The 262,884-nt window shown below is 39.8% G+C and overlaps 12 protein-coding genes and 1 long non-coding RNA gene across 21 annotated transcripts; 7 read left to right on the top strand and 6 right to left on the bottom strand.

Moving 5' to 3' along the window:
* The first annotated feature begins 1,622 nt into the window (after positions 1–1,622).
* Positions 1,623–16,279, top strand: lck (LCK proto-oncogene, Src family tyrosine kinase). Its single transcript, XM_030126238.1, has 13 exons — positions 1,623–1,834; positions 4,224–4,336; positions 4,986–5,046; positions 6,702–6,792; positions 7,709–7,807; positions 7,953–8,056; positions 8,933–9,082; positions 9,175–9,327; positions 10,426–10,605; positions 13,024–13,100; positions 14,749–14,902; positions 15,783–15,914; positions 16,064–16,279. The coding sequence occupies exons 2-13, from the start codon at positions 4,229–4,231 to the stop codon at positions 16,258–16,260; spliced, it is 1,506 nt and encodes a 501-aa protein (XP_029982098.1). The 5' UTR covers positions 1,623–1,834; positions 4,224–4,228; the 3' UTR covers positions 16,261–16,279.
* Positions 16,280–18,091: 1,812 nt separating this feature from the next.
* Positions 18,092–22,070, top strand: LOC115413418 (probable histone deacetylase 1-B). Of its 2 annotated transcripts, none has more exons than XM_030126241.1 (14): positions 18,092–18,229; positions 18,987–19,099; positions 19,188–19,305; positions 19,392–19,466; positions 19,599–19,737; positions 19,852–19,993; positions 20,076–20,168; positions 20,259–20,367; positions 20,482–20,622; positions 20,856–20,964; positions 21,047–21,177; positions 21,284–21,454; positions 21,606–21,657; positions 21,746–22,070. In XM_030126241.1, exons 1-14 carry the CDS (start codon positions 18,178–18,180, stop codon positions 21,771–21,773), a joined length of 1,473 nt encoding a protein of 490 aa, XP_029982101.1. In that variant the 5' UTR covers positions 18,092–18,177; the 3' UTR covers positions 21,774–22,070. The 2 variants fall into 2 exon arrangements, with proteins under 2 accessions (XP_029982101.1, XP_029982099.1); XM_030126239.1 differs by having other exon boundaries at positions 18,098–18,229; positions 21,284–21,436.
* Positions 21,850–30,406, bottom strand: tmem54a (transmembrane protein 54a). Its single transcript, XM_030126245.1, has 6 exons — positions 30,250–30,406; positions 27,328–27,524; positions 25,438–25,497; positions 24,952–25,143; positions 24,732–24,869; positions 21,850–23,116 (listed from the first exon to the last, which is right to left on the bottom strand). Exons 1-6 carry the CDS (start codon positions 30,260–30,262, stop codon positions 22,991–22,993), a joined length of 726 nt encoding a protein of 241 aa, XP_029982105.1. The 5' UTR covers positions 30,263–30,406; the 3' UTR covers positions 21,850–22,990.
* A 6,763-nt stretch (positions 30,407–37,169) lies between these two features.
* On the top strand, positions 37,170–46,537 carry pabpc4 (poly(A) binding protein, cytoplasmic 4 (inducible form)). 2 transcript variants are annotated; one of them, XM_030127300.1, is made up of 15 exons: positions 37,170–37,829; positions 40,561–40,754; positions 41,444–41,559; positions 42,566–42,705; positions 42,792–42,886; positions 43,755–43,892; positions 43,993–44,088; positions 44,164–44,433; positions 44,907–44,997; positions 45,100–45,195; positions 45,334–45,464; positions 45,544–45,634; positions 45,718–45,848; positions 45,928–46,040; positions 46,153–46,537. In XM_030127300.1, the coding sequence occupies exons 1-14, from the start codon at positions 37,637–37,639 to the stop codon at positions 46,027–46,029; spliced, it is 1,884 nt and encodes a 627-aa protein (XP_029983160.1). In that variant the 5' UTR covers positions 37,170–37,636; the 3' UTR covers positions 46,030–46,040; positions 46,153–46,537. The 2 variants fall into 2 exon arrangements, with proteins under 2 accessions (XP_029983160.1, XP_029983159.1); XM_030127299.1 differs by having other exon boundaries at positions 45,928–46,051; positions 46,153–46,337.
* A 1,141-nt stretch (positions 46,538–47,678) lies between these two features.
* ppie (peptidylprolyl isomerase E (cyclophilin E)) lies at positions 47,679–52,021 on the top strand. Its single transcript, XM_030127301.1, has 10 exons — positions 47,679–47,750; positions 48,266–48,364; positions 48,481–48,524; positions 49,819–49,845; positions 49,957–50,038; positions 50,129–50,232; positions 50,318–50,441; positions 50,567–50,752; positions 50,863–51,005; positions 51,817–52,021. The coding sequence occupies exons 1-10, from the start codon at positions 47,720–47,722 to the stop codon at positions 51,883–51,885; spliced, it is 909 nt and encodes a 302-aa protein (XP_029983161.1). The 5' UTR covers positions 47,679–47,719; the 3' UTR covers positions 51,886–52,021.
* A 1,712-nt stretch (positions 52,022–53,733) lies between these two features.
* Positions 53,734–55,944, top strand: gjb10 (gap junction protein beta 10). The gene is made up of 2 exons (XM_030125908.1): positions 53,734–53,889; positions 54,328–55,944. The coding sequence occupies exon 2, from the start codon at positions 54,423–54,425 to the stop codon at positions 55,212–55,214; it is 792 nt and encodes a 263-aa protein (XP_029981768.1). The 5' UTR covers positions 53,734–53,889; positions 54,328–54,422; the 3' UTR covers positions 55,215–55,944.
* Positions 55,945–61,874: 5,930 nt separating this feature from the next.
* Positions 61,875–64,834, top strand: gjb3 (gap junction protein beta 3). The gene is made up of 2 exons (XM_030127094.1): positions 61,875–62,062; positions 62,775–64,834. The coding sequence occupies exon 2, from the start codon at positions 62,858–62,860 to the stop codon at positions 63,716–63,718; it is 861 nt and encodes a 286-aa protein (XP_029982954.1). The 5' UTR covers positions 61,875–62,062; positions 62,775–62,857; the 3' UTR covers positions 63,719–64,834.
* A 369-nt stretch (positions 64,835–65,203) lies between these two features.
* On the bottom strand, positions 65,204–68,886 carry hmgcl (3-hydroxy-3-methylglutaryl-CoA lyase). Its single transcript, XM_030127093.1, has 9 exons — positions 68,755–68,886; positions 68,461–68,544; positions 68,128–68,235; positions 67,929–68,024; positions 67,646–67,794; positions 67,481–67,544; positions 67,059–67,247; positions 66,243–66,368; positions 65,204–66,151 (listed from the first exon to the last, which is right to left on the bottom strand). Exons 1-9 carry the CDS (start codon positions 68,848–68,850, stop codon positions 66,050–66,052), a joined length of 1,014 nt encoding a protein of 337 aa, XP_029982953.1. The 5' UTR covers positions 68,851–68,886; the 3' UTR covers positions 65,204–66,049.
* A 1,466-nt stretch (positions 68,887–70,352) lies between these two features.
* Positions 70,353–74,409, bottom strand: zbtb8a (zinc finger and BTB domain containing 8A). 3 transcript variants are annotated; one of them, XM_030127090.1, is made up of 4 exons: positions 74,206–74,409; positions 72,063–72,937; positions 71,738–71,907; positions 70,353–71,527 (listed from the first exon to the last, which is right to left on the bottom strand). In XM_030127090.1, exons 1-4 carry the CDS (start codon positions 74,268–74,270, stop codon positions 71,210–71,212), a joined length of 1,428 nt encoding a protein of 475 aa, XP_029982950.1. In that variant the 5' UTR covers positions 74,271–74,409; the 3' UTR covers positions 70,353–71,209. The 3 variants fall into 3 exon arrangements, with proteins under 3 accessions (XP_029982950.1, XP_029982951.1, XP_029982952.1); XM_030127091.1 differs by lacking the exon at positions 74,206–74,409 and adding an exon at positions 73,944–74,177; XM_030127092.1 differs by lacking the exon at positions 74,206–74,409 and adding an exon at positions 73,543–73,901.
* A 401-nt stretch (positions 74,410–74,810) lies between these two features.
* On the bottom strand, positions 74,811–78,584 carry gale (UDP-galactose-4-epimerase). 2 transcript variants are annotated; one of them, XM_030125856.1, is made up of 11 exons: positions 78,411–78,584; positions 77,495–77,624; positions 77,255–77,373; positions 76,863–76,976; positions 76,411–76,587; positions 76,205–76,318; positions 76,042–76,108; positions 75,823–75,908; positions 75,645–75,722; positions 75,421–75,535; positions 74,811–75,215 (listed from the first exon to the last, which is right to left on the bottom strand). In XM_030125856.1, the coding sequence occupies exons 2-11, from the start codon at positions 77,613–77,615 to the stop codon at positions 75,151–75,153; spliced, it is 1,056 nt and encodes a 351-aa protein (XP_029981716.1). In that variant the 5' UTR covers positions 77,616–77,624; positions 78,411–78,584; the 3' UTR covers positions 74,811–75,150. The 2 variants fall into 2 exon arrangements, with proteins under 2 accessions (XP_029981716.1, XP_029981717.1); XM_030125857.1 differs by having other exon boundaries at positions 77,255–77,370.
* Positions 78,585–99,725: 21,141 nt separating this feature from the next.
* Positions 99,726–102,407, top strand: insm1b (insulinoma-associated 1b). Its single transcript, XM_030126104.1, has one exon. It carries the CDS (start codon positions 99,985–99,987, stop codon positions 101,485–101,487), a length of 1,503 nt encoding a protein of 500 aa, XP_029981964.1. The 5' UTR covers positions 99,726–99,984; the 3' UTR covers positions 101,488–102,407.
* A 1,923-nt stretch (positions 102,408–104,330) lies between these two features.
* On the bottom strand, positions 104,331–205,472 carry ralgapa2 (Ral GTPase activating protein catalytic subunit alpha 2). Of its 4 annotated transcripts, XM_030126100.1 has the most exons (43): positions 205,206–205,472; positions 185,972–186,082; positions 185,546–185,595; positions 177,921–177,978; positions 174,401–174,444; positions 174,098–174,278; positions 173,813–173,928; positions 173,286–173,424; positions 171,464–171,672; positions 170,699–170,950; positions 170,273–170,455; positions 169,332–169,466; positions 169,076–169,224; positions 168,869–168,980; positions 168,275–168,512; positions 167,433–167,612; positions 164,545–164,691; positions 164,033–164,155; positions 160,829–160,914; positions 160,636–160,726; positions 159,889–160,062; positions 158,885–159,061; positions 157,921–158,114; positions 157,696–157,794; positions 156,687–156,842; positions 152,823–152,951; positions 152,123–152,251; positions 151,840–151,898; positions 149,735–149,843; positions 147,842–147,952; positions 147,511–147,579; positions 147,098–147,235; positions 142,376–142,553; positions 140,236–141,067; positions 139,635–139,706; positions 137,759–137,882; positions 137,510–137,665; positions 134,514–134,672; positions 133,115–133,242; positions 112,521–112,642; positions 110,083–110,142; positions 109,172–109,213; positions 106,918–107,052 (listed from the first exon to the last, which is right to left on the bottom strand). In XM_030126100.1, the coding sequence occupies exons 1-42, from the start codon at positions 205,309–205,311 to the stop codon at positions 109,209–109,211; spliced, it is 6,090 nt and encodes a 2,029-aa protein (XP_029981960.1). In that variant the 5' UTR covers positions 205,312–205,472; the 3' UTR covers positions 106,918–107,052; positions 109,172–109,208. The 4 variants fall into 4 exon arrangements, with proteins under 4 accessions (XP_029981959.1, XP_029981962.1, XP_029981963.1 ...); XM_030126099.1 differs by lacking the exons at positions 109,172–109,213; positions 110,083–110,142 and having other exon boundaries at positions 104,331–107,052; XM_030126102.1 differs by lacking the exons at positions 109,172–109,213; positions 110,083–110,142; positions 164,545–164,691 and having other exon boundaries at positions 104,331–107,052.
* A 13,049-nt stretch (positions 205,473–218,521) lies between these two features.
* LOC115413768 (uncharacterized) lies at positions 218,522–220,210 on the bottom strand. Its single transcript, XR_003934513.1, has 3 exons — positions 220,142–220,210; positions 219,969–220,051; positions 218,522–218,709 (listed from the first exon to the last, which is right to left on the bottom strand). It is a non-coding gene; the product is annotated as an uncharacterized LOC115413768 (long non-coding RNA).
* Positions 220,211–262,884: the final 42,674 nt, after the last annotated feature.

Here is a 262,884-nt window from a genome sequence, read left to right as displayed (position 1 = left end):
TTGACCTTTTCCCCCATTTCACATAACTTCATCATCATATGAACATTGCAAGTGACTGGTTTGTGTAAATAAAAAAAGAATGTTACAACACATGCATTCCATTGCATTAAAGAGCATGTAAGCATATATTATAGAACTGATCAAATATGTTATAGTTTGTTAAGTTAAATGCTGCGTACATGAGCAAACAAAGGCCTCACTCATAAATGGAGCAGCCAGCACCTGCATCTTCAAACAGGCAGTAAGAGGGTTGGAAAACTGTCTACATATTGATAGCATCTCACTTTGATTGCGTAACAGAATATGATTTCCAACCACATTTGGTCATGAAGCTGAAAGGAAAATAGGAATACCCTTCACACCCCACAACACAATAAAATAAACCTACTTAAATATAGACCCTCCTACCAAGTGATGCACATCTGATCACATAAATAAGAAACTTATGTCTGATTAGATCACCCTTTAAGAAACTTATACAAGACTATAAATGTGCATATAATCATTCTGCATCATACTATTTTTATTCGATTTAGGCAAGTGTAAATGTCATTATAAATATATTAAAAAGTTAAACTGTTTCACATTATGTGAGCTCTCCACAGCTAGAGTCTCGCAGTTATATGTTTTAATGGAAAAAGAGTGAACTTAGGTGGTTACACATAGCGAGTGAGACTTATTCTGTGCTGTGGCAGTCTTAGCACATATGTCTGTGTGCTTCCTGTGATGTTTGGACTGACTTCCTGTCAGTGCATGCTCTGTTGCAGCAGCCGTTCACCACAAGAGAAGATATGTGGTCCACAGCAGATTTGTCTGAAAGGTAGAAAAACGCTATTGTATGGGTTTGGTGCATGTTAGCAGTCAGGAAGACATGTTAATTCATGTCTCTTCTCAGGGTTTATTGTGGGGCAGCTAATTTGACAAAGGACTCTGGATGAATTAACATCTGGGTAGACAGAGACATCCACATATTGAGGCTATTTTTGTTTTTGTCATCCTTCTAAGTTGTAAAAGTCTATTTTTAAAATGTCCACTGACCACAAACAGGACAGATACTAACCACATGTCTGACTAAAAAAAGATTGTTGATTGAAATACACTGGCCTGAAGCCTTTCACCTCTACAGACTTCACAACTGACCATAATCGACTAAAATAGGGCTTAATTGCTTTATATGTTAAATAATCACATTGATCCAGTGACAAATGATGAGTCGTTTGCTTGTACATGAGCACATGGCCTCCTCTCTGAGTCTGGTTTTGCATGTAGTCTTTCTTTTGAGCGACACTGAATCACTACCACACACTGATGTTGAACCTAAACTTAACCTCATCTTACAGATCAGTGGTATACAGATGCAAAACACACAATAAAAAACACACACACACACCTGAACCTCTCCATTGTCTTGTAGTCTGGCTTTTTAACTGTATTGGAACATTCAGGTCTTCCACTTTGGGAAAGGTGCTGTCCTGACCCCCTTATCATGGAGCCTATAACGTTCCCCCTGCTAACTAACACACAGCTGCATGGTAAGCACCTGTTAGAAGCCTGTAGAGCAACCCTCAACCTTTCAACGACAGGAAACACACTGGGTCGCTCACCTCTACTCCTCCAGAGTGTGTGTTTTTGTGTGCGAGTGCGGACGTACATCAACACCCGTAGCAATGAGTTATAAGAGAAGCGGATGATGACATCGTCACACCCAAGCTCCAGTTGTGAAAACTCATTTACTCTTTTACAAAATTAAAATTCAACATTTTTTAAAAGTCTATGGCGGAACAGATCTGATAATACTGGGTGCTTAAGGCGAAGACGTTTCATATTTTAAGAGGTGAGTATCAAACTTGTGATTCTATTAAAACAGAGTAGACAGACGTGTGACTACGAAAGATAGTAAAATATCTTTATGAGTTTTCTAATTTCACTAAGTAAACCAGAAGACTTTGGAGGACGGCTTCATATTTTTATCATATAATGTATTCTGAAAGATGAAGTCTTAAAACCATATCCACATGTAGATATAACACATGTAGAGGTTTGATTTTGTCTTTTGCTGTTTCATGAAGGTCACAATTAACACACATTCAGACACACAGTGACTCACTGAAATGATTAGCCCAGAAAGACCCAGTGTAAGCTTTCTTAAGCAATTTATCACCATTTATTAACTTAATTTATGATATTATCTTCTGTATTTTGCGTTTCTTTGATACAAATCAGGTATTTTCCCAGATTTAATTGACTGATCATGTATATTTTCATAAAAATTTAGATTAAAGTTAATTGTCATAATATCAGAAACAGAGAAAAATGAAGAAAATGTGACTTTTTCAACAAAATGTATCATTAACTGAACATAAACCAAGTGTCTCCATCCACTGTCACTGATCCAACTGTATGGATTTTACTGGTGATTAAATGTAGTAGAAGATGACGGTGTTTCCAAGTTCACTACGGAGCCTCTGAACGTCCAAATGGGTCACATCTAATGACCGTGAAAAGATGACAAATTGTATTTTACACCAATTATTTACATGTATTGATATGTTTAATGCATCAGAAGTTATTAAACATTTTATATTGGTAAATGATTTTGGTCACCAGTGGTTGTTTGGGTCTTTATGGGTTAGGAAAGAAAAATACAGCAAACATAACAACAAAAATCTCCACTGACAACTGTTTTCATTATTTTTCCAACAAAGTCAACAGAAAATATAGATATTGTGTGCATTGTACGCTCATACTTGTGACAAAGAAATGTTTAAATGAGGGAGTTAATGCCAGTAAAGACAGCTTGGTAAGAATTCTTATTCTTCGTTAACAGTAGACTTTTATAAATGCTTTATTTCCTTTCCTTGTTAATATGTTTCTTCATTCATGGTTCTCACCCATTTCTGAGAATATATCCTACTTTATTTGTCTCCATGGGTAATTACAGCAAATTAAACCTAATCTATTAGCACTGACCTCACTTTCCCCCATATTCCCATCACACTTTGTAAACAGTATTTGTTTATTAAGGATTTCAGCTGCAGATCGTAAAAAGAAAAGGGGAGACCCTCAATGGAAAATGCTGACTTTGTTTATGTGACTCTGAGTGCTAGTCATACACGTAGGAGTGCTGATAACGATATAAAAAAAAAAAAGTTGAAAAGAGAGGAAAAACTTGGTACCCCGATAATCCTCCTGTGATTTGTTCTGCGAGGCCGAAATACAGTGGTGGGTTGTTACTGCCGGGTCAGATCACCTCAGATTTTTCTCACGGCTCTCGGCCTTTGGGACAGGCGGCTGCTGTGATTAGCCCACTGACCCTGATACATGAGTGGTCCAATGGGAACCAAGTGAGCCTGAGAAAGCCAGTTTGTACATTTGCACCAGTGTAAACCACAATACAAAGCACGTGCAGACGCTGGATTAAACAGGATCAACATTTGTACATTTTTATCAGGTCTCCTATTCACTGTGGCTGCTGAATTAGACTCAGGCCATTAAGTCTCACTAAGACCAAAGAAATAAAACCCACTGGCAACACATTACAATATTAAGAAGTACATGATGTTTATGGTGCTCGAAGTGGGTCGAAAATAAAAGCTTTCGAAGGTGTTAAACATTCACAACCTAGCCACCATTTTGAGTGAAAGGCCTCCTTCACTATCAATCAAAACAACCTTCAAGAGACATTTTTCATGTTTTTTACGTATCAAATCCAGAACAACTGCCCTTTATTGCACCGTTTGACTCAGTCGCTAAAAAAGCCTAACATTAATGAAATAAAATATGTTGAATTAGATTAAGAAACATTTATTGCAAGAGGCCACTCCTCGCTCGTACATTTCAGATAAATTTAATATTAGGTAGATAGAAAAGCTTTATTTCAGACTCATGGTCCACATTAAAAAGCAAACAGATAAATACAGGCAGTTTTTAATATTCAGTATTAATTTTTACTTTTTCAGATATTTATATACTGTTGCTCATAAAGTCGGAATAAAATATTTTACCTCTTTTCATGAAATGATTGTGAAAATGTGATTTATTCTTGACAGATAAAGTGTAACTATGAATTACATCTGCTCAAAGGTGATTACTGATGTGTATAAATAGGAATAAAAAAGAAAAACAAAATTTTTCCAACTTTATGGGCAACAGTGTGCATTAAAGATTTTGCCTAAACATTGACAAAACTGCTAAAAATAATAACCGGAACTTTCTAACTACAGAAACAATGGGATGTAACTGCAGTTCGGACTATTCAGACAGCGACTGGATCGAGAACTTGGATGAAATCTGTGAACACTGCAACTGTCCGATCCCTCCCCAGTCATCCAATCCAGTAAGTATCAATTTCATTTTCATTTATTTGGATCTACATTAGCTTTGGTTTAGGCCATCGCTGTTCTTCCTGGAGTCCATACCCATCAAAACTGTCTTTGCACTGCAATACACAATGTCCACTTTAAATATAAAAAGGAAAATCTATTCATTTATCTTAAAAACCTTACATGGTTGATGTTTTTACTTGTTTATAGCTGTTTGTGAATGTGGGTGTCACTGTGTGTAAGTGGCCATATTGTGAATATATTTGGTTCTTGTGGTAGATTGACCCCTTTTAGGACATCTTAAATTGAGTGCAACACCAGTGGAAAGGTGTGAACTTTGAGGAGAAGGAGGTCTGAGTTGTTTGTGTTTAGAGTCCAAAAATGGCTGATGACTTACATAACTGTGAGGGAAGTAGTTATTTGTGTGTGAAGTTAAATGGAAGAGTAATTATTCCCTCAGTGTTGTTGGTTTCCGTAGATTTTCCAGCTGATTAGATGGAAAGGACAAAACAACCTGTGTGTGGTAATACCACGAGACATAGAGTCTGGTCGCAAAAAAAACCAAACAAAAAAAACAAAAAACAGTCAACAGCTTTTACAGTGACTGCCATATGTGCTGTTAGCATATGTATTTTCATGTCTTCTCCTGTGTCCTCTCTCCAGTACACAGATCAGCTGATTCCATACCCATCACAGAATACCCCTCCTATGTCTCCTTTATCAGGTAACAAGACACAGTTCATTTTTTTGTGTGTGTATCTTGTTTGTACTTTGAGTCACTATAGTCCACGACAAATCATAATATAAAACACCCTGTTGTGTGTGTCCTGGACTTTCATTTTGATTAAAAAATAAGGGTGGGTTGAGTGTACTGTTTGTTTTTTTTTTCTGTAAATATGACAGCAGACAGAAAATATATACTATGATATCGATCAATCTATAGAAGCAGGACAATATTTGATAAATAAAATCAGGTTTTAATTTAATATAAGTTAATATATGATTGAATGTTAATGTTCCCTTTAGTTCTATTTAAATTTAATTCTCTCATTTGAGCACTTTCATTTTCCTTTTTACTAAGTCATCCATTTACTAATTCTTGTAAATGATGAAGGTATTGCTTCATGCAGTAGCAGAAAAAAAATTATTAGACTATCAAAAGTCATCAGAAACAATGGTTATGCAATCAAGTACTAACTCCTGTATGTATCATGTGACTAAAACAGACAGAAAAGAAAACATGGAATGCCTGAAAGCACTGTTTTTGTCAGTACAATGCCATAGCTATTGATGTAAGAATTTCAGTGATTTTGATTATTATCAAGAAAACCATGGAAAATGGATAGATATCCGCTCTGAAACCAATCTATTATGAGCTATTTTTGTTGTTATTATATTTGTCTAAACAAATGTACCTTTAGTTGTACCAGGCATTAAAATGAACAAGAAATTGAAGAAAACAAGCATTGTCTAATATTTTTTTCCGCAACTGTATTTGGCCCATACACCATTTTCTATTTCCAGTGTGATATTTTGTAGTTCCCTCATTTTTAACACAATACTGAGAAGATTATGTCTATAATCCCTTATTTCCATTTCCACGCCGCTTATTTATTGGAAAATTTCTTTAAATTTTTATTCAACCTGTGGAATGCGTTTAAGACATGAGACATCCGACATGCAGGGCTTTACAACCACTTGTGTCACATATCTTCATCATATGTGATACTTTTTATAAATAAGAACATGGATATTCTGCTTGTGTTTAGGATCCAGACAGTTTGACGGCTTACATAACTGTGAGAAGCTGTCATTTGTGTGTGTAGTTAAACAGAAGCCAAATTATTTCCTATGTTGTCGGTTTGTTCTTCCCTTATTTTTATTATAGCGATGAGAAGATTACATGTAAAATCTTCCTGTGGTTTAAAATATCTGATATATACTATATTATATTTCAGTTGCGATGGTCATAGACAGATAATATATTTAATTCCATTTAACACTTTTACTTTGCCAAATGCAGAGTACATTTAAGACATGACTAATTCGACATGAAGGATTCGTGGCTTCATGTCTTCATCCTGTGTAATACTCTTTCATGCATAAGAAAATGTATGTTTTTGTAAATCTGGGTCAGGCCTTTGTGAGTTTCTATAGAAATAAAACTATGTATCCCCAGATCAACATAAATCTTACATTAGGTTGAGCATGTATTTACACCTGCAGATAAAGATTAAAGAATTTTGAGAAGGCTTTGGGGTAATTTGTTAATTGGGTTATGAAATTGAAAAGAGCACACAACACAAAGTTTTCTTGTCTGTCATCGGGCATAATGTCTGTAGTTTAACTATTTGTTTCATATATCTAATCCTTATGCAGACAACCTTGTAATGGCCATATACAGCTACGAACCCAACCATGATGGCGATCTGGGCTTTGAGAAGGGAGAAAAACTCAAAATCATCAACAAGTAAGTCACCAATGAACAGACAGTACTCTTGGGTAAAGACACTAACACATTTTACACTGTTGTTGTTTACCTCAAAAGCAGGTGAAACTTCTTTTTTAGTGTCAGGCCACCTGCATATATGTGCCAACTATGTTTAGTATCGGTAAAACAGCTCTACAAATAAGAGACAGGATTCAGACCTGTGATCCCATATACAAGCATCTATAAACCAGGCACTCCCAACATTCCTAGCTGTTTTACTGCTGAGGCCTTTGCTACATGTTGTGTCTGTCTTGTCTCTGAAATTTGCAAAAAAGCGAGCTTAAATTCCTCAAATTGACCCCGCCAGCTAAAAAACTACAGTTTACGGTAAACAGCCATAAATACACTGATTTTATCACCCAAACATGAATACAACACTGTATATGTTGGACTTCCAGACCCACGGTGATTAAATATTACATTAACAGGGAAGATAAATTGGATTTTTTTTTTTTTTTTTTTAATCTTTGTGCTATTTAATAGCAGTTTTATACATAATTGCATATGGGAGTGAGAAATTCAATCTTAACATGGCTGATTCGTTTTTATTTTGTGTTCCTGTGAAGTCACTTGGAGTGAATTTATTATGACTAAATTTGATCTTGGCAGCAAACATTCCTATGCTAAACATCAAACATTTACACAACGTAACAAAGAATAAAAAGCCTGCAGTGAGTCTCTGTTCTCCCGTCTGTCAATAGTTGATATGTAAGACAAGATGTTCCCCACCTACTAAGCGTTATTCCTTTACACAGCTGAGAAACACTTGCCAGTGGGGGCTGATGAAACCACTTTCGGATAGTATCATTGATCTCATTAACAGTCTAGACTGCTGCGAGGCTTTACAGATATGTGAACTCTCTCATGATGTTATTGTTGTCTCTTCTGACTGCAGGGATGATCCAGAGTGGTATTTGGCAGAGTCTCTCACCACAGGCCAGAGAGGCTACATCCCATACAACTTTGTCGCAATGAACACAGTGGAGACAGAACCGTACGTCATACAGGAAACATGATGATACCGCTCTCATCACCATGTCACTCAACCTCAACACCATCTCATAAAAGCATGCCGTGCCCCTGAGAGAAGGGAAGTGGTTAGCTTGCACTGTGAAGCTTACTGTGTGTTTGTACTGCAGGTGGTTCTTTAAGAACATTTCTAGAAATGATGCCATGAGGCTCCTGCTCGCTCCTGGGAACACACAGGGATCTTTCCTGATCCGAGAGAGCGAGACAACCCCAGGTGAGCTGAGCCTCTTCATCCTGTAGCATTGTGACTCACACACACTTGATCAATCAGGTTCAGTTTCACACTCTGGTTACTAAGCAACACACCTGAATGTTTCCTGTAATTAATCATGCTTAAATTTAACATTGTACAACACATGGGGAAATACAAAATGAGATCATGCAGGCACTATCTATCTATCTATCTATCTATCTATCTATCTATCTATCTATCTATCTATCTATCTATCTATCTATCTATCTATCTATCTATCTATCTATCTATCTATCTATCTATCTATCTATCTATCTATCTATCTATCTATCTATCTATCTATCTATCTATCTATCTATCTATCTATCTATCTATCTATTGTTTCTTAGAAGTGTACCATATGCTTTTCTATGCAAAAAAACAAACAAACAAAAAAACCAATGACAAACACTGCTACAGATAAATGTTTTCAGACGCATTACTTTTTTATTCCTATTTACACGCAGTTTATAGTCAGTAATCACATTTGATTAGATGTAGTGATTACATTCTGATTCCCAGTGACACTTTATCTATCAAGAATAAATCACATTGTCACAATCATTTCATGAGAAGAGGTAAGGAATATCTTATTCCAACTTTGTGGGCAAAAGTGTATAATGGTAAAATAATTGTAGTGGAATATAAAGTACAATATTTTCCTCTGAGATGTAGTAGAGTAGGAGTACTTAAATACAGTATTGAGTTTGTGTTTGTACATTCCACCACTGGATTTAATCATGTTTAAGTGCATATTGCATTAAATTTTGAAATTACTTTTGATTTTTGTTCTTCAAATACTAAATATATATATATATGCCCCATTTATCATTCGATTATGCCTCTTCTTTCCTCCAGGTTCATACTCTTTATCAGTGAGAGACTTGGACCACAACACAGGTGAGGGTGTCAAGCACTACAGGATACGCAAGATGGACAATGGTGGTTTCTACATCACCGCCAAGATATCCTTTAATTCCCTGAAGGAGCTTGTCCAGCATCACTCACGTACGTATAGCCTTCATAGGGATTCATCACACCAATAACAATGGAAATTTGTGGCATCTCTGTTTTTACACCAGATTCTTTCTGTCATTCAGGCGATTCAGACGGTTTGTGTACAAAGCTGGTGAAGCCGTGCCAGTCTAGGGCGCCACAGAAACCCTGGTGGCAGGATGAATGGGAGATTCCACGTGAGTCTCTAAAGATGGAGCGTAGGCTTGGAGCTGGCCAGTTCGGAGAAGTCTGGATGGGTGAGTGTGGAGAGAGGCTGAGGGCTGACAAGATAAATAGTACACATCTATAGATAGTATGTGGCAATGAACGCAGCAGAGCATATTGAATTTTCACAGTGTACATCGTGAATACAGTAATTCATACTCTGAAGCATCACATTTAGTTGTTGTTTATCTAATTGTGGACTTGGCTTTGTGGATGCCAGGAAGGCCGCGGATTTTCTGCAGAGCACGCAAAAGAGTTTCCCTAACACAGTCTTAATTGTAGGCTTGCTTGAGCTGGTTAAGCAGAGAATGATGTGAGGCATTAACATTGTTATGTGACATCAATCAGGCTACATGAGTCCACCTTTGCAGTAAACATGTGGATGGGATTATTTGTCTCAACAATACTTGCATGAATGTTTAATGTGATTATGAAGTAAGCAAACAACAAGGAACCATAATATTTTGTATACATCAGTTATCTGTGATGCAACCCCTTATTATTCAGATGAAGGAGATGGGGGTTGTACTTTCCCCTCTATTTTCCATCTTCATCTGCCAGGATAATTCAACATGCCAAACAAACCACCCTTGATCCAAACAGTGCCAACCATGGGACTTATCCTCATTCCTCAGCCACTTTCTATATACAACATCTATCTGAATGTGACATGTGGCATTGGGCACTGTGTTTGTTTCTCTATCCTTGTCCAAACTTTGGCTTGAAAATGTAAGTGAGCGTCATTTGCTGTGACATGTTTATGTATGTTACTTAATAGAAAATGTATGACAACATCCCGACAGTGAGAAAAATCCCATTGCGGGGTGAACAAATGGGGGCATTCTTTGAATAGAAATATAATTTGTTCCTAGCACTATATCTTTCATGCATCGTGCAGGATGTTCAGTGTTTATTATAGAACTGGTTGGTTGTGAATTTGTTTGGGATGATATATGGGAGTGTTCAAAGCTGTAATGAGATCCGCTCCGAGTGAGTGTCATGTGAAACAGTTTACATGGAATTCAAGATATACAAGCCAAGATTAAAGCTGTCTTCAATCATTATGTGACATATAATACATTTATTCATACATAAGGTGAACTCAGTTAAACTTACATGTGTGTTTTCAGGTGTCTACAACAATGACCGAAAGGTGGCCATCAAGAATCTGAAGATGGGTACAATGTCAGTGGAAGCTTTCCTGGCAGAGGCTAACATGATGAAGAACCTGCAGCATCCTCGCCTTGTCCGTCTCTTTGCTGTGGTTAGCCAGGAGCCCATCTGTATTGTAACAGAGTACATGGAAAATGGTACGTAAATGCTTTTCACTAGTAAGATAATAAGAGCTATCTGCAGTGACATGATCAAAGTGAAAATAAAACTGGGTCATTGGGTATTTCCATGAAATTTGAAGATAAATGATCAAGAAATCCCTCTGTAATCACATTGGCTTGTTTAATTTCAGTCAACTAAAATATGTCTTAACCTGTCTGAAATGAACAAAGTGAATCAGACTTCCTTAATCTCCCATCTTAAACACAAAAGACAGTGCCGTCGGGTTAAGTAAGCGCTGTGCCTGAAGGTAACACAAAGACAGTGTTTTATAGTCAGCACTGTGTCATAGACCTTCAGGATCAAACATGCTGATCTGTTATCGAACAGAAACACACACTGGAGCACAAGACTGGGCTGCCCTGTACGCTTCACCCTTTTTGTGACTCATAGGATTTCCACATCAGTGATTCTGTTGAATTGGGTGAACACCTTTTGATCACAGCTGCCTTCTTATTTATTTGTATTTGATAAGCTAGGAGATAAAAATGAATTCAATTACACGCTGTATTCATCACAAAAACAGCTGTGTGAGCCTCCCTGAGCAACTTGCTCCGCCTTCTGATCGGCTATTTTCAGCTTCTCCACATGATCCTGGTGTATTCGCTGCTCTGTGCTAAAATGTTTCAACGCAAACATGAACTTTCACTTGCTTTCCGGGCCCCATTGAGACGGGGCTCTGGTGTTTACTCACAGAAAGGAAGTGTCCTGGCCAGTCTGAGGGGAGGGGTGTTAAAATAGGAGAGGGTGATTCACCAGGTTATTGTTCAGCGACACCCCTGATGATGCCTGGCTGCGTTCCAGTGTCTGAAAAACGCACATGTACCCACAGACGCAGACGCTCCTGTAGACACATGCAAAACCTCCTGTACTGGAGATAAATATTGGCAAATTATATGGCCGTGAACAAACATCATTTTGACACTAACAGTTTGTTCAGTGTCCTGGAACTGGATCTTCTGCTTTCACGTTTCCTCTTAACATGACTGTAGATATAAAATGACTGCACTAATAAAAAAGAAGAGCAATAAAATAAGATACATCCTGTATTTAAACTATAAAAACCCAGCTGAAACCATCTGCTGATCTAGTATGTTTAATACCTGTTGATTCGCTAATCCTATCAATACATGTAGATAATTGGTGTAAAATACATTTTCATGGTCATCAGATATGACCCATTTGGATGTTCAGAGGCTCTGTAGTGAACGTGGAAGCAACATATTCTTCTACAACACTGATTCACCAGTAAAACCCACGGAGTTTGACAAATGACAGTGGTTGGAGACGCTTGTTTTTACTTTCAGTTAATGAAATATTTGCTGAAAAAGTTGCTTTTTGTTCAGCTTTCTCTGTTTTAATATAATAAACTTAGAATTTACTAAGTTTTCATGAGCATCTCATTAAGTATAGGAAATTAAATATAAGAAAATACATAATTTACGGTGAAAAATGCAAAATACAACTCAATTAATATAGGTTAAATAGAAAGAAAAAATCATTTGGGAACTGCCACAAAATTAGCAATGGGTCTTTATGGGTTAAGATATTTGCTGTAAAGGTAACTATCTCCTAAATTCATCCAGTTTTTCATTTTAACCTCCAAAAGTGTTTGCGATTCTTTCCCTCTCTGAAATAAGAATGCAGTAACAAAATGCATAAAGAGATGCTGTCACAAATGCAGCGACAGCCCTACAGTTGTACTGAATGCTGTGTCTTTGTATGGTCTTCTATGAGTGGCCTGTAAACCTCCAACAGTGGCCCTACATGAGGCTGTCTCTTTGTCTGACTTCCACGTGTGGACAGGACACAATCACTGCTTCTGTTGTCAAGAGAAAGGATGGCTCGGAGTCCTCGTCTTTTCAATCTGTCCCTTTTTTTATTATCGAAGACAACAAAGATGGAAAATAACAGGCGTGTCATTCCAGTTTCCCTTTGTGACCTTGACAAAGAGCTCTGCTTTGGCTCTCAGACTTCAAAAGCAGTCTTCCGGACTTAAAGCAGAGGAGCAAATGCCTCCTCTTTCCTGGCCCAGTCATTCCTCCTAAAGTATTTCCTTTGGTTTTACTTGGTTGGCCGGTGTGCAGAGGTATTGTTCTGCGCTAATCAAACACAACAGAAAGTCTCAGGACGTGCTGTCTGTTGTTACATACTATGCATCATCTTGACTGATGCTCGGTGTACTTCCTCACAGAGTTATGTTCCCCGATTTGAGCCGCTCTTCTGGTCCAGCTGTGTTTATTTATGTATTTGGGGAATCATGGTATTTTTAACCAAGGAAATATGTAGCCATTAATCCTCTGGAGGAATTCATTTTTCAGCTGATATTACTTTTCCTGTCCAGATAACATTAATAATTGTTCTAATGCACTTTAACATAATGTCTTTTCTTACAGGTAGCCTTGTGGATTACCTAAAAACGACACAGGGAAGCAATCTGCCCATGACCACACTGATAGACATGTCATCTCAGGCAAGACATCACTTTTTTCTTTTGTACCTGAGCTCTTATCTCTTCTTTCATTTCAGTCTGTATCCCAGATTCCCTTTCATTTATAATTTCATTTCATATTCTGCCAGCACCCTCCTCATTACAACTCTTGTATTAAGGCTTACAGTGAAAACTACAAAAGATCAGGGTGTGTGTCTTCCTTCTGGTGTGTACCACAGCCAAATAGATCAGCATGTCTTATAACACTAATTTTTGCAAGTACTGACAAAGTTGCAAACTACGCTACAAGAACATGGTGACGAAACCTGAAACTATTGGTTTTCCATGTAAATTCAACTCAGCTCAAGTGCGCTGTCAACCAAAAATGATAACCATCATTTGATGATACCATGTAACTTAAAAAAAAAAAAAAAAAAAACAGGCTGCAAACTAAGTTTTAGTGCATAACTCTTTTTTCAAGATTTTTTTCAAGAGATAGACATAGGCTTGGTAAATGTCACTAAGAGAAATTCAACTTGCATGTATTGTGGGTGTGGGTATGGAAAATAAAACCACAGGAAGAAAAGAAAACTGAAGGTACGAAATATACAAAAGGCAAAAGATTCTTCAGTCTGGGTATGCAAATCCTCTCAGACGCCTTTGAGTTTCCCACAGAGGAGCTGACTTTATAAGGAGCTTTGTGGGCAAATTTCATAGAAAGATGCCTCCAAACCAGCCGTCATGCACTGATAGCATTTGTGGTGAAAGGAACTCTTACCATCATAAAATTTAAGTGATTAATGACCCTGTTCTTGCCACAATATTGGAGACTCCGTCTTTAAGCTTTGTGCTTAAAATCTACATAGGTCTGTCAAGAAAAGAACTTCAGATTTCTGATTTAATGGTAACTACATAGAGGAAAATAAAATACCTGCCTAAATCAATGTAAAATAATGTTTGAACACTTTTGATTCACCCCCACAGCTTTCAAAGTGATTGAAAGAAAAGAGGTGTTAAGTTTCCTGAATGTGTTGTCATGGCCACGGCAGAAGTTTATGAAATACACAAACAATGTACATCTCAGGCTTCTGACGAGACCCCAGGCCAGTGACACCTCTGTGCCAGATTCTTCAGTCTGAAATATGAACCTCTGACCCAGCAAAATGCAAGATATTCAAAAGCACACAAAGACACATTTATCTGATGATACCGCTGCTTAGAAACTGTGGGTGGCCAATTCTGCAGGAACTGTCATATCTTGAATGAAATACATAAAACATAAATTTATTCAAGCATTAGGTATGGTGTATAATTTTCCTGTAAAGGTCTGCCCGTGTGGAAATGACTTGTAACATTCGATTTCTCAGAAACACAGCGGCTGGAAACATTTCTGAGGCGAAGCAAAGGCAGGACTAAAGTAGCTTTTAGTTTAAGGAAGTAGGACTGGCATTGAGTTGGCACAGCTCTGTACCTGGGTGGAGTACCAGGGTGGGATACAGAGGTAAAGGGTGAGAGAGGGGAACTGACCTGGGAAAGTGGAAAACACCCTCATTTGGCTGTCCGTCAGTCCAACACACACACACAGTCCTGGCATAATTCTAAAATATACTTAACAAGTTGCTTTAAATCATGTATGTTGTACTTAAACACACACTTTGGGCTTGTTCTGATGATATGCTGTCCCCTGCAGGTGGCAGACGGCATGTCCTTCATTGAGGAGAAAAATTACATCCACCGAGACTTGCGGGCTGCAAATATTTTGGTATCTCATGAACAAATTTGTAAGATCGCCGACTTTGGACTTGCAAGACTGATTGAGGACAATGAATACACAGCCAGAGAAGGTAAAAAAGACCTTACAGATGCTGCTGATGACTTACATTAACTACCTGGTTTAATACAAACTGTGCAGATTATTTTCATTGACTTCATTATAAGACTGAAGATTCCTTTTATTCCTCTTAGTCATTGTTAGTTAGTTTAGTTTTATTTCGAGCACATGGAATCATCAGATAACTAAGAACCATACAACATGGTCAAACAAAATTTTTCAGTGCTCGAAAAAGAGTGGGAAAAAGTATAACTTATAGACTCCCTCCCCCTTTTCACAAACTAATAATCAAATAAATTAATTCTGTTTCCTTTGCTTTGTTGACACACTTTTTTCCCTGTATATTTTTACAATAACACAAAGCATCCATACAAACCATTCACATACACTTTTTTAGTCACCTCACACACAATTAGATTTGCATAGTCAATCATTTTTAATATAAACTGTAATATTGTAAAGACAGAGCATACACAATGGAATCCTAATGCGCTTGTAGAAATGGTACTTCTTGAGAAAAAAAGGAAATATACAACACAAAATATTTAAACAGGAAAAAAAAAAAAAAAGGGCACACACACCGCCCCTCTCTCATTCTGTCAAGTCATGCATTCATACCTGGTTAAGTTGCGGAGGACAGTGAGATGTAAGTACAGTAGTTATTGCACATTGTTGATTATGGTAATTTCACATTGGTGTTTTCCATTATTGCACATAGTTGGTTATTCCATCTGTTTGGTTATTGCAGAGTTCAGTGTATAAAGCAATGTTGTTCTGAGATGATCAAAATGGAAAAGTAAAAAAAAAACGAAAACAAAGTATAAATCTGAATTACTTTTCTGTGCAGCAGCTCCACCAGGTGTTCATGTTCATGTTCTGTCCTTCATTTATAGGTACAAAGTTCCCCATCAAATGGACTTCCCCAGAAGCGATAAACTATGGCACATTTTCCATAAAATCTGATGTGTGGTCATTTGGGATCCTCTTGACAGAAATAGTGACATATGGACGTATTCCTTACCCTGGTAATGTTCCTTTGCTTCTTGTGGAACGTTTAAATGTCAACTCAGAATAACCCATAAAAACATAGTGTTTGTGCTCGTAACTTTTTGTGTTTATACTGTAACACTTTATTTATTGCTAACACTCCTTCATTTTACATATTGTGTACTAGGCATGTCCAACCCAGAGGTAATCCAGAACCTGGATCGGGGATACAGAATGCCCAAGCCGGAGAACTGCCCTGATAGCCTGTATGATGTCATGTTTATGTGCTGGAATGAAAACCCAGAGAACAGGCCTACATTTGAATACCTGAGGAACGTACTCGAAGACTTCTTCACATCTACAGAGAGACAGTACCAGGAATAGCCCAGCTAGGGCAAAAAAAGACTCACTTCAAACTAAAAGCACAGCCTGTGAAGGTGGTGCTGGATTTTTACTTCTAGTTGTTGAAGAGCACAAGTCCTTTTTTTTTTTTTTCTACTGCAAATTATTCCAATGAGAATATTTTTGTTTTGCAATTTTGTTTGCCTCTTAGATGGGACAAAGACATGTGTGACTTCGACACAGACAAGACAAAGTACTGGATTTAAGACTCTTGTAACAGCTGGATCACTGCAGATCTAACAAGAGATGAGTGATCACTATGCTGCTTTATCAAACTGGCAACTGGATGACAACGCTGTATGACAAACTGCTCTCTGTGTCTATGTAAATACTGTCTGATTGCTTTAGCTGTGTTAAACCTCTAATAAATGTTTTAATAATCTCTATCATTAAAAAAGCTTTTAATGGAGGCTGTTTGTTCATACATCCAGAAGAACCCAACTCACCCATCAACAACTATAAATTGCTATGAATATATATAATATGTGAATTAAAGTAAGTCCTGCAATGTGAATATTGTACTGTTGTCTTTGTATGATGCTGTCAACAGATTCACAGACATAACAAGAATTAAAAAAAATCAACTTAGTTGTTTGCCTTATTACCAGGCAGCAGAGGATAAATATCACTATGCTGTTCTTTTTTTTTTTTTTTTGCCACACCTCGAGTACCTATAGCAGAGGCTATATGTTTTAGAGCTTCGCTCTAAAACATAGAGGAAAGTTTGGAGTTGACATTATTTATACATTATGTTATTATTTCACTGGTCCAGCCCACTTCGGATCAAATTTGGCTTCATGTGGCCCCTGAACTAAAATGAGTTTGACATCCCTGACCTATTGTTTTTCTAGCCTTTTGCAGCAATTACAGCAAATTTCACCCAACAATATTTAGATGACAGTGTAGTAAAAACAATAATCTCGTATGGAAAAATTTATATGTCCCTGTATCAAGAGTGAGGCCCAAATATGTGACATGAAAAGCAATATATTATTATTCAAAACATAAAGTAAAAATACATTTTGTATGAGCTCGACATATACAGTATGCCAGTGTATTTGTAAGACTTCTTTGTATACTGTATGTTTTCACTTCATATATTTCCTACTTTTTTGTTTTACTTCTTATATTTTATATATGGAAATTTAGTAAGATTATATTACATTTATATATGTGATGCATAGCGTGAAGTTTCATATGCACCACATACAACAAATACATAAAATAAAAGCAGAATTATTAGCTCATGCTCAGCCAGCTACAAAGTGACAATGTCATTTACACATGACTGAATTTATAATAATAATTTAGGGTTTTCCCCAAGTATCCAGAACTGGTAGCTGCAGAGAAGAGAAGTTTGATGTTCCTTGACTCAAAACTGTATTTTTCTCTTAATATTAAAATATTACACACTTTCAAACAGGTTGTAGATTTTCACATTACACTCAGACATCGGCAAGAACAAAAATATTCATTGATGAAGTAAAAATGATTTCTTAAATTGTTAATTTTTTTGTGTGCCATAAAAATATAATCACAAAAAAAATAGTGGTCACACAAAACTGAAAGAACTGGAAAAACCTCAGAATGATATGGAAAACATTTTTTAGAAGCCATTAAAGCTAGCGAGATATACATTTAAACATGTGTATTGTTACTTAAAATAAAGCATATTTGCTTTTCTTATACGAGGTGTGTGTGTTTACAGTTTTCAACGTATTTCTTTCTTTTTGTTCATTGACAGTGCTGAGACAGAGCCAGCCGTTGTCTCTGTCGCCCCCTGTTGAACTCCGCTGGTACTGCACCTCATTGACTGAACGGGACGTGATACAAACTATCCGCCTCTTGTCGCTGTTGTCTCCGGCGGTGTGGTGGAAGCCAGCAAAAAAAAAGACTAAAATGGCGCTTACTCAACAAGGAACAAAGAAAAAAGTTTGCTACTACTATGATGGTATGTACTTACGGTTCCGTTTTTTAGGCAACGGATGCACCGATCAATTAAACCGTCCACTTTGCGCCAACAAAGGCTGTAGTTTATTTCACCTCTTGCTAACCTGACACGTTAGCTAAACCTAGCTAGCTTGAAACGCAGGCGCCGCCGCTCATCTTCTCACAGCGTCACCGAGTCTTCCTCATTAAGCGGCAGTAACTTCATAATATGTGGGCTCTTCCTCAAGATATGCTGCCGAACATACTACTTTAAGCCTTCGTTCATCCCACATTGCAACTTTTATTAAATTAGTTGTCGTTACTAGCTAGCAAGCTAACAAAGAGAGCATGAGCGTTACTTCATTGTCACCGTAATTAACGTTAACACTGAGCTAACATTAAAATGGCTCATAATGCGATTTCAGATCACCGCCTTGTTAGGCTTCCGGTGGTGTTTCGACTGGTTACCAGGAGTTGTTTGCAGGAAAGCACATCTCTAGCTCAGGAGTTCGGATAGTTTTAAAGAGCAAGCGATTTGATGCTGAACTAGCTAATAATGTGGCTGAGTGAGAGCTCCCGTTCAGGATCACGACTGATATGTAGCTTATGAATGTTTTATTACATTTCTAGGCTTTAAGTGTTCTATTCACTGCATAAATATAGCCATATATTTTTCTAATTGACTGTTATCTGCTTTCTAATCACTTTTGCAGCTCTAGCAAGCAAAATAAGCCATTAATTCAACATGGATGTCTTTTTTTTCCCCCTTCATGTTTCAGGTGATGTTGGAAATTATTACTATGGCCAGGGCCATCCCATGAAACCCCATCGAATCCGCATGACACACAACCTGTTACTGAACTATGGCCTCTACAGGAAGATGGAGATATATGTATGTGAAAGCTCAAGAACATTACTAGTTGTCTGAACCACTGAGCTTTATAAATCTAATCCTCTGAACCCACTACTCTTTGTTTTAGCGTCCACACAAAGCCAGTGGAGAGGAGATGACCAAGTATCACAGCGACGATTACATTAAATTCCTGCGCTCCATCCGACCAGACAACATGTCAGAATACAGCAAACAAATGCAGAGATGTAAGCTTGTTTGGTTTAAATATTGTTTTCCTTTGCATTTAACTGACTTTGGAGCTTTGTGGTAATTCCCTGTCGTCTATTTGCAGTTAATGTGGGGGAGGACTGTCCGGTTTTTGATGGTTTATTCGAGTTCTGCCAGCTCTCAGGGGGGGGCTCCGTTGGTAAGTTCTGTCGTTATAAGCACTGCTCAGACAGACTGGTTTGGCAGACATTAATCAGGCATCATTGCTCCAGTAATCTGTTAAATTCAGGAAAGACAGGCTGTTAATTCTCGCATATTCTAAATGCTGCAGCTGGTGCCGTGAAGCTGAACAAACAGCAGACAGACATAGCTATCAACTGGGCTGGAGGCTTGCATCACGCCAAGAAATCAGAGGCCTCTGGGTTTTGCTATGTCAACGACATTGTCCTGGCTATTCTCGAGTTACTCAAGTAAGTATTTAAGCCCCACCACAGCTGCACTGAACATGTTTGTATCGAAGAGTAGACTGTACTTCACTTTAAGAATCAAATGATGAGTTGAATAATATTCTCCCTTGTGTCCAGGTACCATCAGAGAGTTCTGTACATAGATATTGACATCCATCACGGTGATGGTGTGGAGGAGGCCTTCTACACCACAGATCGTGTCATGACAGTGTCATTTCACAAGTATGGAGAGTACTTCCCTGGCACTGGTGACCTCAGAGTAAGCTCCAATTTAACAAACACGAGTTATTGTGATAGTCATAATGCAGTGCTTTAGTTGACACTGATCTTGTTACCTGCAGGATATCGGTGCTGGGAAGGGTAAATATTACGCTGTGAATTACCCACTAAGAGATGGGATTGATGATGAGTCATATGAAGCCATATTCAAACCTGTGAGTAAATCCTTGAATTTTTATTGTCTAATAGCCAAATTTGATGACTGAAAACATCTGAGACTGGATGTTGCTCTTGTCTGTTTGTAGATCATGGCCAAGGTGATGGAGATGTACCAGCCCAGTGCAGTGGTTCTGCAGTGTGGAGCCGATTCTTTGTCTGGAGACAGGCTTGGCTGCTTCAACCTCACTATTAAAGGTCAGTTCCTTCTATCATCAAAGCATCACAAAAGGATGTTAGTTGTTTATTCTGACTATTCTTTCACCTTTTGAACATGCTTTCTAAAGATATTTCACTTTGCTGTGTACTCAGGTCACGCCAAGTGTGTGGAATACATGAAAAGCTTCAACCTGCCACTGTTAATGCTGGGTGGAGGAGGATACACTATCCGTAATGTGGCACGCTGTTGGACATATGAGACGGCTGTAGCCCTTGATGCCACCATCCCCAATGGTGAGTGTCCATGGTCATTTAGTGCCAAAGATAAAAATGGCTTTAGACTGTGGTCACTTTGAAAACCATTTTTTGTCAGGTTAACGCTTCATAGGAAAAATAAATAGGTTGGTTTGGTCAGTATTTCAAAAGCTACCCAAATACAAGTACATTATGATAAAAGAACTATAATTCTTCTAACAATAAGATTTATTTAATAATAAAAACTACTAATACCTTGTTGAATTCCACAGAACTGCCATACAATGACTACTTTGAGTACTTTGGACCGGACTTCAAGCTGCACATCAGCCCCTCCAACATGACCAACCAAAACACCAATGACTATCTGGAAAAGATCAAGTGAGCTCATTAAAATGCCTTAAAACATTTTACAGTATATTTGTGAGTATTGAGTGTTTTCAACCTCTGGTTTGTGTTCTAGGCAGCGTTTGTTTGAGAACTTGCGTATGCTACCCCACGCCCCGGGAGTACAGATGCAGGCCATCCCAGAGGATGCTATACAGGAGGACAGCGGAGATGAGGAGGAGGAGGATCCCAACAAGCGCATCTCAAGTAAGACCCTCTGAAATACAAGCTGTTTTTTCCACATTAACACCTATGACTATTACAAAGATGTCAGCGTATGGGTTTTAATTGAACTCTGTCATGTGATGTTCAGTCCGCGCTCATGATAAGAGGATAGCATGTGAGGAAGAGTTCTCTGACTCCGAGGATGAAGGTGAAGGAGGCCGCAGAAATGCAGCCAGCTATAAGAAACCCAAACGAGCCAAAACCGAAGGAGACAAAGAGGGAGAAGAAAAGGAGAAGAAAGGTGAGGAGGAAACAGAAGGTATCTATTCATTTTTTCATTCTCATTTCCAGCACAATCATACCGTATTATAAGACAGAGATCATTATGCTGTGACATTTAAGTCGGAGCATCTTTCATAATCCAGAGACTGTGTTATTATGTGGATGTCTCTGAATTTGCTTTGTGACAGAAGTAAAAGAAGAGGAGAAGGTGCCGGAGGAAGAGAAAATGGACACATCAAAGTGAGTATATACATATTTTCACTTTTTTAAGCATGTCATAGGCAGCAATAATAATAATTTATGTTTTGTTTTGTTTTTTATCCTTTAGGCCGAAAGAGGAGTCCAAGACACCCTGAGGTCACAAGGCACCGATGGACCTGTTCAGGACTGCTTTTAAACCAAGTTTTCTTTTTTTTTTTTTCTTTTTTTTTTCCCTTGATAACATTTCCATTTAGCTGGAATGGAAATGGACTGTACGTTTATAATGAGACCTTACTTCCTCTTAATTACACAGGGAGTGAAATAACATATGTTTTCTAGAACACCTTTCAGCTGTTTGGGACTCAAGTCAAGTGAGAGTATTGTTTTCGTTTGCTTTTTTTCCTCTTTTGTAAGCTAAAATGCTTTCCTTTGTGGAGCTCCTCTGTAAAAAATGGCTTAGTGCTTGTGTGCTTTTATATATCTTATGGATTTAATTTATTTAAATCATAGATATTTTTGGCTATTCTTATTTCATAGCTTTCATTCCCACTTCTGTCCTGTGCCTTTTTCAATATGTAGTTGGAAGCATGTTTGTACAATACATCATTTTTTGTAAAACGTTTCTCATTCATTTTGCCCGCTAAGCTGACGGGGTTGTATGGACATGATATTTTCTTACTTCTATTGTTGGTAAATGACCTTGTTGTATGTTAGCTTATATTTTAGTGTGTTTTTTTTTTTACTGATACATCATCTACGGCAAAATTTAAACCCTGCCTGTTGATATTGAGTCTTGTCAAATTATTGCCAGGCCTAGATTCCACTGAAGTTTGGACTCCAATCTTTAGTGTACTGTATAGCATAGAGTGTAACGGAAGCAAGACTAATGATGGAATTCAGATGTTGTATATATTTCTATTCTACAAACAATGAGGAAACCTGTGCTTGCAAATGTCATTTAAACGTGAAAAGTGTGTGTTGATCACACTTTCAACACCAATAAAACGGTCATAAAAAGTTTTGTTATATGAAAGTTTCAGTTGTTTCATAATGAGTCGAATCTGAAATGAGTAAGAAACTGGAAATGTAAAAACAGATACAGCATTTAAAGTGGAAGACAGGTGACCATTTTCTGTATTTCCAAAAAAATATCAATACAAAGTACACAAACACCAAAAGCTGTACATTATCAGGTAAAATAACATCCAATTTCATATTAAGGGAAATAAAATGCCACTTGTATTTAAAGCTCAAGTGCCGTAACATCTTAAGATACGTGTAACAAATCCTCAATACAACACTACACAATGAGATGCTGTTTTTAGGCAGTTGGCAAGAGTTTGAAACCCATCGTAAGGCCTCACAGGTAACTTCAGAGCCAGTCACTCTGTTCTACCGCAGCGTCGCCGTCCAGTAGCTCATCCTGCTCTGCAGCCTCCACCTCTGGCTCTTGAGTTGGAGGAGGTAGTGGGATTTGAGTGGGTTTCTGGATTCGTACCTGAAATGTAAAGTGAGACAATGTCTGTAAAGTGAAGGTGACACTCAATGCAGTCTTAACACTAAGGCTGGACTTTATTTAACCTATAAAGACCCAAACCTCCACTGTCGACCAAAAGCATCTACAGATATAAACTGTTTAATTCCCGTTGACCCGCTAATCCTATCAATATATATAAATAATTAGTGTAAAATACAGTTTGTCATCTTTTCACGGTCATCAGATTTGACCCATTTGGATGTTCAGAGGCTCTGTAGTGAATGTGGAAACACTGTCATCTTCTACAATATTGATTCACCAGTAAAACCCATTGAGTTTGAGAAATGACAGTGGATGGAGACACTTGTTTTTATGTTGAGTTATTGGTGTCTTTGCTGAAAAAGTAACTTCAGTTTTCTCTGTTTTTGATATAATAACCCTCAACTTTACTCTGAGCTTTAATGAACAGCTACATGATCAGTAAATTAATTGTAGGAAAATGCATGATTTAGACTGAACACATGCAAAATAAAGAAGATAATGTTACAATCAATGGTGATAAATCACTTCAGAAAGGCTAAATTTAGAGAAAAATTCATTTGGGAACTGTCACAAAAGTAGCACTGGGTCTTTATGGGTTAAAGGATGTATCACATAAGATGAGAGGGAACACATTTTGAGTTTTAATATAAACTATTCACAAGTCCAAGTTTTTGCTAACATTTCCATGAAAATCCAGTTTAGCTATTTTCACTTCTGTGTTCTGTCCTAGAGCCAGTTTGCTGATTACATGTTGACCACATCCTAACCTCAGCAGCCTTACTGTGAAATTTCAGACTCAGACCAAATGCTAAGTCTCCCATTCGTAGTCAAATCTTGCCTTCATTTATTTGGAATCTTTCGTTGTTATTTCCAGAAAATAGTCATGGTGCAACATTGTCTTCTTTGCCAAATGTTACGAGAAGGAACCAAAATCTGAGATGAAATCACAAAGTTATATTTTAAAGTATATGTTAACAAGTGGTGCCAGGCACAACAAACCCGCCCCTCGCATGTATTGTAGCTTATTTCGGCATGGATCCAGCTGACGTCATCGTGTCTATGCCTGTGCTGATGTCAGCATATCAATTACCTCTATATATGTGCCAAGTTTGAAGTAAATTGAAACAAAATGGATGTTTTATAGACATTTAAAATTTTGCCCATTATAAGTAAAGGGGAGAAAAAAAAGAATAAAAAAATTCATAAAAAATTGGAACTTTGACCTACTTTTCCCAAAATGTTACCACATCTATTCTGGGTCATTGACAATATATAAACCCAATTTGGTATGAATTCAACCAATAATTTTGCTGCTATAGACATTTGAAATTTTGCTCATTATAACTAAATGGGGAAAAAAAAAGATTTTAAAAATTCATAAAAAATTTTAACTTTGACCTACTGTTCCCAAAATGTAATCTGATCTATTCTGGGTCAATAGCAATCTATAAACCCAATTTGGTGTGAATTCAAACGACAGTTTTGCTGCTAGAGTGTTAAAGAAACAAACCGAACCAAAAACAATACCCCTTGCCTCCCTACAGGAGCGGGGTAATAATCTTAAGCCTGATGGCAGTGAATGAGAGCAGCTCACCCTCCTCGCTTGGAGCGGCCTCCTTCTGCATGGACAGAGGTAGAGGAATGAAGAACATGCAGCAAAACAGCGGAAAGAGAACACCGACTCCACAAATGACATCAAGATGAGAGGCATCCAGAGAATGATTGTAGTCCCCTAGTTGACAAAACACACATTAAAATCAAACTTTATTTACTCAGTTCAAGTGACTCCAAAATTACAGGTATATTCTGCGTACGTAGATGCGGGTGGGGTCGAAGGGGCACTCGTATGTGATGCTGGAAGAAACGGTCCTGTTGTGGAAGTTGCAGTGTGTTAGCAGACTATTCCCTTTATTAATAATAGCCTGGATCATGGAAACTGACAGGCCAATGATGGAGGAAACAGCCAAGAGGCCTGTCAGGAAGCTGAACACCAACAGGACCCACTTCTGCAAAGACAAGACACCAGCAGGTCAGAAGGTCTTCAACGTTCAGAAAACAAACAAACAAAAAACACTTGCAGTTTTTTCTTATTTGATGTGCTTGTCTGAGTGGATCACATGCAAAAGGGAAGTTGAAACATGGAGCAGGCATTAGTGTATCCATGTTCTAATTAGAGACATCCCATATTCCAGTGTGTGCTTGAATGTCTCCACACACCACACACTCAAAACAAGGGGCATGTTCTAACACGAAACAACAAATGACAGTGGGGGAGTGAATGGAGGTGGAGGAATATTTACCAAGATCCTGTTTTTCTTGTTTTTCGACAGTACAATGGCCAATATTCCATCAATAATTCCCTGAGGAGAACAAGAGGTCATAATAGTGAGTAAAAGATACATGTCAGTTTCATCAAACCATTTAAAAATAATGCCCAGATGTAAACAGATAAGTACACTACAAAAAAGGCCTGTACAAAAATAAGAAAATTCAGCTCATTATTGGGTTAAAATGTCTTATTTCAAGTAAAATTATGTGCCAGTGCAGTAAGAAAATTGCACTTATCAAGTTTTCTTAAAATAAGAAAATATTATTTAAGGATTATAGATGCTAAAATTCTTATTTTAAGCAGAGTATACTTGTTTCAAGTCTTCATAGTAAGAATTTTTTTTTTAATCTATGGTATTTCAGAATTAGCTTTATTGGCCAAGTGTGTGAACACATACAAGGAATTTGGCTTTGTGTTTTTTCTTTGCTCATGATGTACAATTTCAATAAACCCAAACACACTTAAACATAGACCTAATATAAACAAACATTTGACTAGAGACAAGGACAACAATGGGTTGACATTTTCAGTGGATTTGTAATATGTACAGAGTGTAAATTGGAGTTTTATACAGTGAGTGGATGTGTACAGTATATATATATATATATATATATATATATATATATATATATATATATATATATATATATATATATATATATATATATATATATATATACACACACACATATATATGTATATATATATATATATACACATATATATACACACATATGTGTATATATATATATATACACATATACACACCCACACATATACATATACACACATATACACATATATATATACACACATATACATATACATATATATATATATATATATATATATATATATATATATATATATATATATATATATATATATATATATATATATGTATGTATGTATGTATGTATGTATGTATGTATGTATACACAGGGAGGGGAAGCAAAATTTACAATATTTTACAATATTTTTAGGCAGGGATTGAAAGACAGTGTATGACCAATTAGTTTACTGAAAGTCATGAGAATTTATTTGCCACAAGAAAATTGACATAATAGAAAATGTTTTTATTCTATGTGTCCTCCTTCTTTCTCAATAACTGCCTTCACACGCCTCCTGAAACTTGCGCAAGTGTTCCTCAAATATTCGGGTGACAACTTCTCCCATTCTTCTTTAATAGTATCTTCCAGACTTTCTCGTAATAGTTTTGCTCATAGTCATTCTCTTCTTTACATTATAAACAGTCTTTATGGACACTCCAACTATTTTTGAAATCTCCTTTGGTGTGACGAGTGCATTCAGCAAATCACACACTCTTTGACGTTTGCTTTCCTGATTACTCATATGGGCAAAAGTTTCTGAAAAGGTATGGATAATAGTGTTAGGTATGATTATGACATCAATATATGTTTGGTTTCAAAACAATTGACATAGTGCCTGCTGAGAAAAAACAACTAAATGTTCATTGTAAATTTTGCTTCCCCACCCTGTATATATATATATATATATATATATATATATATATGGTTTTATGAAGATCTAAAAACTCAGTAGATGTGTATGTATCGGCAAAACTGCATAAAACAAGTAAACATTTCTCGAGGGCAAACAGTTACTGTGTCCGCCATACTCATCTCCCAACAATGTAGCTTGTTTTGTTATGAATATTGCTTAAAATTAGTTGTAATATCTAAGTGGGATAGCTCAAGATGAAAATTCTTGGACCAATTTAAGTCTCAATAAGTAAATAACTCTAAAAATGATCTTTCAAGATAAATATTCCAAATTCAAGTCAATTTATCTAAGTCAGATATTCCTTTTTTGCAGTGTACAGATGCAAATGAATATTTACCAGCAAGCCTGCCGCAATGGCAATGACATTAGAGATTGCGAACACCATGGTGCGTGCCTGGGAGTGTACGTTAATGTGCCTCAGCACGGCGCCGTGCACTAGTGCTCCAAGTAGAAAGTTGACATGACCCACTAGCACCAGCCCCAGCCCCATCTTCATCAGGGCTTTGTTGTCCTTGAGGCTGGCGCAGCATACTCCTGCAGCAAGTAAGAAGATACTATCACATACAGATTGATGTGACAATAAAACATCTACTTACCTTTATGCAAATGATGATAAACGATGTAATGGAAATAGCCTGCCATGTGTTTGCAATAGTCCATAATATCACCTGTATTCATTCATTCAACCTCAGAATACACAGAAGCATTAGTTATGCAGCATAATAAGAAAGTTGGATAAACAATAGTAATAAAAATTAAACACAATTAAGCAAAACAAAAAATCTAGAAAAATAAATGAAATGATTAAATATAAAGCATGAAGAACAGATACTGATGAAATATGAACACATCACACACTCAAATTGCCCCCGGCATCATCATGCACAAGTTTAACATTTTTCTGCATGCTGATCAGGTTCACAGGTGCTCAATAATAAAAACTGGATTTTCCATGAACAGACTAGATACATATATAATACAACTTAAAATTACAGTATATAGATGAAGATTAATAAGCATTGCATGTAAAGTAGAACCATGTCTGAGTGTTCATTTCAAAACTGAATGCAGCGTTGTGGTTTCAGAATTGCACAAAGGAAGCAGGCCGGTGGTTTAGTGCATCATGACAACACTTGAGAATAAGGCTGTTACCACAACTATCCACAACCCCTGCAGAGATGATGACTCCTCTACTTCACATCATGGGGGTTTGCTGCAAAACAGTGGTGACCAGATACAGGGTCTGGGGACTGTGGTGCAATATTTCTTGCAGAACACACAGGACAAAGCTTTGGGTGGGGTGTACAAACAATCGCTCTGCCTGAGGCGACAGGTAGGAACAAATAGTATGTGCAGCTGGTCTGTTTCAGTCAGACCTATAGTGTTTTTACAGCCAAGAGGGTCTTTCAGCATCTTCTGCCGTCTCCACTTCACTCAACTCTCTTCTCCTGCCCCTGTTAGCTCTAATCTTTTCATTTATTAAATTCTTTCCCACCACTATACACGCCATTTCCTGCAACTAGCATGCACATGTACTTCAGACAGGCCTGTAGTGTTTTTAGTAATAACACTGTGTTTGCTGCTGTTCAAATACATGCGACACAGGACAAAACAGTTTTTGTGCACCTTAACTACAATCATACAGTGCAGAAAAGACATTTCAATAAACTACATGTCTTATTTTCCCCAAGACGGTAAGTAATTATTTAAAGCATGTGGTTCTATATCTTTAATGAGATATTCATTCCAGCTAGATTTAAGCACTGATGACAAATAGAGACAGTTTTCTTTTAGAGAAAATCTGCCTTGTTTGTGGTTGGGTTGTTTTACCAATATTTTGCAGACAACTTACTTATCTGTTAAGGCAGAAAAAGTCTTTCATACTCAACTTTTGTCTTTTTTGTTTTCTTTAGGTTCATGAGCTTTAACCCATAAAGACCCAGTGCTACTTTTGTGGTAGTTCCCAAATGATTATTTTTCTATAATTAACATTTCTTCAGGGATTTGTAAATATTTATTATAAAATAACCCTCAGTTGTTTTTTTTTTTTTTTTTTGCAATTTTTCACTGAAAATCAGGTGTTTTCCAATATTTAACCCTTTCATGCATGAATTATGAGAACGTTAGTCAAAATTTTTTCCTGAGTGTTTTTATTTCTCTTTAGGCATGAAAAAAACAATGCGATTGAAAAATTTCTTCTGAAAAATAAATAAAAATAGATAAATAAATAAAATAAAAATAATTTAAAAAAGGTAAAAAATACATAAAAAAAATAACGAAAAAAATTTCTTATGAACCTATTTTTCATAAAGCGGCAAAAATGTGCACTCAGATGGACACCACACGTTTAATTTTTGACGCACAGAAACATGTATTTACTGATAAATTGTGTGAAAACTATGGGGAGGGTTTGTGATTCTGGGGGTTTATGCTCAGGAGAGATCTACATAATGTTACCAATTCATGTCAGAAAAGATATGGAGTGTCTTAGAACTTAAAAAAAAAACAAAACAAAAACAAAAACAAAAAAACAATGAAAAGAACAACAAAATCCATGAATATACAAGAGAACAGCTGTAGAATAACTGTCCACTGGAGTGACCACTATGCATGAAAGGGTTAATGTACTGATCATACAGATGTTCATAAAAGCTCAGATTAAATATCAAAAAACTGAGAAAACTGAAGAACGACTTACTTTTTCAGTACAATATATCATTAACTGAACATAAACCAAGTGTCTCCATCCACTGTCATTGATCCAACTCCATGGGTTTTACTGGTGAATCAATATTGTAGAAAATGACAGCGTTTCCACGTTCACTACAGAGCCTCTGAACGTCCAAATGGGTCATATCTGATGACCATGAAAAGATGAATAACTGTATTTTACATCAGTTATTTACATGTATTGATAGAATTAGTGGATCAACAGATATTAAGCGGTTTAGATCAGTAGGTTTTGGTCTCTGGTGGATGTTTGGGTCTTTCTACATGTCACTTCAAATAGCAGCTCCAAAACTCTTACAAAACATTTACAAACAAAAAACACTACACCAAAAACATAAAGCAGAGTTTAAATGAATGGGATTCCACTATAAAACACCACATAGTAAACACTTGTGTAAGTGTTGCCAGTCAGATAGATCGCTTGTCAGATCCGTTTCCAACTGCGCAGACCACGCCTAAAACTTCCCAACCTGAACATACCTTCATATGCCTCCAGTTAAAGGTGAAAAACTCCAGACGGTGCACTTACCTAAATAGACCATGGTGAATGATTTGTCCTTTTAGATCATGTTAAAGTACAGCTCGTAGTAATGTCATTTCTTGTACATTTTTTTTGTTTTGACAGTCCGCCTGAGTCTGGTCGGTGCCTTCCGTTGCCGCCGCTCACCTGCGTACGAGCAGGCGCAGACGGCCGCCTACCTGTGTGGAAGCTCCGCCCCCATATCCACATCTCAGAAAGTCATACAGGATCAGACGCTGCACGCACTTCTTCTTATGGGCTTCAACATCTTCCAAAATGATTCACTAGGGAATGCACTGCCCTCTTCTGGAGTTAGTTAACTCATCCAGAGTCCATTAAATCAGATTTTCCTCATCAGTTCTATTCGAAGAAGTTTTAAGCATCTTCTGTCATGTCCACTTCACTGGACTCTTTTCTGCTCCTGTTACAGATGCAGATGAACTTTTGCAGCAACGCAGAGGAAACAATATATCATTTATTTTGGGATTGCACCTACTCACATATATTTTGGATTGATTTAAATAATTTCATAAACACCAAATTTGACCCTTCGTGTAAACTGAACCTTCAACATGTTTTATTTGGCCTTTCACAAATTGATTAAAATAAATCCAGAAAAAAGATATATCATCAACCTTTTGGTAATATTTGCCAAATTTCACATTCATTTCACTAAATTTGCACACCAGCGTCCTAATATTATTGTTTTTAAAGCACTTTTTTCCGACTATTTAAATAATTTGAAGAACAACACATATAAACTCTAAAGCAAGTAAAATAAAAAGACTGTGTCAAGTATATAATCTTATTTAATTTATATAATTTCTATTTTTATACCTCGAGCTTTTTCATTTTGATTTATTATTATTTTTTATTTATATATATATATATATATATATATATATATATATATATATATATATATATATATATATATATATATGTATATATGTATATATTTTTTTTTTACTTCTACTTGCATCTATATATTGAAAATGTAAAGTATTTTGTCAAATGTGATTTTTTTTTATCCTACTTTGATGTAATATTGTGTATACATACTGTTCAGTTGTTCACTGTTCAATAAATACATAAATAAATTAATTAAAAAAACAAACAAACAAATGCAGATGAACTTCATTGATCAACAAGGGGAAATCCACTATAATTAATTTCAAATCCCTATCACCCTATTCTTTTCATATATTCCATCATATTTATTCCACTGTGTATGGTATTTCCTGCAACTAACAAACACATATATAACCACAATAAACAGTTGCTTCTCTATATATGAAGTGTATTGTTCAGATTATTGCATCATGACAGGATTCATCTCCTCTTTTCTTCTTACATTTAACCAAACACCAAATCCATTTTGAATGATTTGTCAATTTATGTCTCTTATCTTTGCTATGATGTCAATATAAAACATTTAATCACCCTGTTTCTTCATTTATGTCTGTGTTTTTCAACCTTGGGGTTGGGATCCCATGTGGAGTCGCCTGGAATTCAAATGGGGTCGCCTGAAATTTCTAGTAATTGACAAAAAAAAAAAAAAAAAAAAAACCAACTTACTAATAAAAATATATTGTGAGTTGAGAGAGAATCACAATACATAAAAGACATGACAAACTGTAAAACTGAAACTGAAGCACTGTGGTACTGTTTATCTTTCAAATGTTTATTGTGGTCAGTTTCAGATGCTGCAGCTCTTTCATAATTCATAGTTTGAGTTATTGTTTGTTCAGTATTAATTGTCAGCCTTGTAAATACAAGCTGGACTGACTGTACATATCCTGACCAAGGAAAATAAAATTCTCACTTTGTGCAGTAATCTACACCTGGCTTTTCTGCTTCTGTCCATAATAATATACATTATATAGACTAAATATTGTCTAAAATTAACTTTTATTTGCAACATAGTAGAGCAAACTATTTCATTATTAAAAACAACTTAATATTAGTAAAAAAAAAAAGGTCTCCGTTTTGAATGTCTGGGGTCACCAGAAATTTGTGATGTTAAAATTGGATCATGAGCCAAAAAAGGATTAGGAACCACTGATTTATGCATGCGCTATAATATCTGCACTGGATGGAGAGTCTTTTAAATGACATGAATTACATGATTAATTAGTTTACATATAATTTTATATTTCTATTTTTTTTTTGTCATTTTTATCTTTATTCTACTTTATCGTAATTCTTTGCATGTGTATATTTTATATTTCAGATCTTGACTAGAGCAACTGTACCAAACCCATCTTCCCCCAGGGATCAATCAACTACTCTGATGCTTGTATTGACATTATGTCCTTAAAAAAAAAAAAGAAAAAAGGGAGGCGTGATAATTACTGGCTGTACTTAACATGAGACAGCACAGGGTAGACAGAGAGTGAGGCAACTTGGAGTCTGGCTGCAACCTGTTTTTTTATATTTTAATTCCTCATACACATAAAATTTACCTGCCAAATCACCATTTATATCCTCAAAGTAGAGCCTCCAGCATCCAGAATAAAAGTTACAGAATAAAAAGTTGGGTCACTAATAATGCCTTAAAAGGGATGTTTGTCTCTGAGGTACCAGACTAACTTCACAACATTAGAATACATTCACTCTTCATATTCATTGTAGTGTAAGATTGATAAAACCACTTATAAAAATGCACAATTTTATGTATATAGGTATTGGAACTTTATTATAGTTCTCGAAAACATTAGCCAACCAGCACTTTTATCATTTGTTTTCAAATTCATCTTTATCAAACTGTATAAGATTTATCAGATTTTTATCTCTGAAGCAGATTATTTAAAAAAATAACCACAGATTCTAGGTCATATTACAGTTATATAAAATAAAAAACATAACATCATGACAGGAATGTCAAAGTATACATTGTCTGTATGTGAGATACCATAAATATTGGATAATCTGTCACTCAGACTGTTATTATCTCCTTGGCTTTTGAAACCATGTGAAATATTTGAATGCATTATTTTTATTCTATTGTTTGATTTGGTATTGGTTTATTGTTCTTATTTTTTGTTGTTTTTAAATTGTACATCTTGTTATGTTTTTTAATCTATTCTTGTATTTTATTCTTTTATTTTGGTTTTATTCATTCTTCTGTGCAGCATTTTGGTCCGCTGCGGTTGTTTTATAGTGCTTTACAAATAAAGTTGGATTGGATTGTTATTTTTCCAGATGTGCCTTTATCAAAAGCAAAAATACATCTAAAACTTCTACAAGCAGAGTAACTTGTTACCTGTACATGTCATGGTGTTTGTGTCTGCTGGTGTAAAGACCAGAGGTTGGAGCTTCATCTTAGCTGCAGCACATTCCCACATCATCCTCATTAACTAACTGTCCGCACCTGCCTCTGCACCTTATTAATGACACCCTTGGTGCACAGAGTGATCAGGGTGGTTGACCTACTTTGAAATCAACAATGGGGAAACTCCAGATAATTCTGTGTCTTTCCTTTTTTGGACATTTAATCTTTGCTCAGTTGGTGATAGAAGAGGAGGATGCTGCCCTTTCCACAAACTTCCCAGGTTTTTTTGAAAGTATCCTGCATTTTCCATTTCATTTGTTTCCAGATGACTCCTTTTTCAGCTCCTGGCGAATCCCGACTCCTGACTTTCACTGGATCAATGAAGAGCCAGCATTTTCTGCGATTCCCAGAGTGGAGGTGCACTGTGATAAATCCCAACTAACTTTGTTTGTGGAAAAGCGATTCAATGGTGACATACTGGATGGAACACAGATACAACTGGGTGATGGCTGCAACAGCAACGGAGAGCTACCAAACCACTTCATCTTCACTTATAGTTTAGATGAATGTGGAACTAAACATGAGGTGAGTTAAGATAAGATATGCCTTTATTAGTTCCACAATGGGAAATTCCAGATTTACAGCAGCAACGCACACAAGAGCAAAAGAAGTGCAAAAATAAAGACAAATCAAAAAATCTAAATATACTATTTACAGCTGTGCACGTGCTGATCATGCTACAGGTTGGATAGGGATAGAGTTTGGCTCATTCTGAATAACTGTCTTATTTCACCAGATCAGATTAGATTTTCTGCTTTATCCTACAGGTACAGAATGATTTGGATGTGCTGTCCAACACCTTCTACTTCAATCTTCAAAAATCCTCCTTTACCTGGTGGAGTCCCTCTGCTGTCCACATCTCCTGTGCAACAAACAGGTGTGTCTATAGTGAAAGTTTAGCACCTCTGTTGGTCACATAACCATAAACTAACTTGATTGCCTCTTTTTCAGGTCAGATGATGATCTGTCCTTCCTGGTATCAGATGCACCTTATGAGACTGGCAGAAGTTTCAACATAAAACTGATGAATCGTGAGTAATAACGGGAGAAAAGGGGTTACTTTAGGCTAAAGATTACATTGGTGAATAGTTTTTGTTTTTGTCTTTAGTCCAACAGCCCAAAAGGCCCAATGGACTACTGGTATCAGTTGTTGTCCATCCGTAAACAATTTTTCAAGAATCTTCTTTTCTTCAAATCAGAATGACTTGATATTTGTTGTGGAACATCTTGCCCACTGGTTTATAATGGGACAAATTTCAATGTGCTGTAACTTAAACAGTTGAAGATATTATAATTACTATTGGCAATGGATGGGAAGTCACATATGGGCTTTCATTTGGTGCCATGACCTGTGACCATGAAAGGTCAAACAAATCTTAATGAATGTCTTTAAATATGCCATTGGACTAATGGACCCTTAGTCCTTTTTTTTTTTTTTTTTTTTTTTTTTTTTTTAAATAACCTCCATTTTTTTTTTAATTTTCTTTTTCCAAACATATCACATCATCACACATCTAATATTAAAATTAGAATATACATCTGTTTTTAATGTAGCATCCTGGACCAGCACAACAGAGTCCAACATCTTTAAGAGAGGTCAGGTTGTCCATCTCCAGGTTTCTGCAAATACCAGGCCTGATGAACATCTTTTTGTCCTGTCCTGCTTTGTCTCTGCATCCCCTGAGCCTCACACTAAACCTAAGCATGCAGTCATAATAAATAAAGGGTAAGAAGCCTGTCAGATCCAAGTATTTATTAAGCACATATGTTTTTAATCCCATGCATGTATTGTCTTCAAGGTGTGCAGCCCCTCTGGATTCTTCTCATGCTGTGGCACAATTTGTGGACTCTGACAGAGAGGATGTGGTTAATTTAGCACTGAACACATCCTTTATTACTTCTGAGGTGAGTGTTTTAATACCCCCCCCCCCCAAAAAAAAAACAAAAAAAAACTGTTCAACTGTATGACCTTGTGACCTCTCCCTCCTCTAGTTCTACATCCATTGCAGTGTGCTGGTCTCAAACCAGAGCAACACCTCTGGGTCTAAATCATGCAACTACAATTTCATCCAGTTCAGGTATTTAGTTTGCATACCTGTGTCTACATTTTCCTATTTGTATAACGTATTCCTTACCTGAGGCTTTTTTTTTTTTTTTTTTTTCCCCAGATGGGAGGATCTGAGCGGAAATACAGATGTTTGCAAATGTTGTAGTTCAAAATGTAAAAGCCTTTCACTGAAGCACTTTCCTCATGGTCAGTATTTTACCAAAATATGCAAATAAAATGCCTTGATAATGTTATTTCTTGTCTCGAATGATGACTTAAGTTCTTGGCGTGTCATTACAGATGCCACAGCTGTAGTCAGCATCGGTCCTTTGTTCATTGAATATGAGATAACTTCCAGCATCCATGTAGCTGACTCCCTTCAGTCTAGCCCTGCAGAAACAGAGGACAAAATCATTTCTGGTGCTTCCTTCACAAATAGGTTCTCTGACTCATCGCAGTTCTTTTCCCCAGAGAGTGTGGTGAACCAGGGCCAAGTCATTAGACTGACCGTCTGGTTACCTGGAGAGACAAAAGACACTGAACACCAGAAAATTGATTCTGAGCCTGAGGATGACTTGACAGCTGAGTTGCAGCAAAGTGATGTGGAATCAAATCATATTCTGGATCTACCCCCTCTCTCAACAGACCAGGAGATTTCACTGAATGCACCCACAAATGAGATCAAAGCTGGAAATGAACAAGGTGACGCTCTCCCCTGGGATGTAAATGCTCTTACACTGTTTGATGGACGGCCGATTCCTCCACATCTGGAGGAGGCAGCTATTGAAGAGGAATCCCAGAGAAAAAAGCGATGTGAAAAAGTTGAGGCCCTCCCTCTGCCAGGGGAAGTCAACATCGATGACATGGAGATGTTGGCACAGAAGCAAACAGAGGTGTGTGAGGAGAGAAATTATGTACAACCAGTAATCCGCAGTAAAATACAGTTTTCCAGAAGTGTGGATGGATCACAGGCATTGAGCTATGAAGAGGAAGTGATGCAGGAGGAAGAAGGAATGGGTGACATTAGAAATCTGGGGATGCATGGATTTAAGAAAGGGGGTCTGCTTTCAACTTTCCTGGATCTACTGAGGTAACTAATTGATAAAACCCAGATTGTTATAATTTTAATGATTACTGTATTTTATGAATTTTGTATGTGCAAGTGATTTGCTTTCTTTATCTTTAGGAGGATGGACAAAGCAGAATAACTGCCACATGAAATCATTGCTTTTAAGATGTTAAACTGAATAAATATATTTTGACACATAAGATGCAGAGGTTTTTTTTGTTGTTTTTTTTTTCAAACTTGAAACCTGACTTGGATTATGCATGCATTTCCCTTTTTTTTCCTGCAGTGTTTTCAGCTCAAACCTCGTATTCCCACCCAGATGTCGCTGTAGGGAGCTGGGCTCTGTAGTTGGGACACTAGTGTGCGCTCTCCCTTTTAAACCGCATGCTCACTTTTGTTTTTTTTCCTCTCCTAAGTTTGACCCTGGCCACTATTTCCTCCGCACCGCACTGTCTATAAAGTGCCCATGCTTTCCTCACGCAGTCTCTTTCCCCGGCCACAAACAACCGTGAGTGTCTAACTCACTGTTCTTGAAAAACTTATATAAAAATAATATAAAAAATATAAAATCCAGAAAATCTTCATAAAAACAAGTACCGTACTACTGAAAGAAATACAAACGCTTTTATAAAACAAAAAAAATCGCAAAATATTAATTTATAAAAAATAAGAACAGGAGGCCTCGGGCTTATCCCGAAGTTGGCGTCTTTTAGAGGAAGAAATACTTGAAGACCTGGGTTTATAAGATTTTTTTTCTCAGGTTTGATAATTTTTCGGTAAGCTGTGGAAAGTACTCCGGCCACAGCCAGCTGTCTGTCCACGGTGCGTGTCTTCATTAGGTGAGAAGCGACGCGCAGTTTGGACACGGATCACACTTTATATCGGCTTTTTTTCCTTTTTATTGTGAGGGAAGATTTGCGTTCATTTATTTTGTGAAGTCCAAGATATGAACACAGCGACGGGGAGTTATCCGATGGCTTCTCTTTACGTTGGCGACCTGCACCCCGACATCACGGAGGCTATGCTGTACGAGAAATTCAGCCCCGCCGGACCGGTGCTCTCCATTCGGGTATGCAGGGACATGATCACCCGCCGATCTCTGGGATACGCATATGTCAACTTCTCCCAACCTGCTGACGGTAAGAACACATGTGAGCCGGTGTGTGGACAGCTCGTGCATGCTACTGGCACGCGTCAGGACGTGGGGCTTTAAAAGACACGCATGCATCCCTGTCACACATGTTCAATGTCACTTGTAAACCAGGCTTTAGGCAACATCACAGCCCAGACAATCCACTACTAAAGTGACACTTAGTGCGTTGGATCAGATCATAGCAGTCAGAAATATCCAGAAGACAGATGGTAGTTTTCTGGAGGCATTTGACCCATATAGGCTCCTGCCCCAGTTCTTCTATACTCCTTATGAAATATGCCACTTCTATCACACTGCTCTACAATCTTTTAGTAATGATCTGCATCAGATTAAATGTGCACAATCCCCACTTTAATAAGATAAAAACAAATGACAAAAGTGTTGGTAAGCTCATGTTTTCAATGTATCTCATTGGTTTTTGTACATTTATACAATAGATTTATAAATCTCCTACTAGAAAGATCCTGTAAAGTGAATGTTTTGTAATGTGTAGATAATGTTTAGATCTGGTAGCTCTGAGACCAACATTGCTTTTGAGTAAAGCCCATTCTCTCATTATGTCTAACAATTTCAAATTTTAACCTAAGATTCTATTTCAGAAACTACAGCCAACAGCATTTTTTATTTAATTTTTCTCAAATAGTGACTTAAACTTTTATTCTAGAGGTATTTTACTTGTAGACCAGTGCAATCAAACCCACTCCACTGTTTAAGTTCATCATTTAACTCACTGTCTGTGCAGGCGTGTGTAAAGTTTTGCACATCTTACTTGTTCAACCAAAAGTGACCCATTTCTGCTCCTATTTAAAGGGCCATTGAATTGAGTTAAATCCCATTATCTTCAGCTGCTTTGTTTGCTTATAAAATGAAAAGAGACAATCACAGCTGAACAATAACCCCTGCCCTCTCTGTGTGACATTCCAGTCATGTACAGTGTGGTATCTGAGAGAATATTAATGCCTTCGTCTTGTTTCTACTTTGAGTTAATCCCAGATGAGTTAAATCATGTTGGTTTGTCTTGTCTTGAAGATATTGTGCATGTCTGTATAAATACTACAAAAAAAAAGACACTTCCATTGTATCACACAAGTCAACAACTGCTTTCATTGTATAGCATTTCCATTCCATTGGTACCAAAACATTGAGCAATGGTGGCAGGTGTTGTGGTTGTGTATGGAGGCCCAGTGGAACTGTTTACATTGTGTGGACTTTTTTGCCCCTTGTATCAGCATTAAACACCTGTCACAACTTATCTCGGCTACAGCCTGTTACCAAAACCCAAACGTAATGATAAGTTACAACTGGCTGACATCCAGGAAGGTAGGATCTGGAGTAAATGTAAGAGGAGCCACAAGTGAGAAGACATGACACCATTTGTTGGCAGTTTGGGGGTGTAGGTTTTGGGGGGGATGGTAGTTATCAGGTTTTTTTAATGGAGTCCCAGCGTGTCTCTATCAAATAGTGATCATTTACTGGATTTTACTGAAAACATACCCAACCTGAAATGTTGCGTGTTACTTATACTAGAAATTTGATGTAAAGGCAGGATGTAGTTTCCGTCTCTATTAGATTTCTTTTTGTCACGAGACCTGGTGTTGCTCATCTGAGCATTCTTGTTTTATGTGTCTCTTCCCCATCAATGGTAGAGAATGCTCTACTCACAGTGCACACTCCACATACCTCTCAGGACCCCTCTCTAAATTTAGAACATCTGCGTAGCCCAGAATTTGCCTGCACACAATACATTTTAGTTCTCACATGAATAATATGAGTTGACAGGACAGGACAGCAGTGATCATTCAGAATGTAAATCAATGTTATTTGTACTTCACAGCATAATTATCTAAACTTGCCATACATCACTTAACATATGAATAAGAGGTATATATTTTACGAATGACTTGGCCAGTTTTAAATTATGTTGTCTCTGTACCTTCCAGAATTCCTTATGTTAGACATTGATCACACACCTTCTCTGAGCAAACGGGTTGTGAAGTACAATTGCAAGCCAAACTGCTGATGCCAGCAGACGCAAGGCAGCTCCGTTTTGTTTACCAGACACTTTTAGCTGGAAAGCCTGGCCTGTGTGTGTCTGTTGCTGTGGAGTGACCGAACAAAAGGATGTTTGGCATGCGTGCCCACACTGGACATGAGAGGCTACGTTGGAAATACGGCAATAGAAAGAGAGACTGACGGTACAAAATGAACCTTAAACTGTAGCCAGACATAATTTCAAATGACTGAAAGGCCAATAAAGACTTGATGTTCATTTAAAGTACATGGCCTACTGCACTGGTACTTCAACTGACCTAGCAGCATGTGGTGAGTCAGAGAAGAGGGCCATGTGCTCCCAGCTTGCCCACTGCAGCTGCCACACTTGTCCCAGCTGCTCACAGACAGCTCACCGGCCACATGGTCTGCTGCAGTATCTTAACCATGTCACACGTGCTTAGATTGTACGTGTGAGCAGGGATGTCTCCATGTGGCCCACACTGCACCAAAGATCAAACTCTCCAAACATCCCCTAAAGTGTCGATAGAACAACTGTTGCACCATGAAGCTGTAGAATTCAAAGAAAATGGCTCCAATTAAGTGGCAGAGTTAATGTATAGTATATTACCTGCTCCATGTTTTCACATTTGTGCTTTGATGTAAACAAACACCCGTAACCTTTCCCTCCACCTCTCCGCCCCTCCTACATTCTGTTTCCTCACCAGCCGAGAGAGCCCTGGATACCATGAACTTCGACGTGGTGAAAGGGAAGCCAATCAGAATCATGTGGTCCCAAAGAGACCCCTCCCTCAGGAAGTCTGGAGTGGGCAACGTGTTCATCAAGAACCTTGATAAGTCCATCGATAACAAAGCCCTTTATGACACCTTCTCCGCCTTTGGAAACATCCTCTCCTGCAAGGTAGAGCTGCCCTCAACTGGACTAGGAAGGATTATTATTTCTCTGAAGCTGTTGTGGAGATAAAAACGTGCATTTCCCAATTGACACTCTTTCCAACTGAGTAATTAGACGTATTTTTTTCCAGTTTTGTTACAGAACAGTCAGTTAAATCCTTGCTGTTTTCCCCATCTGCTGTGCATATGGGTGTTAAATTGCACATAAGTGAAAAGATGAAAAGGCAGATTTGCAGTAGTGTTAAAACAGTTCAACACCTATTGGCACCATTAAAGGCCTCTAATTTAAGACCATCTTTTAAAGTTTACTGCGACAATTTGTGGTGTCACAGGGGTGTTATGTGCTGGACTGTTTGCTGCATGGGGGCAGTGACTTCCTGAAGTCAGACAAGACACCAGAAGGTCACTGCAGTCAGCCTAGAAAGGGCATACAGGGCATTATAATAAGGGAGGGGGGGTCCTCATAACAACTCTATACTGTAGCTTTTGTGTAGATTTATAGTTCAAGTTCTGGAAGGACTGAGAAAAATAATCCTATACCCTAATTTTTTGAGCTAATTGAACCAACTGTTGACTAGCTTTATATTTAATTCACCACTGGAAATCAGATTATTCCTCAAAATGTGTAAAGTATTAACTATGTTTGATGTTTTTCTACCGTGTGCACATTCAACATGTTGTCTTCTTGTGGTCCAGGTGGTTTGCGATGAAAACGGCTCCAAAGGTTACGCATTTGTCCACTTTGAGACGCAGGATGCAGCCGATCGTGCCATTGAAAAGATGAACGGCATGCTTCTGAATGACCGCAAGGTGTGAGTGTCTGATTATCTTGGAGCTTTTCTTCTTGGGGTTTATTATTGTTCGATAAAACCTAATTAGACAAATCAGTTAATGTTAACGCAACATTCGATAGTGGCATTAGTTATTTCGACTTTAAATCATCCAGATGTAACATACAGATGTGTTTTATTTGATATAAAGTGTATTTTGTGTCTGATGTGTAAACTTGACCTGTTTGTTCTTCACTTCTGTTGAGTGAACTGACTTTTCGTGTCTTTTTTCAGTTGGTTGAGTTTGTGTGTGAATAATATGACTAATAAGCTCATTTCTCACTGGCCAGTATGAAGATAAACCTCTAAAAGACTGATAACAAACTAAAAACGTACTCAATCCGATCTTTCCTACCAGTCGCATTTTCTGTTGCCTCATTTGTCCACTTGCTGGTCACCCATCTTCGAGTGCTTGTATGTGTGTGTGTGTATGACCACGCTTGTGTGTTTTAGTGATGGATCGAATGCAGGAATGCAATACTGGATGGCAGAAGGGGAGAGGTCCACGTAGCAAGGTATATAAGATCATTTGGTCCTCCTCAGCTTTCCTTTGTACTGTGAGACTCTGTTCCTCCATCCCTCTCCATCCACCTCATCAAGTTTTGGACCAAGAATTATGATGGTTGTCACTGTGTTGTCTAGCATGCCAACATATCTGCCTGCTTCTGGTGATATTAACAGCAGTTAAATGTTTTTTTTTTATGTTTTTGTTTTTATCCCAGGAATGATGAGTCACATGATGAAATGTAACTGTGTCTTTGTGAATGTTGTCCTTGTTTTTGGTAAAAGAATGTACATTTACACATGACTTGCTTGCGTCAGGTCTTCGTCTGTTGGAAAAACGTTCTGTACCCGGAAACACGGATATCCACTTGTTTTAGATCGGAAAAATGGAAGTCAAAAGAAATGGGTCCTGGTTTGTTTTTTTCCCAGCTCAGTCGGGACTGTTTTGTAAGAGTGTGTGTCGCTGCTCTCCCTCCATCCTCAGGTTTGTCGGGCGTTTCAAATCTCGCAAAGAGCGGGAGGCTGAGCTCGGTGCTAAAGCCAAAGAGTTTACCAATGTCTACATCAAGAACTTTGGTGACGATATGGACGATGAGCGACTGAAGGAGCTTTTTGACAAATATGGTAAACTGAGATTAGATGAGTCCAAACCCCAGCATTGTGTAGTTCTTCAAAACCTTACAGTCATATGTTTTTGACTGAATTTGCAGGAAAAACACTCAGCGTGAAGGTGATGACAGACCCCACCGGCAAATCCAGAGGCTTTGGATTCGTCAGTTATGAGAAGCACGAGGATGCTAACAAGGTACATTAGCCTCATCTAAATGTGTCTATAAAAGTCTGTCTTAACCCATAAAGGCCCAGTGCTACTTTTGTGGTCATCCCCAAATGATTTTTTTCCCCCTATATTTAACATTTCTTTAGTGATTTGTTACCGTTTATTATAAAATATTCCTCTGTATTTTACATTTTTCCAGTGAAAATCTGATATTTTCCATTATTGAATGTACTGATCATATAGATGCTCATAAAAGCTCAGATTAAAGTTGAGGGTTATTATATCAAAAAACAGAGAAAAGTGAAGAAAAACTGACTTTTTCCCGTACAATATATAATTAACCTCGTAAGACCCAGCTATGGGTTTTCTGTCCACATTTGTGGACAAGAGTTTCACAACTTTATACAAAAAAAAAAAGAAAGAAAACTGTCCACCACAAAGGACATTCCATAAAAAATTTAAAAACTGCAGCTGAAAAAACTGTTGCATAATGATGTTTTCAATATAGGCACTTATTTAATAAAAAACAAAAAAGTTTGTACTTTGCTGACATTTCCTTTGTCTTAGGAGGTTAACTGAACATAAACCAAGTGTCTCCATCCACTGTCATTGATCCAGTTCCATGGGTTTTACTGGTGAATCAATGTTGTAGAAGATGACTGTGTTTCCTTGTTCACTATGGAGCCTCTAAACATCCAAATGGATCATATCTAATGACCATGAAAAGATGACAAACTGTATTTTATACCAATTATTTACATGTATTGATAGGATTAGTAAATCAACAGGTATTAAACATTTTAGATTAGTAGATGGTTTTGGTCTTTGGTGGATGTTTGAGTCTTTATGGGTTAATCAGTCAGTTTCTCACTGATCTGAGTCTCTTCATCCTCAGGCTGTAGAGGACATGAACGGCACCGAACTCAATGGCAAAACTGTGTTTGTGGGCCGAGCTCAGAAGAAGATGGAGAGGCAGGCAGAGCTGAAGAGGAAGTTTGAGCTACTGAAGCAAGAAAGGATCAGCCGTTATCAGGTCTGAAGAAACTAGGCCAGAGATCACACTGAGCCTGTTAATCATGTATTTTGACTGTAAAAGACGATAATGTGTCATGGCTGCTTGTCTATGGCTTCAGGGAGTTAACCTTTACATTAAAAACCTGGATGACACCATAGATGATGAGAAACTACGTAAGGAGTTCTCTCCATTTGGATCCATTACAAGTGCTAAGGTGAGACGGATCTGACATTAGCTCAAGGCATTATCACTTATCCTTGCACTCACTGTATATCTATTTATTTTTTAGGTTATGCTTGAAGAGGGTCGCTCCAAGGGCTTTGGTTTTGTCTGCTTCTCCTCCCCTGAGGAGGCCACTAAAGCTGTGACGGAGATGAACGGACGTATTGTTGGCTCCAAACCCCTCTATGTGGCTCTGGCTCAGCGTAAAGAAGAGCGCAAAGCCCATCTCACCAACCAGTACATGCAGCGCATCGCTGGCATGAGGGCCATGCCAGCAAATGCCATCATTAATCAGTTCCAGCCCACTAGTGGCTACTTCATGCCAGCTGTGCCACAGGTGAGCAGTGTTGTTAAGTCTGGAGTCTAAAATCCAATAATTGGAAGTGTAGGTCTTAAAATGTCTTGAACAGAATTGCTAAATTTAGGAGATTTTGGTATAAAGACATTAGAGTTGCGTGGTATATCAGAAATCCATAAAAAGTCACTAGAAAAGGCCACGTCAGTCTGGTACAACAGAATTGAAATGTGAAATGGGTCATAAATTATGTTCATTGTGATTGTAAAAAGTGTTCAGTTCAACCTGTTGCAACTTGCAGAAACCCTGGTGAGAAAGTCATAGTTTGACACGGTACATGTTGTCAGCCTTAGTACTTAAGAAATTTAGTAAACGCATTTTGCAACTGCATTGTCCTAAGATCATTAAGCAAATCTCTGAGATTCTATCAAAAATATTTCATAGACTCTTTTATTTCAGAAAATATAAATTCAGAGTAGGGATGCCATAGGTAAATATATTTGCTTATTTTCCAGGCCCAGAATAGGACTACGTACTATGCACCCAATCAGCTGGCCCAAATGAGACCCAATCCTCGGTGGCAGCAACAAGGAGGAAGAGGTCAAGGTGAGGACACAGCAGTTTAAGAGGCCACATCTGTCTAAATCTAGTAATTATACTCTATGAAACCAATTTTCATGTTTTACCTCTGCATTCTGTAACTTCCAGGTGGTTTCCAGGGCATCCCAGGCTCATTGCGTCAGCCAGGTCCTCGGGCCAACCTCAGACACATGACTCCTAGCGGTGGAGCACAAGGCCCACGAGGTGCGTCCACAGATAACACCAGACCAAAATCATCCACAGAAGCTCACTTCCTCTGGCTTTGGCTGTTTAATTGTAGTGGTAAATCTGGTTGCAAAGACACTGTATGAATTCTGTTCATTATTTTCTCCTCTCTGCTAGCTTCTGGTCAGAACATGGCTCCTCGTCCCTCAATGGGAGTCCCCGGTCCCAGAGCCATGCCTCCTTACAAATACGCCAGCGGTGTCCGCAACCCCAACCCACAGGTGGTTCAACCTATTGCCTTACAGCAGGTATGAACCCAAGGGCCAATCACATCACCTTGTATTCAGCTGTACCCAGACTCTAAACGTCCTTTATGTGTCCTCTCAGTCTCAGCCAGCTGTGCACGTTCAGGGCCAGGAGCCTCTCACAGCCTCCATGCTGGCTGCTGCACCTCCACAGGAGCAAAAGCAGATGCTAGGTAAGAATTCCCTTCCACAATGAGCAACCCTTATTTCCTTCCAGGTTTCATTAGGTTGATTTAGCCTCTAATTTTCCAAACAGGGGAGCGTCTGTTTCCTCTGATTCAGGCCATGCATGCCAACCTGGCAGGTAAAATCACTGGCATGCTGCTGGAGATTGACAACTCTGAGTTACTACACATGCTGGAGTCCCATGAATCTCTGCGTTCAAAGGTAACTCACTTCATCAGCTCTAAAAAGATCTGCTCATCTTGTAGGTTATGTTCTCTGATTATTGTTACTGTTTGTTCAGGTGGAAGAAGCTGTTGCAGTGCTGCAGGCCCACCAGGCTAAGAAAGATGCCACACAGAAAGTGGGTGGTATGGCTACCACTACTGCTGCAGCCACATCCTGAAGACTGCCGCTGTAATAAATTGGTATAATCCCACATAAGATGTTGCATTATTTAACTTATTACACACATATGTTGACTACTTGGGCTGTATGGAACTAATAAAAAGTCATTGTTTTGTTCCAGGTCACAGTTAAATGAGCAGAGACGGAGAGAACACTACACTGAATCCAAAAAACCTGAGTCCTCTAATGATAAAACAAAAATCAAGAAAAAAAAAAACTGAAAATGAACATTTTAAAATATACTTGAACATTTTGAAAAAAAAAAAATTACAGTTCATAATTTTCTAGTTCTGTAATACTTGTAAACTGCAAAAAGCAATAATGCAAATGAATCTTGAATGAAGGCCCTTCATTTTGTGGTGAAGGAGAGAAGCCCTTTTTTAGGAAAATGAGCCTTGTTCTTTTTCTTTGCTTGGAAGTTTCATGTTTGATTTGAAATGATGAAATCCTCCATCCCATCATGTTATCATGGGTGTGGTATTCTAAATAAAGGGATGAAATATAAAGTTTGCTACCCTTGTGTTACTTTAATGCTTATACTTTTGTTTCTTAAGTTTTGAGTGTGTATGGTTGGATTTTTACCTTTATCAACAGCAATATATCAGTCAATCAATAAATAATCCAAACCAAACATTTAGAATGACATCCTCAATTTGCCTTTTCAATGAACAGAACTGTGGCATAAAATAACCATTCTAATAGGTGTACTCTTACTGATTACGCTGAAAAAAAAAAAAAAACCTCTTGATAAGTCACAGTCAATTTGAGGTTAAACATCTTCATGAAGAAATATATAATATTTCTTTAATTATAAAATAATGTTTTAATGTCACTTAATGCTCCTTTACAGACAGAGAGTGAGTTTAATGGCATGCAATGCAGTTAGACCGAGAGCTCACTATGCATGAATACGTACAGTTTTTCAACCATGTGATTTGATGTAAATATGACTTTTTTTTCTTTCATTAAAAGTTTTTAAACCACATGACATCTCATGTCATTCGCATCAGAATCACCATACCTGATTGTGTTTTATTTTTGGGGGGATATACAGAAGGAAGACCACTACATTCAGAATAACTTCACTGTCATCACATGTAACTAGAGAACTTATAGGAAGCAAATGGGGTAAGAGCCAATGACATTTAAAAATCATGAGGGGAAATCCACTTGCATTGAAAGACAAAGTGTATCTTGCAAAATGTTATTCATGGATGAGACATTATAAATTTTTGCATATAAGTACAATGACCGCTATAAAAGGTTTGGGATTAAAAAAAATTCAAGAGCTGATATTTTCAAACAGATATGTTAGTTTTTGGTAAATTAAAAGCAAATAATCTACTTTATTATTACAGCTGAAGTCAGTTTTATTTTCAGCCTGTCATATCAAATACTCCAAATGAAAACCCTTTAGCGTCATTATTATAAAGTGCACCAATATTTATTTAAAGCATTTACACAGGCTAAAAGAAATAAACCTGTATTTATGAAGAGTAGAAGTGATCTGGATAAAAAAAAAACATCAATATTTCTGCATAAAATTATCTTTTCGCTCTGGTCATAGTGACAGTACTGATATTGTCCAACAGGTGGCACTAGAGCGGGTTATACCAGAGGGGGAGGGCTTTAGATTCAGTGGACCAATGAGACGCTGCCGGGGTCAGAGTTGATAGGTTAACTCCAATATGGCCGCTAATAAACGAGTGTTGTATGTTGGTGAGTTTATGCTACTTTTTAGAAACTTTCGCTGAAATTATTTTATTTCAGTATATCTTGTTAGCAAGCTAAGAGCGTTAGTTTATAATATATCATTTTAGGTGCAATTTAACATGCTTGAAGTCTGTATAACACAGAAAAAGACATAGGATGCGTTTGAATCGACCCGTGTTCCCGGCATAATGTTAACACGCCAACTAAAAATATGTAAACTGTAGAAGCTTTGTCGATCTTAAAGTTTTCCCAGAACGAGTATTAAACACATTATGATATATGTTAACTTGGGAGAAAAATAAATATGAGCATCAAATTCCGTTGAAGGCTTTACTTTAGTAGCTCCCGACTCCGTTAGTTCTTGAATGCAACACATAAGACTACTTCACAGCCCTCGTTTCTGGTCAGAATATAAATAAATGACCTTAAAAATAGTGTAAATACTTCTGTTTAACTGTGATTTTCTCCGTTTACATTTTTAATATCGACAAGCTCAGTCTCAGTGCTGTTTTTCCTTTAAGGTGGCCTGGCAGAGGAGGTGGATGAGAAGGTGTTACACGCAGCGTTTATCCCGTTTGGAGACATCACAGATATCCAGATACCTTTAGACTATGAAACAGGTAACATCACACCTGCTGCTATTTGTTATGACTATTCTTGGCTTTAAATCCCTGTAGGCACACGTTTGTCATTTATTTTCTTTAGTTTACTAATGTGCTGTATGTTCACTTTTCAGAAAAACACAGAGGATTTGCCTTTATTGAATTTGAACTGGCAGAGGTATGTCCATGTTCTGCTGTTACCACTAAATACAACACTTTGAATAACATATTAATACAACTGTATGACCATATCAGCCCACATTTTTTAAACACAAACCTTGGATATGTCTAAGTAAATCTTCCACATGTGTACTGTATTATGACACTGTAATTATTTTTTTTTTTATGTTGATGTTATATAATAATATTAATCTCTCTTTATACATAGAACTTTTACAAATGCTCTTTAACAGCAAAAGAAACAATGAAAACAGTGAGTGTGTCACCCGTCAATGAAACAATAGTGAACAAGGCTTACAGGCAAATATACAAATACTTACTTATATAATGAAAAGAATTTAAAACAAAAATTTATATTAGTGAAGCGGTTACCCATTATGGTGATAAAAAGGAATGAGAGAAAGAAGGGACCTAAAAACTACATAGGGGATTAAAAGTACAACCAGTAAGACTGGAGTAAGTAAAGTCAAGGATATGATAAGTATGTTAAATAAAATGAATACAAAATGCTAAAGCAGAATAAAAATTAAACTGAAAACAAATATGAATGTAAAAGTCACATAAAAGTAAACATATAAATGCGTTTTTAAAAAGTGATGTCAAAGAGGTTACTGAGTCTGCAGATCTTATGTCCTTGGACAGGTTTTTCCAGAGTTGAGGCTATTGCCATCTGAGCATCTCGACTCAGGCGCGACCCTCTTATTCAAGGATCTAAGGTCATGAGTTTGCCTATAGGAGGTCAACAGTTCAGATGTAAAAGTAGGAGCCAGACCCAGACACACTTTAAGAGTGATCAGTAAAACCTTAAAATCAGTTTTAAAATTAAGTGAGCCAGTGCAGTCGAGCTGCTTGAGTAAAAATTACATTCAGCCATAAAAACATGTCTTTTACACAGACACATAATGTGCTCAGTGGCCCAATGAGAAACAGATGGAGTTTGATGTTACTAGTAGCAGTTGTTGGTGGTGTTATGTGTTATCATGTGAACAGTAACTACATGCAATAGTAAATACAGTAAATAGTAAATACATGCATAAATACATAAATACAACAGTAACTACATGCAATAGTTTTATCTGTATCCTATGTAAACAGCTTTATTCAGTCTTTATTTTAATAAGGGTAAATATTAGACTACTGCAGTCACACACACACACACACAAACAAACACACACACACACACACACGTGCGCGCACACACACACACACACACACACACACAGTGATGTTTAGCCATAATTGACTGTCTGTGGTACATATATTTTTAAATAATGAGTCAATGTTCTCCTTAGGATGCAGCAGCAGCCATTGATAACATGGTAAGTGGTTCATATTTCTGAACATATTGAGATTTTATTTTTGAGCTAGCATCACATTAGCTGATAAGTGATGTTTTGTTATGTTGATCTATGTTTTATTTGTTGTTATAGAATGAGTCTGAGCTTTTCGGTCGGACTATCAGGGTCAACATCGCCAAGCCCATGAGAATCAAAGAAGGCTCATCTCGGCCAGGTAATTAATTAGAACCTGCTCACAGACATCTTTTTTACTGGACTGTCAATGGAAACACCTCTTCTAACATGAACCGTGGCTCTCCACTAGTGTGGTCGGATGACGACTGGTTGAAGAAGTTCTCAGGGAAGACAGTGGAGGAGGCTGAGGGGGAGGCAGTGGCTGGAGAGTCGGCCAACACTGCCACACAGGAGGTGAGATGACTTCCTTTACAATTCCATTGTGGACGCTGACATTTCTGATGTTTAATAATAACTGTAATCTGGTCTTTTTATTCAGGCTGAGCCCCCAGCTAAGAGGGGCAGGGTTAATCCTCAGGTCTACATGGACATCAAGATCGGAAACAAGCCTGCAGGAAGACTACGCTTTCTTCTCCGGGCTGACATTGTTCCTATGACAGCAGGTGTGTTTGCAGTGGTTTTATAAAGGTGTTTATCAGTTGAAATCTTTCAAAGTCCATAATGTAGCTGCTGTAACTACTTGAATTGCTTTCAAAATACAACATGTCTTTTCTTGTGTGTTGTTTAGAGAACTTCCGCTGCTTGTGCACACATGAAAAGGGTTTTGGCTACAAGGGTAGCAGCTTCCACCGTATCATCCCTCAGTTTATGTGTCAGGGAGGTGACTTCACCAACCACAACGGCACTGGTGGAAAGTCCATCTATGGCAGGAAGTTTGAGGATGAAAACTTTGTCCTCAAACACACTGCTGCAGGTTAGGAGTCTTCTAGACCAAATATTGTCTGTCTAATGGATGCTTTAAGGTGTATCTGCTGATTTCTAGTAGCTCCTGTAGGTAACAGACTTTGTCTCTTGTGTGCGCAGGGCAGCTCTCCATGGCCAACTCTGGAACAAACACCAACGGCTCACAGTTTTTCATCACCACTGATAAAACTGACTGGCTGGATGGAAAACATGTAGTGTTTGGTGAAATGGTGGAGGGGATGGATGTACTTCGGGCAATGGAGGTAAAGAGGTGTACTGCAGCTTTGTATCAGATTTTTCAATAAAAATACTTTAGTCAATAATAGCAGAATTAATATCAGAATCCAGTGTTAACCACAGTGCCATAACAATCCAATTAACTTTTTTTGTTCTGGTTATTGGTTAAACAGCGGTTTTGCCATATTCTTTTCTATTTCCTCTTTTCTTCATGTGCTCTGTTCTGGATAAAGTAAGCATATGAAAAACAGAAATCAAAATTAAAGCAAGAATATACTACTCAGAAATGTGTAGTAGCTGTCACTTTTTTTAAAGGATCAAGTGAAACGTTTTACAGTAGTTTGTGTTAAGATGCACACATTGTTTTTGAGTAAATGTATGTCATTTTTAGGGCTGCGCAGTTAATCAAATTGTAATTGTAACCTGTGTAATTACATAATCACAAAAGGCTGCAATTTTAAAGTGTGGGTTTAAGAGAATTTAGGGGGATCTAATAATAGAAATCATGAAATTAAATCCAACCTCTGCTGTCTGTGATACTTTGGATGTAGTGAAACTGGGCACAGAACATAAAAAACATGTAAAACATGCACAATGGAAGTCACATTTTGCCATTTGTTAAGCTCTTATTTTTGATGCTAGTTTCAGCTTACTTGGCAAGATATTTCCTAATGGGTGGATTTTTCTTGATAACCACAGTGCAGTATTGCTCACAATACTCACAATATGATGAATCTTGCCTCTAGTCTTTTATCGTGGTTTTGAAATATCAAGAAAATTGTATTTTGGCAATGTATTTGCTCATCTTTTAAATCTGATTCCTTTTCTTCCCTACAGGCTCAGGGAACAAAAGATGGCAAACCGAAGCAGAAAGTGATCATCTCGGACTGTGGAGAATATGCGTGATTAACAAAGAGTGTGTGTGTCTGTGTGTGTGGAGGCATTGAATGTCTCAGCGTCAGTATGTTCATGGTCTGTTCACTTTGAACCCACATTTTCTGCCATGTAAATATTTCAATAAACTCCTTTTATAAGTAAAGAATCCACAGCTTTCTGTTTGTTACTTTATATTACTTTGAATGGAAAACTGCTCTGCCTATTGTTGGCCTTCAACATTGTAATTACACAGTAAGAATAGTAATAGTAGCAGTAATGCAGGCACAGCTCAAAGAAGTTCACTATCGGTCAACAGCTATTTTAGAAAGAAGTAATTGTATGCATCCTACATTTGTTACATGTAAAGTAAAATATTTCTAGCATTTCTGATTTAAATTTTTGATAATTAGGGCCTACAGCTCCAAAAACAGAAAAACGTTAAAATATTGTGATACTTGATTTTGATTTGAATTGATCACTATTTATAAAGTAGAAAAGCCACACACGTACACACAACCACAGCCTGCTGACCTGACAGTTGACCAGAAAACACTCATTAATGTTCTCCATTAAGGAGGGTGAACCACAGGATACTGTCAACAGGCCTGGGTGTCTGTATTAAAACATTCATCGGACATTGACTGGAAAGGAACAGTGTGATATAAAGAGGGGGACAACCACAGCATTAAGACTGTCAAACAAAGCCAATTCAATAACTTAGGAGGGTGTCACCAAGGGTGGACTGAGGCTGGAGTCTGTGCATCATGAGCCACCACATACAGATGAGTCCAGCAAATGGGCATCAAGTGTCACATTCTCAGTGTCGACACACCTGAACCAGAAACCATGTCAGAAGAGTCCAACTGGACCACAACTCACTTAAACCAAAGTTCTCTTCAGATGATAGTCAATTTTACATTTCATTTGGTGATTAAAGTTCCAGTGTTTGACAGAAGAGTTGGCAAAATCCAAGTCAGTGATGATCTGGGGTGTCATGTCATCTGCTGGTGTTACTCCAAAGTGTTTTATTAAGTCAGTGCAGCTGTCTATCAGGAATATTTAAGGCACTTCATGCTTCTGTGTGTTGACAAGCTTAGTGGACATGCTGGTTTCACTGGTCTACTTTTTTTTTTTTTTTTTTTTTTTTTTTTTTTAGAAATGATCTGCCTCAGAGATCAAATGTGTTAAATAAGATGAATTGGATAACTAATGACATAAATGTTGATCAGCTGATGGTTTTAGTCTATATGACTGAAGTGTTATTGCACATTATTAGTTCATGTACATTTATACAATAGTTTTATAAATCTCCCAGTAGAAAGAACCTGTAAAGTGAATGCATTATGTACAGACAGTGTTTTGAAGCAGATGTGAGAGCTCAGAGACAGACATTCCTTTGGAGTAAAATACATTCTCTCATGAATTCTCAGAATTTCACATTCTGACCCAAGACTGTATCTTAGAGAAGACAGCCAAACAGCAGTTTTGTCTTTTTTTTTTTTTTTTTTTAAATTAGTAACTCAAATTTGGTAAAGTTTCATTACTTTTACTCTGGAGGCATTTTACTTTTAAAGCAGTGTATAATTTCTCAATTAAATGCTGCACAGAGGAAACTGCAGGATAAATATATATTATTTAAAATTTTACACTACCACAAGTTATATTTTGTTCTTTTCTATAATATATTCTACCTAAAATATGTCCATATTTAACAGAATATGGGTAAACCATGATTACATAACCAAACTTTGTTTTACAAAATTGTTTACATGTCACCCGCTGTTGACTAGTCGTACGGGTCTTCCTCTTTCCTTAATTGGGCAATAAGCGAAGCGAAGTGAAGCCAAGTGAAGCGAAGCAGCCACACCTGGGCAGGTCGAGGAGTGAAAAGACATGGCAGAGGCAGAAGAAAAAACCAACTCCACCCCTTCCACTCCCGTTGAGTTGAGAAACCCACACAGTCCCATCGGTGAGATTCATCCAAAGCCCGTTCCTCCGCTCCGACAGGGAACCGCGAACAAAAGTCTAAAAACTGTAAGTACGCAAATAAATACGTGAAGTTTCACATCGGAATGGAGGACAGAGTGTTTTATGCGTGTGTTAATCTGTGTTGAGCGAGTTTTAAAGTTGGCCGTTTGGCTATGCGCAATTACGCACGAAATGTGTAAACTGTAGAAGTCGGGTCGGTGTGAAAGTGTGAAGTAAAGGAGAGTTGTGTGATTTTATCTGAGTACAGCGACAACACAAAAAGGCCTGCTTAGATAGCCATGGATTCATAGGTTTAATAAACAAAAAGTTTAGGTGATTTCGGTGCTTGTTTGTTTGTTTGTTTAGGCTATTTATTTATTTATTTATTTATTTTAGGGCGATCCAAACACGTGACTTCTACTGGCCGAACTCCAGAACAGTTCATTGTTCTGTCATACTTTTAACAGCAGTGTAATAATGCCTGTGTTTTCTTGTGTTTGGCAGATACCTTCAGTTTGTCTGTGCCATTTCAGCTGTAGAGAGCCTTCCTCTGTCTTCCATCAGCAGGAAGAGAAGACAGGCTGTGAACAAACCTAGTCATGAACTGGGCATTTCTCCAGGGCCTCCTCAGTGGGGTGAACAAGTACTCCACAGCCTTTGGCCGAGTGTGGCTCTCCATTGTTTTCCTCTTCAGGGTCATGGTGTTCGTGGTGGCAGCAGAGAAGGTATGGGGTGACGAGCAGAAAGACTTCAAGTGCAACACAGCCCAGCCAGGGTGCCACAACGTCTGTTATGACCACTTCTTCCCGGTGTCACATGTGCGTCTGTGGGCTCTGCAGCTCATCTTCGTCACCTGCCCTTCGCTGCTGGTGGTGATGCATGTCGCCTACAGGGAGGACAGAGAGAGGAAGCACCGGCTCAAGTATGGAGAAAACTGCCGCAAGCTCTACCAAAACACCGGCAAGAAGCGTGGCGGTCTGTGGTGGACGTACGTCCTGACTCTGGTGTTTAAAATAGGTGTGGACGCCACCTTCGTCTACCTCCTCTACCACATCTATGAGGGATACGACTTCCCCTCTCTCATCAAATGTACTCAGGTGCCATGTCCCAATACGGTGGACTGCTTCATTGCTCGACCCACTGAAAAGCGAATCTTTACCATCTTCATGGTGGTCACTAGCCTGGCCTGCATCGTGCTGTCTGTTTTTGAAATCCTCTACTTGATTGGCAAACGCTGCGCTGAATGTTTGACAGGGGAAAAACGCTCCCATCGCCCCATGACCAACACCATGTCCAGTGGAAGCAGCCTGATGGAGGCCAACAACCTAAAGATGAGCAAATCCAACACCCCAGAAACACCCGCTCCTTCGTACAGCGTTGCAATATCTTGAGAAAACGAGAGTGGGCAATGACTCTAAGAGAAACAAGACATGAAAAAGGAAAGGGCTCCTTCCCAAACCACAGGCACTTCCTTAAAAGACATGTTAGCAGATGTGTCTTTTCAGAGACTTAAACCTTAATGGAGGTAGTTCCTTCCTGTGTCTTAGTCAAAGAAGTGGGAACACTGAACTGCAGACTAGAGGAGCATTGAAATAAACAGTGTGCTTGCCACATGTATCATTGATCAAGAATGTTCTCCCTGGTTTTGGTTCGAGTCACAGTATTTATAGATGAAACGACATAAGTTTGTGTGTTGCAGTGTCATATCCAGCCATGAGATCAATTACTGGAGTCAGCCAAGTAGAGTTATACAAACACATATGGTTTTCTGTCTAAAATTTTCCCTCTTCTCTGCGCCCAGACTCTCAATGTTTTGTGTAAGGTTTTACTCCACACTGGCTGTTCTCTTCCATCCTCAAAGTCAAGACAGCTCAGATCGACTTCTTTGTGAATACTGTACTTTATATAATTTATCTACAAGCCTGAGCGACTGTGCTGTGCATGTTACTGTCGTTAACTGTTTCAACTGCTTTCACAGGCAGCAGAGAGTAATGAAGCTGAAATGCAGTTTTGTAAACAGATGTTGAGGATGTGTGTATGTTAGAGAAAACTGAAATGCAGCGTGATTGCAAGATTGTTCATATATTTTTTTTTTTTATTAAAGATCATTTTCATTTTTGAGTTCTGCTTGGGTTGTTTTTTTTTTTTTTTTTTTTTTTTTTTACATAAAGCCAGGAAAAAAAGAAAGGCTCATAAACTGAAGTGCAAACTGCTTTAACTTCATAAGAAGCAGCTACAATAAACAGTTTTTATTTAAGTGTCTTAAACAGGACGTATCCTCATAAGCAACACCACTTTCTGTCTTTCCAAACCAGCTGCCTTCTGTGTGTGAGTGATTTGTAGATTTTGTACAAGACTGTGGTTTAAAGAGAAACAAAAAACCTCACTGACTTTTCATTTTTTCCGTGTGCTTCATAAAGTCTTCCTTCCCGCTGGCCGTAGATTGCTCTGTTGCTAGGAGCAGCACCCTCATTGTTTGGGTTGATTGGTACTTTTAGCCAAGCAGAGGAGGAGTCTCTGTTCAGTTTGATTCACCCACGCTGACGTGTGGACCCACCCAGTACAGGAATCTGTCATTCCATTCCTGCTTCAGAATGGAGAATTCCAGTGTTTTCACAGTAACCCGTGATAAGAAAAATGTAGCGTTGTGATAACAAACAAAAAAAAATAAAAAATGAAATGGAGTCGAAGGATGGCACAAAAAGTCATATTTTCCAAGTCAGCCGGTTGTGGTTGTGAGCTATGCAGACATTTTCAGTGTTATCTGAGGTTTTTTAGATTGCTACCTCATGCTGAACTTACTCCTTCACCTGAAAACGACTGAATAAATCAGGTTTATAGCTCAAAGCAATAAAGATGACATTTAAAAAACTCGAACAGCAAAGTGTCTTTCCACAAACAACCATCTGATAATCTACAGACACCACTACTTCAGCAGACACTATTTCCGATGGAAACTATTAACAGAGGTCTGTGGATTATCACACTAACTGGAGCAGTAAAGTTTGTGTTTTGTGTTCCTCATATGTCTTTGCCTTCATTGTGTTGACCTGACAGCACAAATCACACACATATAAACCTAGGACTGATTTGGATTGAAGTCACCACTTTCACACTTTTTCGAGGGGGTAGATCTGAGTTGTTCATTTTCTCCAACCTGACTGGGTGGGTCTGTAAATAAACCCACAATTACTCTCATTACTAGACCCTTCCCACTGTCTGGGGTATTATCTGCCTTTTTTGTTCCTGCACTGGTACATTTCCTTCTTTTCACAGTACCAGCATTGAACACTAATGTTTATCCTGTTGTGTTGGTCATACTTGTTCAAACTTGCAGCTGGCAGAGCTTGACTCACACTGTGCATTCTTCCAGGTGTGTCTCAATGAACTGCCTGGACCAGTTCTTCATCTGGAGCCAGCAGGCTGACTTTTCTTCCCCTTCCCCCAGCATATGTATAATCTTCTTCTCCTGAACTGCTCTGCATCATAAGTACAGGTGTTACGTGCACATCCTCAACCATTTCACCATTTCCTGAGAGGAATAGCTCTTGAGGAAGTTTTGCACTTTAGACGGAACCTTATTGTTTTTCTTCTCATGGTAATTTCCCTATTCACATCAAATTTTATTTATATGGTGTCACATCATAACAAAAGTTGTCTCATGACACTCTATATTTAGAGCTTGTCTAAACCAGACTCTTCAGCCAATTTACAGAAACCCAACAGAATCCTCCAGGAGCAAACACTTGGTTACAGTGGTGAGGAAAAATGCTCTTTTAACAGGCAGAAACCTCGAGCAGACCCCAACTCTTGGAGGATGGTCATTTACCTTGACCAGTTGGGGGTTAAAGAAAGAAGATCAAAGGAAGAGAAAGAGAGAGAGATGGGGGGGGGCACATGGTTGCACAGAAAACTGCACTACAACTGTTAGAAACAACTGGTGCAAGTATAATTACCAACAGCTTGAACAAATGTCCATAATTGTTAATACTACTACTCCAAACATAAGTATTAACAGTGGATATACTACTACTGATGTTAGTACCTCTAATAGAAGCATCTACCATCTGTGCAAATATGTAATAAACATTATCACAACTATATGAATAATTGAGTGATGACGATAAAGGCAGGGAAGAGGCAGGACCACACAGATGAAAATATATGCAAAAAATGTCCAATAAAGTCAAAAAAAATGTGATGACTACAGGGCATAGTTAGATTAATGTCTTGCACATAACATTAAATGTGACACTAAATGTAATGATCCTAATATCTATATAGAACATGGTCTTTTTTCAGTGGTGTCTTTCAGGTCCGAGAGGAGTACCATAATTATACAGGAAGAGACTACTGATTAGCAGTGTGTGGTTTATTGTGTTTGTGTCTCCGCTCAGGCGACACTCATTGGCTAGAGTAATTATGTCCTTCCGTCCCACTCTCATGAACGTGATATCTCAGAGAGAATTCTTTTCACTTCAAATGTTCGACTTGGAGTCAAGGATGAACTGATTAGAATTCAGTGGTCTAAGGTGCAGGTCAGTGTGAACTCATGACTTTTGGCTGTAACTCAAGAATTCATGTGATGATCATGATGAAATTTCACACAACATAAGCATAAAATAAGATAATAAGTCTCATTATTCAGTGCCATAACTCAAGAATAGAAGGACACTGTGACCACATTTATTCTCTGGTTGGATACAGACTTGGTGACACTGGTCTTGGATGTCCACAGTATCACAGTGCTGTGTTTCCCAAACTTGAGGGCGGTGCCCAAAATGGGTTGCGGAGGTGGTTTTATTGGGTCTCTAATTGTAACAAAGAAAAACATAGTAAATATGTGATACATGAATTCATGTTACTAATTAAAAAGGAAGAATAATGTTCTCTGGGGATAGTTTATAAATGTTGACCATGTGAAATGCAGAGGAGAGGCCTCAGGAAAAGATAGAAAACTTAACAAGATGAAAATTACATGATGAGATGGACAAGATGTAACGGACAAAAATGTTGTAAAAGACAAAAAACTTGTAAAAGACTTTAAGAGACAGTGTTTTGAAAAGTGAAGATCTATGGCAATTTATGACATATTTTCCTAAGTTTGCTAAATAAGACAACACCAGGTTTCTCTTCTCAGTTTCAAGGTGTTAAAGATACAGATATAGATCTTCTATGCTGCCAAATTGAGATTATGTGAGGAGCTTCCATGTTTTATAGAGTCAAATGAAGCTTATTTTCAGTTGTCTATAGGGTTTTTTGGGTCATTTCTGAGGCTTTTTGTGGTGGGTTGCCAATGACTATGTGGTCTGGAAATGGTAATTTTTAAAAAACGTGTGTGAAGTGTTTTAGATAATTCCTTATGCATTAATAAGTGCTCCTTGAGGTGTTTCATGTTTCTTGTAATGTTTTGTCAATGTGATCACTAATGGACCTGGTGCTGGAGTATCTAGACTGTATTGTGTTGCGGTATAGTCAGGGTCAAACCCCCCCCCCCCCCCCCCCCCCCGGGAAAACAACAAACTACTTACTGTCAGGGTCAGGGTTAAAATGTTGGGTTCTATCAGAGTTAACTTCATTAACCAGGGATATGAACACATACAAGGAATTCTGTCGCTGTGAAATGGATGTAACTGGTTACTTGAGTGGGTTGCGTTTGTCATGTATCTGCTGTAAATCTAAACTGGCATCTCAAACCTACCCTCTCATTATTAGACACAACTATACTTTACATTTAACACAGACAATCTCTATCAAATAACATGTCTGAATGTGCATCTTGGTGGAGAAATACTGCTGTTCTAGGCCTGCAAAGCCCATTCAGACATTGTACAGTGTGTGACATTGAGCTCTGCAAATACTTGTCTTGACTTGAAATTAGTGATGTATAAACAGAAAAAAAGCCTTTTATGCTATAGTAATAAGTAAACACACACCTCAAACACTGAATGCAAGCATCGGCCTGCAGAAACCACCATGCTCTGGCACAGCAGCGGCATGATACTAAGCTGACATCTGATGCTCTTTATATCATCTAGGGGCTAAAAAGAGCCTGTAAACACTACTTATTACTGCTTTCTTATCAGAAAATAATATTAAATGTTCGAAGGAGAAACAGTCACTGAAATAAAACAGATAGCTTGGGCATAAAAGTGCCTAAAGAGACAAGAGCTACAAACAAGGAAGAGCTTTTCATTCATGAACTGTGCTATTTGAAAACAAAAGGAAATACAATACACCATTCTTTGCAGACCTGTTAATGTTACAAAAAGGTATGGAAAAAATTAACAATAGGAGGTTCTTACGAAAGACCAGCAGAGAGCTGTGCATGATAGATAACAGGTTTAGACTTGGTGAAAGTTTGGACAAGGACATGGCAGACTCTAGCCATTTTTTGAAAGCTACTCAGCCACTCCACTGTCTCAGAATTTAACATTGCCTAAGTCATACTGTTACTAACACACAACAGCAAAACACGTAATCTGCCTGAGGGTGTGTCTGCCTATGTGAAGTATTCAGAAACAAGCTGGGACAAAGAAACATCCTTGCTCCTGGGAACGTGGTACAAAATAGAAGGGCACTCCTCCGGCAAGGCCATATACTAATGTAGCTCAATCAAACGCAGCAGCTAACCCTGTTAGAAACAGAGAAGGTGGGTGGGGGGATGGGGGGCTATATATACAGGCCTCACTACCTTTTTTTCTGGATTTGCTCCAGGACTCTAGGGGTTACTTCCTGGCTCTTGCCTTTTTTGTTAACAATTTTGCTGATACAGATAATATGCTTGAAGCTGTTACCCTCTGGAGAATGCAGTGGATAAATCTGAAGGTGAAGCTGACTCTGTCCCCGTTAAGACTGTAGATATCACGCTGACTTAATGGGACACAACCCCTAGACCCTTAAATTTACAATCGAGAGACAAAGTAGGGACAAAACTAAGACTTTAACCCTCAAAGACCTAAACAGCCACTGGCTACCAAAAATACTGATCTAAAATCTTTAATAACTTTCAAACTACTAATCATATTACCACATATGAACAGGTCAGATAAGTTGCAGTTTCTCAGCTTTTCACTGGTATCTGATGTGTTTTATTTGGATGATCAGACAATTGTTGTGAATGTGGAAACACTTTCATTTTGTGCATTGATTCACCAGTAAAACCCATGTAGTCTGACAAATGATAATTGTAGCAGATGCTTGTTTTTATGTTCAGTTGATATATTTTTTCCATTTCCTGTGTTTTTATATAATACGAAGAAAAATAGAAATAACTAGAAAAAATACAAGATTTTGGCCAAAAAAAAAAAAAAAGAAAAAAAAAAAAAAGAAAAATTACAGTGGGTAATATTATAATAACTGGTGATAAATCAGTAAAGTTAGATGTAGAGAGAAGATCATTTGGAAGTCGCAAAACAATAATAATAATTTAAAAAATTGTTTTAGGTCTCTATCTATCTATCTATCTATCTATCTATCTATCTATCTATCTATCTATCTATCTATCTATCTATCTATCTATCTATCTATCTATCTATCAAAGTTTATTTATATAGCACTTTACAACACAAGAAAGACTAAAGTGCCTTACATCTAAAAACATCATCAAATTATGAGATAACAACAGTTTAATCAAATACCATAAAAGTGCATTAAGTGCTTTTAAGGGTAAATTATCATAAATACTCTTTTCACTGAGATCTCTGTATTTTAATCATATCAGAATTTACTTCCTATGACATGATATTTAATATTGTATTGTATGACAGTAACAGTATACAGCCTAATACATTCGTATTGAGTTTTATATGTTATATAATGCAATCGTAGGACAGTTTAATTAAACAGTCTCAGTTTGGTTCTTTCTAATTCTCGGTTCACTCCAAGTTCCAAACACACTGATCTCAAATCTCCAAGGCAGGCTCCTTTCATTTTTCTGTAATGCGCAAAAATATTTGTTTTGCCATCTAACAGTGCCATGTAAAAGAAGACAGAGGGGAGGGAGGGAGGAAGAGGGAGTGGGAGACGGAGAAAGAGTGAGGAACATTTGGGGCACCTCCACTCTTTCTTCTTTAACCACACCCACAGACGCATTTCTCAACGCTGCGCTCCTCTACCTGTCGGTGGTAACCAAATGTGTGCGTTAAATGATTAAAACGACTGTAAAGCAGCAAGAAACCTGGTGGAAATATGCATCGTTACGTGTCTTTCGTGTTATAATGGATTAAAACTTTATTTGGTAAGTATGAAAACCCCTCTCTAATCCACTTTAACGCACCGGGAGATTAAGATAAGATCCGTTCCCTTTTAGTTTCCGTTTTATGGAAGATTGAAAATGAATATTCTCAAAATAGTGGACGCGCTGGCTTCTAGACAGCAGTCTTGGAAATCAGTACCTCTGACTGGGAGTAGAATAGAAGCCATATGTCGGTAGAAATCTGCCAAGAAAATGTGGCCAAGTCACTTCTGCCTGTGCGTAAAAGGCTGTCTTTTGTTGAATACTTGTGTTGATTCAAAGGATTAACTTCACTTTTAATGATCACAGAAGATGATTTAATATGTTTGGATGAGATTTGATTATATTTGTGTAAGAAGTTTTTCATGATGCATAGTTTTTTTTCTTTTTCAAATAAGTACTGTTTTGACAACATCGGTCCAACTTGTTTCCTTTAAGGACAGCGTGCTTCGAGTCTGCGCACAACCGTCTGTCATTGTTAATGGCTGTTACATTTGTACATGGGTAGATAAATGATGTATACTTAACATGTTTTCACAGTTAATCAACTTGAGAAGATGGCGTTGTCATTTTAAGTCAGAGTACTAGGGTATTTTATACCAAAGACATCTACTGTAATCAAGTAACACCACAAAACCTAATGCTCCCAATATAAAAGAATATTCACAAGATAGTCAAACCATGCTCATGTATTCTTTTTTTATGTCACAAACAGGTTTTCAAGTTGAGCAGCAACTAAGACAAGTTCTCCAGAGACCAGATTTGACTAGAGGAGACATCTGACTTCCAGCCAAAAACATGGACTGGAAGACCTTCCAAGCCCTCCTCAGTGGGGTGAACAAATATTCCACGGCGTTTGGGCGGGTTTGGCTGTCTGTGGTGTTTGTTTTTAGGGTCATGGTGTACGTGGTAGCAGCGGAGCGAGTGTGGGGCGATGAGCAGAAAGACTTTGATTGCAATACCAAGCAGCCTGGCTGTGCCAACGTCTGCTACGACTTCTTCTTCCCCATCTCCCACATCCGGCTGTGGGCCCTGCAGCTCATATTTGTCACTTGTCCATCCTTCATGGTGGTCATGCATGTGGCATACCGTGACGACCGTGAGCGCAAGTACAAGGCCAAGCATGGGGACACTGCCAAGCTGTACAACAACACAGGCAAGAAACATGGCGGCTTGTGGTGGACTTATCTAATCAGCCTCTTCGTTAAGACAGGCATCGAGGTTTCCTTCCTGTACATCCTCCACCGAGTGTACGACAGCTTCTACCTGCCCCGGTTGGTCAAATGTGAGGTGTCGCCTTGTCCCAACCAGGTGGACTGCTACATCGGCCACCCCACTGAGAAGAAGGTCTTCACCTACTTCATGGTTGGAGCTTCAGCCCTTTGCATTGTCCTGAACATCTGTGAGATCATTTATCTCATCTCCAAACGAATCGCTCGATGCGCAAACAAGATTAAAAGGCGCAATCGCAACCTGACTGTGGATCAGGAGGACTACAGCGACCGCTTTAAAAACGGCACCCTCCCTGTGTCGAACAGAGACCTGAAGGAACAGCCTCCATCCTTCAAGACCGCATGCAAGGCTGCATACAGGCCATCTGGGCTCAAACTGGAAGAGAAGATGCGAGCCTCTGCTCCTAATCTGTCCTCTACTTCGTGATTGAAAACCTAAATCAGACTGTAGATCAAGAGTGGAGTTGTAACTTGGCAAGGACTCAACTTCACATCTCAGTTACAGACTCATAACTTTGAGCCAAACTACAGGATACGTCAGATCCTTGAAGATGAGTCATTCAGTACTGGATTTGTCCTGTGGGCCCCTGTGTCCACACACTAGACTCTTTTTGAGCATATGAACTTTGGTTTCTAAGTCAACATCCATAACAAATACATCAAGTCAGCAAGAGCCAAACTGATATGTTTTTAATATGTGGCTTTCTTGATGAATACAGGAAATGTCTTTGTGCCTTTTCAGCTTCACCCTTTCACCCATATTAGAACATTCCAGTTCAGTGTCTTATTAGAATTTTGACACAGGAGGGGAAAAAGAGAAAGCAGGACACACCTGGCAGAAGTATTCATTACCCAACCTGCCAGTGTCTACAGTGTTGTCACTATTACATGCGCATTTCAGTAATCTGTTCATTTATTGAGGTTTAAGACATGGCTTCATCTTTTCAATTTAATACCCCAATGCCCCTCATAAGCAGAGCCTAAGCCACTGGAGAAAGATAAACGACTCTACACCGAAGTGTGGAAACTCTACAGTCATAAAGTTATGGCTGAGTAATACTTGAAGGTTGAAAACTGGCCTAAACTGCATTAATATTCTTGGGTAAGATTCATGACAGTGGTAAATTACATATATCATTGGTATATGTCTTAATCTGGATCTTCGACAGGCATCCACTCAGTCTCAGGATTATGCTGCACAGCCACGTTGTACCTAAACTGTCTGAGCTTTGACTCGCTTGTACACAATATAGCTTCATCCAAGACCACTGTTGATTTAAATGAGGAGAAAGGAATGCTGCTGTTTACTTCTGTGTTGGTAGCACTGGAACACATGAGCTCCAGTGGAGGAATCAGGAAGAAAGGTGACGAAGCAGTGGTTTGTTTTCTCCCGTTGTCCACACGGAACTATCAGGTGGAAATGTATTACTGCACTTGTTTATAATATCATTTTTAAACTTAAATATATTAAAGTGAATGTATTTTGATACTGTGTGGTATGTGTTGCATCAATTATTTTCTATTAAAATAGTAGAAACATCAATTTTCAAACTGAAAGGTGGACTTAAGATTTACTGGTACAGACACAAGTAATCAATGTCTCATAAGTTTTTTAGCATTTGCGGTTTCCGTGTTAGAAGTTTGGGGTGAGTCATCATGACGTGCTTATTTTTGTCTTTATTGTATTAAGGTGCATGTCTTCTGAGTGCTGGTAAGGCCCCCAGTAAGAATCTCAGTCTGCCTGTCAGACTTGACATTCAGGTTTTTTAACAAGGTGTGGTAAAGAAAACAGTTTTTATTTACTCTGAATCAGTTCCGCAGCAAACTGTACAAAAAATAAATCAAAAAATCAAAAAATACTGTATATATTAAAGGTACAGAGACAAGAAAAAAAAATCATTTTAGTTCCACAAATGGTCAGTGGTGGCTTTATATCAGTTATCTGTGAATTTATTCATGAGAAAGGCAAATATTTCACATAGTTCAAAAGTAAATAAGAGTCACTAGAGTCATCATGATGTTACAGTTTTCAGATGTGAAATGTATTAGTGTCACGTTCTAGTTTGATTTGTACAAGTTAACTGACAGATAATACCTTAAAAATAAATACTGAAATAATGAAATGAAAGTAGAAATCTTACATATACTAAAAGAAAAGAAATCATTAAAAAAACCCAAAACAAAACTGTGTAATAGAGCAGATAATTTTTTTCCACAATGCCCAGGTTCATTAAAACTGATTCTACACATGCTCCTGAGGAAGAATGTTTTTGAGACACTTATCACTGTATAAGGAGAACCATGAAAATCAAAACAACACTTCTACCTTTTCTGACTTCAACAGTGAGTTTATGCATCCCTCACACAATGTGCTGGTTAATCTTTTATTATAAATAAAGACTGCTCTTTAACTTGGCTTAGTCACAGCCTAGAAAGTAAAGTACGCAGACCATTAAAACTGCCTGACCGGGGCTTTTGACAGGAATTATCTGTACAACCAGACTGACTTTTTTTTTTTTTATAAGGCACCGTTCCAGCTATGCTATCATAGGGTGAATTTATCATCTGATACTTAAAAAGAAGGGGTCAGTACCATCCAAAAAAATATCAAAAACATTAACGAAATATTTTCATAAAGATAGAGGAGCTATGAAAACAAAGGAATTGGGAGAACTAATCAGTAACGATAGCTCCAGGTTTATGTGATTATGTTGGAGTTGACAGTCTGTGAAAGAGTCCTCTGTTTTCAGGCTGGTGCCTACAGTTTGCAGGTAGCCTGAGCTACTTTGGAGTTGGTCTTTCTGTTGAGGGTTCGACAGATGAAAGCGCCAGCATCCATCAGCTTGGGGAGATCCACTCCCTGAGGTGAAAATGGACAGTTAGAGAGCTGCAGCAAGCACAATGCCTCACAACGTATGGGTAAGAAAAACAGGAGGAATAACATGACTTACTGTTTGGATCCCTAGTCCATGAAGCATATAGACAACATCTTCAGTAGCAACATTCCCAGAGGCACCCTGGGCATAGGGACAGCCACCGAGTCCAGCTACTGATGAGTCTACAACACTGATTCCCATCTGCAAAAAAAATAAAATAAAATAAAATAAAAAATTTAGTAAACACTACACTAATAATAAAACACACACACAACTGGATCTCTGCAGTGTTGATGATGTGTTAGAAAAGCATTTATCATTTCACATGATAACACATAATAAAAGTCATCATTTGGATAATGAATGGTTTTCCTCTACATGACATGGATGTAGACAGTATTATGTTTAGTGGTTATACTGTGAGCCCTACTTTGCAAGTGCAGTTTAAATGTCCCACATTTGCATATATATACTATTACTTTACATACAAATATTTATATTTCAAATGTATTTGTCATATTCTTAAATATTACACATTTCGCTTTGATGTTTTTAATGATAATTAAAATTCAGGCCTACATAAATTTGCTATAAGACATTCAAAATATTTTATATTTATGCTATATATTTTATACATTCATATTTTGTGATTTTGTTGCATTCTATTTTGGAAATTTGAACAATAGTTGTAAATAACAGGACAAATATAAGGAAATTACTTAATTTTTGGGTGTGCAATTCACTACAACAATTTCCAAATATTTATTTTTGCTGAATTTACAGAAAATGTGCTATAATATGATGTGTATCGTTACCTATATCACACAGCATAGACCTAAACAGACATCATGTACATTTTCAGTCTGGTGTTCAATAACACTGGTATCTAACCTGTAAGGCCACCAGGATGTTAGCCAGTGCTTGGCCGTAGGTATCGTGGCAGTGCACTGCCAGGGCACTGACAGGCACCTCCCTGCTCACCGCCTCCAGCATTTCACTCATGCTACCAGGGGTTCCCACTCCAATTGTGTCCCCTAGAGAGATCTCATAGCAGCCCATGGAGTAAAGACGCTTAGCTACCTGCAAGAGACAGATGACAGTTAAACTTGATCCAGACCAGACAGTGCTTGCATTGTTTTTACTAGCAGCATTGTACCCGTGGTGCTATTGCACGACAGCATGAGAGGCTAATACGCCCTCCTGTGCTGCAACATCGATCGGACCCTGTGCTGGACGCCAGACGGACACAGAACGTGCATTATAGTAGAATGTTATGTGGGTTTTTAATTGATGTAAACCATATGATAACTCACATGTGCAACTTTTTCAGGTGCCACCTTGCCTTCATACGGACATCCAACGACACATGATACATAACTGTGGTGATAAGAAACATAAGTGGGGTTTATCAAAATATCACTTTATGATTCCACTTATTAAAAGAATGTTGATAATAAAAAGTAAGAAACAAACCTTACCCTCTTACTGGCACACCAGCCTCTTTAGCTGCTTTCATAACTTCGTCGAAGCGCTGTAAACTTTCATCCACTGAGCAGTTTATGTTCTTCTTACTAAACAGCTCTGATGCAGCTCCAAATATGGCTACCTCTGAAGCTCCGGCCTTCATCTGTATTTAATGTGAATCAGGGGCACATTTAATTCAGTAAACTTTGAGATATATTACAGCTCCTCTAACAAAGTGTTAAACACTACATGGAGAAAATAGACCAGATGTTTCTGGAACTGATGTCTGGCACTCACAGCAGACTGGAAGCCTTTCAGGTTGGGGGTGAGGACTGGGTACGTTACTCCAGATTTCCTACAGATGCCCTTCATCACTTCCACTTGATCTGCCATCTGACAATTGATAGAAAAACAGAAAGCAATTAGCACTACAAAAGAACAAGTCACTGGGCGTGTTGTCTATTTGCATTGAAATGGCAAAGGAAAACTACCACACCTGTGGAACCCATTTTGGAGACACAAAGCTGGTAGCTTCAATGACTGGCAACCCTGATTCTGATAACATGTTTATTAAGTGGATTTTAGTATCTGTTGGCACGATTGTCTGAGTGAAAGAAGCAAAAACATGACGATGTTGAAACATAACTGAGCACATAACTTAAATTATTTTGACTGGTTACACAATACATGATCTCACCTGTACTAGATTAAGGTGTTTCTACTATCACCACTATTAACGATGATAATATTACTGGTTGATGCCAGCATTTTCTGAGTTTTGAGTGCTAACAGCTGACAAACACTGGAACATTAGCGACATGAGACTTACCTTCTCATTTTGAAGACCATCTCTGGGTCCGACCTCCACTATTTTCACCTTTTCTGGCAGAACATGACCTGGCCTCACAGCAGCCTATACAAACAAACACATATTTAAACTGCAGTATAAATAAAGCTTCGGCTAAACAGATATTAACTTGACCCAGTTTGCTAGCTGTCAACCAACAAGCTAGGTTAACACTGGCGTATCAGGGAGAAACGCAGACAGATGTCAGGTTTAGACTGCTGCTTAAACGGGTTCAATAAGCTGCTGCTGCTGAGTAAACTTCCCCATAAAACTCACCGTTTTTATTTTTGCCGCAGAGCTGAACGCCAGGCAGTGTTGACCCATTGCTGGGTTTAAAGTGCTTCTGTTTACTAGCCTCATGACAGCCGCCATGTTTGTCCTACCTCTCCTGTGACGTCACTTCTTCATTGCGGTCCACACGTCCTCCATGTTCAACGCACCGCACTGGCGACACCTATCGGTCAAAGATGGTATGGGTGGGAGATGTTACTTGAATTATCTGGCAAAATTGGTTTGAATAGACAAAAATCTCCACCTAGATTCTAATCAGCAAGTAGGTCAGAGCCTTCCATTGGGTAAACTCTACAGTGATTAATATGTTTCAGCATCAGCATTTCCTTTAACCCAAACTAGTTTTTCAATCAACAAACCATCAGTTTGTTCAGATTTAACATTGGACTGTGTTTAAAGGTAAAAGGTCACGTGCCTGGATGAGTCCAGAATGACCTGTTTCTGGAGTAGTGGGTGCATCAGGGTGGGAAGGGAGGTGGGTGGAGATTACCCATGATGCCTAATGTCTACATGAGCCTGTGGGAGCAGTGTTATGATCTGGGTTGCTTCAGTTGGTCACATCTACAATCACAGAAAAAATTATCAGACTACCCTTGTTTTCTTCAATTTCTTGATCATTTTAATGCCTGGTACCACTAAAGGTACATTTGTTTGGACAAATATAATGATAACAACACAAATAACTCATAGGAGTCTAGTTTCAGAGCTGATATCTAGTCATTTTCTGTTTTTAAAAAAAAATTATTTATTTTTTTATAATAACCAAAATCACTAAAGTGCTTGCATTAATAACTATAGCATTGTACTGCCAAAACCAGTGCTTTTAGGCATTCCAAGTTTTCTTTTCTGTCTGTTTTAGTCACATGATACACACAGGAGTTAGTATTTGATTGCATAGCCATTGTTTTTGATGACTTTTGATGGTCTACTAGTTTTTTCTGCAACCGTAGGTTCAGCAACATGTGTCCTAAAAATCAATATTCTCAGATTGTGTAAGTTTATCAAAACAATTCCACAGCAAGTGTGTACAGAGTAATGAAATATTAGAGTGCTGGACTTTTTGACAAGGCTATGTGTAATACAGTTTTTGTTCTGTGTATCTTACACATCACATGAATAAATTAAACATCTTGAGTAACATACATCTGAAAAATTCAACATGTTCTGTGTTCTTCTTATTGACACTAAAATGTCACTATGTTTCTCGTATGAAAAATGAATTTATAAAATGACACAAAATTTGATTAAAAATAGGAAGCAGAAAAGGAAAAAAAAGCTGGAGCAACATTAAAATGTACTGACATTTTCACTGTGCTCCAGCTCTTTTTGTTTTTTATTTCTGCTTTAAGTCTTTAAATTCAAGCTGAAAGGCACCAGCTTTTGGTTTTTGTCTGAAAACATGATCTGATGAAAAATAGCCAATTTATAATATGAATATTATATGTGTAAATGTAAAAAAATTTCATAGTATAAATTTTGTTTAGTCGGAATTATTTTCTACAATAACAACTGATATTATTGAAATAATTATTAAAACAAATGGAAGACTGGCCTAGACATGATGAAAAACCCAGACACAAAAATGTATACAAAATATTTTTAATGTGTCAAAAAGTAAAAAGAAACAAAGAATTAAAATTATAGTGCATATCATGATCAAACATACCCATGAAAAGTACTGCAATAGTGAAAAACTGATAAAGGAGTGTCTATTTGCACCAGGGTGAGAATAGCCACCATCTCCTGGCTCTGACCCACTGATTCATGGTGGTCAGTGGAGTAAAGATAGGACACTGACCCTGAATACAAGGTTTAGATCATGGATACAACTTCCAAATTCAGTGATTAGATTGATTAGGTTGAGGAAAATATGAAAATGTTGCATTAAAATAGACCTTTTGGCGACATTAGCAAAATGTTAGTAAGTCTTTATGTTAGAGTCCTTCAGTCGGGCTTTAAGAGTACAACACCGCTGTAAACAGGGTGGTACGCTTCTGACACCTGGGTGCAAATATCTGCTTAAAGAAAATCTGCTCTCAGCTCTTGCCATCAGGGGCGGAGTCTATGTCATGTTATTGTTGATTTTTTTTTTTCATTTGCTGAGTCTAAAGGTTTTTCCATGCATATGAAAAAACATATTGATAACAACTATTACAGAAGTGAAACTTGGAACAAATAACACTGAGTATGCATGCTTTGGATACTGCGTTTCTTTATGAAGCTTAAAAAAGGCATTCCATTCTGCCACAAAGATCACAAACTTAGCCAAAAGTAGTGATAAACCAGTTGAATTAAATGATAATTATCATAAGCGTGTGTATTTACAAAAGTGGATCAGATAATGTATTTTATGCATAAATTCTCTTCAATGGCTTTAACACACATACAGAGTCAATGTTTGTGCATGCCTATAAGTACGCATACACACTTTGGTCCCATTTCACTGCAGCTCCTCGTCACTGTCGTCCACTTGCTGAATAATAAGGTCAGCTCCCGAGTCTTCGGCAAGGTCATCATCATCGGTTACCATCCAGGTCCTTTTGCTTTCCCCTTCTTCCTCTCCGTCCACGCCCAGTAACAGAGCTGGTTCCTCATTGCTTTCCTCCAGACTGTCCATGGGAATGGTGTCACAGCCCACTTCCTGGATACAAGCGGTGCACATGCGATAGCGTCGTGTCCCCTCACACACCACGTGTCCGGTCTCCTCTGTCACCTGACACTTACACTTCCTGCACACCAGTTTCCTGGCTTGATGAATCTGTGTGAAAGTAAGAAACCATAACAATGTTCTGTGAAAAAACAAGCACTAAAAAGTCCTGTCTCACTGCTGCATTAAATGTTCATAGCTGGTAAACACTGCCTGCTCTTGAGGATTGTAATTTTCACATTTAAAAAGTGCTGTGACAATTATAAATGACAGAACGTTGTAATAGTCCAGGTTTCTCCTCCTGGCTGTGATTGCACTTACTGTTTCAAAATGGCTGCGAAGATGCTCTAGGCGAGTGAAGCGCTTATTGCAGGCCTGACAGGGGTATGGTCTCTCCCCAGTGTGACAGCGCAAATGTCGTTTCAGGTCTGCCTTCCTCTTCACTGTGTGTGTACAAAAGGGGCATTTGAAGCGCATGATGGGGTTTGAGTCTGCAAAGAGAAAGAGGAAGAGAAACTGTTCACATCTTAGGATTTGCTGTTCTTTCATTGGATAACACTGTGTCTACAAAAGTGGAGTTGTCAGTGTACAATGATGAAGTATGCAATTTATTTTCTCCATTTTCTCCCAAACAGTCCCGACTCACCTTTATTAAAGTGCCCAATAACACCTACAATAGGTGGCAGAGTGGCGTACAGCTCCTCTGCCTTTTCAGCTTTTTGTGTCCTCGCCTCCTGAATGTCCAGGTCTTCATGTTGGTTGGAGCGATTACTATTGGATGCTCGCCTCTTGGCTGCCCCTCTGCTCCGCCGGCGCTCTGTTCCAGGCAAAGTGTACAGAGGATCCTGAGGGTCCTGTAGGTCCTCTGTCTCTGCACCGAGGTCGTTAGCAGGGCTGCTTGAACTAGTCTTGATTCCTGAGGCTGACACATCCTGGTCTAGGTCCTTCCCTATAAAGCCAGACTGGTTTCTGGAGCTATCCCGGGTCCAGAGTGCAGGTGGTGGGCTGACAGAGCAGGGACCTTGTTGCTGCTGGTCCGAGGTCTCCTCTCCAGCTCCACTAGTGAAGCTACATGTCTCAGACAAACTGAGGCAACGTTCATTTTCTTCATCTTTTACGCTGATGTCCAAAGAAGATTTGATGAAGTTCTTGCAGTAGTTAATGACATTGTTCATCTGCAGGTAACTGGCTGCAGACATCACCTCGATAACATTGTGACTGGTGAGGTCTAGCAGGCCAGAGTAGATAAAATCCAGGATGACAGTGAAGGTCTCTGGGCTGAAGACATCGAAGGTGGCATTGACGGTTTCGGACATCCCATCGGGCCCCTGGGACAGCAGCATGCGGAAATAACCGCTACTGGCAAACAGGACGTTGCGGTGGGCCCTGAAGAGCTGGCCCTCCACCAGCACACTGCAGTCACAGAAAAGCTCCTGGCGGCGCTGCTGGTTGAGCTGTTTCAGCAGGTTGCTTTGGTGAGCCACTGTGATGTCAGCGGTGTTGAACCATCTCTGAGGCTGCCTGCAGGAGACAAGATGACAGTACTCACAATGGCTGGATACACAGTACAGAAATAACAAATGAACCACTGTGGATACTGTGGACATTAGTTCAAATTAAACACTTTAAATTTCACCATCTGAAATAGTGTATCCTGTAAAACTTGCATTCTGCATAATAACAAAGAAAACAGGCTCTTGGAGTGTGACCTCATTACTTTTATAACTGTTTATGCTCAACAGGACAGCACTCAAACACAACAGACGCAGGTAACACTAGAGACACAGTGACACCCCACTGATGGAGCTGTCAATTATCCCCTGCCTTTGTTTCTCCTCCAGACCAGCACCAGCTCCGCCGACGGTCTGCCCACTGCCACTGATATCGCTCTGTGATTGGCCAGATGAGCTCTCAATCAAAATATTTCTTCTAATAGGCTACACCCGACTCCAGTCAGGGAGCATCGGGTGACCAAACCCCGTAATCACCCCTAAGGAACGCCAAAAACGCATCAAATCTGTGATGCTACAAACACATAAGCCTGCGGTGGATGGAAGAAAAAATAAATAAATAAAACACACAGCCGGACATGCGGTCCAAAGAGAAACAGAAAAATCTACCTCTACCTCATTTGCAGAATAGTTCTTCATCTTCTATATCCTACCCCATCACGTGGATTGAGAATCACACGCATTCATTTTTTTTTTTTTTTTTTTTTCATTTTTTTTTTTTTTTAAGAATAATGCGATGCATGCTGACAAGCTCCGCAGCGCCCGATAACCCACGGTGCAACGCCCGGCCGCAAGAGTCAGTGCTTCTCCTGAGCCACTGCGCGAAACCAGGTCTGAGATCTGAACCGAGCTGTTCCCTGTTAATTTAGACATCAGTCGACCTACAAAACGCCATGAGAGTGCTGCAGTCCTGCGAGAGAAAAGCGGGCAGCGGCGCACCAGAGCAGCCCAGTCTGTCCTGGAGCGACGCCCACTTCAGGCTGCAGCCAGCACACAATAGAAAAATAGACACAAACCTCCAGCAACTGAGCATGCTTCGTGGTGAGAAATAAATATATTCGGATATTGTATCAGAGTGAGGACGTGGAGCGGTAATACGCCCGTTTTCATCCTCAAGACCACCCCCACTTTTCAAGCCGGAGGTCCGGAGCGCAGCGAGCAGCGGGGAGGATTTGCCTGCTACCCAAACCCAGCGACTCTCTCCCAGGCGTGAGGTGTCAGCAGGACCCGCTTACGCCCCACGCCGTCAAACCTCTGACAAAATCCATCGATACTCACTGGAGACTCGATTCACCCGACGCCCGATAGAGTTTACTCGCCCCCAAGTCTGTCACTAAATCCATTTTTTTTTTTTTTTTTTTTAATTCCTCAGTCTTTTTTTCTCCCCCTTGCTGCCTTTTTCTCGTCCAGGGTCCACACACACACACACACACATACACACACACATACACAGGCACTTCCTGCTCAGCCCTAAAGACCGAAACCCGGTTAGAGCGACTGGAGCACAGTGCTGACGTGGGTGTTTATTAACAGGGCGCCCGAGGGTTCAAGGAGCCATTTAAAGCCCCAGCGCCCTGTTTATATATATGACATGAACAGACTATTTCTGCTCAATATAGAATATACCAGGTTTAAACAAGTACACCAACATCCCCACGGTTATTCTGTAGGTTTATGGCCTTAGTGTGATACTCTAAAGCCCCTGCTGGCCACATCATACATGTGGTTTTCTGTCCAAATCTGCCATATAATATATCATTTCTAATATATCTAATAGACTTCCAGTGCACAACAGTCTTTCATTTATTTACTCATCATTCAACATTTAATCCATGTCAATCCTCATAATCTCACATCAACACAATTATCAGACAAGTAAATGATTCAGTTTGTTCAGTAAGAAAATGTATTTATTCTTTCATTCTTATGGCTTACAGATTAATATATTATTAGAGAAAATATTTTTTGCCTTGTCAGATGTAACATATAACAAAATGGAGAAAACTACAAGAAAAAAAAAATTTTTTTTACACGTTACCTATGACATGTATTATCATGATGAAATTAAATAATCGTTTATAATGAACAATTACAAGAGAGGTCCCTTCATGTGTTTTCGACAAAATGAGGAATGCATTGCTTTGGTCTGGTGATTTACTGTATGAAATGTTTGCAAATAAAATAAACCAGTATAAAATAAAATTATGTAAAACTGGAGTTGCATCAAGAGGCTGTGCCGTTGGAAAATCCAGTGGGGTTCATGGACTGCCAGCGCCATAGATCCACACCTACATCAAGACAGGTACAAAGAATACGTAAGGTAAGTTTATTTATATAGCACATTTATTTTTAAGTTAAGTGCTTCACAATAACATAAGGCATTTACAACTGGCATAAACAATGCTAATACAAAGCGATCTTAATATTTCTTTTGTTGGGGAAAAAAAAAAGTTTCAAGATGACCATCAAATTATGCATCGTGGCTGCCCTTACACATTCTCTCCAGGTCAAATTCAGCCTTCCAGCCCAGCTCCTTCTCAGCCAAACGAGGATCAGCGTAGCAGGATGCTATGTCTCCTCCCCTGCGTGGGGCGATCTTGTATGAAATCTACAAATAAGACACATTAACATGGGTTATTTTGGCAAAAAAAACAATATAGTCTAAATAATAAGAAATAACACTGAATCAGATACAGACGATCTCATGTCCTACTCACTTTTCTCCCTGATGCCTTCTCCATGGCTTTCACCATCTGGAGCACAGAGTAGCCTGTTCCTGTTCCTAAGTTGTACACCTAAGGGCACAAAACAATAATGCACTCATAGAAACTCGCTCACAAATAAATACCATATATACAAATGCATGTGTGTGAAATAAGTCAAAATAAATTGTACCTTGCATCCACAACTGTCCTTCAGCTTCTTTAGAGATGCTATGTGTCCCTTTGCAAGATCTACAACATGAATATAATCTCTCACACCTGGCAAGGAAGAGAAAAAAAATGCTGTTTACTCACAGAATGACATTTTACCTTTTATTCAGAGCCCTGTGAATACATGTTACACCATCATAACAGATGCTAGGAGTTTCAGCTGAAAGATCTTCACTGGTACCTGTGCCATCCAAGGTTTCATAGTCATTCCCAAAAACACTGAGGCACTCTCGTCTCCCAATAGCAACCTAGGGAGAAAAAAATAACAAAATACAAAAAATAATAAATCCTCCACTGAATCTCCCACAAAGCAAAATATTTCTTTAATCCTCTAAGCTTATCACCTGGGCAACATATGGCAGCAGGTTATTGGGGATACCCTGAGGATCCTCTCCTATAAGGCCAGAAGAATGAGCTCCAATTGGGTTGAAATATCGCAGGAGTACTGCGTTCCAGTCCTGTTGACACACAGCTAAAAGTGAGACATCTTGTACATTAATGTATGTGTGTGTGGGCAGATTCTAGTGGCCATTTACAGTTTAATCAGTACCTTCTCAGCCTTACAATGATCCTTGATCATCTCTTCGATGAAGTATTTGGTCTTGCCATAGGGATTGGTGCAGCCACCCACGGGGTGCTCCTCATCAATGGGCAGATGCTGGGGGTCTCCGTACACAGTAGCCGAGCTGCTGAACACCAGATTGTGCACTTTGTGAGCCTGCATCACCTGGGACATGCAGATGCACATAAACATGGCACACATGTACAGTCAACAGCCAGTTAGGAAGCTCACACATTAGGAGTAAGACCTAATGCTGTGGTTGGTCGATGCAGTGAGTTCAACACATATAAAGGTATTATAATCAACTCAATCAGTGTTACATAAACACACCATCATGCAGTCAGCAAACAAAAATGAGGATTAATGCAAACAGTGCTCATCTCGAAGTGAGGAGTGCAGCATGTATTTAGTTAAGACGGTTTAGGCTTGTTGAAACTGACCTCAAGCAGGTTCATGGATGCAGTGAGGTTGACCCTGTAGTAGCGTAATGGCTGCTCCACTGACTCTCCAACTGCCTTCAGTCCAGCAAAGTGCATTACAGCGCTGAAAGAGTGCTGAAACACAAACGCAATATAATATAATATAATATAATATAATATAATATAATATAATATAATATGTCATGGTATCCAATCAAGTACTTTTTGAGTAGCAAACTTTGTATTGTATTATTGTCCAAATAAAAAAACTATACAACCTAAAAATTGGGATCATTATTGTATAACTATAGAAAATGGGTTGGATCATATATGTGTGTATATGCTACAACTTGACTGAAAGTTACTTTAACATTAATTACATGTTTATAGAGTGATTGGATAAATCTACTTACCTTTTTAAAAAGTTTTTCCAAGCCAGTGCGGTCAAGAAGGTCGAGTTCATGAAACTCAATGTTGGTGTCCAAAAGCTTCTGTATCCTATGTATGCTCTCTGGCACATCATCAGCTCCTTCTTCCACAACAAGATGTGACACGCACAAAGATAACAAGTGAATGTTACCATCAGCACTAAACAAACACAAAAGGTAACAGGTTCATGATAACAGTAATTCTTCAATCAGTGTTTGTCTTACCTCGTACAGCATTGCTGAAGTTATCCACTACGACTGGCTGGTAACCCGCCTCTATGAGCTCCACCACACAGTGACTCCCAATGTACCCTGCCCCACCTGTGACCAGCACCTTCTCTGCCATTCTCTGGATCTGTCACAAAATAGAAAGAACTGTTACTCTGCAGTTACACTCCCACGTTGCATCTAATCTTCTATAAACCCTGCTGAGGTTATTCCATCCCTGGTTTTACATGAGCAGAATAACCTCAGGTCATGCACTGGGCCAAGCCTACAAAACAGGATACTTTGCTTAAGCCTCGTAGATCACACCTTAAAGGTTTGTCAGACTTGCTTGCTTACCCACCCATATTCCCACGTCAGCATGTTCAAGTCCCAACCTGTCTAGTCACATAAAACAATTACACCTGAAGGATACGTCATAGTTTTCATTGTTGAAGGCTGTTCTTATCTTTTACTATCCCTCATATGAATGTACTGTCTATCTGCACTCTTGTCCTTGCAAATACTGATACTGCAGCCAACAAAAGGCATGGTGTAGTCAAAGTTGTATGATATACTTAGATTCAAACCTATTACTATGAAGTAAACCACAGGCTATAATAGATTCACACATCTACATACAGTTATAACCTTATAGGTAAAATTATAATTCCCACTGTACTCATGTATTCTGTATGTAGATTTATGAGAACATTGTCAAAATTAAATATAAAAAATGGGTGTATTCTGGGCATTGGTAATAACCCTCCCATTTTTCAGAATTATTCGATAAATTTGTCATGATTTCCCTATTCTATTTTTTGTCGTAGTCAATATTGAATAAATTACTTCTAATTATTTAAACTTCTGGGACACTATACGAGAATGAAGCCTAATTTGTACTGTATGTTCGAGATTATTTTGGCATAATACTCACCTAAACGAACGGTAGAAGTGTAATTTGTCGTTTCCAGTAAAACCTCTTCCTAAATCTGGTCCGGAGATAAAATCAGTGTGTTAGGAAAATGACTGAGGCTTTACTCGTCAGCTCAATAAGAGAAGTTTTCTCTTTTCTGCTTCAAACATTTCTTTACTTCCTGGTTAACGTGGAACAGAGTGGAATGTATGGTAAAGTGTTTTATTTCCTGTGTATATACTTTCAAAATAAAAGCACAACACGGACGGGACATTGTAAGATTTGCAAAAACATACGTAAAATGAATTTATTTAATAGCGCTATGTTATTTAAATGGTAATAATACAACGTTTATCCCTCATACAAACGATAATAAACAACATGCTCGTAGTAAACTACAAAAATAACCCATTAATGCTTTTATTTTGAAGTCCGTAAAGGTTGTCCATTGCATTTCATTATCTAGTTTACACGCGCTTGCTGCATGACTACTTCACGGCCCGTGCTACGGTACGTGGACGTCTCACATACCGTGACGTCAGAGTTACGCCACGAAGCCACGCCCTCCACCATTCCCTAACAGGGAGGTGATTGTCGTGAAGGCACTCCTGTGGACAACCTGAAATGTTCCCCCGGAAGAAGAGAAAAGGTGCCACGTTAGAAAATAGTAGATAAGTGTAAATATGCATCTTTATACTAATGCTACTGAAAAACGACAAATAAGCAGTAGTTTACGCATGCGTTGCTTCATTTTATGGTGATTAAATGCGCTTTTTTTTTTTTTTTTTTTTTTTACAAATTGTCTCTAAAATGTGCCCAATAAAAGCAAACTGACCTCTTCTGAAATAGGCCTATTTATCCATATTTCATATTTTCCATCTGTAGACGACTGGTTATGTGTTTTCAGTTTCCCAAGACTTACCATCAGGACCCAGAACAGGTCAGGGTCAGGGGTCTGTTTTTATTCGGAACTGAGTAAAATGCAAAACAGTACTATGATATGACAATTCTTTTTTATTTATTTATTTATTTATTTTTTAATAGAAGATGAATGTTCTTCTTTTGGTACCCGTGACCTCTATGATTCCTTCATTCTCAACCATGATGTGCATGATGTCAAAATAAAATACAAGGATTGCTTTATAAATGTTTGACTTCACTGATGCCAGCAGAGGTGCAGAGGACAGGAGATACTGAATGTGCTTTAGGTGGAGATATATCCAGAAAAGACAGCTTAAAAGTGTAAAAGCTCAAAAGTCAAAGACTCCTCCCTTGACAAAAACACAGATTTGATAGCAAAAAATTAAATAAACTTCCCTTGTTTGCACATTTGATTTTGTTGGTGGCTTGTGTGTTGTTAACATCAGTCATCAGTTTTAGCTGTGATTGACACTCAGACATTCCCTCTTCAATTAAGTCATAATGTGAAAAGTCAAATAAAAATGTATATGCTAAAGTCATTATGTATATTCGTCAGTTTGGGTCTCACAGTAGTAAAGTTTACTCCAATCACAGCTCTGGAAAAAAAAATAAGAGACCACTGCAAAATTAACACTTTCTCTGATTTTACCATTTATAGGTATTTGTTTGAGTAAAATGAACATTTTTGTTTTATTCTCTAACCTACCGACAACATTTCTCCCAAATTCCAAATAAAAATATTGGTTTTTAGAGCATGTATTTACAGAACACAACACATGGTCAAAATAACAACAAAAAAAAAATGCAGTGTTTTCAGACTTCAAATAATGCAAACAAGTTCATTTTCATTTCTAAACAACACAATATTAATGTTGTAACTTGGGAAAAGTTCAGACATCAATATTTGGTGGAATAACCCTGATTTTCAATGACAGCTTTCACGTGTCTTGGCTCTCCTCCATTGCTCTTGGATGACTTTATGCAGCTCCTGGCAGAGAAATTCAAGAAGCTCATTGATGTTCCATGGTTTATGACCATCCATCTTCCTCCAGAAGTTTTCAAAGTGGGTTCAGGTCTGCAGATTGGGCTGGCCATGACAGGGTCTGCATCTGGTGGTCCGTCATCCACACCTTTATTGACCTAGCTGAGGCAAGGAGCATTGTCCTGATAGAAGAACCAGTCCTCAGAGTTTGGGAACATTGTCAGAACAGAAGTCCAGTAGTTTTCAATAGTTCTTTTTTCATTCCAGTTACTTTTGTGGTACTAATAGCACTGTTTTTGTCTCCCAGTTACAGTCCTATTCTAAGAAGATAGTGATGGCTACAGTAGTGGTGTTTATACTTCTCCTCCTTAAATAAGACATGGATCAGGTGTTTATTCAGTAGAATAAGGTGTGTTTGTGTTGGAATTCAACAGACACAGGAATGGAATGGCTGTCATACATGCAGACATGCTGATTTCACAGGAAATTGCAGCGGTCTCTGAATTTTTTCCAGAGCTGTATATTAAGATTTACATGCTATTCTGCATGCAAACTGCATTAATAAAATACACATATGTATACATATTCATAATACAGAACATTAGTAACTGTGTTAAATCATACAAGGTGGTAATCAAAATCCAGTTAAAGTCTTAAAATCAATAGATGATTTAAGGGATCACCTTTTTGTTTATATTATTTATCCTGATATTTAAAAAGCATCACTGATTTCCCTAAACACCTATTATTTTAAGATTCACATGCTCTTCTTCATGCATCTCCAGTGATTTCATACAAGAGGCTGCTTTATCTCTTGATGTTTGTATGTAGTTATAAAGAAGCGTTGAAGCTTTTATATCCTGTGCCATTTCTGGAGCCGGTTTGCCAGTCCAGCTCTGCCCAGAGACACTGGCACAGGAAGAGAGGCAGCAGAATTGTTAGGAAAGAAAGATGATACTGGGCAGATACCTGAAGGATGAAGTTTGCCCACTTCATTCACTGCCAGTGCTGTGTCTTTGTTGGAAAAGACTAGGGGATGATGAGGAAATCTGAAGCAGCGAAACAACATAGCAAAAGAATTCAGCAGGGGTACATGGTAATAATAATAATAATAATAGTAATACCAAGAAGAAATGCAATCCTTGAAAAGAGGAAAGAAGAGAACCGGCAGATGGAAATACTTCAAACTCAGAGGAGGAACACCATGTGACTTTTTGACAGAGAACAGAGGGTGCCATTTCTGCCATGACATTTGTTCTTACAATTTTTATTCTTGAGAAGGACATTCATTTTTCAGGCTCTGTGTGCTGATTGGGGTTTTCAACATGGCTCAGTTTAATTGGTGAGTCAGTGTATGCATGTGTATGGGTCTGCACTTCCTCTGGACTTCCACCACAGCACCGTGGTCAGCTGCTGCTGTGGAAGGAAGGCGAGGGCTGCAGGGAGCGTGACACGCACCTTTGCCCCTGTGTGCCTGACGGCTGCGGATGTTGTGAGCAGTGTGCAAATGAGGAGGGGCAGCAGTGTGACCCAGATGGAGCTCAGAAGTTCTACTGTCGCTGTGGAGAGGCCTAATCTGCCAGAGGAAAATGCCAAATAGGGGATACAGGGCTGAGCCAGAGCCTACATCTGTGTGCCAGGAAAAGGGTCCTGTATGAGGCTCAGATGGGTGGACCTACCCAAACATTTGCCAGATGAGAGAGGGTGCCAACTACCGTAACACATCTCTTAAGCTCAGTAGGAGAGGACCCTGCTTTTCTGGTTGCAGCAGTCTTTTCATGCACATTTTTTAAAAACCAATTTACAGTTGCGAAAGAAATAGACCACCTTTGTTGTCTTCAATTTCTTCTTCATTTTAAAGCCTGGTACAACTAAAGGTACATTTGTTTGGACAAATATAATGATAACAACAAAAATAGCTCATAAGAGTTTAATTTAAGAGCTGATATCTAGCCATTTTGCATGCTTTTCTTGATAATAACCAAAATCACTTAAGTTCTTACATCAATATCTGTGGCACTGTACTGTCAAAAACAGTGCTTTTAGGAATTCCATGTTTTTTTTTCTGTCTATTTTTAGTCACATGTTACACACAGGAAGTAGTACTTGATTGCATAACCATTGTTTTTGATGACTTTTGATGTTCTAATAATTTTTTCCCTGACTGTAGACAAAATCATTGTCAAAAACAGAATATTAGTGATGTGTAGTAAAGTAGGTGTGTTAGGAAGAAAAATCTGTAAGGGGTCTGTTTCTATGCTTTGGGGTGCTTCTTTCTCAGCAGATTCTAGTAGGCTTCACCAGCTTATCAAACTACACAAGATCATTTTTGCCTGTGAGGTCTCAGTGTACCCTTGTCCAAACCTAAACTGGAGGAAGACATATTGATATAACACGACAGAGGTCTAAGTCTACTAACCTCTATGGGAAATGTAAAATGCTTTTCCACAACAAATAAAATTTACACATATTTTTATGACCAGAGTTATTCTAGTTTTGATGTTTTCTTCAGCCTGGCTCTTAATTTAAGTTCATTACCCTCTGAGCCCAACTGCGTGTGTATTTGTTGGTTTGGGGTTATGTGCACACCATAACTCAATAACACATAGATAATGACCATTGCAAATCTGGGGTCAAAAGGTCAAAGTTTCAGAGTTCAAGTCTTCTAGGCACACATAGTTTGCATTTGTAGTGATTCAGATATCATAATAAAATAATAACAAAGATATACTATTACAGTTATAAAAATAATATAGATACACATTTATATTGTGTGTCATATTTTACAAAATACAATTATACTGTACTGTATTTAATAATAATAATAATAAAGTACATATAAAGGGAATTTGAGTTAGATAATACCAAGGGGTTGGCACCTCTTGTGACTACAGTCTAGTGTTTAGTTAGTTTTATAAGTGCATGTCTTAATTATAATCTTGAGGATTATAGCCATTCTTCAAGCCATTCCTAATTACTGTGTACCATTAACATTGTAAAAAAGAGCCTGATGTTATCTAATTCACATAATTGTTCATTGTATTGTAGTTTTTTATATTGTTTTTTAATTGTCCCATTTTTCACTTCCTCTTTTAGTTTTTCTTAATTATTACCCTCCTGGTCAAGACTTAAATTATTATTTCTTTTTATGCATTTCCATAGTACAGCACTGACAGGGGCAGAGGTGTCAAAAGTATTCCCATTCATTACTCAGGTAGAAGTATAGATACTAGGGTTTAAAAAGACTTCTGTAGAAGTGGAAGTATCAACTCAAGCTTTTTACTCAAATTAAAGTGTAAAAGTACTGGTTTCAAAACTACTTAAAGTATAAAAGTAAATGTAAGAGGGAAAAAAATGCCATTAGGACAAAAGCTTAGGCGGTGCCACAGGGGCCTATAGTGCACTACCCCACCTCCACCTCCCCAAAAAACATTTTTCTAAAGGCCATAATGACTATAATGTTATATTAAAATGTTAACGTTGAAACATTTGGGATGCACTAGCCTACCTGTTTCAGCCACATATGTATATGTCCATTGAAAAAGAACTCATTTTAGTCCAATTCAAATGTATTAAAGAACCATATATGTGTACTACTGAGCATTAACATGCGTTTCATGGAGTGGAAGATATGATGACTAGTTGCCTGTAAGTATTGGAATGGTGCAAAAAGTCAGGTGGGATGGATCGTGTACGAACCAATAAGGTGTAGGAATGGTATATGTTTATACTTCTCATCCAGTCACAATCAAATTCACGCTATCTGGATGGCACCATTTAGATGGATAGTTTTTTTATTTGAATGATGACAAGCCGGAATGAAAACAAACTGAAATGAAAAAGGGGTAATGAGGGTGTTTTTTAAATGTAAGGAGTAGAAAGTACAGATGATTGGGTGAAAATGTAAGGAGTAGAAGTAAAAAGTCATCTGAAAAATAATTACTCCACTTCAGTGTAAATAACCAAAATTTCTACTTAACTAGGGCAACAAAGTATTTGTACTTTGTTACTTGACACCTCTGGACAGGGATCTACTCCTGTATCTCCCACAATGCCTTTGGAGAAACTTCTGCATTAGTACAGTTCATAGTGTTGACACAGGGTGAAGGCCTTAATATCATTCTGATGACTTGACTAAACGTGAATGGGGGAAGATGTGCCACACTTCTGGTTGTGCTTCTCTTTCTGTCTCTTCCTGTGTACATGTTGTCTTCATCTCTGTCCCTCTGTGTAAGTGTTACTCTCTAATGTCTGTGTAAAGAGTGAATTGTTCATATATCCTGTCCTTTTTATCCAGGTTTGGATATTGGAAATGCTTGGCTCTGTTCACTGACCTAAAAGCAGCCTATAATTTCTTGGATTATGTTCCGCATATTCACTGATGTGTATAACATTATATGTGAGTATCTGCACACTCAACACCTGTCATGTGAGAGTGATTCTTCCTGAGGTTTCTTCCATTTTATCCTCAATAAAGTTTTTTGTCCTTATTTGAAGTGAGGGTTATTGTAGAAATTTGGCTCGATGAGGTTCTGAAATAAGACTAAGAGTCAGGATCGTCTTTATGTGGGTTGTTCTTGCAAGAAGGTCAGACAGACACACAGAGGGCAATGCAGTCTGTAGGGTGTGAGACAAAGAGCAAAGAGGGTTTGGTGATTTTAAGGATTTTTAGAGTCTTAGGTGGATGAAACGGTAGCTGTGACATATGAGGACGCTTAAGCCAATTATGTATCAAGGTCTGGGCTGTGGGGGGTAAGGTCACACAGGACATTCAGTGAGATAAAAGAACAGTCAGAGAGTGAAGACAGACAAAATGAAGGTTTTGCATTTGTCTGAAATTACACGGTCAAAGTACAGACGATGTCATATATTGTACAGATTGTAAAGCTACTTGAGACAAATTAGTGATACGAATACAATTTCAGTTCCAAAAAAGTTTGGATTTGGTACAAAATGTATATGAAAACAGAATAAAATGATTTTCAAAACCCATAAACCCATATTTTATTTACATCAGAACATAGAAAACATGTGGTGCCGGGCACAACAAACCCCGCCCCTCGAACGTATTGTAACTTATTTTGGCATCGATCCAGCTGATGTCATCATATCTGTGCATGTGGTGATGTCAACATATCAATTTCCTCCATAAACGTCCCAAGTTTGAAGTAAATTGAAGTTTTTATAGACATTTGAAATTTCGCCCATCATAAGTAAATGGGAGAAAAAAAATATTTTAAAAATTCATTACAAAATTTGAACTTTGACCAACTTCTCCCAAAATGTAACCACATCTATTCTGGGTCACTGGAAATCTACAACCCAAATCTGGTATGAATTCAACCAATAGTTTTGCTGCTACAAATGTGAAATTTCACCCATTATAAGTAAATGGAAGAAAAAAAAGATTTTAAAATTTGTTAAAAAAATTTGAACTTTAACCTAGTATTCCCAAAATGTTATCAGGTCTATTCTGGGTCACTGGGAATCTATAAACCCCATTTGGTATGAATTCAATGAACAGTTTTGCTGCTAGAGAGTTAACAATCAAAGAAACAAACCGAACCAAAAACCATACCCCTTGCCGCCTCTTCAGGGGGCGGGGTAGCAAAAAATTAAACAGAGAGAACATAACATTTTTAGGCAAAAATAAGGTAATCTTGAATTTAATGGGACAGGGCCATGTTTGCCACTGGAAGAAGAAGAGATGCTCCTCTTCTTTTAGTCTGCAGTGTGTAAATGTAGTGGAGGGGTCTGAGAAGACCAGTTGTTTGGAGGGGAGTGCTTTCCTATTGTGGTGTGATGTTTGGTTCTAGCTTATTAACAGTCCTTGGTCTTCATCCTTGTATTTATCGCTCCATGTTGTACCAAATGTTTTCAGCTGGTGAAATGCCTGGACTTCAGGTAGAACCAGTTCAGGACCTGGACTCTTCATTTGTGGTTTATCAGCGTTGTCTTGAAAATGTGTAAGGTCATCTCTGAAAAAGATGTTATCCTCAGCCAAAAATGTTTTGTATATGTCATATAATAAAATATGTCTTGTAAATGAATGGCTGATTTTAACTGTTTGTAATAATGTTGTAATAAATCGATTGATTGATTGATTGATTGATTGAACAACCTACCCTGCCCCCACCCACAAAGCTCTTTATTTTTAGTATCACTTAATTTCCTGCCTTCTATCTTTTTGGAGCTGCATTGCTCCCCTGACATTCATAATTATAATTTTTTTGTCTTAAAATTCTACATTTTTTCAGTTCAAATATTGGATATATTTTCTATTCTCTATTGTGATGAAAATGTCAGCTCATAAATTTTTTAAAATCATTCCTACCTGTTTTTATTTACATTTTATGCAGCATCCCAGCTTGATTGGAACTGTAATGTGTAAAATTACCTTGATTTGGCTTAACGATTCTTTCTACCAGAGTTATTTCACTTTTCATCTTAGAAGAGTGGCATTCTGTTTTCTAATAGGCTCTCCAGTGGCAAAAGTGACGCATGGCCATGTGGAGGAGGAAGATCATTTTGAGGAAGGCAGTTGTAATGGACAGCTGGCATCTGGAGATCATCTAAAGACAGCAAGGCCTCAAGGGAAAAAAGTCCTTGACATAAGTCAAAGGATCAGCCGAGAAATTTTAATTAAATGACATAACACTTCTGCAATCTCGAGCCATTCAGTCAACACATTTGCTTTTATTTGCTGTGTATAAATTTGTTTTTTGAATTAATTTATCACTTAGAGTTTCTTTTTCATCACTGAATACGTGGGTACTATATATCAAATGACAAATCTAAGAAAAGAACAACAACGGAAACTACTGACTCATCCTCATAACGTTTAATTTGACATGATTTAGATAAATTACAGTTGCAAACATCAATACCACTCACCTCTGTGTTAGAGCCGCTCATCTCCTCCTGCTCTCAACACTTCATCCTGAAAACATCCAGTATATTCTAGAAAAGATGAGGATAGAGCAAATGAGGGTGTGACCATCCACGGGGTCTCCGTCTGATTCTCTTCATCTCTCTCTACCTGAGTGCTAGTTAATCCTCCCCTCATCCCCCGACTCCCAGCTGGCTCTTTCTGAATGGCAAGCTGCATTAGCGCTGAGGAACTTTCCCCTGCTGTCTGTTAGTCAAAGCTGATTGGAGATTACAGGCCTGTGGTGAAACACAGCCCTCCATTTCATCTCAACTCACTTTCCACCCCTTTATCTTCTTTATCTCTCATTCTTGTCACCATTTCTTTGTCTTATTAATCCCAACTCTCCTCTTTTTCAATGTCATCAGTGTTCACCTGCCATTACATTTTTGCCCCTATTCAGTGTTTCTTTCTTTTTTTTTTTTTTTTTAAAGAATGACAGAAAGAAGATGAAGAGTATGAAGAGGAGGAAAAAAAGCTTCTCCTCCTGAGTGGAGCCAGAATGATGTCATGGGGGCATTTGTCCTCCTGGTGTGGAGGCTTCCCTTCCTCTGCTAATTACCTTGTACAAACTCGAATCTGATATGGCGGATATGAGGCCCAAATACAATTATTGTGGGCTAACAAAGAGATATTGAGATTCAGGGAATGAGGGAGAGACTGCAAGTGAGATAGAATGAAAGGCATGTGCACATCCATACATGCACAGACACACACAGGCGGCACATGCACACACACATGCTGCCATACCCACCCACACACACACAAACACAACCACTTGTCCTTCCCCTCCATTCCCTCAGATAGGCTAATGTTATTACTGGGGTAATTATCCTCATTAGTGCCAGCAGCTGTAGAGAGCCCAGTGCTCGCTGCTCAAACTCCACCCCGAACCTTACTGTCTTCACATCCCTCTTTGTATCCCCTAGATCTCATTTAGAGACTTTGTCTCCAGCCTTTGAATGCTAGGTGGAGGCAGCAGTAAAAATAGACCCCATCAAATATCTAATCAGCCAGAGTTTTTTTTATAACCAGATCTCCCTTTGTAAATGAGCAATATTAATGTATACTGATGCATATCTCAACCCTGAATCCAAACCATCACAAAGCTGAATTAGAAGACAAAACAAAGCATTGTGAAGTATTGTGAAAGTATTTTTTCTAACTTGTTGTCATTTTCATTTAAAGTCCAAACTCTTGTTTTTTAAACTGGCGTTTGGACTTTTCAAGCTGAACAACTGAACACAAGATGGCACTGTTTGGTCAAACAATCCCTTCCACAGACTCCAGTCATTGTACCTCAGCTCTGACAGGGACATTTTTCTAACATGCCCTCTGCTTTATTTGTACATTTTTTCATTGATTGTCCTTTTTATAAATATGAAAATATGTTCACAATAAAAGAAAAAGTTAACTCTCATGATGCTTCTTTGTGGACAAAATGAAGACAACTTTTTCCCCTCATCAAAGCCGTAAGACTGGGAATATTAATATATATAAGTAAAGTTCCTGCCTGCTTATTGGCCTGATGTTTATGAGAAAGGTCCACAGAAAATGATTTCCTTCATGGTTTTTAACTTTATGCTCTGTCTGTGTCTTTACACAGAAATTATGAGATCAACAGCTGAAAGAGGCGGCTTTACACACAGCACTCCCTCCTCTCTGTGAGATTGCCTTTGGTTTTTATTGCCATGGGTTGAAGCGGACAGTAGGTAACCTGTATACTGCTAAGCCTTGCATCAGGCGCTAAATGTCATGCATAGCCTGTTTTTATTGGCTGATATGGCCTGTTGTGCCCTTCTCCCTTTCCTGGAAGCTATTGTTAAAGAGATGGTTGTTAATGCTGCTGACCAGATGGGCTCCTTCTCCCTGCAGGTCTCACTGAGGCTGTTTACCATGCGCTGAGCTGTGGATAACAGGTGAGACTACTGCTGGCTTGTCGACCAATCAGAGAGCAGCAGATGTCTGGCCTCTGCCTGTAAACCTTTATTTGGCATTTGATGCTGGCATAGGGATGGGTTTGGTAATAACATTGAATCAAAGTGAATTCTGGTTTATATGTTTTTACACAGGGCTATTATGTGGGATGGTCATGCATGCTATTATAATAAGTACCTCCACAACTCGTATTCACTCCACCTGCTGCCATCAAGCCTTCCTCAGTCCCATATACTCAGAATTTGTAGATTGGTAGATTAGAAATTTGTTTTTGTGTGTCTAATTCCTCAGATAACAAACCATCCAGCTATTTAATCTTCCCTTTATGAAAGTGGAGACATCATTTCCAGAAATGTACCTTGTCCCTTGTGTGACAAAATGTATCCAGTATTAGCTGGGTAAACAGTGAACATTCCTTTCCCTTTACAGTGCGCACCATCTCGAAATACAGCAATTTGGTATCATGGCAACAGCGAGGGTAAGGCCAGGCCTGGGATGGTTGAGGAGTAGTCTTTTAGAGCTTTGAATCAATCTGCCTTAATGGATGACCTGTGCCTAGCATGCACGTATGGATTAGTTTGGCTGGAGCACCTGTCCCTGTTCTGTCAACAGCAGATCAGGTTACCAGCTACATATTCACCTGGCTGACACAACTTCCTGTGATTGACAGTACATTTACTTTTCTTCATGGTTTGCCTCATAACGTTTAGGGATGCATATTTTACAATTCATTAAAAACTGTCAAATCTAACAAATACGAGATAGAGTTTATTAGAGAAGGAGGTTGTCTCAATAATGACATTTTAAATGCAGTGCCAAACCTAAAGTGTAATATTAAAAAATTTAAAAAATAGTAAAGGAAGAGAAAGTACTTAAATTTCATTTCTTTATCTGAGAGATATCTGATAATACAAAATTTTACATATACAGTATACTGTTGCACACAAAATTGGAATAAAATATTGTTACCACTTCTCATTAAATGATTGACAATGTGATTTATTCATGATAGATATTGTAACTGGGACATCATCTGACCAATGGTGATTAATGATGTGTATAAATTGGAATAAAGAGGCTGAAAACAAAATTATTTCAACTTTATGGGCAATAGTGTATTTTGTAATTCATGTATTAGAGACTATGAGTGTGGCTGATATGAAAGAACAGCAGATAGAGCCCTCTTTGTATCAGAAATGTTGTAAAACACATCATATTTCAGAAAACAGTCCCACCCAATGTCTGTCTTCTGATTTTAAGATCAGTTCCAAGTCTCTCAGGTTGATTATGGAGTTAAGCTGCCAGACCAGCCCAGCGGAGCGAGGCTGAGGCCAGACTTAACAAGGACAGCTTGTAATTCCTGACCTGAACTGGGAATCATGGAAGTAAAAAAGAAACACTATACTCTCACTGAACTTTTGCTCCAGAGTAAAGAGATTTTCAGATTAGTCTATTTTCTAAATATAAGCCATGTCCCTCTGACATGCAGTCTGTTTTATGCATATAATATGTGCCTGGAGTTCTGTGATATTTAGAAGAGCTGGGAGCTGACAGGATATCAAGCATATCTTTTTCACACTAGACAGGTTCTCACTCTTTAATCGGGGTAGATGTCTCCTCAGTGCACAATATGTGGCAAATCCCTTTAGATTCGTAGCTTAATTCAGAATCAAAACTGTGGAAGCAAAATGTTTTACACAACAAGCCAAGCCAGCATCTGCCACTGTTCAAAAAATGTCACCTGTCTTGGACATTTAATGCAAGCATCATAAATGTTTCAACCCTCGAAAGGGAAATACCCACTTATTTCATCCAGCTGGTATAAAGTCTGCCTCCATACATTATGCCTTGTTGTCATAGTGGAGCCTCGCTGCTCCTCTGTATTCTCTGTCATTTCCTTTATCCCCCTGATGATGAAACGATTAGCTTGCAACCGTTATAGCTAACCACAAAGCTGGATGGGTGATGGATGGGCTGAGTGATAGACTCAGGCGGTTGGTTAGGGGGCTTTGTCCTGCATCTCTGACACCTTCTATCTTGTGATCCATCCAGTCCCCAGATCCACCCCAGTTCCCCCACCAGCTGCCTCTGACCCCTCATCATAGCCGTGCCTCTGCTTGCCATGTGCTGGGAGTCAAAGGGTTCCCACCTATCGCTCATCAGAATGGAACCCCACCATCTCCTGCCCCATGTACTAAATCACAATCAATCGCTTGACAGACAGAGATGGATTGGGACGTCCACGACCCTGTACCTTCCGGGGGGGGGTCCTGCTTTCCAAAGGGCCGCTGTCACAGACAAATAATAGAGGTGGTTCCAGGAGGAGTGAGTGGGTCAAGTCTGCTGCCCCTGGAAGGAAGTCATCTCAAACCAATGGAGGGAAATTCTTTTCTCTTTAGGGACAATTGTAACACCAGTGCATGACAGACGGATACTTAAAAAGAGATTTGTTTTCATGTGAAAAAACTCCGTAACTGAATTATTCTGTTCTAAGAAAATGTAATGTAATGTGAGAGCAGAGAATCTGCTGCATCACTACAGAAAAGACATCATATACACAATTTAATTTGTGATGCATGTTTATCAAGATAGCTGCTTTACTTCCAAAGCTTGTGTGCCCTGTCTTTTGTGCCTGTCTGAAAATAATACAGTCTTGACATTCTGCCTCACATCATCATGTGTAGCCAATTTGAAGTGCTGCTTTCTAGTGCTTTCTGATTTACTTCACAACAGACTGAGTGATTGGATCATTCACATGAGCATTGACAACAAATATCATTCATACATGTAAAAGTCTCCACAATGCCATAACACGATGATTTAGAGTGAAAGATCTTATTCTGTATTCACTGCCAAGGGCTCAAGGAGGATCATTCACATGTAGATGTGTCCTTCTGGAAGTGCCTCAGCTATACAATTTCCATTTAGATAAGGTGTATACACAAATAAAGAAAGGACATTGGGTTCTTCATTTGATTAACTAATCATAGTCTTTGTAATTCCACTCGGAGACCTTGAAGGGCAGCGTGGGGCTGTGCACCCTGATTAGCCTATGCATGATTGCTGCAACTATTGCACAAATCAGTTCAAGTAACTCAACTCCATACGCTGAACAGTAGCTATGATTAAACAGGCGATTAAGACATAGAGAGTTTCTGTGTGTTTAATCTCTTTTCCCATTGTCTAAGTAGATAGCCACAGTATAGTCCCTGATCAACAATGACTGGGCACTGCAAGAATTGGAGTGGGAGGTAATTAGAGTCTTTAAAGCTCCCTAGAGTGTGGATGCAGGTTGTTTGTGATCAGCTTCAATTTAAAGGTACATTCTGATCTTATTGCCTTGTGCTGGAGCAGGGAATTCATTATCTGATGGTAAGACGAAAGGAAAAAAAGGTAGACACATAGAGCCCGAGGACAAATATACCTTTAACCAAGTGGGACACATGGTTGAATAATCCGCATTTGTAGCACAAGCGAGGAAGCCTGTGGTTCATAGCCTGTTGACAAACCAAACAAAACACTCCTCAACCTCACGACTCAAGCCTCAAAGTGCTTTAACCCTCTTCCCACTTCTCTGCTAGCCCTCTTCATGCTGTACAGTGGTGTCTGTGTATCATTTGAAGGCTGTATAGAAACTCTACAGCCCCTCTCCACGACTGATCTCTTTTGATAGAGCTCATTATGCAAACTGCTCCCAACTCCTGCCGCATAATTAGTGCTTAATTAATTTGAGTGAAATCTTTCATCTGTCTGTGTCCGGCCAGCTCCTTCCTTCCATTTACAACATGATATTAATTTCAGAGGGGGGAATGGTAGCGCAGATGATGAAAAGGCTGATATAATTAATCAAGTACTGTATCTTTTGCCTTCATTTTTTGCAGGAATAATAATAAGTGTGATGAGCAGAGTCTGATTAACCCTATTATGCTCCCTAATTAGGGTGATCATTTAATAATCAAGGAAGCAGCACAATTATAAGAGAATGCAAATTATGCCAACTAATGAAGAGTGTGCCAATTCTGGGAATTCTTTGTTTGGAAAATGTGGCATTCCAAAATCAAAGGTCAAGAAAAGGGTCTACACTTGATGCACACATGTTAAGGATGTACTTACATGCTAGAATTTTTCTGATTCCTCATACATCTCTGTGGACAAACACCAGAAAAAGGAGTACAGAGGAGATAAAAGCAAATCCTGCATGAAGTCACATAAACTAAAAGTGTCTATTCGGTTTTCCCTTATCTCTCCGGCGGTAAAAAACACTGACTGGACACTTTTAGTTTTCATTCGTCTCATGTTTTGGAGAGCCGGAGGCAGCTGCATGCAAGGGTGGAAGTTCAGAACCATGGACAGCAACCAGATAACAATCACTTCTTCCACGTTAACCAACTTCTTGTTAAATTATCCTAAGTATTACAAATATTAATTCAAGGAAAAAGCCACGAATGCTACTGATGGTGATATTTATGTGTCTAATTCACTTTTAGATGAATGACTGAGATAAACGGACTAATAGTTTAAGGCTATAAGAAACATGACCGCTGTGTAGCTCCATATGTCAGTAGATAAAAGATGTGGCTCATTAGATCTGCAGAGTCCATCTTTCATGCTCCTAGATGACAGAGCTGCTGTCTACACTTTCATCAAGATAACGGTGACCTCATATATGGAGTCTGTGAGCAATGGCCCTGATTTCATTTTTCTAACATGGACTCATTGAAGCCATTATCAACATCATTATAATCTTCAGGCGGCCTGTGAGCAACAGCAGATGGACTTTTTGTTTGTTGTTATTGTTGTTGTGAGAAATGTACAGAATATTAAGCCAAATACCAGTCAATAAGATGTTTTATATACTGGCTTTTGCTACTGTATGTGTGCTTTCTCAGCTTCTTTGTATCTATGTGGTGTGTGTATGTGCATGTGTGTGCGTCTACATGAATGTACCTCAATTTACTCCTCTTCACCCCCATAGTGCAGCTGTGCCTCAGAGAACTCTTGTGAAGTAATTGAATGAGCCGGTGCAGGGGGAAACCTGTGGCAGCAAATGTGGTTGCCCGCTGGCCTTATTATCTGTAATATGGCAGCCGCTCTGCCTGCGCTTTCTCATCTGCTCATGAATACAGAAATGAATGTGATGGACGTCAGAGGTGAACGCAGAAGGAGGGAGAACAGGCCAGAGCCGTTTTAATCAGCTCCCAGATAGAACAATCACTTTATCCACCTCCACAGCTCAGAGGTGAATTAGTGTTTAACATTCCAGGGCATGCTTTCTGACAGGGGACTCCACCCCAAACAACCAATGGACCGCAGAGATTATTGAGAGACACTCTGATGTTTTTGATGAGTAAATTAGAGCTAAACATGCCCCTGGGACTTCAGCAACTGATATGCAGGAAGATGTCTATTTAATAAGAGGCTCTTTACAAGAAAAGAAAATCTGGCATTTAGGTGCCTTAGTCATAGTGTTGTCCCTTTGAAGTCTTTGATGATATGTCTGTGCACAGACAAAAATAACCAGTAAAAGCATCTATGGTTCCCACTAAAGTCACTATTACTATGAAACCCAGTGCACTTATTGATATTGCATTTCAGATGTCATCACAATCACATTCAAAAGATTTGATGCTGCATTCAGAGTATATTCCAAAATGATCATTTCACTAGTTTGGTTCAGAATGGACTGTCCTTGTCCGCATAAAGTTATTAGCATCACTGTCAGAAGTACAGATGACATCAGGGACATTCCTTGTGAACAGTGATGTCCATTAGTCCCCACTCAGAGCTATACCACTTTACAGGGCTTTTCACAGTAACCTGGTCTCGTGGGCATCCATCTAAAGTACACTTTATAGTCTAGACAGTGACCTCTGCCTTACTTTCATGGCCAACAGGCAATTTGGCCTGCATTGATCTTGTGGGTACTACAGTCTGACTTCTTTTACTCTTGTTGTTGTTCCTTAGTGCAGACTCAGGTTGTTTTGTGATTATGACATAGCAAACTTTGCTGAGATTGTACTTTGAGGGTGTTATACCCCCTGGCTCATGAGGAGCACAACAAGGTAGAGAAGACACAAGGAGTTATAACAGTAGGCATCATTTATTTACAAAGATAGACTGTTTGAACATTATATATTAAATTGATAATTTGAAGTTGTTTTTATGGCAAAGAAGGTCACCTCACCCATACACTCTGGGGTCTCAAGGCATCTGGGAACAAAGAGAGGGAAGGAGAAGCAGCAGAGAGCAGCAAGCAGAGAGAAACATGAGAGGTGGTCCAATATATAGGCCAGGGACACCTGGCCCACGTGACCATGATTAACAGGTCCGCCCCACAGGCAGGATGACAGGGGTCGTCATGGAGAGGATCATCAGTACCAGGAACACATAACCCTAACAGATCCAAAAGTGTTGAAATTCACATTTTTTAAGGAAGTTGACCACAAACAATAATAAACCGTGTAATTAATTTGAGTTGTAATCTAAGGTTTTACATCTGAGATATTATCTGACATGCACACCTATACTGTCAAGTGTGCAAATAACACTAAAAAACTTTAGCAACACTAGCATGCTGCTTCAGTACTAAATGAGGCCAGGAGACACACTTTAATTATATTCTTTATTTCAGCTGCATAAACATTTTGTGACTGTAAATGTTAAGCTGCTGAAAATTACATTGAGGAAAGTAATTAGAAGAACACAGATATTCCTGGTGATCTATGGTGTGTAGTTTTCTTTGTTAGATTTGTTACAGCAAGACAGTTTCCTGTCGCAGAGGAAAGGTCAGACAGAACAGAAACAGAGAACAAATGTTTAATTAGTTATTAGTTTATTTATCAATGTGTTATATTGACCAAAAATGGAAGAACACTTCAATATTAAACCATTATATGCACAGATTCCTTGATATAGAGGTTAGGAATTAACCCAAATTCCTAGAAATCTGGGTTAATATTGACTCCAGAACATCAAAATACTACATTACTATAGTTATGACTGTGTTAACATAGAATACAATTTAAAATCATAATGCACATTGTGCTGTATATGAGTCTTTAGAATGTATATTTTTCTTTTAAGTTTTGCTTTGTTTTAACTGTTTGGGTTTTGTTTGTAGGTAGCCTACTAACATTTTGTATGGTTCAAAGGATTTTTTCTTTTACCAATGTGTCTACTTGCTGCAAATAAAGAAAGAAAACCTTGTGAAATCCTTGATGCACTTTATTTCCTTATATGTAAAGAAAAATTTAATTTTTTATTGTTCTAACTAAAAGAAAGAAAGAAAGAAAGAAAGAAAGAAAGAAAGAAAGAAAGAAAGAAAGAAAGAAAGAAAGAAAGAAAGATGTAATGTGTTTTGGACAAGCTCATTTAGAACTACATTTAAAAACCAATCACTTCATTAAACTCTGGCACTTTTGTCCCACTGTGACATTGTTCTGTTGTCGGTGCCTGCTCAGCCTCAGTGTGAGGACAAAGGCTGAGGCCGAGGCTGTGCTGTGTCCACATCCAGCCTGATTAAATCTGGGTCCCTCGCTGGCTCTCTCCATGGTGCTGAAAGAGCCCTCTATCAGATTACAACCCGCCAGAATAGGACCTCAGCTAATCCATTACAATAATTGATTGACAGTGCATTGGAGGTGGCCATGTAGTGAGCACCAATTACAGTCTTGTCCTGTTGCACTTTGAAATTAACTTGGCTTGGCAAAGCACATGGAGCCAGTCACTCATGTGGGAAGTACAGGAGGTTTCTGAACATCTACAGCGAGAACAGACGTAATCTAATCATTGTGAAATAAGTAACCGCTCTACAGCTTCCTTGGAAACCACAGTTAATGTTTGACAGGAGCAGCATGATAAAATCCCTACAAAGTGTAATGCATTGGTTATGCAAACTTTCCCTCAGTGTGCTCAGAATGAATCTTTCATCCTGTAGGTGGTGCAGTGAAATAAGCACCAGCTCTGAGTCCAGAACAGACAGAATGGTCAGTTTTTACTGCAAAATTATTGTCAAACAGTTTTTCCATGAGGCTTAGCACAAAAAATATCATAAAGCAGAAATATGTTGAAGCCAGGATAAATACAAACACGTTACAATCAAATAATTTTTCTGTTGTACTGGCTGTGAAGTCTTGTGTGATAATTTGTTATATGTTTTTTGGTTTCTGTGGGGCCAAAGATGCATTTCCACAATGAGGACAATAAAGCTCTCTTTTAAAACTTCCTCCTATAAACTCTTATATATACTGAACAATTACAACACTACTGACTGCATCAATTCATGTGTATAATTCAACTGACTGTGGCAGTGTATGTGTATAATATGTCAGCATAAACACAAACACCTTACAATTAAAAATTTTTACATAAAGAATTGAAAAAAAAAAAAAATCTTCCTGTAAACTCTAAACAATTACAACACTACTTGACTGCATCAGCTCATATGTATAATACTAACTAGGTAGACACATGTTCATAAACAGTTGGAAAAAAAAAACTTGTTCTTTGAAACTTTTTATCATATACTAAACAATTAAAAAACAAAACAACAACAACCAGCAGCAAAGAGTTAAATGAGGGCAACATCTGAAATCCCATCGCATGTGATAAGCTGCAGCAGGATGTATCTGAGTGTGCATTAAAGGGGCTGCAGCTGTATGCTAATAAGGCGCCTATGCTTCCCATCCGCGCAGGGCAGCACGCGCCACTGAGCAAACACGCGCATGCGCACGGACTGCCAAGGCCAGCGCACCGGCCCACGAGCCCCATAGAAATTATCATGGGGGGGAAAAAAGAGGAACTCGTTAAAATGCCATCAAAGATTGTAGTCCCAACAAACCACGACTAATAGATGATCAGACATGAAAGCTTTAGGACAACATGACACTTAAACACACATAAGTTCAGATATTTAGTTTGGGTGAGGCGCATAATTTATTTACAGTAAAAAATAAGGTCGAATAGGAGATAGTGAAAAAAGCAAACTCATGATTATGTAACTATAGAAATAAAAGTTGACTTATTTTTAAAAAAGCAAAAAATTATTGACTATATGTTTGTTTAGTTCAACTTCGAACAAACTCTATGGAAAAAAAAAAAAATCAACAAATCTGTCACTTAACCCTGTCTAACCTAAATAACGGTGTGCTTCCAGGCAGGTGAGAAGGCACCGGCACAGAGAGGCCTATTGAAAAGAGGGGCAGGCCTGCGGCTCAGCTCCGATTGTGTAATTATTTGACTTGGTCATACTGCAGCTTTATGCAAATGAGGGGAACAATGTACGACGATGGAGATTAATTCCTCCCTGGTCTCCGACTGAAAGGGAAAAGAATGCACCCTCTGCCAAGAGGCGCACTGCAGCCTACATTTAGTCACTATAACGAAGAAAAAAAAAAAAAAAAAAAACAGACGAATACACTAAACATGTGATATGCATACACACAATAAGAAGACGGGAAGAAAAGAGGCATTTCCTGTGTGTCAACCAAAAACCAGAAGTCCAGATGATTCAAGTTATTAGTTATATAATTAAGATGATTTATTTGTCTTTATTTTTAATTTGTATAAACTATAGACCTTTGGGGTTTAACTAATTATAGAGGATTAGACTACTTATCAGCAGCGTGTTTCCATCTATAGCCGACAGTACAAACTTCATTTTGGAAACTGTAGGCAACACTGCAACACATTCAAGCCTCGGCTGCGGCCTTCTTTGTCTGGAGCACTGATTCCGCCCAGCACGCGTCTAGCGGTGGGCCAGATTGGCCATGAGTCCCGTTTCACAGTTAAGAGGTCAATTTGCTTTTCAAACGAAAAAAAAAAAAAAAAAAAAAAAAAAGCCAGGGATATCCAAGCACGGGCAGACGTGTCCATTGTGCACAAAGACCAGAGGGCCTTCTTATTACTTATGTATGCAGCGAGATGTCTGATTTATATGTCGAGTTAAACTACCGAGACAGACACGTGCCTTAAAATAAAGAAACACTCCCTCTACACTGTTTATTTAAGACATAATAAAATAAAGACCCATAAAGCAACTGGGTTATTTGGTTTGCTTTGAGCCCCGCTGTAATATGCGTAAAGGTCGTGCGTAAAACGGGCTCAAACATGAAGAAAATAAACAACTGTAAACAGTGTGGAGCCACAAAGCATCCGGGAGCACTGACATGAAAAAAGCTGCACAACAGACGTGTTTTATAGTTGTGCCATTAGGTAAAAAGGTTACTTTAACGCACCGTGGCACGAATCTAAACACGCACACCTTTTAGTTTAACACTGACCAAGCTTGTCTCACCCGTGTCTTAATTCTAAATTGTGATGATTGTGGCAGTGACGGACATTTCCTTTTGGCAGCTACGGGCCCCCCAAAGGAGAGCCACAAAGCCGTGGCACGTGTGCATTTGTATAGGGGCCCATCAGACCGTAAAAAAAGGAGGGTCCCGGCGTGTGCCTCTGTCGGGGAGGGGCTGAGCGCACACATTAATGTAATAAACCGCCAGTGCATCTGCTAAGCTATCTGCACATCCTCCAACGAAATCCACCAAACCCAGGCTTTGAGCCCTCCCACAATCAAATCCACTGGGATCTTGGTTTCATCCGATTGGTCAGGGATGCTGCAACAGGGGGGGGCGAGAACAATAGCATCATTCCGGCATAAAAAGAGTGGAGCTATGCCTTGGAGACGAAAACATTTCAGCAACAGAAGGATCGATATACTGTGGAGATAAAGTCCCACAAGCTTCTAGTGTTGCCATATTTTTAACAAACCTGGATACTCGAGACATCACCCGCCTCCCCGAAGTGCCTTTCAGCTGTGACTCGCCAAGATGCCCAAAGGGTTCCTGGTAAAAAGAAACAAGAAATCTGCACATGTTTCCTACAGGACTCGGTCAGACGAAGATGACCTCCAGGAGCCACCCACCCCAGCTGCCTTGCAGAGTCATCCGGACCCCTCCCCGCCCATGTCCGGGGCGTCTAGTCCGGACCGCGCCGCAGCATCGCCGGATTTCACAGCAGCTGATGCCCCTGTGCCAAGACTGGAGAAGCCGGCACAGTTCGGCAACCCGGAGGCGGTGTGCCAAGCCCTCTACAGCCCCACCCGGCCCATCAGCAAAGAGCACGACAGGGGATATTTTGAGCGAAGTTTCAATCTGGGCTCGCCTATTTCTGCCGAGTCATTCCCGACACCTGCGTCCCTCTCCGGTCTGGATCATCTCCTGTACGCACCGGTCGACCTGAAGATCGGCACCAGCAACAGCAGCCGTAGCGGCACCATCACCACCAGCAGCAGCAGCAGCAGCAGCAGTAACAGCAGCAGCAGTAACAGCCTCCCGGCCCCAAACAACCGGCCTGCCACCAAAAGACCCGCAACTGATGCTCCGGAGCGCAAAACTAAGCCTGCGCCCAAGAAACCCAAAGCCATTAGAAAACTCAACTTTGAAGACGAGGTGACCACTTCTCCTGTGCTGGGGCTCAAAATCAAAGAGGGGCCGGTGGAGATGAAGCCCAGGGCGCAGACCTCCGGAGGAAACAAGCCTTTAGGGGAGTTTGTGTGCCAGCTGTGCAAAGAGGCGTACGCGGATCCTTTCTCTCTGGCTCAGCACAAATGCTCCCGCATCGTCAGGGTCGAGTACCGGTGTCCCGAGTGTGACAAGATGTTCAGCTGCCCGGCCAACCTCGCCTCTCACCGCCGCTGGCACAAACCCCGGACCGCCGGGCCACCTGCGATGCCCCCCGCACAGGGCATCAAACCTGAAATGGCCAAAATGCCACCGCTGGGGGTCAAGTCAATCTCCGACGAAGCCAAAGACATGAGTGACAGAGACACCCCTAGTCCAGGTCTGTCCGAGTCGGGTTCTGAAGATGGTTGTTACGACTGCCAGTTCTGCGGGAAGAGGTTTAAGCGACAGGCATACCTAAGAAAACACATCATGGGACACCAGGCCTTGCAAAAGAAAGTGTTGGAGGAGCACGGGTTTCAAAGCAGCGAGCGCGCAGTAGAGCAGCCTCCGGTGTCCTCCTCCTCCTCATCCTCATCATCATCCTCAGCATCCTCCTCCTCCTCCTCAGAGGAAGCCTCAAACCAAAGCCCCCTCAATCTGAGCCCGGTGGACTGCCTACTGTGCCCGGTGTGCGGGGAGAGTTTCACCAGCAGGGCCGGCCAGGAGAGACACCTGCGCCTCATGCACTCCTCCCAGATTTACCCGTGCAAATACTGCCCCGCCACTCTCTACAGCTCACCGGGGCTCACCAGGCACATAAACAAGTGCCACCCCTCGGAGAACAGGCAGGTGATCCTGCTGCAAATGCCGGTGCGCCCTGCCTGCTAAAGACAACACTAAACTCGTGCCTTTAACGCAGGAAAAAAAAAAAAAAGATAAAAAAGAAAACAAAAAAAGTGGCTTTGGGGTTAAAAAAAATAAAGAGTCTGTGATGCTCACTGCCATAACTTTAGGCCAATGAAAGGCAGGGCGGTTTGATGTTTCAGTGGTGTTTATGAGGTGTCTTTTCCATGCCAATCAGTGATTGTTGAATGCTTCTCTCTATATTTGAATTACATATAGGCCTATTTTGAGATTTTCTTTCTCAAATTAGTTTATCAAGAAAAAAAAGAATACAAAGCGTTAGTTTGACTGTTAAAGGGTATTTTTCTAGGACAGCACGTGTACTCAATGATAGCTTCTAGACCTAAGAAATGTCTTAATTCTCAGAAACCCTTTCCCCATTCAAAGCCTTTTGGATTCACCGACCGTGATTGCTCTATCACTGTAGCTTTACGCTAGTTTGTGAATGACAGAACTTATCAACTTTGTCTTGGTGGAAAAAAAAGAGTGACTGAAGCATTCCCTGTTTAGTAGAACCACAAATGCCTTTAGTATACAAATAAGCCTAGTCCGAAATAGCCTACATACACATCCAAATCCCGCTGTATAACTGCCTTAAAAGAAGTCAACATAGATTGTTTTAATTTTGAATGCTGGCACATATTTTATTATTGAAGATTGTTGCAATATTTTTCATCATAAGTTTATTTATTTATTTATTCTAATTATTTTATGTAACTTATTGTTGTGTTTGTTGTGATTTTTCTGTGAATCGTTCTGGCAGTTTACATGTCGTATAGCCAAAATGTTTTCTTTTGTTTTTGATTTCTTTTTTTTTGTCAAATTTATGAGTTGTGATAATTGTCGTGGGTCGGGTTTTAATCTTCAATCTCCACAGCTCTTGTAAAAAAAAAAAAAAGAAAAAACGTAAAGCTCTTACCTTAGATGCAATCTTTTTTAAGGACAAGTTATTTTTCTTAAATGTTGGCTTTTATAGCGCTTTGATTGTATGTGTATATCGTTGTTGTCTATCGAAAATAATAAAAAAAAATATTTTCAAAAGGAACAAGTGTCTCAAGGTGATTTAACTTTTCTAAATGAGCAGAGGAAAAAAAGCATGTGGCTGTGAGAAAGAATGTAGACAATTCCTATCATTGAATCACCTTTTTTCTACGCAAGTTTGTAGATACAGTAGATCTTTTTATTTACTTTCAAGCCTGTTTTTGTTGATTCTCTGATTTGCAGGAATCTGGCTAATGACAAGTTTGTTAGAGCATACTTCGAATCACGCGAAAAAACACAGAAAAGAATTGCCCACATAGTTTCATAGACTAGAAATTCTTTTATTATAAGGCTGCATAAAAAGACAAAAAGTGAGATGCTGTGTAAAGGCATCACACTTTTAATATTTACTTCAGGTGTGCTAAATTGAAATATCCAGAGATGTTTCAAAACGACCTTAGTGGTTGTGATATTTTAGTTTTTTTGGAGCTGCATGACTTTATCAACTTGTAAATGAATCTTTAAATGTTTTGCAAGTGCCATATTTCAGATCAAGTTGAATTACAGAAGAGAAAATGCAACACATTACACTGATCAGGTGTTTATCTACAGCTGGTTCATGATCAAAGTCACTTTTTTTTTTTAATGTGACATCTCTTTCCCACTATGGGATGCTGTCCTTAACAAGAGAAGCAGCCCCTGACTAAACCTTTGCCATCGACTCCCTGTTTGTCATGACTTATTAGTAAATCCTGGCTGTAGTGGTTCAATAGACGCCGCTTCCATCCCATAGAGAAGAAGCACTTAGGGCCTAATCATAAATTCCGCCTTAATACCATGTCAGGACATGACAGGAGGACAAAGAGGTGGCAGATCAGAGCTCACCTCTGGAGCAGTAAAACATCTGTCTGCTCCGGACGAATCATGTAGCTCGATATTTGTTGCTTACAGCTGATTTAAAACACATCATGGCTCAGTTGGCTTCATATCTGACCTGCTCAACCTGTTAAGCATTAAGTCAGCTGTAATTTACCAGGCAGCTTTCAATTCACAGATACAGCTGGGACTGAAGAGCACACTGCCAGCATGGGGCTGACCTTAGAGTTCAGGGTAAAACTTCCCTTTAAGGCATAAAAACCTGACTTAAATCACTTTTAGTCTTTCTACTCTACAATACTTTTGCATCTGTCTATGCCAAAGAGAATAAAATATATTCTTTCTTTCTCTCTCTCTCTCTTTTTTTTTTTTTTAAATGAGTCAATTCCCCCTTTATAGGCACCAAAGTCAGGACATCAAGACAGAGAGATTTCTGAAGTGTGAAAATATAAAACCACCAACAGTGAAACATGTGAAAAGACTTTGGTGATAATGTAAAGGCTGGGACAAGGAGCTCCTGCATTTTCTGTTGAAAACTATCTGAGAGCTAGTGATTGAGGCAAACAGCAGTGAGCTGGGTGAAAATGAGGTGACATTAGTCCTCCTTGTCACACACACACTTTTAAGGTTCCAATTACGGTCAAGTGCTTTTCTTGCGTCTTTATGTGGACAGGCGAGGCAGGGCACCCGAAGGTGCCGCGACCACTGCACCTGTACCTCCTGGTGAGGTTCCATTATGCTGGCCTCCCCAAAGCGGAGCTGAGCAGCAGGGGAGACAGATGGGAGGAGGGTCAGGTTACCCCTGCTGCTGCTCACAAGGCCGGGCCAGGGTCACAAAGTCCATGGTAACAGCATCATGTCAGCACACACACACCTTTCTTTTTTTTTTTTTTTTCTGGTGAAACCCACACACATTAATCCACAAAATCTTACATAACACAATTAGCTGATGAAAAACACAACAAGAAACATAGAATTTCAAATTGATTTAATGAAATGTTTCAATTTTCACATTTCTAATAAAGATAGCAGGACTTCGGTCGTTAAAAACAGTTTGATATGTTGACAAGAAATGATGAAATCTTCAAGCTTTTTTCCTCTCTCTCTTATACAAAGATTATATTACAGGCATTAATATATTTATATTCAGAGGGTGCTCAAGCCCTCAAATTTGACACAATGTACAAGGATTTCTAGAACGAGAAGAAAACATAAAACATACTAGGACTAACACTAGCTCATTTTCTTCACGTATATAAGACACACAATCCTTATCTTGGTCCAAACTAATGTCTCCAGCAACTAAGTCACCAAAGGGAGTACAGACCCCTTCCACAAGTATTATCTATAAGCTACAATCTTTAGATCAACATCCTGGGTGATTCCTTCAAGTGGCTTTTGGAGGAGGAGGAGGAGGAGGAGGGGTGGTGGTGAGGGGGGGATAAAAACCATTGACGTGATCCAGGCCTTTACATTCTTCAAAAACAAACAAGCACAAAAATAGGAATTTACTCTCAGCACCTCTACGCTCTTGTTTGGATTCCCCTGTTTTCAGCCTGAGGGGGATGAACAAACAAAGCAGGCGTGATGCGAGAGAAAGAGGAACATGACAGGAGAGCATGTGGAAAGTAAGGCATAGTAGTGCAACAGATGGGGATAGTGTTGCAGCTGGGGTGGAGCCCTCGGAAGGTGCGAGTCTGCAACACGTGTGTGTGTGTGTGTGTGTGTGCAGGGAACACCTGGCTACCATGACAACCCGAGTGGGCAGGCTGGAGAAGGGAGCACGAGCCTGGCTGTTGCTAGGAAGGCTGGGAGAGTTCAGCTCTGGCATGCCACCTAAACCCGGCGCCCCACCCCTCCTCTGGCCTCAGGAGGCGACATGGGGAGAGGATCATGGGAAAGAGGAGGAGTTGGTGCCTCTCGTTTCCATTCACAGTTAAAGATGGAGCTGTGCACCACCTATAATAAGGAGCCCCACGACTTCATCCATCTGCTGTTGTTATTGTTGTTATGGGAAGCACAAGACTTTAGAGTAGAACAGGGGGAAACGAGGAGATGCCATGTAGGATGTCACATGATGACTAGTGAAATATGATTATGGGGGCTGGAGGTGGAGTGGAACAGCATTTCAGTGGACAGACATAACACAGGCACTGTGAGAAGTTCCCTCAGAAACTCACATACATTGCAGACACACATGCACATGCGCGCACACACACACACACACACACACACACACACGCATACACCAGTGCATGGAGTCAAAATTCACCTGAGGCTCTGGCGGCATTTTTCTTCTAAACAGCACAAGAAAACAAAAAAATATAACACGACAGCAAAAATAATTCATCAAATAGTACTCTCTATATACAACTAACAGACATCATCAAATAAAATTTAAAGCAATTTACATCCAACAGCAAACACAAACATTCAATGCTAGTTAATCAATGACAGTGAGTGCAAAAACGTTGGAATGTCAATGTCTCAGCTTCACAGGACAGGGAAACTGATAGCAGAGGAAAGAGACAGGAGGAACTTATCCAATTACCGGACATGAGCCTATGTTAACGACATCAGAAAACAATTACAAACGCAGACTTTTCTCATTCCAGTGGGGTTGCATAAATCAAATCATGACAGAATCCATCGGAATTCATTTAAAAAGGAAAATTAGAATGATAAAAAAAGCCCCAAACAAATTTCAACTCAGCTCAAGTTAGAAAGACATCATTGATTGTCCACTCTGGGTTCAAAACAATTAAAAAGCCTCCGACTGCACACACTACAAAGCCTCTGAGCCCAGGAAGTCTGTAGTAGTGTAGCCAGTACAAATCGGTCTTGGGGTGGAATTCCCCATACAAGAGTCTTTTCTTCTTTCCGCTGTAGGAAGATGGTCCACAAACATAGTCCGAAGTGGCGCCATTGAGCAGTACAAAAACCGAAGACTTCAACATCATCCTGTCACTGAGAACCAAGTGGAGTCTTTGACACAGAAAGGTTGTGGCAAGTGCAAGAGGAGGTAAAAAGGCAGAGACATTTATAAATGCATACCAATCTCTTGTGCAGTTATAGCATTATGCCATTTACAGCTGTGTCATTCAGTGCTTTGATACATTAAGTGTTGAGTACAGAAACAGGCTGAAACAGTCTCCCATTGCCTTACTACAGTAAGAACTTTCATTCATTCTAGTGCATCAAGATTGCACCAGAAAAAGAGAATAAAAATGACATTTGCTTTATGACCTCCCTTCCTATGCTGACAATTCTTTAGCTGAAAGCGGAACATAAAAAGCTCAGTCTCATGTCCGTCGTGATTAAGTTGCTAAACACTACAACAAATGCATCAACAAAACTAATGATTGCCACTTAAATTAAAAATTGCAATACGCTCCAGTTACATGTTTGTATGACAATAAAACAAAGAAAAACAACACACGGCAAAAAGCCTTGCAGTCACGGCTGGGTACATGAGGTTCTTCGAGAATAGATTAAAGGCTGCATTCGAGGGACAAGGGGGACGGGATTGAAGAGCTCAGTTTGAGGATTTGCTTATAGCGCTGGCTGATCTGCGGAGTTTTCCGGAAACTCGGTTCTTTGTGGCACGGGGCATGGTGGGAGAGACTTGGTCGACAGAGTCCGTCGTTGCGGTGACGGTGCTGGCGTCGGTGCTCACGCTGCCGGTGAAGGAGCCTGGGAGAGAGACGGAGGGACAGTTTGTAGACAGAGAAAAACGACGGAGAGAGATGGAGCCGGTTATACGTGGCAGGGTTTGTGTGAGCCTTGCATATCCCAGCATGCTTTGTCATGCATGTGGCTGCTCCCAAAACCAAGATTACCCACAATGTTCTTCAATGTAGATTATCGCACCAACATTCATAAAAACTTGCGACCGGTAAAGTGTTGGGACTTGTTCCACACCCGAGACAATTAAAATAATGCTATGAAAAGCCACCAAATGCCTTTTTTTGGGGGGGAGAAAAGCATGTTAAAAGAACGCCGATGTCTTTTCCCAAAACATTTTTTTCAGATTCTTATGATATAAAAAAAATGAGAGGTAACCTTTGTATGGGAAAAATAGTATTCAGTTTGCAGTCTGACAGCAGAATGCTTTGAATGAAAATAAAATTACACATTATGCTCTTGGTGTGAACATGTTGCGCCTTCCCATTGTCAAACATTGTCCTCTTTCAAAAAAAAACTTCACATCCATGATTACAGGATGGCAAAGAGTAATAAGCTGGGAGGTAGGGAGTACAATCAAGTATTGTGAGCGTCTGCAAGACTTGCTCGGCGTACCCCCGACCAAACCCAAACTGCAGGCCCCCCACCCGTGTCTGCACCATGCCTCGAGTTTAAACAACTTTTCTGCTTTGTCGACATGGCATCTGGTTGCCTATTTTCTTTCCTATCCTTTTATTTCCTGCCATTTTTCTGAGGCATCTCAAGTTGCAGCAGCTAAAAGGAATGGCAGATGGCTGGAGTAACAGACACTCAGCAGCACAGTGGACACCGGCAGCATCCAGGGCCGCTGCTCACAGGGAGAGGAGGCTGGGCTATGGATGAAACACTGGCTGCGTGTATTGTAAAGGTCTTAGAGGGGAGGTGAGGGGTCCAAACTTGCATTCTTCAATCTGCATATGAATATAAAAAAGGGACGGGCTTGGCTAAAAATGTGGGCCGGCCTTTTAGACAGAACAAATCCTGCATTCCCGTATTGTTCCACTCATTCCTACAGTAAAATGTGGTTTTACCGTAACTACAAAAAAAAAAAAAAAAGGAAAAAAAAAGTTAAAATAAAATCATGTTTTACTGCACAAACAAGTATTTACTGTAGTTTGTTTTGTTTTTAATTCAAACAACTACTGCGTAACATACAGTATGATCGCCAGAAGGCGGGCACCTGTCCATCAAAGATAATATTCACAAAAAACAGTGTGGTACAGTTCACCACCCACTCAACAGACTTCCCTTTTTGTTTAGCAGCCATTAAAACATGGTGCACTAAACAGTCATCATCACTCCCACTGTGGCCCTTAATGATTGTGGTTGCATCAGTTTCCAAATGATGTTCTACATTGCGTGGTCTTATGTAAGAATTACTTTTCATAGTAAGTTACAGAGTGGAAAAAAACAAACAAACCCAGATCAACAAAAGCGGGAATCAAACGTGTCACCATCAGTCATTAGAAAACCAGCATTTCCGCCCTTTGCTCAATCCAAACTGCCTTACGGTGAGCTTAGTTTCAGATGGAAAGAAAAGAGGCCAGAAAACAAAGAGATTCTTTAAATGGCCCTGCTATCCCATTGGTCTCCTCTGCTGCAGTTCAAACAAGGCTGTGGATGACAAAGACGTCTTCCAGTGCGGCAGGTGTTAGTCTCAGAGTCTGCCCCAGGCAAACAGGCACACTCCAACAGGAGGAAATGGGAGGGGAGGGGGGATTTGGGGGAAAAAGGGAAAGAAAGAAAAGAGAAAAGTGTTTGCTGGGGGAAGAGATGAAGGCACGCCACATGCAGAAGCGAGGGCCAGAAGTGTAGCCGTATTGTTCATGCTGCTACTTAGTCAGGTGCTAATTGTCCCCGCCGTGCATCACTCTCAATTACCAGCCTGGCCTAAACAGTAGGACACCCCCCAAAAAAACAGCCTGGTTTCTCTGTCCACTTCCCTTTGTCAGAACACTCAGTAAATAAAGCTTGGTTAGTACTGAATGAAAAAGAGGGGTGCGTGAAAAATCAGCCAGGATGAGGGAACGAGCGCAGGGTAAGCAGGCCGCTGGACGGAAACAAGCTTCCAGTCTGACTCGGGGCTTACCTTCGTCAGAAACAGTATTTGGACCTTTAAGATATTTTTAATCTAAAAGGGAAAAACAGAATAGAGCATCATATGAGAGAGCAGTGGACACACCGACACACACCATTACCAGTCTGCAGCAGAACACAACACAGTGCCGCTGAATGGAAAGTCCGTAATCTATGGGCTTTGGAGGGACATTCAGACAGCTTGTGTGGCGTTGGGGTTAGTCATCACTGGAAGGTTGAAAAGTCAGATCTGGTTAACACATTACATGATACCTCAAGGACCGTTAACGTCTGCTGGCGCCTCGTGAATCTGCCCCACTTACAGGTCTCAAAAGCAAGAGTTGTGAGACCCCAAACATAAATGGTGGACAGTTCACATGGCAACAACAGGCTGAGAAACATTTGTGAGCAATGTTATAACTAGAGAGGGTTAGAAAAAGTAAAAGATACACTCCAGATGCACTTCAGAAGGTCATGGTAGCTTTTATCCAGAGAGAGAGATCTGTTTTCTTTTGTGTGGTTATTTGTTTTAAAAGTTTTGAGATTGAACACAAAATGGCAAAAGAAACAAACAGAGCAGTGCAAAGTGTCACGTAACGACAGATGGATTAGCTCATGCAGGAAGCCATGACGCTGGATGATGTTTGGAGGGTTAAAGTGAGGCTGCATTCAGGTTCATGGAGGACAAGGCTGTAGAACATGATGTCAGGCAACATGGAAAAGAGGTCTATGTTTCATTTTCTATGGGAGAAACCTGGAGAGGCATTTCATTAAGCAATTAGCATGCAAATTCTGGAACTGAGACATGTTTTGCTAGAGGTCTTCATGATGGTTGAGTTCACAGTGATCAAAATGAATGAATGGACATTGGTGGGCAACGGCTGGGCGTCATGCCTAGTGTGGAGGAAGCAGGCAAAGTCTTACAGTCCAGTTTGGCCCAGGGGTACTCCATGTCCCAAACCATCCCCGGCCAACGCCTGCACGCTGTCATGGAGCATGGATGACATGTTAGTGGCAGCAATGGAAGCCAGAGCAGGATGAATGGACAGACGGGTGAACAAACCAGCATTTGATCACACACACACACACACACACGCACGCACACACACTACCAGACACAACAGGCATGGCAGGGCAGTAGCACATTTCAGGGTGAGAATGAGGAGTAGTGTCAGCCAGCCGTCACTGCCACACTGAAGCTAGATGCTTGATGAGACACAGGGTATCAGGCATGATACAGGATTAAAAGATATTTACACACATTATACTGTATGTGTGCCATTAAACATTTAACACAGTAACTGTAATAAACTGTCTAGTACTGTCTTGAACACAACATTACTGGGGAAAAACAAGTTGACAAAAACAAAATAGAAAAAATTAACTTGACATCTTTAAAATCCTGAAGTGTTAGGAAAATACATTTTTACTGTATTGAACAGTGCACCGTGTACTGATTTCCATTATTAATTAATCTGCTCATTATTTGAATTGAACAATGCTCTCTCTGACAAAAAGACAAATCTTATAATTACCATCCTGCTAAAGAGGTGTTTATAACTCACTGTGCAATAAAACGTAATAGTTTACCCTTAGATCCAAAGAAAAGCATTCAGTGAAGAAAATGTCGGCATTTTCCCTTGAATCATAACTAAATTACCATCGCTTGTACCTAATTTGTCAAATAAAACATATAATATTCCAACAGATATTCATCCAATATCCAAAGAAAAGCTTTGAGTGAGGTAAATTTTGGCATTTTTCCTAATACGGTCACTTCATGACTTAACTTTATTAACAGTGCTAATAAAGAAAAACAGAACTTCTAAAATATAGGATGCTAAATTTATATTGATACACAAGGACTGATTTTTCATAAAGCCGTTAAAAAGTACAATGGGTAAATGTTAAATAAGGAGTAATTTTGCGCATTCAAACAATTATTTTTCCATAGTAACCTAACAGTGGTAATGACATTAAATATGATCTTAAGAGCACTGCTAGGATAAGAGAAATTTGCAGCATTCTTAAAACAGGCAACGTTCATTAAGGTAAATATGCAATGGTACTTCATGTAACAAGAGGTGTAAATAAAACTATACTCTACAGACTTGCATAAACATATACCCTCACAGTAATGTCTTATTGTACTTAGACTTGTACTTTTAATCCCAGACAGAAAAAATGTTCAGATTGAGTTTATGTAGTTAACACCTCTTAAATGAACCCGGCTATATATATAGATTTTGTGCTGCTAAATGTTTTTCTCAAGCCTTGCTTCTCTCTCTAGTCCATCTCTCTGTGACTATAAACAAACATAGGGTTAGAATAGTTCATAACAAATCAAGATTTGGGTAATAGAGTTTTTTTTAAAATGAATTTGTATTTGTTTTAATTCAACACCACCTCCTCTGTCATACACTTCATACTGCTGGTGGTCAGGTAGGGGTAATTTTACACCTCTGCAGGAAAAGCGAGCCGAAAGTACAATGATGTGGCTGGATATCACACCTGCCACCTGCCTTTCACACGCAGAATTTGGACAGTTGATTTTTTTTTACATGCCGACATACACAATACAAAACACTGTTAAAACATTTAAGCCCTGACAGATCTGAAAGTGGTAAGACGTCTGTGGTGTGGTATTGTGGAGTGCTTCTCTTGTCATAACAGAAAGTGTGCTGGGATCCGATAGAGTGGAAAAGTGCACTTCTGTATTGATTTCAGTGCTGTTGCAGATCGATCACAGTCGGTACGAGTCGGAAGAACAAGATAAGACACGTTTCCCATCCTATTCATCATGGACCGATAAGAATGCTGTGCTGACATCCGCGAGCTTGTGTTTGTCAGTCAGATCTCTTAAGTGTTGGTGAGCTCATGACGCCACACACACATCCAAAACACTCTCTCTGCAGTCGCCATTAACAAGGCTTCCTATATTCATAGGAAAGTAATTGCACGGAAAGCTGCTGTTTGAAATAAGATGTGAACAAAGTAGTGTGAGTGAGGCTTGCGGAAGTGGAGACAGCAGAGTGTTTGAAGTCGGTCGGATAGCGTGAAGAGCCGGGCCTGTCGTTTGATATTCATCAGGGAGTGTAGGCGTGGAAGGAGAGTGGAGACAATGAGGGGGGTGGAGGGGAAGACAGGGGCAAACAGGTGTGTTGTGAAGGAGGAGGACGAGGAGGAGGAGAGACTAATATGGAAAAACAGACAAGAAAAGAGATGAAGTAGAAAGGGGAACGAAGACACAAGGGAAAAGCAGATACATGATGAAGCAGCTCTGAGATAAGGAGGCCCAAAGAGCGGGAGGACAGATGCGGTGGAAAGGAGAGAAAGGAGCAGGAGTGTGGATAATGTCTCACCTGTCCCACTTATTGGATAGCCAGGAGATGGGGAAAAGACCTGTGAGGCAAAGTCTTCAAAAGTCATAACTTCTCTGTGATTCTGAATGATGGCCTCCAAGTAGAGCGCCCGCTCCTCATAGCTGGTTAGTTCTTGTTAAGGAACATGACATTAAGACACATAGCAGTAAAAACACAGGGTAAAACTTACAGAGACAAATGATTACCATTCATCAATTCCTATAACCCTCACATTGCATGGGTTGTTGGTTAGAAATGGATCATAATAGTAGTTGCATATCAAATTTTTTCACTGCGCATACACTGTCATGAGAGAGTGAGCTGGGAAAGCGAGAGGCAGCTTTAGCGGACAGAGCAGCGGCACCACCACTACCACCATCAGAAAACCCAGCCAGAAGCAAAGATGGAACAATCAGCCATGCCACACAGCCCCCAAATGAGAAAGCAGTCTCCAAAATAATCATAAAAAAGAAGGAAAGAATATCGCACTACTGGCGTGATGCTCAAAACCTCTCCTCTCCCCCTACTCATCCCTCTCTTCTCTCTAATAGAACCCCTGCTGCAGGCAGCATGTCTAAGACCACCCTCCCCGATGTGCTGCCTGCCACTTCTCCGTGCCATCAGGGGGAAAATTGGAGCCATTTGAAATTCAGAGTGACAAGCAGTGACTGAAGCCTGGGCAGCCAGCATGCAGGATAGATGGCTGGACTTGAAATGGGAAAGCACAAATAAATAAATAATCCTGCAAAATGGCTGCCGGGTGAGTGTGGAAAACATTCTGATGGCCATTATCATATCATTATCATAGATATATCTGCTAAGTCTGCAGTGGAATGGAGACAAGTGCTGGATAAAATATTGTGAAGGCAACTATTGGAGTAAAAAAAGTCTATTTGAGATTTAGGAGAGTGTGCGACAATGAGTCTGATTATTCTTACAGCTGTCTGTTGTGACCATGTATCCTAAAGAACTGAACAAACACACACACACTCTTAACTCGTAAGACATAAACACTGAGCCTCCCTCCCCCTCATGTCATTATGACTGCCAGGGTGGAGCAGCAACGGGACTGTTGCTGACGCCAAGGTTGAGCCAGGCTGAGCTGAGATAGGCTGGACTGGGCCGAGAGGCTGTAGTCTGGGTTAGATAGATAGGACGAGACAGTGAATGGGCAGGTGGCCTGCTGTGGGCACATGCCGCCACAGCAGGGGCCAACGAAGCCATGACCAATGGCTTTGAGGGAACCGTGGTAAAGTGGGGGTGACAGGCACCTGAGCCGGGGACACACCAGAGGGTACGAACAAGCTGTTCACATGGACAGAAAGAAATGGACTGAGGTCAAAATAAGACAAAGGAATGGGTGATAGAGACACTTTGTATATCGTATAAATATAAATACAGCAGGACGTTCAGCTTCTAACAATACATCAACTACATATTCACAGTATTTGTATGCTAATTTTTGCATGTCTTGAAAACAGCAACTTCAATATAAACACTGATAACAGTAAATAAATTAATAAACATAAATCTGATCATACACTAAAGCAGATGTCCACTCTTTTCTGAGTCAGACATGTACAGCAGCAGGGCTTTAAGCATGTAAAAGCCTTTTGGTTCAAGCACTTTATCTGTCTTCTAGTCACTGCCAGACATGCAACGTCACTGTTTGCTGTCACTTGTTGGAAACAGTGTTGGACAAAGAGTGGGCATCCCAGGCTCTGCTGCCATGGCAACTTGGGTCACAGTGCTGTGTGGTGGGTCATATCCAGGGTTTTTACGGATGAGAGGCAGACCAAAAGGATGTTTGTAAAAGAACAAAATGTGACCAGATATGTGATAAGTGAGAGGGAAAGTATGAGGGAAGGAAGAGCAAAAAGAAAAGACATGAGAGAAGTTACATGGACGCCTCCAAATAAAAGACAAGGATAGATGCAGCACGCGAGAGACAACCACAGCACAGCATGGGTCAACAGAGCCATATGGCTGTCCATTATCAGAGATGCAGATGACTGGAGGCCTGTTATTGAGATTCCTAAAGCAAATATTGACTCCAGCTGGAGCAGACGCTGTCTCTGACTCTAACACACGCCTCTCCTCCAATACTTCCTTCCTCTGCCCTCTATCTAAGTTAGACAAATGGATTATAGTGGGTGAGAAAAAAAAATTGAAAATGAAGAGAGATATTGTAGAATTATAAAGTGACAAGGGGAAATATATGACATACAAGTCAGAGAAGACAGACAGTGAGGGTGGGAGACTAATAAAAGGTATTTTGGAGATGAATGAAAGGCAGAGCCATAATTAGCTCACTTTAGTAACTGCACAATACTATCTGTGGGTAAAAAAAAAAAAAAATTGCAGCACAAATATCCGACCTGATGCACAGAGGACTAAACTTGCTTTCTCCATCTACCACTCCCTCATTTTTCTCCTTGTTTCTAATCACTAAACCACAGGCACAGTTTGTTCCCCTACATATGCACAGATGCTGCTGCCTTAATGTAGTAACTTAATCATGAGACATGTCCAGGACAGTGGCGCAAAGACTATGTCCATGTCATGGACACCCAACCTGCTGACAATGACCTACATTTGAGGAATAATAATCTACAGCTCCTGTTCACAACAGCATGGAATCTTCATGTTTATGATAAACTGCTGTGGAAAAGTGCTTCCTGAGATATAAAATGTTACACCTCATGAAAGGAAGATGTGCTCCACCGTAATGTGACCAATAAAGATTGTCATAAAGCTATGGTTGAAATTTAAAAAAGGACAATACAGACCAGCATTTCCCCAGATGGACTGCAACTCAAGTCACCCATGACATAACTGTCATTTACAGCTGAGCTGGACAGTCAAACAAGAGAAGGCACTGCGTGGGAGGAGAGTGTGTTGTAGCATGTTGGGAATTTCCAAGGAAGCCCTATGTTCCAAATGGTTGAATTCCTATTAAGGAGAAGAGTAGGAAACCAATGTAATGGCTATGAAGCATGGCAATCACTGGAATGGCGACAAGAAAAAAATTCCCTGCTTATGTTCATGTAAAACAACTTCAGTTAGAGGTCTCCTGCCTAGAGATATAGCAGAGTCTAGAAGGGAGAGGTGGTCATAAAGAAAAAGGCAGAAAAACAATTCACTGATCACAAAATCTACACATTTGTGATGATGGATTGACTGGATAATGAACCTTTTTCCACATTTTTTTCATGCAACAAGCAATTACGGAGGTGTTGACTTACAGCTGATACATGATATTTCAATCTCCAAGACATAGTGTGTTGGACTATAAAACACACACCAAATGGCCATGCTTATGTGGCTGAATAACCACCACCAGAGTTCATACCTGTGAGGGCATATGTGCATGTCTATATGGGTCAACAAACGTGTACATACATATGCATCTGTGGGTGTGTGCACGTATGTATACATATGCATGCGTGCTGTCCAGATGGCAGGAGGGTGGCTCTGGGGGAATGGTGGGGGTCAAGCATCTTTGTGGATCAAAGCCAAGGTCAGGGCAGCTGCAGTGGCCCATGTTCAAGGTGAATGGAGGCCTCAGATGGCTCTTCATTAGCAGGCTGCTCCATCCCTGCTGGACCCCATCAGCCAACCGCCACCAACCCTCATCATCATCTCTCTCTTTTTTACTCTCTCTGTCCACAGGGACCTGTCCTGAAAATGCCTGTCCACTGGGATCCATTTTGTGCTGTGTGTAACCCCACCCAGTGCCTGCACATGCTCACACACAGGCCTTGTGCATAAGTAGGCACAGAGGCACAACACACTAACACCCTCCACCCATGCGCACACAAACAGTTCCCTAGAAGAGCCTATGCTGACCTCTGAACTGGTGTCTCTCTGGAGAGCAGCATCCTGACCATCAGGACTCAGTGTTCATGTTCTTCAGTCCCTTTGCTGACAAAAGGCCTAAAGCTACCACTGACTTCTGACGTCTTTGAACACACACAGCCAGGAGGAGACATGTTAATGCATCATGCAACTCAAGAACTCTCATGCTTAACTTTTCTCCACCCACAAATTCTCATGTTTGGTCATAAAAATTTAGGAAGCCAAAATTAACATAAAATCTACATATTTTTAATTTGCCTGGTGAAGCATTGAATATTATCAATGCTGACACTCTGTGAGATGGGAATGTGTTAAAACATAAATAATCTAGAATTACCACCTTGCAGTTGTATGTTTTCACCACCCAGGCGAGTTGCAGTTTACGTATTTCTGCAAACAAGTTAGAAATTATAAAATGTGCATGCTTCACACAGATCTTCCACCTGGCAGCACAGAAATCACAATTATCACAGTTTTGGGTTGACCCAAGATTAGAGTCACCGATTCAGTATCTGAAACAATGTAAAATATCTTCACAATCTTCCCTTCGGTCACAAACAATAGTAATTTCTGAAGAATTAAGAGTGGTATACCTCTATAGAATATGCTGTAATCTCTATGGAATAGGCCATAATGATCTGAGCCAGAGGACCACAGCATGATGGAACAAAAAAATCTGAAAAATAGTACTGGTGCTATAATATGTAATAAATCCAAGATGTGACTCATCACTATGAAAAGGCCAACAGTGGAACCAAGTGATTACCACACTGCACTGTTTCTGACTGCCAATAGTAGTAACTTAGAGACTAGTCAGTACCAAGATAACGATGATCAAAAGTTAGACACAGAAAGTACCAATAAGATCACTTGTTGCAAAGTACTTAGAATTTCAGAAGGAATGAGTATTCACTGATATATTCTGCACAAAGTCAATGGGGTAGCTTCAGATCAGTGGCGGCTGCTCATCTTTCAGACAGGGGAAGCTCATTGTCGGCTTACATCAAAAAAAAAAAAAAAGTCAAGTTATTTAAACATACATTCGTCCCTCCATTCCTTTTTAAGAAAATGCTCAGTGACCTTATCATACCAAGTAGGCGTCTTTTCCAGGGACTGGACCAGTGTCCTCTGAATGTCCAGCAGTCCTAGGCTGCTTAGATTGCCTTGGCCCATTGTATTGTGGGTGTAAGACTTCAGCCTTTTTAAACAAGAGACCTAGCCGACAGTTTGATTGATTTAACTATCTACAAAACGATATTAAACTCAAACAAGAAATGATTAAATGATGTAACTGAAACAAGAAAACGCTGAAATTATGTTAAATTAAAACAAGGAAGTACAATGAGTGTGTTTTATTTACAGTGCAACAAATGAACGAGTAATTTCGTAGTGGTCTCTCTCTCTCTCTTTCACAGCAGAATGTGCGATGGTATTGAACTAAACTGTGTCAGTGAAGGAGTAGATCTCAAACTAGCTGTCAATCAAACGGGATTCAGCCTTTCGACTGATCCTCCAATCAGCACGTGGGATTCTGGCGTCCAGCCCGGCCAAGCTCCGCCCACAGCTCCATTCACCCCCAGAGACGCCCGGCGTCTGGGGGAGGGACAACATTGTGGCATTTATCCAATTACCGTCCAGTTTTGAGGCAATGAAAAAAACTGTTCCACTCAGTCCCATTGAAGCCCATAGACGCCCGCAGTCTACGGACCAATGCACTGAGCAGAGATCGAATGAGAAAACAGAGACACGGGAATGGAGAAGTGAACAACATCGCGTCCGTTGATTTGGGATAAAGCTGATTCTGAATGAACTCATCTGTGAGATGAACGTGTTCTAACACATTTGTAGTCAATGAAATGTCAACACAACTGTACATATTTAACCATTTAATTTTCATAATTTTAGGGGAAGCTGGGCTTCCCTTGCAGTCTGTGAGAAATCGCCACTGCTTCAGATTGACTGTGCTTGAGCTTGAGATTGGAACCTTGTTTGGTACTTTATTCATATTTAAACAACATATGAAAAAAATAGGAGGAGGAAAAGGACTCTAAACTCTTCTTCTGTATTGACTGCACAAGTAGAATATGTGACAAACAGTAATGACATTTCCATTTTGAAAATGCAGAACAGAAGAGTGAGGGTCCAGATTAGGTAGAAAACTAGAAGAGGTTTAAGAAACCACATTCATTGGTTAATTTCTAGTTCTATCCACTGATAATGTCACAGAAGACAGTGGCAAGGATTGCAATTGTCACTTCGCTGGGCATAGTAAAAGAGTGGGCTGTAGGAATGCTGTAGAGTGTTAAAAAAACAGAACACTTCACCTAGTTTCAGTTGTTATACCTATACTTCTACCTAATTCCTTCATTATCCTCAGAGACGACATGCATTTGACATCACACCATATCAAATATGTAGCTTTCATCCAAAGAACATTTAAGTAATTATTAACCTGAAAAAATGATTAAGAGAGGAACACCCTGTTCTTTACTTTTCTGGCCTCCACAGCAGCAGCCAAGGTTAATCCTGTTTGTAGAAGCACTGGTGGTAAAAAGGGCTCTTGTGGTGAAGAGGGACAGTTTAAAGATGAGGTGGAGGGTGCCTCTAGGTGCTTGACCCCCTCCTCTCTTAGCCCCACATCTGCCCATTAACCTGTGCCAATCAGCTTGACCTTGGTGAGGAGAGAAGCTCAGGAGTAGCTCACAGCGCCATTGACTCCCAGCAGTCACATAATTGGCCTGTTAAGAGGAAGGGGTGGGGGGTGCTGGGGTGCTTATTGTTGCCGGGGTGCCAGTGTAAGCACAGTAAAAAAGCAGATATGCTCCTTATTTTGTCTTTTGTTTAAAGGCATGGTGGCGTACCTCCTCGTACCACATGCTTACTCCCAACAGTATTATGAAATATCAGTTTGGATGAGAGATATAGTATGTCAACAACAAAACATAAAAATAACTTGATGTAATGGCCTGCCTCATTGTCAGTGGTGTCATATCATTCCCAATCAATTACATGTCATAAGAAACAAAATGATGGACAGAAATGCCATAATGTGTATTTAAGATAATAAACAAGATGTCAATAAAATTTTCATACATTACTTTGAGTCACACCAGATTATTAATGGTGGTAAAAACAGTAACTCCCATGATCCTACACTACCTCACAATCTATTGTGATGTGATTGAGAGACCCAATATGGACTGAAACTGTGCGTGTAATTCTCCAACATGCTGTTAAGAAAGTGTCAGAAATCCTGTCTAGGAGCTAATGGTATGGAGAACCGGATTACACTGCACATACATAAACTGTTAACTCTTATGAAAAAGGAGATAAGTGGCCACAGATGAAGGAAATGCACACAGGAGATATGCAGGAAAACGATTAGTTGACATACAAGAAAATGGATAGAAACATGGAAAACGGCAGTGAAGACAGAGAAGGGGTGGGGGGCCAGTGTGAGATGAAGGGGGGGAAGGAAAGAAGAGGGATAAAGCAGAGCAGGTGTTGATTGGAGAGGGGCCGGGCGGTGAGTGCCAGAGGTACCTGTTGTCACAGCGAGGGCTGAGGTGTGATGCTCGTCTCAGCAGAGGCCCTCAGAGGTGTGAGGTGATTATGGGAAAACGGGGAGGAGGACAGAGACATTTAGATGGAGAGACACTGAGGGAAGAAAGATAGGAACAGAGAGAGTGAATGTGGCAATAAAGCTGGCTGCAGGAATAATGGCAGAGTGGGAAGGAACAACAGATTGAGATGGATAAAGTGAGAGCGTGTATGACAGAACCTAGCCAGCAGGGTGATTGTATAGTGTGTGTGTGTGTGTGTGTGTGTGTGTGTGTGTGTGTGTGTGTGTGTGTGTGTGTCCCACACCCATTTTATATGGCAGCTACTCAAACCTTGGTGTCTCATTAAACAGCTTTTTGCTGTAGAAACGACACCAGGACAGAAAATGTCTGAATGTGTCACAGATGCATTATGCTGAGTGGAGGTGTTTGTGCGTTCATTTGCTGGGTGTGCATAGACATACACTACATCAGATGCTCTAGAGGAATAGCTGGTTGCAGAGAGTTTTAACAAGTAGTCTAATTAGGAGCTGGTCCAGGAAACTGGAGCTCAGCATCCCCAAAGGAGTCGGGTCAAACAGTAAGCCCAGGTTAATGACACCTCCTGAGGGGTGACTTTCCCACAGTGAGAGCTTCTAAGCTCCAACCTCCACACCTTTCTACCGTCCATCTGGCATTCAGACGGCGGGACGGGGAGTTATGGCTGTGACATCACTCCTAACCTGTGACATCATCACTGCCCATCAGTGATTTCACACACGTTTGCCACAGCTGCAGACAAAATCTGATGTCTGCAAGTTGGCATGAGCAGGTTATTTACGAGCTGACTGGAGGAAGTAGTCGCCCATTTTCTCAAGCACGCCAAGCTTCTGGCAGCCCACCGTTCCTCTGGGGGACACTAAAAATCGATTTCTGTGCCACAACAAATCACAAGACCAGTACCTAAACCCAAGTCAGTCTTGACCTCTAAACTATGTTAGAACCAGCTGATTGTGAGAAGTTCACAAGATAAAAAATGACAGAGCAACAAATCATCCTCATACTCCAGAAAAAAACAGGATAACCACAAAATCCCTGATAACATTACGTCATACTCATTGTAGCAACAGAACATGACTGTCATCAAAGCCTACCGAGCTTGTGTATTTCGATGAGATGAGTCTGTAACCAATCTCTTTTTCAAAGGACTCTGGTCTCCATTGATGAGTACTAACGGAGCAGCCTTAGATGTGAAACACAATGGATCGACATGATTAATCAAACACAGGCCCATTATAGCCAGACAGTCGCGCAGGCCTCCACCGTGCATTAACAGAAAGTCATAATAAGATGAGCTACAAAAGGCTGATACTGATGAAGATTAACAGATACAGTTCTGTGATGGGCTGGGTGAGACTCCTCTCTGAAGGTCTCCTTTGTCAGTGACGATGGCCAGAGTGACATGAATGCCTCAGCCTTCTGGATATGTTATTAGGTCAGGACAAAGGTGGGCATCATATGAGCTATCTGAGGATATGCACGATATTTTTCTTTCACTTCCTGCTATTTGAATTGCTCTGAATCAAGGCAGGGAACTGCAGCATCCATCTAATCTCAATTTGAACTTTTAATGAAAAGTCAAAGATGAAAATGAGAAGGGCACACTGGACCATCTGATTACTCATAAAGCATTTTACCTCTTCTTCCTACTAACCTCTGTCAAAGATAAAATACATGAAAAGAATTTAGGCCTCAGACACACGGCAGTGTGTCTGCAGGCTTCCACAAGTTAAATTTAAGACCTTTTTTTAGGACCATTATGAATACAATTTCAGCCCTATTTCATGTCTGTTGTGGCAAAAAAGTACAGAGTACAAAAAGTACATCTGAATACAGATGGAAAATCATACTCTCAAAATTATTTGTGGAACAATTTATTTACATTGAACATGAACATTAATGCTCATGCATGTTTCTGTTTCTTTGAGTGAGATGGTAAGGTACAGTAGCTCATACAATGTATCATGACACACCAGATACATATGCTCTTCCCAGACTTTGCATTAAAGGTGTGGGAGAATTTCGTGACCAATTTTTCATCAAATCTGTAAAACCTCAGTCTTAGCCTAACTATTACGAATCTGTAAGTCTTTCTGTGATTACTCACCTGAATCTCTTGCATTACGTTGAACAATTTCGAAGTGCCATCCACCATGAACAAACCATGTGTTTACAAACAGAGCCGGGAGGTAACTCGGGCATCTTTGGAATTTGTCGCGACGTGCATTGTGGGAAAGGGAGGTTCGCGTAGCCACCTGCAGCGGCAGCGCGACCATATGATATTATATGGATGAAGCAAACACGTGGAAACATCTGAAATGCGGAAACGGCTGGAGGAATATGCATAGAGGGAAGGGAACTCCTGCTGTTTCCGCATCGTGTCTTTAGCAGCTGCTGCTGCCAGACGGCTGCGCAAGCCTCCGTTTCCCACAATGCACGTTGTGACAAAATTCTGAAGATGCCCGAGTTATCTCCCAGCTCTGAATGTAAACACATGATTTGTTTATGGTGGATGGCACTTCAAAATTGTTCACTGTAATGCAAGAGATTCAGGTGAGTAATCACAGACTTACAGACTCGTGATACTTAGGCTATGACTGAGGTTTTACAGATCTGATGAAAAATTGGTCACGAAAGTCTCCCGCACCTTTAATGGTTATTGGTGTCATATTGGTTTTCAAACAAAGTTGACCAAAAACACATCTAAAAGTGAGACTGAAGGTAATACAATTAAAAGTAACATTAATTCCATATTCAACCAGACATTTTAAGGCCTAAATTTATGACTGGTTGATTGATTGGTTGGTGGTTGATGAGATTAAGATTGCTGGATTTTAGACTTTATAAGTAAATCCTGCACAGGAAATTCACAGATTTATAGATTTATTGAAGCAGAATGGCAAATAAAGTATTGTGATATTTTTAATCTATCTGACACATCTAGGAAACCAGTCTGACACTTTAATTGCAAGATGAGTGTGCCAACTCTGGGTCATGCCAAATAGCTCTGATTTTAACACTATGATAACACAGTTCAGACAAGCACTGATGAAATATTAAAACAAAATGAACAGAGGCTCCTGCAATTTTAATGATGCTTGTGGCATGCGCAACAGAATAACTGTGATGAGTTAAGGCCAAGCATCTCTGTCTGCCTCTCAGCCAACACATGCCGCAGATAAAGTCTCTTGTTCTTCCATTGCCCCCTCTATGAAAGGTTCATTAGGCCAATTAGACTGCCTGTCTTTATGCAAAATGCCAGGCATTTAGTGGGAATGATAATGATTAGCACCAGGTTACACAGTTGGGAAGAGAAAGGTTAGTTACTCTGGGCTAACAGTGATTTCATTTGCTCTCACATTTGCATTTTTGACATATTTCAATCAATACTATCATGATTAAAATAATACATAATATCTTATTTAATATATAGGACTGAAATAATTTGCCCAAATGCTATGAATAATAATAAAAATGACTGAAAATGTTGTCAAAGAGCTAAGGAGTAAATTGCTATCAAACATGAGATGTTTATGTCAAAGTAAATATGTTTTGCAACTTCATTTTCCTTACTGTGATCATACCATCTTAAATGGCTCCCATAGATTTTCTATTTCAAATATCTATTCTTTTCCAAACTCAGATAACCAGATTCTTTGACTCTGGTTACAGACCACATACATTTGACGACAAATGACTTCATGTTTGTTTAACAAATATAAGGTGTTAAAATCCACCTAACAACATGTAGCATTAAGCAGCTCTGTGTAGGAGTGTGAACTCAGTTCACGCCACATTCTCGCCTTGCATTTGATGACATCAAGCTCATTGTAGCCTGCGGTCTCTCACATAGTGCTAAATATTTTAGTTACACCTGCTGCCTGCTACCAACTGCATGAAAAATACTCTGCTGATATGATCCATTTATTTTTAGTAATTTTGAATATTTTATTGTAGAAAGCTGAATCACGGCAATAGTCGGGGGAGACAAACATTTTTCCATTTTCTTCCATTCATTCAAATGACTAAACCCAAATTCCAACTTTATCCATAAAGCTGCTCTTAAAATAAGTTTGTAGAAGTTACTTTTAGCCAAGTAGCTGTGCATACATCTAGGGATAATGCTGTATTTAGATGATGCTTTTTGTGACTTAATCCTTTTCAGACTATAAAAAGTATTTTGTCCCAATCCAAATTTGAGAGAAAGCTTATTGTGGTGTATGTTTGGAATTAATGCGTTGAGTGGGTTAGGTGCCAGGACTGGGGCCTGTATTCTACCTGCTGTAATTGTAATGGATGAGGCGGATGGGAAAGGGAGATGTATATATGTATACACACAGAAAACCTTGGACACAATCCCACACACAAAACCTTTGAGCAAAAAAGAAAATGGACTTCTGTGTTGGCAACAGCTTTTTCCTAATCCTCGCCCCTGGGCTATATTGTGCAGTCAAGCAGGCTATTACATGGCAACAATTAGGGGGGCTGGAGCCCAACACCTGGTCGTCTCCTATTCTGGCCCTTCAGTGGCAGCTGACTGTACAGTCTCACAGCCAGGTGGCCCTCCTTCAATGACATTAGGTAGTCACTCCAGGGTTAATCAGGAGCCTGCCATCATCCAGTGGGCCTGCATACAGCTCCATTCAGACTGGAAGCCTTTATAGGGTAAAGGGATGATGAAGACAATGTCGTTATTAAAACTTGTCCAACTAAAGATCTCAAGCATAGTGCTCAGATAATCAAAAATAACTTGAGGGAGGGGCTTGGGGCTCTTGCATTTGTGGCCTAAGTTCTGTGCAGTGCCTTGATTGGTTCAGACGCAGCTCACGGCACGTCAACTGTGCATCTTGCAGATTATAATGGACCTTTTCATGGGTGGACGAAAACAGATGGAGGAGCGGGAAGTGCTATACATCCACGCAGACGGGCAATGATGTGGGGGGAGGAAAACTGGATTTTGTAAAAGTCGGCAGATACAAAAACAAGTGGGTGTAGCTAGAGCGACCCTTGCTATATCTGCCTACACAAAGCCCCATTCCAAAGCCCTCTGGCTTGGAGATCTGAGGGTAAATAACACTCATTAGAATAACAAAAGCTATAGATTTGTACCCAAATCAGCTAGAGTCTCATCAATAGTAATTAGAGGTTATACATAACTAATGAAGACATGTACACTACACTGAACAAAGGTACTGAGAGCTGTTGTGCATCTAAACACAGAGTGGGGATAAGTGGATATCTGCAGCACAAAGCTTCTTTTCCATTTCAACAATAAGAAAATGCCGGCTAAATGATGAAAACACTAAAATGTTAATCATATGTTGTATAAACCCTCACTGTCAAGTTCACACAAGAATACGTATTTAAAAATACACTTACTGCAACTAGTATGAGCTGCGCCTGCATCTACAACATAAAATACTTTCTCTTTGTTTGACATTAACTTCAATATGTTGCATGTTGTACCAGATGGAAAAGAACATTCGGGCAGTCATTCTTGGTGCTCCTCTTTTCAGCCACAACCACCACTTGACAATAAGACAGACAGACTATTTAAATATCAAATGCTACTTTCTCTAAGAAGAGGTATATGATGCACAAAAACAAATAAGCAGATTTTTTTTTTTAAATTTATGTTACGTCTTTATTTGCCTTCCCTTGTCTGTCAATGGAGAAAATTCCATTTTGTGCAAAAATGCAAATGCACCTAGGCACAAGGACATCCTTCAAAAGAGAACAATGGTCACAGGCCAGCGCAGCAGCAGACATGGCCTTTGAACCAATTAAAGAGGCATTAATGTTCAACTTATAAATAATCAACTAATTCCTTCTTAAAACAGCCAATCGGTGACATTAAAAGCAAGAAAGCCTTATGTAAAAAAGAGCAATCCATGTCTCCTAACAAAAAGAAAAAGAGACTTGAATAAAAAATTAATGGCCATTTAGGGACAAAGAAATCCAATAATGTCACAACATGTCTGCACAAGAGTCCCCCCCAAAACCCAAGGCCACATCAGAGACCAAAAGATTCCAGTGGAGAACGATGAGTGACATTTCACTGACATTTCCCAGCAGCATTCAATGCGGGGCTGTCTCAAGTCAGCGTCAGAAATATCTATGGATATGCTTGAATGTGACACAGGCGTTAAGGGATGCAGGTTCTTTCAGGGGACGGCCTCAGCTCTGGGGCCAGTGATGAGGAGCCTGGGCCCTGGGAGATTGAATGGTAATCACTGGAGCACAGATAATGGATGATTGAAGGCTCTTTCTAACCGCTGTTGGATTTCAATATCAGAGAGGCCCTAGAATTGGAATTCTTATCAGGGGCGGTGTGTCAAACAAAGGAGAGCCGAGCGTGAAATATGGGGTCCAACTCAGGCACACGACCACGGCGATTAGCACAAGGATAAAAAAGGCCGCACAAACAAAAGAGGGCAGCTTTAGCTGGACAAAGAGCTGTCCATGTCCTTGTAACAAGAGACACGGAAGGAAGAGGGGACATAAAGGAAGAGAGAGAGAGTACCTGGTTGTAAAAAGAGGACAACACAAGAGTTTTGCAGAGATTGCTGAAAGATAAATAATGACAGAACCAACTGTGTTGACAGAGTGTTCAAGATTCCCTCCTTCTGAAGAGGAATAATGGATCAGCAGGGATGAAATGCAATATACCCCGCCTCACAGCCATTCACACACACCCAAACACACATTATCATTCACATTAACACTTGTACACACACACAGTGGCACGAGGTTTCAAGTCTCTGCCAAGTCCATCACAAAAAAACAACCAAAAAAACCCCCAAAAAACAACAAAATTATTCCCATTTATCCCTGGATTCCAAGCGCTACAGCCTGCCAGGAAAGCTCATTAACCCTCCCTTCAAGAACCCTGAGACAAAAGACGGGAAAACAAAACATAACTAATCAATGAGAACGCACCCATTGAAGAAAAAGGAGGGGGGGCAAGAACACGCATCCATTTGGATAACCTGAGAGGGCTAACAGCTTTTGCTTTAGTGTTGCACTGGCTGGCTATGGGGCGGAGAAAGAAAGTTCATTAATTAAACAGGGCTAGGGAGAACAGATGGAATGACTAGCTTGATGCTAATCACTTAAAGCAGACAGACAGGTTTTTACACCAGTGCTAGAAGCACCACCACCACATCAATCACCGTGAACATGTCTTCTCAATGGCAACGCAGTCCCAACTAGTCCAGTGGTGACTCTGAGGTCAGGGGTATTTGAGTGCAGGATACACAGATGACCTATTAGCAAGACAGTCAGTACAGTAATTTATTGTTAACATTCAACCCAATGTAGTTAATCATTCCACTACATACAAATAGTCAGTTTGGCCTGATTTCTCCCTTTCAACCCTGCATGTTCAAGTGCATCCTTCAACAGAATGAATAGCACAGAAAGTTGTGATTTTAATTAGGACCAGTTTGACTTGAAACTTTAAATTAAACACGGGAGGCTATTTTCATTTGTGGTAAATGATAGCTACTAGTTAGTTATAAAATGTTAAACAAGCATTCAAACATATTAGGTTAAAGGCATGAGCACTGCTATAGACACAATACTTACATTATTTTTGCTGCCTGACCTGTAGAACCAAGGACAAAGCTCACCTACACTGGTTATTTAGTAGTAAAGAATAAAATAAATAAATAAATAGATCTTTACTTGTGGTGGAAATGTAGGCACTGGTACAGAATCAAACATGCCGACATTAGCCTACAATATAAATCTACACTATTAAAAAAATACTCGATGATACACTAAGTAAGAACAGGGAAAAGGACAGGAAAGGCGTGAATCCACATAAAACTGCCAGTCCTCTTGGCTTTTACTTTGCCGCTCACAAACAGACAGATGTCAGACATGAATGCACAACAGACGGAGAGAAAAAGGAGGGGCATGAGGGTGGGGGTTCAAGTTTTACGATACACAGAGCATGACATTCTTTGGGTTACAGTGCGGGCAGAAAATGGCACAATTCCTTGTCATTTAATTTTTTCTATAAAAATTTTAATTTTGAATGGTTTATTAAAATAAGAAAAAGAATGAAATTATAACACAATGTAAAATTAACCACTGAAATTAAAAAGACCCATTGACTACAGTCACTTTGGGAAAAAATAGGTTGACAGAAAGGCTGCCTAAGACACATATTCATAAACACACAAAGCCTGGTGGTTTTGTACTATCATTCAGTTTCTGCACATACAAACAAGCCAACAGACACAACAGTTTGACACCCGCAGTGTGTGTACGGTACTCCAGGAGGGCTCTGGGTCCCTGCTGTTGGCCGTCTGGTTCCACGCCTGCTCTACCTGTGTTTAAAAAGGGGCGGCCCCATGAAGCTGAGGCCTAAGAGTACAGGCTGGGCTGAGCTGGGCCCCCAGGGCTTTTAGGGTGTGGGTGCCATGCAGCGGACGCCTTTTGTTACGGGATGGGTGGCAAGAGGAGGAGGAACTAGTGTGTGTGTGTGTGTGTGTGTGTGTGTGTGTGTGTTGGGGGGGGGGGGTGTATGTGTGAGTGAAACGGAGGAGAAAAAAAAATGAGTAATGCTATGAGTCATTCTACATTAGCAGCAGGGGAGGGAGACAGGGAGGGGGAGTGGATGAGAGGGGGCAAAGGGAGAGAATACTTTTGCATGTTGTATGAAGCTAGACGCCATATGCCATGCGAGCAGAACTGCCTCCTGAGTCAGGGCTCTTGGTTTGACAGGCCTGTGCTTGCCCACTCCGCATCCCCAAAGCTCCCCCCTTCTTCCCTAACTAACACCCTCCTCCCTGCAGGCCCTCCTAGGTTCCAGCAATAGGCTAGGCAATTGCTTTGGTTGTGCATGGACTGTGCTTGGCAAATTTGTGTGTGCGTTGGAGGGGGGTACTCAGTGATCTGAACACATCGGACATTGTCGTGAGTCCCGGCAGGAACAGCTGGTCAGCTGGAGAGAGGGGTGGGAGGGAGTAAGGATAAGGAGGGGGAAGAGATGGGAGGCAGTGCGCTACACTGATAATGGGATTAGGTTAAAACATTCAGTGGGGGGGAGACCCCTCCTTTCTCTGTAGCCCCCCAAATACTGTGTAAACTCTCAACCGCTCTATCAAAGCCAATGCCAGCCTGTGCTCAGACCAGCCTGGCCAACTCCAAGCAAGGACACTTCAGCTCAGAAATGGACCTAACCCACAACCCCACTACCTACCCACCCAACAGCCATCTGTCTTAGCCAAACCAAAAGGCTCATATTTATTATTGCAAATACACAGATGGAGAATCAATATCATTCATATGAGACGAGTTCTGCTCTTTGGGCCTCTGAAAAACCAGCCTTCAAGATATTTTAGGGAAATCACAAATTATCTGTTTGTAATACTTGCTAGATCTTTGAGTCTTCGGCCAACACCTGACAGCAGCGTTTTCCATAAACAGGAAGTTGGCTAGTTATGCTCATATCAGCTCAGACCATTACATGAACCCAGCATATAATGACAAGCCTGGCGTCTCACTGTGCCCAGTCAAGCACTGTGTTCCACAGTGATATAGACTGCTGAGTATTATCCATGAGACTGCTGACAGTTATGGCACAACAGCTGGCAAATTAGACCTATCAACGATGCTAAATAATTCATGTGAGACAACACTAACATGGCAGATCCTATTCATGACACCCTATCATGCATACAGGCGCACTTTCATCTCTTCTAGGTGAGGAATCTTATAGTATACAAAAGAACATGCTGCTACTGGACAAAGACGCAGTGAGAGAGAGGGACAATAACTTGCTCAGGAGGGGTGTGAGAATATGTCATTGTCAATGCAGTAACTGTAATAATTATGACGCCGTCTGGGGGCGCAGGAACAGGATATCATATCCATTATGTTTTCAGTATACATCCATTGAAATTATGTACATCTTGTTCTCTGCAGAGCTGGGGGACTATAGATATGCTCATATGAGCTTGGGAGGGAACATGACAGACTTCAGTGGGCTTTCAGGGTTCCACTGAAAGGATCAAGCCTCCCTCTCTTCTTTCTTCCTCTGCACACAGACACAAGCAGACACACACACAATCACACACATACACCACCTAAAAGCCTGGCTCGCATGACTGGCGATGGGCAGAAACAGATTATGGTTATTGATCGCTGCCTGGAGATGGATCTGTGTGTGTGCATGTGTGTTTATGTGTGTGTCAGACCAGAGGATGGGGACCAAGGGCAGTGTGCAAAAGCTATTGATTCTGTCCAGTAGGGAGGCAATGTCTCTGAATCAAGGTCAGTTCCACACTGTCTCACCTATTAGAAACTTGCTGCCGCCCTAACACACACACACACACACACACACACACACACACACAGAGACACACACACACACACGCACACAGACCATTTCTACCCTTAACAATACCCCCATCATAAAGAGTGGCGGATGGCACATCGAAATCAAGTGGCTGTTGAAGAAAGAAATGAATCTTAGCTTTTTGATAGTGACAATATGAAAGAGTTTTTCACGATACGATACATGACAGCAGTTTACAAGGTCATCACACTTCCAACCAACACTGCATGTCATACACATCTTCATGCAGTGAGTTGCATCAACAGACAATTACTTATGACTCTGTTGCTGATGAGACAATAAAAAGTAGTGGTTTAATAAAAGCTTAATTTGCTCCTACATTTTGTGGTCAGGAGTAGTCAAAATGCAGCTATGGAGAGGGCAACTTGCAGACAATACACTTAGAATACACAAAGCCAGACCAGCTGCAATTTCCATCAGGCATATAAATAATAGATGATACATTATGAGTTGTCTGTGAGAGGCTTGTGATATGACGGCCAAGACTGAATCTTGACAGAAGAAATTGACACAAATTCTACCTGACACTGAAATCTGGCCTCTGAGTGAAAAAACAAAAGCCAAGTACACAAATGTCACAAAGTCTCAAAAACAGAAGGAGAAAATGAGAAAAAGGCACACAGAGGATGTGATTGGAAGAGAGGCAGAAAGAGAAAGAAGGAGGGATATCTGAAAAACACTCTTGTGGTCTATCTGTGTCTGTATTTTCTGAAAATGTTGCTGGTGGTCATTTTTCAATATCAAATCCTATTAGTCTAAGAGATCCTGTGAGCGTTGCAGCAGACTGCTGGAGTCCTCTTGAGCCTTGTGACAGAGCGAGAGAGGGGGCCACAGCGCCATACTGGCCTTTTATCTGGACACACGGGGGTCATATAGCTTCTCTTTGAAGAAATATTCAACTAATTACCTTGGAGAGTGGTCTCACAGGCAGAATGCAGGCTGTGGATTGTTAAGGCATTGTGAAGGGGTAAACTAAGGATGAGGATTTTCATTTTGCACAAAAAAACGCACATCCTGAAAAAAGAGGCTAGATCATTGTTCCAGTCTGTGAAAGATAAGGAGCCGCATATTCAAAGAAGATGGAAGAATGACGACTGACAAGGAAAAAAAAGTTAAAACAGCTGGTCTGGTATAATAAAACAGTGACTCCAGTGCTGAAAGCATATTAAAGACTAACTGTGCTTGCCTCTCAGACTTTATGGATCACACCATCGAAAATGATGCCGGATACTGTAAAAGTCAGGATATGCCATGATGATGTCACTTCCAAATGTGTCTTCTTAATCACATGACAATCAACAAACCTAACACTGTGGCCATTCATTAGTTTTTCATATTGCCTCTCTCCTCTAAAGCTCCTCTAGCTAGGCAGACAAACAGTAGACAGACATGCAGATACTGCTGCTGGCAGTGGGCTTTGCTTGGCACATTCATTCATCTCCTCTCTTGGAGTGTGTGAGGCCTGGCAGCCTATCACTACTGGAGCTCCAGAGGCAGTGCTTATCTCTTTTCATAGATCATGCCTTTGTGCGATCTGCTCGTCTGCTAAGGAATGCCAGGTAAGGCTATTGTGGCCCAGTCCGGGCCTAGTACTGCCCCCCCCCACACACACACACACACACACACACACCCGGAGGCTTACAGAGGCAGGCAGGCCTTCGGCTGGCCCCCCCTCTAGCACAGAGTCACACTGGGCTAATTCACTTGGCGTCGGGTAACAGACATCTGTCACTCAGGATGCCCCGGGGGACACACAGACAAGGCCTGATATAGGGGTGGGGGGCTAAGGGATGTGATGCATTGTGAAACACATGCACGCACATGCATACTTACACACAGCCAACTGTAAACACGCATTGGGTATTTGTTGGAGTACATTTAAAAAGCAAACGCCATTTTGTAAACAACCAGAATAAAGAGTTAGTTTATATACATAAAAAAAAAAAAAACTTCTGCAAACATGCCCAAGTCTTAAAACAATAGATAGTACAGTTCCATCCAAATGAAACCTCCTTGGGGGAAGGTTTCTATAGCAACCGCCAGAGGGGCAGCGTGGTTCTGGTGAGGCGGTGCTATACATGCTGTCCGAGGAGGAGTGGGGCGTTGGGGAGATCAGGTTTCCCCCTCCAGGGGCCATCCCGGCTCACCCCCCATCCCACCCCCCCAACTCTATGCTGCTGGCATTCACATGCTAATTCATCACCATTGGTGATTACACTCCCTTTAAACCAACTGACAACTACAGCTGGAGTCAGACTCTTAACGGCACACTGTTGGATGGATGGGTGGAGGGATGAGGGAGCGTATGTTTGTGTACGTGCACTTGTATGCATTTGATTATTTTGCTCTTATTTTGGCTCCTCATGTGCTCCATAAAATGGTAGTGATAGATGATGACACATTATCTGTGCTCCCACCCAAAACAGCCACACACAGCCTCACATGCTGCTCCAGGCTGTGAAGCAGCCCCGGTCTAATAGCTGTATGTAAATCAGCCAGCCCATAAAGATCAGTGTCAGCACTCAGCTGTGTAGGTTGGCTGACGGGTTGCTGGTGATGCAGAAAAACATAAACTCAGGGGTGTTATCCAGTGCATATTACAGAATCACCCTAAAATAAAATGTCTAAATCTGTGTACACAACATTGAATGGTCTTACCTTCATGTGTAGTCAAGGGTTAATTTCAATATTATTCCTCAGAGTAAACCCTGTACGGGATAGTGAACACTAAATGAAGCAGAAGGCATGAGGAGTAAAATAAAGGATACAAGCTCTGGTAGAGAGTCAACCGGGACTTGACAGCTCTGCTGGCATTGATACAGGTGGCCCGCACTAAGCTTGGCAGCAGTGTCCCAGTGATGATGGCGCCATTAAACAGAGGCCCAAAGAAAGGAACCTGAGAAAATAAGAAAAATGGTGTAGAATTTGGAATTAAAACATCTAACTTCCAAATTGATTCAGAGTATATTTAGTTAGTTTTTGTACCTTTCTTGCTAAAATGCCCAAAACAGAACAAAGAGCTGATCAAAAATCTTTTACCTCTTTTTTTTTTTAACCGTTTGTCCATCTGTTTGGGGCAAGGGTTCAAGTTGAAATTGGATTTTACGTAACTTTGCATGACAACCACACATATCTAATGCGAATCAGTGCTAGGTAAATGAAATTAAAATGACAATCAATACTAAACAATGCTTTCCTATTGAACAACCGAACAAACACAAAGGGGCAATATGCATGTTAGCGGCAGTGTGTTAGTGTGGGTACATGCGTCTGTTCACGCATATTGGAAGGAGGCCCTTAATCATTAAAGCTCAATGGTCGTTGACCTGGAAGTTGACGTGAATGTCAAAGTCTCTCAAAAAGGTCCTGCTGTCTTCAACTTGGTAGTTCAGATGGTACAATAACCAGTTATAGTGAAGTTCTCAAACACATGTAACAGAGACCAATGACAAATCAGCAGTGACTGGTATTCGGCAGAAAACTTGAGATTTGTTAATAAACTCTTGAAGTGTAAATATTTTACTTGAAAAGTCACAGACACAAGGCGGTACAGTTATTATGCATTTCTCTGTCATCTGTCTGTATAAATGATAAAATTAAACATAGTGAAAACCTAATCAACAATGAAAACAAAGCCGAATTTTCCAGATAAGAGTTTTTGAATGATGCATGATTTTTTTACATGGTCAAAAATGCTCACATAAAATGATTATAGATATGTTTGAACATCTGAGGTTGTTCTCAAAAGAAATTTCACTATCCTCTAGAAGGCCACACGTTGAGTGCAGTACTGTGTAGTAGCCAAGATGAAAGCTAGTGTAGCAATGATAGTAACCATCTCTGAGAGCACATACCCACAGTGTGGGTAATAATCCGCTGCTGGAGTAGGGGCAAACTAAGGCTTCTGATGGAGACTGCAAAAGGAAATAGAACCTAAAAACTAACAGGAAACTCTGACCAGAAGGCAAAGGAAAGGCTCTGTTTTAATTCATAACCATAGTAACCTGTTTTTCTTGCTTCCTGTGACTGGAAAATAACTCAATTAGTAGTGAAAGGGAAAAAAAAGGGAAAAAAAAACTAATTAAAAAACATTCAACTCGCCACTTCAAATGAGTTAATTCGCGTTCACAACTGAATTAATCAAATGTATTAACTGAAGTCGTTTACCTGTGGTTTCTTCATAATCTGGATGAAATACATGTGGTTCTTCATAGGGTAGATGATAATCAACACGTCCCCAAAGTCAGTTGGGATGATGCCACGACGGTAGTCCCTGGTGTGCTCTGACCACACTATGTGCACCTCATCATTTCCCAGGTGACGCAGCTGCCAAACAAACAAAATCAGCCTAATCAAGTGCCTAGCAAATACGGGTAATTTTCATCTCTATGGTGATGATGATAAGAACACAAATTCAAAGCGATTAGGGCAAGTCAAAGAGTTAATTCAGTCAGGAACATGTTAGGCCACCTTCATGAGGCTGAAGAGTGAACTAATGCACAGGAGGTATATGCAGAAAAGAATGGCCGACTATTTGTTTACTGACAGGGCAGTAAAAGATCCAGAAACAAAGCAAACCGCATTTATCAAGACCAACACTGATATTACACACTGCACATGATTCTTTATTCATTTATTGTGTTTAAGGTGCTGCATCCAGGTGCTTAAAATTAATCATAAATGTTGCAGGTGGAAGAACAAGGTGACTGCTTGTGGCTAAATCACGAACTTTGTTTGAAAACAATTGTTTAAATGAGGTCAAGGCTTCAGTTTTACCTCTTTTTTTAGCCTTTTCATTACAAATTCAAATTGCAAACACAAAATGTGCAAAATTGAGCATTTTAAAACCAAATAATTCAAATCCAATTAACTTTCCCCATCAAAGATAAAATTGCTTCTCATTTCCACTCTATTCAAAACACAGATCTGAATCTGGGCAGGACAAGAAAATACACTTAAATGGCAGGAAATTGACTGATGCTACTTTGAAACGGGTAAACAGCTCTTTCCCCTTCCAAAGTAAATAGATGGGCAAGACTACATTATATTTTCTGACAAGTGCACATCACTTACTAGTTGGTGAACGAGTGATGGCAAATCAGGCTCTTCTACCCTATACTGGGGTATCATGGACAATGAATGGAAAGTGGGCCTCTACTCAGAAGAAAACATCTGCCAATGTACTGTGGGTCTAATGAGCCATTAAGAAACATGCCCTTGCCACCAAAAATGCAATTAGCACATTCTATTATAAACCCTTAATTATGGTAATACAGTAATCTTAAACAAATCCACGGCATGTTGATTACTGGCACTCGCCAGTTCAGTTTGTCTGTCCAAGGATCAGCAGGTACCAACCAGGTCAGTCACTGGGATAATTTCAGAGAAAATGTTGAATATGCATTTGGAGCAGACAATCAACACTGGGATGTTAATTTGGGTTAAGATATTAGCATTTGGATGAGCTGAATCACAAGTTTAATGAGGATGTTTATGCTCAAGTCAATCATCTTCTGCACTGATCTATTTACTCCTTTGATAATCACATCTGAATGTTTGAAGCTATTTTCTTTATTACACAAAATATGATTCAAGCCAAAGGGTCTTGGTCAATTAGTGTGTTTTGACCCCACACCCAGCTAATGGTCTTCACACACATAGATACAAGAGTCCAGCACACCCAGAAGACAAGTGCCTCCTTATAAAAAAAAACAACCCACAGCAGCCCAGTTAAGCTTTTGTGCCTCAGGGTGAATGTGATAGCCAAAGCACCCGACTATCTCTCTCACTTCTACAAACACACACATACACGTTTTCGGTCTAGATGGCCTGACCCCAACCCTGCAGGTCGCTTCTATAACCACATTACTGAAGACAGCTGCTACTGCTGCAGCCTGCACTGCCTAAACCCACAATTGGATTGAGGAATTCATGGTTTTTCCTCTTTTCTTTTTGGGTTAGGTCTTATTTTCCCCCCTTCATTGTCTTCAAACAGGCAATCTGCCCAGTGAGAGATCCCCCGTTCGTCTCTCCCAACAGTATGCCTCAGTCGGTACAGGCAGTAAAGTGGGTGACTGCTGGACTAAAAGTGTTATTTTTAAATTGACAGGGAAACATCCTACTTGGACAAAGATGAAGCGTGTTTCTCATTCCAATTCTTCATACCACTTTTTGTCTCTTCCCCCGCCCCCTATGTTTTTTTCTGAAGCATCTGCGTTTACAACCAGCCTGCCAATTTCTATGCGGCCTGTGGCTGGTGTGGAAACTGTGCAAGGTGTACATGTGCAATTACATTGAACTCAACTGTGAGTATACCCGCCCCTTCAGCGCCTCACTCTGGCCAACCAAAGTGAAAATCTTTACTGAGTCTAACTAATTTTAGCACTCACAGAACACAGGTTCAGTATGGGTTTGGAATGAGAAGGTGGTTATTTGTGAAACAGAGAGGGGGATTGGGAGGGGGCTGCAGAGGATTGGAGGGGGGTTGGATATGAGGAGAGCCTGATGAATTTCCCCTCTCAGCAGGGAACTGTATGAGAAGATTGGCAGCACGGGCAGGGGCCTTGTGGCTCATTTCTTCGTGCTAACTGCTACTGGTGCACTACACCTCAGAATCCTACTGCAGAACCCAATCGATCGCTCCTGTGGCGGCAGCAGGAATTGGATAAAAGGATCCTGCCGGCATCCGGCCGGCGCCTGCCCTAGCAGGGAGAGCTAATGGCTGAATCCAGGCCCTGGTCACAGCACACAGGGAGGGGGGCAGGGGCTAGCAGAATCATAGTCATTACCACAGCGGCACATGCCTTCTCTTCACTCACGCGCCCGCGACTCTCTACTCCTCAGGCCCGCCTGGCCAGGGTCACTAATCAATGCTCGCACTCCAGAATCACACCTCCTGATCACAGCTTAACACAGAGCTGAAGGCTACAGCAACATAGTGCTCTGGGCCGACCGGACTGTGTAGCCATTTCACTGCATCAACCAGACAAAGCAGTATTCCCCTAATTTAATAATGTACTCAGGAATTAACATCCACAGAATAACACAAATGTCAAGATGGGCGTGAAAATGTGCTTCTACATATATTAACAATACCCCTTTGACCAGAAGTTGGCTGAGGGGTAAAAACAGATCAAGACCATATACATAAAAAGGCTGAGTACCTTTTTAGTGAGGGAGTCATCAGAATCAGATGGCATGCGTGTGGAGACATGGAAGATGGCCTCCATGGTGGAGGTAGCATAGTAAGGAGCTGTTAGACCTGTGCTGCCATTCCTTTGAAGGCCACCCATGAAACCACAGTGTGTGGCCAGGTCCACCTGAAGGACAAATGAACAGTTTAGTGTGTTGCGGTTGCAGGTTTGTGGACATAGTATGTTTAGCAGTGTATGCTGAAGGTCTGTCGTCTGTACCTCCCATCCTAGTCCAGATACAAAGTCTTCATAGGCCTGACTGCCAGCACTGTTGGACAAGATGGAGCACTTGTCCTCTTGGCCTTCTCCAATGTAGAATACGGCAATCTTGTGTGTTTCACGACTATACAACACAAAACATTACAAATTGTAATTAAAATTGCATTTTAATAAAAAACAACAACAGAGCAAACAAAATTTCACTCATAACACACATTTAAAAGCAACTTCAAATGAAAAAGATAACATTTGATTGACTGAAATCTCTGCTCCTTGTGTAATCAAGTAGGGATGCACACATATTGGCCAATGCTGGCCTTGCTGACTCCCATCAGTCTGATGGCAAATATAATGGCACTCACCTATGGCAGTGACCAGTGCTAATCTGTTGTGTTGCTGATCAGAAAATCATCATAATTATTATCACAATTATTTTATGATCCACAAAATGTGTGAACTCACCAAACTTATTCAAGATCCAACACATTTTGACAAACAGGATGAATAATAATGTCATTCTTAATTTTAAATATTTGATACCTTGGTTAAATATGTACTTGTTGAAGAAACACAAAGGTTCAGCATTAAGACCAGAAGAAGTAATGAGACCCAAAAATATTCATGGCCAACAAAATTTTAACATAAACAACTTTATCAAGCATTTTTTTATTTGCCACTGCTTCATTGTCCTAAATAGGCATCATCTGAGATTAAAACCCAACTGGGAAGACACAGTTTTCACACACCTGTAAAGCTGAGATAATGGCATTGTATGAGTCAGACTGAGGTATTTTTGTTACATCATTCTGATGGTTTAGCTATTGAGACAATAACTTTTACAGTACTCCTTACAGTCTATACACAATGTGCTTTAAGAGTTAAGATTTTTAAAAACTTGGGAACATGTGTTGCAATATATGGGTTGATTCATGAGTTATTAAAGATTTTTTACAAAGACATGGATTTATATATTGAAATTTATTTTTTAACTGATCCTGACATGTTTTGGGAAGACTTGTCCAATCACTTCCGATGAGATAAATAGAAAAGAAAATATTTATAGAAATGTTTGAGAAAATGGTGAAAAAGTCACAAAATCCAATGGGACAAAGATGCATAGACTGAAAGGCATTAGTTCGTGAAAAAATACTCTAAACCAAACTGTATTTAAACAATTATGAAATTTAAACTTGCACATTGTAGCGCCACCTAGGAATGCAATGGACCACTTGGTGGACTCACAGCTGCAGTAGCAATTTGTACCTATGTGCCAATTTTTTGGTTATGGAGCATCCAGTTTTGCTCCAAAAACATTTTAAGCACAGGAAGAGGAGCACAACGAGGTCAGCTAAAACAGATTAAAATTATAAGGATAATATAATAATGAAAATGATAATAATAACAACAGGGTACCGTCATTGTTACTGTTTGGGCCCAGAAAACGATGGAAAAAATAACGGTCCTCTTACTTTTCCTGTTGCCATGACAGTGAGATTCAGGGCACTTTACATGCTTATGCTCAGGTTGTTCTTACCCAACCAAATCTAGCCATCTGGAAGAATGATGTCCAATCCTGAGGGCATCCTTTAATATGATCCTGTCATTAGCAATATGTGGCACATTTATTGACTAAATTAAGAGAATGAAAGTAAAAGAAAAACAGCAGGAGTAATAGGGAGAGACTTTCAGAGTGGCAATCAGCAGGAAATGGCATGGATTAGGAAAATCATGGGGGAGAAAGGTGATGGTGGTGGTGGGGGGGTCAATACAATACTGCTTTGAGCACCTGTGCAACTTAAAAACCTGCTTTTCCATAAAAACATCCATAAAAGGTACACCATAACATTCATTTAAAGATTTGACTTAAAAGCTTTACCACTGCCTGGAATCAAGGTTCTTTAGTTCCCTCAGCAGTTTGGAGTTTTTCTTCAGCAAATGGAAACTTTTCCTGTTTGATAAGACAAAAAAATCCTTATTACATGATATACTTTTTTGTACAAAACCAAATAAGTCATAAAAAGAAGCACAATCTAATAAGCTGTCAAAAATAAATCAATATACTACACGAGATTAACAAAGACAAGGAAGTCACAGGTGTAAACAGCAATCTCCTACTAGCTTTATGCTTGTTGCAGCATCACCATTAAGAGGTGTAAGCTTTTCATTTATGGGAAAGCATTGCAAAGATGTGGCTCTGCAAGGTAGACCTTAGTGAAAACAGCTGGGCACATTTTCCCTGTGGAGAGGAGATTAAGATTCTCCTGACTCCAGTGTGCTTTTAACTTTGCTCTTTCTATCTATGTGCAACCACAAGGATGAAAGTAAAATCACATGCACATGAAATAATACTAGCAGACTAGATGACTCTTAGCAGAGCATACAAACATTAATGTTGACTCAAATATTTATGACCTTCTCTGTTTAGTATTATGCTTATTCAGATAAATGATGATACCCAGTGTGAGGTGCTAGTGTACCTGCGATCCCAAGAGTTCATGCCAAGGTCATTGAGAAGCAGTCGGCAGAAGTAGAAAGGAGCTTTTGGTTCCTGGTGGGAGGGTTCTCTCTGACAGGCAGCTCGAAAACTTACATCAGCATCCCACCTTCTCACCTGCTCCTCTTCCTGTTGAGTCTGACGAAGGATAGCTTCTAGAATGGCACCCTCTTGCTCTAGATTCATGCCACAGGGTGAGGGAGCAGGCTGGTTGAGGTTCAGCTGGGGCTGGGGCAGGCATTCAGGGCTGCTGTGGCCTAACTCCTCCAACAGTTTATCCAGAATATCTACCTCCTCCTCCTCACCACAGTCTGAAAGGGAATTAGAGGCTGAGCAATGGTTTTTGTATGTTCCCCTTCCTGGAGAGGGTGGCTGATTTTTACTTTGACTGACTGTAGTGCTAGAAAGAGTGCAGTCTGTGGCAGTAAACATGCCCATATCAACAAAGTCCTCCTGGGTGGTACAGTAAAGAATTGAACCATCCCATGAGTATTTGCCTGAGATGTCACGTACAATGACCCGCACTTGGGATGAAGGGTGGGGGGGCTGGCCAACAGTTTGAGTGTCAGCTGGGATCTGCAGGTAGGACACCAGTGTGCTGTCATTGAAGACAAATAGCTGCAGGTTGGGGCTTTTGAAGACCTCTGAGGAGAGCTCAGATGACTCCACATATGGGTTGTCATGATTTTCGCTCACAAGGCTATGCAGAAGAGCAGGGCCACCGCTCAGTGGATGATGGCCCAGATGGTTCACCAGGTGTGTCATGACCATCCGTGCTGTCAGGGGAATCAGCTCCATGTTCCGACGACGCTTCTCTGATAAAAGAATGAAGAGGTATAAAAGTACTGACCAAATTTCTGAACGCAAACACATGTGAGAAAAGTTACTGATGGCTTTAGAATACAGCTTCAGATGGAGCTCATCTTTTGTGATATATCTTTGGCGAACCATCAAAAGGCCTACATTTGTGTGTAGAAATGCTACCATCTCTATTAGCTCTTTTCACACAAAGCCAAATTTCATTTATGATCACTAATAGGGGTACTTTATTCATTTCTCACAAAGGCTTGGCCAACACACCTCTAAGTAGGTAGCATCTAATGATGAGAGATAACTTTGAAAAGCCCATTGAGTCTTCTTACAATGGGCAAATGCAGGGACTGGCAGAGTGCTAATGAGAACCACCATCTTTACACACTACTGAATAGGACTCTACTTAGTGAATTGCATTTATGTAAATGCACTTGTTTTTACTCCCAAGTGAAAGGCATGCCAGGCTTTATTCTACAGTGATGTGGGAAAAACAAGAAGATGCACTCCTGCATTGTGACAGTGCTATCAATACCATTATCCCCATCAAAGTGGAAAAAGCTCTTCAGAAAGCAGGCCAAGCTGCATTAGAGATGTGCTGGCCCTTTGATGTGACTTGATCAATATGAGGTGGGGGCATGAATATAACTAGGCCGGCACTCTTTGGTTTGCCCTTTTGATAGTGTTTTGTTATTTCTATTAAGACTCTGTGCAGCTGTGCACCAAAAAGCAGAGGTGTGGTGAAATTTTTCAGACAAAAGCTACTGTCTAAATTTCTAACATTGTTTCAGTATTGCACACATGCACTATGTATTTGGACTAAAAAGACTTTTCAGAAGTTGAGGACATGAGGGCGAGAGAGGAATATACTGCCTAATGGAATCACAAGGTCGCAAATAGAAGAAAAAAAAAAATCCACATTTTTATCTAAACCCCATAATGGGTCTTCTCTCTAGGGATGAGCACTAATGTGAACATTCCATTCCCTGTGATGGTTGATTTCCTTTTCATACTTTTAATAAGATATTGACATTTAATGGAGAAGCTCCAAATGGAGGGTACTTTTTCCCTGATATTTTTAGATATTTCAGCAAAGATATGGTATATATATATATTTTTTAAATCTCCAGCAAAAATTTAAAACAAATGCCAAGTCTTACTATCCCCAGTATAAACAGCAGTATATACATACATAACAACATATTTAGTACCCTCATTTGTATGAAAGCAAGTGATTTTGCACATGGTGGAGAGTAAAGAGGCAACAGAACTGCTTCTGCAAGAGAAAAGACGCCACATCCATGCGTTCTTACCCTCAGCTACAGTGAGCAGGTTGCCAAAGTCTGTGGTGGTAGTCTGGGAGGGTGGTGGCTCAAAGCTCTTAACCTGACCCAACATGAGGTCATAGTCAGTAGACAGGTCTGACAGGCTGAGGAGGTAGTGGCTCTGCTGTGTGTGCAAATTGGCACCGGAGACACAACAGTGAAGTACCTGAGGAACAGTAAAAGTGAGACTTGGTGATAATGTTAGGATTATGTGTGCCTGGCACTTTGATGGCTGCACTTCAACTCTGATGAATACAGACACTGTCCTTCTGGACATAATTGTGTCTTAGAAGACAACACTCAGAATCACTCCTGCAGGGTGTCACGGCTTAAAGGTGACATGATCCAGGAACATATGAAAGTAAAAAATAATAAAATAGAATTAATTATATATATATATATATATATATATATATATATATATATATATATATAATTTTATTTTTTTTACATCATCAGGCAGTGAAGTGGGTGGGTGGGGGGTGTCTTTATTGCCACTAATCCATTTCTCCTGTGATGTGTGAGTGTATCGATCTACATAACAGATGGTAGAGCATCCGTTGGCAGGGCTAGATAAGGCGCACTGGGGCAGTTGATTACAGCCATTGGACAGGTTTACACTGTTTGATTTAATTAAGACTTTATCCTTGTGCTCAGCTCCTACCACAAACATGCACCAAGCCACACATACATGCACACAGGACCAGACACACCTGTATACTGTATAACTGCGTGGACTTAGTTGCAGCATATGAAGGGGTAAAACATATGCCTAATGTATGCAAATGAGGGGGGCCTCTCATTCAGAATGGAGCAACTTGGGTAAAGCCATGCAAAGGCTAATCCCATTCAGTACACACACACATACGCTCACACTTGGCTGAGAGACGCGCAGAGAGGCAGGCATGTCCTGCCATCTGAAACAGTATTGTGTAGGGAAATGTAGACTGTATACGGATGATTCTACCAAGCAGACCTCTGGATGCATGGGGGAGGGATTGGAGTTTTGATGCTGAAAAGACCTGAACCAAACAGCTGCTACACCAAAGCTCTGAAGAGCCTCCTCTATGGAGAGGTGGAGAGAGAGAAAAAGAGGGTAAAAAATGCACGGCTGTGCTTGACAACTAAGTGACTGCACTTCGCATAGCAACAGTTCCTGGAAATAAGCACACAGTAAAACAAGCATAGAGGGGTACATATTATGAGGATACATGAGTACACTTATTAACATACATAAATTAAATACTAAACCATAAATAGAGGCTTACAGTTGTGCACATGCTTAAAACAACCCAGATACACACTTTGCGTCTCTCCCTCACACGTACATGTGCACGCACATACACTTAAGGGTGATGCAGCTGGCTACTGAGGCAGGCAAAAAGAACAGATGGAGAAGCTTCAGCAGAACTCTATTAAACCAACATGGTGCTGTGCAATGTTGCTATTTACAGGTATCTGTTTGCTATTGGTGAACAAAAAACATCTGAATTTATGTATTTTTTTATTCCAAAACCTACTTAAATTGTTATAATATGTAAATAACAGGTTATGTATGCATGGATAAGTGCAGGTCTTGAAATCAAGGGAAAAATTGTTACTATCTGAAAAAAATCAATCTGCAGCCCTCTCCTCTTGATCCAAATCAAAAGACTAAATGCAAATATAGATGACCTGATGCTGTTTCATGATACTGTAAAGAAGAGAAGCCTCTTTTCCAAGCTTCTGAATGCTGAAAAGTCCAACAACAGAGTCATGACTGAGTAAATCTGAACAGTAATGTAATTTGTAATTCCAGCTGTTAATCAAATTTTGATCCCCCTACCTGCTATAAAATGCCATAAGACAGAGTCTGTATTGCAGGGCGGATTATCTAGAACCCAAAAAGTTGACGGAAGTGGGTAGAATTCTTGTTTCCTCTCAGACCACATAAATTACAATATGCAGAAAGGTAATTATGGAATTTATGTTAATTGATGACAAAACACTGCAGCTTTAAAAGGCAGAGAAGACCGGGAATATAGCGATCATGTACACACATTTTGACCAGTGATGGAACAAAAAAAAGAGTTTTTAGGGACCGAACCTGTCGGGCGAATCCCTCTCAGTCACAGATTGAGAGGACTTGCCTGAAAGGCAAGGCCTCCATTGTATTTCATTAGTTTTTTATTATAACTAGACACTTTAAACTGGAATTTGACCCCCTCACCATGCTCAAAAACACACCAGATTTGACAGGCATGTCATGTCTGGCGAAAACTTTGATGCAATATAAAAATTAACCACTTAGGTGCCAAAATTTGCTCTCTAGCCCCACCTAGGTACACAAAACCGGCCCTCGCGGCCAGTAGGAATGCCATAGAGACATGAAACGAACACCAAAATTTTTGTCTCATCGAGCCCTACAAATCATATACTGAGCTCCATGAGCTAACTCCAACAGGAAGTTAGCAATTTGCCTTTCAATGAAAAAGTGCTCGCACAGAAATTCCAGTACAAATGTCGTACAGACATGAAACCAACACCAAAATGTTGGTCTCATTCCGCCCTACAAATCATATGCTGACATATATGAGCTAACTCCAACAGGAAGTTCGCAATTTGCCTTTCAAACTAAAACATCAAAAACTATCTTGTCCAAGGCCGTTTGCCGTAACAGCTTCTAAATAGCACCAAAAGAGAGTAAACCCTTGTCAAAAAAAGTTATTCGCAACTTTGTAATAACTGCCTTAGTTTTTTTTTATAAGCCCTGAAAGTTGTTAAGTCTGAAACTGCTTAATCAGTTCTGGCTTTCTTTCCACATGTTATATATCGATACATTCACAAGACTCACCACAACTCTCTTGTGCAAGAATTTCTGAGATAGCATGCATGGTTGTACGGTTATGGATTAATCACAGTTTGTTTGAGAGGTGGTTTCTGACGGAATTGAACACAGACACATGTCTCATCCAAAAGGAGCCATTTTCGAAACTCACATGCACTCGGGGAACAGAATGCTGACAGATGATTGGCTGAAATCCTCTCACTCTAACTTAGAGTGGAGAGGCTTAGGTTTTATGTTTGAAAATCTATGAACAACTCTTCATAATTCTCACATTTCTGGGGTTTCAGTAACAAATTATACATCAAAATGTTAGAAAAACTCTTTTCTTTCGAACACTATTCACATGTTAATTTTAAAACATTTTGTTTTCGATCTATGGGCCTCTAAGTGCAAAGAGTGATAATTTTTCTCTCATTCACTCCCATGTTAAATTTCTCTCACTAACATGTTTGACAAACTCCAGGTTCATACAATCACTGTTTATTCAGTTCTGACCTTTGTTCCACATATTATACACTGATACGTTCACAAGACTCTCCACAAGCATGCACAGTCAGGGATTAATAGCAGCTGGTTTGAGATGTGGTTTTGTAGTTTATTTAACATGGGCACCCATCTCTCCTCCACAGGTTGTTAGTTGTTATCAGGTGCACCTGCCATGTTTCTCCTCATCTAGTAACCTTGTACAGTCCATAGCAACTGTGTGTGTGTGTGTGTGTGTGAGACGACTACTACTACTACTACAACTGATCTGACCTGCATGATAGAAAAAACTGATTTAAACTGATTCTCTCTCACAGTCACAGACACTAGGGTGTTTCAAAATAAAAGCCACATTAAAAATGCTAAATAACGAGTATTATTGCTCATTACTAAATATATATATATATATATATATATATATATATATATATATATATATATATATATATATATATATATTCTCTTTTTATTCATTTATGTATTTACAACGGCCAAAAAAACATGGACAGGAGGCAGGACTGGGCCAGAGCGCAAAGTCCCAAACAATGCTACTTGCACCTTTAATTGTATTTGTGATGCTATTGTGAGCTTGGTAAGGAGGGTAATTAGCAGCCAACATATCTTTGAAAATGTAAGGATTTTTGTCCTGATATTCCATTAATTCTGTCACACCTTTTGAGACCTTGCTTAATATATTATTTCCAATGAAAGTGAGAGGGGCCGTGCCTTTTGTGTGCTGATAGACAACCAATCATGCCTAATTGTCTTTGCTTTCATAGCAGCTGCAGTCGCTCTCATATTAAGACATATTCCATTCAAATCTCCAGGACAAGCATTTATAGCCTGAGCTTATCAAGTGGACAAAGGGTCCTGTTTGAATAATTGGACCATTTCTTATCAGGGGTGACATCCTTACAAAGATCTGCCGTTGACCGCATCTGCCCAGACAGGAGGCAATGAATAATACCTCATTCATTTGCGCCTGAAGCTTGGCCCTTATCCTGCGGGTCAGACCATAAAAATAAAGGGACAAATATGGAGAAATTGATTGAATACTGAATATTTTGACTATTTTACATGGATGTAGCCCATGCTACTACAGAACAAGTTGTAACAATTTCTTCCATATAACAAATACCAACCCCTTGGATCAGCTATGGTGGCTGCTGTGATGCTGTTTTGCTACTATAATGTTAAATGAGGCATAGTCATGGGGTCACGGTGGAGGTGAGTCTAATTAAAGTGGCAAGCCCATGTGTTTGGGTGGGGGTTGGAAGTGTCAGAGTTTAAGTTGTTGGGTCTGGTAGTGGAGAGTGTGTGAGTTTCACAAAATAATTCAATGCACTTAGAGAAAAAAGATCGGGCTCTAGAAAATGCTTGCTGTCAGTGTGGCTACTTACCCTGTAGATGTAGTCCAGTAGTGGGGCTTTGTGGGATGTGTGGTCCTCCACTGTAGGCATGGTGATGGTTTCAAGCAGCAGATTCAGGGGAACAGCCATGCACCAGTCCAACAGACAGAGCAGCAGTGATACCATTAACTGAGAAAGTGAGGAGGGAGAGCGATTATTTAGTTTGAGGTGGAGTCTGTTTGTCTAGCCAGCAACATAACAAACAAATGTAATACTAATACTACAAAAACTGAGATTGTTCCAGTAAAACAATGGATGATACAGTTGATAGAAAGAGGGAAGAGGGAAGAAGCCGAGAATAACTTCAGAATAAACATTCCTCTGCAAATGCACCATTCCACCATGATAGATCCAAAGGCCTTTAGATCTCAGTCATTTCATGTCCCCTCCTTTCCAACATGTACCTTTTTATCTGCTTCCACCGCTGAGTGCTCTGCACTTGGCAACAAAAAGGCTATTGTGGCCACAAAGATCTATGGTGGGACAAAACAAGGAGAAAGATAATTGGATGACACACTCCTATTCATCAGCTGAACCAGCACTGTGTGCTAAAATGGATGTAATGCCACAAGATGTAGCATATGGATATGCATGAGTAATAACTCATGTAAGACTTGAATTTAAAAGCTTAAGTGAATAAAGAGGAATTTCTTATCTTCTTTGAAATATGTTCTCACAGAGCCCTAATGGCGGTTGCCAACTTAAATTTGTTTGCACTTGTAATGCGTTTCTTACCTCGATGATTTTCTTAGGCAGTGTAGGATCCAGCCTTTGGAGATGTTCCCAGTGACAGATAAGCAGCTGAAGCACGTCACAGGCTACTTGTGCCACTGCTTTATTTCCAAACTGGGAAAAAAAACATAATAGGGCATAATGTTGTGATAATTTTATCATATATGAAATGAAAACAGATTTTGTTTTGATTATATGGACATTGACATTGATATGTTGTGGAGTCCATGGCTTCATTTTAAGTGTTACTGGCCATGATACCATTATTGTAATTTCTTATTCTCCTTATTGAAAGGTGTTGTTTCTTATAGTAAAAAAAAAAACTAACTTTCATAAATACAATCTCAAACAAACTGCTGTCATTTATACATAACAACCAATCTGACTAATGTAAGTCTACATAACCATGAAGATTTACATAATGCATATTACACTATATTATCACATCATATATCACACAGCCTTATCATTACAATCATATTATCTAAACAGCATGTTAAATATTGAAACTTTGTGCTTCTTAAATATCATGGGCATAATCAGGAAGAACACAAAATGAGTAGAGATCTAATCAGTGCCTAAAATATAACTTGAATAACAGTAAAATAATTATTTGAATGCCTTAGATAACACTGGTTCCCTTAAAATTGCATCAAAACAAGAATGAAAGTGAATTTTCACAGATATGGACAACAAACTATTTAGTGTTAGGTAAAGACACAAATCTTCAGCTCTGCTTGTACTAATTTGAAGAATTGCAATTTATATTATAGACTTCCCAGTGAGTAAATCATGAGATTTTCAAGGTTTGTCGTTCCTTTATTTAACAGATTTGTGTAGCTTCAGGATCTCAATTGTAGAAAGAGAAATTTCTGACAGATGATAGGGAGAAAAAGTTTAAGAACATACTGACTGTGACAAAATTCTACGTAATTTCCCTTAAATTCAGCTTTTCACTTACTGTGCAGATAATCAGCATAATTTCATTTCCACTTCAACCCTTGGCTAATTTTCTCCAGACTCATTGGAGGGAAGAATTGAGCTGTTGACAATTTTCTTTCAAATGTGGATTTCTTCAGTGATTTGAAATTCTTTGTGGAGAAATAGAATTTCCCATTTCTTCCAGCTGAATGCCTCTCAACATGTAACAAGGGCAGACAATGTGGGGAGTGCAGAAATGGCCAAACACAAAAAGGGGCCCTGAGAGTTCAGCACCTGCTTTTAGAAAAGAGACTCTCAGTGCCACTCTTCCCCCTAGATCCCCCACCCAGCCTATACCCTCTATTTTGGGGCTGGCTGAGTCTGTGTGTCAAGTTGTACAGGGGAGTGATTACTGCTCCATTAGAGAAGGGGGTGGGGGTGGGGGGTAGGGGTGGGTTTACTCGAGCAGGAAGCTGGGAGATGTAGCTGCTTAAATTGGCCCACATCTACTGAGAGTGAGCAGCCTGGAAATTACGCCACCGCCCAAACCCTTTTCCATGAAAAAAAAAAAAAAAAAAACACAAACAGCCTCCACTGGTTTTCTGCATCTCTTCACTCAGCGAGAAAGAGGGCACTTCTAAAATATACCCATAAGTCACATCACTGGACATGTTTTACACTCGCACTCTTTTTCCCTTTGCTACACTGGAATTGTTCTGCCGTCCTTTTAATCAACTATCATTTTTGTTAAGAGCTAAACATTATAGTGTTTCTGTGGTTAAAAAAAAGTATAGGTTCATTTTACCTAATTTTAACATACTGTGGCCATCTGTGATTTATCCAATAACAAATTCTCTGTTTGTCACAGCTGGTCCACACATTTCAGGGTTTTATATAAAAAAAGTGACAGTAAACAATATGCATTTAAAGGGTCAAAGGTGAAATGAGACTTCCATGCCTCAAAAGGTCACTGACCTTCAGTGTTACTCCCAGGACATTGATGGCATCTTTCACCTGGTGGTGGACTTTCTTTTGCATGAGCTCCTCACATACCCACAGACCCAAACTGCACACAGCAATACACCTGAAGACATAGATTTGGAACACATTTGTGTGAATTAAGAAAATAACAAAAGCATGACAGAATGCAGGATTAATGCAATCACAGAGTAAATATAATATATTGGTTAATAGGCTTGCACTAATCCACATAATCACTGAAAATTATTTACATTACACAAGTGTTTATTTCCGCTGCCAGAGAAGTTATGTTTTTGCTGGTCTTTGTCTATATGGTAGCAGTCTAACCATCTGTCTACTAAACATGGTATGATGATGTGGGGACTTTTGCTGCCTTGGTGGAGGTTTGTGGCCTCCGAGTGCTTTCTAGTTTGGTGAATACAACATCCTCAAGCCAAGCCTTTGCCGACTTGTCTGCTGGATGGAGGGTGACTAATCCTCCTTTTAGTCTTTGGAGAGGGCAAGCTTCAATGATGTGTTCCATTGTTTGCTCCTCTGCACAAACACACAATAGGCTTGGGCTGCTGCCCCACCTGCGAAGACTGGCCAGGAAGGGGCTCTGACCCTTTCTGAAAATGTTGAGAATTGACCACTGTGTCCTTTGGAGAAAGGTGCCAGAGACCTGTTGAGTGAGGCCTGACACCAGATGTTTATTTGGACATCCTTGGGCTTTTCCTGTGAGTTCAGAAAGCAGACTTTTTCCTGATTTCACCTAACTTGGTGCCATTTCTTCCAAAGAATCCTAAAGGACAGAGTCCTGTCAAGGGTCAAGCTCAGCTTTTATGCTACAGAAGTGAAATACATTGAATTCTGTTGAAATGTGAGGCTGCATTAGAATGTCCCAGTCCCCACCATTTTCAAGTTTTTCATGTGATGGATTACAAGCTGCTTGTGGCAGTGCAGTTAGACAGCCACCAGGCACAGCAGAGGTGTTGTTCTCTGACCTGCAGTGGTCACAGACATGCTCCAAGGCCTCCAGTCTATTGCTTGTCAACTCACTTACGGCACCCATAAGAGACTTAAAGTCAGGCTGATGCCCCCTCCGTTCTCTGATCTGTCAAAATGATGTATAGTCTTCAACTTTATCTGTCATGGTTAAAAAAAATCCACCAATGGTGTAAAATATTTTTATCTTCATCAGTTGTCTTGATCTTGAACCTGACTTTTAGCTTGTTTGCAAGCCTGGTTCATGACACTGGTAGACAGCTAAGGAGCTGTGCCTTTTTCTGTCCTTAAAGAAATAAGTTTAGTGATTCCCTGAGCCATTTGAGGGGGAGATGGAGGGGGCAGGGGGCCATGAGACTGAGCTTAAATTGAAATTAAAATGAATAAAAATACAACAAAAACAAAATTGTATTAAGTCAATCTGTAAATTGTGGTGATGTGTTTGGTAGGTTTACAGAAATACAGTAGCTGCTCCAATGGCCCATGGTGCATCTTGGTGGTTTGTTGAAGTGACATTATTCACAAAGTCATGCTTTGTGAAAATGATTCTAGTCAGTGCTTGTTCCCCGGTGCTGCAGTCCTTTTGGAAGACCGTCTAGTCCAGGGGTCAGCAACCCTGGTCCTAGAGAGCCACTATCCTGCATGTTTTAGATGTATCCCTCCTCCAGCACACCTGTCGGTCATTATCAGGCTTCTGCAGAGCTTGATGATAGGCTTATCATTTGAATCAGGTGTGTTGGAAGAGGGATACATCTAAAACATGCAGGATAGTAGATCTCAAGGACCAAGGTTGGTGACTCCTGCTCTAGAAGTTTGCCATTTCCTTAGGACTGGGTATATGATCTTGGTGTAAAATTGAGTCAGCTTTGCTAAAGTTCGAGGTGCCCATATATTCCACTGACTTTGAAAAGATGTTGTCATGTCCTGCTTCCTTTCTAATATTGCAGACCCAAAACAACGATCTGTAGTTCAGTAACCACAAAGTAGATTCAGCCACATGTTTAGTCAGTCATGATTGCTCTTGTGTCGTTTCTACTAAATGTTCAGTATCCATGTGCCTATAATTTATTGATCTGAGATAAATTTATACCCATCTTTGAAATAGCTTATCACACCTGGCTCTTTCACAGTGTTCCTTTGTTGCTGTTTCTAGTAGAATGTTGACCAGATAGTCCTGAGGGGCACAGACACAGATTCAGGTTCATTAAATATTCCATCTTACACTTTATTTTATTCCATTTACAGCATGCACTTATTTACATTCACTTTTTTTAATGCAGCTATTGATGCCAGCAATGAGCTTTTTAAGGGCTCAAAGTAAATCAACCAAAACATCCTGATGTTCACAACAAAAAATAGACTTATCTGAATGTGTAATTATATTATTTTACCATTTACCTTAATATCCTCATTGCCAACAACAATGTCGTCCAAACCAAGCCTACACTGCAGTATTGGAATCTGGAGGTAAAGGTTGGGAAAACACACAAGGGAGCCCAGGGTGGTCTGAGCCTCCATTCTGGGAGCCTGGCAGACATTGAAAGGGGGGGGGGGTATTATTAACACGATAAGGCTAAATGAAAACAAAATACTTCCAGGGAACAGTAAGCTTACAATCCAGGGAAAAAAGGATTGTAGAGAGCCAATAAAAAGAGATGTCATTGTTCATGATGATGTTCAAAAGATTTTGTTGACACATGGCAGGCGATGAACAACATGACATGATTAAATGTACAAAGAATGGAGCCCTAAAGCCACGTGTACATTCTATTACAATAGCATCTGTAGCATTTCTGGACAAAACCTTTTTACATCAACCATAAATATACTTTCAAAATGTGCTTGAGGTCACAATTTTCTAAGTTTAATTTAGCAGTCGATTAAATTAACACAGTCTGCTCCCAGGTCACCCGTTTAGCTAATTATCTGATAGGCTATTAGATGCTTTTTGCTTCCCAAATGTTGCCAATATGGATACTTGTGCATATGCAACTTGTCTTTTTTTTATTTGGAAATATAACTATATAAAATACAAAATAATTTGCTGTAAGTTGAGTATTTCATTTTTAGAGTAATAATAATGTAAATGTCTATGTACCTCTGGGGAGTCAGAACTCAAAACACAAGCAGCAGCAGTGATGAAATCTCCAACCAGCATTGTGAAACCTGGCAGCCCAAGGAAGAAGAATCGTGGAGAACAGGATCGAATGATGGTGTTCAAGACATCCTAATGAAAAGAGTGAACACATGCAGATTTAGAGGAAAATGGCATTTCTGCAGTGACAGTTCTATTATTAGACATCAACCACAGACTAAAAAAACATCCATCTACATCATTCACTGAAAAAAAACGGGATTTTTGCATTTGGTATGATGATATTTTTGAGTAGAGGGCAGCAGAAATATTTTGAAAATGGACCACCATCTGAGAAACATAGCACAGAGAAAGCTTTTTTCTCCGACAGGTAGGCTAAGCATTTTACATGTGTTTTGAGAGTGTAAGGCACTCAACAGTACATGTCACTAAAGGACAGAAAAAAAAGGAAACACAGAGGTGACAGGCGGCAGCAGATGGATTGTTCACAGAGGATAAGAGGGAGAACAAAAGACCTCAACTTTTGTATATACACACAAGCAAACCTGTAATTAAAGCCAGAGACAAGGTATTGTTTTGCTGAGGTAGAGGCAGCTCAGTGGCAGATGGGTATGCTTTCAACATTGACATATGCTGTACTGCACAGGAACTGCTCAAGTGCTCATGTACAGTGTAAGGCTGTGTTGTACTTTAAGTCTCAAAAGAAGTTAAGAGGTTTCATTTAACTGGCTCTATTTAGGAAACAAGGGAATCCATAGTGTGCCATTGACAGAAGAAAAATACTCATACTCATAAGAAAAAAGCATAATGGCATGAGAATGTAGCTCGAGAATGATTGTTCTCTGTCTTATCTTATGAGCGCGTGCATATTTGTTTACAAAGTCAAGGTCCAGCCGAGAAACACCTGCCTCCTTGGCCATAAATGTGTAAATCGGACAGTTCAAACACAACCCCCTTTCTAGCTGAACCAAAGGGCACCTTAGCAAACACACTGTTTCTCTCTCTCCTTCTTGCTCTGTCTCTCTCTCTCATAAACACACACTGTACCATCTATCTATCTGGGACATTAATAACCTGTGGCTTTGGTAAACAGGGAATGCAGGTGAACAAAAGAGGAACAGAATAAACACAGAGAAGCAATAAGTAGGAAGTCAAACCAACACGGTGCACTGCATGTGGAAAATTGGTGGGAAGAGCTTTAGGATTGAGGGCCCATTTTACCCTCATTTTGTACGTAATTGACCTCTGAAGCATAATGTGCAGTGCAGTCAGAGGTAATTAGCATGCAACAAACTGTTGCTTGATTGCTTGAAATGAGCATTTTAGAGGAAGCCACAAATGTAGAATGCAAAGTGTTTTTTATTGTATGAGTAAGTAGAGGGAACCTGATTTGAGGTGTGTGTATAGAAATGGGAACACAACCCTGCATGTGGCTCTGTGCTGGCAGTAGGAATGGCCCCTGCATCAACAAAAGGTGCATTAACGTAACTCTGAATAGAGCCACCTCAGGCCTTTTCATTTGGCCTCATCTCCAGGAAAGCACACGCTGTCCACCTGCTGGCCCCTGGGGTGACAGGGTTCACTCCAGCATCACATCATTCAGCACAACATTGGAAAATGTTGGCATCACTTACTAAACATCAATGCTTCTAGTTAAGTGTAGATCAGAATTCCTGTTGTAATTCAACATTACTATCATTACTATGAATACCTCTGAGTTTTCTCTTCACGGGCTGATCGGAAATGATAAAACCTGCCTGCATAACTATGACGACAGAGATTGAATTAACAGCTATGTTTGTGGGGTTTCAGGATTTTAATCTAATAATATATAAACAGTGCCAAGCTTCTTTTTTTTTTTTTTTCACTTTTAGTGATAAGGTAAAATGGTAGTACTCTCCAGTGTTTAACCATTTCTACTTAGACAAATACCTGCATTAGAAGAATAGGTTTATTGTCATTGTACAATGGCTATACAATGAAACTGGGTAGAGTTTACCCTCTTCAGTGCCACAAAAAAAAAAAAAAAATGACGACAAACAATAAATAAGACATCTAATAAAATCAAAACGTCTAATAAAATCAGAACATCCAATACCATAGTCAATCCAAAAGTCATTTGCTATGTTAACTTTGCATATGGGTTCAAGAATGAAACATGTCGTATATATAGGGTCAGCCTCACACCTTAGTGTATGAAACAAAAATACTCTGTTTACTACAGCAGTGCCCACAGTAGACCTATTAGATAGATTACTGCTATTGTGCTACGGTCATGCCTTTGTGAGACCAGTGACCAGAGAAAGGCAGACAATCAGGACAATAGCACTGACCTTGGCACTCTACTACTGGAAGGAGACCCTCTCCAAGTGAACTATCATTTTCCTCTGAGCTTAGCTGAACTGAATGGTGATGATTTACATTAGGATGTCCTCTATTCTCTGCAAAGCATTTTTATTTTATTATTTGATAAATAGATTGCCTGAAGTATAGGCTGAACTTTTCAGTGTGTTTGAGAGGCAAGTCTATAAACCATAAAAGCTCAAATTTGGAACATGCTTTAAAGTGTATTTTTTTAAATTACATATTATAAAGCATATATAATTATTACCTACTAAATTCACAAGCACAATTAAATTAAATAATTTGCAGACTATTCTACTGCAATCATGAAAACTGACAGTAAAATTTATGTTTTTAAAATAATACTTAAATAAATACAAAAATAGGTAGGATATTTGCGACTAAAATATATGTCTATTTTGGGAGGGGTACGGGTGAAAGCAGAGAGGAAGGAGGAGGGGGAGAATAAGAGCCACTTTCTTATGTTAAGCAGGCGTGCGGCTGTCCTCTATTGTGTGGCGTGAGGACTCTTTTCTCCGGCCAATTTGAGCATGCTTCAGTGGCCAGCCTGGCTCTGGCCCCCCGACGCATTATACAGAGCCACAACAAAAGCTGGAGAATGTTGCCTCATCCCTCAGTTTGCCCCCCTCATTGCTCTACTCTACACTATGTTCCCCAGGCTCCCCTCCCACTCCTTTACACACACACTCACACACACAGGCAGACAGACCAGCCTACTGCGGGCCCCGGGCCGACGTGTCAGTCTAACGGAGCACGACAGACGTCAATCCTTAATTAATCACGTATACGCGGCAGGGGCTCAAAACATTATTTAACAACATGGAAAACATTCTAATAAGCTTGTCGCACTGCCAAGGCGCAATAGAAACCCAGCCAGGAGGGCATATATATACACACACATGCATCCAAAACCAACCCCCCTTCCCTCCCTCAACCCACACAGACTTTTGTCCCTGTCCTTTGTTTTTGGGACTCCATTCATCTCCACTCAGCTTCATCTGATAGGAATGGAGCTAGGCCAAATTTAAATTTGAAGCAGGGTGTGGCTAGAGGAGGTGCAAGATGCCAAAACACACTTCTCCATCGCCACTGGTTGGCAGGCATTTAACAAAAACTACCAGCTGAAGCTTAGCCTCGATAATTTCAAAACAGCAGTGTACCTGAATGCCTCCTGTTCTCACTTATCTGCTGCTGAATCAAACTGTCAAAGTCATTATTCTATTGTATATCAAGCACAATCACTGAAAAAAATTGATGCTCATGTTGTCGGCTGAGTTTTAATGGGGTTACTATAATAAACGGGTAAATACAAGTCAGAACATCTTAAAATGAATCACATCTGATAGTTCAAAAGTTGAGTGTAATATTGGCAACTATGAATAACTGTTTTCCTCTCTTTGGGCAAAACGGATGCAGAACATCATGAGTTTGACTAGTCTGCCATCTAGTGCTGAAGAAAAGAACAGCCAGAAAAGTTTGAGAAACGCCACCTGCTGGTCGTACCTGGTCATTGCTGGTAAAGCCCCTGTGCATTATGTAGTAGAGGTGCACTAGGAAGTCACTGTTGGGGAGTACGTCCTGGTGTCTTGTCATCATCTCACAGATCAACTTATAAGCTTGCAGCTTGCCAGCTTTATACTCCACTGGTAGCATCGTTGCCTGAGGAATACATATATTTATTTTGAGTAATTCAAAACATGATCATAGCCACAGATTTTCATCTGTGGGATATTTGCAATTAATCATGTGTAACATAATCATGTGTAATAGCAACAATGGGATAGTTATAATACAATTCATGTGAAAACCTTAATCAATTTCTGCTTGGTGGCTTGGCTTGGTCCCCGTTTTTGTCTATTTGTAGGCACTATGTGTTGTTGCTTGTTTTTCTTTTTGTATGCCATACTTCAGTTATGGTATTATGTCATTTGTAAGCAGTTCTATTTTAGTTTATTACCTGCCAATGGGACTCAAGATGGAAATTAGCCATATGGCTATAATCTCTTGTAATTACGTGTAAATATTCATCAATACAAACTGTACCGTTTTAAAACTAAATAAATCATTCATTCAGTCATGTATGTGGAAAGAAAAAATGACCATTGTGATTTTTTAAAAAAGATTTTCCTATGACTGGATACAGGTCATCATTTGTCCATTTAGTCAGTGTGCTTGTCATTGGTAATGTGTACTGTCATGTTTATTTGGAAGCCATGTTGCTGCTTCAGGAAATGTAACTGCGCATTATGGAATTCTCCAGTAACTGGTTTCAACAGCAGATGTGAAAGCATGAATCATCATGGAACAGGTTGAATATATGTAACCAGTGCTCAATCAGTCAGGGTAAGAGGGAATAATTAATGCCTTGGGCCAAAAATTTTTTCCTCTTAAATTCTTCTGCAACCCTCCCACTGGCTCTTTATTAGTGGCTTTCTGTTTCATGTCATGTTGTGTCACTATGTATTTAAGTACTGTGGGAGTTTTTTAAGCATTGCCTAAATTTTCTTTTTACCCTGAAGAGCCATGATGCCAACATTCGAAGAGGAGGGATGAAAGCTGGTTGGGGAGGAGAGGACTGGTTGTCCACACTGATCCCAAGGTTGTCCCGAATCTGTAGGGATACATTTCACTTTTATAAATGACCATACCTGTGCATAGTATGATGGAAAGTATGTTTATCTCTCATCCACTGAAATGAAAACTTTATACTTTAGCCAAGTTTGCTTCTCCACTTTACCTTAGCCAGTTTGTGCCAGAGTTCATAGAGATAGGAGAACACCTTGGCATGGATCTTGGGGCAGCGAATGTTATTGACATCCCCCAGGATACCCAAAATCCTTCTCCAGAGGACAAAAGCAGAATCAGCATGCCACCCAGTCAGGGTCCCACCTGCGATTATGCTGACATCATCAGCTAAACATTCACTGCTGTCTGCATGGTTGAAAAAAGAAAGGATGTAAAGAGTTTGGGTTAAAGAATACAATGAGGTTGTGTCGATTTTTGTAGTTGTTGACAGCTAATACAGACCGAATCTTTTCATTGATGAGATAGGATTCAATCAATAACAGCCAAGCATCTGAATATGGCTTTTGTACAGCCTGAAGCTTATTCAACTAAACCTATAATACAATATTAAAAACTAATAACTCCCAATACAGTCTTTTCTATATGAGCAGTTGTTGATCAAATCCATATTCTCGTCGTGCACTTTCCCAAATGCTTGAAAACACCAACATCTTTGCACTATGAAACTGATTGAAACACTTTTGGGTAATGGGCACAAGTCACATGCAACAACCAAATGAACCCATATTGAGTTGTGGGAGGACAGTGCCACACGGTGGGCAGTGGGAGACTGACAGAGCAGAGGAGGTAAAGGTTGAGTAAATGACACAGAAATGACACAGTATGTGGCAGATGTGAGGGGATTATTCACTTTCTGCTTTTCTTTTGGACACAACATACTGTAGAGAGAAATGCCTTTTTGATTTCAAAAAGAAATTTCCCCCAGGGATTCATAAAGTGCTTTGAACTGTGAACAGCTAAAATAGTGTATTGTATTAAGTGATGAAAACAAAAAAAATTAAATGTGGGATTGTGTCATGTAGGAAAAAGAAATTAAGGCTGAAACATAGAGTAATGGAGAGTGAATGGTTATGAAGACTAGATTAAAATGCTGAGTAGCAGCTAGAAAGCAGTACCCAAATGGTGTGGCATGTGTAAGACAGAATGATGCATGGTGTCATCCAGGGGGCAGTCCCGCGGGCACTCTGTGTGCACTAGCAGGGCTGGTGAGGCTGGGGGGTTCTGGGGGTAGTGGTAGTGGTTGTGGTGGTAAGACGGGGGTGCAGAGTGGGGAGGGAGGGCACACTCAGGACCTAAAAACAACAAGGGGACAGGGATAAAATTGGGTTTGAAGGAGGGACCACAGGCACAAAGGACAAGTGAAACTTCATGGTGATCACAATGTAGCACTTCACAGAACACATTTGTGCACAAGAGTGGGAGGGGCAGATGGGTAACAACAACCTCGACATCAATACTGATGGAGATGAAGGATAAACTAAAAGCTGTGGTGATTGATACAGAGGAAAAACTTTATCATTACAAATGTAAATGCACATTTCTATCCATAGGTCAGGGAGGTGACGTTTCCTGACCAAGTTACACTACCATACTATGACTAATCTGTAAAAAGTAACTTTATTGCACTAAAACTAAAACCTCAGCTGAATGGCAAACACCTCGTATATTTACAATGGACCACTTTGTCTCCTTACAAATAAGCTACAACAAAAAATATACTATTATCTATTAAGTATCCTTCCATAGTGCTTCTTTTGTGAATAAAGTCAATGAACTGACATATATAACGTAAAGACAATATCTAGTTTCAATAGGCAATTTCTTTTCATTTCTCTCAACAGACTTGTCGACCACAAACTGTTCTTGGTGAAGAGCATAGCCATGTGCATTTCACAATATTTATTTCACAACAGGATTAAATTCTGCACTTAAATCACTGCACTGAACCTAAACTTGAAGTGACATGTACACTAAAGAGTACACGCATTAATATGCTCACTAGAAAGAATACAGTCACCAAAAACATGTAACAGATTTAACATTCATGACAATATAAATGAAGAAAAGGGGAGAATTCTTCTTAGGTGTGGACAAATTAGGTTCTTATCATGCCCCATACCTGCTAGTGCCTCATTGTGGCTGAGTAGCAGGCTTCCCTGGCTTTGGGGGTCAGTCGTCACATCCATGTGGGTTGACTGGGTTGACTGAGTGTCAGCCTCCTCGTCAAAGGCCTGCCAGGTAACCTCAGCTTCATTGAGGTAGCCATTGGATGTCTCACTGCTTACACTCTCACCTAGGTGAATGAAAATAATTTTGGGTACATAAAAATATAAATAGTGAATCGTATAAAAGAACATGTAAATACTGCATATTTATGCTCCACTTCACTTTAGGACACATTTTAAATACAATATTCTTTACATACAGCATTCATATTAAAATACTAGGGCTGTCAAAATTAACACGTTAACGCAGATTCATCCATCATCATGGCTAATCTGATTAAAAATTTTAACGCAATTAACCCATCTGCAGTGCAGAATGACTCCGAACGTCTCTGACAACGCATTCGGGCAGTTGGTCCAAGTAGAGTTAGTGTCGCACATGTGCAAATGGGCAGTTGATGCGGTAGTGACAGGCAGCAGTTGGCCCTCTGGATGGGAAATTTGAGTACAAAACCCCCCTGAGATGCAACAGTCGACCCACCGAAAAATGAATGATATTAATCAGGATTAATCACAATTAATCCTCAGCAACCCTATGAATAATCTGATTAAATATTTTAATCGTTTGACAGCACAATAAAATACTAATTATAAAATGTATACAAGGATTAAATTTGAAGAAATAATTAGTAATATCTGACTTTTCTCCCTGAGCTTGGGCCTTGTGTAGGTTGTCTGTCCCTCTGCATTGCACTCTGTCTCAGCTGGACTGCTGCTCCGTCGGATAAGGATCTAAGAGAACAGACAAATACATTATATTGAAAAATGGTGAGGTTTAACAGTAGAATGTTATTACCGTAGCATTATACTACACTACAAACTGACTGATCTCACCACTGGGGGCTCGGCGCTCTCTCTCCTTCCCTCAGACATTCTGCTGCCAGAGCCACAAGAGGTAGGGGAGTATTCTCTTTTCTGGGCTGGAACATAGAGAGAGATGCAGATGAACTTTACTGATCCCCAAGGGGAAATGCACAGCATTATAAAGAACTAAAAAAAACCTTGTGAGGTTACACGCAGCACAGAATGCATCATCATGTACATTCACAACACTATCACAACTGCAGTAGAAAGATACAGCATCAAAAACTTGAAAAAGATGGGAGTTTATTGTGCATTAATTGCAATCAACTACATTCATTCTTAAAAGGTCAGTGTTTCTCACATATAGCCTTTACTTGATTATGTTGCCTCGCTATCCTAGCAGTTGCCCAAGTATATTCAGTGTATAAATTTTACATGCTTACTTTGACAAGGAAAGTATACAGCAGATCTGACGATAGTCTAATTTAACCCATAGTTTCATAATGTACTGAAAATACTGCAGTGGGTGGTGACCTCTTTAGATACATCGTGAAATAATTAGCATCTATTTTCTACGTAGCTTTTAATTTATAGGTAGAGCATCTGACCATTTTGTCTCACTCGATGAGGCACGCAGGTGAGCCCAATGCAACGATGGCATTTTATGTGATGCCCTACTATCTAGTCTATGCCTTTGAAAGTTGGGGTGTTTGAGTGAGGTGGTTAGGGGATTCCGGCCAAGCTGCAATATAGATGTGTTGAACTGAGCTAAAGAAGAACAGACACCTCTTGTGGAGCTAAGTATTTAATGACACTGGAGCACTGATCTTAATTCAGCTAATTCATATTAAATTGGCCAGGGAGTGGAGCTTCAGGCACAGAGTAGAGCTTTTTGTGGCAGTACTGCATGTATCATATGCAAATGGAGACATTCTTGAATACTCAAAAATATGTTCCCATAAACACATTGTAGGTTAAATGGCTACTTGATTTTAAATCAGGGAAATGCATGCCACTGGAAAAAGCTTTGTATTGAACAGCCAAATGTGATTAAACTAACTATAGACAGTACATTATACATATAATAAAAAGAGAGCATACAACAGTTACCGTAGCAAAAAGTGTGTAATAGTTTAGCTAATTTTAACGATTTGCTGTTAAAGAAACAGAGGTTCCTCCACCAAGCCCATTTGGGACCCAGGTTTAGCTCTCCCTGCCACAGGTAAACCCTATTTCTGTGGGAAACACTAGCTGGGTTTCCATTAACCTCAGAAATGCACAAAATGTAAATTTTTACACTCTCATGAAGTGTAATGGAAACAAATTTTGCGCATTTTTACACATCTGTGAACGGTGGTCTTGCTGACTGTGACTCTGTACTCAGAACAGGTCGCTCGCTTTTGTGTAGGAACTGCTTCCCGAAGGCATGACAAGTCTGGTGCTATGAGAGGTTCAATAACATCACACAGTTCATTAAAAGTTGCCCGGGTCATTTGGAAATTCTAGATCCACAACTCGTTGGTGAATTCCTGATGTACAATTCTCTCCCACAAATACATTATGCGTGGCCGCTGCCATAAATAAGGACTTTGCCTTGGAACGATTACTGCAATAGCAGTAGATGCAACCGACACTACAGTGCCAACACCGTGGAGGTTTTGCATGAAACTCAGTGCGTCCATCTTCCTTATACAAGCGTCTTGCGAGAACTATACAGTATTTTACGAGAATTACAACATGGTGCGAGATCGGACTTTACTAGAATCACGCATCAAAAGCCAAACACTCTTCCATGGAAACACGTACAAGTTTGTCGAAATTGTAGAAATATCACTTTCATTTTGTGGAAAACTGTAATGGAAACTGTGGTATCAGAAATCAGTATTTTAATCAAAAGTATTCAATTCATATTCAAAAGTATGTAACCTGTATTAATTTGCATGCCAGAAGTTATTCATAGTGTAATGTGAAGATTGCACCAGAGTAGCTGACTTTTTTTCCTTGGAGAACCGCTACAAAAAGACATGGTGGACAAAAAGTACACGTGAGTGGAAATTTTGGACATTCTGGGAAGTAATTTACACATTCTAGGAAAAAGTTACATATTCATACATGATAAGTTAATACTGAGAAATAGTTGCATATGTATATACAGGGTGGGGAAGCAAAATTTACAATGAACATTTAGTTGTTTTTTCTCTGCAGGCACTACGTCAATTGTTTTGAAACCAAACATATATTGATGTCATAATCATACCTAACACTATTATCCATACCTTTTCAGAAACTTTTGCCCATATGAGTAATCAGGAAAGCAAACGTCAAAGAGTGTGTGATTTGCTGAATGCACTCGTCACACCAAAGGAGATTTCAAAAATAGTTGGAGTGTCCATAAAGACTGTTTATAATGTAAAGAAGAGAATGACTATGAGCAAAACTATTACAAGAAAGTCTGGAAGATACTATTAAAGAAGAATGGGAGAAGTTGTCACCCGAATATTTGAGGAAGACTTCCGCAAGTTTCAGGAAGCGTGTGAAGGCAGTTATTGAGAAAGAAGGAGGACACATAGAATAAAAACATTTTCTATTATGTAAATTTTCTTGTGGCAAATAAATTCTCATGACTTTCAATAAACTAATTGGTCATACACTGTCTTTCAATCCCTGCCTCAAAATATTGTAAATTTTGCTTCCCCACCCTGTATGCTGTCCAATCTAGATAGAGACCAGTAAAAATTTACCCTATCATGGGCAAAGCTAAAAAGGTGGCCTCTAACGTGACTAGAATAATGTTCTAAATATGGTAAAAAGGGTGTGGTCTATAATTAAACCTAACCTATTTTTTCGCAAATAAAAATGGTCTCCCAGAGCGAAAAAGTCGGTTGTTTCTGCAGATATCAACTCTGTGTTTATTTTGTGTATGAATAAACACTTTATGCGGCTCCAATTCTGCTCGATCTCCGACTTTGACTTGACTCTGTGTGCATTTACTTGACGAAGCTCCACTACATAGATAAGGGAGTACAGACACATAAATTCAACATGCCAGAGTACAGTGTGGAAGAGCATCAAAGGGACCAAAGATGTCTCCCACCTGCGGCTGTAAATTTTACACGACAAACCCAAGCTATTGAGGGCATATTTAGTTTTGCATCAAGGAATCTGATGTCTTGCAAATGAAGAAGTAGTGAAGAAACAAGGAGCAAAATGTAATTTGGTTTGTGTATATTATACCTGGTAAAGTGTCAGAGAGTTGCTGGGTGATGTCGGAGGTGCTGCTGCTACGTGGCAGGGGGCTATCCCCGCCTCCCAGCTCCTCCTCTCCCCCGCATTCTGACAGCTGGCACTCCTCCACATCTGAAAGTCAGGAGAGAAGAGGACTAAGTTAACAGAAATAATATTGCAAGTACTGAAAAACAAGTACACTGTCAAATGTCATCCTACTGACGGTATCGATGAGGGTTTAACAAATTAAACTTAATACTGGAGACACATTAAGACATGCACACATGCAGTGGTGATACACACATTGATGGTATTCCTTCAAACTGAAAACAGGAACAAATCTGCCCAAAGATTTTTAAGTTGTTTAACAAACAGATACAGTTGCTAAACCATAGTCCCCTAAAATATTGTCACTGAGACATAGTAATTGGCAGCACATGACAGATTAGTGACAGATGGATGGAAGTGGCGAGATGGAAGTCACACATACAAACACTTCCAGCTCTCAGAATACATTTTACCTGAGAGTCTGTGAGAGCAAGCAGAATTACCAGAAGAGATACCAGGCAAGAAAGAGCTCACAGTGTGGAGCAGCATAGGAACGCTTTTAGTAGTGGGCAAAGCTTCATATAGATGAACACAGTTGCTGATGGACTGGCTTCGCTTAGCTTCCATCAGGAAAAGAGAAAGAACAGGAAAAAGACATGAAACAGTGAAAACAGATAAAAGGCAAAGGAAGAAGAAGCATTCAATTTAGGTTATGTAAAAAATGCTACAAACAAACCTCCTTTAACTAGAAGGAAACCCAGAGAGTGCATTCATCTGCTACGACTTGGCAGTTCTCTAATGCCTCTTACTTTGTTTGGTGTTTGGTTTGCCTGTCAGACTGATTATGCACATACTACTGGACCTCTTTTCATACCCTCTAGTGTGCATTGAGTGCTTACTGCTTAGCTTAGCAGAGATGGGTGAACACTTACTAATTTCACCTCATGGCCTATATCACAATGTTAGAAAACGTAGTACTACAGCCTTTGCCCTTTTTATTGATCTCCTTCCAAATTAAACTGTCCTTGGTCAATACCCTACTGAATCATGGAGTCTCCTGAAAATCAGTGCAGTAGATTTGTTTAACCCTCCTGTCAGATGGTCAGACAAACAAACAGACAAGAGATCACATCCTTAACAAAAGTAATGAATACATTCTCAATTCAAAGAGTAGAGGAAATAAAGAACTGCAATGCAAGACATAAATTCAGACTTTGAAATCTGATCATGAGAGGCATAAATAGCAGAAAAGTTACAGCTGTGGTTTTATAAGTGCACTTTATAAGTGCAACATCAACATATGTATGAAATCATAACTCTTATGCTGTATATCCTTTGGTGTAAATTGTGGTTCAAGAGCACAAGGATATTGTGCAGTACTTAGTTAACTTCTATTAGAAAAAAATTGTTAAATGCTTGTTAATTTGATGATTATTTACTTTGAACTGACGAAGTGGTTAATAAAACTAATAAATTAATATAATATTTACATTTGTCTCCATGGCAAGAGCAGATTTAATGGCATGTGTACTGGCACCACAAAGCTCTAAAATTACAGCCCAGTGCATGCAGTTGCACTGAGGTAGCCAAAGCACAAAGATTAATGAATGCAATGAAGAACTGGATTTCACAATAGTGAGTTAAAGAGTTAGCAGGATGAGCTGAGCTTGGCTCAAGCTGACTGTCAGACTGAGTCAGTCACATTATGGTAAGAGGAAGTGGGCCAGAGTACCTGCCTAGCTTGTTTCAAATCAGCTGTGTAGGAAAATGTGTGGTTCACACTGAACTATGCATTATTTTCCTATTTTCACTATATATGTACCTACTATCTTGACAGAGGTGGCTATATGGGGGAACAAACTGTAACATGAACAACTGTCTCCTCACTAAATGAATTAAAGTAACTCTACCTTATTTGGTGTTTTTTTTTTGTTGTTTCCTCTTTGTACTGAACATGTACTGAACTGCAATTTCCAAACTGTGACTTTAGTGTACCGTTATAACCTTAACTTAAAGGTAAGGCCAAGATACACCTGTTTACCATCCAGGCAAAAGCAGAATAAGAGCTGGTCTGACTGGGCCTATGTGGTGGCAAAAACTTAATGAGTACCATAATGAAATATCCTGCTTTTTTATCCATTACCAAGACAAGATCTCAGAACAATATTAGTTGGTATTTGCATGTGTAAGTACAGCCAAGTTTTGACAGTTGTCAATGCTGAGGCATTGCCATTGTGTCTGGACAGCACTTCAGGCTTAATCTCAAAGACAGCAATGAAAGAGGACTATTCTATTCTCTGCTTTCAGCACACTTTAATTAAGCCTTTCAGTGAGAGAGATACATCGTCTCTGCTACAGCCTGCTACTGTTACTCATTTATGCATATTAATGAGCATTAATTACACTCTTAATGAAACTATCAAAAACTGCCGTGCAATTGATGTGTGGGCCTTCTCTTGAGGAGCAGGGAGGAGGACTGTCAAGCCTTTGAAGATCAATGTGGGAGAAATCCAATTAGGCTAAAGAAAGGGAAGGGAATTTGAGGCGGTACTGTTCAGTGTCCATCTTTTTTTGCATGCAAGTAAATAGTTTGCATAATCATGCACACAAGACACTAAATAGATGTATCAGCTCACATGTCCTTCAGGCACAAATACACCTCCTCCTAGCTCAACAAGCTTGTCACTTCGAAATGTTAGTAATAATTGGGGAGGCGGAAGGCCAGAAAAGGAGACTGTCTCAGTCTCTTATCCCCCACATTAAGATTCTGTCGCGACAAAATTAGGACACACAAGACAAGCAGCCAATAGGGCGACTTACTACTCTACTGCCTCCCAGCTTTAACTTATAATTAGCCTGCCACATCCCATCAGATAAGAGCTGTTTGCTGTGTCTGAATTGAGCTAATGACAATGAGTGTCCAAAGCTGGCCTTTGACATGTTGTCAGAGAATTATGTTGTATGCTGCCAATTGAGCTGACAGGGAAACATGTTGACGTTGGTCTGTGACATGTGAGGAGAACAATGTGGGCCATCTGCTGGCCTCTTTGTCTTCAGTGTTAGGCCTTTCAACAGCACCTGGGCCAGTGTATACATAAACCTGTCTAAAGTCTTTCACATGCAGTCAATATGTCTCATAAAGCTTGTGTGGTCTGGTGTGTGACTGAGGAAGCTGATAAGTACTGTTTTCTTGGCTCACACAAAGGCAGATTATTCCAGTATGGAATAAATAATGGAACATACATACAAGAGGATTATACCAGCTTTTCTTCAGCACTGTATTTTACCAGCTTTAATGGTACAATAATATATGACCAGGCCAAAACAACTGTATTGCTACATTGTATGTGTATGTGCTTACCAGAAGCTTTCTGCCGGACGTTGTTACGGGCTGTCTCCACACCAGGAGCTCCTGATGTTGTGGCGGACCGAATCCTCATGGGCTCTTGAACTCCAGGCCCACTCTGTTCCCCTTGGTTCCTCCAACTCAGTGAGAAGGAGCGAGCCACTGCTGCAGCTTTCTGTGAGTCTTGGATTACCCCTGACATTTAAGAAACAAAAAAAAAAAAAAAAAAAACAGTCACTGACTCCACTTTGCCTTTAGATGTAACACCACATAACTGTCATTATTTCCACAGTTAACATGTAAGATTACCTCTGTTTCTGGTGGTAGGACACATTTAGAGAGTGGTGATGGGCAGTTTATATAGCTTTCTGGTCAAGAACACTACAAATTTTTTAATTTAATGAGGACTGATGCCAAATGCTAAACAGGGAAAGATTATTCAAAACAAGTTCACATTTCTGGAGAAAATGATTTCATAACCTGACTCAGAAAATTTGTGGTATAGTACACCTACGCTTTTTTCTGATATGGGCCTCCATTTTTAGCTATTCAGAAAAGATTACCATAAAAGACAGGAAAAACAGAAAATCACTTTAATAGCTTTACTTGCAAGTTGTGCAAGTGGAGGCTACCCATTGTAGAAGTATAAACTTCAACATCTTCACAACCTTTTTTTTGTTGTTGAGGCCCTTTTTTGCAGAGATACGTAGATTAAACATTCTGGTCTCCTTTGGAATTTTCATGCAACAACAATTGTTTGACTATCGTGGAAAAAATAATTAAGTTAACTTTAAACCACTTTTCTCACCCACATTTCAGCAACCCCAATCCCACATCCACCCACTTCTCCCACTCACCACGTCCTCTCTGCTTCTTCTCCTTCTGTTCGCTGAGTTTGTCCAGAGGCAGGTTGGCCATGTCCAGGCCATAAACAGAGCGTGCCAGCACAGCTGTCAGAGAGTCCATGATGCTGGCCCATTCTGTCACCAGCTCTTCCCAGCAGGTAAGAGAGGACAGCACTGCCAGCAGCTCGTCCCATAGCTCCCGGGAGATAAATACGCACAGGTTGGCTCGCACCCATGCCACAATGATGGTCTGAATGCAAGATGAGACAATGAGAGATGAATTAGTACTGACAGAAGGTGTCCAATACGATGTGACAGTCAGACTCTCACACAACACAACATTTAATATAGTGTCTTCTTGCAGTTCCATCAACCAACACTCCATCAAAGACGTACCCAAATAGTAAATGATAGCACATTGAGTTTTCTAGGAAAAGGAATTTGGTGCTTTTACACAAATGTCATTTTATAGCCGCAGGTTCCTTTCTATCTTCCAAAGTGCACAGTAAGTGAAATTAAATACCAAGGACTAGGTATAACAATACACAAAACCCCCCATGAACATTACACAAAATAGAAAACCATATACATATGACGAGGACATACTCTAAAGAGTATAGAGGCTAAACTTTCAGCAAAGCTGTCTTTTCTTTGGTTATCCTGTGGCCTTTTCATCACAGCTTCTGTGATCCTCAGCAGTACCTGCAACATCTGCTCCCTGTAAACACAGATAATACAACAAACCAGGCTCTTAAAAACATACTGAGTACACACATTATCATCAAAAATAAAATATCTGCACAGCTTACTAACCATGTCTGTGTGTTCATTGTGTGTTCCATAATCATGTGTCGGTAGATGCTGAGAACTCCCTTGCACACCTCAACCTGATTATCCAAAAGTTTAGGTACATCCTGGCATGGTTCCAACAGGAACACATTTGACGAGTTGGTCAGGAATACCTATATTTATACAGCATGTGATAAGAGCAATGAACCATAAAAAGATAAAGATGCATAGACGTAAAAATAATAGTACAGAGGACAGAGTCATCCTGGTAGTAACACACCTGTAGCATGGGCTGGATGCCAGCCTTGATGTCCCTGTTCTGCTCCTCGGTGAGAAAACCCCGATTGATGGCACTGCTAAACGAGTAGGTCCTGCCCCAACTGGATGACCGTCTGTGTCCGTGACTCTCCAATACCTGTTAGGAGTGAGGACAGTCACTAAGTCAGATAATGTAAGGTAATCTCAACATAGTAATTTTGTTAATGAAGCCACCTTTACCACTAATCATTAATAATGAAATTATCCTGTTATATCATATAACCCAGTGTTTTTCAACCTTAGGGTCGGGACCCCACGTGGGGTCACCTGGAATTCAAATTGGGTCGCCTGGAATTTCTAGTAATTGGTAAAAAAAAAAAATACTAATAAAAAATATAGGGTGAGTTGACAGAGACAATCCCAATCCATAAAAAGACAAACTGTGAAGCTGAAACTGAAGCACTGTGGTACTGTTAATCTTTCAAATGTTCATTGTGATCAGTTTCAGATGCTGCAGCTCTTTCACAATTCATAGGTTGAGTTATTGTTTGTTCAGTGTTAATTTGCAGCCTTGTAAATACAAGCTGGACTGACTGTACAGATCCTGACCAAGGAAAATAAAATTCTCACTTTGTGCAGTAATCTACACCTGGCATATCTGCCTCCATCCATAATAATACACATTATATATACTCAATGTCCTCTAAAATTAACATTTATTTGCAACATAGTATAGTAAACTATTACATAATCAAAAGCAAATTAATTTTAGCCAAAAAATTTCTCCATCTCGAATGTCTGAGGTCACCAGATATTTGTGATGTTAAAATGGGGTCACGAGCCAAAAAAGGTTGGGATCCACTGATATAACCTATTATTACAGTAGTTCCTAGTTTACATTCTTGTGATATGTGGAGTGTAAAAGTTACTTTTAGAGTCAGGTATCAATCAGAGCGCATTTACCTGTGCATGCATGCTATTCGTCTCTGTGCTGACTGTCTGCACACAGCTTTCATCCACTTCATCTTCCTGCGTACGTTTGTCAGGTTCTGTCATGAAGCAGGGCTTTTCCTGCAGAATCCACTTCCTATACACTTTGATCACCTTCCTGGTTGCTGATGCCTCACATGATGGTAACAGGAAGGCCTGAGGAGGGAGAATATAGGGCAGACAAGACAGCTCTTTGAGTTATGCTTACAACCAGCCAGCAGAGGGCAGCAGAGACCATCTTAATGCCATACAAGTCAGCAACTTGGATTTTGTTGATAAACAAATTAAGAAACTATACAATATCTATGATGCACTCATTTTTGCAACATGAACTCTGATATGTTGCTAAGTGAGTGTTGTAACAATTCCCTTATAAAAGCATCAGCTTCATTGCCGTACCTGGTGAAAGACTTCATTCACAAAATTCACATTGTCTCTGGTGGATAGCAGAATGCCATGCACCATGTCATAGACATGACGGTGCTCCTCCTCAATGCTACACAAACTGGAATCACTGGGTCGTCGATCTGACAATGTGCTGCTGTTGGAGTGGCTCTTGTCAGGCTCCCCCTGTGGCCCATTAGTATCCCCATCTGATGTCTTATCCTTATCCTTCTCCTTCTCCTGGCTGCTACTGCCTGCAGTGACAGTCTGGGCACCACACAGACAAAGTGTACGTGAGAAATATTTATAAGGTTCGAGTTCAGGAGTTGAATGACCTCTCTTTAATCACATTCTTTAGATATAACAAGTTACCAGGGAATAAATTTATTCTTGCCTCATTCTTTATACACAATAATAATTTCTAACTTTCGCATATGTTTTATTAAAAACCTACAGTACTGAATATACTTTAAAATTAGATTTAATACTAATAAATAAGCACTACATCAGAAATTTTGAATCCCAAATATCAATTCCACGGTTGGACATTATCAAGGTAACATCCCTCTTCAAGGCAGCCGTAATAGTTAGGGGTTAGTAGACTGAGCAGATACAGAATGGGCAGAGTTTAAGAGTGTAATGGATTACAATCTCACATTCACTTTTAAATACATTTTCCTGTCTGCACATGGTCATATGCCTTTACACAGACCTTTCCTTCACTCTGCCCACCCCCTCCACTATGAAACAATGCCAACAGATGGGTCCTATGAGGCTCACCTGGATGAGTTTGGGAATGACCTCTGTGCCGTTCTTGGCGTTCTGCGCTGCAGCAGTACTGCTGACATACTTCTTCTCCAGGAAGAAGGTGACAAGCCAAGTGATGAAGGCCACACGGGGTGCCAGGTACTGGTCCCTGGTGCAGAAGGTGCTCTCATTGTTCCGCGTCACTGGCACATACAAGGGTTTTGGTCTGTGGTGGGGGAGATCTGAACAGACAAAACAGAGAAAGGGACAAAGTAAGAGGAAAAAAAGAAGCAGCAAGAGAGACAGAAATTTTTAGGAGCAAGCACATATAATATTAACAATAACTGCTAAGCTGGAAATGACATTTTATTTATATATAAGTAGCGGGGAAAAAATTATCCAATTAATTAATTAATCATATTTTAATGGCTATCAATATTTGACACCAGAAGCAACATTTTCCAATTCAAATAGATTTGGGTACATAATTAAATCAATGAATAGACTCATATATATGTTTAAACATCCAAATCCTTATTACTTTATATAATCTAGTAAACATGTCTGTTTAGTAAATAAACATTACTTTCAAGTACATTTCAGAAAAATAGTAAAGTGATAAATCAATATCATTGGCCAAAAACAAACAGACCAAGAGTTAAAGTGCCATAAAATATTAAGTGCCATACCATCTAAAATGACAAAAAAAAGAACAAATAACAAAAACTGTCCCTTAATTGACCTCAGTCCCTCTTTCCCTTTAACTTGTTTTTCAGTGTCATAAAGCTGCTGGATTTTGTATAAAATTGTCTTTCTGCATAGCAGTTCATGAGTGGGGTCAGATGACGCTATCTTAGCATCTTTTTTAACCCTTGATCTTCTAAAGGGGTCTACGGTCCACTGTAATCCATTTCACCAGTGAGTTTGTTCATTTATCAGATGTGGACTCGTGGAGCTCTCAAATCCATTATCTGGTGGAGTGTGGTTTGGTGACTCTGCTTGGTGGTAATAGGAGCACAAGTGTTACTGTGAGCTCCGGTGTTTGTACTAGCTGCAATGTGTTTGGCATTTAGGTGGTACCAGAGGCTTGAATAACTGTGGTGGCATCCAAACTCTTTGTGGCATAGTTTGAACACAACAGTGCTCTTATCTAGGCTTACATCCATCCATTTTTTATATGTAAATCTCCTGTCCACTGGGCCAAGCAACACGATCTCATCCTTGTCATTATTGTCCTAACATTGCTGCTTCTGCTTGTTCAGTGCATCGGTATGATCAGAATGCTAGAAACCCGTGTTCTGAGAAACATTCCGTGTTGTCTGGAGTGTAAAAATAAAATGTGATTAAATGCATTATTTTTTTTAATCGCATTATTTTTCCTGTGACTAATTTCTCAAAATTAACACGTTAAAGTCCCAGCCCTAATATATATATGAAGTACCCACTAAAACATATTGCCATACCTGGACTCTACTTTGGTTTCAATGCAATCATAAATGCTGTAGTACTTTGTCCAACTGCTGATTCCCTGTGCCACAGTTTATTTACTTATTTTACGTATCAGCTCCTTTGTTGATTTTCTACAGACTTGTCATTTTTTCTGCTTGAACTAAAGTGCTAGTGTGCCCAAGGCCTTCAAGTGTACAAGTCTGAAGGGTGAAGTATAAAGAATGTGATTGTGCTAGTTTTCTGAATAGAGTTTTTCCCTTCAGGAATGCAACACATTTTACTGAACTGAGATTTTGTAGCCAGAGCAGTAGCTCTTGAGTTCAAGTACAGTATATGTACCATTACAGTAATAGAACACTCACAGTAAAAAAAAAGGTTTCAACAAACACGCCGTATAGCAGCTTACCTAATAAAGGCTTGTAGAGATTTGTGAGCTTGGTGAAAGAGGGGAATAGATGTGGAAGGTAGTACTTCTTGAACAGGCTGAAAAGAAACCTGAAGCCTGTGTCCTGGTTCTCTTTATTCTTCCATTCTAAACTGGATGCCTGGCAGACAGACAATACAAACCAGACAAGGTCAGGCTACAGAGAGAGTACATGGTTCCAGCATCACTCAGTGACAGTATATTGTTTGCAACACAACAGTTAGAAGGTTCCTCTAATAACAGAGAGAAAACATATTAGACTAGGTGCAAGATTAACAGGCTCAACTTTACTTGTTTAACACCTTGATTTTCATTTTACTGTTGTAAAACACAATGAATCTGCCTTATAACCTTAGTATGTTGCACTTATGGTTTATGTCATTTTCCAGTTAAAAACAACAAAAACCCATAACATTAAACTATAAATAGGTGAGTAAATGACATGATGAAGGTGCAATTATCTCACAATTCCACATTCATTCCTAGACAACAAAATACGAAAAAAATACCTGAATGACCATGAACTTGAGCAGGGTTTCAAGAATGTAACAGGTCTGGTCATCTGCAACCTTTTCTCCTGCCACCGCCGGCACTAGTGGGGTAATCTCCTCAGGGACAACCTTGGCTGTTCAAACAAAGACAAACTTAAGGTTAATGTCTCATGTGTAAGTATTAGACTGAAAAGAAGGCTTCAGCATCTAATCTCTTTTAATTATGGACGCCTCAGAGGCCACTCTCATCACATTAAGCTGTGTGATGCTTTCAGAATCAATGTCACAGTATATGTATCTCACCATCAGGGGGGTTGGAGAAGGGGTTGTAAATGATGGTGTCAAGAGTGCAGGGCCCTCTAGAGGAGGGCACAGCAGGGAATCCTGGCACCAGGCAGGCAAAGATAAGAAACTGCTCTTCAGCACAGTTGTCTCTCAGTGCTTGCAGCCACAGCAGGAAGAGACGAATCCCCTCACAGCGGATCTAAACAGAATGCAATCGGAAAATATGAATATATACAAAAAGTAGCTAATTTTGTACTGTGACCAACAGTAAAGCCAGACTTCTCTTGTGGCAAAGAAACAGCAACAGTAAACAGCATTTACCTTGAATGAATTTCCAGTGTGTAGAAGCTTTTTCAGAATAGAACCTGAATAGAAGAACAACTGTCAAACACTTGCAACTCAGATATTCAAAGTGATCCTCTACAGCTGATGCTCTGGCACACAAGGCTGACAGTGAATGACATCCCTGTTATCTCTACTGAGGAAAATTGGCCTTGATGGGCGGTCTTGACGAACAGATTGGGAGGGTGGCAAGGCCTTGCATTTTCCTGATGAAAATTAACATCAGTTGGCAGCGACATGCATTCATGGAGGCAATCTGGTTCCACTATAATCAAATGAGACACGGCTCTGATTGCTAAATACCAGCAGAAAAGGTCTGTGTGTGATTTAGGACATCTTGACAGCATGCAGACAGCACTGTTTATATAAGGACATTGTGGCTTCCTTGTAGTCATTTTAGAATTCAAGTTCCATTGTGTAACATTATGAGAGAAGCAATTAAAAGCATTTGATTGGTGACATAGAATACAATATTCATATACCACCATACAACCATGTCTCTATCGTATCTCTAAACAACCTTACTTTTCTTCCTTTTTCTATTCAACAGCAAACATCAATGCTAAACGTCAGGATTAATATCCATGACCTACTATATTTGATTATAGACTACAGATAATGTTCTCTTAATTGAAAAACCCATAACAAACAAAACAAACACTGGAGGGCGTTTAGAGTTTCTTGTGGCCATGTAGGGGAGAAGGGGGTGTTTTTTGTAAAACAATAAAAAAAAACCTGTTTCATTGCTACATATTACAAATAGACTTGCACCAATTATAATTTATTGGGCTAATCCCAATTTCTGATTTGCAGGGTGCTTGGGCAGCCAATACCGATTTTGGTTGATTCCAATCTCATTTTTTTCCAAACGCAACAAGCAAGACATTGCAATGTAACTTTCCCATTAGACCATTTATTCTAAAAATAGAGAAGTGTACAAAAAGAAAGCCAGGTTTTCTGTTTGAAAACAGGTGCACTGATTGAATAACACTGGTTTTTAGTGAGTCCTGTAACGTACCAGCAGCTGAAAATTATCATATTTGAAGGAAAATTATCATACACACCCAATTTCTATTCTGACGTGGCTCAGACCATCTGCTTTAGCAACACATTATCATAGACTGTACATATTACACGCTGCAACCCAGTTTTACTTTTCAATAATTTAACAGAACCTTGGAAAAAAGCAAGCATCTCTACATATGTGGAGCACAGGATGAACCCCTGCACTGAATGGACCAGAACACCATTTACACATTTACAACTTCTACATGCTTTGGGCTGAATCAAGGTCCTGCCTCATGGGTAGAGAGGCATTTGAGAGGATGAATAAAAACAAGTGTAACACTATGGAAAGTATCCAGACCTTATTTGTGTTTGGTAATTAATTAATTTAGAGTGCGCAATGCCCCTTTAAACAAATGTCCCGTCCCCTCAAATGAAAGTTCCCGGAGGTAGGGAAAAGGACAATGAGGTACACAACAGTGGGAGACTTAAAGACTAATTTAGAAGAAGTGGTAAAGCATCTAAAGTTTCACTTTCACTTTGTACTGTCATATGGTGTGTGCGTACTCAGTGTGAGGTACGTACAGCATGGAAACCCCCCCCCCACACACACACACACACACACACACACACACACACACACACACACCCCTGTATATGTGCCCCCTTCACATTCCTGACTGCCACCTCATATATGTATTTATTTACAAATTTATTACAAAATTATTAGAAACAGTTATCAAAATCAACAATTGATCAACAAAATAGATTTTGTAATAGGACACCCCAGAAGCAGTCCTCAGCTTATAAATGAAAGCCATTAAACATGTAACAAGAGACACATTTTACAGTATAATCTTTAAGACATCAAATGTTCTAAATAACTACACAAATATATCTTAAAATATTTACCTATCTACCTAACGATGATTCAGTTCCCTTTGCTAAGTCCTATTTTAATAAGCTTATTCCAATATTGTCAGATATTTTAATAGTAAGACATACAGTGCACTTTTGATAATACCTACATCAGTCGTCTCCAAATCTATTTACCCCATGAGCTATCTTTACATAACAAAAGTGGCCAAGAGCTACTTTGTATTTTTGTTTTGGCTTAAAACCAAATCATGATTCACATCCACTGATGATAGTGTTATGGCTCATGATTCACATCTGCTAAATATAAATCATGAGCAGTATAGGGTTAAACTAAGCATAAAGCAGCAACAATTTTTGCTTAAAACGCTTTTTAAATATATTAAGAGAAGGTGATTTATATGACTATCTGGAACTGGCTCTGGGTCTGGCTATGCGGCATGGCAGGAATTTGACATGCGCTCAAAATCTGTCAATTTCAGACTGACCGCAGGTTGCAGGTCATTGCTGATCACGTGAAAACCGGCCAATTTCCGAGCACGGCCAAATAATCGGTGCAAGTCTAATTACAAACTAAATCTGTGATAGCACTGCTACTAAGGGCCATTATTGCGGTTGTATTAGAGGACTGTTTGGTCTTGATTTGGAAGATTCTCTGCTAGGTGATCTGACCCCAGACATGCTTAAGTGGCCACTGTGATAACAGCTTGCAGAGTTCTCCAACTTACACATTCATTAATTATGTGAATGTGTGAGTGGAATAATTTCATAGGTCAGGTGGGGTTCAGGAAAGAGAGAACCAGAGGTAAGCAAGCAATTGATAACATAAATAGATAATGGTCTTTAAATGGTTTGTGTCTGTGACCTTGCAATCCTGAGATAAAAGGAAGGAAACAGTAAAAGTCAGTAATGCCATTCCTGACCTACCATATCCAACAAATGGATTTCTACCACAAGAAATACTTTCAGAAATGCTTCTGATGTACACTTAGTCAATAGCTAATGAAAACAGAGTAAAAGAAAAGGCTATTTTAGGAATTCTGTTTTAGAAAATCTTGTATGGAAAAGAATGATGTGGTGACCAAACCACACAGCATCTTGACCAGTGAGGTGAACTCATAAACAGCAAAGGAAATTCTATGCGAGTTCAGGAAAGGCCAAGAGGAAGCTTTAAACCTGCAATGATTTGTTGAACAAAACTGACAAAGCAGTGAATTTGTCTGGAGCATCCAAGCTGAGATGACTCTTGATATTTGGAATTACTAGCCTAAGGGGAAGGCAAATCTATAACAGTGATCTAGACCTATACCGCTTAGCTGCCAAGGGCTGACAAACAACAGTTATAATTGGGGTTATCACTTCTTGCAAGGGTTTACCTTTTTGTGTGGGACCAAAATCCTGCCAGCATAATTCAATTACTTATTTGCATTTCAAATGAAGAGCTCATTTGCATTTCCCATTTACATCCCCTTCTTAGACTAATTATTTTTCTTCATTATGGACGGCTTAAGCTTGGTTGTGGTGACATTTTTTTGTCCTCAAGTGCATTTTAGAGGTTACAGAAGCAGAAGAATCTGTGCGACATGAACAGAGAGACATGATGTGAAGCGATACATACCTATGCTGTGAAACTGCCATCGGTTGTAGATTTTCTCTGGCAGAAGTTGCAGGATTTTCTGGAGAAACAATAAAACAAAGTTATTAGTATGCTAACTGAGAAAGCTAGCATTGCCAAAACTGGGATCCCCTCCAAAATTTGCATTTGGTGAATATCAGCAGTAACCGAACTATTATGTTGCTCACCTAGCTGACATTGCGTCCATAAGGTTTGAGGTAATGTCTCTCTCTTTGATGACAGTTATCTCTGCAATGCCATTCATTAAGAAGGTCACTAATTACAGGCCAGCTTCATTATTGATCAGACAAGTAAAAATGAAACAATGATTGACTTCATTCAGATAAGTGGCACTGTTTGACCAAAGCAGGTGACACTCAAGGAATGCTGTGTCTATACCCTTTCCCTCCACTTGGCCTTGCATGTCTGCAGATCCCTGTGGCACAGAGCAGTGCTGTGAAATGTCATCACCTCCCCAACAACCGCTTTATAACTCAATTAGAGTGCCCTAACCTTTCAGCAGCCTATCATTATTCTTGAATGCAGCGACAGGTTAACTGGGTCCCTCTGGAGAGATGAAAAAGGCTGCTTGATAGCACATGTGTTTGTGTGTGCACAGTCCAATTAGTTAATAGTCAGTGCACTGTGAGCTACTGATTCCTCAATGGCTCACTACTTATCAAATCTTAATCATTGACCCAATAAGACTTCATGATTGCAATGTAGAGGTCAAGTCTGTCCTTTACTGCTTTTATGTATGCGGCTCTGACAGTGAGCCACACAAGCAACTCAGACCTGCATGTTAAAGAGCTCCTCCGAGTTGGAGAGCAAGAAACACGGAGACAAATTATGGGTTGACTGATTATTAGCCTGGCTGATAAATGGATTTGATATTCAACATTTTTAAAATTAACGGAATATTTTTTCCGAGATTGCTAATGAAAAAGAATTCATTTAAAAATGAGCTCCGTTGGCTCTGAAACAGTTGCCTCTCTGTGCAGTCACCACGCCATCTTCTAGTGCTGCATTGCTCTGTGAACGATTCATTCAAAAATCTGAACTAAAACACATTCTGAAACATTCTATTCATTTCTTGGTTCTACAGAGCTTTTGTTCAGTTACAACAAACACAATCACCAACTGAGTGAGTGATTCAAGTCATTCATTTACAAGGACACAGTCAGGAGCAAATCTTGAACAAATAAGGAACTATTTGTAGCAATTGTGGACACTGAAAATATTGATAGCATGTCAAAACCTTAAAAATTGAAGGCTGCTATGTCAGAGATGGGCACAGAGAAATGCATTAGCACACTAGAGCAACTCTAGTGAGCAAGCAAAGAAGCATTCTGGAGGTAAAAGATACCATCAAAGGCCAATTGTGGTCTGGATCCAGACTCAGATGCCATCCTATCCAGATTCGGATCCTCAGCCAACAAATTATTTACAATTAAATTCTGTTAAAATATTTCCATTTCAACTAGTACAGCTTTTCTTGCCTGCTACTGCTCAGCCCATCCATCCTGTGCTGAAATCTATTGTCTCGAGTCGGTGAGGGAGATACCCATACACAGGGGAGAAATGAGGCAAGAGATAGCAGACGGCAAAGTAAGTGACTCCGAAAAGTAATTTCACACGGCATGCTACAAAAAGAGAAGCGCTCCAGGCTCACCAATGAGCACCTACACGTGTGTGTGAGAATGGCCATTCCAATCACCATTCCAGCCAAAAATTTGAAATCCTGGCAGGACAAGCTAGAGCGCTGTTGTGAACAGAATGAGGAGTGGGATGAGAAGGAGGAAAAAGATAAAGCGTTACAATTATTCAATAATGTATTGTATGTTTAGTATAAAATTAGTCGAGACTGTTGAGGTGTGAAAAAAAGCTCAAGCCTGGTTCTTTATTCTATTTTCTAGAATCGAGCCCTTTTGCATTTTTCAAAAGCTGTGGCTTATGCATTTTATTTTCACATTTAACGCTTCTTTTGATTATTTTTTATTTCCTAAGATGACAACTACTTCTTTTGAAATGTAACTTGCTTCTTTTCTTGTCATCCTCCATCTTTTATGCTCCCTTATTGTCCTCTGAGACTAAATCCCCATCATTATCAGTGACAGTGGAAATACTGAAAGACATTCATCACTTTAAGAGGACGACAGGATGAGTATCTGTTCTGTTCTGTCTGGACTGATCCACAGGCGTGATGTGAAATGCGTGCACAGGCATGTGGCAGCACCTTGCTACTGATCCTGCCTGGGATTATTTCAACTCCTGTGCAGGCTCTGAACTGGCCTCCTTCACTCTGTCTCCTTGGGGCAGCTGAGACATTATGCTAGGCGGTAACGCAGCAGGGTAGCCTGCTTAAGCTTTTCCCTGTGTGTATGTGTGTGTGTGTGTGTGTGTGTGTGTGTGTGTGTGCACAGACACAATAACACTGTCTTTCACTCTCCTTACACAGAACAACGAAGGGAGAGTGGGAATGAGATGGAGAAGCTAGCTCAGAAAGACTCCCTGCTGAGCTGGAATGGGTGCAGCAACAATGAGGAATTTACTGGCTGATATGAGGCAAATGCAGAGTCTGACAGACTGGAGGTTGGTGGAGTTACTCTAATCTGCAGCCATACTCCAGCATAAAGATAGGAGCATTACTGTGGTACAACTACAGCCTTAACACATTTACATGATCCGCACTTAGGTTTCCAGCTGCAGGGCCTGAACATGACACAGAATACACTTCTCCCAGAGGTGGTCTACAAGGGCTTTCTGAAGGCAACAGACATGCAGAACTCTCTGAAGAAATTTACTAATTTACATATTGTTTAGGTTTTTGATCCAACATGGAAGTGATTATACCATCTAAGGATGACAAAATCTTTTCAATCTAAAGAGAGTAAGACCAAATTTACTAAGAAAAAGCTACAGATATATACAGTGACCAGTGACTGAAACAGAGCAATACATGAACACAGTATAGAATCATATAAAACACAGCCATTAAGTAAAATGAATGTGCTCCTTTCAGACAGTATTCTGTACCTGAAAAAGAAATATTTTGAGAAAATTTGACCTCCTCTCACTAACCAAAGAGGCTTATGTCTCATCCGTTACAACAGGCGCTTTGTATAAAGCAGTGTGAGCTACCAGGCAGCTTATTTACATGCTATGCAAATTTCTGACCTTCCCAATGAAGGTGTAGGTAAAAATGTGGGGAAATTAAAGTTGATCATTTTGAATATCTTACTTTAAAATTGAAGAGAGTTGAGAGCCCAGAACTTATGCGCAATATCAAATGTGTCTTGGCAAAAGATAGGAAATTGTAGATGTTCCTCTCTGCTGTCGCCAGAGGGTGGCAGCAGCAGAGCACATTCAGCCTCCTCTGCAGACTTTACAGCACTATGAAGCTCAACAACCAGGTTTTTCTTTTTGCTTACCATGAGAAATACAGCCCTCCTCTGCCACTTAAAATGCCTTTTTATGATCAGGTGTGAGTAGTTTCTGACTGAAAAAGGAATCTGCGTTTAATGTCAATAAAGCTCTATTTTTTTCATGAACACTGAGAAAGCCTTGAAGACTGAACATAAGCAAACCGTAACCTCTCAGGAAAACTGAATTCTTAGTCAAAGCATGTCTGCTCGTCTCAAATTTGGAACTTTTTCTTCTTCATGTCATTGACTCTATTCAAAAAATACCACTGAATCTTTTAGCTCAGCTCCAAATAGATTTTCAGTTCTGAATTTTGGATGTTTTGTCAACCTTGCTGAATACAGCTTTGAAATAGCATAGAAGGAAACTACAAAGTCATTTCATATATAGGCTATTATTTAAATGCTATCTATGCTTTTCACTGGCAATAAAAACAGTTTTATGTTATAGGTAGATATTTGGACTATCTTGACATCAGGGTTTGTTCTTTATAAGGTTCAGGAAATTTGTAACAAAGCAAGCTTGTGATGGCTTGTTTTGTTACATACCAGATGGTGTTATCTTGTAGCGTGACACAATTTTTTTTACCTCAGTCTCATACTTTTCTGAACTAATTTTTGACATCATTGACTTGTAGCATTAGAAAACAATGAAGCAAGTCCAACACAAAGCAATTAAATTGAAAATAACAAAATAATTAAAGAGTCTAAAAAGGGCAAATACAATTAATCTCAATGTAGTTTTCAAGCAGAAAGACCGTTTCATGTGTTGTCCTTTTCTGTTTCCTGTTCTGTCTTTGTTGGCATTTGATTTGACTAAAAGAGCAGATTTATCCACATGAGGCAAACCTAACAGTCAAGTCCAATCTGGATTTTGGAGCGGGTTTTGGGGGGTGAAGGTGGAGAAGCACAGAGAGGATAATAAGGGAAACTGTAAATGCTGAGTCAGGTCCAGATGACAGACAACAGGCCATACAGAGGTCACATCCTGGACAGAAAGTCTGGGAAAAGGATACACACGGACTTTCCTCTGAGTTCTGTGCATCCCAGAGCTGTCCTTTAACCTGTCCCACAACCTTAACGGCACCAGGATTGAACTGCTTTCAGACAGTAAGAGGCCATCTACAGCCGAATGGGAGCGCAAACAAACTGGAGTCTCTCAAGGCCTAAAACCCAAGTTGCTGACTCAGAAGCCTGGGCTGGTCTTGTGACAGCAAAAAACACACATCCAAAAACAGAAAATAAATTCATCCATTTTTGTTCAATAACACAGCTTTTCCTTTCAGTACCCTTTTCACCCACATTTAGTAAATCGTCAAGAAGTAGCAGAGCAAAAGACAGTCAAAGGAATGCATCTTTAATCAATGTCAATATGTTTGCCAAGGGGACTCAGACATTATCTGCATAATGCCAACATGTGTCAGACACTTGTATGTACAGTATGGATGCGCTCAAGCTATCTCTTTGTTTAAAAAGAAAAAAAAACTTACCTAAAGAAAAAATCTGAAAAAAAAAAAACTAAAGAAAAAAAACAAGGATATGCTTGTGGAAAACTGAAAATCTCAACAAAGCATTCATCTATTTTTTGCTCTTAGAAACACTTGAAAAGAGAGGATAGGTTATTTGTTGTTCTTTTATCAAAGTGAGTTTGTCTGTTGATATTGTCCATTATGGAGATTTAAGTAAGTACTCTGAAGGCAAAAAACAACAAATTTTATGTAGCTTTATTAGATACAATAACTGGATTGATTTTTACAGACTCTTGTTACTTTTATGACAAATATTAGCCAATAGGTAATAACGTAATAACCCTTTTCCTTAATAGCAGTTTCCACGTTGCCGTTGAGCAGTCAGTGACCCTGGCAGCAGCTGCTGTATGTACTCATCTCCATCAGAGTTACTATAAGGTTCAAGGTGGACTGACTACTACTCTTATGACAGTGACAATTTTGCATGTAGCTTTTTTCAATCGTGTTTTGATACTGTAAAAAGAGTATACAGTGTAGTGTATACAGCCATATTTCATACTTAATCGGCTATGTTATTGCATTCTCACAGATTTTAGGTCTGTGCTCTGTCAATTCGGGTGAAGCATCACAAGCTGCCACAGTGAATGCCTTCATGCACAGCAGACACAAAGAGATCCTAGAATGGAGCAGTGATGGCTGCTGGTGGCGGTGGGGGTGGGGTGTTCCAGGCGAGTTTAGAGGGAGGGACAAAAGATTACCCCCTCTAGATATCCATTACTCAAATGGTGTCAGCGTGGGGGGATCATACTCCCCCACAGGAACCCACAAAAAAACAGGTCACATACCTCATCACAACAGCAAAGTGATCTCCACATCAGCAACTCAAAGCAAACTGGAGACATGTACTGGCCAGATTTGAATACAAGGACAGGGTGTAGGACTACATTTCCCAACTGCCTAGAGAAACAAGGACATGTGTGGCTTTCCAGGGAAATTTCAGCACAGTACTAGAGGGGCGGCAATAATGGGCTGTGTTGTTGCCTTAACCTGCCATACAGCATTAAAGTGTGTCGCAAAGCACAGAGCTACATAATGGCTTTTGTCCCAGCGGTTATGCATTCATCGCATCACATATTCTCCACACTTCTCTATGCTCATCTCTTTGGACTTTTTGTTTTGGTTGTTTCAATTCTCTCTATGGAAACTAATGATGCACATTTACAATAAGCATTAACATGCAAGGAAAAGTAAGTGTTAATAGAGCAAAACCGCACATTTTAATTACATCACCTATACTTCATTGTACTGCACTAAAAATGACTAGGACACATTAAAAAAAGAAAAAACAATCACTTGCCTAAAAATATCAGATCTTTTATCATTTGTCATGTTCTTGTGTTACATAATATGACCTCTGGTTTAAAATGATACTTAGTAGTGCATGTTAGTTGGCACAAATGTATCTATTAATATTATATTCATAACCAAATATGATCTAACATGCCTAATCTAATATGGTGTAAAGATAAAGTCAGCACAGTGTAGGCGAGCTCAGGATCAAAGCAATCCTGTATCTGTCCTGTACACACCACTCAAAGCAAGCTTATCTTCTGAGTGCATGGGTAAAAGCACATGGCGTCACAGGCAGGGGCTAAAGGAGGCCAAATGAGGGTTAAGCTGCTTTCAATATTAGTTCTTTTTGAAAAGATGACTCCATAAATATGTAGGAGACACAGATCCAGGCTTTATTTACTGGTCAGATGAGGGAACAGGAAGGGACTCTATCTTGCTTATGAGTGTATAAAATTGGACAGAAACCAAATCAATATTCAGATAATATTTTCTTCTTGTTTTTCTAACAGCAGGCACCGATGACCACCTATACAAAGTAAGGCAAATATGTATACATAATCCAAAGACTGAAAATTATAAATTGAAGATAAAACATACACTGGAGTGAAGCACTAAGTCTAGTGTCATTGCCATTACCCAGACTGAGCCAAAAAGATGTAATGTGATGTGATAAAATAGAGCCTGAGTTGCATCAGCTATGCCTGACTAGCAAATAAGGAATCCATAGCTACAGACTGACTGCAGCGGTGTCTGGGCTCGCGCTGCTATAACAAACACATAAATTGGTCCATGATTCCAAACTTAATGGTGCTCTCCTGTGCCATCAGCATAAGCAGAAAAAAAAAATAGGACAGGACATGCTGGACAAAGAAAAAACTGCCCCCCCCTCCATTTTTTGATCTGCTGCCATCATTGCAGCCCTGCCCTGAGCAAATGTAACTGGAGAGCAGGCTGTTTGTACTAGAAACTGGAGCTGCCTTTGCAGTCAGGTGGGAAAACAAGGTAGGGGACTTTAACCTGCATGTGCAACATAAGTGTATTCAGGAAAAACAGAGGGAGGGGCCATAGAGCCAACAATCTACTGCACTAGACAGACACAAGACATATCTCTTTTTGCACACACACATGGATTTGAACAACAAGAAATGTCCTAAAAGCTCTCCCACAGTCCTGGAAAATGAATCTGCTAAGGCTGCCTTCACTGCACAACATCCAATTGATTTCTAGGCTATTTGAGGTAAATTCAGGAAGTAGCTACAGCTGCAGCATGGCACCATGGAAACTAAGGTCCCACCCCATGGTTGCAGAGTTCAGTAAACAGGCTGAGGCTGTGGCAGCGTAAATCATAGACAGTGTTCAGCATGAAAGAGGAAAAATAACTTACTTCAAAAATAAAGAGGATAGAGTCCAGCTCTTCCCTTTGAGATTTGTTCCCTGAAAGACAAGGCACATTTTAAACACATAACTGGGAGGTATACTGCATTAGCCTCATCAATAATGGAACAATAATATGGGCCATTTTGCAAACGCTTATTCAAAGTAACTTGTGCTAGCATGAGAGCGTACTCCCAGTGGGAATGAATCCCATTCCCGTGGTAATATAAGAGAAAGATCTAACCTGTAAATCTACACTGAAAACCAGAAATTGCTTTTATATGGGCTTATGCATTTTCCTCATTAAATTTGTTGTCTCACATTTGCCCTTTGAAAGTGGAAACATTATGCCATGCAGAGCAGGAGGAGGGTTAATTATTGAGCCATGCTTGAGGGTGGTGGTCACACAGTGTATAGTTTACACAATAAAGCTTACCTTTTTGTTTTAAGTTGCTTTCCAGTGTAATGAAATTTTCATAGAAGATAAAATAAATCTGAGAACAGTTGCTCTCGAAGAATGCCTTCAGTTCACTCTTGTCAATGATATCTGGAAAAAAATAATAATGAGTCAGTACAATCTTGAAAGCAGAAATGATATATCTACTCTCTCTGGGAAATACCATCTTATACATAAACATGTTGGAACCAGGTGATAAAACTGATGTAAAACTATGGATATTTTAACTTAGCATAAGAATTTAAACTTTTGTCTCCTGGTCAAAAATGACAAATTACTGTTAAACTTGTATAAAGAAATGAAATAGATTCTGGTTGTTTGGAACACACGCTCATATTTACCACAACATTCAACATAACACAATAACGTGGATCTCTAACTGTAATTTAAAGAATTATCGCAGACTTTTTACTGTCCCTTTAACTCCAAAGTGGCAGTTAGTTTAACATCACTGTAACACAGATGACTTCCCACTTGTTCCTTCTTTTGTAGCCTACATCTGATTTACATCAGGCAAATTGCTTCACTTCCTTACCATGCTTACCATGCAAAACTTTACCCATTCCTCTCTTGAAATCATTACTGGAATAATGACATTATTTCTGCAAGTGTTAAATAACAATGTGTCTGAGTGTAAATTTTCAAAACAATATTTATCTGTTAATTATAAGCAGAAATTGTAGTGTTGAAGTCATTGTGCATAAAATTTTAAAAACACACATAACCTTTCAACTTATAGCAGAAAATGACATTTTTGAACAGAAACTCGCATCAACAGCTGGCAGGTTTTCTTGCCTTTCAGCAAAAGCCACGGTATAACTTCAAATTGACTCAAATATATGCTGCCATTTTAACCAGCAGGGCGATTTACATTTCCCTCAAAGTGTTTCAGTCCCCATTATGGACAGAGCTTTCTCACCTCAGCTTGGATAAATTTAGGGAAAGTCTAATGGTTTGTGGAATACAGAGTGGAGGTTTGGACCACAGCCAGACAGAAGAGCATCGATGGTCAGTACAAGCTTGGGCTGCAACAGTTGATGACAGAAACAACTCTCACACCTGTCCAGCCACAAACAGACTGGCAATAATGATCCCCCAGTTTCTTCATTTAATGAATCCCTATTGTTTGCTGTACTTAAGGAGCCGAGATAACGAGATAAGACCGGCCTGAATAATTAGATATAGGACAGGAGGAGTTCTGGCATGATAACAGCAATTAAGATTCACCTTCTGTTGCGATTCTCCACCACATGGCTAACTGGAAGACTCCCAGAAGCAGTGCAGATAATAGAGAGTGCTGGAATTGTGGGGTGTGAGACAAAGACTGAATTATTTTGCATTGAAATCAAAGCAAAGATAAAGAAGATGCATGATGGAAAGTCAAAGGCAAGACCGCCTTTAGCCTTGGAAAAATTTAGAAATATTTGTGTGTGTGTGTGTGTGTGTGTGTGTGTGTGTGTGTGTGCGTGCGTGCGTGCGTGCATGCGTGTGTGTGTGTGTTGGGGGGGAGGGGGGAGGGGAGTTGGAGCTAGACCCAGGTGTGGTGCAAAAGTGGTTAGTAAAATCTTTTCAAACTCCACAAGGAGTCAATGATTAAACTTAATATTTTAGCTAACATGGAGCAACAACCACAGCCTGAAGCCAAAGCCAAAGTAATATATAGAAGTGTGATAGCACAGCTGATAAACACTAGCAGCAAATGACTGTGAAGTCTAAAATGAATTGTGTTATACATTATCACTCTGTTAACAAGATACTTAATAACAAAACAGATATTTGAGCTGTGAATTCTACAGATAAAACACACCATATCTAATTTTGACAACTACAGGTTTGATATTCAGTGACCTAGATTTAAAACATTTATTTACGTATTTATTGCTTTGACTTGTATGGTCAATTCATCAGCTATCAGTTTTGAAATGAAATGAAATATAGTTAATTTATCATCTTTCGCATTTCCCCCACACAATATTATTATTATTATTATTATATTATCCTATAAATGTCCACTATGGGTTGAGCTATAATTTTGTCTACACATGGTAGCCACTCTGTGTATGGGACACAGAGGAGCACATCCAGTGCTCACACTATTTCTTAGGGAAGGCAGCACTTAAATGACAGTTGCTCCTAGCATTATGCTAATCACATCTGCTCCATTCACATTTAAACGCAAAGTAAGACACTTGAGTGCACACTCATTTATATACTCACGCTGTATAAAACTTTAATTGCAGAAATAATGATTGTCTCTTTAGTGACTCCATCATAAACTATGACCAGAAACTATCCGCTCTGGCAAGTGTTTCAACAACCAACATCTGAGTAAAAGATATAAACAAACTCTGTTTGTTACTTTGCTTGTAACTCACAATGGGCCTCATTCACAAACAGTGCGTAGGCACAAATCTGTGCTTAAACTCTGCACACGATCATTTGATGCACAAATGCAAGATTCATCAATATTTTCTTACCCAAATTTGTTCTTACTCTGCGAACAAATTTAGAACTGCCTCAGACCATGCATACACACAAATAAGGAAGGACTGACTTAGAAAATGCAAACACATACCTTTTAAGTACATGCAAAGCATATAAAACCACATTCATTAAAAAGAAATTTAATTAACATTTTCAAAAATCATTAATTTACTAATATATTGGCCAAATGTATTAAACAACCATGAAACTGACACACTTTCACCCTCATCATTGTGACAATTAAAATATTCAACGATAACAACAGTCCAAGTTTACAAAGGAATATATGAGAATGTACATTTCGAAATGTAGGCCTAATAGTTTTGGCTTTCATTTAATTGTTTTGGCCTATAACCATCACCCTCTCCCAACAATTTCTTGTGCCATGAAATTACAGATCTGTGGCCAAAGGCAATTGGTTAATTGGTAGAATGTTAAAGGGCATGCAGGGGATATAAACCAAATATAATAACATATTCCATCAACTGATGTTTGTCCAATTATTGCTGCTATTCTCTCATCCTGTGGTGTTAGATCAGGTGGACCTTGTCGTCCACCAGTCTCCTTCTTCTTCTTCTGGTCCGTAATGTGTTTTTTGGCATCAACTTTTATGTTGAACCACCTTTTTCTTCACCTGGGCCACAGTGGCCTTCTCCGGGGATACTACGTTGACAACCTTGATTATTGTGGTCCAAGCATCTTCTTTTCTTTTTTTTTTTAACCATCATCACCCCTGAGGAGACACTCTTGAAAGGTATTTCTTTTCTGGCTTCCACCTTGGTCACAATTGTTTTGAACTCTGTGGTTGTAAAGGTCTTTTGTTTTTTGTCTTTTGGCGCCATCGATTCTTACAAACTGTGAAATTTACCACTTCTCTCCTTGCGTAACTGCTTCCTTCATTCACGAATCAACTCTAGGCAAGCAGGTTCCTTATATGGAGAAATGGGACCATGGTAGTATGCTAATCACAAATTGCAAGCATGCACTTGTCAATGTAGAATAATTCTGATTCACACACATACGCAAGGTGGTGAGAGCGAAATTGGCCAGTGTGCAGGTGTCCCACGGTGATTTTGCGTACACACTTATTTTGTACACAAAGAACATTTCCATGCACATATTACTGAATGAGGCCCAATGATACACCAATAATGTAGTTATTAAAGAAACATTCACTATTCTTCTCAATAAAAACGTGTAAATCAGTGTTTTTCAACCTTGGGGTCAGGACCCCACATGGGGTCGCCTGGAATTCTAATAAGGTCACCTGAAATTTCTAGTAATCGATAAAAATAAAAAATAAAAACTTACTACTAAAAAATATATGGTGAGTTGACAGAGACAATCACAATACATAAAAGACATGACAAACTCTGAAGCTGAAACTGAAGCACTGTGGTACTGTTTATCTTTCAAATGTTCATTGTGGCTGGTATAAGATGCTGCAGCTCTTTCATAATTCATAGTTTGAGTTATTGTTTGTTCAGTATTAACTGTCAGCCTTGTAACTACAAGCTGGACTAACTGTACATATCCTGACCAAGGAAAATAAAATTCTCACTTTGTGCAGTAATCTACACCTGGCTTTTCTGTCTCCATCCATAATAATATACATTATATAGACTCAATGTCATCTAAAATTAACGTTTATTTGCAACATAGTATAGCAAACTATTACATGATCAAAAATAAATTAATTTTAGCAAAAAAAAAAAAAAAAAGTCTCTGTTTTGAATGTCTGGGGTCGCCAGAAATTTGTGATGTTATAATGGGGTCACGAGCCAAAAAAGGTTGGGAACCACTGAGGTAAATGGACCACTCCTGAGCGTGAAAGTAAAGACAGGAAGTGTAATGTGAATGTTTAGTGAATGACCTGCTGATGGGTGCTGGATCAATATAAATGTAATGCTACATGTCAGAGCCCTCAAAACCTGTCATCCTGTGTTCACCAGCCTCAGTGCTCTCCACCTGCTCAAATTCCCCCAACCACTTACTGAAGCATGACGGAGGAGGGAGAGGCCTCAGGAAAATAACTGAAAAGAAAAGATCAAAAGACTTCTGAATTCTTAAGAATCTCAGGTGGACATCTCCCACACTTGTCCACCTTGTCTTATCTTTAACAAACAATTCATATTGTATTCAGCAACATTAGATCACAAACAAAATAACAAATTGTGTTTGCTAAAAGCCCCCCCCCCCCCACACACACACACACACTCTGGTTGAAAGAATAAAGTCGCACAATGGCTGTTGGTATTGTGAGCAGAGACCCTTCACTAAATGGGCTTCACTGACTTCTCAGGTAGCAACGTGCAGACAGAAAGAGACAGAACCTGTTCTCCAGGCCCTGGGAATGCATGTGGATGACACTGTATCCTCCAAGTCCAACAAGATAACAGTGCCCTTCAGTTGACACCCTTCCATCTGCGGGACTCACATGTCAAAAACAGGAAAGCACTGCTGGAGAAACAGCAGCTTTAAAGAGCTGTGATCACACAGGGCTGTTATGGCTGGCAGAAATCTTGTCTCTTCGCAACTTGGTTTTCAGAACCCTTCTAGTTAAGCAAAATTAATGTGCATACTCAGCAATTTAATTTAGATACAATGACATTTATTGTGGAGAAAGGAAAGAAGATTTAAGAAAATGTGGATGAGGAGCAATCGAGGAGCACCGAGAACATCAAACTGACTTTAGTAACAGAACAAACCAGGAGTTGCTGTTTTTCTGGTTCAAATACTATGGTAGTAATTTATCTTCTCATAGACAGAAGCTAAATGCTGCTAGCATCCAAGACCTCCCTCAAGTACAGTAATCTGCAAGGAAATTGTTTACAGACTACATAGTGTAGAATAGATAATGGTGACAGTGATGCAAAGACCTGCAATCTTCTATGGATAAATTAATAAACAGGTGCCAAACAGACCAGAAGTGGCAGGTTGGTGACACAGTTCTCCTTTGTATTATGTTTCCTGTTAACTGTCAGGCAAGCAGAGATGGTCCACCCCCATGAAAGAACACCAGCTGCAAAACACTCACATACACACAGAGCTAAAGCCTCTAATGTAAAATTTGGAGGGCAAACCGCTATTTCTTTATGTTCAATGGAGGTAGCACTACTACAGAACTTGCATTCATTCCCACAAAATGCTAAGAAAAATATTTAATCAAAAGTGCCATTACTATTGATGATACCATTAATCAATAATGAAAACTGCAGAGAGAAAAACCACTCATATTTTGTGTCTATGATTAGCAGAAATGCACACATAGAGCTTTCCACCATCACAAATCAACTTTATTAATGTGTGTTTGGCAACTATCACAATCATATATCAGGTTTATGAGACAAAGTATTTGTAATAAAGTGGCCTGAGCTCCACTGGCACGGTCAGGACAGTTTTATTTTTAAGTATCTCAAAATCCGAGGTATGTCTGAGGATTTGGACCTTGATATTGCTAAACATTAATTCAAGGCTAATTCGAAACAACAATAATGGTTTGACAAAGCAGAAGCAAGGGAGATGCAAAGAAATAAAGCACTGGTCTTTTGTGAATTTCAAATTTCTGCCACAAGGTCAATTTGTTAAAAAAAAAAAAAAAGGAACAATTTTGTACATTAAATTTGTGTCCTGTTTGGAGCAGTTTTTGGAGTGTAAAAGCTGTGCAATTCTTTTGTGAATCTGGACATTGGCGTATACAACAATATTTTAACCTCTGGCTAAATTCCATTCCAGATGACCTCTCATCACAATGGCATGTGACAGGGTTACCTCATAAGCTTATCACTGTGTACTTTTCAGAGGAATCATAAAGATTTTGTAATTAATACATTGAATAACAACATACCCAAAACTTCACGCTCACATAAAAATTTGCAGATATGGGCTTTGCTTATGTACTAACTCACAGAATTAATGTTGTTGGCTCAGGTCACTAGGACAGTGAGTTTAAGGTTTGGTCTGCACTGACACAGTTAATGTAATCTGTTCTGTATCTGGCATGTAAACTCAGTACAGGTGATTTAGAGTTACAGTGTAAAAACATTTTAAATTCATTAGAAAGAGTGGGCAGATCAATTTGACTGCCAAATTAGTAATACACGGAAAAACAACTGCTGTCAAAGATGTCAGGAAAAGGTGCACTCATGTTTACTTCATGTAGATATTGTCAAAATACTGTAATACTGTTGTTCCACAATGATGCAAAGATGAGTTTTACATCAGATAACCACAAAAAGCCATGTCACACAGCCTGAGCCCAAAGAAACCTAAAGGAAAATATGTCATAGTTTGGTTGTAATTCACCTACATTTTGCAAGAGGTTGGAAAATTGTGTTTCAAATCATGGATCATGATTCTACTTGAAAAGACTGAAATATGCTCTTTTGGCCAGATCGCACAGCGTCACTACTATTACTGGGTCTTTTGTGGTGTGAGGCGTGAATTGCTGTGCCACACACAACATAACAATCAATAATTGCCTCTTTGGCATGCCTTTGGTGGACAATAACTGCAGCTAGTAACCAGAGTGGGGGAGATAACTTATTTGATGGTGAAGCTGTAAATTGTAAGCTTCACCTTAATGTTTTCCATCTTGTAGCTTACAACTCTAATAAATTGACTTCAAACTACATTTGCCTAGCAAGCACAAAGAGAGTACATACTTCATGGTGCACATTGAGCTTGTTAGCAAGATGGGTGAAGGTCATCTAGTCAGCTGAAGCCTACGGTATATTTACACAATCCAAATGGGCTATTCTGTCCACAGCTTCCTGCTCAAACTTAATCAGCATACAACACCTGCAGTAATGAGAACACACATTTAAATGTCCCAGGGTGTGTCAAATCACATTTAACCTCTAAATGTATGCCATTTATACAACCCCAAGCAGGATCATTAACATGCCATGTCATTCTCAAAAGAAGCCTAATCAGGCCTTTGATCAGACACACACTCATTTGCATTAGCTCTGGGCTAGCTTACACTGCAGGTGCACTATGTTCTTGCCAGAATGGAGTTGAGCAAAGGGAAGAGAGCTAAACGTTTCTTTGGCAGTATGCTCTGATTAGACACAGAGGACTATTTAAGAGAGGAAGACTGAAGGAAGCCAAAACATTGTAAAGATACAGGGGTTTTAGTTAATGTGCAAATTGGTGGATGCACCATTGATGTGCTACACACAGTACTTCACAAAATGACATGAAACCAAAGTGTTTTACCTCTAATGTTAACCCTAATTAAAAGATTTGTGTTTCAAAGCAGGTTTTAGTTGGTGTATTGCAAAGGGAGAAGGGGGTAATGACTGATGTGGAATAAAAAACAGAAAGAGTGCAGAGCCAGTGCTATGTGGCTCATGGCTGGATGAGGTGGTTGATATTTGACAATAGTGAAAAGAGGTTAATCATAAATCTACTGCAACCAGCTGTCACATGATGCAGTTTACAGAGTTACAAAAGACAGCAAGTAATATGAGCTGTATTTAAGGCCTTGTTGCCACACAAAATGCTCCTAATACTGTTGAATATGCTTCAAGCTGTGCCATTCTGGCAGTGTCAATCATAAGTCAGCACTCAGGACAAACTGATGTTTCTTATCATTGCAACTGACTTTTTTTTTTTACAAACAAAAGACTTATCTTATGCGAGTTGGGTTAGCTTGTAAAGCTTTTAACTTGAAGCGATGTGCAACAGTGAACCCTGTAAACATACTGTTGCTTAACTGATTTAGAGCCGTCACAGCTTGTGAGGGGAAATGGACATTAAATAACTGGCTTGACTGTGCCATGTATCATTGTTTCTGAGCAATGCACAGACAGAATGATTAATACACTATCAAGTTAAAGAATGGAGCCAAGCACCCTGCCCTCTTTGGGGTAACAGAAGAACAGGATGAGGTATAACTAAACCCTCTTAACATAAAACAAAATGTCAACAAGCTTAAAGTAATGTGAGGCTCAGGATAAATGCAACAGCAGAGAGTCATTTATAATTCTAGTTTCAGTGCAACTAATTAAATCATTTAAACAGATTGATGAAATATAGTCTTAATTTTAAAAAATAAAAAATAAAAAATAAAAAAAGGGTCTTCTTTGCAATCAGAGTATTTCTGTTGCAAATAATTTCATTACGATGCCACTGTGCCAAACACTGCATGAGTGCCTCTCAACTGGCTGTCAGTGTCTAGCTGTGTAGCAGATTGGGGCCTATGAGTCTATACAGAGCACAGTGTGAAACAGTCATGGTAGACCTGGCAAAGCCTGACCTTATCACAGTCTGAGCTCACACATTAGAGAGTGGCTTATCTCAGCTGCTTAACACTGAGGAAAAGAGCTACTATAAACTGGCAACTTTGACTCTTTCTCTTCAGGTAGCAGAGGTAACACCATTTTCCTTGTAAAATCAAAAGTGCTGATGCAGGTGAACTATAGAATGGATGTCTCTAAAAATGACCATATTGAAATCTAAATTGCAAAATTTTTTGTTATATGCTCTTTGTTTATTTGGTTACAAAGGTAAAAACAGACATGTCTTTGTTCAATTTAATTTAATTTATATAGCCCAATATCACAAATAATAAGAATTGTTAAAAGAATAAAAGACCACAAACATTTAGATCAATTACAAAATAGCAGTAGAAATAAAGATGCTTTATTAACAACAATTAAAACATGAGGTGGCTACAAATTTTCTATGGTTTTCATTTATTGTTAACTCTCTCCACCATCACCTGCAGACTACCTGTCAGGAGTGTCAAAACACTGCCTAGTCACATGAGGATCATTGTGGCCTGCTGTGGACAGTCAGCTTGACCAATGATAAAATAGCAAACAGGAATGAATTGACCTCTGAAAATCCATGCATAAGCTGTGACTCTCATGCTCGCCATGTCATCATGTCTCTTGGAGATGCACATAGCAACCAACTACTAGCCTCTCTGCCAATAGCATTAGAATGGTTTCTAAGTGAAATGGACAGTTGTAAATACAGGCAAGGTGAAAAAGGCACAACACAAAATGGAAAACCAAACTGAGCTCAATTATTGAAAAAAAGGTGGTGCTAGTATAAACCACAGGCCCTGAGCAAGGTTTAGCTATTAGAAGAGGAGGACAGGTAAACAGCCAAAGTAGACAAACTGGTTTTTCATGTGCTGTGTGTAAAATCACACTGATATTATCCACCACAGAACAGAAGCACAGAGCGCTGGTGTTTTCCTATCTCTAACACTTAAGTAGGACAGTAGCTGAAAAAAGCCTTTCATTCAAAACCATGTGACTTATATAAAATTTGAACAAAATGGGTTTTATAAGCTTTGAAACACATGACAGGAAAAAAGTCAGCAAAAAACAACAGCATCATTGCAGTTTGAAATACATACTAACATAACTACATATAAAACATAATTGTACCCTGATAAAAATAAATATATAGAGTGGGTGATATGTATTTACAAGGAAAATGTCTCAAATCTCATAGTTTTATTCAAAGTATACTTAGCGCCATTAAAGACACACGAGTCAGCATAATATGTATATTTGAAGATATATTAAATTAATTGGTTTGGGGTTACCTTCATATTAAAGAGGGAAGCAATGGTCATTAAAGAATGAGTCGTGAACAAATTGTGATCAACTTTATTTTAGTTTAGATCAAGTTTATTCAGTGCACTGAATACAGGTACACAGAAATTTAAAGTGTCATCATTCAATATCGGGTTTGTCCACCTCGGGCTTCCAAACAAGCAGTGCAGTGACGGCGCATGGAACTGACAGGTCTCATGATCCTGTTCTGTCCTGAGGGATCCAATCCGATCCAATCTGGCACCAATTTGGCAGGCGAAAACATTTTGGCGTTTTCTTTGCTGCCTTTCTATCAGCTATTGACCACACCTAAAGATACCAGTCAAGCATGAGACTGGTACAAGAGATTCAAGTCAATGTCCAACATTAAGGGATTAGTCCAAACGCGGACATCATGCACGTTGGGAATGAAAAAAATGCAGCTGTTAACTGTGTTACTCATCTTGTGAGGAACATATACAAAATAGGCACCTGAGCAAATCATTTTCTGGAAATTACACCACGTTTGGACTGTGCCTTTTTAATGGCGTTAAGCATATAAATGAAGGATATAACTGAAAAGTGATAAAGATACAAGTAATTGTTACACAACCTTCAGGGGCATGTTTCAACTTTTATCTCTTCTAAGATTCCCAGTTCATTTCAGTGTTTGCTCTTCGATGAGTTAAGGTGACTGAAAGTCTGTTTCATTAAGTTTTCTGCAGCTTTAGCAAAGCTGATTGCAGAAAGTTCCATAAAAATAGGTTTCACGTCTGACAGTTATATATACAGCTTGATCACGACATATTTTGTGACTGTAAAGGTCCCGTAATCTTGGCTTTATATTGTCAAATTCTTATCTTGACAGTGCCACACTACTGTAAAAGTGAGGATGAATCTCGAACTGCCATTTACCCCCTTTATGTTTCATTCCTTAGCCTAAAAGAGCCATAACATACATGCTTCTGTGTAGTAATGGCACAGAAAACTTTAATTATATATAATTACATGTATCATCGAACTGTTCAAGCCAATTGTAAACACAACAACAAGTTACTCATTATCCTTGTGGTGACTACATTTCATCACTCCCACACAAGTGGTTCAACACATGCCAATTTTCAAACACCTGCTTTCTGACAAGTGTTAGCTGATATCTACGTCTTACAGAAACATCCACCTTCTCCTTTAGTTATCCTTTGCTTTCACCAGTACCTCCAAGGTTAATCTCATAGAGGTTTTTTATGTTTTGAAATGAAAATAAAAAGTGTCCCAGGGGCTTGATACTCTGAAACAACATAGCAAAGTATGCACCATTTTCGATCCTCCATTTAAGATTCTCTAACATCACTAACCAACATCTCCCAGCTAGGCTGTAGGAGGTATAAGGCTTGGTTTCCACATGATTTACTGTTTCTTCATTACAACTAACATTAAGTGGCCAATAGAAAAGTTAAAGAGCCAGCAAAATAGAGAGTATTGAAAGCGTCAAAACTTATAGACTATGATAATCAGCCCACAGTGGCTTATTGGGTATCTGTATTTGTATTTATTGTGAGTGAATGGGAATTTGTTTAACACAACACTGTAAAACTCCATAAAGTCCAAATGAAGCTTTATCAGGCTATTTACAACGCACACAAAAGCATGCAGCTGTAATATTATCCCATTCATAAATTCTAGGAATTAAATACCTATTTATCTGACTCAATTCTCATTTCATCTTTGAAATCTCTCCTTCAAACAGCTCTGCAGATCTCAGCCTACAGGCCAGATCTAAGATGCTAAATGCCAGGACTGTAATGACAGAGGCTTCTATTGTTGTACCAGGCAACACGAGACCAAGACCTGTCTACTGTCACCCAATCCCAACAGCAGACAGTTGTGTTTAAATAGTTATTAACAGCCACAATAGTACAGACAAAAACATGTTCTTTTCTCTATTTATGAAGGAAAGTCTCATGATATCTAAAAAAAAAAAACTTGTTCAAGTTTCAGATTTGTAACTGTAACCAGACATGCTTGTAGTTTCAGGAGCTGAAAACTGAAGGGAAAAAATGCCAGAAAATACACTAACTTCCTTCTGCATCCCTCTCCTCTCAGTCCAAATCTACAGAATAATATAACAATAGATGACCTGATGCTGTTTCATGCTGTCATGAGACAATGAGGCAGAGCAAAAGAGTTGTGTCCACATTATTTATGATGGAATATGATTGGTCTGCATCACAGAGTACATTTTTTACAGCTTAAAAACACATGCATTGAGTAGAGGCAAATGTCTCTGTCCTCTAGGGCCACTTCAATCACAATATGCTGAAAGGTAATTATGGATTTTTTACCCAGTGATGCTTAAAAAGCACTGCAGCTTTAACAGGCATCATTAGTATGTTGGGGCTTAGATGAGTGTTGAAAAAACAACAACTTATCGATACTTCACTAACTTTTCTGTGTGATATTCTATACAGAAAAATGACAAACAGCCTTATGACCCTGTTTTCAATAATCCATTTATGTTTTACTGTCATGGATACAATGAGCTATACTTGGAGGAAAACCTTTTAGTGTCACTATCATACCTAAATAGTGTGGGAGAAAGCATGACAAGAGGCTGAAGTTCTTCATAAGTAGAAGCTGAGTGTTTTGCAAAAGGGAGAATCAGAAGTCGAGTGATCTCAGCCTTTACTTCAGCCACACAGAGGACCTTCTTGAGAGCCCTTCCAATGTTGTGCTTATTGTCTCCACCGCTGCTTCACCTTGTGATTTCCTCTTCTAACTGCAGCGCATTGAGTTGACCCTGACCTCAGCAACACTCATGTAGAGAAGTACTTTTTTTTTTTTTTTATCAGTAAGCATCTCTCTTGCAAAAAGCCTTATCTTCAACTTGAAACTCACCAGGACCCACAAACAAACATAGCTGGGTGTTATCACTATAAACACTTGCACTCATGTGCTGTTATACCCATGCAGTTCACTAACAGCTCTAAGCAGAGTATGTTTATATTACCTGATGAGGACAAAAGGTAACAAACATCTACCTGGAATTCTGCTTTTTGTGCAGTTGATTAGATGATTGATAGATTGATTGGTGATTGGTCCTTATACCAATTCCTCAGGTTCAAGCTTCCATGATTGAAAAGCCAGATGCTAAATGTACATGATGCTGAAATACCTCTCAAATGTATTACAGGTTATTTTCCCAGACAAATACTCAGATTTACACTTAATTGGCCAGATTTGTATCATTTCCTACAATTAAATTAATATTTTAATATACATTTGAGCATTTTCGTGGTAAGGTTGCACCAATCCAATATTAGGATCAGATATTGACCCCAATATCAACATTTTAGCTGGATTGGGGATCGGTAAAAACAACCGATCCGTAAGACCAATCCTTCCCCTTTAAATTTTTGCGACACGGGCTATGCGCATGCCAAACATAATTCTAAAAGTAACGTGATGGACCTGTGGAGGACATGGTGTGTTATATAGCTTTGTAGATAAAGCTGTGAGAAAGTGAGTTCCCCCTCACCTTATTGACTACCTGATGGTCCCCAAAAACAAATTTCGGGAGAGTGTCCCCCCCCAGTTGAGAACCTCTGCTCTAAATAAACAATGATATCGGATCAGTATCGGGTATCAGCCAATATGCAAGGCCCCAGCATTGGTATCAGCACTGGAACTGAAAAAGTCAGATCGGTGCATACCCAATTTGTGGAATATGGAACATTGGGTTATTTGGATGCAACAGGCAAGGAATGAGTGTGTGAATAATCAGAATAAAATTGGGTAATGAACTTCAACACCTTGCATGACACTAACAGAAATGATTAGATACAAGGAGACAGATTTACTAAGGTAGTGCAAATTAGCCAGGGCGCAATCCAAAAAAATGTAGATTTACTAAGGATTCTCAAAAACAGATGCAGCAAGTTCATTTCTACAGTGAATTGTACTGCTCTAAGCCCTGCGAAAATCACAGCAAAGCCAGATTGCACATAAACATACCATCCTACAACAACACAGGCATTGCGTCTTAGTGTAATGTGACAAACACAAGTGTAGGTTTTATGCAAGTGTTTCTCTCTTGAAAAAAACAAAAACAAAACACACATTAAAGAGAGACAGCAGAAAGAGGAGTTTTCTGTGGTAGAACCGGAGAAGTTGGTACATGACTATAACCTAGTCTAAAATAGTGGCCTAAAATGCTTTAAAATTACAATGTCCAACCTTTTTATAAAGCCATATCAGAATCTCCATTGCAAGCGAGGGCAAGGTCGAATTCCACAAAGGAAATAAAAGAAGATGGCACAGAGCATGATGCAGAGGAGATGCACAGAGAAGTGACATTTGTAGCCACCATGAACCTGAGCTCTGTGGTCAAACCTGAGCGGTACACACATTTATTCTGAAAGGTGGGTGTGCTATTGTTTTTAACATTGGTAATACAGAGGAAAAGGTATGCTCTCTGTAAATGCATCAGAACCGAGAAAAATACTGGGAAATTTGAATAGCCTATCACATATTTGTCCTGTTTTTTGGGTATGAATCTTCATAAATGTATGTGAAAGTAAAACCTCTGTCTGACTTATTGTTGCACCTCCTAGTAATTTGGTAACGTTATGTCAGTGCACTTTTTTCCAATAATTATCTCAGCAGGACCAGGAACAACACAGGTGGCAATGTGGACTGTGAAGTCAGCCTGCTCTGATAACACCTTCTCCTGTCATTCCAAATAAATAATCAGGAGCAGAGAAAAAGGTTTCTTTTCTACGACCTACCCTCTGTTCAGTGCAGTACCTCTATTAAAGTGATGCCAATGGCAAAGGGGTTAAGCTTTGGCTTTTGTCAACATTAAACACTGGTGGAATTAGCAGTAAATCAACAGCCATAATCTAAGTAAATCAAATTACACAAATCATTAAAGCACTATCCTCCCCAAAATTGAAATGTGAAATTCTACAAATACATGTGCAGTTATGTCAGCCTCAAAATTGTATCCATGCATGTCCAGCTGTAACTCTGCACTGCTCCCGTTTAGTAAATCTCAACAGTAATTTTTTAGCACCAAACACAGGTTTGCACTGGCACAAAACATTAGTAAATATGGTCATGCATAGATCTATTTAAAAATGTCTTTTATTGTTTAATACTAGTATTTTATTGGTGTTAGGACATGCAGCACTCACAGACGATATTTATACATTTTATTAATGATATTGACATTGGTATGGATGCACAGATATATGCTGGCTGAATATTAGTACTGACAGATATTGGCTATAGGTTTGTAAGATGTAATTTCACCCATGCAGTGTCCAATAACATCATATTTATTTGTTATCATACATTTTAAAGGTTGTTTCAGTTCTTTTAAACTATTCACAAATCTACATACAGAATATTGGTAATAAAGATTTATTTGTTTCTGTTGCACAAAAGGGAGGATAAATGACAAAAATTTAATGAATCTGTATCGACATTGGGTACTTGCCAAATTGTCTTTCCAATCAGTGCATTACTGAATATGTCCACAGACAACTTCAAGTTGTACTAAATAGTTTTAACTTCTATGTTTTACTTTTATGTTGTGAAACTACATGAGAACGTACAAGAATGTAAATGAAACATAAAAATAAAACTAAATAGCTGTATTGTAATTGTCATCTATTTTTGGTTGTTTGTTGTTTGACTGTTTGTTGAAAATATTGCTCTGGTACCAGTACGCTAGATTTCTGAATGATACTGAACTAAGAGGGACTTTGAACAGAAAACAGAGCAGAGTAGCCACTTGTCCCTTCAGTGAGAGAAGCAGCGAGTGATCAGGTGGTTTGCTCGGCTCCTGTAATTAACAACAGCCAGATCCAGCCAGGCATGACCAGCAAATTAACATGCAGCAGCTTTCACACTCTATCCCACAGATCTGCTCAGTGAGCAGAAAACCAATACCGGGCCACTCTGAAAATAGCCCACACCACAAATTGTCCTTTCAACTACAATACCACTAATAGTACAACTAGATTCAACAAGCTAGTTAAAGAGATGCCTGGCCTCAATATGACAAAGTTACAGACACAATAAGAACAACGTGTATCTAACATTTGAGTCAAACTTTACATAGCTAGAGAATTTTGGACTGGTGGAGTGCAAATTTCACATGCTGACACACAGTTTCATACAACGTTGGAGCAACATCTTGAAATATGGGACATAACATCACCCTTGGATTATTACAGTATTCTGATTCTAATTCTGTTTCTGATCTGTATTTTTGCTATTAACTAACTATTGAGTATTAACAACACTCATACAAATCTAAGAATCTTCATTTTTCATCTACATATTTATTTCTGGTTTACAAAATACTGTGATTAATTCAGGCAAATCAGTTAAAATATAGCTTCTGTCCTGTCCTCCACAGTACCCCATCTCTCACCACTGTTTCCTGTCCACATAGAAACCAGCAGCACAAGGAGGAAATCCTTCCTTAGCTGAAAGCACAGTAAAATCAGGGAGGTTGGGGGACATGAACATGTAGGCATTTCTATCAGCTACTGGACAAACAGACAAGGCTTATCTAGAACTGCACATGCAGGAAAGAAAAACACAGAGGACATGCAGACTGCCAGGACTTTGTATTGACTTTGGTTGTAGTCTTCTTGACATTGAAGGTGTGCTCTAACAGCAGAATGATGACACCACATTAACTTCCAAAACATGTTTTATAAGCTTATGTCTAAATCACTACAAAGCACTTTGGCTGTCACATACTAGTGTGCGGACGTTTTGGTGCCACTGTAGATTTATCAATATAACAACAAACACACCACTATGTAAAGGTTACAATCAAGCACGAATCAGACTAACACATGACTCACACACATGACCTGAAGGTTAACAGTTCTCAAGGTTAACAGTTCATGTCTTTGGGAAGCATGTATCTGAACACTTGCACACTGTGCACTTTAAAACTGTTTACTGTTAATAGCCATTATGCTATAATAACTATAAAAATATGAATTTAATCACTGATGATACAAACATGTATGATACATTGACTACACTTAATATCATAATGCTATGAAATATAAACTATGTAAGACTTGTCGCTTGTAATTTGTACAGGCCATTCAGGCTTCACCATCCTCTCTAATTTTTGAGAGAGCAGTGGTTGAAGAAGTTATGGAGTAAAAAAAGAGAACTAAAAGAACAATTTCCCACTGTTTCATCGTAGATGTGTTCTAAAAACATTAATAAATACATCGTGCAAAGCTTTAAGGGAGGTATTAGAGGAAATGTTTATGCTTCCTCCTGTCTTTAGGTCTGTGTAGCATGTGCATACCTGTGTTCATTTATTTCTGTTGACTTAAAAAAAAGGACATAATTAATATGCCATACAAAAAGAGAGGAGCTGTCCGTATAACCAAACTTGTTACATTTTTACAGTCTTGCCACACATCCTGCAGAACTCCTTTACAAGCTTAAAAAAAAGCTTATATTGGGCAACTCACATCCAAAAAGTCCACATCCAGAAACATCCAAAACATTGCAAAACAAAAAAGACAAAAGAAAGTACACACAGTGGGTAGTATCGCTGCAGGTAAATACACCACAACACACCTCTAGACAGCTGTAAGTCATGATTGAAGATTATTCTTATATTAGTCTATAAATCTAAAATAAAGCCAGAGCTTGCCATTAAGTATTAATTCTAACAAAAGACCAATACAAATTCAGAGAAGTTGCTTTATTGTCTCCTGGCCTACTTAAAGAGAAAGCACATCATAGACTCTACTCATAATGAATTCAGTGGAGTTTTACTCCTTACGCTGATTCCCTCTTGACAACCTTCTTCCTCTCCACACAGTCCCAAAGTACCTACTGACCTTGTTCTGTCTCTGAAACTCTATACATTACAAAAGTGTTGGACCTACATATGCACCAGACAGCAATCCTTTAAGGACTTCTCTTACTTGGAACAAAATAAACTTACTTCAGTGAAATCATAGAACAAACATTTTATGTCCACATTTCATACCTTAAATAGAATAGTCATAATGCAAATTAAAGACACTCATTTTTGATAACTTATTACAGTAACTATCAAAGCTTTAACTGATTTTCTGTAAAGTGTACAAGTAATGGACTTAAACAATAAATGATTACAAATGACATACCTCAAATTTTGCAAACTCTGTTAATCTTCATGTAATTTAACACTTATATGTAATATTTAACGCGAGCAAATACTTAAAACACCTATTATGTTGTAGGCAGGTAAGTTTGTAGATGGGCATTCATGGACACTTTAACACTGACATTTTACTTATATTTTCAGTAAGAATTCCATTAACACCACATGAATACTTAAGAGAATTATTGTAGTTACTGGACTTAAAGATTACATTATTCAAACTATAATATGCAGTAGAAGATATGCTAATAGAGAACATACTCAGGTAATTCTTGATATTATAGGGTTGGTAACAAGGAGTGCACAACACCTACACAACGTGTTTATGGCTATCATAAATATGGTACTTCCTTGGTCCATAAACAACTGTGCCAGTATGACACATCAACATGTTTTTATTCTATTTCTTATCAACCACCTCTGGCACAAAGATACAGTAAAGGCTCAACCAAACAACTGGCTAAAGTACAGCCCTTGCTGTTGTTTTCGCCTTTGGAATAAAATACCCATTTAGAATTTAATAACTCAGTACTGAAGAAGAGAGTTACTGTGTTCTGAAACTGTCTAGAACACACATGACTAACATCAGCGCTTATTAAATATGAGCTTCAGATCGACTGATGCTCTGACAAGGCAGCATCATTTAGCTAACACTGACTGGCTAGTTAGCCGCAAGGGGTTAGCAGTAGCTAGCATCCATGCTTTATAACACTGAGACTTGTCTAATGTTAGCCGATGTGAGAAAATATTTAAAACACTGGTTGTATTTAGCATGCACTTCAAATATACAGGGAGATTTCCCCATTTTGCAGGTTGATGTAACCTGTCATTTAGCTCTGTGTAGTAACCGCAGTGACAGCCAGCCGGCTAACCTGACGCCTTGTCTGACGTTAGCTGTCGGCTGATGTGAGCTAGCTAGCGCGACTAGCTAAACGTCGGCGATGCTGCATCAAAAGCCCTGTGACATTTCACTCACCTAACAGTGCCCGGAGGTGTTTCAACCGGGTCAGTACATCCTTCTTTGGGTCCAAAACTTTCTGTGTAGATTTCTTGACGTCTCCATGCTGCCTTCGAGTGAACATTCCGCTATAAAATGCAATTGTGGGAACTCAGATCACCTGTGATTCACCATACACCAACCCTCCTGTGTGACTGTCACTTTCCTCACCACCACTCTATGCTTGCTGGGTAAACATTCGGCCGACGACCGCTAGTGTCCTGTTTTTTTGTGGGTGTGTAAACACGGAAGTGCAAGTTAACAGAGAGGAGTGGTCAAATTCTATGAATACGCCTCCTTGTTTATAACTGCTTCACCATCCACTGATAGTGGTATTTTTTCATTCATTCAAATAAATGATTAAATGTTTTATACTTCACTTTGCTTCTCTAGCTTAAGCCAAGTCGCTTCATTGTGTAGCAACGTGTTTCCCATTCAGGTTTCATACTCCAGAAACTGAAAAATAGTAACTTTTGTATATTGTCTTGAATTAGACCCGACAATTTCATGTTGAAGACAAGGCTTTTCTAGACAATGGGAGTGTAAATCCTAACATCACTAACCAGAGGTTTGTTAAAGCAGGTTGGGGTCCTACAATAATAACCCCCAAGCGCCCCCTGGTGTTTGTCAGCGCAGAAGAGAAATGGAATGAAATAAGGGCAAACTCTACATTACCCCAAATTAAAGCTTTTATTATGGAACCTTTGATGGTATGCGCTTTGTTCAAGTTAATCAAGAAATGCAGGAAAGTAACTACACTGCAGCTATAAACAAAAAGCTCTTTATGTTTACATCAGTTGTTTTTTTGTTTTTTTTTCGTTTTATATTAACTCTTGGCATATTTCCTTTGTGAGATTTTCCCGGGTTTCTCCTGTTCATTAATTTTTAAATTATGCTGTATTACATACTTTTATTTAGATTTAACCATTTATACTCTATATAAACTTGACTCTCTGATTGTACTTCATAGAACTGATCTCATTGTGTAAACAAATAGCAGAAATAAAAGAAAGTCACTTAAGCTAACAATTACATGAATCATAAATTAGTCTGTCAAATTCTTTTTCTTGATTAATCTAATTTCATAGGGTAAAATACAGACGTCTACCCTAAAGCATTATTTAGCCAAGTCCATAATGATTGCCCATCTGACAGCCCAGTACTCAATCGTGTATAAGAGAGAAAAAAATTATGCATCACTTATTTGAGAGAAAGTGATCCATTAAGTTAGGGGATGTAAGCTCAGTGCAGGAGACAGATAATAGAGTTTTAATAAACTGACTGCAAATAGTCAAATATAAATTATGTTTAAGTCTCCATATTTAACATTTATAAAAATATACACATATTTAACAATAGTTTAAGATATATCAGCCTATAAAGTATTTGTAAGCAGAAAATTCTATGTACTCTAACCCTAATCCCACAGTACAGGTGATTTTTACTGTATGGCCATTCTAAAGCAGCTTCTGCATTTGGATGACCATGAGGAAGTTATACTTTTTGACAGGTATAGTAATTCACATTTCAAAACTACTGTGGATTTAGTGTAACACTGCAAAACAAGAGGACTAATGGCTAGAATTTGGCTAGAATAAGAGTGATCTTTGCACTAAATGAAACAACTTGCAGGCAACAGTAATGCATTACAATAGTGCTTATGGTAATGTAAATATATTAATGACAAAGTGCATGTTTTTATTTTCTTAACCTGGAGTTGTGACAGGTGCAGATATGCTGTAAGGCAAATTATTTAGGGAATTCAGTTCCATGGTCCGAGTATAAAAATGTCAGCTCACTGATATGCTGACTAGGACACATAAGTCCAATGGAATCTTAGTGGCTTATGCGACATATAAAAATTATAAATCTATCTAAAAAAATAGTTTGTAATTGTGTTAGCGTATGTGAAAAAATACATAACATACTGTAATGTAGAATGAGAATGTGACTGAATCGTTTCCATATGTATTTATACACAAACCTACACTGTATCTAATAGTAATTTCTTGCAGCTTTGATACCTTGTCAAAGCCTGTAATAAAAATATTGTTTGCCTATCACTAACTCCTAAAAGCGTCAGTCATGACTAGTTATGAAAGAACCAAGGAAGATAGCTTGCAGATTAAAGACACCTGAATTATTTAATATCACACTCCTCTACACTCATGCTGCTCATTCAAGCCTCTGCCACTTGACACTGTAAACCAAAAGTTATAATGAATGAATATAAGAACACAAAGGCATTTCTAAAAAGGAGAGCTCTCCTGCAGCTGAAGTAAATTTAGGGTTGTGCTAAATTGAACAGAGTTCAGTGTACTCATGACTTTAATGGATTTTCAAAATAATTTGTTCTACATGATTGTGCAAATAGCAAATTCCATCATGGAAATGAAAAAAGTGTTTATATTCTGAGCTGAATCTTAAGTTCCAAGAAATTGGATGCATTCGTTAATCAACCCTAATAAACTGACATTCTGTGCAATCTCCTACTTTCGCTTGTCTGAACCTATCTGTCTTATTTTGGAAGCAATTAATTTTGAGGCTAAGCTGGGAAAATTGTTTTATTTACACATCTTAGACATATCTCACTGAAGACAGGGCTTAGACTAGAGAGTTAAAATAGAGCTCAAGTTTGGGACTGAAAAGACCTCACATTACTATAGATAAATCTACTAATATAAAGAAATAAACATATTATTAATGTTCCAATGCACTCTCCTGAAACATATTAGAATATAATACAACCATTTTTACACTTAGAATTAATTATATACAGGACTGCTTTGTTTTAAGTCACAAAATAGGCAAATGAGACATGTATTGGAATCTTAGATAAAATGAAACTGACCAGGAGATGGCGCCTAAACCATTGCAATGACCATATGAGGACTCGATGAGCTAAAATTGACATATGAATAAAGGTAAATATTATGTCTGTTTTGTTTTTAAGAATTACAACATATTCCCTTAGTAAAGTAGTAATATCAATCGAGTAAGATACACGTAAAATGAATTATATGTTACTGATGGGGAGAACTATATCAAAAGACTCAAGGTTGTTTATTTGCACTAACTTTTGTACAAATATTACAGCTCTGTGAGTAAAGCACTCACAAAAAAAGGTTTGGATATTTCAAGAAAAAAAAAAGACTTTATTTTATTTCATCTTCCATCTCCACATATTGAGCACTGGCAGTGTCGTGAGAACATTTGTCAGCCTTTTTCAAGGCTCTCCACAATAGATGTCTTGAATGACAGGAGAGGGAACACAGGATAGTGAGAGCGGAGGCCAAAGAGGAGGAGTAAAAAGAGGAGTAAAATCAGCCTTTGCCCTGCAGTTTGGTATGACACTCATTATCTGAAGTGGGCCATTCTGAGAAAGGAGGAGGTTGCCTGTCACAACAGATGTTGATTACACAAAACAGGGTAGTTTGGAAGGAAACGGAAATAAAACACAGCCCACACACACACAAACACACACAGACACACACACACACAGGGTTATTGTTGGTGCTTTGTCATCAGTCTTAATTGACTGTAATCACCATTCCTTCTTGGCAAACCTCCCCTGTTCTTGAAGTGCAGGTTATTGCTCATTATCTAAGATGGCATGGACCTACTGTACAATAATCTATCTACAACAACAGCTCGACTGGGTGTTTTCTTCCCTCTCAAATCTTGCACCTGCTCATCCAACTCATTTTTGAAATAACATAGTATAGGCTAAAACAGTTCAACTTCATGGTGCACTATAGAACTCTACACTTCATTCCCTGAGATAGTTCACTGTAGGACTTCACACTTATGGTGCCAACTGTTCTTGAGTGAGATCATTCATTACAAAATGAGATTTCCCCACATATAAACCAACATAATTCATTCTCTTTCCATCAAGGCCTGGATTTGCCAATTGCCAGGCCCCTGGTAGTGGAAGTAAACACCTGACGACCAAATGGTGGCACTGTAGCCTTACAAATGTAGACAGTCCTTCTTCAAGCAGGGCTGTCGGACTGATTCCAATCCAAGGTTTGAAAAGCACTTGTCTGCTCTAAATTGTTCTTATAAAGAGCTTGGAAATACTTGACTTTTCTCCTTATGTGGTTATGGATTTCCTTTTTGTACAATTAAGTGCCATTAAAAGCTAATGTATCCTGTTTAACCACATTAAGGTGTTGGGGTGGACAGTGGCACAGTTATTCGGCCACGTATTATGAATAGTAGCCCAGTGTTGAGGCATTTTTTTTGGAATCTGTATCGGACAATTCAGAAACTTCAGGGTGAAAAGGATCAAAGAGAAATGTCCATTGGGCTGCTGTTTTTTTTTTTTTTTTCCTTTCTTTCTTTCTTTTTTTTTTTTTTTTAAGCTGAGACCACCCACAGCTGCTTGACATATGAGCAACAGAGCAATAAAAATGATGAAACAAACCACATCTGTGTCTGAATTTACCAGGCTCATAGACTAATAATATGTATTGTTTTTATTATTTAAAAAACAACAACAACAACAACAATAATATTTACTGTTAGGTTGCTTTTTGTACAATATTTATTTCACAATTTACTTCCTGTGGATTCAGATTCTAAACTATGACAAAATGCATTGATTTAATTTAAACTCATACATTCTAGGAACTAAATATATTTTGCCCTAACTGGTAAAATATTAGAAATCTTGATGCCATTTTTTCCCCCCAGCAGTTCCAATAAATAAGCCACAAACCAGACACGGCAATTTAAGCTCCCACCGGGGGTTGTCATAGCACCCTAAGCTACCAAGGTTATCACACAATTAACATGTTCAAAGCTCAATACCCTCAACTGCAATGTTGATGTCTGTAATTAAAAAGAGCAGAATAATTTTAGATTTTTGCACATATCAAAATTAGGATATATCTTATGTTTGTTTGCTGGATTCTTCACATAACTTGGGTTTGTAAGAGGACAAATGTAAAGCTCAGTCTATGGATATAAGCAATTTCTGAGTCTAGTGTTTGTAATGCACACTGTAGTTTGGAGCACATCTCCATAGAGGTTAATGAGGGAGCACTCTGAAGTAATTAAAACAAGAGCATTATAAGGCAGCAGTTTCACATAAGGTACTCATAGCAACATACCCCATACTTAATTAAAACTCTTTGCTGACAGCATTTTGTATCTTCTCAGGTAATCTGCTGTGAAATTAATAAGGAGGGAGAATTAAATCACTAACATGGGCAAAGACAGGCTATTCTTTTATGCAGTATGCATAACAAGGGTCCCTATCTGGAATGCGTGATCCATGTGTCGCTGAAAAATAGTTCTTCAGGTTCTCTCCGTAATCTGATTCCAATTTCACTTGTGGTCTGACACTGTAGTGACAAGCCAGGGGACGTTTAATTGAAATGTCCATGCCTTTAATTGGTTTCTGTTAAGATGCGAAATTACCTCCTGAATTACAGTCTTGCACCTTTAAATGCTGATACAGAATGGTTTCCAGTGGTGATCAGTTAAGGAGCTGAAATAATGCCTCCATTCAATGGCACATCACTGTGCTGAGGCAAAAGAACATTGTTGAATTTAAAGACAAACTGTTCAATCTAGGGCCTTGCATTTCAAAGACAGACATTTATCTAGTGAAATGAATTGTTATTTTTTAACAGGGTTGTGCTTGAGAGACAATGCAATACTTAAGCCTGCTCATGCAGTATCAGAAATAAGATTCAATGAGGCTTTAGTAATTCTGGTAAGATCTCTTTCAAATATTTATTACACTTTACCACTTTTAAGTCATGGTATACTATGTACAGCTTTTTATCATGATGCTGTATTTAGACTCATAAATATCCATTACAAATAATACAGGGGCTGCCAGATCCATTACAAGGCAAGTGAACCTGGCATTTATGATATCATAGTAAAGCTGAAGGTGTTAGCGTCAGACTCTGACATGTTCAGGTAATGTGTGGGTGGTAGACAGTCAAGCTTTCTTCACCTTCTTGAGGGTTGTGCTCTTCCAACCTCCTACATTGAGATTTCTGAATTTTCCCATTCTAGGGCCCCTGTCACCCTGCTGTGGCTCTGCAAAACATCCCTGCTCTCCCACTGCTGCCTCCTCCACCTACATCCATGACCCCTTCTGATAAGCTTGGAGTTCATCCCTTTCACTGATTAGTTTGCTGGCAGATTGAATGCCCATGTCTACAGCCCTGTGTCACCCAGGCTGGCTCTACCTGTGTGTGGTTGGATCAGCAGGTGGCTGGCGTACTGTCTGGTGTGATACTGAAACCATTATTTATACATGACAGTTTTCTCTGTGCTTAGTAAATCCATGTTTCCAATCTCAGAGAGAATGTATGGAGGACAGAAGACACCCTTGGTCATTTCGAAATTCTAGAAAAATACATTCTCACTCTATCTGTGCTAGAAACATACTACTACCTTGCACACATTGGGAATAACTTGCAAAAATGTGTGATTTCAGCATTCATATTCTATGTTTCACTGAGGATACTGTAAATGTGAGGTCATTAGTAAGTTCTCTGCCAAACCCTCCTCACTTCAGTATATAGTGTGCATATGTGTGTGTGTGTGTGTGTGTGTGTGTTTGCGCGTGGTTGGTTTGTATCAATTCACATGTGTTTGTTTGTTTGTTTGTTTACCGTGCTACCACTGGCCCAACTTAGAGCCACAGGAGTGTGAAATAACAAGCACAAGAGGGATTTCACGCCTTTACAGAGCTGAAAAGATATGTTTTTGTCAGACAACTCAGTCCATTTCCATCCTCAACAAACTTTGTTTACTTCCCACTACACTCACACTCATAGTCTACCTATTTTGTAAAACCCCATACAATTAAACAGCATCATTATATATGTGTTCCCACGGGTATAGTGTGTTCAGGTTTGCTTATGTTTCACCCCTAGCCTGTTTTATCGCTGTTATCAATGGCACATGGTGCATCATTAGAAAAAGACAAACAACCCTGTTTCTTTTTGGGGGACAGACACACTGACAGAAAATCAATGCTCGGTTTCCCATGAGCACCTAATTAGCCAGACACTTGTGCACTGTTGAAACATGGGCAAGTTGTCTTTGTCTGTCGAGTCAATCAGGTGAAATGCATGAGAGACACCTTCCAGGCTGATAAAGTGTCAAAGAGGTGACATGCAAACACATAAGTGACACTTATGGTCCAGCATGTCTCACGCCTACTATATGCTTTGGCAGACTTAATTTGACCTGAAGCACCATGGGTAATACAGCTTGTCAAGTAACCCTTGTTATTTAGTAAATACCTCTGATAATATTTGTACATAATATAATAATTTATTGTAATGCTGTGAAAGACTAAAGATTATTTGAAAATCTAAGATGTGATTCTACAAGCTATAAAACAGGGTCAGGAAACAAGTACTATGTAAGAATTTGTAACTTGAGTGCCATGCAGAAGGCAGTTTTCTAAAATGGCTCTGACTCAATTGGTCTCTCACTGGAAATTCTAAACATTCAATAAAAGAGAAAGTGGAGGTGAAAAAATATCTAAAATGTCCAATCCTATTCTATAACCTGTTAGAGTGACACTTGCGAATTTCCACTATGGACAAGGTGGCAGTACAAACGCAGATAGACGAAGGGGAATAAAAGGACCTTCTCATGACAAACTTTCTGGAAATGTCAGCCTTTCATGCTGTTGAGAAGACCTATTTCATATCTATTACAGCAGGCATTCTGTGTCCGATATTTCAGATTTCAGTCCTCCCCGCACTGCAAATCCTCTGCCAATCTTCCGCCCTTAAGAATCTCTGCCAGCCCTGATGCATTATTCCCTCCACCTCCTCTCCCCCTTTTTTGATGTGACAGAACAAACCGCGACCTATTAGGATTAAGGCTTTGAAAAGATCTTTGAAGCCGCTCAAGGTTCCTTTAAACTGGGGAATGACAATATGAGCTGTGTGGCAGCAGATGCTGAATGGAGTGATTGCTAGTCCTCCTCATCGAGGCCTGCTGTCACACAACACACAGGCATACAAACACTCACATGCGTGTGCATCTTTGCACGCACGCAAACACAGGCAGCTAGCAAGACCCACCCCTAGCCAAAGCACTGCAGTTGTCTTTTACAGTACATGCATTGTGCCCACAAATGCAGATTTTGTTGAGTACTTTCCTTTTTTTTTTTAGTGTTTTGTTCACAATTATCAGGGTTGTGTTTGGCTCTGAGCCTTTACTTTTTCTGAACTGATGCCCAGGATAAAAACAAACAAACATGACAATACCCCGCATTTATTCCTTTAATGATCTGTTTCTGATTAGGACACAGTCGTGTCAAAAGCAACATCGGAGACAGGATACTGAAATGTGAAGGACGGGGGTAAACATGGAATGATGACAGACTGCTGGAAAAAACATGAAAAAGAGAGAAGTCATAACCCACTTGTGTGTGTTAACGATGTCTGTGAGGGCATGCGAATGAAAGTTTTCTGTCTCCTTAAAACATAATGGCTTGCTGTGGGAGCTTTTTATCTGGCTGAAAATTAAAGGAGTTCAAGGTGTCTCACTTTTCAGCGTGAAGATTCTCAAAAGCACAGAAGAATTTTCATTTTATCTTTTTATGATGCCTCAGCATTGACAGAGCATCTGATGATCGCGGAATGATGGAATGCTGCACTGATGCAAAGGAGAACAAATTAAGCAAAAAAATGACATCCTGAATACTACCTATACACTTTACTTCAGTCACACAGACATGGCAGAGTGCAAATACTATTGCTATGCATCTCCCACAATGAAAAAAGAATTTAACACTCTTTTATCTCTTCTCTCCTCTGAATATTCCTTATCATAGCTGCCTTGCCCCCTGAGGTAGCCAAAGACAGATGTGATATCAAATATTCAAACTGGGTGCTTCCTAGAGAGATTTATCATAGCAAATTCCACAGGCGATCCTATTTAGATATTCACTGACTGTTTTGCGTGGTGTCTGGGGTTAAACATGCCCTGGTGTGAGATGTCACTGAGAGACAGTCACTACAGATAGCTGGTCGGTGGAGAAATGAAGCCATGGGGCACACAGGGTAAAGGCTTCTTAGTACACAGTCTGAGAGACAAGTTCTCAGGGAGCTGCCACCACAGAGCACATATTGATCTGCCATTACATCTTATCTTTGTTACTCTACATTAAAATGCTCAACACTGGCTCTCTCTCTCTCTCTGCCAGGCTGAAGGCCTTTCTATATCCCTGAGTGGAGGAGCTCTAATCTCCCCATGAAGTAGTGGGAGCCTATCACTGGCAGAAAACACACAATTCTCTCTGCAGAAAGAGCAGCTCAGAAATTAACCAGCTTAAAATGCTCCCCCTCAAAAGTGTAACATGAATGATAATTAGGTTTGATCCGCACACTGTGTCTTTTGATGCCGATGTTTTTTTTTTTTTGTTTTTTTTTTGTTTTGTCTTGTTTTTTTTTAGTTTTAGTCTGTGAGATTATTGGACTTTACCCCCCTCCTTCTACACTCTTTCTTCTTCTTCAGGCACTGTTATCATAATCCAAACAATTGGCTGTTGTAACTGTATGTATTCCTCTTGTGGGAAATGGCTGGGAATCAGATCCTCTCGGGTCTTGTTTAATGTCCTGTCCAAATGAGCAGGGAAGAGTTGAAGCTCTGACAAAACGGCCAGGAATAAAGGGGAGAAAGGCTGGGCAGACAGACGGATGAGCCCCAGGCTCCAGGGCTTTGACTTTAGCCAAACAAACGTTTGTTTTTCAAAGTGTTTTTATAGTAGGATGGATTAAGGCGGATGTGGACCAAAGCCCCCCACCACCCCTGCCCATCCGTGGTCTTGTCAAACGGTGCATTGAGAAGAGGGGTCGCACCTGTTAGGGCAGCCCAGAGGAGCAGGACCAGGATGATATTGAGCAGGGCTTTGTGGGCATCAGAGTCAAAACAAAGCTGTCAGCCAGGGCTCATTCATCTTTGATGTTCATTGATGAGGAAACTGGTGGGCCTCAACAGGGCATTGTTTCCTCTAAGTGGTGCCCATTGATAGCCAGAAAGCCACGTTTGTTTTTAGTCTCTGACGGGTGGAGCTCATTTTAAAAGGCTTAATGGTGCATTTAACCAGTCCAAAACACTGTGCTTTGGAGCCCTTCTTGCACCATTGGCTCGAGGCTGTCTTCCTAGTCCCTAAATGGCCTATAAACAATAATAAAATGCTAATCATGTATGAATGGCCAGCACCGGTGGGCATGCATGTGTCGGCAAATCCTGGGCTCTTCTAAATGCCTGCTTTGACAAATCAAGATCCAGAAACGAGGGCATTTGACTGCCATCATGTCTGCTTCCTGGCCCATTCTGCACCTCTCCACTCTCTTTGTCATAAAAACCTGGATAGCCTTCATAAAGTGCATTTCTCATGCTATTGTTCAGCTAATCATATCCTCTCCAACAGTTTCAGGATGTGACAAGATAAGATAGGGAATATTAATGCCATATCGCCTCATCTCAAATTATGAAAATGCGTGGATGGGGGAGGGCATCTGGGGAGGAAATAGAAATCAATTTGTAGCGCTTCCATTTTGTATATTGCCTTGAAAAGAAAACAGTAATTTTCCATGTTATCTACCTCAAATCCCATTAGAATCAGGTTAATTTAGTGGCAACGATTTCAAAACGTTTTCATATCATCCTATCAGCTGATGTCTTTGAGTACTTTGTGTTTGTAAGGTGTTCTGTTCAAATTTAATATCATGTCAGATACCGTATCTGACTGATGCATGATCTTGGATATCACTTTGCACGATGGTGAATGTAGGGAAACCACATTAATTAAATTCTAAATTGTAATATGCATACTATGCAGTCCAACTTTCTAACTAATTCTAACTAGACTGCAGTTGAAAATCCCTCTTCATGTACAACATAGCAAATAGTTTACCATCTGACAGTTAGCTTGACCTTATATTCTATGCTTTTCTTTCATCATTCTTGGTATTCACATTTCTCTCTATTGCATTTTGTTCAGGGCACTACATTTAATCAGATTTAATTAATTAGACCCTGCACTTCCCTATGGTGTACACTCTAGAAATGTATAATAGAGTATATATTATTTCTAGTCCATGAATACTCTACAGAATCTAGTTATTAAAATGGTTTGCAAGTTTCAAATATTTCACAAAAAAAAAAAAACATGGAGCAGCAAGCTCATAATTTACCACTATAGATCCTTCATTCATGAATACAAATGTGTCTTTCTCAAGGGCTGGCCCCTATTGTTGTGAAAAATCAAGGACTTTTGCCTTGTTTCAGTGCAGAGGTGTATCAAGGATTGCACAGCCACATCTTACCTTAAATAAGGGGTTCTGTTTACATCTTCAAAGCACTGGAAGAACCTCCTGATTGTTTGCAAGCTTGATTTGCTTGTATTCTTAAATGATAGGCTCATATAGAGCTCCAGACTTTGTTTACGTGGCTATGTATTGGTTGGCTGCCTCCTTAAGCATACAGAGATATGCAAGAGCAATCAAATATTTCTATGGCTCATATAAATGATGGTGGATGGAAGAGGAAGTTTGAATTTTCACTCCTCATTTGTGGTTCAATTGCCAGAGTGTGTATTGCCTGTTTTTCCGGAAAGAAAATAGATGGCTTTGTCACTCAGTATGCATAAACTGTTGGGTCTGTTTGTTGTATGCTGTCAACGGAAATGATAACAATTCTATTTGTCTTATGAGAAAGACATTGTTACAAAGTCTGAATTGTAGTTTTCATGAAAGGGATTGTTTGTCCATTCTCAAGTTATTTTCCTCAGACATTATATGGCATATCTACACAAACGTTTCAACTGCTGAAATCCCTGTCACAATGTGATATGTTAAGAGGAAACCAGAAAAGGAACTTGACATTTTTTTGTGTATACCTACAATGTTATTCACTCAACACTGTTTGACTCTTGTGTCTGCATATAGTGTAGAACCCAGAGGTAGTTAAAGTACTGGTAATTATGAGCTGCTCATCCAACAAAAATAGTACACCGCAGAGATTGCAATTTGTCTCTTTATCTGAAATGACAGACTGTCATACATGCAGCCCGCCCAAATCTACCTTCCAGCCTCATATCACTCAGCACTTGAACCAAACATATATTTCTATCAAGGCGTTGGAGAATAGCATCCTCCGTTTTGCGCAGAGGAGGTGTGTCCCCTTCTATCTCACAAGAGAGGGAGAGAGAAACAGGGAGAGAGAGGGTACCTCTCTTTTGTTCACTCCCTCTCTAACTGGTAGTGTTTGACTTCCCCCAGCCAGGAGTGGGTAATTCTGGAGCCCTGTGTGAGGTTGTTAGATCACTGAGGCCCAAGACAGCACCATTCTTTGCAGACCCTTGACAGCAAATATGTGGTAATGATATTGTCTCCTGCTGGGTAATAACACACAATTCAGACTGCCACATACTGCAGTCGCCGGGGAAAAATGGAGGGGAGAGAAAAAAAGAATTACACTGAAGTACTGAAGGAAAATGACAGGAGAAATGTCTTCAACCTGAAGTGCTATATTGAAAAAATTCACTCCTGCAGGACACTGCAGTGAGAGCAACTGTTTTATTCCTTTGACACTGATGTGGCACACAGTTCAATGTCCACTGATATGTGTGACACAAGCAGAGTGATTTCCTAATGCAAATACACAGATCTGTCTCTTTTCATTTTCTTTGATATTATAGATTCAGACTTTTTTTTTTTTTTTACTTTCATTGTTTCTCATGTTGTACTAAGGCTAAATACTGTGGTGAGCTGCTGTGTCACTTTCTTAAAACCGTGGCATTAAATGACTAAAGCCCTTTGTGCTCTTATAACACACTGCATAGTTAGTGTTTAGTATAAACAGCATTTTCCTTCCATGGAGACCCTCCATTGTTAACCAGACCACACTAGCAGCTTCAACCTTGACCTTTGTGTTGCTCCACTTGGTACTCGGCTTGTAACTGTCAACACCATCCATCACTGGCCAATCAGGCCCTGGGATGGGGGCCAGTCCCCCTGCTGTAGTGTGAAATTGTGGCATGTGATCCTTAATGTGCGTGAAGTAGACAAGGCCTTGACACAATGCATCAAGCTTCAGGGGGGCTGCACTGGGCTAGTCTATTAGCCTCCTGCTGTGCCCCTGGCTGCCTGGACTTATTCCTAGGGATAAGTTGGAATAATAGTTATGTCTTTAAGCCTACAAGACACAGACCATACTCCTCAAGCCCAGAGCTGGCTGCCAATCAACCGCCTGAACAGAGAGTCATGTAGTCAGCACATCTCTGACAGCAAACCAGTGATGAACTGACAAAACTGTTTACAGTGCAAAGCAATTTTTCTTCTCTCTTTCATTGAGAAAGTCACAGACAGAGGATATTTGGGTAATCCTTGGAGTCTAATGAACCCTCTTCTCACTTCGTCAAAACTATATTCTCTGGTCTTCGCTGCTAGTGTCCATGATCTTAGATACAGACCTCGCCTCTCTGTAGAGTATGAGAGAGAAAAAGTGAGTAACTCCCTCTCCTTATTCATACATTTGACTGCCAGAGCAGCATTGTGCAATGGGCTAAAATAAATGAGAGCACCATGTAAAAAGGTAGCCTTGATAGCACACGGCTGGGTGAAAAAGGGAGGCACATTGAAACGGAAGAATTCATCTTTTCTATCAGCCCCTCCGCTCATGAGTTGAACCAGGTATTCAAATGGGTTCAATCTCAGCCGCTCAGATTTGCATAACACAGACAGATGAACTCAAGTGATTGAATTGGGCTAGGTGGAGTGAAAAAAAGAAAAGAAAATGAATTTCCAAGCGAATTAGAAAATGATGGAAACGGCAAAGGGTACATTATTTATTTTTCACACTGAAATAATTACGGAATTAACCTTTCCTTCCATTGTGACAGCCCTCTAAACCCTCTTTATCACAACGAATATGATGTACCGGACTCTCTTGGAAAAACTTGACTCTTTTGCAGAATAAAACAGCATTACCTATTATCGCAACAAAGGCTATTACCTCTCACCACCATACCTGTGGCTGTTTTAAAATTGGTCTGTGCTGGCCAAATGCTCTGCATTACTAAGCAAAGCTCCACCCAGACGTCATTCTCTTGTTTGTCAGTGATGTAACACTACTGCCCGTGCACATTTCCCGTGACTGGCAAAGACCACTATAGACTCACAACACTGCAGGAGGGGAAAAAGCAATTTCATGGTTCACTCTGTGGTTAATGTACTGCTGTAATCTTTAGAGAGGCCTGTCTTTTTTGTTTAAGTTTCATAGAATAAAGGGTTGCACTAACGTGAGCTCTGGGCAATTAATCACTGGCTAAAAGGTGGTGGAAAACCATCCACTGGGAAGTGTGTGTGTGTATGTGTGTGTGTGTGTGTGTGTTTGCTTGTGTGTTTAGCTGAATAAGTTCTTCCAAAACGGACTAGTTTTTTTTGTTAGTGTATGTGCTGACATCAGCTGGATTGGATGTACTTAGGTATCCAACATGTGCTTTTTTAAAAGGGGGCTGTTTGGGGGGTGTACTTTACTGAGTGTACCTTTTTGTGTACGTGTCTTTGCGTGCTGTGCTCACACAGTTAGGTAAGCTCCTCTAATTGCTGCAAGGTGCATTAGCACTTAGCTACCTCTCTTGCTCTCTCTCTCCCCCTATGTCTTTGTTTTTCCTCTCAGTGCCAGTCTGCGGGCCAGAAGACAATCAGACCAGAAGGGTCATTTTCTGCAAGAGCTCACCTCCCTCCTCCAAGCCTTGCTGCTGACAGGCTCACGCTCGGCAGGAGCCCTAAATTAACACTTGACGTCTGTGAGGCTCAGACCTGATGAGGCCGAAGAGAGACAAAATGTCAGAAAACAAACACTCCATCATTTTTGCTTCATTTCCTTCACTATTGAAGAAACACACTCACCTGGAGGGTTGGAGAGGGCTATGGTAACATTCACCCCCCAATCTGTTGTGGTGGATCAGCCCCGGTCTCTGTGGGTAAGGTGAGAGGATTACAACAATTAAGACAAAGCATACATGCTCAGGAATTGGTAATTAAGTAATCAATATCAGGACGCAACATGTGGGAGAACTCAATCATTAAACACCTCTTGATTTTAGATGATTTAACTCAGTCTTTAAGTCTCTTCACCTGTAAAAATACAGTATATAAAATTTATCAGAGGGGAAATTTGGAATATTTTTTACTTCAAAACTTTTTTTATAAATATAAATAATCAACAAATGATCAATAATTGTGACAAAGATAACAATGTATTGTGTTCAAAAGATACTTAAGTTAACACATTCACTTGCTAGTCCAAGCCTGTGCTATCTTCTAACACCTTTTTGTACCTCAAGAGGTGTAATGAGTCACTGCAGTGTCCACTCTGCTCTCCATCCACTGGACTGGACACTTCCAACAGACTGGCACTGCACACAGGGTGTATCTGAATCCTTTGTCAATCAAGTGGAAGGAATGGTAGTCTCTGAGGGGAACAGTTAAGTAGTTAGTAAGTAGTAAGTGTTATAATGGCTAAAACTCTTGCTGAGTGACTATTATCACCTCCATCCACTCCTGATAAGACAAGGAACAAGAGTTGACACTGGCACTGATTTCTACTAATGTAAAATTTCCTTTTCTCAGCTCTTGCTGAGTAAACATATGTAGTTTGTTGAGTAAATCTAGCCTGAACTTCAAGACTGGTAACCTGGCTAAGTCAGGTGTCTACTGTAACATGTTTCAGGCCAGGTATCTACCACAACTTTCTGTAAAAATTCTGACCCCCCCCCCCCCCCTCTTTTAATAAGATGAGATCATTTGAATGCATGCATTTTAATCCTACAAACTGTCTCTGTACGTTGCTTACGGTAGGAATTACACGTATTTATGCGTTTAGTCACCTTGTTTGTTTTTTTTTTACAAAATCATTTCTTTATTTCCCTGCAGTGGAATTGTAACCCCCACATTCTGCCATTCCAAAGCAAATTATTTGTTTTCTGCACACATCAACAACAACCCTTGTAATTATTCCTCACTGGGGATGTGCACAATGCTAGGACTCAACACTGTAGAGTAGTATGATACTATTTGAAGCCTACTTCAAACACAGTGCCCCCAGCGAGTTCCGATAGCACCAGTGTCTATTTTATTATTTGCTTTATCTCTTTGTTGTGTGAGAGTTTATTTGTTTACATGAGAGGGATTGGAGGTTTGGTGATCTGAGCAAATTGCAGCAGAAAGTACTTCACATGGGAATGACTGTAATTAGCATGCTCTTAAATGTGGAACGCTCTCCTAATGTTTTTGTTTACGTGGGGCAGCTGATCTGTGACTCTGTGCGGGGGTGGCCCACAGGCAGGTTAAAATCACTTGTCATGCCAGAGATCATCATTATGAGCTTACAATTGGTCAGTGTTGAGGAACAATCAATGCAGCGCCAGGTAGACACTCCACAACCAGGCTATGCTGTGAGGTTTTGTGTGCAATTCTGTATTTATATTTGTGTTTTCCAGAGTGGATAATTTGAAAATGTGAGTGTGTTTTTGTGTGCATGTGTGTATATCTGCATGTGGTCATTTTGATGTGTTTTGGCACGTATTTTTCCTTTTTTTTAAGCTTACCGAACTGTCTTTTCCTAATCTCTGCATCTACACTGAAGCCTACTGTATGTTCCATGACACTCATTAAAAGTCAATTAAGAATTTGCTGCTGTGCCCAGTTATTCAGTGAGTGATTATATTTCACTGGAGGATAATATCCAGGTAAATTAAGATTTCGATTTAATTCAGCCCTGGTTGTCGCTGCATCTCCATTTCACATCATAGAACAATTGAGATCTTATCATGGATTAAAGTGGGGGATATTACTCCTAATTTAAAATATGCACATCTACAACTGCACCCACAGAATAAGCATCTGCCATGATACCATGGAAAAAAATAAAAAAGAAACAATTAAGCGCCTTACCCACAAAACTCAAAAGGCTGTGCGATACAATTCATCACATTGGCAGAGGAACTGAGGGCGGAAACACTGCCTTAAAGAGTTCTTGAGAAAGATGAAGAGAGGCAGCTAAAGAGAAAGAGACACGAAAGGAGCAAAGAAGAGACAGGAAGTTGGGAAACACTGAAAAGGGGGAGCCGTGGTAGTCAGGTGACAGTGTAACAAAGTTGTGCTTGTTTAAAATGGAAATCTTCCCAGACTTCCTCCTGCTTGGCCTCTCTCACTCCCCCACCCCCCTCCCAGAACCCACTGCAAATGCTAAGCTCCGGCATCTGAAGTGGCAACACTTGAGATGGTGAAAGTGACAACATCTTAACATAAGCTGAGGGGCTAAAGTGAAAGTCAGTGAAAACCCCCAACCAACCTCTCTTTCCACCCATATGCTTCACTCCCACTCTGTCATCGTTCTTAACCTCCACACCCCCACCTAAGAACACAGTAACCATGTTGTGGCTCTGAGGCACTCTACAATAAAAGGATTCAGGTAAACAATATTTAGGTGAATACTCATGACTTGAAAAGTGAAAATAAAAGGTGCAAGTTTGAGTGGAAAGAAGGAATCCTTCTCACTGTCTTTCTGTGTTTCACTGTCATCGTCGGCCCTTCCCTCCACTTCCAGTCACAGGTGCCTCCAAACAGAACTGGAAGCATGTAATCCTCCAAAATCCAGCCTCTTCCGAGGAGTGTAAAACCAGGAATGTTCTGTGGGGGTCACTGGATTAGACAGAATTCATGGTGGTAGCTTGGCTTGAGAGTCGGAATTAGACGAGTAGGGAAAAAGAGAGAGGAGACTGAACTGGTTTTGTATTAAAATGAGCTTACCAGGTGGTCTCCCTCCCAAAAGTGGACACAGTGTGTCAAGTAATCTGAAAAGCCCCCGGGTGTTTGTTGCTCATTGGCCAGGGGCCTGGTAAAAAGAGACAGCGAGGGAAAGAGAGAAAGAGAGAGAGAAAGAAGGGGGGCTAGATAGGGAGGTGGCACTGATGTGGCCATTGAGGCCTCAGTGAAATGTCTGTCAGGCTTGGTTTACCACAATCACAGCAGTGATTAGGCCTCTTTTGATGACAGGTTTAGTTTTCTGTCCATTGGCAAGAAAGTGAGAATGGACAAGAGGTGGGGTAGGGGAGTGGGGTTGGGTTGCATTGGGAGACTTTGGGGGTGGGCGTTTACGCACTGGTGCAAGAAAACGGGAGGGGTTGGGATGGAGGGGAAGGAGGGGTGTGTATATTAATGTCTTGCACCAGGGAGCTTCTACGTAATTTCCCAGCAGGTCGTGGGGTCAGGTTTGTATTTAGTTAGTGGTAATGATCTCGTTAGGGATCTGAATGGACCACCGTCTAAGCCCATTGAGGAAAGCGAGTGTGCCTCCCCATCCCCCACCTCTGCCTGCCTTGTGTGGGCTTACACAGCCCGTGAACTGTGATTAATGGACTTCCAGGGCTTAATAACTTGCAAAACAGTATTAAACAAGGGAGGCCCCAGGACAATCGGAGAGGCTACCCAGGCGGAGTAGGAGGTGGCTGTAAACAGTGCCCGGCAACAATTGCAATGCATGGAATTAACTGAGATGGGCCACTCACAATGCTACAGCTGGCTAGTGGCAGGGAGCCAGGCCTGGGAGAAAGCTTCACTGGTGCTTCCAGGTGGCCCAGACCAGGCCAGGCCTTTTCAGTTTTGTAAGTGTTAAAAAATAGAAGGGGAGAAAGGCTACATTTGTGATGGGGAGACAGTGAGAGGAAGCCATTGAGAAGAGACAAGAAAGAGATTAAAGAGCACAGAGAGTGATAAGCAGATAATGGGGGGACACATTCAATAGAACAAGTAATCCTTGACATGCAAGCACAAATATGAAGCCCTTTGTCTCTTGTATCTAATTCAAGACAGAATGTGTAAAGTGGCAAACAAGAATAGTGAACCACATAAACAAGTACACAGAGACAGATAAAACATACTCATCTGTCCAAGTGCACAAGCACACACAGGCACACACATCCCACCAGCAGCTCCCAGCCCTCGCCGCCCTTCCCACATCCCCTGGCCGTCTTATATTCTTTTTTCCCACCCTTATGCCCTCTTGTCTGGAAACAAATGATCGCAGCATGGAGTCATGAGTACTGATGTGTTCAGACCACCCTCCATTCTGTCATAGAGCTTGTCTTTTCTCCCAAGCACCGGTGTGCATTTTATGCCAGTATAATGTACCTCAAATTTCTAAAAATAAGAAATGGGGACCACTTGTGCTGTGGGAAAAGCACTTTTTAATGGACATGAGAACTATGCTGTGTGGTTTGTGAGAGTGTTTCAGTTGAGTGGAACTGAAACTGTGATATTTAATAAGGGATCACTGGTCTGTTGAAGGTGACAGTAAAGTCTTAAACTACATTCTTCCAGTATAATTTAAAATTTTTTTAGATATATTTAGTTCCCCCCCTGATCATTGCATAAAAAATGGATTTACATTAATACTGGTGAACACACTAATTGTTATTTTTGAGACAAAACATAACACCAGTATAATTTTACCTACTGCAGAAAATAGATACTGGCATGAAATAACAAAACAGCACAGTGTGTGTCCAATCATAGGTAATTATAAAACAATTTGGGAAACATTTGGTTAAAACATGAACATGTAGTTTCTCCCATTATGAGGCATGTGAGATAAATGGTTTGCTGAATTAAACAAACTATATCCACTAATTTCAAAAACTACTTTTGTTGGTTCTGTACATGAAAAACGTAATAATAATGTAATTATAATTTAAAAACAATTTAGGGATCATACATAGTCAGAGTTCTACAGATGAAGCACTGAGGTATGAAACAAAAGTTCTAAAAGATTCAGCCTCTGATTATATAAGAGGAGAAGAAGAATAATGATGGGTAAGAAAGGGGTGTCTGCTAGCTGTTGGGGCTGTTTGACATTCTCTCCAGCGTGTTTGGCTTTTCTCAACACTGAGTCATCTCCAAATGAGTGACACTGGGGTCATCCTAATCTGCTTTTCTTGCAGATCAGAGACGAGTGGGACAAAAGCTCACTTTTCCTTTCACCCTGGTATAGAAGTCCAATATGTCTCCAAAATATTTGCCCAAACCCTTTACTTAATCAGCAACTGAGAGGTTATTCAGCACAACAGTCAGATGCTCCTTCCTGGTTTCCAATGTGTATGTGTGTGTGTGTGTGTGTGTGTGTGTGCATGCGTGCGTGCGTGCGCGTGTGTGTGTGTTTGTGTTTGTGGGGAAGCAAGAGTCAATGTGCAACTAATTCCAAATTCTGAACACTGCAGAATTATGTATTACCTCATTATATATTCACAGTTATCATTTATTGATCTCTGTTTGGGCAATTATTATTAGATTTTTTTTTAGAAGAGTTTGTAATTTGCTCTATGTGGGACTGTTGCATTATCTTTTTATCCTCCTCTCTCTTCTCACAGTTGTTGCCCGTGCTCCCCCACCCCACTCTCCCAGTTTTACATCAGGGTGTGGGTGCAGTGGATGCAGTGGGGGCATTGGCCCTGTCGAGATCCACTGCTGTGCTAAGCCTCCAGCTCTCTGCTCCCACCCCACCTTCTCTCATCATGAATAATGTAACAGAGAAATACATTTATCTTTTAATAGCTCCAGCCCCCTGGCTGCGACTGTTAAGTCTGGCCCAAACCACCGCAGTACAGGGCTGAGGTTTCTGAACACCCCCCTCCCTGTGCCACCCAACCCGTGATTGTCTCTGCTCCTTTTGAAGTTGGGCGCTTCTTAGTGTCCTAGAGATGGGTAATCAGGCTTGATTTTGGAAGGGTCAGGTCATCTTTTGAAGGGGCGGTCATCCCCAAGTTCGACCATGGAGGGCTGTGTTCATCGTCTGTGCAAGATTTACTGTAATTTCATCAGATATATTTGCTGCACAATTTCAAATTTAACAGACTCAGAAAAACAGAGTGAGAGAGCACTTGGTCATGATACAAACATCATAGCAGACCTGTGTCAGAAGATTGTATAACACAGAAAGTCAGCTGTGAGTTAACTCTACAGCATAAAAATTGTGGATGGTTGTACAAAACTTTGACTCTAGAAGAATAGATTCAATATTGATTCAACTGAAAAGCCTCAGAATAAAATGCAAAATGTAATAAAATACTCAAGAGTATGTGTGGAACATATACATATTGTGTGTAATTTATCCTAATTTTCATAATATCTGAATTATTTGCTTTTGAACTTCCTGCCTGCAAATACATGTTCCATTAAAAAATAATAGTGTGCCATGCCTTATGTATATTTTGTACAATTCTCTTCTTAAAAATAATAGTTGCATGCTTCGTTTTTTTAAAACATTTTTTTTTATAAGAACATAATATATTAAAAAATAAAATGGCTGCTCTTCAAATACAGCAGAGTTTACATAACCGTCAGAGACATTAAACCTGCAAGCATCAAATAGAGACACTCTGCCAGTCTCTGTTGCAGTGTTTTTAATAGCACAGGGTGTAATTTCAAATCAGCCAGGCCCTTAATGCGCTTCATATCGGTGCACTGTAATGTGGGAATAACATAGTCTTTCTTTATTTATCTAGGATCAGGAGGATTTCATCCCAGCCTCATCATCCACGTTGCTTACACGTCTGTATGTGTGGGCTCCGGGGAGGGAAACTGTAGTTGAATACCTTAACCCTCTGTTTGTCTACGCTGATTTAAGGCTCAAACAAGCCTCGCTGTGACACCTGCGGTAAAAGAAACAGGAGAGGAACTGATTAAGCCTGCATGGTGGATTCAATAGTCATTTGACGGTGAATTTGCTTCACTGCCTCGTTAAGAGTACTTAGTTAAAAACACATTTCTTTTTACGCACAAATCAGTTATTTTTGCTTTGGGGTTTAGTGTAAAACAAGGCTGGTTATTTAACCATGAATGGTTTCACACGACTGGAATAAAAATGTTAATGTTTCTTTTAGGCTGAGGCTTAAAAATTGTATTTAGGGTTCTGTTTGTAATTAAAATGTTTTTTATGGACATTTTTTGCATCAATACAAATTACTATCAAATGAGATTGTTTTATATTTTTTATGTAAACTGTATGATTTCTAAATTAAAAAAAGGTATTATTTGACAATTTATTTGCATATTTTGAATTTAAAATGTGAGGGACACTTTAAGATACATGGATTTATCACAAGTGAATTAAGACACTATTTATAAGAATTAAAACAGTTGAAATTTTATTGAAGGAACTGTATTTCCCAGTAGAATGGTGGGTGCTAATTACATTTTAAAAAATAATTGACAATTATTTATGCGATATTTATTTACACTGGGACCAAAAATTTCAGAGTACTTTTAGATAAATAAAATGTTTAATCAGATATTTTCTATCACTGACTTGTGATCAGATTATCACATAAATGAAAAACACAGGGAACAAAACACACTCGAGAAACAGTGAAGCTGACATCACTTTTTCAGCCAACAATAACAAGTTCAAGCACACACTTCTTCCCTCGCCTCCTCCCCCTCTTCTGCACACACACACACACACACACACACACACACACACACAGATAGTGGAACCTAAATCTCTTTTCTCCATATCCACACACACACATACACACACACCCCGTACCGCAGCAAACCCCTCTTACCCACCACTCCCCTGCACCCAAAGCCTTCAAGCAGCCCCGGGCTTGTGTAGTCATGCGTCAGTTGCCCGTTAGGATGAGGCCTTGCTAGCCATGGCTGTAGCTGGGTCCTAGCCAGCAACTCCTCAGCTCCCTGCTCTGCTCTATGGAAGGCAGGGAAGCTGAAAGCACCATTTATCATCACTTGTGTGGGCAGCATCACCACGGCAACGCTCAGGCTGGCAAATGCCACTGCTGTGAATACTAATGAGGCTCTTGGCAGGCCTGTGTTGGCGTCAATGGGGCCAGGGTTGTACTCTACGTGTGTGAGTTTGTGTGTGCATGTGTGTGAGCGAGTGCTGGGCTCTAGGAGGGCTACAGTAGAGGTAAACAGTCCAAAGGAAATCAATTAAGTGTTTCCACAGTGTTTGGCAAGCGCTCTAATCTTCAGCACCACATTTTAAAATAAGGGCGAAATCTGCCTTTAATACCTCCTCTGCTTTCTGCATGACAATAAACAAGCAGGCAACAATAAACAGCCGGGCACAGCCGAGCTTGACTAAGTCCTCCAGTCTGTACTTTGAGAAAAACACAAGTAAAGTCATTATTCCAGAGTTCTTTACTTTTCTTCCCTATACTACATGCGTGTTCTTATAGCTGAAATGTGTCATGAAACTAAACAACAGTAATCATTTCCTCAGTGCATCTCAGTTTATAACAATACTATTTCTAAGTAAGTCATTTAAAGAAACAATGTACTGTGCATCCCTGACTGGAGGTGGGAAGGCATTCAAGCTAATGTATTAAACTAACAGCAGTGCAATGGTGTGAATTGGTGCACACCTGCTTTTCTGCAATCAATACCGGTTTTTAGTTTCAGAGGGGCCTTTACGTTGTCACCTGCCAGAGACAATCTCTCTCTCTGTGTTTCTCTATGACTCTTACCTTAGATTGATGCTGTGAATAAATTGGGCTGGAGCATGCCTGCTCCGCTCTTTATTGATTCAGGCACTTTGATTGAGCAGGGATCTAATCAATTCTTCAGTGGTAGTGAGACACCAGAGTAAAATTATTCTTGGGCAAACCCCTCAAACGACTTGTCATTAATTTGCCACTTTACTGGCACTTGTTTGCTGGGAACGAGATGCTTTTGGGCTTTCTCTGTCTATTAGCGGGGTTGTGCTCCTGGGATTTTCATGGGCTGCTAAGCTTCAGGGGGAAGAGAGCATGTGTGTGTTTGTGATTTGTGTACAAATCTGTTTATGCGGATGCAAACGGGGGGTGACTGGGCACACTATGCTTGCTCATCCTTACAGAGTGACTTATTAGTGCTAATTGGGAAGGACAGTTCAAACAAGCACAGAGGAGTGGTTGTCACACAAGCGTGACATGAGTGTAGAGAGGCAGGCAGTGCCGGGTGCTCTCCCTGGCTTCAGCCCTCCCTTTTCCCAAACCTAGCCCCCTCTACGTCTCCTCCCCGGACCCCCCCTCGTGGTTGTCACTGGACCCTGGCCCGGCCCTGCAGAGTGGCCATAGAGTGGGCTCTTTGTCTGAACACGGCCATTAGCAGTCAGCGGACTTCAGAAATGTGAACGGGACAAGGCAGTGGACAGAGGCGCAGACAGAAACACGGCTGTCTGAGACACTTAGGAAGTCAACAGCTGACGGAAGGGCCAACACAAAGGAGGAGCTGCTGAAGCATGAGGAGCGTGATCTGCATAGAATATAGACCTCCCTCTCTTCCCCTGTGCACTTCATGTTGAGCCACGCACACACAAGCACATTAAGCACACACATATCTTTTGTATGCTGCCGAAAAAACCACCACAACCAACACAAACACACGAGAATGTGCACAGTACATGTACTACATCAGTGCCTCCATTAGCTTGAGCAAAAGATGCACTGACACCACAATATGATAGGAAAGGCATTCCCTCTGCCCTGAACCCTCTAGCTAATGATGAATCAACCGGTGGTGCATCGACACTGAGACCTCTTCCTGGAAAATGCTCCATACTTCTATTTAGCATGGTTTTTGCTAAAAGATGCTAATTCCAATGATTATTTAGTACATAATAGCTGCAATTATATTCAGCACAAACTGATATAAGGTATAAGCACCAATTAGTAACTGGTCATTATCTTAAGCATTTGGTGCAGGGAGAGTGAAGTAATAGGCAACCATTCGGTAACCCTTGCACAGAAAATGACTGCATAGTACCTCGGTAATTAGCGGGGCCTGTTTGCCTTTAGTCTTAAAAGTGGGTTGTATATTCACTAACCTGCATTACTGCTTATTGCTTGCAGTCACATTTTGCAATTACAGAGACAGTCTTGCTATTAATGGGTGGCATGAGAACAGTAGCACATTTTAATTATTTTCTATTTAGTTACGTAAAGAGGCCACTTTCAACGAGGTAGTTATTTCACTGAGTATTTAGCATTTTTACGTAGCTCTGCATGATAATATAAAATGCATTATTTCACAAATGAACACAAGAGATGAAACCATGTGCTGGTATAAAGACAGCAAAAACAGAGCACCAAATAAGCCAGATTTCCATACAAACATGTGGTTAATGCACAGCTGAAACAGAGCGATTTCATGACAATAATAATGGAAAATTCCAGAATAAATAAAAAGCTCTGTGTTCAAATGGTATATAATGGTGATGCCCTGGGCTCTGTGTTGTGTGTGTGCTTTCTCAAAGCCACGCCAGCGAGGATCACAAGAGCTGTATCAAAGCACTCGGCCACCATGCGAAATGTCTTCTCTCAGCAGGAGGTTGTGGGATTGTTGTCGGCATCCCGACTCTCTTTGAATGTCAGCCTCACTAACAGGGCAGTTGGCCTACATGGCACTGCTGACAACACAGCTACACTTTCAACTTTTATTCTCTAATTTTTTTTTTCTTTTTGCTAACCTAGCCTGGCACAGCGCCTCTCAGTGGCAAAGAAGATGACAGACACATATATGAACCATCCTGAAACATAGTGACTCAATTCTTGTGGAAGACATATCGTATGTGTAGGTGGACATGTGTTGAGGGTGAACACTGGGTCAGGGAGTATTATTTAAAGTGACGCCAACCTTGGGACTTTTGTTCAAAGTGACACAGACAGGACTTGTGGAACATGCAGCCCAATACGCTACAGAGTATCAGAACAGCTGAGCACAACAGCTTTGCACATAAATCAAGCGCACCCAACACACTGGGCCTGCCTAATAGATGTTTAACTAAACCCCCTCATTTCAAACAGTTTGACCCTAGTTCGCTAAAACACAATGTGAGAACTCCCCGAGGATTAGGCCCTGACCTCGCAGGGAATGGAGGGAATGGCCCACACTGGCTATAAAGGAGCCTGCCATTGTGCTGTCCAGGCATGGGGGAGGACAGTGTGAGGGAGATACATGCCAGTGGGTGGAGATAGTCTTGTTGTAACGACATCTTGATGGAGCATCTTTCCCACCCACTGGAGCAGCACCGGCTCTGTATGTATTTTAATGAGGCTTTGTGTCTGCCCACATATAGCCCCTCTCCTGACAGGGAACGTGTTAGCAACATGCTTACCCTTTGTCACACTACCATCACATATAATCGACTGCTCAGCTAGATTTATCCTCTTGGCTCTATATGTGTGTCTATATATGCAGGGATGTCAGTAGTTAGAGTGACCTTTTACAGCACTGCATAGTTGGCATTGGTTGTGAAGTTTCTGGGGTGAACTACAACTACTACTAGCTTTTGTGAGCCCCTTTACAGACCCCTGTATGTGAGCATGTGTGTGGGCGTAGAGGGACAGGCATGTTGAAAGCTAAACAAAAAAAACTTTACACCTTAACAAACCTATAATTTACACGGGTCACATTAATGACAGGAGTACATTGCCAAATACTTGTTCTGTAGATGAATTTCTTTTCATGTTGTCAGATCAAAATAATTTTCTACTTTTGATGCGCAGTCTTTTCTTTCCAAAGTCCCCCCATTGAGAACACAATGAATGTGTTCGTCGTGTTAGAGGGGAGGGGGGGTAATTTTATTTTCTTTAACAGAGATATGGCAGGGCTGGAGGAGCCAATTGTGTGCCAGGATGCAATTCAGATTTTATTTTCTTAGTTACTGACCTTGATCGGGGGAACTGCAGGGTCAGAGCCTCTCCAGTCTCTATTGTACGCTCCAATAGAATGTTAATGAATTGGTGCACAGAATATTAAAATGCAGACCCGCTTTCAGCACCCAGTCAGACTGCTGTGGCATGTTGAGTGTTTTGATGGCTAGACATGCTGCTGACTGGAAAAAGGGGTGGGTGGGAATACTGGAGCCAATCCATTTCTAGCAGGGTGCGTCTGTTCTTCATTCCTAAAGAATAAAAGTCTCACCAAACAGGAAAGGGCCAAGTGTGAATGAAGAAAGAAACAGGTTTAGAGGGCACAGTGAACATGTGATTTGTAGGTATGGGAAGTGGGGTGTCACTCAGCCTACAATTAGGTGCTGTGTGATCATGAAGGTTTTTTAATCTGAACATACAATGGTCCATTTAGGGAGCACCCAGTGCCTGAGTCTTTCTCATTGGCCCCGGAAGTGCTTCATTTTGTTCAGAGGACAGCTGCACAGCTCTGTTTGTCTCCCCTGCCTTTGATTGGCCTGGCATGCTTAAGAAGGGCACGAGCACTGATTGTTTCAAACAGAACCTGGCATGCTATCAGCTGGGAGGATTGTTTATTGGGGAGAGGCAGGACAAAGTCAACAAAGAGAGACAGGAGCCAAAAGAGTGGCTCTGGAAACGTCCAAAGACATGCCTCAAAGAAAACAAGCATCTATACAGCACTTCCAAACCACAATGAAATATTACAAATCGTAAGAGAATACTAATTCCACTAATGGTACCTCAATTGGTGTCTTTTAACGCCAAGTATTAGCCCCACTGACCAAGAACAGGCTCTATAATATCCGAGTAAAAGCCATCAGCCACATGGAGAAAAGTATGAATCAGTATGTATAGAGAATCAGTCAGTGGTAATAGATGGTTCGTGACTGTAGTCTCAACTTGAGGTCACCACGTTTTCAATGCACTCATTGAGGTCTACTTTGAATATTCGCATTAAAATGGAATGTTACTTAAAATGTGACTGAATGACAGTAAGTAGGCATAAAAATGTATTATTTTTTTAAACGTGTTACCCACCAAGGGCAATTACTTGTGTATTTAAAAAGGAATAGATTGTACAAAAAAAAAACAAAAAAAACAAGAGCAAGATAATAATGGAGATCATTGTAAAGATAAGCCGGGAAAATTCAAATCTAAAAGGACACATCAACAATTGCAGCTGATTGATTTAACACCAGCTACGATTTCAGTAAATCTAATTACTATTTAGCAGCTACAGTTACTGTGTATCTATTTACCTTTCAAAAGAAGCAGCATATTTAATGCAACCTAATTGACAAGCTGAGCTGAGTTTCACCTTGCATTTGGTATCTAAAAGGAAAAAAAGGGGTTATCCTTTTGAGTACAGCTGAATAGAACAGATCCCAGAATTCATTTAGCCAAGTCTATTTCTCTTTCACGGCCCTGCACTGAGTCCCTCTATACAAGGATGAGTGAGTTGTGGCCTCACGCTTGCCTCCATCTCCCTGAAAGAGGAAAGGGAGAAAAGGCAGCAAATAAACAAAAACACGTCTTGGAGTTGCTTTTCCTTGCCTCTCCATCGTACTCATTTTGAAGCAGCTGTGCAAAGAATGTCAAAAATTCAGAGTGTCCTCTTTTTATATATCTTTCTGTCAAGTATTTCTCTTTTCCCTGAGGTTCAGATGGAAACCAATGTCTGATGACACATCTGAGGTACTCTAAAATGACCCAGAGAGAAAGAGAGAGCAAAACAAGTTAAAGAAAAAAAGAAAAAAAGGAGGAACATGGGTGTGTATTTGAGTCTGTCCCTGTATTTCCCTCTGTGCATGTGCTTTACTGAGCAACAGTACACGCACATAACTAACTGTGTGTACTGTGTGTATTGTGTGCACTGTGTGTGTGTGTGTGTGTGTTGGCTAACACATCTCATCTGAAGATGGTGCAGATGTCCATGTTGTGGCTGGTCTTGCACACAGTTAAACATGCCTCAAAAAGAAGGGATTTTCCCTCTTTGTTTCAAATTTCACAGGCCTTCCAAATGGGCACACACATGCTTCCAAAATAAATAAATTAATGGATGTATCAGTGGCCAACATCTGCAGATTATGATTAGCATTTGGAAATTGCGTCCTTGAATGAGATTTGGATGTCGACTGTCAGTCTTCTTTTATGAGTGCGACTCCTATTCTGGCGAACTAGAGGGTAGCGCTTTGTCCTTAAATTGGCTACAATTTGGAGGGAGAAAGAAATCCTCTTCTCTCTCTTCCCCTCTGCCCGTTATGATGTGCTGTCTGAACAAGAAAGAGACACTATTAATTGTGTTGAATATGAATAGCTGTATTTGGTTAAACAGTTTCAAAGGAAATTGGCCCAAAGGAACTTCTTTTCCTCTTCTTCCCCCTACTGTCTGTCCCTGCTTTTTCTTCTCCCTTTATCAAGATTTTTTCTCCCCTCTCTAATTTTACACTGAGCGAGCTGGCTGCTTTAGTGCGGCTGTATTATCTTATGTATTCAGCTTTCAGCTCCTCTCCCTCTCCCGATGAGGCGAGGCTTAATTGGGCTCCGGCTTTAAAGTCTGTAGAGCTCTCCACTTGCTCATAGAAACACATTCAGGGGCTGCTCATTCACTTCGAGTATGTGTTAGATGTACAAATATTATTTACTTTTATACTCCAAATCAAAAGGCACACACTTCCTGCCTCTCTACACACAGTCCGTGCAGGAGAATTCACAGTTCAATTCACTTCAGGCTAATTTTTTTCCCTTCCTTCGTCAACCGCATTATAAGAATGTGCTGCTGCTTCACAACAAAAGTATTATTTAAAAGCGCTGTTTCATTACAATATAGTAGTATTGGTGATAAGAAAATATTAACCACTCTTTTAAAAGACAGTAATTATTACACTGCCTAGCAGTACAGCAGGAACTATTGAAGAGCGACCACATTTTAATTTTAATAAGAAAAAAAAAGTACCTCTACTGAGCTCCCAGCTATTTATTGCTATTGATTCGATGTGAAATTAAGTGTATTTAAAATACACTTCTCTAATCCATAATTCAGTGTGCAACTCACTGTCTAATTTTTCATTTATATTTCAAAAGCATGCAATTTTAAAAGAATGATAACTGTGAATGTTGTTTTAAATTGGTGACAAAATAAGACTGAGAAACACATTCAGTAGTCAGGCATGTGCTCTGTAATTCAGGTAGTGAAAGAAAGTTAGAAAGAGACAGATTCACACTGGCAAGAAAATAAAAATAGACACAGATGGCAGAAGTGGAAAATTAAGGTTTCACCTCTTGCAGATCAGGCAAAGGCAACAGCTTACACTCCTACATTCCTCACAGCTAAACAACCTGAGCAATTAGCTGCACCGTTAGAGCCTGGAGAACAGAAAAGGAGCTGTTAAGAGAAAGATGCTGGAGAGAGGAGGAGAGAGAGACAGAAACTCGGTGGCTCTTGTTCTGTAGTGAGACACTGTGCTGTTATGTGGAGTGTCTCGGAGCTGCACACTGACGACGCCGAGGCCATTTCAGGCAGGGGCTGATGAACTGCAGATGAACAATTTTGCACTTCCCTTAGACCTGAGCTTACATACAAACTCCTCCTCATTAGTTTTTGTCACTTACTTGGGTGCCAGGCACAGAAATAAATGAGACCACTATCAGCTGCTGCCTTGATAAGCTGCCTTATCTCATTAGGTTCCACATCAAAGTTAATCAGAGATGGGAATAGTAATTGGCCGACTAGACAATGCCACAGATCATGGGGCTTTGTAGTGTATGTCATCTCCAAAACATCAGCAGGCTGGGGCTGGAAGATAGGGTGCATCTGTTGGAGAGAGAAGGAAGTGTGTGTTGGTTGGGGGTGGGGGCGTGGGAGTGAGAGCCGGGAGTGAGTGTGCATGATGAAGAGCAGGGGGTGAGAGACAGAAAAAGAGAGAGAGGGATGAGAGGGGAAAGGAGTAATGGCAGAGGCATAACAAGCCAAGCTGCTCAGAATTAATGAGCTTACTCAATAAGAAAAGAATAACCAATCAGTGTGTGTTGGGCAAATATAATTTGGGAATAATTGCTTGATTGCTTTTCTATAGTAGGCTGATTTGACCACACACAAGAACTGAGAATTAAGATGTCAAGACAAGAATTAATTTGGCAAGCGAGGGCACACAAATGTTCCTCTCGCTCCCCACTCAGGCGGCTTGGGAGGCAGCAGAGCCGTGAGTTGGAGCGCACTAATGATGAAAACACAGTGGTAGATTGCGTATTCATTTCCCTGTCTCTGTTTTACATAAAGAGAGCCATGGCTAATGCCACAGATGTTGGGATATCATACAAAAAAAGTGCGTATGCTAACACATTTAATTGGCATTTTTGCATATTCCACTCCATTGTTGATAGCTAGTTGCAGCTGATTGTTCAGTTTGTGTCCTCATTGATTTCAGTGTGTGTTTTTTGGATGGGTAACTGTCTGGGGATAGTAATTGGTGCGTTTTGACGCTTCCCATCCCCAAACAGTGCTTATTTCTGAAGTCTTCTCTCCTCTCTCGATTGCCAATTCGTGAAGGCTTAGAGTGTGTCTTTCATTACTCACTACCTGCTTTGAGAAATCAGTCTCGACCTCACTCACACACACTTATGTAAGATGCGATGAGGAAATGTTTTTGTCCTCTAACAAAGTGCTGGTGGTCAGAGTAGCACATTACAAAAACACCGTCAGGAACACAGTGGAGGAGAGCAAAACAACACCCACCCTAAGACTCTAATGGCCAGCTGCACCCTGTTAATGATACACACACATGTGTGCAAACACATACACAACCAACCCTGATGCTCTATTTCCAGCAGGGCACTGTATAGGGTCTCCGATGTACACATGGCAGGAGCTTATTAATAGTAATCACAGGGCATGATGCAGGATAGAATCCAACATTAGTGCTACATTTGGAATGGATTCAGCCAACCCCCCTTCAATTTAGATTTGAATAAGAAATATATCCCAACCTGACCACATGCATATGAATCGCCACATATATTTGCTCCCACATGTGTCTGGTACTTAGTTCCAATTAGACTGAAAACACTGCTGCTGTGACGGAGGCTGCTCACACCATCTCAGTTATCACTTCTCTGCAGGTTCCACAGCTAAGGCTATTCATTTTCAAATGTGTGGGTGTGCGTGTATGTGTCAGTGTGTCACGGTGTGTATGTCTGTGTGCATGTGTGCATTGACATTATTTGAGCAGTGAGGTAAGTAAAGGGAATAAATAAGCAGGCAGAGGTCCTGTCATGATGATGTTATTGCCGCCCTGGGTTTGCCTGCAGCATTATGAGGACAGGCACACTGCCATATCCCTCACTGTCACATGCACACACACACACACACACACACACACATTTGCACACATACACGTGCCTGGTGCTGGGGATCTAGGGCACACGCTCTAGGTAAATTTGCTTTGATCCGCATTGCACCTAATTGAGTCACAAGCAATGTCTCTATTCCCACATCAAGGAATTTGTAAATGTTAGATTATTTCGCTTGGGGATTAAACCTAATTTTCGTGTGTTACGCATTAACCTATTAGGCTGGTTCATCTGCATTGCTAATGCTCTGGTGGAGACAGCTGTCACTGCCCTGGAAAAAAAACATGATCATGCAATCCTTGAATGAGTGATCCCTGCACCGATTAGTGGCAGTGAACTTCGCTGAGCCCAAGTGATAAGGCAGCAAAATTCCCAAGTTGCCAATAGCTCCGAAAATTATCAGACTGTAGGCAAAGGAGAAATTGTGCCTTCCGGCTCAGGGGCTTCAATCCAGGGTTTGCCCAGATTGACATTATTTAAAGCTATGGAAATGGGCTCTGGCTATCTGGAGGATTGCTAAAATAAGAAAATTTCCAGCAACATTTATGAATACGCTGACAGGAGAGGATAGGGGCAATATATATATGCTGTGTGCATTCTCGAAAAAGCAATTTTAGGGTAATTTTATGATTTTATGATCTAATCTAGGTAAATAAATAAACAGATATGTGTGGAGGGAAAACCCATATGTCTGTAATATTCTTAAAGGACCTCAGCAATTTTTACTGAGAAGCTACTTTAACAGGAATCACTGTGTGCTCTAACGTGTAGACCAAGTGCATTGTTTTATGACCTGATGCAGCAGAAATGGAAACAAAATCCCTTCAATCACTTCCCCTTGTTTGGCCAGGACATATTGCCAATGCAACATTTGTGCAATAGCTCGAATATATGGACACATGGAGATTGCATTATATTTCTATTATATATTCTGTGACATTAGCAGTGAAGCTTCAATACAGCATCAACTTTTCTTTGGCATGTACAAACACTAGTGAATGTAACCATTTGGCGTAGCATAACACAATTGTGCACACTGATTGACTAGGAAGGTGTGCAATGATGGTAGAAGGTGATGCATGTGTGCATGCATGTGTGTATGCATACACATCATATGTATTTATTTGTCTTCAAGTGTGAAGGTGCCTGTGAACGGATGAGCATATTATCATCACTTATGAAAATATGTGTGGAACATAGGGTGTTACATGGCCCCTGAGTACCTATTTAAATGAACACAACATTAATAGCTGGCTGGCCCCTTGTGTTTCCAGCCTTGGAGGGTGACACTGTTGTAGACACGTAAATGCTCCACCCAGAATGCATCTGTAGTGTTTTAATGACAAGCAGAATTTTAATCCTGTTCTGCTGTTTATTGCGTTTTATTTTTTAATTATCTGTTTTCAGTTTTGTTTAAGCGCTATGCAAATGAGGTATATGCATGCATGTGATTGTGTGAGTCTCAGGGCTGTGTGAATGCGGTACTGGACACTTCAGCATGCCTAATGGATACAACTTCATTGGATATGGTCATTATCATGGATGTTCAAGAGCGATGTGACCTCACATTATCACAATAGATCCCCTACTATTCTCATCCACTGTCTAATTATGTATGGGTGTTGGGCACAATACTCTATACCCACTAATCCATCTTGCCAAGGCTGATTTCATTTTATCATAGCTGTCTGACTGTTTTTGTCTGTTTAGTCAAAATCTGTGATTTTGGATGCAAACATCAGCCTAAAAACATCAGTTTATGCTTTGAGCTAAAACTTATCCCATATAAAAGTAAGCTTGAAAAATGTGATTCTTCCCAAAATGAAACCTAGTCAAGCCCTAACTTCAGATATTGCTATCAGTAACCCAGCGGCTGTAGCCTGAATGTGGGGAGTCACGGAGCACAAAGGCTAATCAATGTCAGGGTGGAAGCAGAGAATCCCATGGTCCACCCTATTTGACTTAACTGCTCCGTTTGTGCTCCTACTGATCCTGTGGTCTTTGTGTACATTGTAATGAGTGCTGACATAATCCTGCGGATTTTCCTGGAGGCCAAACCTTTGCCACCCCCATCAGGCCTGGGGTTTCTCCTTCGATCAGGAGGGCTGCCAGAGGGGGGAAAGACAGACCCACAATGCCCCCCGACCCCCATGAGATACTTACATTTAGGGATAGTTTGAAGCTCTCAGTGATTGAGCTAGTAACCCATTTTAATCCTATTAACACTAGCCAACAAAGGCTAAATCTGCTGCAGGACAGGCAGCGCTGGGGCATGGAAGCTGGGCTGAGAATAGAAACTAGGAACTGGGGCTAAAGGGAGATAGTGTGGAAGTATAAAAATTGTGCAAAAAAGGGAATAAAAAGACGGTAGTGAAAAAGCCTGCCCTTAAGGGTATTTTTCTTTTAGGAAAAGAGATGGGGACAAAGAAACAAAGAAAAACAAGAAGAACACAAGGATAAGGCAGATAATCGTGAACAAAACCTCTCTTTGTGCCAAGTCAGACCCGAAGAGGCAGACTACTGTCAAATATACACAAGGTTAACTTATTCAGCAAACATCCATCTTAAAGCTTGGAGGACGTGTTATTGACAGGGCAGGGTAATAAATATACAGCAAAGCACGGCACAGGAAGCGGGTCCAGTGCCTTGTGGGTGTTGGTACCTCGAGGTCGAGGAACAAAAACTGGGGACACTCTCAATGCACTTTTGTTTTGGGTGCATCATGGGGCAAAGGGGCCAAGTATGCTGGTGGTCCATGCTCCAGCCCCATCACAGAGGGAAGGGTTTTACACATCTAGTGTGGCAGCTTAAAACCCCCCCATTGTAAGAAACAAGAGGGGAGTGACAGGGCCCATACAGGCAGAAAGTGTTCTTTAGCCAAACAGGGCAGGATATGACTCTTTAAGGGGCGAGGAGGTGAATGAACAATAACTTGGGTGAAGAATGAAGCCCTGTGTAGGGAACACTGATACTGCAATTCTTCACAACGTGTCCTCACTCATCCTTCATTGCTGTGCTCCGTGCTTGGACATATTCCCTTGCTCTTGGCCTCCTTGGCTCTTCTACTACCCAGCTCCTTCTCCTACCTCTGCGTCTCTCATCACCATATCCATTACCATTTGTCATAACAGTGGCTGGTTCCAGCCAAAGCTATATATATGATTGTAATTGTCAGTGTGGGGTGTAAGTGATGAGGTATAATATGTCATTACCGTAGTGCAGGATAGTCTTTGACACGGGTCATTAGAGACAGGAGTTTTAACCAGAGATGCGAAAGGCCATGAACCAAAAGTCCAGGGGGAATAGCTGGCAGCCCCTGTTCATAGCTCCAACATCATTATTTAGACACGACAACGTATAAAACCCTGCTTCTGCGCCCCTTTCCCAGTGGAGTATCTTCACCGCGGTCTGGGAAGTGTGCATAATCAGTGAACTGAGACACAGGATTGGCTGACTGGTTGAGACAGACAGTCATCTCCTGTGAACCTCCTGTGAGGTCTGCCCTTCTCTCTTCCCAGGGCGAGGTCCTTTAAGTATCCCGAGATCCTTCTCTGAGACAGGCCACGCTTGCCGCAGCCCAGTATATATTTATGTATGGGTCTGACCTTTTGTATAATGAGTTCACATCATAACCATTGACCTAAAACAAATCCTCAAATGTTCTACACCACTGAGGAATGGTTGGAAAACAGGAAAGTGTGAGAAAAAAATGCAAGATGGAATAAATGAAAGACCACATCAGTGAGTGTGACTAATACTGTTCATGTGTAAAGTCCGTATTTACAAGCCCGTTAGCTCAGGGCTAATTAGATAACAGCTCATCTATTTTCTGAAATCATGAAAGGATGAGGAAGAGAGAGGATGCAGCTTATTCCTATTGTTTACAGTGAATAATACAATGAGGTAATCATTTACTATTCAGTGATATTTCTACATTTGTATTAATTTTCTGAAAATTAGATATTTTAAAGTAACAATTGTTGGTCCATACGTTAATGCTATTATTCAATTAATGTATTTATATATCATCTTCTAGCATCTCTCAGAAATGTTACAAAGGCTTTACAGAGGAAACAAAACCATAGATATAACCACCATTAAAGAAAAGGCTCAACCTAGAAGTAAAATAGAGATTAAAACGGAATAAAATACTGCAAATGATATAAACGGTTGACCATAAAGTTGGAATAATTTTTTTCATGAAATTATTGTGATAATGTCATTTATTCTTGATAGATAAAGTGTAACTGAGGCTCAATATGTAATCATTGCTGATGTGTATAAATAGGAATAAAAAAAGGAAAGAGTCTGAAAACAAAATTATTCCAACTTTACGGGCAACAGTGTATTTTGCTGAGGTTTTGCAAAAAACAAAAAATAAATAAACATAACCCTTTAAAATGTTAAAATATAGGTGTGAAGACTGCAAAACCCTAGTTCACATTTAAATATTAACAAAGTAAACAGTAAAATCAGTTGGATTTAAATGTCTTGAATTATCAGTATTTAGAAAGAATATTATGAAAAAGACAAATGCAAAATATTCCTGCAATTACAATTCAGCAGAAAACGTAACCTGGTTAATTGTTCTTGTAATTTAAGTATATCTTTCAAAATGAAAAAACAATATAATATTAACAAACACTGCCTGCTCTTTATCTTAGCGATATCACATGGATCTAAAACATGTTTTGTTTTGTTTTTTTAAATAAAAGTATACAAAACTGTGACAGGTAAATATGACTTTTTCTGATAAAACAACATATAGAGTCCATTACTGTAAAGAAAATACAGCTCAAAATATAAATGAAAATGATTCCAGAGTGAGCCACAAAAAGTGTGCAAGAGAGAGAGCATAAACCATCTGTATGGGGAAGTCTGAATGTGGGCCTCAGAGAGAATACCTTGACAACCCAGTGTATGCCCTGTTCACAATAGAAGAGACCACCCTACCAGTTAAGATTGCAAATTCAACCGAGGGAAGTGGGCTTGGAGGAATTGCTTGGCTATATTGGATATGACCTCCTGGCTACAGGTATATGATAAGCACTTATCTGTTTGCACTGACAGAGCACATGCATTCAGAGGTTTCCTTCCTTCCCGCTAGAGTATGTCTTCCATGTACTGTATGCACCCTCCAATGATGCGCACATACACATGCAGACTGACAAACACACACAAAGCACAATGTTTACATCGCAGAAATAATATCTCCATACAATAGAAAGAAAGGGAGCAAAATAAGTAGCTGCCCACCCTGCTCCTTACCCCAGCTCATCCTTCTCATAATTAGCTCTCTTGTGCCGTTGTGCACCGCACACAGCCACCACAAAACAAGTGCTTCATGGGAGGAGGTATTTATCAACATTTCCATTTACTGTGTACAAAAAGGACACAAGCAGCACATTCTCCTTAGTTCATGGACAAACTCTTTAATTCAGTGAGGAAGCGAACGGGTTTTTCAGCACACGCGGCTAGACAAGCGTATCACAAATAGTGCCAGGCAGGCAGATAGGGGCTCATAACAAGAGATCATCAGTAATTTTCAAAAGTACTGAGTTCCGCCGCGAACGCCGTTCAGCGGGTCAGAAAGTGTACTTGACAGGAAATATGCATACTGAGTGGATCCTACTCCCCTGCTTTTCATTTGCATTGTGTATTGATTTTTTTGGTCCCATTTAATACAATATTATGTGTGGGTCTACGGCGGCTTTTAGGTGTCTCTGGAGTGGACCAGTTCCATTGGAGGCTTAATGATAATTGCAGCTGGTAGAGGTAAGCTCAGGCAGATTTCATTGCAGGGCCATCAGGGCCCTCTCGCCCACTACTGCTTCCATTCTCATACTCCCTCCTTATGTTACACACACACAAACACAGACATATACACAATCACACTAGAAGCAGAGGAGACAGAAGGAATGCATCAAGAGAGGAAAAGACAACGCTGAATGATTTCCGAAGCAATCACCGTCCCCTTTTGACTATATGTCATCACACAGGGCTACAATGACATTTTGTAGTTTGAAAAAAAAAAGGTGCTCCAAACCCTTCAGTTTGCTTCTATTTTTCCTACAAGGTAACCTTTACTGGAGCGTACACTGGGAGTCTACTCTGCATACAAAGATAGGAACAGAGAACTGTCAGCTGCTGCAATGCAAATCACCTCCCTCCTCCTCCCAGGAGACCCTGATTAATGCCATTATTGTAATACAATCGGTCACAATGTGGCTTCCTTTGAGGAAAATAAAGTCAAATATGTAACTCCCTAATAACATGATACTTATCACTGGCCTGACGTATAAAACTGTTAAACCATGACACCAAAACACACAAATCATATTAAGGTCCTGGTCACGCTCCCCAGCTCTCTCACACACACACACACACACACACACACACACACACACACACACACACACACACCGGGGTTAGAGATTATTAAGCTGTCACAGAAAGTGGGAGTGATAAGCGGCTATTTGGTCTACAAATTAGGCATAATTAAGGCGACATGTTGCCAAACGTTGCTGCCGATATCTTCATCTGGCCCAAATATGACAGCACCTCAATCCAATGCCTGGATTTATAAATCTAACTACTGTGGATGAACTCAGGTGTTATGGAGCAGATAGTAATGCCTCTGTGCTTTAAGTCTTTCCATCGCTCTGTGTCTCACTGGCTTAAAAAGAAGCCGACCAAAGTTGTATATCTAGGGAGGAGGCCGGTGGCGTCAATGACTGCTGTCTTTTTTTTAAAGGGCTTAATGCTCATCCCTTGTTTATATCTACAGCCACCAACAGACATGCACAAACATTAATGAGATTAAGAGGAAGCGCTGTGCAATATTTATTAGGCTCGACAAACACTTCTGGGCTTTAGTGTGCTGGGAACAGGGCTCTCTCCAGGGGCCGGCGTTGGCACAGGCTGCCCAAGCTGTAGAGGCAGATGTCTCGAATTGCCAAGTGGATCTGCCTGCCACCCTCAAGATTGCCGCTCCACTTCTCCACACAACTTTAAAATACACTTGATGTGTACGTGTGTGTGTGCTTGAATTTGTATGTGCCTGAGCTTGCAGTAAATTCTCCCTCCCTCTTTCTCATTCCTCCTCATTTCCGCAAGCAATCGCCTCCCTAATTTTTTATTTTCTCTGTGACCGCTCTTATAACTTAAAAATGCAAATGTGTGGATTGTTGTGATCATTGATGAGGACCTCTTTGTATTGTGTGTTAACCTCCATTAGGCAGGATTACAGGGACAGAGGCACACTGGCATTTGGTCAGTGTCACAGTGACAGTACTTGCTGCTGGAATGCCCGGCTGTCACAGTCGGCTTTATCACTGGGCTTTCTCTCCTCCGAGTGTGGACTAATAAGCCTAGAAATTACAATTGCCTCCCTGCTGAATCCCTGATAGGCGGAAATAATGATATCAGTGCCCTGCTAATCTTCTAGGCTTGCCGCTTGGCATCAGCCTATTGAGGCACCTGTCATACTTGCGTCTGATGAGATGAATTTAATCTCTCTGTCCGTAATGACAATAGGGGCCATTTTAATGTTATGGATGATATTTGTCAAGGTTCTGTCTTCCTTTTTTTCTTTTCTTAACTCCTCTTTTTCTCAGCACATACCCATATTTGAGACATTCTGTCAAGGTATCAGGACACTTGGACATTAACTAAAGCAGACACAGATAGTGAGTCTTTCTGAATTTTCTCATTTCACAAAGAAACAAAACAACTTGCAACAATGGCATAGTTTTTGAATGTAAATGGATGGAATAATAGGATGTTTAAAGAACTGATGGAGCTAAGCAGATGTAACTTCTGTCAAAGAAAATATTTTAATTCCTCTACTGCTAGATATTGCCTAGTGCTACTGGGTCATTCACTGCTCCACAATGTCCTTCAACTCATTATAATCCAAAATACATTTGACAGTGTTCGGCATTCTCGCAATAGCAATGCATTTCATTACGAGAGATGTAGAGTATATCATCAGAAAAGAATGTGTGCTTTCTCTAGCTGTCATTAATTTTCTCTGGAGAAAAGTAATAAGTCCAAGAGAGGACTCTAAGGAAAAGAAGAATTTATATCAAATGCAATTCTTTGATAACATAGGTATCCAAGGACACTTTTCTAAGAATAGTCCAATCTATTCTCTCACCCTTTTCTCCAGTACCTAAAACCACACAGCCATTGTTATGACAAATCAAGGTCATATGACAGCTGAAGCAGTGACCTGTCTGGTGCAATAAGAATGTAATAGAAATAATTTAGTTAAGTATTTTGGAGAGTCCAAGAGAAATGATATTTTTGACTCCATTTGTAGATGAGTACTAAAATATATTACAATCTGATTATATCCCCCTTTCAAAACTGGAAAAATGTCACTAATATTTTTATCCTGTTACCACTACTCAAAGAATATTTTTAACTGCAATATGAATGAAAAATTGGGCTAAGACTGAGAGTGGACTGAGTGTAAAGTGCCTGTTATAATTGAGAGCTGTTATTCATTCATTATTCCTCAGTAAGAATGAATAGTATAACACAACAACAAACAATGTTTATCTGAATGCAACACATATTACTACTACTCATATCATCTCTTCACAGCGCTCAAACAATATTAAATCATTCAGTATACCTGGTATATATGTAATACATCAGGCATGATTTTTCTTTGAATATTTTCATCTTTTTAAATGTGATAATTGGAAATTTTATTGCCCAACTTTCTTCAAATCTGTCAAAGACTTTATAAAGATTATAAGGAGCAGAGTGACCTTGTGATATTTAAACTACCTGCTTTAGAAAAAAAAAAAAAAAAAAAAAAGACAGATAAAGATGTTTCACAAAGTTATGACAAAATCCATGCCACATTTTTGCACTTGAATTAGTGTTGCTTTCTCGCAGTGAATACAGACATTGTAGTGTGGGGTAATAATTTCACATTACAGTGGGTGAATCTGAGTAAATTTCACATATTGTGCATTCTGCTGCTAAAGAATATGAGCAAATAATACACACTGAAACTTTGTGGTAGATGAAAAATCTAGAGTCTAAGAGGCTATTACCTTTGTGGACAAAATATCTCTGTTCTCTGTACCTGAATTACTGTGTTGTGTTTAAGCCAAATGTTTCACCCTCCTTCCACTCTTCCATGTACCCCACCACCACCACCACCATACACCCCCACCCCCTCACCCCCATCATCACAACGGCACCACACACAAACACACAAATACATGCACACACCCAAGGCTGCGGGAGGATCGATTGTCGTCATAGAAACTCTGTCATTAGATAAATGACTGCTTCCCCGAGCTGTCAGATTAACTTTGACAGAACAATCAACACTATGTTATTTATGCCTGGCTGACAAAGAATCGTTTTGGCTTGGCGAGAACTGAACAATCCCACTGTGTCTCCCTCATCCTATTCAGGAAAGTGCACCATGACAAGGGTTGAGTTATGGAACATTGGACTTCCTTTACTGTCTGTTTATAAGGCAACATTCAGATAGTCCTCCTATGTAGTGGAGATTAGACTGGAAATGTGCAGCTTCTAATTTAATGTCATTACTCCCACCCCCTGATTTACAAAAACAACTACTTTCTGTTCTTACCTTATGGTGTCAATTATTTTAGTGCGGAATTAAGTAACAGATGTGCAATGTATGTGCAGTAGTCAACATTTGGTTCTATACACGACTCTTTTTTCAGTTGTCTTTCAAGCATTAGCAATTATTAAAAACACAAAGGATGTGGAGTTAACACAAATAACCATGACCAAATGTTCAGTAACTTTTAACCACTGCTAGTGTACACAAATCCCTACGCGTGGAAACAGCATATCACTGCACCGTCTGCTTTGTTTCCATCCTCTGTGTTTTACCAAACTGATTGCCTCTCTGCTTTATGCTCTAATTTGAAATCTGTTTGGCTTTCCTGGAGGAGAGTATTGTTCTTTCCTGCGCTGTGCTGTTAATGAGTATGGTTAAGAACATCATTATTTTTTAAGTATCATTTGGGTGTTCACAGTGGGTGATCTCGACAATAATCTGTTTTCTTGTTTCATATCCAGAGTGACAGCAGTGGGTGCCTCTTTAATACCCAGAAAATCATTAGCGCTGAGAATCTTTGGTATGCTGGAAAGAAGAGAGTGAGAGAGAGAGAGAGAGAGCGAGAGAGAGACGGAGACAGGGAGAGAGAGAGAATTGTAATGAAGACGTATTAACTACGGGTAATTTGGTTGTTCTTGAGCTTGAGTTTCCCTTCACACTGCTAGTTGGTTTTATTTGCATTGATGTCTCCGCAGAAGTAGTTTGCTTCTCGAACAAAGGGGTTGGCGTATGTTAAGTGCTGTTGAAATCACAAGCGTTCCAGCCATGAGGGCCGGGCCTGATGAAAGGGTGTGAAATTCAATGTGAAAATCAATTTCTCTATCTTCTCATTTGGCCTTGCCAAAGCACAGTTTTATGTCAAAGTAGGAGACATAGGCTGCCGTGAGCAAATGTACATTTAACATGCTTCACGCTATGGAGAACTAACAACATGCAGCTTAGTGATATTTCTGATAAATTGATGCAAATTTCAGCCATGCTATGGTCCAAAACCTTACAACTAGTTGAGCTTAATGTGACGGCTTAACTAAAATAATAAAATGAAGCGAGAATAATTGCATGAACGGTTTCTACTGCACCGCCACAGTGTAACAGTAAACCACTTGTAAGATACAAAGGTCAAATACTTGATTTTCATTTCCTCAACAACAGACACAATCGTATTACAGTTACACTACTGTGAATGCTGTCATTCAAAAAGACTCATGGGTGGAAAAAGGGACATGTCACAGGAAGTCCATGGTTCCTCAGACAGTGTGTGCACATTATTATATTCATTGCAATCTGTCAGCGCTGAACCAAACTAGCATCATCAATGTCTTTCCACTTCCAGAAAAAAAAAAAAGCTTTTTGTTTTTTCCCAGTAGCTACGTTGTTGCCATGACTAGGGTCATCCATCCATTCGACCATCAATCTATTCCCAGTGTATGTGTCTACTGAATGTAAATGACAGTTCAATGTCTTTACTGTTACAAAAGGGCCACAGAGAGCCGAGGCGATGGAACAACAGTGTGAGAGCTTCTCTGTGGAGCGCTGGCAGTACCATCTGTGGAGATGGGTAAACGGGAGAGGCACACAATGAAATTATAAGGCATCGCTCTCTCCTCTCTTTTGTGATTAATGGCAGTGATATCCGTCAAGCCGTTTCACCATATTTAACGCTGCTACAGCAGTTTGCAGCTGTTGTATTTTTTCCAGCACAGAGAAAACAAGACAGAAAGTGGAGGAAAGAGTCACATAATTACTTTTGCACCTTTGCTCAGAATGTCATGAGTAGAATCAAGAAAGTGCACCCAACAGCAAGGCCATATGACAGAGCAACAGTTAAAAGAAGTTGTGTAAAAAATATTCTGTATCTCTAAGCTGAATTTTCCCTGTGAGACAAAGCTCTTATTGGTTGGGTGGGATCAGTGAGACTCCAGGTCAGGCAATGAGCTAGGGGAGTCAATTAAAGGAGCTCCATCTTAATAGGGCTGTGATGTGGAGCCATAACAGCGCTATCTTGGCTCTCGCTCGGGGTGGCCAGATCTCTTTTGTGACATGAGCCAAGTAAATAAATAGCCAAATGAGGGCACACAAAAGCGCCGGCAATATCCCAGGGCACCTATTATGCAAGGGGCAGGGGAAAATTATGCCTACAACAAATTGCTAATGATGAGCCAGTGATGTCTTGTTAAGCGACATTGTTTTCCCTCAGATCCCTTTGTGTCTTTGCTGTGTTCTCCATTTAACGAGATACACAAAAAAGCAGCCGCGTGGCTCTGCAATTTTTTCCCTTTCTTCTCTCTCTCTCTTTCCTCCGTTCCTTCTCCTTCCTCCTCCTCTTCGTCTCTATTTTGCAGTTAACTTGTGTCTGTGCCTCTGTTTTTCCGTCCCCTTACATCCGCTGCCACTCAGAGGGCCTGATTTGGCGCATGAGAACATGCTAGAGTGGGCCTGCTCAGCAGGGAAGGGCCTTTTGATGCAGACCCCCCTGGGATCCATCCACTGAACCAGCAGTACGTATCACAGATGTGACAGCTTTCATCTAACAGTTAACTTTTCCTAATTAAAGTCCCAAGTCTAATTACACACTAGCCTATCTGATATTTCTGAGATGGTCATAGCAGCTCTGGGGGCAGAGCCCATCAAAGATCCAAGCATTGGTGATTGGGAGGGTGGGTGTTTTTTGGAAGCAAATAGAGCATTGCCTGTGCCCTGTGTGGGCTGTGGGCTCACCTGGGTGTGGGGGGCCATGAATGCCAAATGGCAAGGCCTCATCTCATTTGCAAAGATGCTGCCCCTGAATGTGGATGTGCAATTATGAACCAGGGAGGGAAAAAAACGGGTAAAAGAAAAAAACATTCTGTAATTAGCAAGGCAACTCCAAGCACAGGCAATGGAAATTAGTCCTGGTGTAATAAATTAGCCTGTGCATATATTACATGAGATGAACACCCTTGGGGCCTCGTATTAGCAGTTTCGGCAGTACACTCTTGTGTATTTAAATAAACCAGTTACGCCTTTGTTACAGGCCCAGTAACAGACAATTCTCTTCAAAATCTCAGTTTTTTACAACTCATCCCACAGTAGCAGCTGGGTGTGGTCTCTTTGTCTCCATGATACCACATGGGTTATTGCATCTTGCAGCCTCAATTCTCTGCACAGTCTGCCAGCCTTCGTGGATTCGTAATCAATGGATATTTTGTTTTCTGTTTCACTTTGATTAGAGTTACCCATTTCTCCCTAGCTATTTTCCATAGCTCTGATAAACAAATGTGAAATTAGAACCAGTTGAGATGAGCTGCGAGGAAATTTGCATCAAAATAATACAGTGTGCAGCTAACAAACCAAAATCAGATAGCAGCAACAAAAGCCGGCAAATTGCAAATTAAAAGGCATGATGTAAATGGTATTTTGTCATTAAGCTTCGCCAGCCATTTTGAGGGTGGGGGGTTGGTGGATGTGGGAGGATTCAAACTGCTGGTTGTGATGAGTCTTATCCAGAGCGATTATTCATACTTGTCCTTCTGCTTGAATTAAAGCAAGAGTGCTGGAGCCAGTTAAAGCCAAATACTTGAATGGCTAGTGAACTCTCACCTTCACGCGCATCCATTTAGCTCACAAATGAAAGCCAAGTACAGTTAGTGGAAAGCCATAATGGGTCTTTCTTCTTGCAGAGTGTGGCCATTACATACTAATTTCTTCTGGAGGCTCTTCAGGAATTTAAACACTTGGCTGGAGCTGCCGAGTCTTGTGCTGAGACGAGCAGACACAACAATGCCAACACATAAGGTGTTTGTGCTGGTCACACTCATGTGGACTGACCACAATTGTGCTAATTTGGAGGGCTACAGCTTGTTTGTGTATTTGGATAAGGGGCTGCATCTTTTGTGCTGTGGAAAGACATTCTGGAAGTGTATAATGGGCTTTTTAAGCTTGAAACCATCATATTTTTTCTGAGAGGCTATAGGTTATTCTAAACTTAGTAAATACCACATATGAAATAATGTTTTCTTCAACAGTTAGAAACCTGCCTAATAATCTGTTGTTGCAAAACTGTCTAGCACTGCATGGATAAATATAGAAAATATTGTGTTATATGAATGCAGAGAGGAAGTATGTAATGTCCTTCATTTCTAATTTCAGCCAACTCATATCAGAGTATAAACTGACCATAACACGCTGTGTATTCATAAAGCAAGTTGTCCTTGGTGAGTTCCTATAGTCCTAGCCATCCATTACCATTATCAACCAGCCCACATTGTTGATGAGTGGTATTTTTGTGCCAGATTACCCACTGCACATCAGTAGCACCCAGGAGGCTGTGATTTAATTATGCAATTAGTGCAGTGGATGATTAAATGGCTTAATTAATAGAGGCAGATTGGGAATTTGGCTGGAGTTGACAATAGTTAGCTAGCTCACTAGTTTGTGTGGATCTTTCAATAATTAGACTTCAGCTCTTTTGTTCAGTGTAATGCATTGGTATGATGAGTGGGATGATGGCAAGACAGCCACTGAAAGACTTAACAACAGTTGCATTAATTTGGCTATTATGAAATTCAAGTGACATGCTTTTCAACATGGCTTTCCACAATAATGGCTAATATTTCTGGTAGCAACTTGTTAACTAGCTAATGACTCCACTCAGTAACTCAATAAATGTGATGATACATCATTACAACAAATGTTACTAGCTGCATCTCGCATGCAGGCTCAGCTGTTCCTTGGAAAGAGAAGGATTTCACACTTCATGGATGCTTTGGAGTCATTAGATTTCTGTGTTCTCAGCTTTCCTCCTGTGGTTTGAGACTGGATCTCCAGACAGGCTTTTCCTCAGGTCGGAGCTTTTGTTGTATTTACTGGATTAGTTCAGCTCTGAGCTCTCTAACACAGCATAGTGTACACTTGCCCATTTGATTGACGGCCTGTGGGGACCCAGTGAGTCAGTTATTTACTGCTCGTTTGTTTGCTCTCGCGCTGAGATATAGGAAGATACAAGATTGTGAGGTAAAGTCAATGGTGAGTTACATGGGCCTTTGTCAGTCACAAATAGTTGTTGGAAAGGCACAATCATTGGAGCATGTCGTCTCCTGAGTCGAGCAGTGCTTGCCGTGAGTGCATATTGTTTGCAGCACTTGACACTAGAGCGTTAGGCTGAGAGAAGCCGCTCACTGGTCCTCAGAAGCATGACGTTGTCTTGCCTCTGCTAAAGGACGACCCTGTCGACTATGACGCTACTTAACATAATTGCTATCAGTGTATAGCAATATGTGTTATTTCTTCTCTGACATTGTGGTAAGAGTTTCAATAAAGACTGTATTTTTTTTTACTGCTGTCTGGAGTGGTGCTTAAATACTCCATATTTGTACAATCTGAAAAGAAACATTGCATAAAGTATAGTTTCATTTTTATAGTTTAACCCCTGTATTTTCATATTGAACTTTCAGCTCTGACAGACACATCCTTTTCAATCCTCAAATTAGCAGCTTTCCATCATTATTATTTTTGCAGTTTACATGTTTTTGTTCCATCGATCAAACTGCTGCAAGTTACACAACTGTCCTATATTTCAATGTCATGTTCACAGCATGAATGCAGTACAGTAGATGTAATTACACTATTTTAATCATACTCTGCAGTCATAATCAAATGGACAAATTACTAAGTGTGCAATTTTCCATTTGTTGGTCAGAATTACACTAATAGAGGCTTTAAAGCTGGATATAATTATTTGCCTTTCAGTTTGCACAGTTACATTATCCCTCTCTATTTTTAGTCTCTCCTCAGTAACTAGGCTACCCATTCATAATCAATAAAACAGCATCTCACTTGAAAAATATGTAGTTCTTTGCTAATGCTCGATCAGGTCACATGGTGGTGAATACAGTATCTAAATGTCACTTAATTAAAGCGGTAGTTGGCACTGTTTTTGCTGTTCATTGGGGGGGTCTGTTTATACAAATTGTCAGTATCTTTTGAAAAAATTTTGTTTTGGATTCTGTATTTATTATTGTGTTCAAAGTGCAGACTGAGAAGGGTGCTTTCATATGTAAGCTGCAGTGAATTTACATTACAACTTGATCCGTGGTAGCAATAATTTTTTTAACACTCTGAAAATAAGCAAAATAAAATATAGAAAACACTAATGAAAGGAAGAAAAATGTTCTAAGAAGGTGTTTCTGTATATGTGCATTGTCAATAGACTGAACCCTCTGATAGCCAAGCTTTCCACCGTTAGAGCAGCCTGTCTGTCAGACTGCCATGCTGTGATTGAGACATCAACCTAATCCATGTTTACACTGTCCTGCACGTGTCATGACTAGCCGTTAACCACACAGAATTAGGCCGTGTTTGACACCTCCTGCATCCTGCCACTTGAACCCATCATCGACTTTGGGCTCAAAGAGTAGTTCCAATGCTCTGTAAGCAGTTACTGCATTGTCAAGGGCCACGAAAGCAAAAATAAAACAGGAGGCTAAGGGGATTGGGGGGAGGAGGAGGAAAAACGATGGATGGCTACGAGGTAAGTGCCACTCCTTGAATATCCTCTCCGACTCCCTTCCCACTCTGCTCCTCTCCCTCTGTCCTTCATTCTCCTCATGTCTCTCCTCCTCCCATCTCTTTCCCTCATTCTCTCTATCTTGCTCTGCTTCCCTCTCTCTGTTGCTTACTCAGAGAAGCTGCCAGTGTTTGCTTCTCCTTATCCAGGTTTCTAATCCGCAGCCAGTGAAAGAGTCCACTAAATTCGTGCCGTCGAAAAAGGGGGGGAAGAGGGACAGGCAGAACCATTAGAGGAGAGTTTATCAGAGTCGCTCAATCTGTTATCACTCCTGTCCCTCTGTCCCTCCCGCCAGCCACCACCTCCCTCCCGTCACAGAGCTACTGATTATAGCCCCAGCCATTCCACACAAGCAAAAACATACGCACACACACCCTCGTATGTTTGCGCATGTCTGTTCAACAGCCTTACTAGTGTGCCTTGCTATAATTCAAGTGAGACCGGATGCTATTGTGTATCATTTCCCATGAATCAATGCACTACCTGAAAAAGGGCAGACTCAGTTAACATCCTGTACTTGATCACAAAGGGTCCAAGAAATAACAGAACCAGAGAGGAGACACTGAATGTTCCTGAGGGCACTCTGAGCTATGAAGCAGTGCTCTAAAATATGCCTGTTCCGTTTTGTTGGCATGGGTGCCACTGGGACTGAGAGAGGAGGGCTGGAGTTTACCTAAAGGATAAATGTCAGAGGATCAGCTAAATTAGATCCTGCCTGTATTAAGACATCAGCTGCTGCTGAAGTGTGCATGGTGTTATGTGTGTGTGCTCAGTATGTGTGTATGAGTGTGTTGCAGTGTGTGTGGACCCCTGCTCTCAGCTAGACTGCAGTCCAGGCTAAAATGGAGCTCAAAATTGAAGTGGCAGAATAAGCTGTTTCCTAGAGTTCTGTCTAGTGCAGGACAAACGCGTGAAGAGGGATGGTCCTCGTCTCTTATGCCACACTGTATGCGCTGTATTGTTATTTTGTTTGTATTCCTACGACGCCAATGAGACCTCTAGGAATGGAAAGTGCAATGTTTAGACAAATGACTTGAGGCCAGAAATACTTTAAACCCAAGTCCAAGTGCATCATAGCTCCTTGACCACGATAGCTGCAGGCATCTGAGGCCTATCTACACTTATCATTTGGGTTATATAGGGGAATGCAGTGTAAGAAGTGCTATGGCCCTAACATATGAGACAGGGAATAGGTTGTCCTTTCTACCCCATGCCACAAGTGCACTACTTGCCAGCAATATATTGTCTCTGAGAGTACTTATACTGCTGCAGGGCTTTTGTAAGCTTTACCACTCACACACATAGCTACCATGGCCAATTGTGTTCTTACATCTAAACCTACACAGAATACAGCTTGAGAAACATGCTGGCTATCAATTTTATGTGAAAATACAGAAGGAAAATGACTGTATTTGGATACAGTTTCTGTGGGTAATTTGCTGCACAAACATTACCACAGGCTTTATTAGGATTTGTGTTTTTCATATTTTAATGTCTCCATCTTGGTTTATGAGGGAACACAATGTAATGCAAGGCAACAACAGGAAAATGGCTGGTGCAGAGTGACATTTCTGCCACTTCGTCCATGTTCCGTCATTTAGAAGTAATGGCTGTGACCACTGTCTCTGTGTTTACATAGCAGTGGGCTCCCAGCACCCAGCCTGTGACAAATTATAAAAGCCGGGCCTCTGTAGCCAGGCTGCATTTCATTAAACTTTAACTTCTCTTATCTGCAGCGACAGGGGACTGAATAATAAAGGCTGACAGGTATCTAAAGATGTATGTTTGGACTAGGGGACAGGAACAGCATGAGAGCCTTAGCCAGCTTTGTCACCAAAGAAGGGACATATGTTGTGGGCTATAAAAACTGAAGGCAGATGTTTCTGTTTTACTGAAGCTGGGAGAGGCTGTAGACGCTGATGGTGCTTTGCACATATGTGCATCATGAATAGCTGTCTGTTTCTCTAACACTGCTTTCTGTGGCATATGAGAAAAAAACTAACAGGTGTATTTGGTATCTGCTGAACTAAACTGAAAATATAACATTCAAAAAGCATTTGTTTGTTTTTCTCAGTCTGTTGGTGTACACTTGATAATATCTGTACTACCAAACATATGGTACTGGAGTCAGTGTCTATGTATATGTAGTTATATTTAATTACACAAAATGGAACGTAAACAATCTTCTAGTAAACTGTTGTCAAATCTTGTAATATTTTATTACAACGGATGAGAGGCATGCATTTGGTGCAACAGTCAAGCTTTCATATAGACCTGACATTTAGTGTAAAATGTTGAATATAATCTAAAGATGACTGATTTAAAGATTTTTCTTTGAGTGTGCTGAATGAATGAGTCACAGAAATACTTGAGGTATGCTGTCATTTATTATTAGTGAGAACAATATACCTCAGCCTTGCTTGTCTTTCTCTGGTTGTGTTTTTTCCCCACACTGAGGCCTCTCTGAAATCCACTCTACACAAAAAGACCCCTCAGAAAAGAAACTTGGATCTCAGGCGTAAGTTGGATGAGGTTTATATCTCAAAAGGACAATGTGGCAAGGCCAACATTAAACCATGTTAAGATCTTCTGAGAGAAGCAGTTGATTGATTCCATAGAACCTTGTTCATCAAGGCCACCAGGTTTGAACCAAAGATATTTGGAATGTGAGGAAGAAAGAGGTAGTTACGGCAACAAAAAGCCGCTGAAGCGGCCTTTGTAAGTATCTGAAAGGACCTATCTACAGCTTGCTAGGCTCTCCCGTTGAGCAGACGAAAGACTACCATGTAAATAAAAGCCAAGGGTGAGCTCACAACTTTGCCTGCATGAATAAAAATGGCCACAATAACATTACAGATGCGTACACAAATAAAGCCAGCCATTCACTTTCTTGTAATACTCAGCAGGCGCTTTCTCTTTATTCAGTTCTCCAAAAGTATATGAATGCATTGTGCAGTTTAATTTAAAGTACTGAAAAATTCATCATATCTACAATTTCATTCATCGTGTCTGATAGTCGCATTGGTTTTCCAAGACCGCTCTTTAATATCCAGTTTCAAGACAGGTTTTTCTGTGTACACATTTAAGTGCTGCTGATTTTGTGATTTTCCTACTCTCTCTGTGAAAGGTTGTTTTCTGTGACTCTCCCTGTGTGTGTTGATAGACAGCTGCACACATGCCGAGATAAGGTCAGATATGGTCTTCCCCATGGGTGGCGGTGGTGGCGATGGAGGGTATCGGCCAGCCTGAGGAGTGGACTAGGTGGCTCAGATAGCCTCCTCCTGCAGGCGAGTAGGTCTGGAGTGCTGCTGCTGCTCTCTCCCCCCAGCAGCCATGTCCTGTTGGAGTGAGCCCCTTCACCAAAGCTTTGTCTGAGAAGAGAGTAGCCGAAAGGGCCCTCTGACACACTGGACAAGACCCTTCAATATATAAGCGCCACCTCCACAGCCTCAATCTTTAACACACATACACACGTGCACACATTCAGAATATCTTCATGTGTGGCACCACACGAGTGCCAATGTTGTTTTATCTACTGTTTTTGTGTGATTTTAGAGTTTGTACAGAGTGCTAAGCTCAAACACAAACATAGGGAGATGGAGGCGAGAGCAGAGCGCCATCTGCCCCGTTCACGGACTATCAGGCTTTGTCCATCTTCAACAAGAAACCCTCTGCATTCATTGGAAATCGGGGGAGAAAAAAAAGAAGCAAGATAGTGTTGTACTGCCTGAGTAAGTTTTAAATAGTCCTTTATCTGCTGTTTTTTTTTTTACTCTGTATGGACAGAGGAATAGAGATGTAATCAATAATAAACATCCTTGAAAATGGCTGTAAACAGATGGCCTGTTGAAAAGAGGCATGCTTTCACCTTCTGTACTTTTCCCCATATTTGTGTTTTCTAATTTACAATTACAAAAGTTTCCTCCAATGCAGAGCCTCTGACTGCATCTGTTCCTGAAAAAAGATATCAAATCTTTCAATCAATACCAATACACAATTGTCTTTCATGTTATCATAAATAGTAGGCCACATTTCCTTGTCTCTCAGCAGACATTTCCTAAGTCTCCACAGATTACACACACCATGTGTCGCAAATCGTGACAAAGCCTGAGGTGTGACATATCTAGTCTGACTGTGGGAACTCTGAGAACATACAGGAGGAAAAAGAATGAAGAAGCGAGTGGTGGGGGAAGGAGTGTTAAAGAGCAGTGTAGTATAATGTATAGTGGTTTTGTCCAGGGATAACTGTGGGCTCAAAACACAGCAGTGACACATTTGAAATTGGCCCTGGCCTGCCCACAAAGACGGACAGAGGGGCTGCAAGCACTAGCCAATCCATACTCTCCAGACACCTGCTCGCCTGGGAGAATCCTCAGATATTGACCTTCAATTCAGCCGGCATTCAGAGTAGATGAAAAGAGATAAGCACTCTAATCTGTCCGTCGACTTCACGCTTCCATTTATTGACTAACTGACACAGACTTATTTTAGCACTGGCTGCATGCTGTCGACATGCGCCAATGTGATACATAAACCTAATAGATGTTTATTTGAAAGAGGCTAATGTGAAAATTGCTGCTAAAGACACATGAATCAATTTTCAAAAGCAAACATAATTGGATATTCCGGGACACTTATTAAATGTGAATTGGCCTGGGTCTTCTTGTCTGTCAGTGAAGTCTGCATCTCTCCCCCTCTTTGCTATGTTTCCTTGTGTGACATGTTATTATGCTCCGTTTCCCTCTGTGTGTCATAGCCATTTAACAGATTGCCTGCCATGGAGAGAGTGCTTTAAAACCTCAATGGAGGAGTGTGTGTATGTGTGTGAAATGAGAGTGTGTATATCTAAGCAATTGCTTTTATGTGAAAGTGCATGTGAATGCACATGGATACATTACACATTATAGTCGGGTAGGTCCTTTTATTACCCCTCTCGCCACACGGTCCTACATTTTCACAACAGTTGTAGGCTGGATGTTAGAGGCACTTGACAATGAGTAGGAGAGTAGGAGGAAGTGCTTACTGCGAGACTCTGTAGAGGATAGCGAAGCCTACATAGAGTCTGTGTCACAAACCTGGGAAGAGGGCGACCGTGTGAACAGATACATACATAATCAAATACGTGCGAACATACAGATTACTAAAGATTCACACACATCCAGCCACACATGTACCTTGTATCAGTGAGCCATCCGGTCATTTTCATATTCATATTTACATGTATATGAGAGCCACCACATCCCAGGAATACAGATCTATTTAAATTCAGACAGAATCCGTAAATACCCACCTCCGGAGAGCCATGAGAGTGGGGTGTGGGGTGTGTTGGGGGGGAGAGAAAGGGCCAGTATATTTATTTGAGTGACATTGTCTAAATTGAAGTTTGACACTCTTCACCACTCTAACCTTTATGCAAATGTGAAAACATCTATATGTGATGGACAGAATTCAATTAACTGAGATGACAGAAAATAATCTAGTGAACTGAATACATCATGCAGTTGAAAGGTAACATAATCATCCTGGTGGGAAAGGGTTTGAGTTGGGGGGGTGGGAGAGAAAGAAAGAGAGAGAGAGAGAGAGAGAGAGAGAGACACACACACACAGACAGAGAAAGAGAGGGAGAGAAGAAGAGCGGTGGAGGCATGGGAGGGAGGGCACAGAGGAAGTAGAAGATAGAGCCCATTTCTTCACCGTCTTATCGAATGGCACAAGCTCTATTTCTCCAAAGCGGAGTCTTCAGTCCACTAAACTCTTGATCTCAAATGAGAGACCCTGGAACACTGTTGCTAAGCAATTAGGGGGCTTATTGAGCAGCTGATTCCCGCCGCTCAGTGTCCATCATTACAATTTTTCCTCACCTCATAGACTTCCATACTGATGAACAGCACCCAACGCAAAGTGACCACGCACAAGAAAATGGGCTCCACCAAATTATATTGCCGCACACCACCTTATTTTACCCAACACATGAAGACATCCCCAAAGCTACTGTTGGTACACCGACCCTGAATGTGTGTGACTGTGAAAAAGAGAGAAAAAGGTCGAAAAATATATTAAGTACATCCTGTCTCCATCAAAAATAAATGGTTTGCTGTACTTCGTATAGAAATCACTTGTCACTACATAAATTTACACCTAAATATGTAGATGCAAATTTAACATAGCCACTTTGCTAATACAATCACTCATTATCTGAAATTAGACATAATAAAAATCAGTGCAAAGAACAAACCATGCAGCAGGAAGAACTAAGGGAGCAACCAAGCCACCTTACTGAATCTATGAACACACGTGTGCTGTTGGCCAGATGGGGGCACCCTTAACCAAGTTATCACAAACCATGCTACACAAGTGAGGCAACTTTCCACAATGGTTAGAGGGCTAAACAGTTGACTGTTTCTGTTTGTCACCGTGCTTAAAACTATTAAAATATTTATTTGCAATGCTTAGTAGTGTCTTCTGTGAGTGCTACATACAGTTATTTTAAATGAACTGCATGCCTATCTGCATGCTTGTCATGCAAGTTGTAAACATCAACCTTGAATTTATTTTCTTGAAAATGTTTATAGAAGTAAGTTCATGTGCACTTAAACACCTTTATCAGTGTTTTTTTTCTGGCCATTCAAGGACGGCAGTGTAGAATGCGAGCCGACTAGAAACGTCTATTGTGTGGTAAGAGCTAACACTAGGTGGCTCTCTGCTCTGTTAGTGGTCCTAGAGAGCCACTCAGTCTCACTGAATTGGTCTTGTGTTTATATACTGTATATTTTACAAAAGCATCTGTCAACATCTAACACTGAATGTGAAATACAGCATAATTTATGTCTAAAAATCCAAATCTTCACACTTCTTCTCATTGGCTGCCACTTAAAACATTTAAATTATAGTATTGCGGAAAAGAGAATGATAACCAGAGAAATCAATCTCACTGGGTTTCACAATTTTATACAAAAACAAACTTTGAAAATGTTCACTAAATTGTATTACAATATTGATTTAATTCCTAACATTTATGTGGGGCTTGGAAATCGTTCTGCAGAACTGACACCCCAGTCATAATGGATGGTTAAGTGACTCCTCAACCAGATCTCTTACATATAATATAAGTTCCATTAGCCCCGAAATGGCTACTGTATGGCATTTAATTAAATATAGCCTTTCAAAGAAACCCACGGCCAGCAATTTAGAGTGTGGTTACATTTGAAGCTTGTACGAGGTTACTAGTGCTTTTAACTACTACACCCACTGCGTAGACTGTTAATTAACATGTTGGAATGAAGTAGATTTGTCATGCACTAATCATTCTCTAATAAGTTAAGAACTGCCGCCTTTCAAACACTGGACAGTAATCTGCACACCCGGCCATAAACATTACATAATCAGTAATTATGTTCCACCAAAGGAAAGGAGGAAACATATAAATAAATAAAGATACAAATTGCCAGAAGCCTACTGATGTGATTGGTTCATGGATCCTTTACGTATTGTAAAAGCAACAGCAGGTCTATTATAACGTGACCTAGAGTAGACACAAATGTTGGAAAGGCAGTATCACAAAAGCGAGATTGAAAGTGTGTGTTCTCAAGGGTTCTTAATAAGTTTAAACACAGAAAAAGAATTTGAAAGTTAGAATTATTTCTCAATAGCACTCAAACCTCTATGCGAATAAGTAGTGATTACAAAGACACTAAAAAAATATGCATCTTCTCCTTTGCTTAAAGAAACTACATTCACCCTATATTGCATAAGGGTGGGTCTGTCTAAAGGCCCCAGTGCACCATGGGAAATGTTTTGACTCCTCAGGTATAATGAGGGAGCTGTGGTTTGGCTGCTGAGAGGAAGAGTGGCAGTACTCCAGTCCTGACCCCCTCCTAATCCTGGGAAACCGGTCTTGGACTGACTCCTGCTTCACACACAGCTTTGGGGTTGACAAAAGAAACGAACCAGCTACTGCTGCTCAGAGTCAGAGAGGACAAAAACACCAAATGTACCTGTGCCCATTAGCAGGTTAAACATTGGGCTTATTCTAGACTGCAGTGCTTCTGCTGACAGTCTACTGGATCATAGGCTCTTACAGGATCACCTGAATCTACAGGAGATATGACTGACTACTGTGATATGAGTAGGGGAGACTAACTGAGATCTTTACTCACACTTTTTAAATCATTTCATCTTATGGCCAAAATTATATTGGGTATCACTATTTCATTACTTATGTGAAATCTTCATTTAAAGGAATCCAGAATATATAGATGTGGAAAAGTATCACAGCTAAAAAATGTGACCCATTTCCATAACACTGATGTAAGTTTCACAAAGGGTTTAATAGTTAAAATCACTATGTAAATTTAAACTGCTGAATCAGACAATATGATTCAACATGATGATGATGTGACCTTGTAATAAAAGATATAGCTATTATTTCAATAGTATTGTGTTATTAATTACCTAACAAAATAGCTACTTTTTATCATTAGCTTTGCAACGTCACAAATAGTCTGATGGAAAGAGTACCTATAAACTGAAAACTCAGCAGGAGTCCATATATATAAATATAAATATATATATATATACTTCCATCTCAGAGGCCAATGGTTCAGTCACATACACATTAGGAGAAGATCACACAGCAGGCAGGCAGGCCTCTGCTGTACTTGCTGTTGTCAGGTTACTCTCTCTATGGCTTCAACAGCGCAGATCCCAGCAGGGACGTTGCTGATTGCTGACCACGCACACAACAATGTTGCCTATGAACCCACCGCTTTATAGCCGCCCCGGCTTTGATGCAACATCTAATTGGCCGAGATGAACTGTTGCTGTGGCAGCTTGGGGCCCGGCTCAACTGTACAACAGTCCACATAGCCACTGTCTGCATTTAATTAGGTCCCCTCTGCCTCTTGTATGTGTGTATATGTGAGTGTGTGCATGTTGCATCAATATCTCTCCTCGTGTTTGCAACAGCTTTAACTGTCCGCACTTTTATTGTAAAAGTTCAGTATGCGTCAAATTAAATACTGATTTACTATTTGTGTTTCAAGGAAGGATAATCAGAAAAGTACATTTGTGTTTTAAAATCAAAACAAAGTCAAGCAGTCTTCTCTGTGATATTATGACATGCGTGGTTGAATTGAGATAGAGAGTGTGGGCTTTACAGCCTGGTGGTTTATCTTCTCAGCGCTTAACGATTCTTGAGGTAGCTCTGATGGCTCAAATGGTGACAGGGTGCGGCTGAGTAGAAGAAAGACTGAGAGATGTCATAGTGGTTTGTTTCGCAGGCCCTTCACTTCTCAGCGTTTGGTGATGGGTCTGGAGCCTGTTGTCGCCATGGAGGGGCTGCGTGTGAGTGGTGCTTTGTTTAACTCCTCTCAGTGCTAGAGAAACCAGC

The sequence above is a fragment of the Sphaeramia orbicularis genome, chromosome 22 (genome assembly GCF_902148855.1).
Source record: "Sphaeramia orbicularis chromosome 22, fSphaOr1.1, whole genome shotgun sequence".
NCBI classification, from domain to species: domain Eukaryota; kingdom Metazoa; phylum Chordata; class Actinopteri; order Kurtiformes; family Apogonidae; genus Sphaeramia; species Sphaeramia orbicularis.
Note: the sequence above shows the minus strand (reverse complement) of the source record. Positions and strands in the feature narration are given on the sequence as shown.

What these genes read in the sequence shown, in the direction of transcription:
- hmgcl (XM_030127093.1), bottom strand. Translation starts at nt 68,850, where the DNA reads ATGGCGGCTGTCATGAGGCTAGTAAACAGAAGCACTTTAAACCCAGCA. An exon ending in CTGCGGCAAAAATAAAAACG is followed by an intron (nt 68,545 to 68,754) that starts GTGAGTTTTATG and finishes TTGTTTGTATAG; the next exon opens with GCTGCTGTGAGGCCAGGTCA. An exon ending in GCTGGTGTGCCAGTAAGAGG is followed by an intron (nt 67,545 to 67,645) that starts GTAAGGTTTGTT and finishes TTATCACCACAG; the next exon opens with TTATGTATCATGTGTCGTTG.
- LOC115413418 (XM_030126241.1), top strand. Translation starts at nt 18,178, where the DNA reads ATGGCGCTTACTCAACAAGGAACAAAGAAAAAAGTTTGCTACTACTAT. An exon ending in AGTTTGCTACTACTATGATG is followed by an intron (nt 18,230 to 18,986) that starts GTATGTACTTAC and finishes TTCATGTTTCAG; the next exon opens with GTGATGTTGGAAATTATTAC. An exon ending in CTCAGGGGGGGGCTCCGTTG is followed by an intron (nt 19,467 to 19,598) that starts GTAAGTTCTGTC and finishes TAAATGCTGCAG; the next exon opens with CTGGTGCCGTGAAGCTGAAC.
- lck (XM_030126238.1), top strand. Translation starts at nt 4,229, where the DNA reads ATGGGATGTAACTGCAGTTCGGACTATTCAGACAGCGACTGGATCGAG. An exon ending in GCTTGTCCAGCATCACTCAC is followed by an intron (nt 9,083 to 9,174) that starts GTACGTATAGCC and finishes TCTGTCATTCAG; the next exon opens with GCGATTCAGACGGTTTGTGT. An exon ending in TGATAGACATGTCATCTCAG is followed by an intron (nt 13,101 to 14,748) that starts GCAAGACATCAC and finishes TGTCCCCTGCAG; the next exon opens with GTGGCAGACGGCATGTCCTT.
- insm1b (XM_030126104.1), top strand. Translation starts at nt 99,985, where the DNA reads ATGCCCAAAGGGTTCCTGGTAAAAAGAAACAAGAAATCTGCACATGTT.
- ppie (XM_030127301.1), top strand. Translation starts at nt 47,720, where the DNA reads ATGGCCGCTAATAAACGAGTGTTGTATGTTG. An exon ending in CATTGTTCCTATGACAGCAG is followed by an intron (nt 50,442 to 50,566) that starts GTGTGTTTGCAG and finishes TGTGTTGTTTAG; the next exon opens with AGAACTTCCGCTGCTTGTGC. An exon ending in ATGTACTTCGGGCAATGGAG is followed by an intron (nt 51,006 to 51,816) that starts GTAAAGAGGTGT and finishes TCTTCCCTACAG; the next exon opens with GCTCAGGGAACAAAAGATGG.
- gjb3 (XM_030127094.1), top strand. Translation starts at nt 62,858, where the DNA reads ATGGACTGGAAGACCTTCCAAGCCCTCCTCAGTGGGGTGAACAAATAT.
- zbtb8a (XM_030127090.1), bottom strand. Translation starts at nt 74,270, where the DNA reads ATGGATTTAGTGACAGACTTGGGGGCGAGTAAACTCTATCGGGCGTCG. An exon ending in TCGGGTGAATCGAGTCTCCA is followed by an intron (nt 72,938 to 74,205) that starts GTGAGTATCGAT and finishes TGTCTCCTGCAG; the next exon opens with GCAGCCTCAGAGATGGTTCA. An exon ending in TATTGGGCACTTTAATAAAG is followed by an intron (nt 71,908 to 72,062) that starts GTGAGTCGGGAC and finishes TTCTCTTTGCAG; the next exon opens with ACTCAAACCCCATCATGCGC.
- tmem54a (XM_030126245.1), bottom strand. An exon ending in ACAAGAAAAACAGGATCTTG is followed by an intron (nt 25,144 to 25,437) that starts GTAAATATTCCT and finishes TTGTCTTTGCAG; the next exon opens with AAGTGGGTCCTGTTGGTGTT. An exon ending in GGCCGCTCCAAGCGAGGAGG is followed by an intron (nt 23,117 to 24,731) that starts GTGAGCTGCTCT and finishes TTTACATTTCAG; the next exon opens with GTACGAATCCAGAAACCCAC.
- gjb10 (XM_030125908.1), top strand. Translation starts at nt 54,423, where the DNA reads ATGAACTGGGCATTTCTCCAGGGCCTCCTCAGTGGGGTGAACAAGTAC.
- pabpc4 (XM_030127300.1), top strand. Translation starts at nt 37,637, where the DNA reads ATGAACACAGCGACGGGGAGTTATCCGATGGCTTCTCTTTACGTTGGC. An exon ending in GGAGCTTTTTGACAAATATG is followed by an intron (nt 42,706 to 42,791) that starts GTAAACTGAGAT and finishes CTGAATTTGCAG; the next exon opens with GAAAAACACTCAGCGTGAAG. An exon ending in ACAAGGAGGAAGAGGTCAAG is followed by an intron (nt 44,998 to 45,099) that starts GTGAGGACACAG and finishes TGTAACTTCCAG; the next exon opens with GTGGTTTCCAGGGCATCCCA.
- ralgapa2 (XM_030126099.1), bottom strand. Translation starts at nt 205,311, where the DNA reads ATGTTCACTCGAAGGCAGCATGGAGACGTCAAGAAATCTACACAGAAA. An exon ending in AGAGCGCCGAGCCCCCAGTG is followed by an intron (nt 160,727 to 160,828) that starts GTGAGATCAGTC and finishes CTGTTCTCTTAG; the next exon opens with ATCCTTATCCGACGGAGCAG. An exon ending in CCACAATGAGGCACTAGCAG is followed by an intron (nt 159,062 to 159,888) that starts GTATGGGGCATG and finishes TGTTGTTTTTAG; the next exon opens with GTCCTGAGTGTGCCCTCCCT.
- gale (XM_030125856.1), bottom strand. Translation starts at nt 77,615, where the DNA reads ATGGCAGAGAAGGTGCTGGTCACAGGTGGGGCAGGGTACATTGGGAGT. An exon ending in TGCTGCCATATGTTGCCCAG is followed by an intron (nt 76,109 to 76,204) that starts GTGATAAGCTTA and finishes TTTTCTCCCTAG; the next exon opens with GTTGCTATTGGGAGACGAGA. An exon ending in AGAAGGCATCAGGGAGAAAA is followed by an intron (nt 75,536 to 75,644) that starts GTGAGTAGGACA and finishes TCTTATTTGTAG; the next exon opens with ATTTCATACAAGATCGCCCC.